This window comes from Anabrus simplex, chromosome 1 (assembly GCF_040414725.1).
Source record: "Anabrus simplex isolate iqAnaSimp1 chromosome 1, ASM4041472v1, whole genome shotgun sequence".
NCBI classification, from domain to species: Eukaryota; Metazoa; Arthropoda; class Insecta; order Orthoptera; family Tettigoniidae; genus Anabrus; species Anabrus simplex.
This window is the reverse complement of record NC_090265.1, coordinates 262,736,778-263,025,135: the sequence shown is the minus strand read 5'-3', so window position 1 is coordinate 263,025,135 and position 288,358 is coordinate 262,736,778. Positions and strand designations below refer to the sequence as shown.

Below are 288,358 nucleotides of genomic sequence, written 5' to 3'. Positions count from 1 at the left end.
CACCATGGCTAAAGCCATCTATCGATCTCGATAATAATTTAAGAACAAATGCAGTTAACGAGTTTGAGAAAGATTTCTACAAGCTCATGAATAACAGTGTGTTTGGTAAGACTATGGAAAATGTTGACAAACGCGTTGATGTAAAATTGATTACAAACTGGGAAAATATTAAGAAAAGGTATAGTGCTAACTATTTCGTTAAACCAAATTTTCACAGCTGTACTATCATACATCAAAATTTAGTTATTAACAGATGAATCGTGTTAAGGTTAAATACGACAAACCTACCTACGTCGGCTTTGTAGTACTTGAATTAGCTAAAACACTCCTGTATGAATTCCATTACGATTACCGTATATGATGAAGAAGTACGCTCATAATGCGCAATTGCTCTACACAGATACCGATTCGTTTATTTATCAAATCAAACCTGATGACTATTACAATGATATAAAGCCAGACTTGGGTAGGTTTGATACTAGTAACTATCCTGCAAATAATCAATATTATCTACCGCTAGTAAACAAAAAGGTTCTAGGTAAAATGAAAGATGAATGTGCTGGAAATATTATCGATTCATTTGTAGGTACTAAATCCAAGTCATATTGCATAAAACTCTTAAATGAACTACAAATAAAGAGATTGAAGGGGATTAAAAGAATGTAGTTCAGAATCAGCTGTTTTGAAAACTATAACAATTGTATTAAAAGTAATCCACCTATTTTACATAAGCAAATGTCTGTCATTAGAAGCAAGAAGCACCAGTTGCACACTCATTTAATTAGTAAGGTAGCCCTTAATAATAATGATTGCGAACGGTTTGTCATTCCAAATTCTACCAACACTCTAGCCTGGGGGCATAGTAGTATTGATAGGTACTACTTTACATAAGGCAGGTGTGTGTGTGTGTGTGTGTGTGTGTGTGTGTGAAACATTATGCTAGAGTTGTGTACTTTGTAATATATACGTTAAGCTGCCTTACATCACAATTCACTGTACATATTGTATAAAGATAGGGAGAGGTACGCTGAGAGCGAAGTACAGCAAATGATTCAAGTTTAAACTTGTACATACAAGAATTGCGTTGAGAATAGGAGAAGTACGTAAACATCACTACGGTAAAATGATTCGAGATAAAAACTTGTACATACAAGATGTAAATAAATAATGTAGATTTGGCATATTCTTTTAATTTAGATTAGATATTACCTTCCTCCCGCTCCTTATTTGTAAGATAGAGTTTTGTTCAATACTGTATCACTCAAGGAAGAAGAGTAAGTATGTCAAGAAAGAAGATGTTGAGCAGATTCGTAAGTATGTTATCGTCTAGCTTAGTAAGTATGTTGAGAAGAGTATTTTACTTTTTATGAACAGCGTTTGATTCTAGTCTTGCAATGCAATGTTCATCAACATCGAACTCTAGTATGTATATATGTTTTTGAACGGTAGTATGTGTTCAAGTCTAAACTTGCACACTCTTGCTTTTGTAATTCATGTTCGATAGAGATGTACCTTGACAGAGGAGGAAGAGCAGCTTAGTAAGTATGTTGAGAAGAGAATTTTTTCTTTCTAAACAGTGTTTGATTCTAGTCATGCAATGCAGTGTTTAACAACATCGAACTATAGGTTTTCTAACAGCAGTATGTGTGTTCAAGTCTAAACATGCATCACTGCAGGTACGCGATATATGTGCTGTCTTATGCATAAGATCGCGTTGTGTGTTCGATAAAGCTATGCCTTGACAGAGCAGGGGAAAAAGGTTCTTTTAGAACAATGGTATTCCTTGACATGTTCTTTTAAATTGTCCGCCACTACAAAGAGTGCGTTACGGTGCTCTGTAGATTAAAGATGGCGGATGCAGAATTTGCCACCACCACATTTCAACTAAAGAGTGCGTCACGGTTCTCTCTCGATTAAAGATGGCGGGTGTGGAATTTACCACCACTACAAAGAGTGCAGCACGGTACTTTTTAGATTAAAGATGGCGGATGTGGAATTTGCCGCCACCACATTTCAACTAAAGAGTGCGGGACTGCGCTCTCTTGATTAAAGATAGCGGATGACAGCTGACGAAATTGCTCGCAAGAGTGCGGCACGGTGCTCTGTAGACTAAAGATGGCGGATGACAGGTGACGAAATTACCCGCATGATAGCAGCACGGTGCTCTGTTGATTAAAGATGGAGGATGACAGCCAACGAAATTGTCCGCATGAGGGCAGCACGGTGTTCTCTAGTTTAAAGATGGCGGATGACAGCTGACGAAATTGCCCGCATGATAGCAGCACGGCGTTCTGTTGATTAAAGATGGCGGATGACAGCTAACGAAATTGCCTGCATGAGGGCAGTACGGTGTTCTGTAGTTTAGAGATGGCGGATGACAGGTGACGAAATTGCTCGCATGATAGCAGCACGGTGCTCTGTTGATTAAAGATGGCGGATGACAGCTGTCAAAAAGCATGTCGGTTTATTTCCAAACAAGAGCACGTGGAATTTGCCGCCACCACATTTCAAAGGTAAGTAGCTGTAGAGTGCAGCACGGTGCTCTCTTGATTAAAGATGGCGGATGACAGCTGTCAAAAAGCATGTGGGTTTGTTTCCAAACAAGAGCATGTGGAATTTGCCGCCACCACATTTCAAAGGTAAGTAGTTGAAGAGTGCAGCACTGTGCTCTTTTGATTAAAGATGGTTGATGACAGCTGATGGAACTTTTCAAATTGCCCGCTACTACGTGCTTAAGGTAGTAGTCATAAAGAGAGCGGCACGGTGCTCTGTAGATAAAAGATGGCGGATGACAGCTGCACGTAGCTTTGTTTACCGATTGAAATCTAGCACTAGTAAGGTTAAGTTGGCAGCACTAAGGTTTAGGCCCGTCAAGATGGCAGCACTGAGGTTTGCGATACGTTGTTGTATGTCAAAAAGCACGTGGCTGTCAAAACGCACGTGGGTTTGTTTACCGATTCAAATTTCCCGCGGGAGGTGGAGCGGGTCCCTGGGGAGGCCTCCCGGGAGGAGGAGGTGGAGGTGCCCCCTGGGAAGGCCCCTCAGGAGGAGGAGGTGGAGGGGGCCCCTGGGAGCCGGAGGTGGAGGTGGCCGCCGCGCTCTCCAATTATACTACTCCTGTTCCGGTATTACTGCCAACTGAATGGAAATGAAATCTGAATTGAATCGAAAATATGATCGATCGATATGAATTTTCTAAACCTTTGTTATCTTACGCCAACAATTGTGTCACACACACAATATATAATACTATATTACATTTCTCGATGCAAAACGTGTTCCTAGCATGAATTCTATACTTTGGCTTTGCTGTGTAAACAAAAACAGTTTGAGTATGTAAAGTGTACGCCAAATGTCGCACAGCGATCATAAGCGATTCTTAGTTTTTGTTTCAAAGGTTGCCAATACGAATCTCAAAGATAACCGAAGTCGACCGATTCAGCACTAGGGTGTCCATCTATCACTAAAAAGTGCGCGTACAATATATTGTGCCATTTCACTGTTATAAGAAGTTCCGTCCGTAAGATGGACAAAGATGGAGACCAGGTCTCCGAGAATAATTAACGTAAATATGTCTGACGATACCGCAAGTGAATGCAAAAGTATTCACCTCAGGCGCTAGAGAAAAGAATTTAGATCCAGAAGGCAGTGAAAAAGAAAGAATGTGAAGATTGTTACTAACAATTATTGAAAAAAATGAGAAAACGAGATTGAATTGCTACTTCTAAATCAGAGTCGAAGACGGAAAGCAACTACGTCAGAATTAAAGAAGGTATCGACAAGAGATAATTTCAACGGAAACAAGGAGCAGATTTATTGGAAGCTGCGTCGCAGATCAAGCAGAAGATTTTTAATTTCGTTCCGCGAACTTTAAAATACGTGGAAATTCAAGCATAAACTACGACAAGCTTACGTCACGGCAGTCTCTGCTGACGTATTACTCGATATCACCCAAGTTAAAGAACTACAGAAGTGGGAATCCTATAATAACTCCTGGAAAGATAAAGGAGAAAAATCTGTTCATTTCAAGTCATAGAATTATACTACCCCAAGATTATTATTTGTCAAGTAGATCAACTCTTTCGAAAGAAACAACCTTTCGCGTTAAACAGATTATCACAGCTGTTCATGATGGCAATGCTAATTGATTCTGTTTGCTATTCTATTCCAACTAGTCCAGAGATGAGCAAGATGTTCTAAGAAGATGATAGGCCAGACTGCCCAAATGGGTGCCGTCGGATGACGTTGCCTGCCGAGAGATGACTAAGCCCAGAGGAGAATTATGCCAGTATTTCCCATTCACCTAGGGAAGTAAAAAGAGGCGTGTCCCTATGTCCTGTCAGCTGGACATATGCCGACGACTGGAGCTGCTGAATTCAGATAAGTCTTGTTTTTAAATTAATGTAGTGATGTTTTATATTCATATGTAGGTATAATACAATTTGTTAAGTTATTCCGTGCGAAATAATGAAGCGACGAAAGTAGTGTATTGAACTAGATCAAAGGTGGTTAGGTAATCTTCGTATATGAATGACAAATCCATAGATAGGTAGTCAATCAGTGATGAAAGCCTACGTTCGAGATGTGATCCATGTAGTGTGAAATACTGAGTTCGTTAAGGTGACAGTGAATTGTATAGTATGTCAAAGAAAGACTTAGGTACGTGTGTACGTTGGTTATGAGCAAAGAATGTCAAGTTAGGAACCAGCAGTAGGATATGCTTGCTAAATAGACAGATGTGTTTACAATAAGTTAAGGTTATGACGGAATTAAGGTCATAAGGTTGTGAAATATGTCAATGAACCGTGATTAAAATAAGAACTCCCACAATTAAATGGAGTGGATACGTATTTAGTAAAGGAGACGGGATGTTTGGAAGTATAATAATGATTATTTTAAGAGAAGTTGATATGAGATTGATAATTTAAAATGGTGGTAGTTATTGATTCTTCGCGAATATGAGCACGGTGATGTAGTAGTGGACTTAATGGTTTCAAGTTGAGTTTGTACTAAGTGGAAATGAATATGTAGCAGTTATATGTACTATTTCTATTACGAGCAAGCACGAGAAAGTTCAAGTATGATCGAAGTGACACCTGTTGGTTAGCGTGTATACTTGGTGGTACCAATGAAGTCTCAGTTAGGAGGATGAACCAAACACATGCACTATGTCACAGATGTTTTCTAATTATAATCTATTCTCAAGCGAAAGGACGTGTAGTAATTTCTGAGGCAACACCCTATCACTGATGACTGATTGTAGGTGTATAAATTGTATCTTATGGTCGAGTCTTCGCACAATACAGACCACATTAGCTAGTATACTTCAGATGAAACTAGTAGAGTAGTCGTTAGAATATATAATGTCGCACGTATATTCATTTTAAAATGATGAGAAGATTCAGATTTTAGAATAGTATATGGAACCTACTGGTACTTGTTGAACCATTTATTAAAAAATACATTAATTTAGAAGAAGACTTATCAATATTCACGCAGAAGAGGAAAAAGCATGAATATTCAGAATTGTAAATCAGTTGTTTATAGAAATGTTAGGGAACCCTCCCAGGTTGATATTTATAGGTATCTATTGGTTTGTTGTGAGAGATAGGAATAACTATAGGTCAGCGGATTAATATGAGCTCCAAGTGAGAGCCAGTAATTTATTCAAAGACTTCATAGACAACAGAGGAGAATTCCAATTCATGAGATATAGTTTTAGGCCTAAAATGCGTCCTGAATATCTTGAAACCGCCCTCAATCTACACTTTAGCTTGTAAGGTATCATATTGTAAATATTTTTCTTTGCTAGGGTGCACCCAAATATGTTCAAATCAAATCAAATCAAATCAAAATCTCTTTATTTGCAAATGAGGTGTCTACCTCGGTGGCAAATGGTACACTAAAATACATTATTGTCAAGCACTAAATATTAAATTAACAAGAGAAGAAAATTTTTCCTATAATACAATATTATACAATTTACGCTAACAATGTTTTCTTTTAAACACACAGCTCATCCTTAATAAATTTATATTGTTTACAAAATTCTAATTATAATATCTCCTGTACTACTTACAAATATAGTCAACTGATATACAGTATGTGGAATTGCTTCAAATGATACTATAAAACTGGTATAACATTAATATTTACATTGCATTTATTTATTTACTCTTTTTTTACCCGTTCTGGATCCTAAGTAGCATAACGACCTGCTGCGTCTTAACCAGAGCCCCTTTTGCCACCAATTTTCAGAGTTCCTGAAGGGCCTTCACAGCTACCGTAGCGGTCCCAGGGCCCTCGAAGTCCCCACTGTACTTCACCCCTACAGGCAGTCCCCTACTTTGGCTGTCCAAACTCCTTAGACCAGGGGATGGAATTAATTTATTCACACACATTTTTTTTATTTACAATAACCTGCACCGGTCGAATGCCCTCTAACACTTCATTTATATTCTCTGTTGCTGTTTATTCTCTTCTTGAATATCTGTACAGATTTTGGAAAAGGATCAAACACTACCCCTGGTAAACTGTTCCACTCCTTCACACCCTTCCCAATGAATGAAAATTTACCCCAATCGCTTCTGCTAAAATTCCTTCTAATTTTATATTTGTGGTCAGTCCTGCCGATATAATTATTTTCCAACTGAAGCCTCTCACGGATATCTCCCCATGCTTCTTCTCCTGTATAGGCTCTATATAATCCTGTGCGCGTAGAGGCGCGCGGCTGTGAGCTTGCATCCGGGAGATAGTAGGTTCGAATCCCACTATCGGCAGCCCTGAAAATGGTTTTCCGTGGTTTCCCATTTTCACACCAGGCAAATGCTGGGGCTGTACCTTAATTAAGGCCACGGCCGCTTCCTTCCAACTCCTAAGCCTTTCCTATCCCATCGTCGCCATAAGACCTATCTGTGTCGGCGCGACGTAAAGCCCCTATCAAAAAAAATTAATCCTGTAAGTCTAGTTTTCTCCCTTCTCTTACTTAAAGTTTCCCACCCAAGTTCCTTTAACATTTCTGATACACTACTCTTTCTCCTGAAATCCCCTGTTACAAATCTTGCTGCTTTCCTCTGCACACTATCTATTTCTTTTATTAGGTATTCTTGGTGAGGAGCATATTCCAATAATGGACAAACCAAACTCAAGTAACTTTTTCTTTTAATTCTTTGTTACATCCTTTAAGTAGCCTCATTATGACATGTAATGATCTGTGTGCTTTCCCAACAATGTCATCAATATGACCCTTCCAGTGCAAATTACTTTCAAATCTCACACCTAAGTATTTGCACTTGCCATCTTTTGGGATAACTATCTCATCCAAAGTATATTCAAATTCAGTTTTAAAGCTCCTGTTTGTAAAAGTTGTAACAGTTGATTTGCCTCCATTAACCTTCATATTATTTTCTCCAACCCATTGTTAACCACAAGTTTTAATTTTCCAAACATGTTTTAATTACCCAAACATATTTTAATTTAGTTGCTTCAGTCTATTAATCTTTTAACTTTATTTCGATTTAATCATTTCTTTACAAACCTAAGATGGTGAGTTTGACATCTTTGAACTTATAATTTTTAATTTGTTAATTACGAGCTGAATTATAGTAATGTTCAGTTAAATAATTGGTTATACGGACTTCAATAATTTGCCGTATAATTGGGAACATGAATCATTTTCAAAAATATATATTTTTAAAAGTACACCAATGAAATAGTACGTAAACGTATTACATTGTGGTATGTTGCCTTGTTTTCTACCATTAAAAAATATTTAATAGTGCCTTTCCGCAAGGCGAGTGAAACGGCCTCTGACGTAAGCGGCGCGCTGTGACGTCACGATCCAGTACCGCTGGAGCTCTACCAGCCGTTGTGCATCAGCCGTTGCTAAAAGCCGATTGTTTATTATTCATGATCGCGAATAACTTCAAAATGACAGAAGAAAGGTTCAAAACAGCACAATCAGACAATCTATCATGTGTAAATATCATCATTCTTGAAAAATAGTGACTTTTGTGGCCACAGAAATTCGCGGATAACAAGCAAGTTTGTAAGTGGCGTCTTTTATATACGTGCAATGTATTAGGATAACAACGAACCTGGATAGATATCACATCACTTTCAACATTTCCTTCTAGACTGATTCCCCTATTAAAGAATAACATTACATTTTCGGGCTTTCAGCATTAGTAAAGTAAGAAATCGGATTTCAGCACTAACATAAACATATAGGTAGCATTATAGTACTAGTCCGCTTCTGTGGTGTAGTGGTTAATGTGTGCCACTTCCGGAGGCCCGGTTTCGATTCCCGGCTCTGCCATGAAAGTTGAAAACAAACTCCTGCAGGACTAAATTCCTGCACATCGGCGTCTCCGAAAATCGTAGAAGTAGTTAGCGGGGCGTGAAGCCAGTAACATTAATTACATTTGGCTTTTAACAAGCTGAGCATATCAGGAAAGAAAAGTGTCCTGGTGACATTTTAGTCGCTCAATAAGGAATGTCTTTGGGTGCTGTGACTTTTTTCTTTTTTTTTTTGCTGTTTGCTTTACGTCACACCGTCACATATAGGTCTTATGGCGACGATAGGACAGGAAAGGCCTAGGAATGGGTACAAAGCGGCCGTGGCCTTAGGTACAGCCTCAGCATTTGCCTGGTGTGAAAATGGGAAACCACGGAAAACCATCTTCAGGGCTGCCGGCAGTGGGGTTCAAAACCCACTATCTCCCGGATGCGAGCTCACAGCTGCGCGCTCCTAACCGCACGGCCAACTCGCGCGGTATTTTTACCCTTCGGTTTAATGACTTGGCTTGTATAACCTAAAACTAAGCTAAGTTGGATAATATTTTTAACACCTACTATTTTCACCTGTGTGCAATTATGTTATTTATTTCATTAATATTATGATAATTATTATAATTGAGCATTGTTAACTTATAAGACCCCAACAGACAAGCATTGGTTTTGTGTAGAGTTATACATTTGTTAAATTCACGTTGTTTCCTTTCATGATGTACACGCCTATTCTGTGTTACGTTATAGAGTATTTAGATATAGCCTAAATTTCTTTACCAATTAAGCTCTTCAATAAAGACATACATAACTGTCCCATGCCAAGATATATTGGTAGAATTAGGGCTGTCAAAATGGTTCATAACCCCTTTGATTTATTAGCTTGACATGGATCACCCAAAACATAGGTTAGGTTTGGAGAATACTTTAATAATCAGTATTATTTAGTGCACTGTTTATTACTTTCATATTCTAAGATGTAATTGAAGCATTTAAATAAAGCATCATACATTAAAATTTAAAGTTTTACCACTAGAACAGCTGACATGGAAAAGTGATTTGAAAATTCAAACAAATTCATCTTACGTTAAAATCTAAAAAAAAATAAATAAATAAATAAACTGTAGACTTTTCCGATATATCACCAGAGTAGTATAATTGGACAGTTCGGCGGCCACCTCCACCTCAGGCTCCCAGTGGCCACCTCCACCTCCACCTCAGCCAGAGGCCTCCCAGATGCCACCTCCACCTCCACCTCAGCCAGAGGCCTCCCAGATGCCTCCTCCACCTCCCGCGGGAAATTTGAATTTGTAAACAAAGCCACGTGCTTTTTGACAGCTGTCATCGACAACAACGCATCGCAAACCTCAGTACTGCCATCTTGACGGGCCTAAACCTCAGTAGTGCCAACTTAACCTCACTAGCGCGAGGTAAACAAAGCCACGTGTTTTTGACAGCCACGTGCTTTTTGACAGATTTGTAAACAAAGCCACGTGCTTTTTGACAGACAACAACGCATCGCTAACCTCAGTACTGCCATCTTGACGGGCCTAAACCTCACTAGTGCCAAATTAACCTAACTAGCATGAGGTAAACAAAGCCACGTGTTTTTTGACAGCCACGTGCTTTTTGACAGACAACAACGCATCGCTAACCTCAGTACTGCCATCTTGACGGGCCTAAACCTCAGTAGTGCCAACTTAACCTCACTAGCATGAGGTAAACAAATCCACGTGTTTTTTGACAGCAACGTGCTTTTTGACAGATTTGTAAACAAAGCCACGTGCTTTTTGACAGACAACAACGGATCGCTAACCTCAGTACTGCCATCTTGACGGGCCTAAACCTTAGTGGTACCAACTTAACCTCACTAGCATGAGGTAAACAAAGCCACGTGCTTTTCGACAGATTTGTAAACAAAGCCACGTGCATTTTGACAGACAACAACGCATCGCTAACCTCAGTACTGCCATCTTGACGGACCTAAACCTTAGTGGTACCAACTTAACCTAACTAGCGCGAGGTAAACAAAGCCACGTGCTTTTTGACAGCCACGTGCTTTTTTGACAGCTGTCATCCGCCATCTTTAAACTACAGAGCACCGTGCTGCCCTCTTTCGTCACCTGTCATCGGCAGTGCTGCCATCTTGACGGTCCTAAACCTTAGTGCTACCAACTTAACCTCACTAGCTCGAGATAAACAAATCCACGTGCTTTTTGACAGCCACGTGCTTTTTTGATAGCTGTCATCCGCCATCTTTAATCTATAGAGCACAGTGCTGCCCTCTTTAGCTGAAATGTGGTGGCGGATAATTTGAAAAATGCTTTTCGACAAGCAGCCATCTTTAATCCAGAGAGAACAGTGCTGCCCTCTATGTGGTGGCGACAAATTGAAAAATTCCACGTGCTCTTGTTTGAAAACAAACTCACGTGCTTTTTTGACAGCCGTCATCCGCCATCTTTAATCTATAGAGCACAGTGCTGCCCTCTTTAGTTTGAAATGTGGTGGTGGTAAATTCCACGTGCTCTTGTTTGGAAACAAAGCCATGTGCAGCTGTCATCCGCCATCTTTAATCAACAGAGCACCGTGCTGCTATCATGCGGACAATTTCATCACCTGTCATCCGCCATCTTTAATCCACAGAACACCATGCTGCCCTCTTTGTGGCTACTACCTTAAGCACGTAGTAGCGGGCAATTTGAAAAGTTCTGTTAGCTATCATCCGCCATCTTTAATCAAGAGAGCACCGTGCTGCCATCTTTAGCTAGATACCTTTGAAATGTGGTGGCGGCAAATTGAAAAATTCCACGTGCTCTTGTTTGGAAACAAACTCACGTGCTTTTTCGACAGCTACCATCCGCCATCTTTAATCAACACAGCATAGTGCTGCCCTCTTTAGTTTGAAATGTGATGGCGGCAAATTCCACGTGCTCTTGTTTGGTAAACATAGCCATGTGCTTTTTTGACAGCTGTCATCCGCCATCTTTAATACAGAGAGCACCGTGCTGCCCTCTTTATCGTAGTAGATGTAAATTCGTCACCTGTCATCCGCGGTGCTGCCATCTTTAGCTAGATACCTTTGAAAAGTGGTGGCGGATAATTTAAAAAGAAAAATTCTACAGCAGCCCTCTCTCGACGCTAATTGCATAAGATGGTGGCTATACATGACTCCTTAAGGGTGCTTACGCAAGATGGCTGCTATACACAGGTTCTTATGAGACGCCCTTGGGATGCTTGCGCAAGATGACAGTTATACATGGCTCCTTATGAGATACCCTAGGGATGCTTGCGCAAGATAGCGGCTGATCTTATGGGACGGCTTAAGGGTCCTTGGACAAGATGGCTTGAGACGCCCTAAGGATGCTTGCGCAAGATGGCGGACACAAGATGGCAGCTATACATAACTCCTTATGAGACGCTTTAAGGGTGCTTGCGCAAGATAGTTGCTACTCTTAGCTTAGAGGCTAACGTGTCATGCTAGTTCGATTCATTAAATTTGGGGCTTAAATGCAAAATGTTAAATATATCGAAAACGGTGCACCGTAGAGCAAAACGGACAAAATTTTTCTGCCTAATACCTCGGTTCGCAGTATGAGGAACAAGAAAAACATAGTCTAATGATGAGATCAACGGTTCGGTTCCTACTTAGGCCCTTTGGCATTCACTCTGTTTTAGCTTGTATTGAAGCGAGTCTTCGTAACATGATCAGGTTTAGCTATGGTAGAGAGTATAACGTGCCGTGCAGGTTCGATTCATTAAATTTGGGGCTTAAATGCAAAATGTTAAATATCTCGAAAACGATGCATCGTAGAGCAAAACGGACAAAATTTTTCCGCCTAATACGTAGGTTCGTAGTATCAGGAACAAGAAAAAACATAGTCTAATGATGAGATCAACGGTTCGATTCCTACTTAAGCCCTTTGGCATTCGCAGCTATCTATTTCCACAAGATGGTGGCTGCTCTTATGAGAAACAAGATGCCATGAGACGTCCTAGGGATGCTTACGCAAGATGGCAGACACAAAATGGTGACTATACATAGCTCCTTATGAGACGGCCTAGGGGTGCTCGCACAAGATGGCGGCTACTCTTATGAAGAAAGCTAGCTTAGAGGCTACTGCGCAAGATAACAGCTGCTGTTATGCATGTGGTGGAGGGCAATTTGAAATTCTATGTGCTTAATCAACAGAGCACCCTGCTGCCCTCTTTAGCTGAAATGTGGTGGTGGATAATTTGAAAAATTCTTTTGACAGCTATCATCTTTAAAAACAATGGCGACTATACATAGGCTGTTAAGGCCTTATCATTCTCCTCCTCCTCCTCCTCCTCCTCCTCCTCCTCCTCCCCCTTCTCTACCTCCTCCTCCGCCTCTTATGTCAAGGCATAGCTTTATATCGAACAAGTTTAAACCTGCATCGCGAAGGCAAGCGTGTGCAGCGATAACATTATTGTGCATGTTTAGACTTTCGAAACATAAGAAGAGTAGAATGAAACGCTGTACTCGATACGACATGTGATCAGAACATTGATGCGTTCAGAAAAACAAAATAAGTGATCAAGACTAGAATCGAACGATGTACTCAATACATCATGTGTTTAGAATATGTCAGGGGATACGCTTGTTCTAAGAAGATCAGATTGAAACATAACAAGACTAGAATAGAACACTGTAATCGATGTTGTTAACTTCAACATGTGATCAGAACATTGATTGATGTGTTCAGAACACAAAATAAGTGATCATGACTAGAATCGAACACTGTACTCGATACAACATGTGATCAGAACATTGATCGACGTGTTCAGAACACGAAATAAGTGATCAAGACTAGAATCGAACACTGTACTCAATACAACATGTGTTTAGAACATGTTAGGGGGTACCCTTGTTCTAAGAAGATCAGAATGAAACATAACAAGACTAGAATCGAACACTGTAATCGATGTTGTTAACCTCAACATATGATCAGAACATTGTTTGATGTGTTCAGAGCAAAAGTACAATTTTGATGATTTGCTTAGTGTAAAATCAAAAACTATGGAAACACACTGTGCACATATCGCGTAGCTAACTCGCTCAGTAAGCAATATTGCAAAACTACAACTTCAATGATTTGCATAGTGTAAAAATCAAAAACACACTGTACCCATACTGCGCAGCTAACTCGCTCGGTAAACGATATAGCCAAAGTATAACTTCAAATTATTTACCTTCCATCATTCGTCTTGTGTGTAAAAATCAGTCGAACAAGTTATCGCATAAACATGGCTGAAAAAAATCGTGATAGGGTATGGAACCCAGGGGTTACATCTTATCAGAAGGGCAAAAAGGATGAAAGGACTCTTCCTCCTCCTTACCGCACATTCCTTGAAGGGCTAATTGGCTGAAGGGCTAATGGGCTAAAGGGCTAAAGGGCTAATGGGCTAAAGGGCTAAAGGAGCAACAACCTCGTCGATCGCTATCAGCAAGAACGCTTGCACTTTGTTAAGTGTAGAAAATTAATCTTTATTTGTAAATGGTTTCATGTTCAGAACAAGGAATGGAAAATCCCCGAGGTGCGATGAGTTACGTTTTTCGAACTAGTGTTTGGAACACTGAACTTTTCAAGATGATAGCAGAGAGTTTAGCAATGTTCTGTTGTTGGATTTTAAATTCCGCGCTACAACATGCATAAGGTGGTAGCCTTGAGGTTTACCGCCGTAAAGATGGCAAGAGTGAGGTTAACAATGTTCTGTTGTTGGATTTTAAATTCCGCGCTACAACATGCATAAGGTGGCAGCCTTGAGGTTTACCGCCGTAAAGATGGCAGCAGTGAGGTTAGCGACGCTCTATTGTCCTTCAAAGTGAGGTTAGGGTTCGTCAAGAAGACAGCTGTCAAAAAAGCACGTGGCTATGTTTACCAAACAAGAGCACGTGGCTGTGACGTCACGGTCACGTAATCAATCCTTAGCTCGACTTCGTTAAGAGCAGTATTAGGGTTAGCTATGCTTAAACGTCTTGGGAACAGAGCAGCAGTATGAATTGCTATGTTTCAAAGCGTGTACACATGACCTATCGATTTTACATGCATCGACCATCGAACTAAACTTCATCTGCTAGATCGTGCTGCTATCTTAGCATAACCTAAAAGTACAATGCATAGCCATGTTTCAAAGCGTGTACACATCACCTATCGATTTTGCACACATCGACTCTCGTACTAAACTTATTCCGCTAGATTGTGCTGCTATCTTAGCATAACCTATACGCGTGAACTTAAGGTACAAAGAATAGCCATGTTTCAAAGCGTGTACACATTACCTATCGACTTTGCATGCAACAAATATCGTACTAAACTTCTTCCGCTAGGTTGTGCTGCTATCTTAGCATAACTTATACACATGAACTTAAAGTACAAAGAATAGCCATGTTTCAATGCGTGTACACATTACCTATCGACTTTGCATGCAACAAATATCGTACTAAACTTCTTCCGCTAGGTTGTGCTGCTATCTTAGCATAACTTATACACATGAACTTAAAGTACAAAGAATAGTCATGTTTCAAAGCGTGTACACATTACTTATTGATTTTGCATGCATCAAATCTCGTACTAAATTTCTTCCGCTAGATTGTGCTGCTATCTTAGCATAACCTATACCCATGAACTTAAAGTACAATGAATAGTCATGTTTCAAAGCGTGTACACATCAACTATCGAATTTGCATGTATCGACTCTCATACTAAACTTCTGCAGGTAGATTGTGCTGCTATCTCAGCATAACTAAGACGCATGAACTTAAAGAACAAAGAATAGCTATATCTCAAAACGTGTACTCATTACCTATCGATTTTGCAAGCATCGACTCTCGTACTAAACTTCTTCCGCTAGATTGTGCTGCTATCTTAGCGTAACCTATCCGCATGACCTCAAGGTATAAAGAATAGCCATGTTTCAAAGCGTGTACACATTACCTATCGACTTTGCATGCAACAAATATCGTACTAAACTTCTTCCGCTAGGTTGTGCTGCTATCTTAGCATAACTTATACACATGAACTTAAAGTACGAAGAATAGCCATGTTTCAAAGCGTGTACACATTACTTATTGATTTTGCATTCATCGAATCTCGTACTAAATTTCTTCCACTAGATTGTGCTGCTATCTTAGCATAACCTATACCCATGAACTTAAAGTACAATGAATAGTCATGTTTCAAAGCGTGTACGCATCAACTATCGATTTTGCATGTATCGACTCTCGTGCAAAACTTCTTCAGGTAGATTGTGCTGCTATCTTAGCATAACTAAGACGCATGAACTTAAAGTACAAAGAATAGCTTTGTTTCAAAGCGTGTACACATTACCTAATGATTTTGCAAGCATCGACTCTCGTACTAAACTTCTTCCACTAGATTGTGCTAAAATCGTGTAAGCGTGCTGCTATCTTAGCATAACCTATCGATTTTACATGCATCGACTATCGCAAGCATAACTAAGACGCATGAACTTAAAGTACAAAGAATAGCCTTATTTCAAACCGTGTACACATTACCTATCGATAATGTATGTATCGAATATCGTACTAAATTTCTTCCGCTAGATTGTGCTGCTATCTTAGCATAACCTATACGCATGACTTTAAGGTACAAAGAATAGCTATGTTTCAAAGCGTGTACACATTACCTATCGACTTTGCATGTATCGACTCTCGTACAAAACTTCTTCCGCTAGGTTGTGCTGCTATCTTAGCATAACTCATACACATGAACTTAAAGTACAAAGAATAGCTATGTTTCAAAGCGTTTACACATTACCTAATGATTTTGCACGAAACGACTATCATACTAAACTTTTTCTACTAGATTGTGCTAAAATCATGTAAGTGTGCTGCTATCTTAGCATAACCTATCGATTTTACATGCATCGACTATCGTACTAGACTTCTTCCGCTAGAGCATGTAGCTATCGCTTTTGTGTATCCCAAATCCCTGTGCACGAACTTAAAGCATAAAGATGAGCTATGTTCTAAAGCGTGTACACATCACCTATCGATAATGTATGTATCGAATATCGTACTAAACTTCTCCTGCTAGAGCGTACGAGTATCGCTTGTGCGTGCACGAACTTAAAGCATAAAGAATAGCAATGTATAAAAATCTTGTAAACAAAGCAGCAGCATTACGTATAGTCAAGATTAAATGCGTGCACACATCATGTATCCATGATGCACACAGTACTAAACTTATTCCATTAGAATGTACAAAGTTCGCATGTGTTTGTACTGCTATCTTAGCATAGCCTATGTGCATGAACTTAAAGCATAAAGAATAGTTATGTGTAAAAAATCTTGTGAACATAGCAGAGTGTTAACTACGTAGGTGTAGACATTGAACTTTACATGCTGAGGCAACATACTACGTGACCGTGACGTCACGACCACGTGCTCTTGTTTGGTAAACATAGCCACGTGCTTTTTTGACAGCTGTCTTCTTGACGAACCCTAACCTCACTTTGAAGGACAATAGAGCGTCGCTAACCTCACTGCTGCCATCTTTACGGCGGTAAACCTCAAGGCTGCCACCTTATGCATGTTGTAGCGCGGAATTTAAAATCCAACAACAGAACATTGTTAACCTCACTCTTGCCATCTTTACGGCGGTAAACATCAAGGCTACCACCTTATGCATGTTGTAGCGCGGAATTTAAAATCCAACAACAGAACATTGCTAAACTCTCTGCTATCATCTTGAAAAGTTCAGTGTTCCAAACACTAGTTCGAAAAACGTAACTCATCGCACCTCGGGGATTTTCCATTCCTTGTTCTGAACATGAAACCATTTACAAATAAAGATTAATTTTCTACACTTAACAAAGTACAAGCGTTCTTGCTGATAGCGATCGACGAGGTTGTTGCTCCTTTAGCCCTTTAGCCCATTAGCCCTTTAGCCCATTAGCCCTTTAGCCCTTTAGCCCATTAGCCCTTCAGCCAATTAGCCCTTCAAGGAATGTGCGGTAAGGAGGAGGAAGAGTCCTTTCATCCTTTTTGCCCTTCTGATAAGATGTAACCCCTGGGTTCCATACCCTATCACGATTTTTTTTCAGCCATGTTTATGCGATAACTTGTTCGACTGATTTTTACACACAAGACGAATGATGGAAGGTAAATAATTTGAAGTTATACTTTGGCTATATCGTTTACCGAGCGAGTTAGCTGCGCAGTATGGGTACAGTGTGTTTTTGATTTTTACACTATGCAAATCATTGAAGTTGTAGTTTTGCAATATTGCTTACTGAGCGAGTTAGCTACGCGATATGTGCACAGTGTGTTTCCATAGTTTTTGATTTTACACTAAGCAAATCATCAAAATTGTACTTTTGCTCTGAACACATCAAACAATGTTCTGATCATATGTTGAGGTTAACAACATCGATTACAGTGTTCGATTCTAGTCTTGTTATGTTTCATTCTGATCTTCTTAGAACAAGGGTACCCCCTAACATGTTCTAAACACATGTTGTATTGAGTACAGTGTTCGATTCTAGTCTTGATCACTTATTTCGTGTTCTGAACACGTCGATCAATGTTCTGATCACATGTTGTATCGAGTACAGTGTTCGATTCTAGTCATGATCACTTATTTTGTGTTCTGAACACATCAATCAATGTTCTGATCACATGTTGAAGTTAACAACATCGATTACAGTGTTCTATTCTAGTCTTGTTATGTTTCAATCTGATCTTCTTAGAACAAGCGTATCCCCTGACATATTCTAAACACATGATGTATTGAGTACATCGTTCGATTCTAGTCTTGATCACTTATTTTGTTTTTCTGAACGCATCAATGTTCTGATCACATGTCGTATCGAGTACAGCGTTTCATTCTACTCTTCTTATGTTTCGAAAGTCTAAACATGCACAATAATGTTATCGCTGCACACGCTTGCCTTCGCGATGCAGGTTTAAACTTGTTCGATATAAAGCTATGCCTTGACATAAGAGGCGGAGGAGGAGGTAGAGAAGGGGGAGGAGGAGGAGGAGGAGGAGGAGGAGGAGGAGGAGAATGATAAGGCCTTAACAGCCTATGTATAGTCGCCATTGTTTTTAAAGATGATAGCTGTCAAAAGAATTTTTCAAATTATCCACCACCACATTTCAGCTAAAGAGGGCAGCAGGGTGCTCTGTTGATTAAGCACATAGAATTTCAAATTGCCCTCCACCACATGCATAACAGCAGCTGTTATCTTGCGCAGTAGCCTCTAAGCTAGCTTTCTTCATAAGAGTAGCCGCCATCTTGTGCGAGCACCCCTAGGCCGTCTCATAAGGAGCTATGTATAGTCACCATTTTGTGTCTGCCATCTTGCGTAAGCATCCCTAGGACGTCTCATGGCATCTTGTTTCTCATAAGAGCAGCCACCATCTTGTGGAAATAGATAGCTGCGAATGCCAAAGGGCTTAAGTAGGAATCGAACCGTTGATCTCATCATTAGACTATGTTTTTTCTTGTTCCTGATACTACGAACCTACGTATTAGGCGGAAAAATTTTGTCCGTTTTGCTCTACGATGCATCGTTTTCGAGATATTTAACATTTTGCATTTAAGCCCCAAATTTAATGAATCGAACCTGCACGGCACGTTATACTCTCTACCATAGCTAAACCTGATCATGTTACGAAGACTCGCTTCAATACAAGCTAAAACAGAGTGAATGCCAAAGGGCCTAAGTAGGAACCGAACCGTTGATCTCATCATTAGACTATGTTTTTCTTGTTCCTCATACTGCGAACCGAGGTATTAGGCAGAAAAATTTTGTCCGTTTTGCTCTACGGTGCACCGTTTTCGATATATTTAACATTTTGCATTTAAGCCCCAAATTTAATGAATCGAACTAGCATGACACGTTAGCCTCTAAGCTAAGAGTAGCAACTATCTTGCGCAAGCACCCTTAAAGCGTCTCATAAGGAGTTATGTATAGCTGCCATCTTGTGTCCGCCATCTTGCGCAAGCATCCTTAGGGCGTCTCAAGCCATCTTGTCCAAGGACCCTTAAGCCGTCCCATAAGATCAGCCGCTATCTTGCGCAAGCATCCCTAGGGTATCTCATAAGGAGCCATGTATAACTGTCATCTTGCGCAAGCATCCCAAGGGCGTCTCATAAGAACCTGTGTATAGCAGCCATCTTGCGTAAGCACCCTTAAGGAGTCATGTATAGCCACCATCTTATGCAATTAGCGTCGAGAGAGGGCTGCTGTAGAATTTTTCTTTTTAAATTATCCGCCACCACTTTTCAAAGGTATCTAGCTAAAGATGGCAGCACCGCGGATGACAGGTGACGAATTTACATCTACTACGATAAAGAGGGCAGCACGGTGCTCTCTGTATTAAAGATGGCGGATGACAGCTGTCAAAAAAGCACATGGCTATGTTTACCAAACAAGAGCACGTGGAATTTGCCGCCATCACATTTCAAACTAAAGAGGGCAGCACTATGCTGTGTTGATTAAAGATGGCGGATGGTAGCTGTCGAAAAAGCACGTGAGTTTGTTTCCAAACAAGAGCACGTGGAATTTTTCAATTTGCCGCCACCACATTTCAAAGGTATCTAGCTAAAGATGGCAGCACGGTGCTCTCTTGATTAAAGATGGCGGATGATAGCTAACAGAACTTTTCAAATTGCCCGCTACTACGTGCTTAAGGTAGTAGCCACAAAGAGGGCAGCATGGTGTTCTGTGGATTAAAGATGGCGGATGACAGGTGATGAAATTGTCCGCATGATAGCAGCACGGTGCTCTGTTGATTAAAGATGGCGGATGACAGCTGCACATGGCTTTGTTTCCAAACAAGAGCACGTGGAATTTACCACCACCACATTTCAAACTAAAGAGGGCAGCACTGTGCTCTATAGATTAAAGATGGCGGATGACGGCTGTCAAAAAAGCACGTGAGTTTGTTTTCAAACAAGAGCACGTGGAATTTTTCAATTTGTCGCCACCACATAGAGGGCAGCACTGTTCTCTCTGGATTAAAGATGGCTGCTTGTCGAAAAGCATTTTTCAAATTATCCGCCACCACATTTCAGCTAAAGAGGGCAGCACTGTGCTCTATAGATTAAAGATGGCGGATGACAGCTATCAAAAAAGCACGTGGCTGTCAAAAAGCACGTGGATTTGTTTATCTCGAGCTAGTGAGGTTAAGTTGGTAGCACTAAGGTTTAGGACCGTCAAGATGGCAGCACTGCCGATGACAGGTGACGAAAGAGGGCAGCACGGTGCTCTGTAGTTTAAAGATGGCGGATGACAGCTGTCAAAAAAGCACGTGGCTGTCAAAAAGCACGTGGCTTTGTTTACCTCGCGCTAGTTAGGTTAAGTTGGTACCACTAAGGTTTAGGTCCGTCAAGATGGCAGTACTGAGGTTAGCGATGCGTTGTTGTCTGTCAAAATGCACGTGGCTTTGTTTACAAATCTGTCGAAAAGCACGTGGCTGTCAAAAAAGCACGTGGCTTTGTTTACCTCATGCTAATGAGGATAAGTTGGTACCACTAAGGTTTAGGCCCGTCAAGATGGCAGTACTGAGGTTAGCGATGCGTTGTTGTCTGTCAAAAAGCACGTGGCTTTGTTTACAAATCTGTCAAAAAGCACGTGGCTGTCAAAAAACACGTGGATTTGTTTACCTCATGCTAGTGAGGTTAAGTTGGCACTACTGAGGTTTAGGCCCGTCAAGATGGCAGTACTGAGGTTAGCGATGCGTTGTTGTCTGTCAAAAAGCACGTGGCTGTCAAAAAACACGTGGCTTTGTTTACCTCATGCTAGTTAGGTTAATTTGGCACTAGTGAGGTTTAGGCCCGTCAAGATGGCAGTACTGAGGTTAGCGATGCGTTGTTGTCTGTCAAAAAGCACGTGGCTTTGTTTACAAATCTGTCAAAAAGCACGTGGCTGTCAAAAACACGTGGCTTTGTTTACCTCGCGCTAGTGAGGTTAAGTTGGCACTACTGAGGTTTAGGCCCGTCAAGATGGCAATACTGAGGTTTGCGATGCGTTGTTGTCGATGACAGCTGTCAAAAAGCACGTGGCTTTGTTTACAAATTCAAATTTCCCGCGGGAGGTGGAGGAGGCATCTGGGAGGCCTCTGGCTGAGGTGGAGGTGGAGGTGGCCACTGGGAGCCTGAGGTGGAGGTGGCCGCCGAACTGTCCAATTGTACTACTCACCAGCATTTCTCCAGCTCGCCAAAATCCATTTCTCCCTAGTTTTAGCGTCTTTGGAACGTTTATAAACAATTTGTTTGGTATGGTATGCGATGTGCTATTGCACATCGGAACTCTACACCATTTATAAGTTTTCTGCCTCACTGTCTGCGCAGGATTCATTTTAAGTCTAAAATATACCACTCAGATTATTATCCAATGTATAGACCTCGAATTGAACCATACTAGACACTAACGTAAAGTAGAAATACGCGAAGTGTATCCAGCTTCTCACAGCACACTATGTGTTATTTCGTCTGCTAATTCAGTCAACCTGTACGATGACGTCAGGCCAATGAGATCGCGTACTTGCGTGACGTGACATTTTCGTAGATTTTTATCATGTTTGGAGTTATTATTTGTACATTCTGATCACATTTTTGAATTCTGCATCCAATTTTGAATCAGATTAGCATATTTATAATTAAAACCCCGGATCATGCATATTCCCTAATCCATTCTGTCCTTGATTTTGAGGTCAGTCGACACTCAAGCACCTAGTGCAATAGATTTCAATAGATTCATTTTTAAAAATTGACTAACTCAGATAGCATTTCTTATATAATGCGTAGTGGGTGCCGGACGTGTCAACTACCGGCAGATTGAAGATGAACGTCGCTTGCATGTATTTTTACCCGATACTGACATTTCTTCGATTTCTCCCTACGCCAGAACTGTGGATGTGTTAATTGAAATATTGATATGGAGAGAGGCTAAGAGAGGAAGTAAAATGATTGATTATGCATTCGGGTAGGAGAAGTAGACAAATTTAACAAATTAAGGCCATGTTCGCTAGAGATGGATGGAATAATCAGATGATCATGCAGTTTCCTCTATTAGAAATTCTTTAGGGAGGATAGCATAATGTTCGACCATTGGATTGAAACAAGTATGTAATAAATAAGATATGTAAAACTGAAACCATTCTTTCAATGTGTATCGTAGCGTAGAGACTTAGATTTAAGTGGATGAATGCTGCAACATCTTGGCAGCGTAGGAAATTCAATAAGTAACGTATGAGAGTGGTATTTATGTGTAATTTAAGATTTCTTTGGCTCCGTATGGTATGTCTTTCTCATATTCGGAGCTCATAGCCTAAATGATAGATTATGTTAGTCAAAAGGATCGTAATTAAGCTAGCCTGGATCTTATGCGTCCTCTCAGGGAGCTGGAACGGCGCAATATGTAACAGTGAAATGGCACACAGAGTTGAATGGGCGAGTTGGCCGTGCGCGTAGAGGCGTGCGGCTGTGAGCTTGCATCCGGGAGATAGTAGGTTCGAATCCCACTATCGGCAGCCCTGAAGATGGTTTTCCGTCGTTTCCCATTTTCACGCCAGGCAAATGCTGGGGCTGTACCTTAATTAAGGGCACGGCCGATTCCTTTCAACTCCTAGGCCTTTCCTATCCCATCGTCGCCATAAGACCTATCTGTGTCGGTGCGACGTAAAGCCCCTAGCAAAAAGTTGAATGGGAGGTAGTAAAGGACACTTATTCGAGTGATCATTTCCCCATCCTTATTGTCCTTGCTGACTGTCATCAAGCAGACATGCACCCGGTGAAAATTGGTAGAAGAATGCTACACTTTAATACAACGAATTTCAACGGATTTTTGTGGACAAGTTATCCGGTATTGACTGTCAACCTATTCCCTATTCACTAATTACTCATAATTTAGATCTCTACCATCCTAAACGGCCAATTATTAGACCCAAAACTATCCAATATGCATGCTGGTCGGACAATGAGTGTGTCACTTTAATTTCACAAAGGAAAGCAGTACCGGTACTTCGCTCTTTTCGACCTTTAGAACTTTCCAAGCATATTTACAGTATAAAGTACCTGTCTCCCAAATTAAAAAGAAATTTAACGACAAGCGCCGTCTGGCTTGGAAAACCTTTATTTCCTCCCTTAATAGACAATCGCTGCCAAAACACATATGGAGAGCGATTGCACAACTATCAAACAATTTTCTTTGCACACAATCTACTGTACACTATAATATGAAGGCTATAATGCTTTTCTTTCATCAGCTAACCCTGGATTTCGTCTCCCCTCATGATAGTTTTCATATCCCTCCTATATCAAATAAATTTTCTTCTCTCCTTAGGTCCGTTGACATCCACGAATTAAGTCTGGCCATCCAGACGTCACGCACCTCGGTCCCCGGCTGGGATGATATATCGTATTCGGTATTAAAACAATTTCCTATATTGGGGAGACCTTCAGATCTTCATTCGTTGCCTCGTGTCTGCTCAGATTCCTACCACATGGAACTAATTTTATTTGGTACCCATCTTAAAACCAGGTAAAAACCCTCTACTTCCAGATAGTTACAGGGGTATTTACCTTGAACAATGCCTACGGAAAATTTTTCAAAACATTCTTCTTGATCGCTTAAATGGTCCTTAGAACATTATAATTTACTTCCCAAATACAAATTCGCATTCCTCCCGGGTCGTTATGCCACCGACGCTAATAACTTGTTATTAACTGATATTACTCTGGCACGCTGTCGGAAGCAACCCTTGATGGCTATATTTTTTACCTCCGTGGGGCTTATGACAACGATGACCTCCACTTTAAAGAGTGCTCCTTTATAACTTCCCGCCCCTATTTGTTAATCTTCTCTTGAAAGAACATTTCAATTTAAACACTTTCTGCATGTCAAGGCACGAATGATGTCTCAGGTTCTGCCTCAAGGTGATATTCTCAGTCCTATTTAATTTATCCTATATTCGATGTCCCTAGAGAATATTATATCACACAGGGACCGTATGTTGCAATTTGCCGATGACCTGGTTATATACCTTAGTCTCCCGTCTCTCGAAGCAATTTACACTTCCTTACACACGACTTTCCTGGATTTGGCTACTTGGCTTTAAGATCATAGACTAGAAGTGGCCTACGAAAAATGTAAAGCGGTAATTTTTTCTTGGTCACATCGTGCAGATCACCCGCCTATCCTCTTTCAAGGTTTTTCGATCCCGATTATCCCGTCGACTAAATACTTAGGTTTTTACCTCGACAGGAATTTATTATGGCACTCTCACATTCAATACCTTGCAGGCACAATTTATAAAACTCTGCATCTGGGTTCTGCAATCTTCCCCCAATAACGTGAGATTGGTTGGGGCTGCGGAATTACCATTATATTTGAGGAGAAAATTGTTTGCTTCTAAATTTATTCTCAGGATTCTCTCGATTACTACCCTCCCTCTCCTTCCAAAATTATCCTTACTAGTACCAAGGCCAACTAGATAGACAGGCCATAAGGCTCCCCCTCCACTTCGGGCGCTACGTCGCCCAAGTCGCCGGCTGCTTCACTTCTCGCCAGTGACTTGTAGGCTGATCTGAACCTCGCAGCAGTGAGACTATCGATGGTGTTGAATGATTTAAACGTGTGTGAACATTGTGAATTATGACCACTTCGTGTTGTATACCTGGTTGTAGAATCAACTATAGTTCAAAACACTGTTCAAATTTCCCACTGACTTGTTTGGAAACAAAAGTGGATAATATACATCCATCGAACCGAATTTGTCCCTTCAGCAAGCTCAGTTGTGCGCATAAAACACTTCGACGAACGTTTCGTAATTAGGGAGGAATCTGTTAAAAGACCTGCTGAGTCTATTTTAACTGTAAAACCTATCCGTTTAAAACTCTCAAACGACACTATTCCTAAGTTTGGAAATGTGCCTGCCTATGTGTCTGAAAATCTCCAACACCGAGCAAAACTGCTATTCAAAGACAAGAAGAAATTGAAAAACGGGAAGAAGAAGGAAAGAAAGAAAGCTGAGGAAAAAGATGACAGGATCAAGGACTTCGATGACGTTAAGGGTAATTTCAGTATTAAACGGAAATTAGATTTTGACAAAGTTTTTGTCAATTTTAACAGCCAAAGTCTCTGTATCTTCACAATTTATATGACTGAGGAAAATATTCCGAAAATTGGTCCTTCTTTAACATTAAACGAGGCTCTTAATTTTAACGCCATTCTTTTGCTATTTGCTTTACGTCGCACCGACACAGATATGTCTTACGGCGACGATGGGATAGGAAAGGCCTAGGAATTGGAAGGAAGCGGCCGTTGCCTTAATTAAGGTACAGCCCCGGCATTTGCCTTGTGTGAAAATGGGAAACCACGGAAAACCATCTTCAGGGCTGTTGATAGTGGGGCTGAAACCCACGATCTCCCGATTACTGGATACTGGCCGCACTTAAGCGACTGCAGCTATCAAGCTCGGTTTAACGCCATTAAACATGATATTTTCATGAAGGTTAATCCCGATATACGTGCATTAAGTGACGGGGGCAAGATATTAAAACGGTCAAATTTGAAAAGTATTTGTAACTTCCTGTTTAGTCCTGCTTGTAACTCAAAAGTAACTGTCCATGACAAAATAGAAACTGTGCACAAAATAATCGATGAAATTGAAAGTGAAGTTGATGAGTGTATCATTACTGATAAATTAGAATTTTGTAAGGAATAGTTCAATTTAGCCTTTGCAAAGAAAGTATCTTACTCCTATATACTAATAACATGATTCGCTTCAATATTTTTCGCATTTCCTGGGGCGTAAAGATTATAAGACAGTCAACGTTTCTTACAATGCCTCACCCGGTGCATTTACAGTATTTTACTGCAAAACTAGGCAGGGGAAATTCGGATATTGATGATTCACATTGGAATTACTTGAAAAAGAAACTAAAATTGTTAAATGACCATGAAAGATTTCGTAACTTGTTGGATGGAGTCTACGTAAAGCCTGAGTTGAACTACAAAGGAGGAAAGGTTTTTCTTTTTTTTGCTAGTGGCTTTACGTCGCACCGACACATATACGTCTTATGGCGACGATGGCATAGGAAAGGGCTAAGAGCTGGAAGGAAGCGGCCGTGGCCTTAATTAAGGTACAGCCCAGCATTTGCCTGGTGTGAAAATGGGAAAATAGGGAAAACCACCTTCAGGGCTGCCGACAGTTGGATTCGAAACCACTATCTTCCGAAACAAATTTTAGAGCCGCCCCTAATCGCACGGCCAACTCGCCCGGCAGGAGGAAAGGTAGAGGGAGTTGCTGTTAGTAGTAAAAGTGAAGAAAATAACACTACATTAGCTACAATTGCACAAACTTTTATGTTGTCATCCAGTTTAAAAAAAAATGAAAGACGTTGTTGATTTGTTTCCATGTATGAACCTAACATTTCTTAGAAGAACTAACTTTGCAAGTCTTTAAAGTATTAACAGATAGGCCTATAGGTTATAAGGTAGCATGCATAATTTTTGATAATAACAATGTTAGTAGGAAAAAAACAATTTACAAACAACTTTTCAAAACCCATTTGACGAAACACAAAAAAATAAATGTTTGATACTGTTCATTTATTTAAAAACTTAAAAAATAACTGGCTTAATCAAGCTGACAACTTACCCTGACTGACAACCCTGAGTCAGACAAAAAAAATGTCTATCTGAGTCTACCTAGTGCGGCCGTGGCTTGCTCCTGCCCTGAGCCAAAAAGTGTTGTACCCAACTGCTTTAAAGCTACAAAATGCAAACCTGTATACTAATGTTTTTACATGAGGATTCTCAGAAAAACATTCTGATTTCGCTTGTCAACAATGTTCTGGAAAACGAAAACGTTATGTTTAAGACATGCAGTGATTTTAGCAGTAGTTTTAAACATTTCGTTGACAAACGTATATACATATTTTGTAATATATTATTGAATAACAATAGAAAAGTTATCGTAGACAAACTCATGGCTAAGAAGAAGAAATCCTCAAGAAAAAATGTATAAACTGAATCCTTAGGAATTGTTAGGTAAGTTTTAAGTTGAAGCTTAATTTCTAAGAAAGGTTTCAGACTATTGTTGTGAATTAACATCATGTATTTGCCTAGTAACATTAAAACTATTTTATACGTATTATGCGTTGTAATCTTTTACATGAAACCGTATTCGGTTACAAACGGTTGATGTCAGCTTAATTTTACGTAAAGAAATGTACATAAACTGCCCCGCCTATTTTCTCTCCGCATAAAACTCGTGTAGTATACAAGCCTAAACAAAGCCACAATTGAAGGAGTGTTCAATTATATCGTTAAGGTTGAATAAATGAACAATATCATGGTGAAAGTGAGAGCGGGCCGTACACTGCCATGCTGAATGCCAGCCACTCTCGTGACGTCACGGTCCGAGCCTTGTGGCCTGTCTATCTAGTGCGACCTTGCTAGTACGCTACTATCAGGAACGAGGAACTCCCCTACGCCACTACCCAGCTCCTTCCTGGGCATATAATTCCCTTTTTCCCCTTCGAAATTCTATCATACTGTACCATTACGTTACATTTTGACGTCAGTTGGCATGAAAATAAATCGGAAGAAAAATGGCGCAGATCAGCTTCAAGCGTTAAGAATGCACGGAATAACTTTTTGTGACAAGTTGACCGCAATTAGGAGGCAGTGCCTGGCGAGATGGAAAGGAAACTCTATGAGAAATGAACCATTATACGTAAAACAAAATAACTGAAAAACGGTCTATTATTATCTACTTTGGCAAGAAGATTTTCGTCGTAAACGGACTGTGAATTGCAATTACCTGACCAGAAGATTAGCTGACATAATCAATATAACCATAATAGGAGCCATACGAAGGAAGAATCCAGAAACAAACTACTGGAAAATACGTAAAAACGGCAGGGAAACACGCATAATAGATTTCAAATACTGTACGGAAGAAGAGGTGTTGGAATACGGCATTCGTAAATAAGGCCTACACTGACTTAATAAACGGCCAAATTTTCATCAAATTATACGTATAGCCCATTTATAAGATTTAAAGAACATTATTCAGACAACATAAAAAACCAAGGAAGAGCCAGTTTATGAAAATAAAATTGAATCTGAGCAGTATCTTTATAGGAAAAGAAATATAAATACAGTTAGACAACGTCTTTGGAAGAGCTCTATATACTGAAAATTAAGATGTATTCTGTCAATTTAATAATATCTTTTCGTTGCATGGAAATTGGACACGAAATGGAGCTAGCCTAAAGCGATGGAGGGAGGCTGACCAGATCATCGTAAGCTCAAGCCTGAAGACCTAGAGATCCAGCATGACGTGATCCAGTGCAAGGCTAGACGTTCCGAGATGCCGTGAGCAGGGAGAAGAAAGCAGCGTCAGACCTAGGATGGCATGAGATAAGTGACATTTTGAGAAATTTAACTATGAAGTATTTCATTTAGTGTAGTATAATTGTAGGAATGCTGTAGTGCCAAATATATGACCTGTTTGTGCCATTGTGTGAATTCTAAGGCACATGCCGGAGAAAATAACCACAGATACGTATTATTTATGTGTAGTAATATACTGCCGTGCTCATAAGTTTGATATGAGGTTAATGTGAGCAGTATCGGGAAGAGAATTACGATGTTTTTGAACCTATATGCTTACGAGAACGTCGTATTCAAGCTAGACGAGGCTGAGATATGAAAGTGAAGTGCAGTATAATAATAATAAACCTAGGCTACCCAATGACCAGATTGAATAACGAGGCCGATATCGTCCACATTTACGATGAGTTGAAATAAACAGTAGCAGCTTGCGGTGTTTTGAGTAGATATTAAGGTAAAAGAAATGTTTTACTGCGACGTGGTAGACATTATGTAAAAGCTGAATAGAGATATTGATTGTATGCGGAGGAATCGCCGTAATTTAAAGCATAAATGTAATATGTTGTTGGAGATTTGAGATGTTGAATAGGTATTGTGTAAGTAAATGATTGAAGGAAATAGGTGCGAATTTATGCTTAGCTACAGTTATGTTGCGATTGAAAATGAGGCAAGCAGTGGAATTAAGGCCTAGATACGTGAATATATTAAGTATAGCAGTGAGATTAAATGGTCTATAGGTCGAACTTATATGGAATATGGAGATAGATTGATCGTAATTTACATGTATTTGAAGTGCATATAGAAAAGAGATATAGTCGCCTAGTAATATATTTGTCTCACATAGTGAATATACAGCACTGGAGCACGCGTTAACCTGAAAATGGTAAAATTAGTAGGCAGTAGAAGGAGTAATTTTAATTGAAAATACACATAATAATTAATTGATCGGTACGATTCTGACAGGTCATGACGGTTGAAGAACATGGCGATGGCACTCGTAAATGAAGATATTTAATTTTATTTTGGCACACATTTTATAATATATAAGGATGTTGGAATTACTATTTATGGTTAGGATTAATTTTTTTAGATACTTAAAATGGCATTTTGAAGCCATAATTGGAAAGAGTTACTCATCTCATGCCATAAACAAGTCAATACGCAATTCCCAAACCAATCCCAAAGAATATTGCAAAAAAGACCTAAAGGAAAGAAGGACCACTCCTTCCTTTAATAAAGAGTAAATCCCAATTGTCCCCATGATGAAATAAAATGATGAAATGTGGTCACGCAGCAAAATAATAATTGCCCAGATGAATTAAAGATACCTGCCCAATTTTAATTATGTTAATTCGTCAATGTTAGTTATAAAGGAAAATAATATGTGATTTTCGAGTTTACTTTCCTCTATTACCAAAGATTATCATTATTTTTGTTAATTATAATATTGGCATGCTAATAAATTAGTTTTAAGATTATTTTAGCGTTTTTCAAACGTAGAGATAGGAAGAGTAGTTATAGGATATATTTAGACTGGTATTTCGAAATCATGATATTCAGAGGCTCATATTGATTCTACGGTAGGATTTTGGTGAAAATGAGTAACATATTGAAGTATACAACCTTTTCAACGGAACTTACGAAGGTAAATAGTATTTTTGAATATACCTAGATGTTTTTACCCTGAGATATTGACGTAATATGGACATGGAACCACCGCACTTGATTGGTATATCCATCCCCGATTTCGGATAGTTAATTAGCAACATTTAAGTGGAAATATTGCACGGGCAACATCATATTAAATTAGTACGACAACTTGAGGTGAAGTATGAGGAAGTACAGCGCGATGGTGATACCTATATTTTTGTCAGTCCAACCTGGAACTTGGTAAGAATTAGGACTACGAGGCCACCAATAGCTAGCATTAAATTTGTTGCCCATACATGGGGCAAAGTGAAGAGAGAAATACTGTTGTCGCAGGTTGCAATACGTACCCCGTCTATATCTATTACCTTTGTAACTTTCAAGCAAATTACTACGTCTCCCAAATTATTCTTCCCTCATTCGGTGGTTCTCAACAATTCGGTCAATTATTTGGAACCGGTTCTAATAAATACGTACTAGTCGCACTGTCACAGTATGTTCATTACCTTTCCATAATTTTATCACATTTCAAAACAATGTACACTCCCGTCGGAGACATCTGTTTTTACGGCGGAGGCTTTTGCGATCCGTCAAGCCTTACTATGCGTATGATTCCCTGAGTGTCCTCCAAGATTTAAGCAATCCAAGTTTCCGGAAATATTGGTACATTCAAAATCTTCGAAAAATTTGTTTTGATATACATCAATTACGAATAATGCTTACATTCATTTGGATTCCTGGTCATTCCAATATTAAGGGGAATGAACAGACTGACGGCTTGGCTAATGTGGTGGCTAAAGGACAGGGCGTAGCTTACCATTTGGCATTACCCTTTACTGCTTTTTGGAGCAGTTGTAAAGGTACCATCAGGCAATTATGGCAAGATGATTGGAGTCACCCCTCGAGTGGAACGGATCGAAGTTTGTTTACTCTCCTTCCAATTATACCTAAATCCCCGTGGTTTAAACAACATTATTATTCTAGTCGTCATATCACTTATATTATTCGTTTGCGTCTCAATCATATGTGCACTCCTGATCAGTTATATAGTATGAAATTGGTCGAGTCTGACCTATGTAAATGTGATACTTCGGTCGGTACAATTAACCATATTTTGTTTCAATGTCCGCTGCTCAAAGTTAGCAGAATAAAATGGTTTCAGCCGCTCCTTAGGCAAAAATTCGCCCTACCCACTCACCTATAATGTTGGATAATAAATCCTATGCTCTGTACGGTGTTGGCTTTATCTAACTTCCTTTCCGAAACCAACACTTTCATTTAATTATTTCCCCTTTTATTTCTCTTGTATGTTGATCCGGTCATGTTTGTGTGGTAGAAAGTCTCCGAGAAGGATCGCTCTGGCATGAAGCTTTGTACCTTGTGTCCTTATGCAATTCCTGTATGTTATATATTCGTATTAGATTTATTATCCTATATTCCTAACTTTATCCCTTGCGTTTTCGTCTTCTCCATCATTTAAACGGCCAGTGACTGGGTAAACCGCTATTAAGTGAAGCCCATTCATTTCTGAAGAAGTATCAGAAGGAAACTCGTAACATGCAACGATTTTAGAACAACTAAGGTAATTCCTGTCCAGGACCAAGATAAATTACATATGTCTGCTGTACATGTATGCGAATGACATGATGTTAACCTCAAACTTCTTCAGGTAATCTTGGTGTGATAAGGGTGACTGAAGGAAATCTCGGCACAGGGTAAAATCTAGAAACCATCAACAAAGTGACTGTATTGTCAAACGGAAACGACCTGCATTGGAAGGAAATATAGACCGGCTTCTTTTCCACGGACGCGATGTTCTCGCGTGAATTGATACAGGGGTGTTGGCTTCACCTATATTAAAACAACTCTAAAGACTTAGTGACCAATCTCCATTTTCTCTGTTTTCTTAAGATTGTGTACTCTGCTTGTGGAACTTAATGTTATCTAGGGTTATTCATATCTGGTTGCGAATTGAATGTGTTGTGCTAATAATAAATCATTGCTTTTTACCTCAGATTTAATTCCTAAGTAGTAACTTAAGTGCACGAATCAACAAACAGCAGTGACCCCGCCGTGAAAAATAAAAATGTGTGCATCCAAGTGTTGTACGGTGTAACCGTAGACTATTGTGTTTCTGCAAATATGCCAACACCGGAAATACGGAACGAACACCATTAGCAAACATGACCGAGAACGATGATGCACATATCGAACGCACATCTGTAAAAATAACAATTTGGCGAGAAAAAAGTAAAAATATGGTTGATGAAAATAGAAGCAAAATTTGCTACAGTCGTCATTACGACAGAATTGACAATGTTTAATTACATAATAGGATCACTCGACCCTGATATCACGGAACTTGTGACTTTTTGAACCTTCCATTATCCAACACACCTTGTACAGACCTCAAATCTCGACTTATAAGTGAATTCTAGAAAGGGCGAGAGGTAACCAAAGTTTTAACCAAAATCAAACTTGATATAGATGTTGATTCCCAAAAGGAATCTGAAATTTTTTGTTCCGAATGAGTAAATTTATAATACCAATATATATGGTCCGTTATTGGACATTATAAATTTTCCAGCTAACTCATTCCTGGTTGCCAGCGTTTCGCCCCCGTGTGCCAGGCTGGGCTCATCAGTTGGTACTTAGCACACCTACCAATACGCTGGCCAGTGCATACCGTGGAGACTACTGCGTAGGCTAATTATAGCCACCGGCAGTGCCAATGCACTATGAGAGACTTTGTCTCATTACCAAAATTAATGCCTGCTTGGCCATCAGATGATATAGATGTTGATTCCCAAAAGGAATCTGAAATTTTTTGTTCCGAATGAGTAAATTTATAATACCAATATATATGATCCGTTATTGGACATTATAAATTTCCAGCTAACTGATTCCTGGTTGCCAGCGATTCGCCCCCGTGTGCCAGGCTGGGCTCATCAGTTGGTACCTAGCACACCTACCAATACGCTGGCCAGTGCATACCGTGGAGACTACTGCGTAGGCTAATTATAGCCACCGGCAGTGCCAATGCACTATGAGAGACTTTGTCTCATTACCAAAATTAATGCCTGCTTGGCCATCAGATGATATAGATGTTGATTCCCAAAAGGAATCTGAAATTTTTTGTTCCGAATGAGTAAATTTATAATACCAATATATATGGTCCGTTATTGGACATTATAAACGCTGGCAACCAGGAATGAGTTAGCTGGAAAATTTATAATGTCCAATAACGGACCATATATATTGGTATTATAAATTTACTCATTCGGAACAAAAAATTTCAGATTCCTTTTGGGAATAACATCTATATCATCTGAAGGCCAAGCAGGCATTAATTTTGGTAATGAGACAAAGTCTCTCATAGTGCATTGGCACTGCCGGTGGCTATAATTAGCCTACGCAGTAGTCTCCACGGTATGCACTGGCCAGCGTATTGGTAGGTGTGCTAGGTACCAACTGATGAGCCCAGCCTGGCACACGGGGGCGAAACGCTGGCAACCAGGAATCAGTTAGCTGGAAAATTTATAATGTCCAATAACGGACCATATATATTGGTATTATAAATTTACTCATTCGGAACAAAAAATTTCAGATTCCTTTTGAGAGTCAACATCTATATCATCTGATGGCCAAGCAGGCATTAATTTTGGTAATGAGACAAAGTCTCTCATAGTGCATTGGCACTGCCGGTGAGTATAATTAGCCTACGCAGTAGTCTCCACGGTATGCACTGGCCAGCGTGTTGGTAGGTGTGCTAGGTACCAACTGATGAGCCCAGCCTGGCGCACGGGGGCGAAACGCTGGCAACCAGGAATCAGTTAGCTGAAAAATTTATAATGTCCAATAACGGACCATATATATTGGTATTATAAATTTACTCATTCGGAACAAAAAATTTCAGATTCCTTTTGGGAATCAACATCTATATAATCTGATGGCCAAGCAGGCATTAATTTTGGTAATGAGACAAAGTCTCTCATAGTGCATTGGCACTGCCGGTGGCTATAATTAGCCTACGCAGTAGTCTCCACGGTATGCACTGGCCAGCGTATTGGTAGGTGTGCTAAGTACCAACTGATGAGCCCAGCCTGGCACACGGGGGCGAAACGCTGGCAACCAGGAATGAGTTAGCTGGAAAATTTATAATGTCGAATAGTAGTATAATGCAGGGATTCTGCGGCCTCCTCCGCCGCCCGCGGCGCGGGAAATTTGAATTCTGGCGGGAAATTTGAATTTTGGCGGGAGATTTGAATTTTGGCGCGAGATTTGAATTTGTAAACAAAGCCACGTGCTTTTTGACAGCTGTTATCGACAACAACGCATCGCTAACCTCACTGCTGCCATCTTGACGGCCTAAACCTCACTAGTGCCAACTTAACCTAAGTAGCATGAGGTAAACAAAGCCACGTGTTTTTTGACAGCCACGTGCTTTTTGACAGACAACAACGCATCGCTAACCTCAGTACTGCCATCTTGACGGGTCTAAACCTCAGTAGTGCCAACTTAACCTAACTAGCATGAGGTAAACAAAGCCACGTGTTTTTGACAGCCACGTGCTTTTTGACAGGTTTAAAAACAAAGCCACGTGCGTTTTGACAGACAACAACACATCGCTAACCTCAGTACTGCCATCTTGACGGGTCTAAACCTTAGTGGTACCAACTTAACCTAACTAGCGCGTGGTAAACAAAGCCACGTGCTTTTTGACAGCTACGTGCAGCTGTCATCCGCCATCTTTAATCCAGAGAGAACAGTGCTACCCTCTTTAGCTACTTACCTTTGACAACTCTCATCCGCCATCTTTAATCTAGAGAGAACAATACTGCCCTCTATGTAGTGGCGGCAAATTCCACGTGCTCTTGTTTGGAAACAAAGCCACGTGCAGCTGTCATCCGCCATCTTTGAGCACCGTGCTGCTCTCTTTAGCTACTTACCTTTGAAATGTGGTACGTCATCCGCCATCTTGCATCGCAAACCTCAGTGCTGCACTCTATGTAGTGACGACAAATTCCACGTGCTCTTGTTTGGAAACAAACCTATGCGCTTTATTGTCAGCTATCATCCGCCATCTTTAATCTAGAGAGCACCGTGCTGCCCTCTATGTGGTGGTGGTAAATTCTACATGCTTTACAAACCCATGTGCTTTTCTGACAGCTGTCATCCGCCATCTTTAATCCAGAGAGAACAGTGCTACCCGGTGGCGGCAAATTCCACGTGCTCTTGTTTGGAAACAAAGCCATGTGCTATTTTGACAGCAGCCATCTTTAATCACCGTGCTGCCCTCTTTGTGGTGGCGTAAATTCCACGTGCTTTACAAACCCATGTGATTTTCTGACAGCTGTCATCCGCCATCTTTAATCCAGAGAGAACAGTGCTGCCCTCTTTATGGCTACTACCTTAAGCACGTAGTAGCGGGCAATTTGAAAAGTTCTGTTAGCTATCATCCGCCATCTTTGAGCACCGTGCTGCCATCTTTAGTTGAAATGTGGTGGCGGATAATTTGAAAAATGCTTTTTGACAGCAGCTATCTTTGAGCACCGTGCTACCCTCTTTGTAGTGGCGGTAAATTCCACGTGCTTTACAAACCCATGTGATTTTCTGACAGCTGTCATCCGCCATCTTTAATCCAGAGAGAACAGTGCTGCCCTCTTTATGGCTACTACCTTAAGCACGTAGTAGCGGGCAATTTGAAAAGTTCTGTTAGCTATCATCCGTCATCTTTGAGCGCCGTGCTGCCATCTTTAGTTGAAATGTGGTGGCGGATAATTTGAAAAATGCTTTTTGACAGCAGCTATCTTTGAGCACCGTGCTACCCTCTATGTGGTGGCAACAAATTCTACATGCTTTACAAACCCACGCGCTTTTTTGACAGCCATCTTTAAGCAACAGATACAGTGCTGCCCTCTTTGTTGTGGCGGCAAATTCCACGTGCTCTACAAAGCCACATGCTCTTTTGACAGCTGTCACCCGCCATCTTTAACCAACAGAGCACTATGCTGCGGGCAATTTCGTTAGCTGTCATCCGACATCTTTAATGAACAGAGCACCGTGCTGCCCTCATGCGGGGCAATTTCGTTAGCTGTCATCCACCATCTTTAATGAACAGAGCACCGTGCTGCCCTCATGCGGGGCAATTTCATTAGCTGTCATCCGCCATCTTTTAATGAACAGAGCACCGTGCTGCTCTCTGTAGTAGCGGGTAATTTGAAAAGTTCTGTTAGCTGTCATCCGCCATCTTTGAGCACCGTGCTGCCCGGTGGCGGAAAATTCCACGTGCTACGCGCAGCTGTCATCCGCCATGTCACATCGCAAACCTCAGTGCTACACTCTTTAGATAATTTTAAAAAGAAAAATTCTACAGCAGCCATCTCTCGACGCTAATTGCACAAGATGGTGGCTATACATGACTCCTTAAAGGTGCTTATGCAAGATGATCGCTATACATAGACGCGCTTGGGATGCTTGCGCAAGATGGCGGTTATACAAGGCTCCTTATGAGGGATGCTTGCGCGAGATGGTGGTTGCTCTTATGAGGCGGCTTAAGGATCCTTGGCTAGAGACTCCCTAAGGATGCTTGCGCAAGATGGCGGATGCAATATGGCGGTTATACATAGCTCCTTATGAGACAGCCAGTACTCGATACAACATGTGATCAGAACATTGATTGATGTGTTCAGAACACAAAATAAGTAGAATCGAACACTGTACTCGATACAACATGTGATTAAAACATTGTGTGGTGTGTTCAGAACACTACATAAGTAGAATCGAACGCTGTATTAGGGGATACCTTTGTTTAGATTGAAACATAACAAGACTAGAATTGAACACTGCACATTGATTGATGTGTTCAGAACACAAAATAAGTAGAATCGAACACTGTACTCGATGTCATTAACTTCAACATGTGATTAAAACATTGGCTGGTGTGTTCAGAACACTACATAAGTAGAATCGAACGCTGTACAACATGTTAGGGGATACCTTTGTTCTAAGAAGATCAGATTGAAACATAACAAGACTAGAATTGAACACTGCACTCGATGTCGGAAGATCAGATTGAAACATAACAAGACTAGAATTGAACACTGCACATTGATTGATGTGTTCAGAACACAAAATAAGTAGAATCGAACACTGTACTCGATGTCGTTAACTTCAACATGTGATTAAAACATTGGCTGGTGTGTTCAGAACACTACATAAGTAGAATCGAACGCTGTACAACATGTTAGGGGATACCTTTGTTCTAAGAAGATCAGATTGAAACATAACAAGACTAGAATTGAACACTGCACTCGATGTCGTTACATGCGATCAGAACAATGATTGATGTGTTCAGATCACTAAACAAGTAGAACCGAACACTGTACAACATGTTAGGGGAAACCTTTGTTCTAAGAAGATCAGATTGAAACATAACAAGACTAGAATTGAACACAGCACTCGATACACGATGTAATCAGAACATTGATTGATGTGTTCAGATCACTAAACAAGTAGAACCGAACACTGTACAACATGTTAGGGGATACCTTTGTTCTAAGAAGATCAGCTTGAAACATAACAAGACTAGAATTGAACACTGCACTCGATACAACATGTAATCAGAACATTGATTGATGTGTTCAGATCACGAAACAAGTAGAACCGAACACTGTACAACATGTTAGGGGATACCTTTGTTTAGATTGAAACTAACAAGACTAGAATCGAACACTGCACTCGATGTCGTTACATGTGATCCGATACAACATGTTAGGGGATACCTTTATCCTAAGAACCGAACACTGTACAACATGTTAGGGGATACCTTTGTTTAGATTGAGACTAACAAGTCTAGAATCGAACACTGCACTCGATGTCGTTACATGTGATCCGATACAACATGTTAGGGGATACCTTTGTTTAGATTGAAACATAGCAAGCCTAGAATCGAACATTGTTTGATGTGTTCAGTACAACTTCAATGATTAACACACACTGTGCACATATCGCATAGCTAAAAACACACTGTGCACATATCGCATACCTAACACTTCAAATGATTTGCTTAGTACGAAAATAAAAAAAATCTATACCGCGTAGCTAACTCGTTCATCACACTGCTAAGACGCTTAGTAATTGTGAATACACTCATACGAAAATCAAGAAAGCACACTGCGTAGCCAACTCGCTCGGCTCACTCGCTTAGTAATTGCAACACTGATACACACACGGATAAGAATGTTCCGAGATACTTACATGTTTTTAGGGGGGGGGGGTGAAAGATCATAAATTATATGTACACATGTTGTCTCCTCCAAGTTGTAAGATGAAATAGACGCAGTACTGCGAGTTTCCGCTCTAGCTGGCGAACGGAAGTAGCATGATATCTCAGCAAAAAAAATACGCGTGAGCTTGCAAGTCAGACACAATGATGGATACCGCGATTCAAATCCTGGCAACTTATGCCGTCGGGAAGGGTATCCGGCTAGATCATGTAATGACGATCGCGCAGGTCCCTCGCCTAGCATTTACGGCTTCCAGTTCGAACCCGCTATCTTCCGAAGTAGTGAGAATGATTGAAGCGTGTTGAGTGTGATTCATTTGTTGGATGGAGGCGTTAAGCTGTGTGCAGGCTTCTTCGGTAGGAGTAGGCTATGTCGGGATATCTATTTATCGATTTAAAATCCTAGTCAGGAAGGGCAACCGGTCGTATAAAACTACTAAGAGGCGGGGTGTGCAAAAAATCCAGCAATAAGTAAGGGCTGTTGATAGGGGTGTTAAACCTTGTGCAGACTCCTTCGAAAGTGATTTTTGAGTACAAGAGTGTTGATGGTGATTCATCTCTCGGATGGAGACAATAAGCCTTGTGCAGGCTTCTTCAGTAGGAGTAGGCTATGTCGGGACATCTAGTTATCGATTTAAAATCCTAGTCAGGAAGGGTAACCGGTCGTATAAAACTACTAAGAGGCGGGGTGTGCAAAAAAGCCAGCAATAAGTAAGGGCTGTTGATAGGGGTGTTAAACCTTGTGCAGACTCATTCGAAAATGATTTTTGAGTACAAGAGTGTTGATAGTGATTCATCTGTCGGATGGAGGCGTTAAGCTATGTGCAGGCTTCTTCGGTAGGAGTAGGCTATGTCGGGATATCTAGTTATCGATTTAAAATCCTAGTCAGGAAGGGCAACCGGTCGTGTAAAACTACTAAGAGGCGGGGTGTGCAAAAAAGCCTGCATTAAGTAAAGGCTGTTGATGGGGACGTTAAACTTTGTGCAGACTCCTTCGAAAATGAGTTTTGAGTACAAGACGTTGATGGTGATTCATCTGTCGGATGGAAGTAATAAGCCTTGTGCAGGCTTCTTCGGTAGGAGTAGGCTAGAATCGAACTCGGACCTCCGGGGGTAGCAGCTAATCATACTAACTACTACACCACAGAGGAGGACTATTTCAGAATATTTTACAACCTTAATTGGTACTGTGTTTTAAGAGCTTACATGGGCTGAATGCTACTCAGCTAAGAAGACGTTCGTGAGTTACAAGTCGCTTATCAGCACACCGTGTTTTCGTCCAAGGTTACTACTACAGCCGGAAGATACGTGGACAATTTCAGCCAACACATGCATTCCGCTGCTCGCTCTGCGCTGATACGACTTCAAGGACTGTAGAACAAACCCATAGCCTACAGTATGCATGCCTCTCACCCGGTAGTCTCGGGTTCGATTCTCCTGGGAATAAAAATGTGATTAAATCGCAAGAATTTGTTGAGTTGTCCTTCCTGACACAAAACTAGCAGTATCTAACCTCTTACACTATAGTTTTCAACCGGTTGCCCTTCCTGACGCCAAAGAACTCGGATTAAGAATCTGTTTTGTTTTAAGACTAGTTGTCCTTCCTGACGCAAAACTGGTAGTATCTAAGCTCTTACATCATACACTATTGTTTTCAACCGGTTGCCCTTCCTGACGTCAAAGAACTCGGATTAAGAATCTGTCGAGAATCGGGGGTTTTACAGCTAGATTTTAAATCGCTGTATCACTACTGCCGGATGCCCTTCCTGACTAAGATTTTAAATCGCAAGAATTTGTTTTAAGACTCAAGTCTTGTTATGTTTCTTTCGTAATCTGCAAGTCTAAACATGCATATCGCTGCACACTCTTGCCTTCGCGATGCGTGTTCGATAATTGTTTTCAACCGGTTGCCCTTCCTGACGTCAAAGAACTCGGATTAAGAATCTGTCGAGAATCGGGGGTTTTACAGCTAGATTTTAAATCGCAGTATCACGAACTATTGTTTTACTACCGGATGCCCCTCCTGACTAAGATTTTAAATCGCAAGAATTTGTTTTAAGACTCAAGTCTTGTTATGTTTCTTTCGTAATCTGCAAGTCTAAACAAGCATATCGCTGCACACTCTTGCCTTCACGATGCGTGTTCGATAATTGTTTTCAACCAGTTGCCCTTCCTGACGTCAAAGAACTCGGATTAAGAATCTGTCGAGAATCGGGGGTTTTACAGCTAGATTTTAAATCGCACTATCACGAACTATTGTTTTACTGCCGGATGCCCTTCCTGACTAAGATTTTAAATCGCAAGAATTTGTTGAGTTGCTCTTCCTGACGCAAAACTGGCAGTATCTAGACTCTTACATCATACACTATTGTTTTCATCCGGTTGCCCTTCCTGACGTCAAAGAACTCTGATTAAGAATCTGTCTAGAATCGGGGGTTTTACAGCTAGATGCTCTTCTTCGATTGTAAATCGCTGTATTACTACAGCCGGATGCCCTTCCTGACTAAGATTTTAAATCGCAAGAATTTTTTGAGTTGCCCTTCCTGACGCAAAACTAGCAGTATCTAGCCTCTTACATCATACACTATTGTTTTCGACCGGTTGCCCTTCCTGACGTCAAAGAACTCGGATTAAGAATCAGTTTTGTTTTAAGACTAGTTGTCCTTCCTGACACAAAACTGGTAGTATCTAACCTCTTACATCATACACTATTGTTTTCAACCGGTTGCCCTTCCTGACGTCAAAGAACTCGGATTAAGAATCTGTCGAGAATCGGGGTTTTACAGCTAGATTTTAAATCGCTGTATCACGAACTATTGTTTTACAGCCGGATGCCCTTCCTGACTAAGATTTTAAATCGCAAGAATTTGTTGAGTTGCTCTTCCTGACGCAAAACTAGCAGTATCTAGCCTCTTACATCATACACTATTGTTTTCGACCGGTTGCCCTTCCTGACGTCAAAGAACTGGGATTAAGAATCTGTTTTGTTTTAAGACTAGTTGTCCTTCCTGACACAAAACTAGTAGTATCTAACCTCTTACATCATACACTATTGTTTTCAACCGGTTGCCCTTCCTGACGTCAAAGAACTCGGATTAAGAATCTGTCGAGAATCGAGGGTTTTACAGCTAGATGCTCTTCTTAGATTGTAAATCGCTGTATCACTACAGCCGGATGCCTTTCCTGACTAAGATTTTAAATCGCAAGAATTTGTTGAGTTGCCCTTCCTGACGCAAAACTGGCAGTATCTAGCCTCTTACATCATACACTATTGTTTTCATCCGGTTGCCCTTCCTGACGTCAAAGAACTCGGATTAAGAATCTGTCGAGAATCGGGGGTTTTACAGCTAGATGCTCTTCTTAGATTTTAAATCGCTGTATCGTGAACTATTGTTTTACAGCCGTATGCCCTTCCTGACTAAGATTTTAAATCGCAAGAATTTGTTGAGTTGCCCTTCCTGACGCAAAACTAGCAGTATCTAGCCTCTTACATCATACACTATTGTTTTCGACCGGTTGCCCTTCCTGACGTCAAAGAACTGGGATTAAGAATCTGTCGAGAATCGGGGATTTACAGCTAGATGCTCGCCGGATACCCTTCCCGACGGCATAAGTTGCCAGGATTTGAATCGCGGTATCCATCATTGTGTCTGACTTGCAAGCTCACGCGTATTTTTTTTGCTGAGATATCATGCTACTTCCGTTCGCCAGCTAGCGCGGAAACTCGCAGTACTGCGTCTATTTCATCTTACAACTTGGAGGAGACAACATGTGTACATATAATTTATGATCTTTCACCCCCCCCCCTTAAAAACATGTAAGTATCTCGGAACATTCTTATCCGTGTGTGTATCAGTGTTGCAATTACTAAGCGAGTGAGCCGAGCGAGTTGGCTACGCAGTGTGCTTTCTTGATTTTCGTATGAGTGTATTCACAATTACTAAGCGTCTTAGCAGTGTGATGAACGAGTTAGCTACGCGGTATAGATTTTTTATTTTCGTACTAAGCAAATCATTTGAAGTGTTAGGTATGCGATATGTGCGCAGTGTGTTTTTAGCTATGCGATATGTGCACAGTGTGTGTTAATCATTGAAGTTGTACTGAACACATCAAACAATGTTCGATTCTAGGCTTGCTATGTTTCAATCTAAACAAAGGTATCCCCTAACATGTTGTATCGGATCACATGTAACGACATCGAGTGCAGTGTTCGATTCTAGACTTGTTAGTTTCAATCTAAACAAAGGTATCCCCTAACATGTTGTACAGTGTTCGGTTCTACTTGTTTCGTGATCTGAACACATCAATCAATGTTCTGATTACATGTTGTATCGAGTGCAGTGTTCAATTCTAGTCTTGTTATGTTTCAAGCTGATCTTCTTAGAACAAAGGTATCCCCTAACATGTTGTACAGTGTTCGGTTCTACTTGTTTAGTGATCTGAACACATCAATCAATGTTCTGATTACATCTTGTATCGAGTGCTGTGTTCAATTCTAGTCTTGTTATGTTTCAATCTGATCTTCTTAGAACAAAGGTATCCCCTAACATGTTGTACAGTGTTCGGTTCTACTTGTTTAGTGATCTGAACACATCAATCATTGTTCTGATCGCATGTAACGACATCGAGTGCAGTGTTCAATTCTAGTCTTGTTATGTTTCAATCTGATCTTCTTAGAACAAAGGTATCCCCTAACATGTTGTACAGCGTTCGATTCTACTTATGTAGTGTTCTGAACACACCAGACAATGTTTTAATCACATGTTGAAGTTAACGACATCGAGTACAGTGTTCGATTCTACTTATTTTGTGTTCTGAACACATCAATCAATGTGCAGTGTTCAATTCTAGTCTTGTTATGTTTCAATCTGATCTTCCGACATCGAGTGCAGTGTTCAATTCTAGTCTTGTTATGTTTCAATCTGATCTTCTTAGAACAAAGGTATCCCCTAACATGTTGTACAGCGTTCGATTCTACTTATGTAGTGTTCTGAACACACCAGCCAATGTTTTAATCACATGTTGAAGTTAATGACATCGAGTACAGTGTTCGATTCTACTTATTTTGTGTTCTGAACACATCAATCAATGTGCAGTGTTCAATTCTAGTCTTGTTATGTTTCAATCTAAACAAAGGTATCCCCTAATACAGCGTTCGATTCTACTTATGTAGTGTTCTGAACACACCACACAATGTTTTAATCACATGTTGTATCGAGTACAGTGTTCGATTCTACTTATTTTGTGTTCTGAACACATCAATCAATGTTCTGATCACATGTTGTATCGAGTACTGGCTGTCTCATAAGGAGCTATGTATAACCGCCATATTGCATCCGCCATCTTGCGCAAGCATCCTTAGGGCGTCTCTAGCCAAGGATTCTTAAGCCGCCTCATAAGAGCAACCACCATCTCGCGCAAGCATCCCTCATAAGGAGCCTTGTATAACCGCCATCTTGCGCAAGCATCCCAAGCGCGTCTATGTATAGCGATCATCTTGCATAAGCACCTTTAAGGAGTCATGTATAGCCACCATCTTGGGCAATTAGCGTCGAGAGATGGCTGCTGTAGAATTTTTCTTTTTAAAATTATCTAAAGAGTGTAGCACTGAGGTTTGCGATGTAACATGGCGGATGACAGCTGCGCGTAGCACGTGGAATTTTCCGCCACCGGGCAGCACGGTGCTCAAAGATGGCGGATGACAGCTAACAGAACTTTTCAAATTACCCGCTACTACAGAGAGCAGCACGGTGCTCTGTTCATTAAAAGATGGCGGATGACAGCTAACGAAATTGCCCCGCATGAGGGCAGCACGGTGCTCTGTTCATTAAAGATGGTGGATGACAGCTAACGAAATTGCCCCGCATGAGGGCAGCACGGTGCTCTGTTCATTAAAGATGTCGGATGACAGCTAACGAAATTGCCCGCAGCATAGTGCTCTGTTGGTTAAAGATGGCGGGTGACAGCTGTCAAAAGAGCATGTGGCTTTGTAGAGCACGTGGAATTTGCCGCCACAACAAAGAGGGCAGCACTGTACTCTGTTGCTTAAAGATGGCTGTCAAAAAAGCGCGTGGGTTTGTAAAGCATGTAGAATTTGCCGCCACCACATAGAGGGTAGCACGGTGCTCAAAGATAGCTGCTGTCAAAAAGCATTTTTCAAATTATCCGCCACCACATTTCAACTAAAGATGGCAGCACGGCGCTCAAAGATGACGGATGATAGCTAACAGAACTTTTCAAATTGCCCGCTACTACGTGCTTAAGGTAGTAGCCATAAAGAGGGCAGCACTGTTCTCTCTGGATTAAAGATGGCGGATGACAGCTGTCAGAAAATCACATGGGTTTGTAAAGCATGTGGAATTTACCGCCACTACAAAGAGGGTAGCACGGTGCTCAAAGATAGCTGCTGTCAAAAAGCATTTTTCAAATTATCCGCCACCACATTTCAACTAAAGATGGCAGCACGGTGCTCAAAGATGGCGGATGATAGCTAACAGAACTTTTCAAATTGCCCGCTACTACGTGCTTAAGGTAGTAGCCATAAAGAGGGCAGCACTGTTCTCTCTGGATTAAAGATGGCGGATGACAGCTGTCAGAAAATCACATGGGTTTGTAAAGCACGTGGAATTTACCGCCACCACAAAGAGGGCAGCACGGTGATTAAAGATGGCTGCTGTCAAAAAAGCACATAGCTTTGTTTCCAAACAAGAGCACGTGGAATTTGCCGCCACCGGGTAGCACTGTTCTCTCTGGATTAAAGATGGCGGATGACAGCTGTCAGAAAAGCACATGGGTTTGTAAAGCGTGTAGAATTTACCACCACCACATAGAGGGCAGCACGGTGCTCTCTAGATTAAAGATGGCGGATGATAGCTGACAATAAAGCGCATAGGTTTGTTTCCAAACAAGAGCACGTGGAATTTGTCGTCACTACATAGAGTGCAGCACTGAGGTTTGCGATGCAAGATGGCGGATGACGTACCACATTTCAAAGGTAAGTAGCTAAAGAGAGCAGCACGGTGCTCAAAGATGGCGGATGACAGCTGCACGTGGCTTTGTTTCCAAACAAGAGCACGTGGAATTTGCCGCCACTACATAGAGGGCAGTATTGTTCTCTCTAGATTAAAGATGGCGGATGAGAGTTGTCAAAGGTAAGTAGCTAAAGAGGGTAGCACTGTTCTCTCTGGATTAAAGATGGCGGATGACAGCTGCACGTAGCTGTCAAAAAGCACGTGGCTTTGTTTACCACGCGCTAGTTAGGTTAAGTTGGTACCACTAAGGTTTAGACCCGTCAAGATGGCAGTACTGAGGTTAGCGATGCGTTGTTGTCTGTCAAAACGCACGTGGCTTTGTTTTCAAATCTGTCAAAAGCACGTGGCTGTCAAAAAACACGTGGCTTTGTTTACCTCATGCTACTTAGGTTAAGTTGGCACTAGTGGGGTTTAGGCCCGTCAAGATGGCAGCAGTGAGGTTAGCAATGCGTTGTTGTCGATGACAGCTGTCAAAAAGCACGTGGCTTTTATTTACAAATTCAAATCTCGCGCCAAAATTCAAATCTCCCGCCAAAATTCAAATTTCCCGCCAGAATTCAAATTTCCCGCGCCGCGGGCGGCGGAGGAGGCCGCAGAATCCCTGCATTATACTACTTCCAATAAGGGACCATATATATTGGTATTAAAATCAAACTTGGTGATAAAGAAGTCTAATCAGTTATTCACAAGTTCAGGACGATTTTGTAAGCTATTTTCATGCGAAAGCTGCCAGTAAATTTAAGATATATATTACCATCTTCCAGTGATACATTGGACAACCTAGCAACAATGACAGACCGGATATTGGATTTCTCAAGCCGTAGAATGTCCGTTATTCAGTCGCAACCGTCAGCATCCCCCACTGATAGGATTTCTAGCCTTGATGGAATAAATAGCAAATTCCGCTCTTCTGGCACATCCGTGAGGTGAATTAACGTCGGCATTGTTGCTTGACGCATCTGACTTCGCAATGGGAGCTTCATTACATCAAGTCCATTACATAAAGATGGAACCACTAGGACTCTTCTCAAAGTCCTTCTCCGATACCCAGAAGAATTATAGCACGTTTGAGCGTGAATTACTTGCAGGTTATTTAGGAGTAAAGTACTTTCGTCATGACTATCAGCAAATACACTATAGACAATACTGGACACTTCCTCATTCTCTCATACTAAACTGCGAGACATGTTGATAGTGGCGCACCTGGCGGCCCGTCCTTAAACGGCAGATGGTAAGATTGAAACTCCACAAGTTACATGTAAAATTTGATAGAAACTATGAAAATAAATAATTATCTTTGCGTTGTTCTACTATGAAAGTTGAATGTTAATACTGATAGAAATAATGAAACTCAATAAAGATTTCGTTTTTCCGACTTCTTGGCTGAATGGTCAGCGTGGAGGGCTTCTCTTCAGAATGTCATGGATTCTATTATCGGCGGATTGGAGATTTTAATCGTATCTAATTAATTCTTCTATTTCGGGGACTGGGTGTTTGTGTTTGTTCCAATATTTTTCTCTTCAAATTCAGGCAACACACTACACTTCCAACCACCACAGAAACATGCAATGGTGATTACTAGACCTCGGATTTTAGGGTAAAGCCTATTTTGTTCTTGAAGACAGAACTTAAAATGAAGTTGTACTTACACATTCTAACGTCAATTCAGGCACTTTTAGGCACTATATAACCACTCTTTATAACATTATAAATACATGAAACCCTCCATATAGGGTTGGCGTGCGGAAGGGCATCCGGCCGTAAAATAGGACCAAGTCCACGTGTTCGACACAGCTTGCACACGCGACCGCACACATATGGGAAAAGTGGTAGAAAAAGAAGTATGTTTTACGTATGTTTTTATTTTCTTCATGCAATTAATCTAAACTGATCAAGTTCGAAGTTATTGCAGCCAAAAACAGCACAAACCTTACCAAACATGGTTCAGTGCTTGTATGATTGTAATTCCAAAAGCTTTTGTCACCGGATAAATTACATTTTCACGGAAATCTTCTTCGTAATGCAAATCCAAGACCACACTCCATAAGCTGATTGGTATTACTACTACACTCAGTTTTAAGGTCGTCCCGCTAGGTGCGCTGGGAATCAATATCTTGCGATATCTCGGAAAGAGTCACGTACTATCTATAGTGTATTTGCTATCAGTTCAGTCCAAAGAGGATAGGTTAAGTCTTGGTTCCATGCTGCTAATCGTTTACACTGGGGGCACTTATCATGTAGTACCGTTATATGTTGAAAAGCCCGGCTTGGGTCGTATGGTTTCAGTTGTGGAGTAATATTCCTTGCCGGTCGTTAAACTGCTAGAGGTGATTTTTTTCTCTCTTAACCTATGTGTGAACAAACGCAAGCTTATATACTTGTTCAATGGTGCGATGTTTATAATCTATAACCAGTGGCGTATACTGAGGGCTACCAAGGCTATCAGTGAAGCCCAAACCTCAATTGAGAATGATGGAAGTCTAAAACACATTATAATGTAAGCATCTGACACATTGTTCCTTTTACAAAACTTGAAAGCAGTCGCACATATTTCTGAGAGCAAGGCATCGGAGAATGATATTGCAGCCCAGGCTCTCGCCCCTCTCCCCTCGACTCGTCACACGCGGCTTGCTGCTGTATATCGGGTAGGAGCAGGGACCGGCGGAGGATAGGTGTGCTAGTCTTCGGTCCGTCAGATCGCCACTGCTAACTATATCAGCCATGCGTTACTCATCGTATATAATTCCTCACCTCATATTTCTGACTTAATGATACAGTTAAGAGAGTGCGGGTATTTCACTCCCGTTTACTTCTATATTCTTGTAGGAAGAGACTGCAGGGCTGCTGTTATAGGAACAATATAGTTTTATTTTTATTGGTAGATCTGCTAAAATGAAATGCCATCTTTCAAGTCTAGTGTTTTCTTTTGTTGGTTGGAATCGACACCACCACTGATCTCCCGAGGAAGCTAATTAACCAGTGAACGATGGGTACGACTGCTGTAAAATTCAACATTTTTATTGATGAATAATAATAATAATAATAATAATAATAATAATAATAATAATAATAATAATAATAATAATAATAATAATAATAATAATAATAATAATGGGCATGACATTTGTATAGGCTTGGTGTTGACCTAATCGGGATAAAATGAATGGCGAATACGTCATAAACACCCAGTCACCAAGCCAGGGGAGTTAACAGTATGAGGGGGTTGATTCTGAAAACTGAACCGGGGCTATTGGAGCAAAGGCAAGCATTCTGTCCATTTAGCCACAAAGCCGGACTTTCATTTGCTAAAACTTAGGCTACCATCTCCACTGATCAGGGGTTGAGCTTTGGCAGTAACAGAGGCCAGCTTGTGAAGCAGCTTAGCAACCTTGACAACACAGCAGGCTTCTCCGTTGGCTACTGGCTGCAGCTCAAACCGCTGAAAGCTTCACGTTCACTAAACCAACCATCGAAAAGAAGTAACCTAAGTCTAGTGGTAGCCCATGCCATAATCTGAGCATACGCCACTGCTATTAACCCATTAATGGAACACATTTTATGAATAACAGCTAAGCATGAAGACTGAACTACTAGTCATGATTTTTTTCTTTTAACCTGTGTGTCTGCAAACGTAAGATTCTTTTATACTTGAACAAGGATGAGATATATTCAAATGGATTTCACGTCAGCATTTTGTTGTCAAATGGCACACTAAGACCATGTAAATTTTATTTGCTACTAGCTGATGTACCCGTGCTTCGCTACGGGATTCTCAGAAAGACTGACTTTGTGGTTTTCCTAACCTGAAATCAACGTAGGTCATTACAAAAACGTAAGTATGAATGTAACGATTAAAAGCAATGCTATCATATAAAATACTCGATCAAATGGAAAGCCGCACGTTTTATCACTTTTAACGAACAGTGCTGCGGTTAGATTGCGGTGCCAATCTAATAGTCCAAAGTTCCAGAGCTGGGATGACCAGGCCGCAGATTGCCATGAACACTCATCTGCCATTATTCTGCTAAATATGCACACTGTTCATTCCAATCAGTACCTCAGAGTAGGGATTGAATAGCCGGAATGCTATGATGATCCAGTGTGTTACGTACCAGTAGTATCAGAAAATTTATAAACCAGGGGAATGGCATGCTAAAGAAGAAAGTTATCTAACTCCCCAGCTACTTCCCATTAATATTCAGACAGGCTGTTACACTCTGTACGACTGGGCGAGTTGACCGTGTGGTTAGCGATGCGGAGCTGTGAGCTTGCATCCGAGAGATAGTGGATTCGAACCCCATTGTCGGCAGCGCTGAAGATGGTATTCCGTGATTTCCCACTTTCACACCAGTCAAATGCGGGGCCTGTACCTTAATTAAGGCCTAAGGCACTCCTAGTCCTTTCCTACCCCATCGTCGCCATAAAACCTATCTATGTCGGTGCAACGTAAATCAAATAAAAAATACTCTGTACGCAGCAGTAATCCTATCTACCGGAGATCAGAGGCAACAGAAGACACAAAGCACATCACGACAAACAATGGTCAATGTAATGTTATTGTTGATCAATGTTATGAGCTTTCTATATTGTAGGCCTTCACATTTAATTTTCTTTCGATTCTGTGATTTGTAAAATATTTTATACCATAAACTGTAGTTTCTTATTCTCCGACTTTAAATACCGATTTTTATTAAATACTGTCTACCCATTTTCTCGTTTCTCGGCGCTGATATGGACTTAGTAACAAAAATCCAAATTCATGAATATCTTTGTGATCATAGCCAGTACGGTAACAATGTATATGACATGAATAATAGGAAATTTAATACTATATAACCTTAGTTATGTAGCATTCATCGATTACACTTCTAATAAGAAATATTTGAGAATTACATTTTAGGCCTTCCCCTAAACTACCATTTCATTCAGCGTGAATAAAATAATTTACAGCCTAGAGTATAGTGACTTATTTCCTGACTTTGTATACCGATTTTCATCAAGATAGGACTACTAATAACAACAATATTTGAGAATTAAATTTTAGGCCTTCTCCTAAATTACCATTTTTCTTAGCGTAAATACAATTATTGATAGCTTAGATTGTAGCAACTTATTCCCCAACTTTGCATACCCATTTTCTTTAAAATACGACCACTAATAATATAAATAGTTGAGAATTCAATTTTAGGCCTTCCCCTAAACTACCATTTCACTCAGCGTGAGTAAAATGATTTATAGCCTAGATTGTAGAGGTTCATCCCCCGGCTTTACATACCGATTTTCATTAGACCACTAATAACATAAATAGTTGAGAATTCAATTTTAGACCTTCCCCTAAACTACCATTTCACTCAGCGTGAGTAAAATGATTTATAGCCTAGATTGTAGAGGCTCATCCCCCGGCTTTACATACCGATTTTCATTAGACCACTAATAACATAAATAGTTGAGAATTCAATTTTAGGCCTTCCCCTAAACTACCATTTCACTCAGCGTGAGTAAAATGATTTACAGCCTAGATTGTAGAGGCTCATCCCCCGACTTCACATACCGATTTTCATTAAATTCTCTTCAACCGTTTTCTCGTGATGCGTGTACAGACAGACAGAAATTACGGAAGAGTTAAAAGTGCATTTTCTTGTTACTATGGACATGACCGATACAGAAATACCATTATTTTCAAATTCTGAGCAATATACAGACAAAACTCTTATTATATATATATATATATAGATAGATAGATAGATAGATAGATAGATTTGTATATAACCGGGCGAGTTGGCCGTGCGATTAGAGTCGCGCAGCTATGAGCTTGCATCCTGGAGATAGTGGGTTCGAATCCTACTGTCGGCAGCCCTGAAGATGGTTTATCCGTGGTTTCCCATTTTCACACCAGGCAAATGCTGGGGCTGTACCTTATTTAATGCCTCGGTCGCTTCTTTCCCACTGCTATGCCTTCCCTACGCATCGTCACCATAAGACCTATCTCTGTCGGTGCGACGTAAAGCAAATATCAAAAAGAAAAAAAAAAAGACTTGTATATAACACCTATTCTGTTATGCTAATTTTACTATTTAACTTTCGTTCTTCGCCAGGCTGAGTACGTCTCGCAGAGGGACGAAACATGTACCTATAACTTTGCTTTAATAATAAAAATCTTTGTAAGTATTGTAAAGGTGGAACTTTTAATGTTAATGTCTTTAAACTGTTCAAAATATACTATGCACATTTGTGCCCTTTCCCTATTAAATTTAAGATCGAAGTTCCCCAATGATCATTTTATGAATCGATTATTGCACAGTCGATGATATACCAGTCGTGCCAATTATAGAGCCTTTCGATTGCAATTCTTCGATAATGCGCAACTGCGCAGCGTTGCTCAGCGCTCCGGTCAACGGTTTGTCAGTGCGAGTGGAGTTCGGCGCCGTTTTGTTGGGGCGCTGTGCGTCTGTGCGTAGGAGGTTGTATGTTGTATGTGAAGCTGTTGTGCTGTATTACGAATAGGGTGTATGTTGGTTGTTGTGAGGCTACTGGTGTAGCTTGAAATATGCCTTCGTGCGCAGCTTACAAGTGTTCGAATAATGGCAATAGTGGATTTAAATTCTTCCGGTTCCCAGCAGATCCTGTACGACGTCGGCAGTGGGCGATCAATTCTGGAAGAGTTTTTAATCCCACTGTGCAGATGCGACTCTGTGAGGTTTGTATTTGGAATCATTTTCGCGTTATAGTTTTCTTCATGAACCTGATAGCCGTGTCTTGAAAGTTCAGTTGTTACCCATTTATAGCGGTGTTTATTTCGGAATGTGTGGGAATATGTACGAGTTATTTATCACCATACAGTCAGTCATGTCAAAGCAAACGTGAGCCTGTCAAGTAATTGCTGCTCTACTTTAGAAGCTTTAGTTTTGGAGTTTCTTCTGTAGAAAGGTCTTGGTATATCCAACGGAAGGGACGGGAACCGCGCTAACTGACGATTTGTGTGCCTGAAAATGCCTACTCATGTTAACTTTGTTCCCAGGTTATAGACGGTTATGTTTATATAGTTGTTGGTTGAGTTGGTATTTTCTTTCTTTCCCTTTTTAAGCTTAACTAAAATGAGGGCTACAGTTTATTCCTATTAGATGTTTGAAGTTGAAAGCTTTTTTGTTTTTTTGTTTTTGCTATTATTGTGTTCTATAATCTTTCATGGATCCTTCCTTCGGTTCAGGCTTGTCGGAAGGCTTCTGCTTCAAGTATACAATAATCGAGCACTGATATATTATCTTCTAGGAAGAAAAATTTGAGCAAGATTTCATTGGGTGAAAATCCGGCCCTTCATTGGGTTCAGAGTTTAGTCTTGTCGGAATGTTTCTGCTTTAAGTAAACATTCAATTACTGATTTAGGAAGAAGAAAAAAATCAGCATTTTTTTTTTTAATTGGGAGAAAATCGTCCGTTGGGATTGTGACACTTCCAGGTCCCGTTTTCATATTATCTGGACTGATAGCTTGTATCGATTTCTTCAGGTAATCTCAGTGTGATAAAGGGCAATGTCCTCCTTAGGCCCATCTTTAATGGGCGCACCTCCCTGCCGTTTTTACAGTCAGTTCATACAGTAGTACGTACTGTACACTCAAACCAGTGACAATTATAGCTTTTGTTATGCTCCTTTGAAGTCAAAGTAATTATTTTATTCCTTTTAAAAACACCAACCCTCCCTGACCTGTCATGAGTTCGCCAGCTATACGCACTTTGCAAACCCATCACATGTGTACGATATGCTTACATGCCTGTGGCTGGAATCACACCCAGGAAACTGCTTGCGCATCAATATGTCCTTGCCCGACTGCATGCTGTCTGATGCGGCACGCACAAGTCCAAATGTGGTTTTTATTGATATCTCAAGAAGTAACCGTCCGATTTTGAAAATACTTACATATTTGAACTTGTACACAGTTGAACTTTTAGGCCAACTGTATGAATTTGAGCCGTTCCATTTAAAAATAGGAGTTAGTATCAATATCTCGGTTATTAATCACCCCATGAGAATATGTAGCACATTATTTTACAAGTCCCTGGGTATCATTTAACCCGCGAATGGTCGCTATATGAGATTTTCTCTCACATTATTTTTTATTGCGATATTACTTCACAGTGATGAAGGGGAGGTGATTGTTCCCTCTTCTAGCTGAGTTTATAACTGTCGTGATTAGAGCGATTCACATTTGAAGGGTAAGCACCCCCTCCCCTAGTCAGAACAAAGGTTCCTATGTGTCCGTGCACGCTGCGTGAGAGTTTCTCTCATCGCGCGACCAATGATGTTGGTGTAATGTTGAAGTGGAGCGGGAAACTTACTCCTGTTGTACGCGTTAGTATTTGAATTATGAGCACTTCTTGTTTATGAAAATATTATTCTGTTCAGAAACCTTGCTTTGTACGCAAATATAACTAGATATAATACATGTGTGAGATTTTATTTTTTACAACTTCAGGACGGAAGTTATTTTTATGTACATTGCATATGTTACTTTAAGTAGTAATTTGTGTCTTTAAGAAACAGCTAATCATTTCATTTTTATCTAAAATATGTCCGGCTCCATGGCTAAATGGTTAGTGTGCTGGCGTTTGGTCACAGGGGTCCTGGGTTCGATTCCTGGCAGGGTCAGGAAATTTAACCTTAGTTGGTTAATTTCGCTGACGCGGGGCTGGGTGTATGTGTCGGTTTTATAATCATTTCATCCTCATCACGACGCACAGGTCGCCTACGGACGTCAAATCGAAAGACCTGCATCTGGCGAGCCGAACTTATCCTCGGACACTCCCGGCACTAAGATATACGCCATTTCATTTCATTTATCTAAAATATATACGGTAGAACTTGCGTTGCATTTCAGTAGCAAATTTTAGCCTTACGCCCCCACATAACTGTGAAAAATGTCATTTATTTTAATGTGAGAGAAAGTCTCATGCGCGACCACTCGCGTTACATTTCGGCTAGCGACCACTCGCTGGTTAAGAATAGAAAAACAGAATACAGATATCTTTAATGGTTTAGACGTTATTTCCGTGTAACATCTTAGGTGAATAATCCTGTATATGTGCATATTATATAATATTAATACATATTCGAGTCATTGCATGCTCAAAATTAAAACGTAAATACTGTAAAGCTGTTTATTTCAATGATAAATCTTCATTATTGTCAGCATAATGCGAGCATTATATTCCGCATGACGTTGCAAACCCGTATGGCACTGCACAGCGACCGAATGGTAAGTAGAACACGAGAAGTTCAAACTAATCTGTTATGTCTTGCTCATGATAGTAACACTAAAATAGTTCAATTTTGCAGTTAATATTTACCTGTCTGATATTGTTAATGTCCTGAGGGGAATAAATTGAAATTTATCATATTCATTTTTTACATAGTATTCATCGCCTGGCTACTCATTCCTGCCACCTGGCTGACGAAATTTTCTGGGGAGAACACCGAAGGGTGGCTGAAAGAAAGCTTGATATAGGATACCATCCAGAAGACTAACGGATAGATGTATTTGTCTCCTTAGTATTTACCCTGTTTCATTGCGAGGTCTGCTGCTCTGCATTTTGCTCTGCATATTGCCTAATCCTTGGCACGTGATAGACAGCACTTGGGGTTGAATTCCAGTGCAGTGTTTACTGCTGAAGTGCCATTGCTGTGCAGTACATAGCCATATCACCTCAGAGAAGTCTCTTACAGTTTCTCAGGTACTGGAGCCACACCAGATGCCGTCCTCACAACCTGATTACTGACTTGGCCCACTTTAGCGAGTTCCACTGGCCATTGAAGCAACTTCTTTTCCATAACATGTAGTCACATTTCTTCGTGATAGGTCAGTGCTTCCCGTACAATGCCACGGGACAAACAATTGTTCTGTAAATCGTTGATTTTATGTACAGTGACATCTTCTGGTTAAAAAGATCTTCCATAATCTGGCACCACTTCATCCAGGCAGCATTGACTCTGTTCTGTGCATCTGAGTGTGTGCTGCATTTCGAACAGATGACTGATCCCAAATAGGCTTACCTAAAATCACTGGCTTGAGGGAGATCAATGCCATCAGTGTTAATTAACCCATCATTGTGTTCTCTTATTCTCTAGTACATTGTCTTCTTCAGATTTAACTCTCTGACAGTTTTCATTGAGGCAAATTTTTCAGCATTGGATTAACTGTTGTAACACTTGCCAGTTTTTGCTGGCAACTATGATATTGGCATAAGCCAGTATCCAAGGGTGTGGAGTCTGTAGTTCTGCAGCTATAGTGTCCAGGCACAGGATAAACAGAAGCAGAGACAAAGCTGATCCCTGATGAAAGGGACGTAGGTTCCTGCGGCGCATTATACGGCTGGTAGCATTACAGTAATGGTTATGGATCCATTAAACATAAACGTCTGGTAGGCCTACTCCATGAATCCCAAATGCACGCCAGATAAAGCTGTGTGGCATTCATTTGAATGCCTTTTCAAGATTCAAGAACCCCAAGTGCATTGTTCTGTTTTTCATTGTTTTGTTTCATTAGAAGGCTTAGGGCATGTATTGTATCGATAGTCCCTTTGCGTTTTACGAATGCCTAGATGTAATAATCTGAAAATGAAAGTTTTACGAAGTTGTTTGTAAGGGGTGAGATGTCCTTCAGGTTAGTGTATATTTAAATTTTCTCCTTTGGTTGAGATGAATAGTTTCTGGCAAGTTGCAGATAAGAACTAGGCCTACATGTTGCCTCATCAGCGTCCACTCCCCATTTACCAGTGGGCCAACGACCTAGATGTCAGGCCCCTTTAAACAACAAGCAACAAACAAGCTGTTTTGCCACTGATCTGCATATAAGGCTGTCACCCTAGTAGCAGAATCATTATCAGTTATTTGCCTATTCTTTCCTTAAATAATATCAAAGAAGTTAACTTCTCTTTGGTAAATTATTTCAATCACTAATTCCTCTTCCTATGAACAAATTTTTGCCCTCATTAGTCCTCTTGAATTCCAACTTTATCTTCATATTATGGCTGTTCCTATTTTAAAAAACTGTTCAAGCTTATATCTCTTGCCAGTTTTTGCTGGCAACTATGATATTGGCATAAGCCAGAATCCAAGGGTGTGGAACAGTTTCATTGGAATTATGAATTTACTCATTCAGGACAAATATGTTAAGTTCCCTATGGGAATCGAAATATACATCGCGTACCACTTAGTTGAGCAGCTAGTCTCTTTATTCCCAGATCCTCCCAGTCCAAGGGCTGTAACATTTTAACAACACTACTTATTTGTCTGAAATTGCCCAGAACAAATTGTGCTGCTTTCCTTTGGATCTTCTCCAGTTCTGAAATCAAGCAAGTTAATCCTGGTGAGGATCTCTTATACTGGAACCATACCTTAATTGGGATCTTACCAGTCACTGATATATCCTCTCCTTTACATTCTTACTTCTTCTTGTGTGTGCTATGCCCAGTCTCCTGGACATTGGCAATTATCACGTCTAGTGCTTTTAGGTCTTCTGCAACACGGTACAGTTGTTCACTGCTCTTTATACCGGCCCAGTCTTTAATGTTGCTAAGGCAAGATCTAAAACTTTTTTGTTGCTTATATGTTGAACCTAGGAGACTTATAACATTCTTTTTAATAGCCAAATTTCAGAGGCTTCCAAATTCTTAACTACACTGCTGTCTGAAGAAAGTGAAACACTGAGAAGTAATGATCTGAAACACGCCAAAATCAGAAGACATGCAGAACAGCGGAACCATAATAAGTGATTTAAACTGTAAAGAGATAGCATTCACGTATGCCCAACAGTGCCCTCTTGTATGTGACCGGCCAGATAAATGTTACGCGAAGCTCTGTGGAGTCGACGTGCGAAGCGGAAACGTACCCAATTGCCACTATGCCTCACCGACATCACAGGGTGAAATATTAGCATGTGAGTGCATTCGAACGGGGCAGAATGGCTGGGCTCCAGGAAGTGGGTTTGTCGTTCCGTGATAATTGCAGCTCGTACAGGGCACGCTGCTTCAACAGTGAGGCGTATGTGGAATCAATGGAGAGCAGAGGGCCGTACACAGCGCCGGCAGGGTACTGGATAACACAATGTGACCACAGCGCGAGATGTCCACTATCTTGTCCGCTTGGCCATAACGGAGAGAACACTTTCGTCCACAGTGTTGGTTCAACGTTAGAGCAATGCAACGGGTGTGGACATGTCTGCATCGACGGTTCAACGCCGTGTTCTGAAGGCTGGACTGGTGGCACGCATGCCATTGTGTCATCTTCCATTGACCAGCAACCACCAAACCCGCAGACTGCAATGGGCACGTTAATGCCGACACTGGCGTGCTGAGTGGCAAAATATAGTGTTTTTGGACGAGGCCCGTTTCAACTTATCCTACAGTGATGGCCTCATACGCATTAGACGCCACCGTGGTGAACACAATCTGGCAGACTGTATTTTTGAGCGGCATAGCAGACAAACGCCAGGTATGATGGTTTAGGGCGCCATTGCCTGTAACATGTGATCACGCCTCCTATGTCTTGGGGGCAATCTGAACAGCTGCTGCTACATCAGGGAGGTTTTACAGCCCGAGGCACTGTCCTTACTGCAGGCCATTCCACACGCCATATTCTAGCAGGTCAGTGTCCTGCCGCATGTGACAAGGAATATGCAACGGCGGGTACCACTGCTTCCTTGGCCTGCCCATTCGCCTGACATGTTGCCCATCGAATATGTCTGGGATGTGGTCGGTCGGCAACTTGTTCGTTCAGGTCCTTCTGCAGCCGCTCTTCATCATTTGTGGATGCACCTACAAACTGCGTGGCAGAGTATTACCCAACAGCATATTCAGGCACTGTTTAATTTCATGCCACAACGTCTAGCAGCTCTGATTGCAGCGTGTGGTGACGTTGCGCTGTACTGAAGTTCCACAGTCATCGTGCATGTACAGGTCTGTAATTGTAATCATTTGTGTGTCATGTCCCTAATCTGTGGAATAAATTGCATTATGATCACAACTCTCGGTGTTGGTGTTTCACTTTCCCCAAACAGCAGTGTATGCGCTTTTTTTTCAGGGTTCATGTCTTGACACCATAGAACAGGGTGGATTACACAAAGCATTTTTCCATGTGCTGTTGGAGTTGTAAATTAAGAGCATCATTACATTCTGTTAAATGTGGTTTGAGCTATTTCTATAAACTTATAGGTCTTCATTTCCAAATTGGGACCTTGGGCATCAGTAATCCAGCAACCGAGGTACTTATACTTGCTTACTTGTTGGATTGAGCGCTGTTTAAGGTTTAAAGTAGTAGTCTTTTTCTTTATCTTGCTGAAAATCGTTAGTTTTGTTTTGTCAGCTTATAGCCTATTTCTTCACCAGTGTCTTTCAGCTTGTCTAGAAATAGCTGTAAGTTCTCAATACTCTCACTAAGGATCACTATATAATCTGCATATCGTAGTATGCTTATTATTTCTCTAGTGTTCTTGGCATTATTGTAGGACTGTTAACCTGAAAAAAGCTTTGGGAGTTCCAAAATCACTTCAGAATCCAGACCGTGTTTCTTCAATATTTTCTTTGCATTTCTTTCTTATTCTACTATGAACTACTCTCAGAAAAGTTTTTATCAGATGATAAGTTTATAGTCATTGCATCTTTCGGAATGTAACCTCTTAGGCAGGGATATGAAAGTTGGTGTCAGCCAATCTTCAGCAATTTCTCCAGTATCCTCACTACAACCCCAAAATACCCCAAAATATGAAGAGACATGTAACCCTTATTTATGACATTGTCAATGTGATAACCCCAATGATCTTTCCTTAGGTACTTACAGCAGACCCATGAGGTACTGTATATTCACTTCATCAACACAATAATTAAAAGAGAGGGAACTTTTCCTCGTGGTGAAATCATTGTCTGCCGTCCATCTCACAATTTTGACAAGGTCGTTTTGGAGTTGCACACAATGAAAATGAAAATCCCCAGCCTGTTTCAAGTTTCAACTGGGTTAGGAATGAAATTAATGAAGCCCCCATCTAGCGGCGAGGATAGGAATTGGGCCAGCTCCTGATGAAGCCTGTCGTACTTCTCTGGAGCAATGATTAATGACTGACAGATGAGATAAAATGATACGGTATTGGAGAGAATTGCTGGAATTAAAGATGACGGGGTAACCAGAGTAGGCCTACTCAGAGAAAAACCTGTTCGACCTCCACTTTGTCCAGCACAAATCTCAGAGTGATCGGGATTTGAACTACAGAACCCAGCAGTGAGAGGCTGGTGCACTGCCGCTTGAGCCCCAGAGGTATTTCACTTGCTCACAATCCTTTAACTTGTTTATTACTCTATACAGTATACCATCATCTTCAAAAAGCCTAATCTGTGATTCCAGTTCTTTACTCGTGTAATTTTTATGTATAAGAAAACATAATGGTCCAGCAAAACTGCCTTGAGGGACCTCCCTTAGTTCTGTCGTCTAGGAATGTAGCCACTCATTTAGTTACTCTTGTGTGTAGTCCAATAGCCCTCACCTTCATCAGTAATATTCCAGGATCCACCCTATCAAAAACCTTGAATAAGCTTAGTAAGCATAGCAACACAGTCAGTTTGATCTGCTGAATATAAAACATCTGCTATGTCTTGCTGGAATTCGCAAGTTGAGCATCACTGGTATAACTTTCCCTAAACTCGAACTGCCTTCTTTCAAAACAGTTAGATTTCTCAAACGTGTATAATATATTTTTTTAGAACAAAAATGTCTCTAAGGAATTTTTGATTAAATAACCAGGGTGTCCACCCATATGGAAAAGTGGGAAATGTCAGGAAATTCGATAAATGACGGGAAAACAGGAAAATGTCAGGGAATTCAGAAAAAATCTGGAAATTCGTTCTTCTGCCAGATAAAATGGACATACTGTATTTATCCGTTAATAGCACATTTTTCAGTTTTTATAACATTAATCTAGGGCATGTCTGTTATGCCAGGAATAAATTTTAAAGAAAACTGAATAAACATAGCTATATGGATAGCCTATAGCAAGCAGAAGATCAAGTGATCGATCAAATTTTCAATGTTTTGATCTGCTTACCATTGAATATTCTGTGTTATTGGGGAATTCCGAGGCCTATAATGCGTTCTCAGTTTTCTAATCGCTTAAATACATGGCTTCCACAGCGAAATATGCATATGGACAAAATTCCACAACCCAACGGATGACTGTGTTTGTTTACTATGTAATGATGTGTTCGATAGTCACTACCTCGTAAAATGTAAAAACAGACAAAAAACACTGAATGCAGAAAAGTGTGAAATTCGCTTAAACTTAATACTCATTCGAGTGCTCATTATTATTATTACTATCATTACAATTGTTAAATGTGCTGATGTAGGTAAACCTTATGTAAATGTGTAATGCATCGTGACACCGTTCAGGTCGCGCCATGTTGAGTTTCTAACCTATCTTTCATGTAGGTGTTCGGAAGTTTGAGGCACAACTAGTAGCTTGTAATATTACGTGTAATTTTGTGAATACAAATCAAGATTTAAAATAAAGTGACATCACATTGTAAGATGAAAGTTGTTTGTTGGTTTGGAGTTTTTGAGTTTGTGAAGCATGATTGTATGTATTCGGTCCTGATCCAGCCAATCCCAATCTACCATTCATATAGATTTATGTAGATTGAGTGCAGTCTCGAAACCTGGCTGCCAACTGTATTGTCTACAGTACATCACCACGTGGTTAAGCTACCTGGCACCGGGCGAGTTGGCCATGCGGTTAAAGGCGTGCGGCTGTGAGCTTGCATCCGGGAGACAGTAGGTTCGAATCCCACTGTCGGCAGCCCTGAAGATGGTTTTCTGTGGTTTCCCATTTTCATACCAGGCAAATGCTGGGGCTGTACCTTAATTAAGGCCATGGCCGCTTCCTTCCAACTCGTAGGCCTTTCCTATCCCATCGTCGCCATAAGACCTATCTTTGTCAGTGCGATGTAAAGCCACTAGCAAAAACAAAGCTACCTGGCTCAGCGTGTGCGGTATAGGTTTAATAGTCTTCACTGTAGATGTAATTTTATTTACATTCGTGTGTTGGTTAGTATATAGTTGGTCGTGTACCATACCTCAGTATAGTTCGTGAAAGTCAAGCTGCAAGAATGTGACTTGGCAAAAATTGGCACCGTGCTCTTGATCTGTTTTTTCCTTCCACATATTTGTCAACATTAAGTAGGATATCTATAGCACATTCAATGACTCAAATTTTCAAGTCATCTTATAGCACAATATTTCAATACGTTTGAATCTGAATAATGTGTATAATCAGCACGTCTTGCAGGAACATAGCAAAACAAGAAATAATAATAATAATGCGAGACTTTTTCTAGCATGGTACAACCCTTGTAAGGCAGACCCTCCGATGAAGGTGGGCGGCATATCCCATGCGTAGGTAACTGCATGTTATTGTGGTGGAGGATAGTGTCATGGGTGGTGTGTGAGTTGCAGGGATGTTGGGGACAGCACAAACACCCAGCCCCCCCGCCACTGGAATTAACCAATTAAGGTTAAAATCCCCGACCCGGACAGGAATCGAACCCAGGACCCTCTGAACCGAAGGCCGGTACTCTGACCATTCATCCAACGAGTCGGACAAAACAAGAAGTGAAGAGCACGAAGAAACTGCAATATTCCACTGGGTTTCTTTTACTGGCATTTTATATGAATTGTGCACAGTATGCAAGCCACAAGGTCCAATGTTCACCAAAGTAGGAGTATCTGGTTCATCATTAATTAAATTACTGATATCCTGAAGGAACTTTTTATTAACATTTGGACCATCCATTGAAATTCGTAAGAGTTTTTTTAGATTGAGTTCTTGCAGTGCTTGCAAAAAACCATTTAACAAATCCTAGAAGGTAGAGTGACCAAGAAACACTGAATCAAAATAAGAAGTGCGTACCTTATTAGTATGAGTATTGAAACAACAAACTACAAAATCCATTTGGTTCATCTGAGGAACTTATTCAGTGACTCATCAGAACCAACGGCGAAATGTGTGCACTTACTGCACATCTCAAGAACTTATTTGTGAAAATAGGGAGCCAAACCGTGAGTGATTGTATATGCAACTTTCGTTCTGTGCAGTTGAACTTTCGAAGCAATTTCAGAGTCTGGAAACATTACTGTGAACAAACGTACACTAGCTTCACTGGCACGTAAAGAATGGTGTTGCATGACAGTACGCATGCAGCACCATATAATCTCAGCTTTAGTTACTTGCTCTCTTGAAAGATAATTCTGTGGACATCTCGCCTCTGGTGAACCTTTTTTTAATGGTAGAAGAAGAAGCAGAACCAGTGGAGTCATATGTGATAGTTTGTTTTGGTAGCTGTGGTAGGCAGAGGACAATTTGTGTTTGCGGCCAGGGTATTAAGGCCACTTTGTTGCTGAAAGAATTAGAAGAAAAGAAGTGGAGGGTGATGGCAAAGCTCGACAGTCGTTGGTGGCTATAGATGAAGAAATTTCTTCGCTGAAGCAATAGTGGTAATATTTTTTTTTTTTAAATCTTAAAGTGAATTTAATTAGACTAAAGTCAACTTCCAAGTTTTGAAATTTAACATGCACATTAATTGCCATTTATTTTTTGGATGTTAAGCTTTCAAAATGTGTTCTAATATTACTGTCATAGCTGGAAACTTCCTTTATAATTTTATTTTTTTGTCATTGTGTGTCAGGGAAAAAAACTGGTTATGTCTGGAAAGCAGGGGAATTTCAAAATTTGGATTTGGTGGACGCGTTCATAAACTTTTTAGTACGGTACTATACATGCCATTACAAGATATGTTTCGGTTCGTATAGCAGAGAGTCTCATTTCTTTCCTAAGGAAATTTATACAAGGAGATTGTTTCTATGGATGAAAATGAGTAAGAGGCACCTTTAAACATGTCATGCCATCTGTTAGCAGGACAGTGCTCTAAATGAAGAAGGAAAAATATGAAAAAATGGGTAAATCGCCATTTCATCGATGCTTGCCAGTTCCAGGGTATCCGTATCAGATATGTATTTACCAGACATTATAACAAGGGTGATGGAATTATGGCTAAGAAGTGATATGGAAATATTCTCCAGGAACTGGAGTATTTATCGTAGGGATAGGATAGATTTGATGGGGGAGGTAGTAAGTTAATTCATTTTAGTGAAAGAATTCATATCCTATGGAAAAGTTAAGAACTTAAAACATGAAATTCTCGGCGTAATGCTCATCCTTTTCTTTGTGCAATTGGTTTTATGCCAGACCGACACGGATTGGTCTGATGACGATGGGGCTAGGTGTTGGAAGGAAGCGGCCGTGGCCTTAATTAAGGTACAGCCCCAACATTTGCCTGGTGTGAAAATGAAAAACCATGGAAAACCATCTTCAGGGCTGCCGACAGTGGTAAGGCTCGTTTCTGAATATATTCGACAACTTGACGTTTTTGGCATGTACATATTTGGAAGGAATGATGCAGACACTGATGAAGAATTATTTGAAAAGATAATGAGCTATGTTGGGATCTACACAGAAAGGAATGTGGTTATAACGGACAAGCTCAATTTACCAAATGTTAACTGGGAAGGATAATCAGCCATGTGCGGAACAACATAGAAAGGAGCGTGATTGTAGCAGATTATCTCAATTTACCAAATGTTGATTGGGATGACCAACAAATGGTATGTGTTAATCTGGAAGTCAGCTGAATCAGAAAGTGATGTAACCAACTAGAGTGAAGAATATAATCTATGTTATGCTGAAAAAAGCAGATGAACTGTACAGAAAAACTGAAGTGATAGATGGCATAAGTGATTACGAAGCAGTTTTAATCAACAGGGACACTGGCTATCAATTAATGGTTGCCAGCCATTAAGGATTTAAATAGGTAGTTCCCTTCCCTGTCCCTTTACTATTGTTATTTCGTCTCAGTGTTTTCCAAATTCGTACATTCCTCATCACCAGATGTTTCATTCCAGGCTTGTGTCAATGCCATACACCTGTCAGTGTCATCACGTACACGTCTGACCCTCTTAGACTGATTTCTGATGGTTCGGTCAGCTTCCGCTTTGAACGCTAGCGCTGTGTCACGTCCGGGGAGCCATCTGGTGACGAATGAACGTACCATTTCCACTTCTGTGCTAACGTCTAAATTTCAAGTCATTATGTAAGAAGCCTTTCTCATGGACATTCGAGATTTTCTTTTGATGACGCAGACGTATTTCTACAGCTTTCCATATAATCCTGGACCTGTAATGTCTAGTGTGGGTAAGAGCTCGAGCATCTTGGAACATGACATCATGACCTGATGATAGAGCGTGCTCAGCTATTGCCAATTTGTCTGGCTGGTTGAGAAAAATATTACTGTCATTTGGGGTAATTTCGGACACTTTTAGCGATTTTTTTGGTTATGGTCCTTATTAACGAATTTAATTTATATTATTTTAATTTCTACGTCTAGGTACATATCTAAGAGATAAAATGAACACCGGAAGAAACACGAGAACGCACATCGTCGTGTTTTAAAAAATATTAAAATGTGTCCGAAGTTACACCATATGTTGGGGTAAATTCGGACAGGCAGTGTTTTTAAGTTACCGTCCGCGATTACCTCATGTATGGGGTTATTTCGGACAGTTATTTGCGAAAAAATATATGTGCATGATATAGCAGAATTATTCCTTATTTACATAACAAAACAAGCAAAACTTTGCCGCAAAATACAGTATAGTTTACTTTCTATTCAATTTAGTCATTCGTGTGGATTATTTACACGTCTGTATCAAAGGTGAATATTCCCCTTTTCTCTTTTGGTGCCGGTAGAATTTTGGCAATCTGGTCCTTCAGAACTGTGTCCTTATCCTCGACACTCGAAAACACAAATATTTTCTTGCTTCCCCTGTGTGACCGTAGGAATTTTACGACGACGTCCTGAGCTCCTATGTTGACCGTCACACCAACATATTGCCTAGTTTGTTTCTTGCTCCCAGACACGTAATCGTAGTTCACTACGACGAAACTTTCTAGTCCAAGTGTGGAACTGCATGGTTGGTCATCTGATAACTGTGGAACTTCTTCCTGATTTTTTACAGCAGTTTCACTGTCACGTAAGTGACCACCCACGATAGATTTTCCCGGAGGAACATTCAGTTTACGACGGCGAGATGATGCGGTAGAACCAGAGCCGTAACGAGCTTGCGATAGTACTGTCTCGAAAGTGGATAACCAAGACGATTCCTTTGCATTTGAATCTGATGTTTCTGGAAACCTTTTAAGGACTCTCTGGGGGTCAAGAGGAATTAATCCAGTGCTGCGGAAGCCACTTCTGATATTATCTGCTTTTCGCGCCTCTATCTTATCTAGCGTCTCCTTCAGAAGAGATGGGAAAGCATCTCTAGATATAGGCCCACGTGTACACTTCTTCCAGTTCGTCAGCACATCCCTCCAGGCTTTCTTAAGTGGCCCAAATAAACACGTCTAAAGGTTGTAAAATATGTGTGCTATTTGGTGGGAGAAGGATAAAAGAAATGTTGTGCTTTTCACATTCTTGAACAACTGAGAGAGACACATGGCTCGATAAATTGTCCCCGATCATGACTTTTGGTCCATCCAGCTGTTTCAAATACGGCAGTGCCACCGTTAAGAACCAGCCTTCAAAAATCGGTAGATCGAACCATCCACTTTTGTTCCTGTTGTATCGGGTGCCAGGAGGGCCACCTTCTTGCCAGGTATCCCACAGATGCTCAGACTTGTACAAAACGTACGGGGGCAGTAGTTTTCCATCCCCACTTGCACACATCATGATAGAAATACTTGTCTTGGAGAAGTCCATTACTCTCTCCGCATGCTTAATCCCTCTCCTAACAATCACGTGTTTCTTCCCAGGGTCGTCACTTAAGTTGGTTTCATAATAGTTTGACATTTTCCGGTGGAATGTTTTCCAGAGTGGGTTGCACGTTAACGAAAAATTCGTGCACGCACTCCGAGCTAACCTCCGCACGAGCTCTCTTAATGTTCTCTGAGAGACGAACGGAGAGAATGCTGGAGTGCTTCTTTAAGAAAGACCTTGCCCATTCGACGCCTGGAAGATTCTGGGTAAATCTCCTCTCCTTTCTTCCAATCCTGTCAAGGTACCCCTTTACAATATATCGAATATCACTTGAAGTGAGAGGATATCCCCAGTGTGCTGCTCGGACGATCCCGTGTACAAGCATTTCCTCCTCTTCAGTGTCCAGGACAGGTGGTGCTCTGATTGCTTTGGGGTTGGTGCGGTTCACCTTATTTTCCAGGGTCGATCGCGGTACCTGAAAATACTCCGCGGCTTTGCGGTAGGACATTTTTCCAGCCTTAATGGCATTTACTGCCGCATCAAGTTTACTTTTCTCGTAGTTGCAATACAACTGTCCTCCTAATCTTCTCTTGTACACACGCGGCATAGTCCGAAATTACCCCAGCCTTGCACAGATTCACAGAAAAATGTGTGTAGAACGAAGTGTTTAAAGATAAACTTCGTAGAAGCCTCATGGATACTTTCAAACACAACAGAACAAATGGTAGACAATAGTGAACAGCAGCTGGACTCTTTTAATACCTGTGTACACTAAGAAGTTCCTGTACCAATTGTCAAGGCTATAATGAAACCGACAACAACGACCATTATTAACGTGATAATTTCGTAAGCAACGCAGGATATACGTGCTAAAATTGGCGCGGGAATTCGTCTTGAATTCAAAAAATTCGAGCGCGGGAATTCTATCTTGGAAAATTCAGGGTGACCAACCGTGAAACGAAAAAGTACCGTTTTGTCCGAAATTACCTCCTGCGTCTGAAATAACCCCAAATGACGGTACGTTCATGTTCCTTGATAGGGTACCAATGGACCGGCATGTTTGGCCAATGTATACCTTACTGCATGTACAGGGCATTTTGTATACCCCAGGATGTAAAAGTTGGGACAGTTCGTCCTTGGATTTACTCAGACTGTGAGCAATTTTAGTGGCGGTACCAAACACGGTTTTTATGTTGTGTTTGCGGAGGACCTTGGCAATTCAATCTGTGCTGTTGTGAATGTAAGGCAAGTAAGCACTTCTTCCTTCTGTGAGCTTTGCTTGGTCGTTTCTCTGGGGTGTAGGGCTCTATGAATCTGCAGATCACTGTAACCATTACCCTTGAACGTGTCTTTGAACGTGCCCATTTCCATTTCCACCTGGATATTTGATGGCTCACAAATTCGTCTCGTCCTCTTGGCGTGTGTCGTGAGAATGCCTTGTTTTTGTGCTGGATGGTGGTGAAAATCTGCATGAAGATAGCAATTTGTGTGGGTAGGCTTATGATAGACAGTATGTCCTAAGGAGACGTCCGCTTTATTTCTTACTAGAACATCCAAGAAAGGAAGGCATCTGTAGACGTGCCAACTCCCCCGATTTAAGCGGGAGACTCCCTATTTTTGGTCCTTTCTCCCTCTCCCCTGTTCGCAGAGATTTATCTCCCGACTTTGAGAACAGATTTAGTATTCGTGTATTTTTTGAAAATCCTAGGTTTTCCCTCGTTCTTTGAGTAGCTGCAGAGAATTTATGTTCAGTGGTCACTGGAAAGACAGATGCAATCAGCTGGTGGTGTTCGTAAAGAAGACAGAATCTCTAACGTAATGCTTTTTATTTTATCGTTTTCAATTAGCAATGCTGATTGTGAGACAACTTTTTAGAATATTTACAAAGGCAAAAACACAGTTCAGATCAGAGGTTCCCGAAAACTAATTCTGGAAAAAAATTAACCGCAAGACCCGTTCAACAAGGCCAATTGCTTTGAGTATAAATTTACTTCAGAAATTTATGAAGAGCTCTAAGGCAGTTACAATGAAGAGTCGTTTGTTCTAAAGCCCAGGTACATGCAGTATTTCAGCATTAAGAAAAATTACATAATATGTTAAATATTCTTCAAAGTTACGTAATCAATGACGTCATAACATGTTGGAATATGCTGCAAAGAAATCTCCTGATTTTTTACGTCTGAAAGTTGGCACGTCTGCATCCGTCTGACTCCATCTCCTTAGTGAATTTAATTGAAGGATGTTGCTGATTTAGGTGGTTTAGAAATAGGTGAAGTTTCTCAGGACCTTCTGTCCAGACCACAAATGCATCATCAACTTACCTCCACCATATCATAGGTTTGACGAGTGCCAAAGCAATAGTCTCCTCCTCAAAATGCTCCATAAAGAAATTAGCCACTACAGTTGAAAGTGGATTTCCCATAGCCACTCTGTCCGTCAGTTCGTAAAAATTCCCACCCCACAAAAAATAGCTGGAAGTCATGCAGTGGTAAAATAGCTTTTTAATGTCCTCAGGGAACAGGTGTTCAATGAGATACATGGCTGAGTCAGTCGGCACTTTAGTGAACAAGGACTCCACATCGAAACTCACCTAAAGTGCATTAGTTGAAGGGTTATGGTTGACAGTTTGTTGACAAAATACAGAGAGTCCCTGACATATGATTCAGTACGTCCTATGTGTGGCTGAAGCAATTTTGCTTAGGTAGTTAGCCAACTAACAATAGGTCTGAGGGAAACATCTTTTTTATGGATCTTAGGCAGTCCATATAATCTAGGTGGCACTGCATCCCCTAGGGACAGATGTTTAGCCTCCTCTTTTGGAATTGAAGATTGCCTTAAGAGCTTCACGGTGGCGTTGGACACATGAGTGGTGGGGTTACATGAGCTCAGTCTGTAAACAGGCTCTGACAATATAGCCAAGATCTTATTCTTATACTCATCAGTGTCCATAACTACTGTCACATTACCCTTATCAGCTGAGAAAATGGTCAGTTCAGAATCATCTCTAAGTTCCTTCAGAGTTCTCCTTTCACCTCTTGTTAAATTGGGCGTGTGTACAACAGCAGACCTATGAGTCTCGCACATTTCTGTCTTAACTCCTCAGCCTCATCCGTAGGTAGTTTGTGGATGGCTGCCTCAACAGAAGTAATTAACTCCTCAGTGGGTATTTTAGAGGGAGTGACAGTGAAATTAAGACCCCTAGCTAGAACTGCCGTTTGGTTCTCGTCCCAGGATTTCTTGGAAAGATTGACAACAGTTTTACTAGCATCCAGATTTGTGCGAGAGATCGCATGTTTCTGAGTTAGTCGGAGGAACTTTGATTCCTGTCTGAATGACACCTGGTTGAATTTTCATTCAGCCTGTATAGCAGTAATGTTTTTGAAAGTCAACCACAATTCCTGCGAGAGAGTGTTGCTTAACAGCAGGTGTAAACGAGACAACTCTCGGGACACTGAATCCAGTTCCCTACAAATGTAATGCACTCTCGCGATCACAAGAGCCATGCTAGCGCGTTGATATATTCTCCTGGCCTTCAGTGTATTTAATGTGTGCTTCAGCTTCACACAGTTGGGAATGATGTTATGGTCCCTGCATCTCAGTAGAAAGCATAAAGAAAGAAGAGACTTCTTTCTCCTTGATTTGCTGAATTTTTAAGCCTTCTTAAAAGTATCCTCCCCATAGAGGTTTTTAATGTTGCCATTGATGCTTTCACGGCCCGTACTTACAGACATGATACTGTATAGGCGTTTGGGCTTATGCTGTGTCAAAAAAAATAGGGTGAAATACTTTACATTTCGCAAAGAACTTTGCTCTGCGTCGTCAGAAGAAAATCTCGACTGTCCACGAGAAAGGCTTCTTAAACAATGACTTTTTGAAATTTAGACGCTGGAATAGAAGTGGAAATGGTACGTTCATTCGTCATCAGGTGGTTCCCCGACGTGGCACAGCGCTAGCGTTCAAAGCGGAATCTGACCGAACCATCAGAAATCAGTCTAAGAGGGTCACATAACGTGTACATAACATATGACATTGACACAAGCCTAGAATGAAACATCTGGCGATGAGGAACGTACGAATTTGGAAAACACCGAGACGAAATAACAATAGTGAAGGGACAGGGAAGGGAACTACCTACATAAATCCCTAGTGACTGGCAACCAGGTATTACTTACTTGATAGCCAGTGTCCCTGTTGTAATTGTTAGGATTTCTACGTATTTCTACAGCTTCCCATATAATCCTGGACCTTTAGAGCTCGAACATCTTGGAACATGATGACATGATCCGACGAAAGAGCGTGCTCAGCTATTGCCGATTTGTCTGGCTGGTTGAGACGAATATTACGTTCATGTTCCTTGATACGGGTACCAATGGACCAGCATGTTTGGCCAATGTATATCTTACTGCAAGTACAGGGAATTTTGTACACCTCAGGATGTAAAAGTGGGGGAAATTTGTCCTTGGTTTTACTCAGACTGTGAGCCATTTTAGTGGTGGTGCCAAACACGGTTTTTGTATTGTGTTTGCGGAGGACCTTGGGAATTCAATCTGTGGTGTTGTGAATGTCAGACAAGTAGGCTGTTCCCTTCACTTCTTCCTTCTGTGAGCTTTGCTTGGTCATTTCTCTGGGATGCATGGCTCTATGAATCTGGAAGTTGCTGTAACCATTACCATGAAGCTGATTTTATGTAACTCTTTAACGAGTGTCGTGAGAATGCCCTGTTTTTGTGCTGGATGGTGGTGAGAATCTGCATGAAGATAGCGATTTGTGTGGTATTCTTATGATAGATGGTATGTCCTAAGGAGCCGTCGGTTTCTTTCTTACTAGAACATCCAAGAAAGGAAGGCATCTGTCCAACTTCATCTCCATAGTGAATTTAATTAAGGGATGTTGCTGATTTAATTAGGAATGTTGTGGAAGTAAGTAAAAGATTGAAAGAATTTACTAGGAAATTTAATTTAGCAAAAAAAGTCAGCCAAGGATAAACATGATGGCAAGCATAAATTTTAGTTAAAAATGCAACGGTATTTGAAAGCAGAAACAAGTTCTAGAAATGACGTTTCAGGGGTATTATTAATGGACAAGGGAAGTGTATATGTGAGGATTTCCAGAAGGCAGAAGCATTTAGTCAGCAGTATGTAAAGATAGTTGGACAAATGGATAATGTCCAGGTAGAGGAGGTGACTAATACTACTGACATGAAATAAATTTCATTTTGGATACGTATTGGCAATTATGTTATATAAATTGAAAAATCAGTATATTGGATCCACCTAGTCAATACTTATATATTTATTTACAATTCAAAGTTGTAAAAGCATCTTTTATCGTATTAAAATCTTCTTCCCTTGTTTTAATATCATCTTAGTAATTTTTCGTTTTCCTTCTAGATTTAATATCGCACAACATGACCGGACGGCAGTTTATTCCTCCTCAATAGTCTGGCTGGCAATGAATCATTTTGATCTACATTTGTGAATTTGTAATATTTTAAAAGTTTTTATATTAAGTTTTGCTGAATCAACTGACATTATTTTTGCATGAGAATAATTTTAAGGACAGACGAAACTTTTAATTACATCGCCATTTTACATAGAACTGTTAACTTCATCACATTACATCTGGTGAGTTCTTCATCTGATGATGATTCAACATGTACTTTTTCATTTATAAATACCATAGGCTATATCATATGAGTGTGAATTTTATCCATGTTTTGTTACTTTTAATATATTAATTTTAAGTTAATTCTAGACAGCTGAAGATGGCCTAATGCAGCCAGAATATGTCCTGTAATTTTAATAAGATGCTTTCACAACTTTGAATTATATATAAAATAAGAGTTTTGTCTGTACCTTGCTCAGAATTTTAAAAAAAAATGGTATTTCTGTATCGGTCGTGTCCACAGTAACAAGGAAATGCAATTTTTTTATTTTTCTGTAATGTCTGTCTGTCTATATATGTACGTGCATCATGAGAAAACGGCTGAAGAGAATTTAATGAAAATCGGTATGTAAAGTCGGGGAATGAACCACTACGATCTAGCCTATAAATCATTTTATTCTCGCTGAGTGGAATGGTAGTTTAGAGAAAGGCTTAAAATGTAATGTAATCTGGCCGGGCTGAGTGGCTCAGACGGTTAAGGCGCTGGCCTTCTAACCCCAACTTGGCAGGTTCGATCCTGGCTCAGTCCGGTGGTATTTGAAGGTGCTCAAATACGACAGCCTCGTGTCGGTAGATTTACTGGCACGTAAAAGAACTCCTGTGGGACTAAATTCCGGCACCTCGGCGTCTCCGAAGACCTTAAAAAGTAGTTAGTGGGACGTAAAACAAATAACATTATTATTATTATTAAAATGTAATCTATATAAATGAAATCGTAACGACCGTGTGTCTGTACATTTACTGTTTTCTCAAAATTTTCATTCAGTTATCCGTTTCAGCTGTAATAATGACCATCTGCATATTTTTTAGCTTTGGTGTCTGTTTGTCGAGTTCTTATAACTTGAAAACTACTGGATGTATTTCTACCAAACTTCATATTTAGAAATCCACCTGTCCTTGGGTAGGTTTTAGGGCCAATATTGTTTCTGAATGCCTGAATTGCCTGGGGATTTATATGAAAGAGTGATTTTGCACTCCCACAAAATATACACTACTAAACTTAACGAAAATCTACCTACCTTAATGGAAATCAATTTCTAAACTTTTTTTCTCATGTGCATCATTTCTATAGAGGATTAATAAGGGAGATATCATTAATGGATGGTTTTTCAGTTCAAGTCCTACCGGACTTAAAAATGGGTACGTGTAAAGCGTATCTCTTATAACTTGAACACTACTGAAGATATATCAACCAAACTTTATATTTAGCATCCACCTGTCCAAAGGTAGGTTTTAAGGTCCATACCATTTCAAATTCCCAGAATGGTCTGGGGGTTTAATAGGGAACCAAAACAGGGATTTCACTCTCCCACAATATATACAAGACCAATCTGATTGGAAATCAATCAGCCTTGATGGAAGTCCATTTCTAAAACTTTTTTCTCATGTGCATTTTTTCCATAGGAGGATTAATAAGGGAGATATCATGAACGGTCGGTTTTGCAGGCTAAGTCCAGCGGATCTAGCCCAAAAGGTGTTGTATGTGGAGCGGATCCCTTATCTATATAAATAAAATCGTAATGACCGTGTGTCTGTACATAGACTATTTTAGTGAAATTTTCGTATAGTTATCCGTTTCAGGTGTAATAATTACCATCTGCATATTTGTTATCTTTATAGTTTCCTGAAAGTCCTCATTTTTACCCCCTCCCCCAAAGCAAGATTGTGGTACAATATGCCAGACGAGCTAGAATATTGAAATTTGGCAAAATTATATGTCTTATTATGTAATAGATGGAAAGCTTCCAAGACATTTAAATATTTCACTTTTTACCCCTGAAAAATATCAGAATATTGAGGCAATTTTAATGTTGGTGCATACCATCGTTTCGCGGTATTTCGTGACTAAATGATAAGTCGTATCACAAACGTATGGCACAATCTCTCTTCAAATTGGAGTGATCTACAACTTTGGTCCTATGACTTTTTGTCGTATCTCTATCCCTTATATGTTAAATTTGTCTCTATTTCTCAATTGTAAGTAAATTTTGCACTTTTTACATGCATAATTAATACTTTGTATCACTTATAGGAAAGATAGGATCATCAAATTCTACATGATCATTGGCCCACACAGTAGCCATATGTGAGCCAAATGCTACGTTTGTAGTTGTCGCATAATTATCCGAAAAATAATGCTTTATGAGACAATCTTATCCAAATTTCACCCTATTCACTGTTTCTAACTCAATCTGACCCATGAATAGACGAGATATGAGAAAATATCATAGGACCAGCCATTTAGACCCCTAAATACGGTGTCTTATCGTACAATTCGTCTGTCGATATGACGTACCGTTTAGCAGCAGTTAATGAAGGTTTGCAATATTGTAAACATGCAGATACTTCGTAAGTCGATCTATATATATATATATATATATATTCATTGAAGTCGATTTGTAGCAATGTAGAAAGGGTGTGCCTGCCATTATCTATATATATAAAATAACTTGTACTGACTGACTGATTCATCATCGCCGAGCCAAAACTACTGGACGTAAAGAAATGAAATTTTGGGGATACATTCATATTAACATGTAGGTGCTCGATAAGAGAGGATTTTTTAATATTGCATCGCTAAGGGGGTAAAAAGAGGGGTGAATTTTTAAAATGAGGATATCTATATCTCAAAAACTTAAAAGTTTACAGATGTAAAAATTGGTATTTGGAATCTCCTTTAAAAATAAAGTAACGCGTATTTTTTTTTGTTTTCAGAAAGTCTCATTAAGGGGAGTGAAAAAAGGGGGAAAAGTGCTTGAACACCTTTTATGAAGAGACTTATACCTCAAAAACTGAAGATGTTACAGACATGAAATTTGGAATCTCCTTTGAAAATAAAGAAACACGTATTTTTGCGTTTTTGGATAATCCGATGAATAGTGGGTGAACAGGAGTGACAAACAGGGTCAATTTTAAAAATACTATATCTGCAAATTATCTCAGACATGTAACATATTACAGATTTAAAAACTGGTATTTGCAATTTCCTGTAAAAGTAAAGAAACATTAATATTTTTACGGAAAATCCAGTTAAAGGGAAATGAAAAAGGGGGGTGAATTTTTAAAATTAGAGTATCTGCAGTATATCTCAAAAACATAACATGTTGCAGACGTGAACATTGGTATTTGGAATCTACTTTAAAAATGAACTGAAATGTTAGTTGAATTCTTTGTATAAGGATACATATATCTCAAACACTAAAGATGTTACCGACATGAAAATTAGTATTTGGAATCTCTTTTAAAAATAAAGGAACATGTATTTTTTTTCGTTTTCCAAAAATCCCATTAAGGGGAGTGAAGAAGGGAGAAAAATGGTTGAACACTTTTTATGAGGTGACATATATCTCAAAAACCTGTTGTAATTAGAATACATCTGAACGTAGTTTAAAATTATTGTAGTGTATTGTAGTATCTGTACTTAGTCTGAACGTAGTTTAAAATTATTGTAGTGTATTATAGCATCTTATTAGAAAGTAGTGTGTTGATTCTATTACTGTGAAATATTTGTATAGTATAGTACCGTTTCTGTGGTATCTGTAGTAACTCTCTTACTAAAATTCTGTTGTTGTAATTAGGGTAGACTTAACTGCAGTTAAGAATTGTGTAATTCTTGTGTATTATTCTGTTTCCAGTAATTAACAGCAATTTTCATTGTGTTAGCGTGTTGTAGGAATAAAAATAGTACAATTAAGTAGTATTGTAGTGTAGTAGTAGCCTATATTAAATACCTTACTGTCGTATGTTCTTTGTGAACTAACCTAGACAATATTTCTCTCCTTTCATTTTTATTTTGCACAGAATAAGTTATCTTATTTTTCCTTTTCTTTTCATTATTTAGTAAAAAATGTCTAAGTAGTGCGAGTGTAGGAACTGTGGGTGTGGCCAGGCATTAAGGAGTATGAGGGAGGAGTTGGAGAGCTTGAGGGAGATAATTGGGATACTCTCAGAGGACAGGAAGGAAAGTAGGCCTCCAAACAATGTACAGGATACAGTAGGTGAAATAGAGGGATTGGAAGGAAAAGGGGGAATTGTGGTCTAATGTTATAAGGGGAAGGAGATTGCAGGCTAAGGGCTCCATTCAAGATCAAAATTCAGGACAGGTGTCAGTGAGAAATCGGTATGAGTCACTGCAGGTAGAACAACCGAGGGAAGATGAGGAACAGGGAACTGTTGCCGAGAAGTTTGGAAGTAGGAGAAAGGGAAGAGGTAGGAAAGGGAAATGTGGAGTAGTGGATAGGAAAAGACAGGTGGAACAGGGTCATGGGATGGAGAAAAGGGAGGAGGAAGTAGCTTCTGCAGCTGTCAGGAGAGATAGGACTGACCGTAGGGGAGGGGATCAAATGAGGTGGGTAGGGTTGAGGCTCTGGTCATGGGGGATTCTATCGTTAGACATGTCGGGGAAGTGTGTGGAGGAAAGGGTACCAGGGTAGAGTGTTATCCAGGAATTGGGTTAAGCAGATGTTGAAGAAAGTAGAAGAGAAGGAGGAGGGAAAGGAGAAGGTAGTAGTGTTTCACGTTGGTACTAACAACGTAAGACAAGCAGCTATAAGTACCAACATAGTTGGCGATGTGTGGGATCTGGTAAATGCAGCACGGATAAAGTTGAAGGAAGCGGAGATTGTTATCAGTGGAGTACTGTGTAGGAAGGATACTGACTAGAATGTGATTGGGGATTTAAATGAGACTGTGAAGTGGGTATGTGGGAAACTGGGAGTGAAATTTCTAGATCCTAATGGGTGGGTAGGAGATAGGGATCTGCGCTCAGATGGCCTTTCACTTGAACCGCAGTGGTACATATAAGTTAGGAAATTTGTTTAGAAGGGTTATAGAGATGTACATTCAGGGAAACAGGGTGCGCTAGGCAGCGGTGTTAAGGGAACAGGGAACTGGAAATCAAGTAGGGATGACATAAAACTGTTAGTGCTCAACTGTAGAAGTATTGTAAAGAAAGGAATAGAATTAAGTAATTTAAAAGATATATACTTACCAGATATTGTAATAGGAGTTGAATCATGGCTGAGAAATGATATAATGGATGCAAAAATTTTCTCACGGAACTGGAGGGTGTTTCGTAGAGATAGGATAGGAAAGGTAGGAGGGGGAGTATTCATTCTGGTGAAAGAAGAATTTGTAAGCTACGAAAAAGTTAAAGATGACAAGCACGAAATTCTAGGGGTAAGGCTCATTTCTAAAGATAATAGGCAACTAGATGTCTTTGGAGTGTACAGACCAGGAAAGGGTAGCGCAGATGCTGATTCAGAATTATTTGATAAGATAATCAGCTATGTGGAAAACGATAAGGAAAGGAACGTGATCGTAGCGGGTGATCTCAATTTACCAAATGTCAATTGGGAAGGTAATGTGAACGACAGGAAGCATGACCAACAAATGGCAAATAATTTAATATGGGAAGGGCACCTGATTCAGAAAGTGATGGAACCAACTAGAGGGAACAATATTCTGGATGTGGTGCTGGTAAAACCAGATGAGCTCTATAGAGAAACCAAAGTAATAGATGGTATTAGTGATCACGAAGCTGTTTTTGTGGTAATTAAAAATAAATGTGAAAGAAAGGAAGATATTAAAATTAGGGCTGTTAGGCAGTACCATATGGCTGATAAAACAGGCATGAGGGAGTTTTTAATAAGCAACTCTGATCAGTGGAAAACGGTAAATAAAAATGTAGACTCTGGGATGGGTTTAAAGCAATTGTTGAGAAATGTGAAAATAGGTTTGTACCTTTAAAGGTAGTAAGGAATGGTAAAGATCCACTATTATAACAGGGGAGTAAAGAGACTAAGAAGGAGGTGCAGGTTGGAAAGAAATAGTTAAAAATGGCCGTAGAAGTAAGGAGAAATTGAAGGAACTTACTAGGAAATTGAATCTAGCAAAGAAGTCAGCTAAGGATAACATGATGGCAAGCATAATTGGTGGCCACACTAATTTTAGTGATAAATGGAAGAGTATGTATAGGTACTTTAAGGCAGAAACAGGTTCCAAGAAGGACATTCCAGGAATAATTAATGAACAAGGGGAGTGTGTATGCGAGGATCTTCAAAAGGCAGAAGTATTCAGTCAGCAGTATGTAAAGATTGTTGGTTACAAGGATAATGTCCAGATAGAGGAGGTGACTAATACTAAAAAAGTACTAAAATTTACCTATGACAGCAATGACATTTACAGTAAGATACAGAAGTTGAAAACTAGAAAAGCAGATGGAATTGATAAGGTTTCGGGGGATATACTAAAGACAATGGGTTGGGATATAGTACCATATCTGAAGTACTTGTTTGATTTTTGTTTGCACGAAGGAAGTTTACCAAATGAATGGAGAGTTGCTGTAGTAGCCCCTGTATATAAAGGCAAGGGTGATAGGCATAAAGCTGAAAATTACAGGCCATTCAGTTTGACATGCATTGTATGTAAGCTTTGGGAAAGCATTCTTTCTGATTATATAAGACATGTTTGCAAAATTAATAAATGGTTTGACAGAAGGCAGTTTAGGTTTAGGAAAGGTTATTCCACTGAAGCCCAACTTGTAGGATTCCAGTAAGATATAGCAGATATCCTGGATTCAGGAGGTCAATTGGGCTGTATTGCGATTGACTTATCTAAGGCATTTGATAGGGTAGATCATGGGAGACTACTGGCAAAAATGAGTGCAATTGGACTTGACAAAAGAGTGACTGAATGGGTGGCTCTGTTTCTAGAAAATATAACTCAGACAATTAGAGTAGGTGAAGCTTTATCTGTCCCTGTAAAAATGAAGAGGGGAATTCCTCAAGGCAGTATTATTGGACCTTTTATGTTTTCTTATATATATCAATGATATGTGCAAAGAAGTGGATCAGAGATAAGGCTTTTCGCAGATGATATTATTCTGTACAGAGTAATAAATGAGTTACAAGATTATGTGCAACTGCAAAATGACCTCGATAAGGTTGTGAGATGGACAGTAGGCAATGGTATGATGATAAATGGGGATAAAAGTCAGGTTGTGAGTTTCACAAATAGGAAAAGTCCTCTCAGTTTTAATTACTGCATTGATGGGGTGAAAGTTCCCTTTGGGGATCATTGTAAATACCTAGGTATAAATATAAGATCTTCATTGGGGAAATCACATAAATATGATTGTAAATAAAGGGTATAGATCTCTGCACATGGTTATGAGAGTATTTAGGGGTTGTAGTAAGGATGTAAAGGAGAGAGCATATTTGTCTCTGGTGAGACCTCAACTTGAGTATGGTTCCAGTGTACGGGACCCTTACCAGGATTACTTGATTCAGGAACTGGAAAAAATCCAAAGAAAAGCAGCTCGATTTGATCTGGGCGATTTCCGACAAAAGAGTAGCGGTAAAAAAATGTTGCAAAGTTTGGGCTGGGAAGACTTGGGAGAAAGGAGACGAGCTGCTCGACTAAGTGGTATGTTCGGAGCTGTCAGTGGAGGGATGGCGTGGGAGGACATCAGTAGACGAATAAGTTTGGATGGTGTCTTTAAAAGTAGGAAAGATCACAATATGAAGATAAAGTTGGAATTCAAGAGGACAAATTGGGGCAAATATTCTTTTATAGGAAGGGGAGTTAGGGATTGGAATAACTTACCAAGGGAGATGTTCAATAAATTTCCTATTTCTTTGCAATCATTTAAGAAAAGGCTAGGAAAACAACAGATAGGGAATCTGCCACCTGGGCGACTGCCCTAAAAGCAGATCAGTAGTGGTTGAATTGATTTCGAAGGGTGGTGGAAACACCTGTTATACTTAAATTCAAATGTTAGCTTTTCAAGGTAATTTTGTTGACTTAATGCTAAAACTGGAAAAATTGCATTACCAATTTTTGAGAAAAATCTAGAATTACATTTTATGAATATTATACTAATTACTGGTTGCTCTGGTTTAAAATGGACCCTGGAGAAGTTCATCACTCACCTTCACGGTGTTAGTGAAGCCACTCCCAGGGAGGAATTGCTTTCTTCACCTGCAGAGCTGGAACTGGAACCAAAGGAGATAATCATTTCTTCCACACAGTCTTCCAAAACTTTTTTCTTTTTCGCACTGCTTCTACATCAATTCCCTAGTGTGGCTCACCACAGATACCCAGTTTTCTGCAGTGGCATTCTCTATACCCTCTGGTCAGTCTGTCTATTTCAGTGATGGTGAACCTCTAGTTTTCAGCTACATAACACTTCACTTGTGCCCAAATATTTTCAATGGGGTTAAAATGGGCATTGTAAGGAGGCAGCCTGATCACCTAATAGCCATTCCTTTCTGCTATCTCATCGATGATACAAACTGGCTTTGGTTTGTAAATTGTTACAAGTTCCATTGGCGCCGACTTTGTAATACCAGGTTCAGTGGTAATGTCTCTGTTCTGAGAAAAGACATTTCTTTCTATCCAAGCAAGCATGTCAGCTTTTCTTGTGTGGATTGTTGGGCTTCTCTCCACTATTACAGAATGGTATGGAGCATTATCCATAACAATGGTGGATTTGGGGAGGGGAATGTTCTTAAGGAGGGAACTTTCAAACCATGCCGTGAAGGAAGCAGCATTCATTTTCTCGTGGTAATCCAGAACATGAGGAAACAATTTGGAACAAAGCCTCGGGCAGTGCCAGTACCTCTCTTTCCTAACGGTAAGTTGCGTTGTACCTTGCAGAGTTCTGTCTGCCATCCCTTGGTTAAGATGTGGCCAGCGTTTACAAATGTTTCTTCAAGCGACACAATACTTTCATGACAGCCCTCAAGTAGCGACACCACCAAGCCATGATATCGTGTCTCTCCATTAGCACAGTTTGGTTGGATGAGTATTTTTCAAAGTGTAATCCTATCTCGTGAAGGGTTCAGAGGGATCATGCACTACCATAAAACACTTTACCTTTTCTAAGATTCCTATGTAGTTTTTGTAGTGTTGTGTGTTCTTTTGTCTTGAAATAGGCATATACATGCCATCGAATTGCTCCTTCCTGGAAACCATCCATACTGGTTACTCGTTTGGCATTGTGCCGATTTTTGCCCGGTGTTGATAACCTGTCGTGTGATGGTCCAGATACATTCACTCCTCTCTTTCCCGTTCACCTTGTTCCCAAGGCTCCTTTTCTTTCTTTCTTTTTTCTTTTTCTTTTCCTGTTCTAATTTTTCTAATTTTGGTAGCTTGAGATATCTTTAACACTGCTGCTGTTCTTTCTGCAACTTTGTTAATATCTGTCAGTGGGCCTCCATTGTCTCTTTCACCCTCAAAGTATTCCCTTAAGGCAGACACCATATTGCGAGCTTGACCAGGAGTAACTAAGACATGCATCCCCATTATGCTTGGCTTTTTTTTTTTCTCCTCCAAGGTGAATGAATTCTTGGTCGCCCTCGTAGTCTAGCGGCGCTCTGAACGGGTTGCAACATTTTGTAGTTCCATAAATGACAAGGTGTTAAAAAAAATGCTATACTACACAATACTGAAATGTACACTACACTAAAATGCCAGCTTTGATAATGATACACTTATTAGCATGAACACAATAGCACCATAATTATTCAGCTGATTTAAAAAAAACACACTATATAGGCAATGATATCACTCAAAGCAGACACTGTTATATAGCCCAGCCACATGTGCTATGATATACTAATTGGCAACGTGGAACTAGAACCGACTGCCTCTCAGAGCTTTAAGGCAGACGAGATAGGAAAAGGGAGAGCGCGTGTTTAGCTGGGATTGGCTTAAACAGAAGGCATGTATTGGTTGCCATAGTAACTGTCACATCTTACTACCACGCTGTGAGCTGTCGGAACACGCACGTTGTTTTAATAGCACTATAAAAAAATTATGTCAGTAGAAAGTGCAGGGCAGATAAGGAAAAATGGCTAAAAGAGAAGTGCAAGGATGTTCAAAGGTTGTATGGTTGTAGGAAAGGTAGATGATGCATATAGGAAAATCAAGGTCTGGGAAACTGAAAACTAGGTGTATGAATATTAAGAGCTCAGATGGAAAACCACATTTAGAGAAAGAAGGCAAGACAGAAAAATGGCAGGAAAATATTCAACATTTGTGTCAAAAGAAAGAAGTAGATGATACAATGCTGGAATAAGAAGAGGCTGATGAAATGGGAGACCCAATTTTGAGAACTGAATTCAACACAGCTTTGAGTGACCTAAAGAGGAAGAAGGCACCTGGTGTTGATAACATACCCTCGGAATTACAGACTGCCTTAGGAAAAACTGGCATGTTGAGGTTATTCCACTTAACTTGGTATGGAAATTTTAAAAAGAATGTTGTTAATTAATACTTAATTTCCATGATTGCATTGTATTTAAAATTAACTTTATATTAGACATTAACAATGGTAGAACACAGGACATTAATAAAACATATAAGATCATACTAATTTATTTATTTATTTATTTATTTATTGTGGCTGCTTTCATGTGGTGAAGTTAGGGCACCTGTCCCTCTCTTACACTCAACCACAATACAACAAATAACATTGAGGCTGCCTATTACTAATTATAATTATACTATTTCCTAATTAAGCTTAAGTTACACACTCATGCAACATGCAGCTTATTAGCACATTAATTCAGTCATCTTTTCTCTCACACACACTTGCGCACACACACTTACAATTTACACACTTATCAACTACCCTTATGTTCCATTATATAAAATTAACAGAGCCATTTTTAATTTTTCAATTACCAATCACACGCACATATACACACTTCAATCGGTAACTTTCAACAGGAAGTCTCGTCAAGTTATTTTAAATTTGAGGAAATAGTCAATGCCCCTGACACTTACTGGCAGGGAATTCTAAAGCCTCAAACCAGTTACAATAAAAGAATTATTATACACAGAAGAGTGGTGAAGAGGAATAGCTAGAGTGGAGCCCGAGCGTGTGTTACGGTTATGGAAGGAAGAGAGGAAGTGAACTTTAGATGAAATATACTGGCGGGAGTTACTATGCAGAAATATACTGGCGGGAGTTACTATGCAGAAGTTTGTGTATTAAGACAAGTATATGATATTCACGTCTCTTATCAGGTTTTAACCAGTTCAGTGCTTGATAGTAAGGATTAATATGCACATCATACCTTAGGTTAAAAATGAATGTAAGGTAACAATTCATACTACGCTGCAGTTTCCTAGTTTGTTCTTTAGTAGCATCTACCAAGATTACATCACAGTAGTCAAGGATAGGAAGAATTAGGGTCTGTGTTTGTCTTTGCTGCATATTTAGTTGTATAATGTCTTTATTTAATTTCGGTGGTTGTAGAGTAGCAAACACCTTCTGACCTACATTTTTAATATGTTCTGTCCAATTTAGAGTTTGTCATAGTCGCCCCCAAGATTTCTCACCGTTTTACTGAACGGGATTGTGCTATTATTTATTTGTAGAGGAGGAGTGATCGAATCGTTGATCTTGTTTTAATTTAAATCTAAGAATTTCATTTTTGTCCATATTGAACTGAGAATGGAAGATAGGAAACTTAAAAGGGTCCATCTTTTCAATACAAATAAATGTTATAGTTTATTTACAACATATATTTACACTTGGAACTAGTTTCGACGCTGTTTGGCGTCATCTTCAGCCAAAATGTGGGAAATAGGCTAGCATGTAGACATTTATATTACACAAGGTGTTACATCAGTATGATTAAATGAGAGAACATGAAGACGCAAAGTACAATGTCAGTTTCAAAGTGGTCATGAAGGGTGAATCAAAATTGTATAAACATGAGATAACATAATCACTTAAACAATAAACATATAAACATATAACTGTAACAAAACCATGCGGAAGTACGAGATGATTGGCATTGGAGATTCAAATTATTTCAGACACTCTTCCATTGAATGTTGCCTGCCGCGAGTGTAGTACAAAACATAGGTTATATTTCAGTAAACACAATCTTCTCAAAAATGCACATAACATTATAAAATATTTGGGTTGAGATGAAATTTGGCAGTTAGGGATTGAAATCACTTATTCAATAAGCGTCAATTCAAAAAACAGCTGTGAAGGGTTAGACAAGAACTGCACAAGCGTGAGTTTGGACTCGATAAATGCAAACCCTTCACAGCTGTTTTTTGAATTGACGCTTATTGAATAAGTGATTTCAATCCCTAACTGCCAAATTTCATCTCAACCCAAATATTTTATAATGTTATGTGCATTTTTGAGAAGATTGTGTTTACTGAAATATAACCTATGTTTTGTACTACACTCGCGGCAGGCAACATTCAATGGAAGAGTGTCTGAAATAATTTGAATCTCCAATGCCAATCATCTCGTACCTCCGCATGGTTTTGTTACAGTTATATGTTTATATGTTTATTGTTTAAGTGATTATGTTATCTCATGTTTATACAATTTTGATTCACCCTTCATGACCACTTTGAAACTGACATTGTACTTTGCGTCTTCATGTTCTCTCATTTAATCATACTGATGTAACACCTTGTGTAATATAAATGTCTACATGCTAGCCTATTTCCCACATTTTGGCTGAAGATGACGCCAAACAGCGTCGAAACTAGTTCCAAGTGTAAATATATGTTGTAAATAAACTATAACATTTATTTGTATTGAAAAGGTGGACCCTTTTAAGTTTCCTGTCTTCCATTTGTTGATCTTGTGTAGGAGCTTCTGGTAACCAACAATGATAGCTTGTGATTTTGATGGATTTATGAGAAGTATGTTTTGCGAGAGCCTATTCACTGAGTTGTTTCATGTCATCATTTATGCATTTTACTGCGTTTGGTAATTCGCTTAAACTGCAATGGTAATATATCTGGAGATCATCGGTGTATAGGTGATAATTATACGTTTTTAGAGAAGATCAAATGTCATTGATATACAATGTAAAAAGCAACGGTCCTAAAATACTACCTTGTGGCGTGTCCACTTTCCTTGTACGCCATTCTGAATTTCTTTTGCGAGTTATCACCTGCTGCCTTCGATCTTTCAAATATGACGTAAAAAACTTCAGTACTAAAGACTCAAACAAGTAGGATTCAGTTTTCTTAATTAGTAGCTGTAAGTCTATTGTAGCAAATGCACCACTCAAATCCAGTAGCATTAGTACTGTAACTTGTCGTTGTTCCATAGCTAGTCTGATGTCTTGTCACTTTAAGGAGAGCCGTGGCAGTGCTGTACCCTTTCTTAAAGCCCGATTGTAATGGGTCAAGGAGATAATAGTTATTTAAATATTTCAGTACTTGATCCTACACCAGTCTTTCCAAAGCCTTAGAAAGTGCTGGAAGAATATAAAATGGGCGATAATCAGAGGTCAGTAGATAATTTAGGTGATGGTAGGGCCTATACCTTTTAACTGAAAGGTGAAGGTAGAAGACTTCTTGCAGATATTATTAGAATACCAACAAAACTCAAGTCAAAAGAAGTAATTTATATGTCATTGTGTAAAGACAATTTTGTATGACATATTCTGAAAGTAAATTGTGCATAAACTGAAACATGAAATTTTATTTGATTAAAATCAGGTGATTTGAGTCATAATCACATTGATTGGAAGGTTGTGACAAAGTTACAATGCTATTCCAAGAGTAAAAACAGTTATGTAATTTTTGTAGCATGTATTGGATTCTCAGTTTTTGATCATTATATTTACTAATTAAATTTGGGTTAAGATATTTGCTGTACTTTCAAGTGGGACATGCAGTGTTTATTGATGTAAAAAAATATATACCTTTTTGTGCATGATGTGTCCTTAAGAAGAAACCTTAAAAATCAGCTGTTGAGAAAATTAGATCTCGTTAGACTCATATATGATATAGATGTTGATTCCAATAGGGAATCTGAAATATTTGTTCCGAATGAGTAAATTTATAATACCAATATTAATGGTCCATTATTGGACATTATAAATTTTCTAGCTAACTCATTCCTGGAATGGTATTATAGATTCATATATACCGGGGATGTTGTGAATTTTTAGGAAAATATTGTTCAATCTATAATGTGTGTGCTATGGTATTAAAATGTTTCAATTACGCATTCATTTCTGTATGGGCTGATGACGTTGTAGTTAAGCCCCTTAAACAACAGTTGCCATCATCATCACCACTTCTATGTACTGTATGATATATATTTTTATTTGTCTTGTCTTAATTGAAATAGGCAAGAAGGATTTCATTATTGAAATTTATTGTAGGCACACTTTGAGGAATCACAGTTTGAAACCCATCGAGCAGATGGAAAGAGGAAATTAAAGCCAAATGCTGTGCCAACACTTTTTGACCTTCCTGCAGAAAAATCTTCAAATCGCCAGTTACTGCAGTCCATTCCTGCCAATATTCCTAACGCAACAGCGCTTACCAGCTCACAGTTAAATACCGTAGTTGATGCTGAGACTGTTCAGGGTATGTAGAAGAAAAATATTTTATCTTTGTGATAACTAGATTGAGCAAAGAAAGGGATAATTTTGGAGAGACATGTATTCATTTTTCTTTAATAGGTACCCTATGTCTTACTTATAAAGTTTTGAGTCTAGTTTCTGTTGCTCATTATATATATGTTTAGTGCAGAAAGATTTTTCAGCTCCAGTGCAAAACGACGACTTTCTTTTCTACAGAGCCTTAAAAATTTATTAGAACTTGACAAGTTGTGAAGTTGTTTTAAAGCTTACCTGAGGGGTATTGTATACAATATTGAATCCATTTGAGTCGTGGAAATATTTGTGCGATGATCATAATTTACTTCTGGAACTTCTGTTGTAGTCACCATTATTGCTGTTTATTTTGTAAACTTGGGTTGTGGTTGGTTTGTAGATTCCTATTTCTGTTCTGATATTTAGGGTTGAAAATTTTATTGAGATTCCTAGTAGTGTTTCAGGTATAATGGCTTCATAAGATCAGGCTGTACAATGTGAAAACTCAAATTATGTATAGAAAGAAAGGAACACATAGTAGGATACACATCAGATTAATATGGGACGAGGGAGCGAAAGAAAGAGGAGACAAGACAATCTTTGCATCGTCATCGTACACTGCTGTCATCAATCCCAGTTCTTCTCAGCCCCCGGTGAACTTCTTGTTTATGCTTCCCAGCTTCATCAGGTGGGTGGGCTTCAGTGCTCTTTTTGGAGTCATTTTGACAGGTCCTCGGTCTTCATAGTCTAAGTGTACGTTAAGGAGAAATACAGGGAAAGAAAAGAGTCAAAGATGAAGATAAATACAGTTAGTAAACGACGAGAAAAATAGGAGAAACACGGAAGGAGAAAATGGCCCATTGGGTCAGTTTTCTTTTAAATGTCTTTTAGTGCCAGGAGTGTCTGCATCCTATGTTCGGCTCTCCACAGTTCTGTCACTGCTTATCTTTGTACATCCCTTGGAGTTGAGCTACGTGATACATGTCGGTATAGGTGTAATTGTATGGGTTTGGAATGGGAAGAAAGCAGTTGTGGCCTTGAGAAATGGCATTTATGTCGAGTTGAAATGGGAAGGCACGGACGGGCTAGAACCATAACTGACCATTCCACAACCCACTGAGCTAACTTGTTTTGTAGTGGGTCAATTGTAGTAATGGAAAGTAATAAAGAAGAGACAGTTCAAATCATGTATACAGGGTGGTGCAAAAGTCACTACACACTTCACTTAAGTTCAACATGATGCATAATGCATGCCTACCAACAAATTGCAGTACACATCACTTCCTTTTATATTCAAACTGTCTCCCTTCTTCATCAATACACCATTGAAGTCTATCTGGATCACTCTGACACACATGCATACACAGCAAAATATTGTTGTCCAGATTGTGGAAGGCTTCCTCAATGTAACCAGTCAGTTCAAGAGTTCGTGGTTTCTTTCCATAGACTTTCTTACCCCAAAAGAAGAAATCCATTCAGGTAATATCGGGGGAATGTGGAGGGAATTCAATTGCAACACGACGTCCAGTCGTCCTTCCTTTGTAAACTTTATCAAGGTACACCCTACAAGCTAATGCACAATGTGCAGGAGCTCTGACATGTTGGAAATAGTTTGTCCATATGCATGTTTTCCTGGTGTCAACTCTTGAAGTAGAGTGAAGTACTTGTCTCCAGTGAGAGTTTGCTCAATAAACTATGGCGCGATTACACCATTTACACTGGTTGATTTAGCGGTTGCTACAAAACAACGTGCTGGTTTTCCATATACCAATACGTACAGTTATGTCAATTTACATGTCCCGGCAACTTTAATGTGTCCTTATAAGACCACAAAATTGTAGTATCCTTTAGATTGACCGATGTGATATGTCTGGGAACTCTGTTGCTAATCATCCTGTGGACTTCTGTGGACTAATCGTAACAGCCAAATGGATAATTGTCATTTCCTGCTATCCTGGGTCACCCACTTCAAGTTGCATCAAAAACAGAACCTTCAGTTTCAAATTTATGAATAACGTTGTAAACAGCCTTACGTGTTGGTGGATTTGACTGAAAATGTTTTGTCCATTCCCTCACTGCAGCACTTCACTGCTTTGGTAAGCAGTCTTCAAATCAAAAATCCTTTCTCTTTAGTTAACATAGTCTTGACAACACAAATAACAGCTAACATCATTGTTACAATGGTTACGATTCATTTGTTAATACTGTGTCATTTCCTGTTTCTTATCAGCCATTCCGTATGTAGTACCAACCTAGATAATATTCCCCGAGTGTGTAGTGACTTTTGCACATGTATTATGTATCATGTTGAGCCTAAGTAAAGTGTGTAGTGATTTTTGTGCCACCCTGTATGAATATGTAATATGACTATGACTAGCCAGTGTGGGAGGAAGGAACAACAGGAAGATTTGAAAACTAGATTTAGGTGCATTGTAGTATCCTAGTTCGTAAACATGGGTGGCAGTATGGAATGGAAGTAGGTATCTTGGATATTCTGTGTTGTGACAGTCCTTGCTTAGGCATTAGGACTACTCAATCCCTAGAGGGTCCTTAAAGCAATGGGCCAGTTACCTGTTTCACAGACATTTACCACATACACTCACACTTATATTTTGTCAATCGTTGGCCGTCTGAGAGTGGCAGATTGTACTACCATTAGGCTGATTTCTTGGAAACATGGCAGATAAAATGAAATTTTAATGTTGCTTTGTTATGTCAGTTGTGTCAGTGCCAGGAAGAAAAAGTAAAATAGGTTGAGTCAATAAACTGAATATGTTAGGAGATAAGGAAGAAGAGGTGTACTGAACAGATATGAAAAGGAAAGGGACATACTGCAGAGGAAGATTGTTCATGAGGACTGAAGTTAGAAAACGTTTCATGTGTTCTTTAGTGATTTTTCCACTTTTGCTTGCCTCCACATGAATGTTTCGTGCACAGGTTGTTGCAAGTTTTTTAAAAAAATATTTGGACCGAAAGTGCCTTGTGTCTCTTGAAAACAGATGTACAACTTGTTTCCTAGTCTGCCTGCCATTGATAAAACCACATCAATTGTGTAGCTGTGGGTAGAGTTATGTACAGACTGCAACACACTACCTGTAGTTTTTTCTCCTCTGTAGGACAGTGTTGATGCTGAAGACTGGAATTGACTCTGGTCACTGTTTCAAACATTACCTTTCTCCACACCCTCCTGTGTTATAAACATGTTCACTTCTTCCACAAACTGTTGTGCCTTCTGACATATAATATTATTGTCTTCTATGTCCTTACGTGTGACAAATGTAGTAATATGCCTGGATGAAATGCCATATTCAGCCTTGAGATGGTCGATAAAGGAAATGGAAGCTTTAAATTGACCAAGCCAACCATTTTTAGCCCCTTCTAGTGCCTACATCTGCAGATGCCAATAGTGAACTGTAGATCCCTACCTCCTTGCAACATCAAATTTCGATATTACATACCCTTTTATAGCTTGTAATTGTGACAGTCTGTTTCCTTTGAAACGAGCACCTGCTGCCCGTTTCCTAGACATGTAATTTAGAATTAATGTGCAATTTGATTTACTTTGATGCACTTATAGCGCTTCATTAGTTTGCTATAGGAATTGAATTAAAAGAAATAAATTTCATTATAATAGATCCGTATTGAACTGTGATTACAATAGAGTTAAAATAATGTATTATTTAGGTCCACATTTTCAATACAAATTGTTCAGAGTTTAAATTACATATATGTTTAGGGACTAGTTTTGACCTAACAGTAGGTCATCATCATCCTGAAGCAAATTAAATACATGAGTATCGAAGAAATTAAACAATGTAAAGACACACAAGGTCTCAAAATTGTACATACCATGTGAGAAACTGAGATAAGATTTGAGAGACGTGCTGCACTATGTTAAAAAATAGTTCTTCTTCTTCTTCTTCTTTTATGACCACATAGGATCACTTTAGTCAGTCCGTCGTTCAGGTCTCTTTGAAGGGATTGTTCGGGCTTTGCGGTCCTCCCAGTACTTCTTCAGACGCTCCGATCTTCGTGCCCTTTCCTCAGTTGAAAATGTGCGTGTTGTTGGTTTGTTTTGTGTAAGGGTAAAGCGGAGGTTTGTATTCTTGAGTTTTGTATTCAATTTTATCTTATTTTTGGTGTCTTCTGTTGTAAGGCCTATTTCCTTCAGATCCTCTCTTACTTCTCTGATCCATTTACATCCTGTTGTGGTATTTTTTGAGACGAGATTGTGTTGTACTAGTTGTTTCAGAAGTCTCAAGTCCTGCATCCTCATGATATGTCCAAAGAATCCCAGTCTCCTCTTACGCATAGTATCTGTGATGGGTTCTAGCTCTTTGTACACGACTTTGTTAGGTATTAACCGCCACTGTCCATCTTTCTGATATTTTTTGTTGATACAGGTTCTTCCAATCCTCCTTTCAATTTTCTGAAGTCTGTCAGTCTTTGATTGTTTATTCAGGTAAAAGAGTGTTTCTGCTGCATATGTAGCTTCCGGTTTTATAACTGTGTTGTAGTGTTTTATTTTTGTATTTATTGATAGACATTTCTTTTTGTAGATATCCCATGTTAATTTTTGTGCTTTAGCTAATCTATTTGTTCTTACTTGGATTGAGATTTTTTCATTTAAGTTATGTGTTATTACTTCTCCAAGATATTTAAACTGAGTTACTATTTTGATTTTATTACCATTTATGGTGACTTCTTTTAGCTGTGTTGGTTTTTGGGGCATAATTTCTGTTTTTTCAAATGATATTTTGAGGCCAATTTTATTTGCAATGTTTTGAAGTTCTGATATCTGGGTTTTTGCTTCTTTTATGTCCACTGCTAGTAATGCTAAATCGTCAGCAAAACCCAGGCAATTTGTTTTGATTTTTCGGCCAATCTTTATTTTGGGGGGACATTTTCTAAACCATTCCCTCATTACCATTTCTAGAGCACAGTTAAATAATAGTGGTGAGAGCCCATCTCCCTGCCGTAGTCCAGTTTTAATTTCAAATGTCTCTGATGTTTCACCCCTAAACTTCACTTTTGACTTGGTATTGGTGAGAGTCAATTTTATCATGTTTATTAATTTGGGGTGTAGTCCAAGGTGTCTTAAAATTTTAAACAGAGATTCTCTATGGATGCAATCATAAGCTTTCTTGAAATCTACAAATGTTATCACCATATCTCTGTTTCTTCTCCTGTTAAAGTCCATTATCAACTTAAGACTCATGATTTGATCAGGACAGCTCCTCCAGGGTCTGAAACCTCCTTGATATTCTCCTAGTTCTTTCTCAAGTTGTAAACTTATCCTATTAAGGATGATTATTGAAAATATTTTGTATTTTATGTCTAGGAGAGAGATTCCCCTGTAGTTATTAGGGTCGGTTTTGTCCCCTTTTTTGTGCAGAGGATGAATGAGGGCTGTTGTCCAGTGTTCTGGTAGTTCTTCTTTAATCCAGATAGAGACAAGTTGTTGATGGAGGGCAACTTTTGCTGAGGTTCCTGCATATTTCCAGATTTCCGCAAAGGTCTGATCTTCTCCTGGCGCTTTGTAGTTTTTTAATTTATTCAGAGCTTGGTAGACTTCCTTTATTGTGGGGGGATTTATGTTTTCTGGTGATGTTTTTATCGGGGTGTTGGTGTCCAAATGAAGGAGTTCTGTAGGTTCCTCACAATTTAAAAGCTTGTTGAAATGTTTAGCCAAAATTTCTGCATTGTCTTTATTGTTATGGGCCAACTTACCATCTTCATCCTTCATCAGTAGGGTCGGGGGTTCATATTTTTGGAGCTGCTTTCTGAAGGTTTTGTAGTAGTCCCTTGATTTAGTTTTACTGAACTGTTCTTCAATTAACTGCAGGGTGTCCTTATGATGTTGTCTTTTTATTCTTCTTAAGACTTGGGTAGTTTCTTTTCTCTGTTTTACTAGCTTTTGATAGGATATTTCTGTCTTTTGGGACTGATGTAATAGCCATGCCTGATGTCTTTTCTCCACTGTTTCATCACATTCACTGTTCCACCATTGGTGTTTTTTACGTGGTTTAATTGGAGCTAGGTCTTCTGCAATTTGTTTAAGGTTGTGTACTAAGTCTTCAAGTTTGTCTGTGATTTTTATTTTTTCAGTTGCTTTCTGGTAATTTTTGTTGTTGATTAGCTGGGTAGGATCTATTTTTCTTTTAGTTTTAAGGGCTTGCTTTTGTTGTCTCCTCTGGGGAGTGAGTTTAATTTTCATTTTAACTACGTAGTGATCTGAACCTGTGTCTATTCCTCGGAGGACTTTGACGTTATAGATCTCTTTGTGGTGGTATTTGTCCATGCAGACGTGGTCCAGTTGCCATTCTCCTTTAGTGTAGTCAGGGTGTTTCCATGTTTTGAGTTTTTGAGGTTTCCTCTTAAAACATGTAGATTTTGAGATTAAATTATGGTTTCTACACAGGTCAACTAGTCTCTCTCCATTTTTATTTGTTTTCTTGTGTGCTGGCCATTTTCCGATGATGTCACGGTATTTTCTTTCTCTGCCTAGTTGAGCGTTGAAGTCGCCTATTAATAATTTTATATGGTGTTTTGGGATGTTATCTATGGTCTGCTCCAATAGGTCCCAAAATTCTCCTGTTTCCTCCTGGTCTTTTGAGGAGTTGTTTTTATCATTAGTGGGAGCATGGGCATTTATTATAGTATAGATTTTATTAGATGCCTTTAAGGTGAGCGTTGAGAGTCGTGGAGACTGTGATCTGAATTCTTGAACTTAGTTTATTATTTTAAGGCTGACCAAAAATCCTGTTCCAAATTGTGGGACATTCTTCATCACTCTCTTCCCGGGTATACCTTTATAAAGTCTGTACCCTTGAGATTCCAAGGCATCCTGGTCAGTGTTTCTAATTTCCTGTAATCCCATGATAAGAATTTTGTGTTGGTCCATTATGTCGGTGATCACTTTTAGTTTACCGGTTTGCATGAGTGAGTTTATGTTGTGTGTAGAGAAGTATGTTATCTGCTTTGGTTTGATTCTTGATTTTGTCTCATTCGTGTAAGTAGTACTGGGATATTTCCGTGCCTCCGACTTCACGGTATCTTTCAGGTGGCAGCCCACCGTATCCGAATGCTGCCTTCTCTGAACTCTTGGTTCAGCCGGTGGAGTATTCCTTAAAAGACCTTCCATGGTTGACTGTCAAGGTGTCACCTGTGTGGGACTAGGTCCCGAATTACAACTCTGGATGTGATCCAGTGAGGTGATAATGAGGCCGCTCCTCTGGAGTACAGACGCCTTGTGCAGCCGCCCCTAACCTGGAGAACAGACGCTGCGTAATGGATTCCAGTGGCATTTCCTCCACTGTGGGGACCATCACCCCACCCAAAGGGGCTCATTCGCCCGAAGCCATTGGCCCCCTTAGGGAGTCAGGTTATTTCCCGCCGCCCAACACTCGGCGTTGGCAATTTTACAGCTGGGTGCCAGACCAGCAAACCCTCCTCCTTTCTCATTCCGGACTTGGGACCGGACAATTCTATTATAGAGATTTGTAAAAAATCCAGTGCGCCGTACAACATTAAAAAAGTTGCTGGTCAAGGAATTCAATATATGCTGGCTCTTTAAAGATGCTGTTATCCATTTGAAGAACAGTTGAGCCGAAGTCACGTAGTTTTCCTAATAATAATAATAATAATAATAATAATGTTATTTGCTTTACATCCCACTAACTACTTTAACTGTCTTCGGAGACGCCGAGGTGCCGGAATTTAGTCCCGCAGGAGTTCTTTTACGTGCCAGTAAATCTACAGACACGAGGCTGTCGTATTTGAGCACCTTCAAATACCACCGGACTGAGCCAGGATCGAACCTGCCAAGTTGGGGTTAGAAGGCCAGCGCCTTAACCGTCTGAGCCACTCAGCCCGGCTGTAGTTTTCCTAAGATATTCGCAAATGTAATAACACATGGAGTATATGAGTAGCCTAGTTATATATTGAATAGGTAGAAAAATAAATGTACTCCTTTTGTAAAAATAAAATAAAATGTGAGATCGCTGTTTTCAATACGGATCAAAAATGAGAGTGATGGTTTGTAATAATGACGTCATGATGTTCTTGCCATGGAGTAAGTGCAGTTCATTTCATCCACCTTATCAACGCCCGACTTCGTGCCATTATAGAAGGTAAACATTGAGGGTTCTGATCCATCTGAATCGTCATCAACAGAATGGTCTTCATGGAAAGTAGATAGAACCAATACAACTTTGTTTTTTCTTGACTTTTATGACACAAGGGTATATATAGTGATTTGTGCATGTTACGATTTCTTGTAGCATTTCGTCGGTAAAGAACAATTGCAGAGCTTCACCTGGCGTCTCAATATTCACGGCAACTCCTACTACTCCAGGCAAGACAGTGTTTTATAATATTATGTTCAGCTTTCCTGACCTTTCTATTGCAGGCCGATGATTCCACTCGGACCCATCCTTTCCAACATACATTTCAATGCTGCTCACTTTCAGCCACGTCCTCTCCACACGTGGACTGTTTGCTCTCAGAATTATGATCACTATCGTTTACCACGTCCCGATCACTATCATCACTTGCACCAACTTCATCGTCGTCCAACCACTGCTCGATCTGATCCATAACTCTTGAAATAAATCGCACCAACTCCTTGGAAAGAGGACACAAAATAATTATTCATAGCTCATTTTGTAATATCGTGTTTTTTCCCACTGTAAATAATCACAAGTAGAAAATATATCAAAATGAGCCCACTACTACACTTGTAGGTAATAAAAGTATATAATTTTATAATAAATAGTAACGGAAGAACGGATAACTTACTAAAAGAGTAAGTAAGATTAACAACTCACCAATACATGCCTGCGGACTCAGACTCCGCAAGTCTGCAGTTGCCAATATCAACGTCTGTAATCAACAGCTCGGCGATTACTCAGACATTCTCACGCCGTCACGGCCTTTGTATTGTTGCAGAAGGAAGCTACAAGAAGGCAGCCCGTTCTGCGTTGCATTTTCGGCCTATGATACCAAAGAATAATAAAGTGCGGACTCTCACTCCGCAGCACGTGTAACGGAGGGTTAAAATTAACATAGATTGACAGTTGTTAATTTTAAGGACACTTCCTCTAAAACATTAATTCTTTGTCAATATATGAATGTTTCATCTAAATAGTGTTATGTGGCTGAAGATGTTGATAATATACGAAACATGTACCACTTTTAACCAATAAGTTGCTTTGAGCAATTTAGTGTATCGACAAGGTGGAAAATAAAAAATACCTTAGTTGTGAATCTGTTCAGGTGCGATAGTGACCATGAAGCTGATTTTATGTAATACAGTAGGTTTGTGATTAGTAGCGACAGTGTGTGAATCAGGGTGAGTTTTACAGTACCTGTGATTAGTACTGCTCTATGAGTGACACCCCAGGAGCACCCCAGGTTAGTATGAGTCCCTGTGATTAGTACACCTATGTGGGGAACACCATAGGTTTGTGTTGCCTATAAATGGTGCTGCAATGTGAGAAATGTCATAGGTCTGTGTTTACTTTACAATGGCGAAAAATGAAAGTATCCTCCTATTCAATACATCATATATTCCGTCATTAGACGGAGTAAACAAGTTCAGACATGTTTCGGCTCGTTTGAGCCATCTTCAGTGAAAAAATTAGGGGGGTTGGAATAATTTACATAATATGAGTTGAAAAAATGCTAAAAAACATAATGAAAGCGCAAATGAAAAAACAAACAAAAGAGAGCCTAGACGGAAACAAAATAGCACAAATATACAATATTTACATCAAAATGCAGAGCAAAAAACAACTTATTGCAACAAAATTCAGTGAAACTGGAGTTAATTTGAAATAATAATTGATACTAAAAAACTGCGTTAACCTAAGAAACAAGGGAATGAGAAAACAAATGATGCAGATGGAAATGAATAATGCTACCATTTCCATCTGCATCATTTGTTTTCTCATTCCCTTGTTTCTTAGGTTAACGCAGTTTTTTAGTATCAATTATTATTTCAAATTAACTCCAGTTTCACTGAATTTTGTTGCAATAAGTTGTTTTTTGCTCTGCATTTTGATGTAAATATTGTATATTTGTGCTATTTTGTTTCCGTCTAGGCTCTCTGTTGTTTGTTTTTTCATTTGCGCTTTCATTATGTTTTTTAGCATTTTTTCAACTCATATTATGTAAATTATTCCAACCCCCCTAATTTTTTCACTGAAGATGGCTCAAACGAGCCGAAACATGTCTGAACTTGTTTACTCCGTCTAATGACGGAATATATGATGTATTGAATAGGAGGATACTTTCATTTTTCGCCATTGTAAAGTGAAAACCGTCAATACGGAATGATTCTAATATCTTGTAATAGGTCTGTGTTACATGTGTGCATTACATTACGTGTGAGTAGTACCATAATATGTGGAATACCGCGAGTACACTACTTTTGATTAGTGCCACAACATGACAAATACCATGGTTCTACTTTCCTAGCAATAAGTACCATTATGAGGGGCTGGTGACTGGGATTTTGGACCCCTTTGACTATTGGTTTATTGAACGTTACAGGCGATTAGCCCCGATACATGTTCACACTGTAGTAATGCTAAAAATAATAATATTAATTATAATAAATAAAATGATAATAAAATACAGTAATTATATTAATAATAATAATACTGTTACAATAAAATAAAGCTAATAATAATAATCGAATGCTCTACAATTCCAGTAAACAAATAAATAAAACTAATCTAGCCTTTCTCTATCATCTCTCATCTAATTCTACCGAAATGTTCTCATATAAATCTTCCTTAAATTGTACACACAATAATTACAACAGTTCCTTGCTGCGAGATCCACTGACTTCACATTTCATCATTCTCAGCACATGCTTGCCTGCTCAACAACTGCGTTAGCATTTCTTATCCACTGACCAACTACTAGATGTATTCCAGTGCGCTATTAGTCAACAGTACATAATATCCTGCCCTATCACAATCGATAAGGCCTCCTACAACTACAAAATCTAATCAGATCCCGAACGTAATTACGTTACACTCTCCTTCAATTTCTCTTACACACTCCTCTCCCTTTGCAAACTCTTTCACATATTCATCCTATGCATCTCCTTCTCTCAACTTTCTTTCACAAATTTTCTTAATCGCACATAAATACCTGTTAAACTCTCCTCCATCTTCCCATTGCCTAATAATCCACCTTACAATTTTCTGCTCATCCCCTTTTTCTATTAATTCACGATGTTTGGCACTCAATAAAATGTTTATCTTACTCGTTTCTTTACACTTACCAATTAAGTGAAAATTGTCGCTTACTATCCCACATAATACACATACTGTCTACCCTTTAACCAACCCTTATTCTTGTATAGTCCCATCAACCACCATAGTACCTCACCCCTATTTAACCTATCCACATATCTAATATTTATCTGTCACTTCCATTACTTTATTCAAAACACTAAGCAAACTTCTTTGCCTGCTTTCTTCTAATAATTTCTGCCTTTGTATTATATCTAATCCTCCTCAAAAGCACCCTCAGTCCTCTGGCAACATTCTTCGTCCAAACATCTGCCCACATGTACCCCAAGCCCATTTTCTCCAAGTATTCCTTAATTTTTTCTAGCCAGCATCCCTTATACATGCTCTTCAATCATTGCTTGTACGCGGCTTGCAACACTCCCCTGCCTTCTTCCCTTTTCAAGATCATCCAGTATTTAACTACTCTTTTCACACACTCTACTTCTGTATCTTCCCCACACATTAATTCCACCCCTGCATTCGCTGTGCACTGAGGGAGCCACATCACAGACCAAATTTACTAATAATTTGTCTTATCCTCCAACTGCCATACTTCCACCCCATACATTACCCTACCGAATACAACCGTTCTTAAAACAAACCTCAAGGTTTTATAGCTAATACCTGGAAATTTATCCAACAAGTTTTTGACTGAGGCTAGAGCGGCCATCCCCTTACTTCTCGCTCTTCTACTTTGATCTTCCCAAGTCCCTTTTCTGTTAAAAATCACTCCTAGATATTCCAACTTGCTTACTTGTTCCAACCTATCTCCTTGCACCATCCAAATCTAATTTTTCTTTCTTTCTTTATGTGCCTGCGCAAAAAACACTTTAGATTTGTTCCCGTTAATTTTCAAGGCCCACTTCTTTGTGAAATTCGACACTGCATTCAAGCTTTTCTGCATCCCACCTGCGGTTAGTCATCAAAATCACATCGTCTGCAAAAATCAATCCCGGTATCTCCAACCCATTAATCACCGGTACCGCCCAGTTGTTCCCCCCCCCCCCCCCCCCCCCCCTTGTCCATCAAAAATATCATTAATAAATAAAATAAACAATAACAGAGATTATTTGCACCCTTGTTTTAATCCCACCTTAGACTCTGTGGGTCTATTCAACATGTCTTCTCCCAATTTTACACAATACCTGACCACATTATATATCGCCTCCACTGCACATGTTATCTCTTCCAAAACCCGCACCCTACCCAATTTTTCTAATAAAGCCCCTCTATTTACCTTATCAAAAGCATTTTCAAAGTCAATTGCTGCTAAATACACCTTACATCTTGTCAAGCTCATATATTTCTCTAGAACCGTCTTCACTATCATTATATTGTCTAACTGTTCTTTTCTTTTTTCTAAATCCCCCTTGGTAATCTGACAAAACTTTGTTTCTTTTGGCCCACTCACTTAATCTATTCACTAACATCCCTGTATAAATTTTACTTAAGGAATCTAACAGAGATATACCCCTATAATTATTCATACTGTCTTTGCTACCTTTCTTCTTGTATATTGGACATACAGTTCCTGTTTCCCACTCCTTAGGGTATTCCCCCTGTCAAAAATCTTATTAAATAATTTCACTATGCTCTCTCTCATTGTCTCATTTTTGCTAATTTCTTTCCAAAACTTATGATTGATACCAGTGCATCCCCCTGCCGACCTACCCCTGATTCCTATCACTCCATGTTTCTTCTATTATGATTTCTTTGTCCAGTTTGTATATTGCAACTCCCCTGTCTCTCCAAATTACTTCTTCCCCCATCTCACTCAACCATTCCTCCCCCTTCCCCCTGAGTAATTCACTAAAGTAGTTCACCCACTGTTTATCCTTCTACCCTTATTTATTCTGTTTATCCTTTCCCAAACATTTTCCATACTATTCATCCTACATTATTTATTGCTTCAGTTTGTTCTTTCATCCGTGACTCTTTTATCTCACAAATTTTCTTTTTGTAGTCTTTCCATTAATTACAGAAAGCCTCTCTTTCTGCACTCCCACCTTTTTTCCTATACTCTCCTGACGCTCCCAAAACCCTCTTTCGCATTCCCTCACACTTACTAAACCATTCTCCCCCCCACCTCTCTTTTTTCTCCTTCTACCTTTTTCAATCTGAGCTATCCTCTTGATTGGATGTAGAACCAATTCCAAGGCTTTATCAGCATTATTTTCCTCTAATGCAACCTCCCATCCATACTTTCGTAAATGTAACTCTTCTTTTACTACCATATCCCATTCCCGTTCCACTTTCTCTATCCATTTATATTTAATATACCCTCTCCCTAGTTCATCCTTCTTCTTAACCTCTTTCTTTATATGCTTCTCCTCCCCTCTTTTTAGAAACACAAAAATGGTGTGATTCAATCCAATCTCCTGCTTCCATCCTTACAATTTCCTCTAACACTCCTTCCAAGCTTAATACCATGTCGATCACGCTACCTCCCTGCTCTGAAACATACGTCAATTTCCCAGTGCTGTCGCCCTCCTTCCATCCATTATGAATATATAATTTCCCCTCTGCGCACATCTCGAAGAGCTTCTCACCATAGCTCTTTATGGTTTTATCTTCACTTCTTTTACTTTTCACCATAAGCCTCCCTTCTTTTCTACTATAAACTGGACTCTGTTCCCCTATTCTCGCGTTCCAATCTCCAAATAATGTCTTCTTCTTCTTCTTCTTCTGCAAACTTCTCTCTTATACCAATATCCACCAATAGCTCTTCAAAAGAATGCTTATTTGTATATAAAGAACTCCTAGGATAACAATATGCGAAAGCTAAACTTATTTTCTTCATCCTTCCCTCTACCTACCCCATATTAAATCTCATCCAGATAGCTTCTTGCATGTCTGTCTCAATATCCTCTACTAGTCCACTCATTTCTTTCTTGATTAGTACTACTATTCCTCGTGGGGTGCATCCCTTTTTGTATTTATATTTAACCACAAACCCGTTCCATGATATCTCTTTCCCTGCTTCAAGCCACGTCTGCAAAAGTGCCACGATATCAAAACTTTCTACTACTTCCTTAACATTTTTATTTCCAAATTTGCTTGTTCTCTATGACCTCTACCACCTTATAGATTATGTCAGCCTTGCCTTCCTTCTCACCTTCTTCCACAATATATAAATATATATTTCTTCATTCTCTTCTGTCTGCACACTTCTGCTTCGTTCTTCATCTTCACCATCTCCTCTTCTAGATATTTTACTTTCCCTCTTAACAGCTCTATTTCTTTCTCATTGTTATGCATTGTGTTAGTTGATACTTCTGTCTTTGTTTCTATCTATTTCTTCATATTCCCTATCTCCTTTATCTGCTCTTTCATCATGTCCTTTATTTCTTGCACCTGCTCCCAATGGCAATTTTCCTGTATAACTTCCCTCACTAACACCTTAAGTGCTGCCAAATCTTCCAAGCTGAAGTTGCCCCTGTTATTTGGGCCAGGGTTTAATTCCCCCCCCACAGTGACCAGAAGCAGAGCTAACACTACTGCTACCAGCACTGCTCTGCCCATTTTTACCACCTCTTCATTTTTTTACCAGCCCATTCTTGAACTCCTTCCTCTGTTTTCACTGCCACCTCCCAATCGCGGCCCGGTACTGTTCAATTCCAACCATGTTCACGGCACGCACTGCACAACACGACCTCACTCTCCGCTTGCTAAAGCTAGACTGTGTACCTTTAGACTACAAGCATCATCAATTCAGGATTGTGTTTTAGAAGCAGTCCCTTGGTCAGTAATACTATTGTTTAATGCTAGTTTCTGGAAATGTGGGGTATTACAGGTCTGATTCACTGATTGTTTTAAATTCATATCCATCCATTCGTTCTTAGTCGTCATGTTTTGAATTCTGGTCACTGGATGACATGTTTTGAATTCGGGTCACTGGATGATTTTGGACTTTTAAATTGTTATTTCATTTTGTGTCATTTCGTACCATTAGGGGCCAATGACCTAGATGTTAGACCCCTTTAAACAACAAGCATCATCATCATTAAATGATGGTGAAAGAATATATGAAGAGATTGAAGATTTAATACGTTTAAATATTCAGTCTCTGAAAGGAGTTAGAAATCTAATGGTGATAGAAGACAGGAACTCACTTGGACTAAATGAAAATGGTAAACTGTCAGGGAAGACACTGTAATGTAGAAGGATAATATAGAGTGGGACAAAGGAATGAAAGAGGGCACTAGCTGGTAGAATTCTACACTGATCATAATTTAGTCCTTGCTAACGTTTGATTAAAAACCACAAGACAGTGTGGAACAAGATGTGAAGACAGTGGAGGATGCCAGATGTACTTCATTTTGGTTTGGCAGAGATTTAGAAACCAGTTGTTAGATTACAAGACCTTACCAGAAGCTGATTTAGACTCCAACCACAACTTGTGGTCATGAAATGCCATCTGAAGTTGAAAAATGGAAGGAAAGCAAACTGAAGGGTTGTAGGCAAGTTGAAGGAAATGGAAGTGAAGGAACACAATAGATGAAGAGTATGTAGAGGGCCTTAGGAATAACGTCAGTAGTGCTGTTGCATGAACAGGTTGAACAGAGGCAGGAACAAATATGGATCACTGGAAAACTCGTAAGATATTAGACTTGATCAAGAAATAACAGAACTAAGGCAATGGTGACTTTCTTCCTTTTCCTATTCTATCCTTTTCAGCCTGCCGGAAATAATTTTGAGTAATAAATCTATAAACTGCCTGGAAAAGAAAATATAGGGGAACAGTATTATACGGTGTCTTTCATTTAACCTAAGACCGAACGCATGGTGCTGGTTCTCTCCGCTACGGTAGCTGCCTCAGCCGAACTTAAGTCACGCGCGACCGTCCTGATTTAAGCGTGTATACAATCTAAAAGGTGCTTGAAGTGTTGTCCTTCCTGGGTTATACGGGGATAGTTTCTGGTAACCACATTCTGGCTGACACGAGTGAGTTCTGCCACTGTATTGTTTCTGATTCCATTCGTAATGTTTTCTTTCAGTTCTTCCAATGTGTGAGGATTTGTTCGATACACTTTTTTTTTTTTTTACAAGTAAAATTCACACATTGCTAGATCTGGAGAACGAGAGTGAAATAGATCAGCACTGATCACTGTCTGCAAACACTTCTGAGATTGTAAGAAAGAAATCTTCTGCTTTATGAACAGAGCCTGAATCTTGTTGAAACCACCCATGTAATTTTTTTTCTTCCTTTGACTGATGGAAGAACAGCGTCAAAATGTCATCTTGGTACCTCCCTGCATTTACTGCCATCTTGAGAAAAAGAGGCCCAATTATTCGTCTTGCACTAACAGCACACCAAACACCAATCTTCCTGTCATAATGAGGAACTTCATAAAGACCATTAGGATTTTCTGCACACCCATACCGAGAAAGGCCTACTATGCCTACTTTGGCTTGAAACTTGCAGACCAAGACAAGCCGTGGGTACCACATGAGGCTTGTAGAACCGATATAGAGCAGTTACGGCAATGGGTGAGTGACTATTTTTGGATTGAAATGGATTATTATTATTATTATTATTATTATTATTATTAGATGCGTAAAAGACCAGAAAACTGATCACGCAAAGCTCACTTAGACGTTGTGCATTTCCTTCTTTGCCAGGCAACCTTCAATTTTTCTCTCATCGTGGTTCTTCGTTCTTCTGTCCACTTGGCTCTTTTTGTGGTTTCTCTCTGACTACTTCCCACTTGCTGATTTTTGTTCTGTAGTAGGTTCGGTCTGCGATGCCTGCCTCTTTGATTCCTGATTTTTCCAGGTCTTGGCAGATTTCTGATGTCCACCTATTTGTTTTGATGTTTTCTGTTGCCTCTAGTAAGATTCTTGTCAGTCTATTTTCTGGAAGGCGTTTGATGTGTCCATGAAATTTCAGGAGTCTTTTTTTTTTTATGTCGGCCGCAAGGTTTGAGAACTCGTTGGTTCTTGTGCGAGATTGCAGTCGGTATCCTTCGTCAGTCACTTTTGGGCCGAGGGTTTTTCTGATGATTTTAAGTTCCTCTTTCAGGATATTTTCGAGTACTGTTTTTCTGTGGAAATCCAATGTTACACTCGTGTATAGTATTTCAGGTGTTTGATCACAGTGTTGTAATGTTGAATTTTGAGAGGCATTTTTTCTTGTAAATGTTTTGCATTCGGACGAGGGCTCTCTTCATTTTCTTGATGCGGACCTCAAGGGCCTTCTGTTCTTTTTCTGTTGGTACTACAATTTCTCTGAGATGTTGGAACTCAGTTACTTTTTTGATTGTGCCGAATTTTGTGTTCAGATTCCGGAGGCTGCATTGGTTGTATATGACCTTGGTTTTTGAGAAGGAGATATGTAGGTCGAATTTTTCTGAGCATTTGTTGAGGGTTTTGATTTAGCTGATTGCCTGTTGTTCGTTTGTCGAGAGGATCGCAAGATCATCTGCGAAAGCGAGACAGGAGATTTTTTCATGTTTTCTTGTCATACTTCAATGGTTGCCAATTCCCTTTAGCTTTTAGAGCTTGTTCCCATTCTCTCATGATTTTGTCAGGGCTATGTTGAAGAATAGTGCGGAAAGTCCATCTCCTTGTCTGACTGGTTTTTATCTGAAATTTTTCATTTCCCATGAATTTTACTTGGGAGGTTGTGTTGGCGAGAGTCTGATGATTTTTTGAGTCTTGTTGTCCAGTCCGTATTCACTCAGTGTTTGGAAGAGGGATTGCCGGTCAATGGAGTCATATGCTTTCTGGAAGTCCACGAAGGAGCAGATTGTGAGTTATTTTCTGGTGTGTCTTAATTTCAAGATGGTTTTCAGATTGAGTATCTGTTCTGCACAGGATCTGAGGGGCCTGAAACCCGCTTGGTATTCGCCTATGAGGGGTTCTAGTTGTTCCTGTGTTCTTTGGAGGAGGGCTGCGGAGAGGATTTTGTATGCGACTTGCACCAGGGAAATTCCCCTGTAATTGCTCACATCTGTTCAGTCACCTTTTTTTTTTTGTGAAGTGGAACGAGGAGGGCGTTTGTCCAATTTTCTGGTAGTTTTTTCAGTTGTCCAAATATCTTGTATGATTTGTGTGAGTTCTTGGAGTGAATTCTTTCCTAGATGTTTAAGAAGCTCTGCTACTAAGCTGTCGTCTCTGGATGCCTTGTTGTTTTTCAGTCGTTGTATGTGTCTTTGTATTTCCTCTTGTGTAGGAGGGGATGAGTCTGGGTTTGGGTTCGGGTGGGGTTCATGTGGAAACCTTTCTGTTGGTTCTGGGCAGTTGAGTAGTGACTCAAAGTATCTCACGAGTTCCCTGGTGTTTTCGTCATCTGTGAGAGCCAATTTTCAGTTGTGTTTTATGAAACAGGTTCTTGGGCATGTACCCATTTCATCTGTTGTGGAAGATGCTGTAAAAATCTCTGGTGTCATCGTTGCGGAAGTCCTTTTCGGCCGACATCAGTTGGTCTTCTTGGTATTTACTCTTTGTTTGTTGAATTTAGAGGTCTGTCTACGGATTTCGCGGTATTTTTCCTCGTTTTCAGGTGTATGGTTGCTGATCGAACATCTGGTATGCGTTTTTGCTATTCAATATGGCTTGGTCACATTCGGTGTTCCAAAAAGGCTGTCTGCTCTTTTTCTGTGGTGGGGTTTTCTCTGATGCACTCTTCATGATTTTGTCGTGGAATTCGTTCCAAGTTTCGGCTAGAATTTTTTCCCACGTTTCCCTGAGATTTGATGATTTTATTTGTGTTATGTCCAGTTTTTTGTTGGCCTTGGATTTCTGGTAGAAGCATTTTGGGGTGAATTTCACTTTGATTCTCGTTAGATGATGGTCCGAGTCAATATTGGCTCCTCTGCGGACTTGAACGTTGTGTACTCCTTTTTGTGCTGGGAAGGAGATGGTGATATGATCAATCTGGTGTTTGCCGCAGCAGGTGTTGGGTGATTCCCATGTGAAGAGCTTGAGGTTTTTCCCGTAGGGATGTTGACATGATTTTCAGGTCGTGTTGTTGACAGAACTCAATGAGCCGTTTGCCGTTTTTGTTCATCTTTTCGTGTGCTGAGAATCTTCCTGTAGTTTTTCTGTAGCACTTATCTTTACCAATTTTACCGTCGAAATCACTGAGGAGAATGATTGTGTCTTTTTCAGGGAATTTGATGAGTGTGGTTTCAAGTTTGTTCCAGAAGTGTTCTGTTTGTTTCTGATCTTTGCAGTCGTTGGTGGGTCCATGGGCATTTACGAAGGTGTAGTGGCGATTTGCACAGTAAGGTCGCAAGGTCATTAGTCTGCTGTTTATGGTTGTGGTCTCTTCTATGGAGTTCACGATTGTTTTGTGTACGAAAAAGGCCATGTCTAACATTGGTGTGGCTTTTCCTACTGTTCGTGTAGTTTTGCTCTTGAAAATGCAGTAGTTACCATATTCTGATGTCTCCGACTCAGTGAGTCTGGTCTCTTGCACGGCGAGTAGCTGGATTTTTTGCTGATCTAATTCTGATGTTAATCTGAGAAGTTTGCCTACTTGCAGGAGTGTGTTCATGTTTAGCGTTCCGATCTAGAAGGGTGTTTTGGTGGGAAGTTTGCCAGAGAGCTCAGACTCTCTTTCGTGTAAACCCGGCTCCTCCAGAATCCGAGTGGCCGGTTGCCGCCTTCGTTTTCAGTTGGCAGGTGGGTTGGTTACCACCTGGAGTAATGTTGTTCTTACTTGCACGATTCATGGTGTGCTTGTTCTCAAGCGACTGGGTTGATCCCGAGGGATCGGAGTACAATCAGGTGGGTGAGTTCCTGAAAGTTTTCTGTGGCAGCTGCTCCAACTCGGAGTACAGACTCTGACAAGTTGCTGCCATAAATAGAACAGACACTACTGGATTTATTATTATCCTATGCCGTTGGCCATCTAGTGGCTCTTCCGCCTTTAGGGGCAGTTTCCCACCACAAAGGCAAGGGAGTGCCCTGAACCTCTACTCATTCATCTGCCCTCCGAAGAGGTCGTTGGCACTTGGTAGAGGAGGACCACTTGTACCAGTGGTCACTTGGTTTGTTGGCGCAGTATAACATTATGCCCGAGACAGTATTATTATTATTATTATTATTATTATTATTAACAAATACATCGCAGTTGTGAAATATCCCAGTGGCATTGGTCACTTAGAGTAGTGTATTAAGTAAAGTTAAGACGTAATTACCAAACAACAAGAGTACAACAAGTAACTCCATGGAAAGAAAATATTACAAGAAATACTACTAGTGTAACATTCTAAATCCAGCATTATCATATACAAATTCACACACAACTTAAGTATTATTTCCAGTGCTTATTCCTTATGGAAATATAACAGTTTGAGTTCCACCTATTCAATTCTCTGTCACTATTCGTGAATAGGTGGAACTCTGTGGCATATTTCCATAGGAAATAAAATCATTTTATGTCAAAGTCAATATGGAGCAGAGAATGAAGTTTATAAGTTGTACTAGCTACAGTACCATTCGTTGACGGTTCAATTATATAGAATATGCAAAGTTATCTCACTGCCTAGCTCCTTTTTGCCAGTATTCAGGCATATGTCTAACTGTTTTACTTGGGATGCAGTGGTAATCCCATCGATAAGAGATGAGTGGCAACAGAAGAGACAACTCACATAACAACAATGGTCAATATAATGTTATTAATATTAATATAATGTTATTGTTGATCGATATTGTAGGCCTTCACATTAATTTTCTTCTGGCTCTGGGATATTAGAGCATCTAATATAAAGGCAGTCTTTCCTTCTTTCATGACACCTTTCGTCTTATTCTTAAAGCGATTGTTCCTTTATGATTTTTTCTCAGTTTTTATTACCGTCTTCACATTTTTCCTTGTTGATACGGGCCGATGACCACGTGATTTATACTCCTTAAAACAGTCCTGACAAAAACAGTCGCCAGTTAACACGATTAAACAACATTTCCATGTTAACAGTGCTTGGGGTTGATATGGACTAAGCAACAAAATTCTAAATTCATTAATCTGTTATCATAGTTGATACGGTAAAACTGTATTAGACATAAATGATTGGAACTTGTATACTCTATAACTTTTGTTACGGTATGTAATACTTTTCGATAAGACCAATAACATAGGTACTTTTTTGAAATAGGCACCTTCCCCTAAGCTACCATTTCATCCAGTGTGAATAAAAATTATTTATAACCTATACTGTATCATCTTATTCCCAGACTTTACATACCGATTTTCATTAAATTCTGTTCACCCATTTTCTCGTGGTTCGTTGTCGATATGGACTTGCCAACAAAAATCGAAATTCATGAATAACTCTTGTTATCATAGCTGGTATGCTAAAAATGTATAAAACATAAATGATTGGAAAATTATTTTTTATAACATATATTATTTATCGCAGGACCATTTCACTCTGCGTGAATAAAATTATTTATAGCCTAGATTGTAATGTATCATTCCCCGACTTTACATCCCAGTTTTCATTAAATTCTCTTCAGCCATTTTCTCGTGATGCCCGTAGATACATACAGACAGACAGACAGAATGAAAATGAATGACTGAAAACCTACAACCTATTTTCTAGTCATTGAACGGGTCAGGGATGTAATGAATGAAACATACATACATACATACATATGCTGTTATTACAGTGGGGTTGCCACTCCCAAGGTGATTTATTAATGAGTGATAAATGCTATGAAATGATAATGGAGAATGTTGCTGGAATGAAAGATGATAGGGAAAACCATAGTACCCGAAGAAAAACCTGCCCCGCCTCCACTTTGTCCAGCATAAATCTCACATGGAGTCACTGGGATTTGAACCACGGTATCCAGCGGTGAGAGGCCGATGCTCTGCCTTCTGAGCCACAGAGGCTCAGACAGAAATAACGGAAAATTAAAGAGTGAATTTGCTTGTTTACTGTGGACACGACCAATATAGAAATACCATTCCTTTTAAATTCTGAGCAATGTGTACAGACAAAACTCTTATATTAATAGATTTTTTTTATTTCCTGCAAGAGCGTGGCAGACATGGGTGTCCGCTGGCTCAAAATTTCTGGTCCCTTAGTTGGTCCGTATTGACTAGGTTCATATAATATACTACGGATGATGGTTTGGTCCACCCTGTCAATATATAATCAGTGTCTAATTTTGTACAATATTTCAATTACACATTTAGATCTTAAGGAGTCAAATAATTCAATGGTAAACCAGTTCATTCTAGAAAGGGTTCTAACGATAACAAGGCAAAGATTTTAACTCTGGTAGTAAATAGTTGATTTTTTAATAGGCCTACGCTTAAGTGGGCTACAACAGAACAAACAGTAGCAAGAAACATTTTATCTTTGGCAGATTTTGCTAAAGAAACCATCTGCTGTTTTATTACGTGATTTAAAGTGTTTCATCACAACAAACATCATCAAGAAAAATGGTTATTATGTGTGTATGTGTTAAAAATAATGTTATATATTGACAATTTCTTATGTAAAGCTGAATAATGTTAGATCTTAAGATATGTGGAATATTGATTTATGATGTAGAAATCGCTGATGAAGGGAGTTGGGACTCCTGAAACGTACGAGTGAAATATTGTACAAAATTAGAAACTGATAATATATTGACAGGGTGGACCAAACCATCACCTGTAGTATATTATATGGTTTCTTCTAGCAATCCCGTTATGATCGCTTCCCTCATTTTATTGATAGAAATTTCTTTGCCTGTCGCCATTCGAAAAATGAAATGTGCGTTTACAACTGTTGTTCCCAGCAAAAATTCTATGGCATTTTTTCTATACCAATTTCACGGTTTGCCTGAAGGCTGTGCTGTAGCTGGGCATTTGGTCGGATATATCAGTGGAACCTTTTCCTGCATTGTAATCAACAATTCCTGTTGGTTTGTTTACAGGTGCAGTGTGTCTCTGCACTTCAACAGTCTGGCCTGTGGGCATTGTTGATAGACGCAGTACATCTCTTTAGTCGTGCCACTTGATGGCACATGTCCCTTTCTCATTCTCAAGAGTGTAGGTATCACTTTCCTTTAGTTTCTTGCGTGTTACGTCTTGAGAGTTGCCCTGAGTGTTCCCTCAAGATCTCTTTTTCTCTTAGTAGGATACTGGCCAACTCAAGACTGGTGTAGAAGTTATGTGTCACTACTGTACAGTCCATGTGGAGTAAATTTTCGGACAATTCGAGAACAACTGATGTGGGACCTGACTGACGTGAATCTTTTTCCTTACCAGCATGTATCTTTAGGTTCCAAGTATTTTAATGATCATAACACAATTTGAAAATTTTCACACTATATTTGTGTGCCTTTCAAAGTATGTACTGATTAGGAGCCTTTCCCGGTATGGGACCAATGTCTGATCAACACGAAATATTTCTCGTGAAATTTATCAATCCTGGAAACAATAGGTAATATTTTATGCAGTCTACCTCCTTCCATACAGTCAGTATTTGAAAATGCCACATTTTTAGTAACATTTCAGAATGATTTCTACTCTTAGTATTTGGAGCTTTTTTTTTTTTTTTTTTTAAATTATTTTATGTATATAAGGTATTCTTGCTGCAATATTCTTGTAATGAATTCATCCGCCAATGTAACCTGTGAGGCCTAGAAATTGCTTCATTTCCAATCTGTCTCTCGGTGTCTACGCGTGAAGCCTGTATTTACTTGAAACATCTGTTCCATTTATCGATTTCTGTGTAGTATATAGATTACTTTGCTGCACGATCTCATCAAGTTTATTATTGCCACAAAAGCTGAAAAACATTCAAATGTAGTGCAATCACTCATTGCAGCATCATCTGCGTCACTCACGCCACATGTATTCATGAAATAAAATTGCGTGTGTTTAACCGTAGAAATATCAAACGTCGTGCTTGCTACACAATGCAACATCACTAAACTGCCAATGTCGCAAGCGCTATGCATATTGCAGGCATTCGCTTAATCAGTTATAACATCATTCATCTCTCGCTGAGGCATTCGTATCAGGTATGAAATTGAAAGCAGAAGTTCAAATCTTGCATGACTCATTCCTCACTAACTAGAAATGACTCATTCAAGCGCAGGGCAGACAGAAAGTCAGCTGTTCTTCCAGATTACCCCATTAGTCTCAGTTGCTGTGAAATATTTCAAAAACACGTACGGATGGCAGAGTTAAAAACTTAATGTTCCTGTTGGAGCCATAATTTTATTTCCCCAAGAACTGCATCATTCGAATAAATTGAGGGTAATATTTTAGAACGTACGCTGCCAACAGAAACTAAACATCTCGCTGTATTATCATGACCAGCAGCAGGCATTTCGAATTCGGGTATGTGACTTTCCCAAATTTGACACTGCAGGTTCAAATCCTGAGTTTTGATTTTTTGCTACCATAAATTGCAGCAGTTATGAAACATACAAACCAAACACCATGGTACTACAGCCCTTGAAGGGCCTTGGCCTACCAAGCGACCGCTGCTCAGCCCAAAGGCCTGCAGATTACGAGGTGTCGTACGGTCAGCACGACGAATCCTCTTGGCCGTTATTCTTGGCTTTTTAGACCGGGGCCGCCATCTCACTGTCAGATAGCTCCTCAATTTTAATCACGTAGGCTGAGTGGACCTCGAACCAGCCCTCAGGTCCAGGTAAAAATCCCTGACCTGGCCGGGAATCGAACCCGGGGCCTCCGGGTAAGAGGCAGGCACGTTACCCCTACACTGCGGGGCCAGCAGTTATGAAACATATAATTCATAAAAGTATGTACGTGAAAATGAAACAGTACACTTAAAAACAGAATGGAAAACATTAAAACTTATTTTGTATTAATTAATTAATTAATCATGTTAAAATTTTGACATTGTCTGTATATTTAATTCCTAATTCTTGTCTTAGCTTGAAGTCTGTTGCAACTGATGACAGTTAATCCGATGTAAACTTTTGAGTACACTTATACATCGGACGCTGAGCATTAGGGAACATCAGCTTTACACTGATCCGTTGACAAAAAGATCCTTTCATCGGACTAAAAGGTCCACTGATTCAAGCTGCCAATGTCCCCCTCAGCCTTGTAACAACTCAAATTCACATCATCTGTCACCAAGAATTAACTTGCTCCAATTTAATCATCTCCCACAAATACATCTTTCAATTCACTTCAAGCTAAGGCTTGTGGACAATGTCACAATTTTAATATCATTAAGTTTTAATGTGTTTTCCATCTTGTTTTTAAGTGTATTGTTTCATAATAATGTACCTACTTTTATGAACTGATATTCTATTTATCCCAATATAGGGACCGAATTGTTGTACAAGTCCTAATTTCATGTTTGTAATTATCAGTTGATAATTATCAATTGATCAACACCAACTTTGTGCAAGACTCAGTGTGCTTATTGACATGTTTCATTGCTTTCAATTTCTATGATTACAAATATTAAGACATACCAAGTATTTGCAATTTTATATTTTGTGATTGCTTTTGGTATATTTGATGTTATTCGTATTATGGCATCAATGGCTAAGGATGACCTCATATGTTAAAAAGAGTTTGAAACTAGTCCCACAATGAATAAAGTATGGATACAACAAATAAAATTTATTGGATAGGTGGACCTTTCTTACTTTTGGTTGTGATCAATTGTCAGTACGGGTCCAGAATTAAATTAGTTACTTATGTCTTTTTAGGTTGTCATGCAGCTATTTTGTTTTGCTGACCATGTGGTCACATTCAAGTGATTATTGAATTTATTTACTAATTCATTCAATGCTTTTCTTTCTTTTTTTTTTTTTTTTCTTTAGGGATGTACCATCAGTGTTTTTACATTCTAAATGCTCCCACATATTTTCTAAAGTAAATTGATCATTTTTTCCTCCAGTGAAGTACAATTACTACACTGAAGATTTTTCCAGTCACCTTCTTCTTCTTCCTTTATGCATGGGGTTTCTCAAAGATCTTTTACTATCATGTGTTTTCCTTCATCCCCATCTAGTTATACTTGCTCCCTTCACAAAGTTGCAGGTCCTCCTTATTGGGTCTTTTCGGATGTTCTTTCTCTTCACCAGATAGTCCCATTGTGGAGATTCTGATTCTTCCCAGCGCCTCACATTCAAAGATTGTGTGTTCAGCTGATTCTTCCACATCTTTACATTTCCTACATACATTGTCTCTTATTACTCCAATTTATGTAGGTGCTTTTTAAGATGGCAGTGTCCAGTCAACAGTCCTACTACCCATCTTATATTCTCTCTGCTGACTTCCTTCTTTAGTATGCTTCTTGTTTGAGCTCTCTATTAGTTCTTTCACAAGCCTCTATCCTGGAGCATTTTACCAGTTTTCCATTTGTTTCTTTTGTACCCATTTACCTATGTAAAGTCGGGCCTGTCTATAAGATCCCACATACTGGTTTTGGGCCCACAAAAGGTGTTTTTGACTCTTTTCTTGCCAGTTTATCTGCTTTTTCATTACCTTCTATGCCTGCATGTCCAAGTACCGATATTATTTTAACAACATTGTACTCTTGAGAGCTTCAGGAGAAGTGTATGACAATACCAAACAATTTTGGATGTAACCGGACATCTTCAAATGCCTTAATGGCTGCTTGGCTATCTGTAAATATGACAATGTTCTTATCCCTGTAGTTCATTTTCAGGTTTTCCTCAAGGCATGTAATGGTGGCTATCACTTCAGCTTGGAAAACTGTAGTGTGTCTGCCTAGACTCATATGGATTGATCTCTGTTGATTCCTCCTCCTGTTCCCTTCTCAATCCTTGAGCCATCAGTCCACCACACAATATCTTCCCTACCAGTACTTCTTTTTTTGTTATCTGGGTCTCAAATGGCTTCTCAAAGATATACTGTACTTTGGAATCATATGATCAGCTGGCATGTGTAAAACTTCTGCTGTTATTACTCTGTTAATTTTACATTGCCCATGATTGGGCCTTTGAGCCTTCCAGCTTCTATTTTGCTCCAGTCGATAGGAGCTCATTCTAGCCTGTCCCTCTATAATGGAGGAAGGTCTAGTAGGGTATTCAAGGCTTCTGTCGACGTAGTTTTCATTGCCCCAGTTACGGCTATACATGCCATTCTCTGAAGGCTATTTGGTTTGCTACTGACTTTTCCTTGACTTACTTTCACCAAATGATTGCTGCATAGGTCATCAGTGGTCTAATGATCATTGTGTATATACACATTACCATTGCCAGCTTTAGACCCCATGTTGTCCCGACTGCCCTCTTGCATGGATACAATAGGTTCTTAGCTCGGGTTAGGTTTCTTTCTATGTGTGGATTCCAGATTAACATTTTGTCTAATATTACACCTAAGTGTAATACTTGTTCTTCCATATAGATTTCTTGCCTAAAGAGCTTCAGTGTTCTCGTCCCCTCTGAATTTCTTCCTTCTTTTGAAAGGGACCAGTTCTATCTTGCTTGGGTTGACTGTGAGTTGTTCTTCCCAACACCAGTTCTCCACAAGGTTAAATGATCTTTGCATGAGGTCCTGGATGACGCTCATCACCTTACGTCTTACCACAATAACTAAATCATCTGTATATCCTTGTATGTAAAATCCCTGTTCATTGAGCATGGCTATGATTTTGTTCACCACAGGGTTCCATATAAGAGGAGAAAGGACTCCTTCCTGCGCACAACCTCGGGTGGCTCTAACCATTAGAGTCTCTTCAGAGTTGTCTTTTATTTTCCTCCCGTCTAACATGGATCTAATCCATTTTATAACAGTCTTGCTCACCTTACTCTCTTCAACAACTTTAATCATTGAGTTGTAGGTTATATTGCTGAAGGCCCCTTGTATGTCAAGAAATGCTGCCAGAGCAATTTCTTTGTACTCTAGGCTTTCCACTAGTTTGCAAACCAAATGATGGGGTGCTGTCTCATTGGATCTGCCAGGTCTGTATGCAAACTGATTTTCATGTAAAGTTGAGTCCAGTTGCACCGTATTTATCCAGTATGTTCTCCATTGTTTTAGCGTGAAGGAGTTCAAGCATAATGGTCTATAGGCTTTGGCTAGGTCATAGTTTGCCCTTCCAGGCTTCGGTATAAATACCGCTTTATCCTTAGACCACTATTTCAACACGTACCCCAGAGCTAGGCTTGCTCTAAAAAGGTCTGTCAGAGCCTTGATGATTATCTCCCGTCCTTCATGCAGGAGTATCGGGAGTATCTCATCTGGCCCCGGAGCCTTTATGGGCTGAAACGTGTTGATTGCCCACCTCACATGGTTAGGCTTAATTAATTGATTGGCACAGTTCCAGTCTGCTCTTTGTGATCTGGCCTCTGTTTCAAACATTTCTTCCCCTTCTACTTCCTCAGCCTCAGTAAAATGACAAGCTAGCAATACATCCAGCGTCTCTTTTCCAGTCTGAATGTATGTTTCATCGGGTTTATCCATCCCGTCACCTTATATTATGATTTTCTGCTGTGTGTGTGATCTAATTTACTATCACCCATCACCAAGAAAGTGCCCGGCTCCGTGGCTAAATGGTTAGCTAAATGGAATGATACGATTCCCGGCAGGGTCGGGAATTTTAACCATCATTGGTTAATTTTGCTGGCACGGGGGCTGGGTGTACGTGTCATCTTCATCATTTCGTCATCACGACGCGCAGGTCGCCTACGGCTGTCAAATCAAAAGAATTGCGCCTGGCAAGCCGAACATCTCCTCGGACATTCCTGGCACTAAAAGCCATACGCAGTTTCATTTTACCAAGAAAGTTCCATTTCAAATGGAACCTCTTATTCCGTGCAAAAAGAGTACAGGAGAAAAGTAAAAAATTAATATTACGCCCAGCATTGTTATGTTAATGCTACACACTGCTGACTTGATCGTTAACGTTAACACCATGTTAGTTAACGGGCTTGTTATAGTGTTGGTGTGAAACACAATATCCATAACGCCACATTAAAATCCTAACAAGGTGTTAAATAACCATCCATTAGCGGATTTTTAACAGTTGTTGATGTAATTGGCCCTAAGCCATAAAACTTTTGAGATTAGAAACATTTCACCTGTAGTAGATTTCTTGCAATTTGTGAAAGGAGATCCAGATTTTTTTAGTTAAAGATATGAAATTTTAAAAATTGCTACATTGCTTTTCATGGACTCTTAACAGCTTTTTTAACTGGTGTGTTGTGATGAACTGAGCCGAATCACCTGGTACAGCAATCTCTACATTGGTGAGTTCCGACCTTTTCCTTTCGATGGTTGAATGAAAGCTGTCCACTTCGCGCACGTGTCCTTTCAGAATAAATTTATGGTAAATCTGTTAAAGTTGTACATGAGAGAAATGTACATGTTTCTTTTCTGATCAACACAATTGTTGGACCACATTGTTAACACCTGAGTTTGATCTGACATAACACTGAATCCACCTCAGTAAATAAGAAGACTCTATTTAATTATCTCCTCTCCCTGCAATTGTTTCATCCCACAGTATACAGTAACCATAATTTGAAGCGGTATCATGGATTGCCATATTCAGTGTCCAGAGCTTGCACAAATAAAATATATGACAGCTTTCTAGGTAGAGTGTAGGGAGACATTTCTGAAGGCCCATTGTGATTGTTCACTTCCTTGCACCTGCTTTAGATTCCTCTTAATCTTTCTTTTAGCTGAACCTGCCATCTCCCTGTGGTGATTTTCCAATTCTTTTACAATTTTCTGCTTTTCCTCCTCATTCCCAGCATCTTTCAATTGGTTTTAGAACTGATCACAGTTGTCACAAGTGTCTTTAATTGGGAGCTAGAAAGAGAGATTGAAATCTTTGTTGAATCTGTATAACCATTCTTTAGCTAAATTTTCTTAAGGGATGTTATTTTCTTTGCATTCTGACATGTTTTGTACATAATTGAAACATTAAGATGAGGATTAATATACTTCCTGTCTGTCCTTCGTCTGGAATGATGTCCCTCATATTGTGGGTATTTCATAATATGAAATTTTGTCCTTTGTATCACTGGCTCTGGTATTATATTGTTCGGCATAAATTTCTTCTTTGATCACATGTAACTATCCCATTCATATTTTTGTACATAGAAACCCTGCAAAACTTGTCAGTGACACACAGTGTATTCAAAAACATAATATTACACGCAGTAATGATTTATTGTTTATCTTTCATTGTGTAAAGTTTTGTCATCTTTCTTCTCTTTGTAGAACTACCCATTTCTTTGAGTTCTTTGTCTATTTTATGAAACTTCACCAGGGTTCTTGTTATGTGGTGTTTCTGGTCCCAATAACTAGGCTCCTTGCAAAAGGCGTCAAATATACTTTTCCATTCTTCTTCAATTAATATCTCGGCAGATTTAATTCTACACTTACACGGAGGTTTAGATGTACGTGTTGTGACTTCTCTCCCACTCTTCACTGATTTACAATGTGCCCCATCAGCCTGCTTATTTTAGCATTAGCCTATTTCTTTTCCAGCTTGAGGCATCGGATCCTTTTTGTATTATGATGTGCTTCTTCTTTTAGATTTCTGTTAATTGCAGATAACTCACATACTGTGGACTACCACCTTCATATCACACTAAATCTGCAGGGAATGGCAACAGGACAAGTGTCTTTATTCCTTAGATGCATTTTATTATACTGAACACAAAACTGGCCGTAACTTAGAATCAAAATACACCCTTTTGCCTCTTAGGTATGGAATTATTGAGAACTGTTTATTTCTCTTCTGATTTCAGTAGGTAACTCAGTAAGATCTGAAAATTGACTGCTAGGTTCTCAAATATACGATTAGGATCAAACTTCATCCCCTCAGAAAAATTACCCCCCAAAATTAATTGGCTTGCTCTCTGCAAATACTTTTAATATTCATTTCATGCATTACTTTATCAAGATGTTCCACTAGATCAAACATTCTGGAAGTTCATAAAGTATGTGATCTATTGACAGGTTGAAAAGAGAAGGGCCGGGTGAGTTGGCCGTGCAGTTAGGGGCGTGCAGCTGTGAGCTTGCATCCAGGTGATAGCGGGTTCGAACCTCACTGTCAGCAGCCCCGAAGATGGTTTTCTGTGGTTTCCCATTTTCACACCAGGCGAATACTGCGGCTATACCTTAATTAAGGCCAAGGCCGCTTCCCACTCCTAGGCTTTTCCCATCCCATCGTAGACCTGTCTGTGTTGGTGTGACATAAAGCCAAATGTAAAAGAGGAGGTGATAGGGGAGCACTTTGCATTGCTCTTCATTTGAATTTCTTTTTATTGTAATTTTTTTTCGGGACCGTTGTCAGTTTGTGTGGGGTATCAGTAAGTTTATGATTAAGTTCTTCAGTTTTCAAGGAAGAGCAGTTGCCTAACTTGTTGATATATGATGATCACAGCCAGCAGTGTCAATTGCCTTATTAATATCTAAGGATGTCACTGTACATGCCCTTTTAACATTTTGCCTTCAATAATATCTTGTTTAATAATGGCACATTTGTACGGTTATTATAAATCCCCTCTGACTGGATAAAAATCTAGAGACTGTCTTAGCATTTGGTCCAAATACCTTTCAATAATCCTCAATTGGAGAATTGATAAGCAGAGTGTCAAAACAAAAATTGTAATGGAAACCCTGGAGGACGTAGAAGTATAATTCTCTTAAATAAGCCATAACTTCACATATACATCGCTCTAAATGGAACCAATGCGGTTGATCTTGTGTTTGTCAGAGATCATACATACTCGGTTCAAAAAGTTTCCGGAATTTGATGACACACAACAATATACAAACAAACACTATTGCACAGCATCCCCTTCAAAATGGTTTCCCTTCTGCAACAACACACTTTTGGCAACGTATGTAAAGTTCCTGGACGCAGCCCTGGAAGCCATTTCATGAAACCAGTTTTAGTGCTCTTGTCACGTTGACAGTAACCTCGTCAGCATCCATGAGTCTCCGTCCCTTGAAATGCTTTTCGGAAACGGAAAGTAATCAGGTGGTAAGAGATCAGGGCAGTATGGTGGGTGCTCTAAAGGAGTTATCCTGTGTCTGGCAAGGAAATCTTTGCAAGTTATATCATTTTATAATAACTCATTAATATAATAACTTCTTAAGGAAATCTTTTTCGATAACTGCTCGATGTGCAGGTGCATTGTCATGCAAAAGAAACCCGTTGTTTTGCTCCCATTTTTCAGGACGTTTCCTTCTCACTGTGTCTCTGAGGTAATGGACGATACTTGCGTGCAAGTTTTCTTTACAGTAACACCGTTTGGAATAAACTCATAATGGACAATACCCTGAGAGTCAAACAAAACTTCCTACATAACTTTGTCTTTGCAAGTATCCATAGGAAAGCTTTGTTTTCGAGGAGATGATTTGGATTTCCACTCACGTGACTGTCATTTAGGCACTGGGTCGTACAAATAACACCAAGTTTCATCACCAGCAATAATTTTGTTCAAGAAGTCATCAACTTCATCAGGTATAGTGCCCCAGTAATTTATTCTTATTTCTTTGTGTTCAGGCAACAGCATTTTTGAATCCAACTTCCAAGAAACGTGATGCATGTTTAGATGTATATAAAGAATTTTGTGGACACTTCCTGCTGAAATTCCAACCTCTGCTGCTATCTGTCCTACATTTTTCCATCCATTGTTACACAGCATTATGCACAAACTGAACATTTTCTTCATTTGTTGCATATGACAGAGGGCCACTGCGTGGGTCATCTCTGATGCTAGCACGCCCATCAGAAAAATGTTTGTGCCACAAGTAAACCTGAGTCTTTTTCATGGCTTTTTCTCCATAGGCTTCTTCAAGCAATCTTAATGTCTATAGAGGACATTTGTGTAACAAACAAAAGTTGATGTTTAAGCGTTGTTCTACTGCCATTGCTATTAACACGTTCCCTGCGGCAGTGAATTTTGATGACTTAATTTAACTTAACCCTCAATCGGGCGCGCTCTTCCGACGAACACTCTCGGGTGCGCGCGGTCTTTTAGACTGCAGCGATTATTTTCATAATTTATTGTACGGCCTTGGAATCTAATAGAAATGTTGAAGTTTAATACTGTTGTAAGTAAGTTTACTTTTATTTAGATAATATTTAAAACATTTTTACGTACTCAATGACCGCATTAGAAAAATAAAAACTTGTTGAAAATTGAGTTGATTTACAAATACATTTTGAAAGCTTTGAAAAATAACTTTCCGTTCTATTTATTTTTTCTGGTTTGTAAAATGGAAGCTGTTTGAACTAGATATATATTTATCCTCCCCTTCATCCATTGTCACTGTAATATTTCTGGCATAAGTAATCATAAATTAAAACACAGTTTTCTCAGAAAAATTTGTATTTCGAATGATAAAAACTTCCAATTTTACAGCATAACAGCCACCTTTGTGAAAAACATGTATATGAGAGAATTATACAATATTTTACGTATATTTGAGTTCATATTCAAGTTCAATTTTGTACTATTTTCTTTATGTGAACACTGAAGAATTATTGTCATTGTTTTAACCAAATATTGGTATAGTCGACAATCTTTTGTACAATATCGTCTGGAAAAAATAGCTCCCAGGTTTCAATTGGAGTTTTAACATTCCTGGCTAAACCATTAGGCCCGTAAGGCGTGTTACAATATTATGACCTCGTCCACGACCAGTCGTTGCGAATGTTGGGTGCGCATGCCATTCTGTCTTACCGTCCTTGCCTGTCAAATTCACTTCAGAAACACCAGCACCGCATCCGTCATCACCAGATAGCTCGCTATTTGTATCATGGTCAGTAACCTGAAGATTGTCAGTTTCACTTTCATCATCACTTTGTGGCTGCTGTCTGGAAGTATCTTCTGCTGCCTCATCAACTTCTTCCAATAGGCATCCTACTACTTTGTCTCTGTCTTTCACAAATGCAGTTATTCTTTCACTTTCTTCCTTTTCAACATTCTCTATCAATAATCGGATACTTTCCTCTTCAGCAGGATCCATATTGAGATGTATATGCACACGAAACTAAACTAATCTAGTAAAACACAGCCGGGCGCGTACTGGTCACAATGACCGAGACACAAGTTACACTAGCGGGCGCAATGGTGTCTGAGGAGGGGCCACCCTATCAGGTGGCTAAATGATCCCTTGGGGGAGATAGTCTGGAGGAGGGGGGGCATAACTGACCTTGAGACGGATTCCCTGACCAAAACTTTTAGAGGTCGGTCATTTAGACCGCTATGCGCCTGATTAAGGGTTAATTTAACTTTGTCATCTGCACTCCGGCATCCTATACTCCCATCACCGCTCCCTAGACTAGCCCATTTCTGTACCATTGCGTGTCTGAGCATCCTCAAATACCACTAGACTGCTCAAATACGTCAGCCTCGTGTCTATAGATTTATTGGCACGTAAAAACTCCTGCGGGACAAAATTCTGGTACCTCAACGTCTCTGAGAACCATCAAAAAGTAGTTAGTAGGATTTAAAAACATTAACATTATTTAATAAAGAGTATGTCAGACAGAACATTCGGTAGGCGACGGTACGTTTTTCCGCAGCATTTATTTACATACCAAATGTCTTTTTAACTTGTTTGCCAGTTGTGAGGGAAACGTAACCTTTGCTTCCGTTTCAGTCGTGTTGCAATATTTCTCTTCCTTTTTTGTCCCTCTATACCCTGGTGTAAAACTTGCATCCTTGTTCATCATTAGACACATCTGAATCATTTCAATGTGGCAAACTCTATTCGTTGTCGATCTTGGCTCAGTCCGGTGGTATTTGAAGGTATTCAGATATGTCAGCCTTGTGTCGGTAGATTTACTGGCACATAAAAGAACTCCTTGATGAGGGACAACATTCTTGCACCTTGTTGTCTCCGAAAACTGTCATAGTTAGTGGGACGTAAAAGCAATATTATTATTATTATTATTATTATTATTATTAGATACGTTGTGTCCTATTTCCTCATGCATCATCTCACTAGTATGTGCCATTTTCTCTTACACTGTTGATGCAGTATCGCTTTCATTCCTTGCTAAATCAGCATAGCGCAGTCTGTTCATTTCTGTCATATCCTGACCTCTGGGAGCTGCGTATGGTACAAGACATAGCATGTTTAGCAGAGGGTTCAAGGATTTTGAGTACGATGTATCCAGATCCTCAGTTGTTATATAATCAGTAACATTATTCTGGTTACCATTCTTGTGAAATAAGACTATATCGCCTCCACTATGGCAAACTAGCGAAAGTAATGAATAAGGGAGCCTGTAGTTCTAAAGTTTTGGTCTAGATTGTATTGCTTATATAATGTCTACCCTCTAACAAAGTCTCACATCTGTAGCTCATTGTGTATGGCTAACACATAAAACCAATCATTAAATATAAAAATTGATTTGACACGAGTAATCGCAACTTCTTTCAGCTCTCCTATTTTTTGACAGTTTGCAGATTCGTTAGTTTGCCAGAGGAGGGACGATATGTGCCAGACAGAAACTGGGGTACACAACTGTTTGCTAACATTTTGCTTGCTCCCTTCTTGTATTTCATGACTTGCATCAAAATCTCATCGAGGCCTGGTGATGTATCTACGACTTTCCTACTATATAACTTTGGTTATACAAGGTATTAAGAAAGTCGAAACTGAAAAGAAAATGGCTCCCACTATAACAAACTGTGTCTTGTCACATATCTAATACAGGAGTATGTCTTGTTTTGTAACTGTAGGATTAAAAGCAGAGTTATTGAATTGCGCTTCATCACCAGAATACCTCATGGGATAATTTTCAAGCCTAGAGTTGTTTATACAAGTATTTTTTTGAAAAGTTCAACATTCAGAGGTTTTTGTTTTATTTATAGTGTGATATTACATGTTGCACGGCCTTTCTTCTCTTATTGTAAAATAAATACTGGGTTTTCTGGTGATTGTACCTTTCTTTCCACCTATCTCGATTATGCTTTGCCGACTTTTATGGATCGGCCAACTCCGAATAACTATGGTGATTGATTAATTTAGAATTGCCCCACTGTCGTCTTCATTCTGATATCCCCATACATGACTATGGCTGTTGAAATCACCGACGTACATTACCAACATAGACCAGTCATTATTTATTATGGTACAGAAATTCCACTAGTCACCTCCATCCCAGAAACCCAAAACCCATGGCACTACAGCCCTTGAAGGGCCTTGGCCTACCAAGCGACTACTGCTCAGCCCGAAGGCCTGCAGATTGCGAAGTGTCGTGTGGTGAGCACGACGAATCCTCTCATCCGTTAATCTTGGCTTACTAGACCGGGTCCATCCCACAACCTTGATGGAATTTTCAACTTGCGAACTGGGAACTGTTTCAGAAAGGTCTTGATAACACCGTTCAGTGGATTCCCCCAATTCCATCCAATTATGAACGATTTGTGCGTGCTGTTAAAGTTAATGCCAAAAACTATATTCCACGTGGGTTTCGGAAGGAATACATCCCCGGATGGTCTCAAGAATGCAATGATTTGTGTGTTAAATATCAAGAATCTCATGATGATACAACAGCTGATGACCTTTTGAGAGCTCTCAATAAGAACAGAAGAGAAAAATGGCATAAAACAGTGGCAGAACGTAACTTTCCACATTCTAGTCGCAAAGCCTGGAACCTTATAAGAAAACTTGGTACAGATCCAAGGCTGTCAAGCACAGTCCCACGTGTGAATGCCAATGCTGTTGCATCCAGACTAATGAAGAATTCGAAAGCTAAAATTGACAAGGCACATATACGATTCGTGAGAAATGAATTGTACATAAAGAGATCCAATCTAACACCACATCCTGACTACTCAGGTGACTTCATCAATGAGGAACTTGATATAGCCTTGAATATGCTAAAGGTAAATAAAGCTGTTGGCTTTGATGGCGTATATCCAGAGTTTCTTAAAGCCATAGGACCTAAAACAAAATTGTGGCTCATTGAATTCTTCAGTGAAATTCTACGAACTGGAAGATTACCAAAGCTTTTCAAGCAGGCTGAGATAATTGCCATCTTGAAACCAGGCAAAGACGGAACCGATGCTTCTCACTACCAGCCAGTATCACTACTCAGCATGACCTATAAGCTACTAGAAAGGCTTATTCTAAATCGCATTCAAGAGGCCAATGATCAAACCATCCCTCTTGAACAAGGTGGCTTTAGGAAACATCGGAGCTGCTGCGACCAGGTTTTAACATTGACAACTCTAGTTGAAGCTGGATTTCAACGAGGTCTCCTATCAGCTGCAGTTTTTGTGGTCCTTACAGCAGCTTATGACACTGTGTGGAGTAATGGCTTGATGTCGAATTTTATTGAAATCATCCCATGTCAAAAGCTGGCGTTTCTAGTGAACAACATGCTCTCTGACAGACGCTTTAAGGTGTTTCTGAACGGACAATCTAGCAGATGGAGGACTCTAAACAATGGCCTACCTCAGGGATCAGTTCTGGCCCCCATTCTGTTTAACTTGTATATTCATGATATGCTAGACACTGACTCATTGAAAATCCAGTATGCAGATGACCTGGCGTTAGTCTTCCAGAGTAAAGGTCTTATGCACTGTGAGAATGTACTGACAAGTGATTTGACGAAATTGAATGACTACTTCCATAAATGGAGACTTCAACCTAACCCAAATAAAACTGAGGTTATTGCATTCCATCTAAATAACAAAGAAGCCCATAGGAAGCTACATGCGACTTTCGACGGAACCGAAGTACCGCATAACTACAATCCCAAATATCTAGGAATCACTCTGGATCGGTCCTTGACGTTCAAACAACAGTGCATCACGTTATCTAAGAAACTAGGCTCCAGAGTGAATCTACTCCGCAAGATTGCCGGAAGTAGCTGGGGTTCGGACGCAAACACCCTACGCACTGCTGCACTCGCTCTTGTATATTCTGCTGGTGAATACTGTGCTCCTGTATGGCAAAACAGCATTCGCACAACAAAGATTGATGTCCAGCTTAATGAAGCCATGAGAGTTATCACTGGTACTGTCATATCTACTCCCATTCAGTGGTTACCTGTCTTAGCTAATATTGCCCCACCAGATCTAAGGAGGAAAGCAGCTAGGGTAAACTTGCTCAAGAAGATCTCTTCTCATAAGAACTCTCCCTTGTACGATTCCCTACAACACCCACCAACAACTTGTCTGAAATCACGCAAACCACCCTGGACTGATTTTAAAAGTATCAGTTCTTTTGACATGACCTCTGAGTGGCGACAGTGTTGGCATTAACATCCACCCAACAACGTTCACTTGGTTCAAGATCCAACAAAGAAGGTTGAAGGATTCCAACACCCGCGTCAAACCTGGTCGAAGCTGAACCGAATTAGGATGGGTCAAGGGAGGTGTGGCTACATGTTGAAGAAATGGGGTTTCCGTTCATCTGCTGACTGCGACTGTGGAGTGGAGGAGCAGAAAATGGAACACATTGTTAAGGAGTGCCCACTTAGAGCATTTAACGGTAATCTGAGGCTTCTACACCAAGTAACTCCGAGTGCTCTGGACTGGTTGTCAGATTTGGACATTTCCATTTGATATTAGATTTTTTTGTGTACTTGTAAAATCATAGGATATATATATATATTGATTAATTTTCCCTTTTCCTTTGTCTTATAGTGCAGATGTTTTGGTCCGGATTGTGAGTCAATTACATCTGCTAGAAAGTGCATTAACTGTTCTACTTCTTGCTGGAATCTGTCCTCTTGCATTTCCTCTTCAAAAACTTAAATCAACTGGGAGAGTTGGCCGTGCGGTTAAGGGCGCGCGGCAGTGAGCTTGCATTCGGCAGATAGTGGGTTCGAATCCCACTGTCGGCAGCCCTGAAGATGGTTTTCCATGGTTTCCCATTTTTGCACCAGACAAATGCTGGGGCTGTCACTTAATTAAGGCCATGGCCGTTTCCTTCCAACTCCTAGGCCTTTCCTATCCTATTGTCGCCATAAGACCTATCTGTGTCGGAGTGACGTAAAGCCATTAGCAAAAAAAAAAACTTTAGTCCATTCTCCTAATTGTTGAAACGTACTTTCACCTGAAATATAATTCAAAGATATGTTAGTATCTGGAATCTTCATTTGATTGCTTGATTAATTTGGTATTTTGAACTACTGTAAGCTACTAGTCATTCTGTACTTGGCAGGATGTGCTTTGACTATATGCTGATTCAGTCCTTTGTGTTTTTTCCTACAGTACTGGCACAAAATCAAGAAATCAAAATCTTTAACTGAATGAACCAACTGCATGTGTGTCTGGTCTCGATTCTTAAACATTTTACTATACAACGCATTGGGGACTAAATCTTTATGAATATATTTTTCAATTAGTGTTGTTAGATTCAAGTCATTAAATGCCATTACTTCCAAGAGAAGGTCGCGTATTGAGGAATCGTAGATTTTACGTAAATTTTGCACACAGTAAATGAGCCAAGAATAACACAACGAGCAAAACATTTATTTTGGAAATTAATGTATGCGACCTACAGAAAGCGTTAAAGTTCATATATTTCAATTGGTGTGCTTGGCTACGCAGGACTGCGGCACATGCTGGGCTTACTCGTCGAGGGACTGCGCCACTTACTTCTTTCTTATTCCGTTAGTAATTACGTAGCATGTCGCAAAGATGACTTAGCGGCATTAAGAGAAATACTTCAATTCTTGAATTGATTGTGGGTCAATAAAGGCATTAGAATAAGATTGTTTTGATGAAAAGAAAGGTTAATCAGTATAACATGGGACACTATACATGAAAGCAAGTTATTCCTTATAGTTTCAGCAACATGGATGCTCATAGTGGAAATGTTGAAAGCGCAAACTGGTTCTACACCAACCACACCTAACGAAGAGAGGATAAGGGCAAGTGGAACATTTTAAGTCACCACTGTCAAAACAATACAGGATGCTCTAAGGCTGCCTGGTTTTGGGGCTAGTACTGACTCGGTACTAAGCATATTGCCACATGGGACGAAAACGAGGAGATGGTGGAGGTATGTCGGAGATTAAATTTTCAAGACGGTGTTGCCCTGCATCAAAATGATATCCAAATTCATTAATCGAACAGTGTCAGATAATCTACATCCAAAGCCTTTCCGTACTCTAAACCCGTATATATATAGTGGTTGACAGTAAGCTGTGGCATCAGAAGGGATCATCATTAGCTATACGGTATCTTCATTTGTGTAGATTTATGTCTAGAAAAGGAATCCAGAATGAGCACAGCTCTACCGGACTGTGTATTTTGCTTGAATATGCCATTAAACCATTCATTCACTTGTATAGATTCCATTTTTCTGGATTTAGTGCAACCAACAAGAATATTATCATGTAAAAACATGTCCTGTGTCACCATCTTACAGAGCACACCTTTTGACTCTCTTAAAATGATGCATGGGCCCCCATAAGTTCACCACTTGCGATAACTCTCGGCATTATGGTGTAACACCATAGAGTGCACTGCGGTGGTAACTGATTTTCCCCCCCTTTTAACGCCACTGTCTTTCCTGTATACATCTCCAGGCCCCATACACATCTCAAAGCTGAACCCACTGTGATCACTGTTACACACATTTTCAGGGCCATAAAACTCTATGACAGATTTAACTTCTACAAATATTTCTGCTACTGTCATGGTTTTACTTCTTTTTGGTCTGCTTTATTGCCATAACAGATGTTGTTTCCCGCAACACAGTACCATTTGGGTTCTTAAAGTTATGTACCCACGTGTGGCATGCTTCATGACAGATTTAACTTCTACAAATATTTCTGCTACTGTCATGGTTTTACTTCTTTTTGGTCTGCTTTATTGCCATAACAGATGTTGTTTTCCGCAACACAGTACCATTTGGGTTCTTAAAGTTATGTACCCACGTGTGGCATGCTTCAAACTCTGTGCATTGTTCTCCATGAACAAGTTGCGTAGCCGACTGCTGGATGGTCACATCGTGAATTATTTCTCTATTTTGATGGGCAAAATTTTTTCCCCCCTCCTTTCTGAAAGTACGTGCTCTTGCCCTCAGTTTGTCACAGCGTATCCCACTATTCTTTACATGCTTTTCCCACAAATATAAATCTCTTTTGCTTTTGACATGATGGAACATTTGTTTCACCAACGAAAACGAAACACTGGCCCCGCTTACCACTTCTCCAGTATTGAACACCCTTCGTTTTTAAGCATATATCAGCGTGGCCTCATCAGCTGTTGGACAGTGCGAGTTGCAGGTGACAAGTGAACCCAGCATACAGTGCAGTACTGCATAGCCGAGCACGCCAATTTAAACATAACCGTAATGCTTTCTGTAGGTCATACAAATTAATTTCCGAAAGAAATATTTTGGCCATTGTGGTATTCTTGGCTTATTTCATGTGTGTGCAAAATTTACGTAAGATTGGTGATTTCCCGGTAGGTGCCCTTGAAATTCACCACTTCTCCTCTACCAAGTAACAAAATCATTTTAAATATATAATTTGCTGGTCTTATAGAATCATCACTGAGGAGACGAACCCATTTCCTTCATTTTCGGAGCTGAACTCATTGCTCTTCAAACAGAAATGTTGAGGTTAAATGTCTACATTAGTTTCCAATAATAATGGCTGAGCATCTACATTAGTTTCCAATAATAATGGCTGAGCATTAAAGAGACTGCATATGAGAAAATTACAAAACAAAGAAGAAGAAAAAAAAAAAAAAGAAAAACCTAGGTCTGTATCAGCAACTCTGATTCTTAAACCAATGTTTTATGGTCTCAGTACATCAGTTAGATTAGAATAGTCCTGTAACATGACATTAGAATGGAGTACTTTGGATGAGACCTTCGAACAAAGCCCGACGTTGAAGTCTCGTCTCCCCTACTGGAATAATACGCTAGCTGCATCAGTAGAGCATACAAGTCAAATGGATTGTCCTAAAGGGCAGTGAATTATCTATACAGTTTGCCCACAATTTTAATACCTGAGAAAGCACATGGATATTATGTGCACGATATACCACCATATGAAATGCATAAACACTGCAATTTTCGTCAGGATGTCATGTCCTTTCTAGTATATCACTCAGAAAATATGAGACTCGAGTTTGAGGTGCGAACTCCGATCTGAAAATCCCTAGATGGTCTAATTAACATAAAGAAATGGAGGGAGTTCTCTCATCTATTAGAACTGTGGGTCTACCCAACGGTGTTATTTTCTGACTGGTTGTGTGTAATATCGATACCGGATAATGGAAATGAGCCTCTAGCAATATGTTCCTTTCAATGCGGTGACAGTGTTCTGTCTCTCGCCTTGCCTGGCTCGGCCAAAAATTCCACAGGCCAGCTGTTTACATTGTCCTCGCGTTCACTTTCACTCCCAACACAAGGGAACCAAGTTGGTCCAGTTAGCGAGACATCTCGTCGTTTTACCTTCAATCTAATTACCTTCCTCGGATGCCATTCTCATCAATAAAACACATCGGCTTTCACCTAGCCTAATTTATATCATCGGCACTGAATTAACGCTTCGCGCATATTATTCACTCATTTGGGGAGAGATTCATATTTCATCAACACTGCATTTAATTATCCATTATCCGCTTGAAAAGCTCGGCCCCACCTTTCAGCATACACAATCCATACGTATTATAGAAGAAAACGTCCTATCACTCGGGACAAAATATGTTAAAACTCGCGATCTTGTTAAAATATAAACATTGTCACACCTCACTTGTCATTTTGTGGTTTCTGCTTCACCATTCTTAATTCCTATAGGGGGATTACCTAACATTTACGTGAAGTGTCAAATACAAAGAGCTTTAGAATTTCTGGATGACTCATATTGGTTATAACTGATGATACATGGAGTGATTTTACGTGAATATTAAAAATCCCTTTAATTCCATAATGCTCCACAATTAATCAAATCTAGGCCCATAAATGTATCACGCACTAGTTCCCATATTAAAATAAGTAAAATACGGTTATCCAACCGTGAAGAAAAATCAATACAAACCCTATCAAGTAATTATTACCCTCCTTTTGAGAACAACAAAATCCTACTCTACATTTCTAAAAAATATTTACATTTTTACAGGAAATTGGACTTTCAAATATTTTGAGTGGTACTCATCTGTCTGGATCACACCCTCAGCTCACCTAGGAAGGCACATACAGTAGTTCAGCCGCACAATGCGACTACATCAGCAACATGAAGTCCCATGTTCGGCTGCAGTTGGATCGATGGTATGACGACTTGATTTCCCGAACAATGAGGGAAGCTCTCGACGTTCCACGGCGTGTTGAATAGGTACAGGCCTCCTGTACGTCGGTCCTCTTCTTCCTTGGGGAATGATGTCACTGGCACACAACACAATGAGAGGATCTGACTTGATTATGATTGTGATAAATGGCAACACATTATAACTACTACAATCAGAGAAACTCATTGACTTGAGCCCTCCAATAAGCAGCAATATTGTCTTGTAGCCTGCTGCTTCTCCTCGTTGCGTGTCTAATCCACTATTGGCAGTTAGGCCCCTAATTACACATGGTCGTAATTTCACTGTCATTAGATGTCTGAGACTATCATTACAAACGTAGTTTAACTCTGCCTAATTCAGCACTAGTTTTTCTGGGAACACAGATCAACTACTGCACTTGGTGTTGTTTAGCCGATACTTCCCTGGTCAGGTACATCGTCACTAAGCCACACTTTCTTCTAACAACTGACTATCCATTACTACACAGTTATTCGAGCTCCCGTGCTATTCCTTCCGCATTAATAGGTTCGTGAATTTATTTACACGATCGCACAGCGTACTATCTTTCCATTCACATTCTCTTTCACTCACGTATGATTTACTCGAGCATTTCACGTATTACATAATCGTCATAATTAGGATCAAATGCTGTACTCTGTTAATATCGACAAACTTTCACATCCATGAACCTTTAGTCATGGAAATCTGTCTTGTATTATGCGAATTACGTTATTTCTGTTCCTGAAACAGTTGAAGACAGTGTATTGGTAGTGGTGTTTTGCGGGGAAAAGAGCAAAGAAATAATATTTTCCAGGGTTGAATGCAATGTTAAATAATTATATCACTGACAGCATTTCAATTTCGTAGACACTATTTAAATAATTACTGACTGGTCACACTTTGTAGCACTGTAACAAAGAATACTATTACTGAAGAGTCAATCACAGCACGTACCACCTCACAATGCAACTGGTAGAATCGAAGTAAGATACTTGCTTTGGTTCACATCCCTATTTATAATGAAAGCGTGTCAGACTCGAGGGAGAGGGTAAGGCTCCTCCTTGCGAAAATTGCTTCGTTAATCCGAAGCTCCCAGGATCAGTTAAGATAGCAAATTAAAGCTTGATTACCCAAGTTTCCACTGATTGATTCACATCTTAATCGCTTCACGCATTTTCCTACAATCTTGAAAGCGTTCTTTGGTAGCCCAGTGAGGGAGGGGCTTGTGGCTTGGGGATCCTTTAGCTTCGTTCTCGTGAACAGCTTTCTCAAAATGGTCTGCACCTGTTAGGGTGTTTGTTTGCTGCGTATATGATGTCATTATAATCATGTAAAGCACTTCTTGGTGTCAAAAATTACCATAAAATTTGCTGCTTCTAATGAACCTTTAGTCATGGAAATCTGTCTTGTATTATGCGAATTACGTTATTTCTGTTCCTGAAACAGTTAAAGACAGTGTATTGGTAGTGGTGTTTCGCGGGAAAAAGAGCAAAGAAATATTTTCCAGGGTTGAATGCAATGTTTGTGACCTACTTAGCCCTCTCATCTTAACGTGGGTATTCTCTTCTCTGTTCCGCCAGAGTGAGAACGTTTTCACTTGCAGGAGAAAGTATGACTTGTTTATCGTGAGTATGCGTAACTAGAGTCTAGCCCATGGAACTGGCAGCGCGCGACTCGTATCCCGGGAAGAGTAACTTGGGTGCTAATTAACTTAGAAGAGTGCGTAAAACGGCATATTTTTTCGACAAGATACCATAGTATACCCTTTGTGATGTGATGAACGGTCACAGTACTATATAATACCCCTTGCTAATCTGGTAATCGTGATGTCATGAGAGAGACAGTTGACAAAAGAAGTTCAAATCATACCTTCATCTTTCCTTGATAATTTCAATTATTCACTGAATATTGAAATGCTTGTTTTTCAAAGAGTTTACAAATATTGTATACAGTACTAAAATCTTCTACACATCTGAAATAAGTTTATTTTCTGCAATTTTTTGATAAGTTAATGCAAAACTTATTGTAATATTTTTGAGATGTTTAATATATTTTTAAACATGTTACAGTTATAATTCTAGTAAGCATGTTAAGGTATCAAAATTACATACCAAATTTCATTGAGATACCTTAAAATGCTCTTTAGTTATGGGAGAAAATAAATGTAAAAATTTATAAGTTTAGAAAATGAGCACGAAACTTACTAACTCTCCTAATACATACTCTACTCCTTCCTACTGATATTTTCCCACCTCTTTCTCCATCCAGAACCTTTTGTTACATTTTGTGGCTTTTTGGGGGGAGTATAGAGTTTATAGTATGTACAGTTTTTTTTTATGTACTTGTGGTGATGAATTTCTCTTTCTCTTTGCAGATGTTGTACGGGATTATTACCACTGTTGTATTGTCCCATACTGCAATAATACTAGAGAATCCGTTCCTGGTAAACTGTTTGTAGATGTTCCAAAAAATTACAAGAGAAGAAAATTATGGTTTGAATCTATGGGAAGAAATATCTCAGAAGTTCCCCTCAACTTTGATGTATTTTGTTGTGAGGACCATTTTAATGTAAGTGTTAATATTGATTATTAGTTCATTCATTTTATTTTATTTTATTTTCCTAGGAACAGGTGTAGTCCAAGTATATACCATGTCAGTCCATCATTCCTGGTGTACAAACCCCCTAGTAAAAGGCGATATCCTAACCACTACAAAGTGTTCTCTACTTTTCAGTGAATTTCTTGTGAGATATGCACCATGCATTTGTAATTTATGCTATCTTTTCAGTTGGCAGAAGATGTAGAAAACTGGGATAGATTTCGGTTGATGGGAGAACCATTGAAACTGAAGAATAGTGCAGTTCCCAGAGTTTTCACTTCTCAGAATAGTCGGACATCGTATCCACCCACTCTGGAACTAAATGACCTGCAGTTCATTGAAAATATTCCAATGCCTTTTAGTGCTCTTCTACCATTCGATAATGATATAGATGATCTGGAATTTGCTGGGAATTCTAAATTTTTGGTGAGTTACACTTTCATAATCAATGTTCTTACCTGTGGAATAGTGCTTCTTATCAAAGTTTATTTTCATTATGTGGCTGTTTTATCTATCACTTCTTAAATGCCTACAGGATAATACTTATTCAGGACATCTCAGTGGTATATCATATATTTCCACCATAATAATGAAACAAATTTTCCACCACTGAAATTTCTGTTGCCTATATTGGTTACTTGCCAAGGCATTTATGGATGATCTTAAGCTGAATATAACAAAATAATTAGGTTTATATATTCAACACGATATCTATGCATACCTCAATTTCATACAAGAAATTCATCCTCCCAGCATTCTGTTGGCATCACGATTTCAGCAAGTGATTGTACGCCATTTCAAAATTATTACCCTGTGTAGGTAACAGGGATTATGCATCACCCGACCTAAGAATATTTTGTTTTTGTAATTACCTATACTGCAAGCTACGTGGACAAATAAAAAGTAAGTTACACTTCCAAGTTATGGCCATTTATGAAATCGCCTACACATTTGCAACATGGCTATGACAACATACAATGTAAGTTCACTTTTCTACATTGTCCCCAAGAGGCTGTAAACATTTCTCGGAAAAGTCAACTAACTTTTTGATTCCGGATGCATAGAAATCGCCTCCAGCACTGTGTAAACACCTGGAGAAGCTGCTTTCACCTCCTCATCGTTTCGGAATAGTCGTCCACTGAGATCCTTTTTCCTGGACTGTATAGAGGATGTTGCTATACCTCCCACTTGAATCGCTGCAGCAGCTCGGACGTTTGGTGAGCCATGTGAGGTGTTGCGTGTTGAGGTGTCCAGACTTAGTGCCATGCTATTATCATGTGTTCTGCAAGAATTTCACCTTGTTTTCTTGACATAGCAAAGCCCAAAAGCTATAATATTTTCATGTCTATTATAATTAAGGGCCGTTGAAGCAACAGTTTAAAATTTTTCTGTATTTTCATCCCACAAGAGCAGTAGTCTGCAGCATAAGACTCTGTGCCACCGGCTCGACTGATTATAGTGTATCCATTCTGTGCGCGGCTTCCTCACTGGAATGTCCAGGAGCACTACATTGCTTCTGTGGCGACATTCAATTTTGGAATGTTGCAGTAGAAAAGATCAGCTCATTTTTTGTATGTGGTTTCTTAACACCATGCGAAATGGAATATCAAAATGAGAGGCTGGTTTAGATATGGTAATTGTCTATACTTACCGTGTTAGTCTGGTTGTCCCTTGAGACTATCAACGAATACCGTAATCTTGTTTTTACCGGGTGAGTTGGCCGTGAGCTTGCATCCGGGAGACAGTGGGTTTGGACCCCACTGTCGGCAGCCCTGAAGATGGCTTTCTGTGGTTTCCCATTTTCACACCTTAGTTAATGCCACGGCTGCTTCCTTCCCATTCCTAGGCCTTTCCTCTACTATAGTCGCCATAAGACCTATCTGCGTCGGTGCCACGTAAAGCAAAATAGCAACAAAAAAATCTTGTTTTTGCTTTCAAATTTGAGCAAAATATGGTTATTTGTACAGTTAAGATAATAGGCTCTACTGGTCCATACAGTATATTTTACTCTAAATATCTTTTATTTTTCAGGTTTATTTTTAAGCTAGCTCTCTTACTCGGGACTGCTCATTTGATGTGAAGAAAGAGAAATACAGTACTATCATCTACTGTATACTTGGATTTACTTGGGTGTGTTCATACATGGTAGACAGTCATCGAACCACCTTGAAATACAATGTATAAATTTGGTGCTATATTTGGACAAACAAATTCAGAAAATGAGGTACGCCGATAAAACATCCTTTTCATTATCGTACCGTATAGAACAGAGTTGCTCAGCTGGACGCTTGTTGAGGCTAGCCCAGTGTGGCTGGGCAGCTTGACGGGCAGCTTACGTGTCAAGCATATGTCACAGTCAAGTGAGCGAGTGAACACATTCACACCGACAGAGGACTGCCATTCGATTGTGACTACAGAACTTGCCTCATTAGCATTTTCAACGAACTCTTGGAGTACAGCATAAGGAAAGACATGTAATTGCAAGAAAAACTGTTTTTTAAATATTCGTGTGTGATTTATACTGCGCTCAATATTGATAAACATAATCACTACAGTTACATAAGCTTCCAGTTTTTATTCATATTTCAAGATTCCCATGTTATTTTAAGGATTGAAATGGCTTTTTTTTATGACAACCTTGCTTACTGGAGTGTGTTATTTTGTAGTATTTGTTTTTCTTACAGTCGTGGAGAGGTGTTTAAAATTGGGAATACACATAACCTCTGTTGCTATCTTCGTAGTTATGGCCAAAAGAACTTCCGTAACCTCTTGTTCAGAACTTTTCTTACCTGACCAACAACTAGAAAATTTTTATAAGAATTGACATGTACTGCTCTAGCTGATAAAACATTAAACACCAAAAAAGTGGGCATTCCAGTTTCATTAATATTCAAATGAATGCATAACCTCTGTCCCACTGTGTTAAAATATGTCCAGTAAATCCAATACTCCATGCCGTGGATGCCATTCTTGGTCTGTTAACACACAAATTTCATTTGCTACAGTTTTATAAATATTTAGTTGTGTTAAGTAATCTGCATCTGAATGTGTGTGACCGTATTATGCATTTAGTAGATAAGGATTCCTTTTATTGCCAAGTAGAGACGCAGTTAAACCCATCTATCAAGGAACACCTTTGGTAGTTATTCGGCATAATCTGTGGTGTTAAACCACATCCTCAGACTGAATGTTCGCCGGTATAAGTGGTCCCCCCTCTACCAAATGTCAGTGGCCTTCTTGGAGGGCAGATGAGCGGGTAGAGGTCCAGGGCACCCTTTTGTTCTTGCGGTGGTAAACTACCCCTAAAGGTGGAAGAGCCTCTATATGGCCAATTGTATAGGATGCACAAGGCAAGGGGAAACAACTGCATTAAAGATCCATAGGATATCCCAAGAATAAGCATGCATGATGATATCTTCCCGAGTTAAATTAGTATCCAGAGGCCGGGCTGATTGGCTCAGACAGTTAAGGCGTTGGCCTTCTGACCCCAACTTGGCAGGTTCGATCCTGAATCAGTCTGTGCGGGACTAAATTCCGGCATCTCGAGGAAAACTGTAAAAGTAGTTAGTGGGATGTAAGGCCAGTAACGTTGTTATTAGTATCCAGAGGTTAAATAGTCCCCAACTTGGATCTCCAGAGGGGACAACGTAAGAGGATGCTAAGAAATAAAGCTTTTAGAATATGAACATAAAATGTACGATCACTGAAAAGGACTGGAAAATGTGAAGAAGGAAATGGATAGATTTGAGATTAATGTACTAGGACTAAATGAAATGAGATGGGCCAATGACTGGAGATTTCAGGAGTGGTGACCTCAGAATTATTTATTCAGGGGATGTAAAGGTAAGGGGAGGTGTTGCTTTTTGTATTAAAACAAAAACTAGCATATGAAGTTCAAAACTTATGGGAATTAGGTGAAAGAATTATCATGATCACACTAAAGACAGAGCGTAAGGATACAGTATTAATCCAGATTTACATGCCCACATCTGGACACTCTGATGATGAAGTTGAAAATGTATATGAACAGCTGAAGGAAGTATTAACCTGGATCCACCCAGCGTGCCGTCTACGGTGCTACAGGTACACTTACAGAAAATCGCATTCCTAAGGATTGTAATCTGAAATCTTCCACTACCAATGCAGAAAGAAAAACGGGGTACATATGATTACCTAAGGAGCTTGGAGGAAGGTGTTTCAGGTTTGCTGTTGGGTGGATAATTCAGTAGTAACCGTGGCATCTACGTATTATGGATTGCACCCTGAAGAACAGGTATCTCGTTATATGAAAGAAAAAGGACAGGCTGGAGGTGCAAAAGTCTGAGTGTCTCAGCCATACAGGATTTCTCAGTACAGAATGAGTATGGAGAGGTACTGATCGTATGGGTCGTAACTCGACATATTTGAGAGTCGGAATACAAGGAAAAAAGTGGTGGTGGGCAATATTTGCCTGGCTCATCGATGTAGGAATGCTTGCTTGATGATTATGATGATGATGATGATGATGATGATGCTTGTTGTTTAAAGGGGCCTAACTTTGAAGGTCATCGGCCCATGTAGGAATGCATAATGCATGAGGCCCATGTAGGAATGCATAATGCATGACAGCTGAAACACATGTCTGGAAAAGGCATTTCTCACCTTGATTTTTGATGAGCAATTGTCCAGACTTGTCTCACACTCTGCAAAGCTGCTTCCTTGTTCAGCAGATCTCGTTGTTTTGGACATAATGCAGTGCAGGAACTTCGGTACGATAGAATGCATCACTGGCCTTCTACAATTCCAGGAACGAAGAGAAGATGATGCGCATCAGAAAATTGCCTTGCTAGGCCTAGAACGCAGTGTACCAAGTGCAATGTAGGTTTATGTGTAGACTATTTTACTGATTATCATACGTGCAAAGGTAATAAATAGTGTGTACTTGCCCTTCAGAACATCACCATTAGCGCAGTACTCGTATGAACAGGTGACTTATCTTTGTACATATTGCTGCTGTAATTCTTCATACAGTCTGATTGCCTCATAATAAGTGATTTGAGGAGCTTGTGAGATTTTAGCATTATTAGTGCACTATGTCTTCTGGTATGGGCTAGAGCAATTTTGTTCCTTTCATTGATCCGTCTCAGCTTTATCTTTGGCTTTGACAAAATGAAAGTGACTTGAGGTATGAGTGATGCTAGTAATGCCAATCCTTATGCAGCCAGTCCCTGCAATGAATGGTGTGAAAATGTTGCTCATAAGATCGGTTGGTGCATGCATTTCAGTGGGCTTGGCAGACTGATATGTAATAGCAACTTCTGGCTCGGTGAGGAAAGCAACGGGAAACTACCTCACTCCTCATTTTCCTAGTACGCCTCTTCAGTGATGCCTATGCCATCTATGACAGCTGATGGAGCTGTTGAGGATCCAACCAGCCGTCGGGTTGAAGACTAAACATACATACACTATTTAAAATATAAATTCATTTCCTCATACAATTAACAACTCAGGACATTTACAACCCCTATAAAATCATCCCTAGCACCAAAAATCAAACATCTAGGTATTTTTAATAGTTGTGTGGAACAACATTATTTTTGTAATACAGTATATGCAAATATTGAAGGAAAACTTGTATACTGATGATTTACAAAAGAAAGTGTTGGATGAAAGCATATCAATAAGCCAAATGTGGATAACATCCAAATTCCCATATATGAAACAAAAGACAGCACTACCGCCCAGCATGCCATATATGGCATGGGCCTTTTCTCGGAAGTTACATGTCGAATAAATAAAATTAAAGCTTTTCTGGGATCTTCATATGCACATTATCCAACGCTAAAAGTTACAAGTACCGAGCTCGATGGCTGCAGTTGCTTAAGTGCGGCCAGTATCCAGTATTCGGGAGATAGTAGGTTCGAACCCCACTGTCGGCAGCCCTGAAAATGGTTTTCCGTGGTTTCCCTTAATTACCTTAATTAAGGCCACGGCCGCTTCCTTCCCACTTCTAGCCCTTTGCTGTCCCATCGTCGCCGTAAGACCTATCTGTGTCGGTGCGACATAAAACAACTAGCAAAAAAAAAGTTACTAGTTGATTCTCAAAAAATATCTTGGGCAGATCCAGGTTAATGAAATTTAAAGGTGATGATAAGCTAATCATCATAGGGGACTGGAATGCTGTAGTAGGTGAGGGTAGAGTTGGCAACTGTGTGAGGAAAGGATTGCCTTGCAAACAGGAATGAAAGAGGTGATTGGCTACAGTGAAACTCTGTTAAGAAGTTTTTCAGGGGACCACAAAAAAACTTCTTAAGCAGGAAACTTCTTAAAAGGGGTAATGCCTGTAAACTTGTTCTGTACTTTGAAATACATGTGAAACACACAGCCAACAGATTTCCTTGTTTGTGAACAATACTGAAATAGGCTGATAAGAGCTGCTAAAAGAATGCCAGAGTATAAATATTAGATTATCATGGCATGTATTTTTAGGGATAAAGTAAAATAATTGAACATACTGTATTATAAAAATACTTGATCAGAGGAGGGAAAATATTATATAAAACCTTGCACAAGAGATAAGAAATGCTAAAGAACACTCAAAGGGTAGATGGTAACCATACATTATGTAAATTCCATACTGCATTAGACATTAAATACATTTCCAAACACAAAAGTCTAGGCTCCTACTTGGAAAAGAAATTGTCCAGGGTTGACTTTTTCAGGTTTTTATTGCTTTCTTGAAGTACAGACCTCTCCATTTTCCACATTGCCTTCCATGTGTTCTGAGACACACTGACTGAACCTTCCATAAACTGCCTCAGTTTTTCAAGGCAGATGCTTGCCTCACTGCAAGATGGTCTTGGGGGATTCTCTTCCTCAACCTCCTCCTCCTCTTCTTCTTCAATATCCTCATCACCTGCCTGAATTTCCTTGCAGATCTCATCGATGGTCTGCTCCTCACATATCATCATTGGCAGTGAAGTCGTCGAAACTACTGGTAATCTCCATCTTCTGTATAGTTTTCCAGCACCCTGGCTCTTCATCACCAACTTCCATAACAGTGCTGTTGGTACCACCACTGAAGCCTGCTTTCTTGAAGCAATTTGCTATTATTACAGGCTGCACTGAATCCCATGATGAGGCAATGAAATGCATTGTGTCCAAAAGAGAGGGTTTGTAGGTGGGTTTTCCTGCTTCCATGCGTAGCAGCATACGGTGCACAACTGATTTTCGGTGCTTATGCTTCAATACCTTGGTCCATGGCAGTAGTACTGATGTAGTATTCGGTGGGAAAAATTCTACCTTCATGTTCCTTAAATGGGGCCACTCCTTGGGATGAGCAGGGCAGTGGTCCATAAACACCACAATCTTCCTGTTCTGGCTCCCCATTTTGGCATTTAATGCTTGTGTATACTGTACTGTTAAAATAAGGAATTTTTCATCCAAACTGACTTGTTGCTGGTGTACTTGCATGGTAAAGTCCTGACATTTTTGAAACACCATGGCTTCCTAGACTTCCCTATCATCAATAGAGGTAGTTTTTCAGTTCCTTCCATATTAGCACCAACCAATACCGTAACTCACAATTTACTTAATTTTCCCCCGTGGCAAGATTCTCCCTTCAAAACTAGAGATTTATCTGGGATAAGCTGGTAAAAAAGTGCTAATTCATCGAGATTAAAAACTTTGCAAGGTTTGCAACTGCTTATTTTAGCAGGCAGAACTGTTTCCTTCCACACTCCCCTTTCTTCCGCACTTACACTCTCTGCTTCACCACAAATTGTTTTGTAAACGATACTGGCTAGGTTTTTAAAGCAGTCCAGCCACCCGTTTGACGCGGTAAAAGGTACCCTTAATTTGCACGCAATTTCTTCGGCTTTCTCCTTCACAATAGTCCCGCTGAAAGGTATGTTTAAGCTTTGCTGCTGTTCAAACCATATTAGCAGAGCTTGTGCTACTTCATCATACTTTCCAGATTTAACATTCTTTCATTTTGTTGAAGTACTCCCTGCAGAAGCCAAGATTTCTTCTTTCTTCGCTATAATGCCATTCAAAGTAGACGGCGTCATCCCCAGCTCCTTTGCCAAAGCAGCATGGGAAAGTGTAGATGACTCAACTTTCCTTATAATCTCCACTTTGTCTTTAATTGTTAGTGCCTTTCGCTTGATCACTTTCCTCCCAAGTTCCGCTCATTTTCACTTAAAACGTTTGTACGTTGATATTACAAATACAACTAACTTCATTCACACTAATTACGACGCTACACTACGTTTGGCAATCCGTAGCTTAGGCTTACAAGACGAAAAGACAAGACATGTACTACAGTTTGTTATCATGTGCTTTCTATCTTCCTCACACACCCCCGACACCTGCTTCAAATTAATGGCAGCAAATGGGAAATCCGGCAAATTATTCTTATTCTTAGAGATTCTTAGAATCTATTCATAGGCCTATATTGCCCCTTCATTCCTACTGGTTGTCACGGCAATGGGTGCAGTTTCACACGTACCGCATGGACAAGCCGATATTAAGTTTGTTTTTCCTGTTTTAATCCTCTTCATGCTATAGGTCATGAAGAAAAGAAATGCAGGTTCAAAGTTGCAGAAATGAGTGCACGGGAAAGTAATGGGGTATTACGTGCGAGTGATAAAGGCGCAGTAGCAACACTAGCACATCTGAACGTAAAGGGCCGATTGCAGAAACGGTATTTAGGTGATGTCTACGGTTAAACAATGCCTAAGTATGGCTGCTACATTGCAGACACGTTAATTTTCACTTAGACACTATGTAAAATCGATGTTCAACCGGTCATGTTTAAACCCTGCCGAGAGCACTGTTTAACCTCAAATGAGAGGAGTAAATCACAATCAGAGGTTATGTACCATGAAATATGTAATTTGTATTATCATCTTGAGATGATTCCGAGAAGGAAGGTTAGTCCGACGGCCTCTTTGTGGATTGCCTGCTGCTAAATCGCAGCAATTCGTTTGACTTGCACGGGGAGATAGATCTTAAAATAAGGTTTTGCTTTTGCGAGAGACTTGTTTCTTGAGACTGACAAAATGAGATTACAGAATACCTGTAGAAATTTGTCTCTAGAGAACACATCTTTGTAGAACACCTGCTTACCCAATTGGTCTTCACTAAAATAACCCTGCATTTCTGCCTTACTGTTCATCCCCATGTTGATAATTACACCAGTAAATGCCTTCAGCTCTTCTAAAGTCACAGCTTTCCAAGAAATCATCTTGAGATGATTCCGAGAAGGAAGGTTAGTCCGACGGCCTCTTTGTGGACTGCCTGCTGCTAAATCGCAGCAATTCGTTTGACTTGCACGGGGAGATAGATCTTAAAATAAGGTTTTGCTTTTGCGAGAGACTTGTTTCTTGAGACTGCCAAAATGAGATTACAGAATACCTGTAGAAATTTGTCTCTAGAGAACACATCTTTGTAGAACACCTGCTTACCCAATTGGTCTTCACTAAAATAACCCTGCATTTCTGCCTTACTGTTCATCCCCATGTTGATAATTACACCAGTAAATGCCTTCAGCTCTTCTAAAGTCACAGCTTTCCAAGAAAACCAGATTGATCTCTTCTGAAGTGGAGTATTTTGCTGTATTTTCATTTCTGCAAATTTGTTTGTTTCATGGACAGTAGAGGTTAGCAACTGTTCAGTAAAAAATAGCTGCCAGTACTCTAATTTTATTTTAGGTCTATTGCCACAACTTATTAATCCATTGACTAACTTGTAAGGAAATTTGGATATCCTGCACCACCCGTTCTCCACGATCTCCAAGGTACGTTTGAAGTCAGCACTGTGTGACTGGGACCAGGACGAGTCATGATATCGCCTCCTCCATGATTTATTGCGACACTGATATCGTCACTTTAATCACGGATATATCACTTTCATCGCCAGATTCAAAATTTTCATCACTTTCATGGTCACTGTCGTCAAATTCAGCCAAAATAGATGCAAGAATCTCGGCTTCGCTCAGACTGTGCGCCGCAATGTTGCTTCACCGCGACTCCTTTCCATTGTCATGGAAACAAAGCGATTTTGTCGAGCAAAGAGAAACTAAAACCCTCCTATTTGGTTTCTTTTGGTTTCCGGAAGGGACCAGCACTTGCCAAATGAAGTACAAAAGCCCTGGCGTGCCAGGTAACCTAGCAACGAGCGGCAAAACTTTATGTCGACTGGGGGTCGACACATGAGCTACAACACTAAGTGATGGCTGTCGACCTCAGGTCAACGCATGAGTGAAAAGGGTTAAGTGTGTATTGAAAATAGTGCCCTTGAGCATGATGTGAAATGAGGATTGGAACAGCCCCCTAATTTCTATTTTTCACCTTCCTTTAAGGGTTTTGAAAGTGATACGGTAACAAAATAATTCCCTTTGTAGCTCCATTTGACAATGGGAGATGAAAATTGTTAGAATGCAGGTTCCTATCCTAATTTCACATAATTATCTTAAATTCTGTTTTATCATGCCCAATCATTATTAAGCTGATGCTTCTAATTAGAAATGGGCTGGAAATAATAGCTGCCCTCAGGACATTAATTCAAGCTCCACACAGTGTGTAGACTGACTTCAAAGAATCACCTAAAATTACATTCATCAGCAATAGCTCCTCCAATGTAAACCAGCTGAGGACAAGATTGTGAACTGCTTTGGTAAAGAGGCTTATCATGCCTGTTTTGGGTTGAGAGAATTGGCCTAAGTCCCAAGGGCATCTGCAATTTTCAGCTTAGTATTATTTAGTGCTATTAAAGTTCATCATTGCTTCTTGCTCAACAGTACAGATCATTAGACATTATCCCTAATTTTAGTTGGCATATGTGAATAGAACATAGTGTTATTACATGTTCCAGGGTTCGTCAGTGAAGGATGAAATCACCACAGAGGAACAAGACATTTTCTCTTCGTTGAATGAAGATGATGAGCAATGGTATGGAGCTTTATTTTGTGAATGTCCCTCTTGAGAATATTTGTTGTCTAGCCCTGACCAACATTGAGACTGTTAATGGTGAGCTACAAAGGTGGTGAACAATATAATAAATATAATAAGTTCACTCTAGTTAATACAATTCAAAGCTCTTATGTTGGAATATATTGCAAATTTACCACCATAATGTTCAAATTCCAATAAATCCTAATGTATGGTATTGTTAATTGTAAACCAAATAAATTGAATTTCAATAAAAGAAAAAAAAGAAAAGGAAGACAGATTTTTATGAAGCATCTAGGAGTTTTGTTTGAGACTTTTTAAAATTTTCAATGTAAGTATATTTACCATGTTTTGAATTTGTGGTGCAGGTTAAATCCATTCTTGTTACATTCAGTTATCCTTTTTGATACTATTAGTGTTGATTCATATTTGGTGCTTGGGACATCATTGACCATCTCCATAATGTGCAGAAACTGTCTGACCTGTATAATTTTGAAATATGTTGTAGTGGGTGTAATTGTATTTACTTCGGTCTAGGACTGTGATAGATGGCTCAAGTCTTGAAGTGAAGTTCTCTAACATTATCTTGAAGTGAATGGTAGGAAAACTCTGGGGAAAACGTACACTCAAGATAGCAGCTGCCATTGCTAGGATTCAAGCCTCAGGTCTGTAAACTGTATAACTCTGCTGTCCTTTTGTGGAATGGACTTCAACTGCTTTGCAACAAAAGTGGGTTTTGCTATGAGGCCCCTCCAGGAAGTAAGTTATGATGGACTATGAAAGGAAACAGGAACATTAGAAGATAACGACATGTATTTCTGTGGATTAAATGATATCATCACCTACTTCTGAACATATGCACCGCCCTTGCTTAAGCACTTTTAACCTGGCACCAACTTTTGGATGCCTGTGTCATAGAAGTCTGCTGCTTAAGACCTTAACCATGATGTAACCACCATCTGAAGCACAACGTAGTTGTCAAAACATTATCCTGACAGAATTCTCTTCAGTTGGAGGAAGAGATGGAAATTGCTGGGCATGAGGTCAGAGCTGTATGGGAGATTGTCAGAGATATCCCACCTGAATTGCTGCAGGAGAAGGTGTGTGTTCCTTGTTGTATGGGGCTATGCATTGTCATGCAAAAACATTATGCCTGCACTCATATTTCCACGTCTCGCTGTTCTGTATTGCACTCGGCACCTTCTGTAATGTGTCACAATAACCATGCGTACGTTTTAGAGGGAGACCATATGAGAGCGATCATGTTTACCTTCGCATAGATTCAACACAACTGCACCCACAGTTGGAATGAATCAGTGCATGGAGTCACAAGTGGGCATTGAGTGCAGTAGCAGTTGCTGATTTTTAGATAAATAGTTATTACAATTGAAAAGCCAACAGGAGAAATTATGGATGTCAATTGGAAGCAGTTTTTCAGGAGAAGCAATTGAAAGTTTGGAACGCTTTGTGATCTAAGCTTGGCTATGTATTGTGAAACTAATTGTACTACTAGTTGGGGTATAATATTGTCTCATAATATATAATACATTTAGGCATTTTTGTTGCATATTATGGTCGTAGTTTACATTTTGCAATTCCAAGTATACACTATTATTGGAAACAACAATGAGTGTCAAATATCAAGTACAATGAAATGATACACTGTATTGGCATGCCTTTAGTTCTCACTGCTGGACTGAATACTTGGTTTCTTCCTGTCACTATCATTTTGCTTTTTTGTCTTAGAAAATGGCAGTTTCATGTAGAAATTCTTTGCTGTTGGCCCACAAAAGTGCATCAAGTGTTGAAGGTCCCTGAATTTTTCAAGTGAGAGTGGGATGAAATCTGCAACACAGTGTAAACGATATTGCTTGCTTTATAACTGTGCAAATTTATTTCCTTTCATGAAAAATCTGTACTGAAATGGACAATGTCAGAGCGTGAAATAAATCTTACCTTTGTACAAATAATAAGGAAGAGAGGATTCTCCAGCATTCAGCTCAGCAGCTCTATGACCTTCAGGGGGACACGGGCGATGGAGATGAACTCTCTCAAACACCGTTGTAAGTTAGCAATTGATAAGAGGTCCCATCTTGCATTGAAACAAAAGTTCTTTCACTGGCTGAATAGCAAAAGGACACTTATTTTTGTACAAAGGTGATAAAAACCTGGTCCAAGATCTGAGAAGTGCTTGTTCTACTCTAATGACATCAAAAGGTGAAGGTTTCACTCTTGCTGCAGAAAAGTGATCCAGCCAATGTTTAGGAATTTCAGCAGGTGTCTTATTGTTAATGAAGGCCATGTTGCGGTTACATTCCAAATAAGAGTGACCTCTGATGGGGAATGTTACTTTAACTGAGTTCAATCTTCTTGTATTATTGATGATATAGTGTAAGAATCTGCAAACAGTATAATTTTTATTCTGCCCACCACATGCATCGCAGAATATTTCTAGATGCTTAACATCTGGTGCCAACTTTCTGAATATAAAGTGGTGTAAGATAGATACAACTTTGTCAGATCCTTTCCCACCAATGGTCTCGTCGGAACAGTAGAACGCAGAGTCGCTAGTAGACAGAATAGGAATGTTAAAGGAATACAGAGATAACTAGCTCCTATAATACACATCATTGGTAGAAACGTTTCGCATGTAGAGATTTTTCTGAAAAGCCATTACAATACCTTCATAATTGTTTTTGCAGCTTTCTTTCTACTGTAGAATGTTTCGGCTTTCACTTTGTGTACATCACTCTCTGTCCTCAGCTTAATTGCTTCTTTTTGAAGGTTCAGTTTTCTTCATTTGTAGTGTTCTTTAATCTCTCAGTAATGACTCATTTCTGCTTGAAATTTGTCGCACATGCTGCAGGTATCGCATGTAGGATAACCAAATTGTATATTGAATTCTGGATTGAACATGTTTCTGTAATATTGATATGAAACATTAGGGTAACCTTTGTCTTTGTACATCTTATGCATTTTTTGTACATTCAACCCTGCAGGGAGGTACAGTTTCTTACTTACACTGTTCCTGTAATGACTTGGCCTACTTCTGTAAGATGCAGTGTGCTCTTCAAACTCCTTGGGATCTCTCTTATTATGTAAATGGGGATACCTCCATGCATATCTTTCGGTGCTGCACCTCGAGTCTTTCCTGATGTTTGCAATGTCTGAACTCCTTGCAGCTAATCATCTTATGACCATCTGAGACACTCACTTTATAAGAATAAGCATTATTTATTTAGTTCTTTTCCTGAGTTGAATCATGGTGATGTTTTCTGTACGTTCCGTACAGTTTGCCGACGTTTTGAATACCTTGCAGTATACCTTGTCAAGACGACTGAAATACCCCTACTTGATTCAAGGTAATCAGTCTCCCAGGCAGCAATCACACTACGAGAATGGTTCCTGACCTTGGCCTTGTTGCTGCCTGGACTGATTACTTCAGATCGAGTGGGGGTATTTCAGTCGCCTTGACAAAGAATACTGCTATGTATTTGAAATGTCGGCTAACTGTATGGAATGTACAGAAAACAACACAGTTCAACCCGGAAAAAAGATCTAAATAATTCTACACACCATAGAAGTTTACTTCTAATATAAGAATAAGCATTGTCATGGAACCTTGCCTGGTCCAAATCTTGTCTAGACCTATGCTGTTTTATTGTTTATAGACATCAATCCGAATAAGTAGGCATTCTGCTCATCATAACTTCTCATCTCATTAAATGCTTTAAAAATTTCTGATCTCTGTGCAGCACACACATTTTCAAAACATTGTAATCTCTTACACTTACAGTCTGGGCCAGCCTCATGAGATAATAAATGCATTTTCATCACCACCTCAGACATCCTTCCACAGCTTTTTCTCTTCTTAAATGACTTCTCTGCTGTATAAACCTTTCGAGTGTCATCGACTTCCTCCCACACTTTCCATATTATGTCCTGCAAATAACACAGACACCACTGCAATTGCACTCTATAACTTACAAACCACACAACAATAATTATGCAAGCAAAGGACTGAGAACAGTGAAAGCAGGGTTGCCTACAGAGTTTGGAACACAATCAACGGTTGCTACAGAACACGGAGCAGTATAGGCTAAAATAAACATGCGCGAATGACATTGATCATTCTGTCGTACTTTACAACTGACTATCAACGTTCTTGCTGTGAAACACCCCGTATGTGCATTCTGAATGTCTTAAGCTATGCAATGCCACTCTTAGTTTAGTTTCAAGAAGAAAAAAAGAAGTGACATCCATATTTTTTCCCTTTGGCTCTTCAGTTTATATTTTAGTGGGTTATCGCGAACCTGAAAACTAAAATTATTACACAGAGAGTTGACATGTTTTACTATCCGCTAAATTTTTGGAACTACTGTTAACAATTAATCACAAGTTCACTTGCATTTGAGTTTTCCACTCCACACTGTTTTTCTCTACTCACATGCATGCACTCACTCGGGTAATCACACTGCACACCAGTGCATTAAATCATAGTTTCCTGACACGGGCTTCTCACAGTGCAGTGTCGTTCCAGAGCAGTTCACAATAGCAAGCCTTATTGAACTCCGTTCCAATGAATGACTTACTGCTTGCCTTCACCTGCATTTGACGCACTCAAGACTGATTCAATTGAGACTGACAGATGTATGCCAGTTAAGCTACTGTATATAGTAGGTGAGCAGGAGATTCAAGTAGTTGCTAACTCCATCCATTGATAATCAGCTTCCAGCTTCTTCTAGGAGCTTTTTTTTATTGTGGTCCTCAACAGTTCATCAATACTGTTGTTTTGCTTGTTGTTGGCCCCATCTGCATGAATGGCTTGTCATGGACTAGAGGCTGATTTACTTGAGACTGGCTTAAGTGCACGAGTTGAGCTCTTTTGTATAGCAAGCGGGAGATTCTCGTAGCTTCTAGCTCCACTTTCTTTATTGCAAGGCTCAACAATTCGCTGGTGCTATTGCTTTGCTTAATCATTAAAACTTCATTGTGATCCATTATTGTCAGTTTTCAGTTACAAAAAACTTTGTTATTTAAGGTCAACCTAATCAATACTTGTTTTACTTGTGATGAGTTACAGTTTGTCAGTACATGTTTTGCCTTGTTTCAAGCCATCATTACCTGACAATTAACGGTAAACAATAATCATTCACTTAGAAACTAAAAGATATACATTAAAACATTTGACCATTCATGGTAATCTTTAAAAGTAAAGCCTCTTGAAAAAAATGGGATTGTCTTCTCAAAAACAATAAACATAAAAATAGTAGACCGTTCTTAAGAATTCTTAAATCGTTTCTTAATTGTCACAAAGGAAGGTGTGCATTCTCGTGTGGTGTGATGTTAAGAATGTGTGTTGTTCAATTAAATGGCCCCAAAATGTATTAAAACCACTGCACATCATAGGAAATCCATTAAAATTAGTGCCTCTTGATAAAGAGAATGTCTTGTTTGAAAACCGTGTGCTTCATTGAATGTGAAGGGCATGTTAGCTTTTAACCCTATAATGCCCAGCGTGACAAATTAGTCACATGACTTTCAGATGCTATCAGAAGCTATAATACATCTCTTTTATTCTTAATGCCCAGTGTAGCACATTTGTCACACAGTCGTGAACACACTCTGGTGGATATTTTCTTCAACTGTGGTCCGGGAAGAATAAAAGAGATGTATTATAGCTTCTGATAGCATCTGAAAGTCGTGTGACAAATTTGTCACGCCGGGCATTATAGGGCTAAAATAATGTAGGTCTTAACTTGTTTAAATCCTTCAACTAGAAGTGAAAATCTCAAAGTTGAGACGCTGATAAATGTAATTATATTAACCTTTTTGTTCCCAGCCTTGCGCTAAGAATGCCAAGACAATTTTCTTGAAAATGTACAGACTAAAATATTCTCCTACTTACATGTTTGCAGGTAAATCCCTGGTATTTTTCTGTAGCACACAGGTGAATAGAGAACATGTGAGTGTGACTATAATTGCATTAGAGTTTCATTTTCTTCATTTATTATTCATTTATATTTTAATTTTTTGAAAAACTCAAATTTCAAAATTTTACCCAATTTTTACATTTATTGTGTATTTTTATCATGGGTATGATACCTTTGTGAGAATATTCAGCTAATTTTGAATTTAAAAAACCTTATGCTTTACACAATTCTTGATGGTACTTTTTGAGAATTATGAATTTTTACAAAATTATGCACACACAGGTTAAATACTCAATAACCTCTTTATTCGATCACTTGTCAATTGATAAACTATTCTCCAATGAATCACTTAATGTTAAAACATTGCATATTTTAATCATCTTTCATATACTTATCCATCCTTACACTATTGGAATTAAATAAACAAACAAGATAACAAACAAGTGACACAAAGCGGCAGACTGCAGGTCTACCACGCGCGAAACATACAACGCGTCGAAAGAAAGCTTTTATAAAACTTCACTGATATCAGTATCGCATATTATCAATATATTCATAGAGTAAATGCTTCAATCTTTCCAGCAGTATTACTTATGCTGCCATTGTTCAGCAGGAATTGAAGATACAGACGAAAGAACAACTTGGTTGACAGATCGACCCCCGGCATTTTTAGCAGCAGCTCGCATGGCCGATAGATCAGCCGCCTGCCACTATAACACTGAAGTATGATTTGGTCAACATGTTATTGACTTGACAAAATAAATTCTTGACTGGAATGATAGATGTTCTTGGAAAATGAACTGTATACTTTCCTGTCTTCTGGAGTATTCTTGGCTGAAGAGATTTCGGGATAAAAACCCAGCTTCTCATCATGTATATTTTAAATCACAGAGTTCACCATTCATTCATTTTGTTTTAAGAATGGAAAGTTCTGATGCATTTTCTTAGTTCTATTGTAACTGGTGTTGAGGCACATTTATGTTTAATAATAAGATATATTCCCAAAAAGGAGGATTAGCCATGGGTCCACTATTATTAGTGTCAAAATATTAAGACCTCGCCCTGAGTTTGAATTCCTGCTTCATCGACTGTCAGCAGAATAATCTAATGAAGACTGCTTGAAGTTAACCATATCAACTAAGTTTTATGTATCTTCACAAGATGTCACCACTATTGATTCTAGTACCATGTAGTGAATTAAACTGTGATTAGCTTGGTCAGGAATTGCTTCTGTTTTGGGCTTGGTTAATCTGAATTATCTTCAACTGTTTCTTAGTTACCATTACTGCCTAATATGTAATTATCTATCAATCAGCTCTCTGCGTTATGATCTCATATTCCACCTGTCAGAAGTCTAATTAGTTATTTTCTATATTCACATCCAGCCTGCCCCTTTATATAGAGTTGTGATCTTGATCCTTAAGTGTCAATTTTTATTGGGACTTTGAGAATGCAACATTTAATGAGGTCTCCCTCTGGGGGAGCGGATGATGAGGCTGGGGCTAGCTTCGGTATGGCAGAACTATCACCTAACAGTGTGAACTTTATCTACGTTTGACAGAGGGAAGATTTCAACGTTCCCCTTAGCATGCAACTGTTAGGTCACGCTGCATTTTCCTTCAGTTTTAATGTAGGGTTTTACTTCTTTCTGTTAGGACTTAGAATTTAGATTTTCTAGGCAATCTACGGACATACATAAAATCCCTATGGAGATTATGGAATGTAAGGACTCATGAGGACATCTTCCCTCATTCACTGTGTTTTCTGGTGACTTGAGTTTTTTAACAAAATTTTTCTGTCTTGTGTTTAGGACTTTAACTTATTCCTATCTTAGTCACCAAGTAGCATGGCATATCCTCTGTGTCACCGGGCCTTCTACCCCATTAGGTTCTATTAACAAGTCATTTCTTTCGAGTGCTTGAGTTGGTTCAGCCTCCCTTTCATTTTACTCTTGGCCTTTCCATTAATTGTTTATTTTTACTTTTCTGAGCCATGTAGTATGAGCTAAGGCTCCTGTAATTTTCTAGATCTTTCAATCTGCTTTTTTGTGTGGCTTCCCTGTTTGATGAATAAGGCTAGCGAGTGTAAAAGCCTGATGAGCTTTTAAGAATGGTTATAGATGTTCTAATGAACTCCCAAGTAAGGCACCTGAAGTGTGAAATTGTAGTCCGGGGTTCGATACCTTTCGGTAATGTGTGAACTTAAAACTGAGGGTTTGTACTCCCTCTAGAAGTGCAACTGTTCTCAAAGTGACTTTGATTCCACTCTTGTGAAATCTCAGCTTCTTGGTAATATGGCCCATGGATCGATTTTCTTTCAAAATTGTAATTTCATTCTTAAAAACTTCTCTCCCTGGTGAAAAACTTAAGCTTGTGAGCTTGTCTTCTGTTGTTCCTAAAGTTTAAGTCTTGTTAAGATATCGTTAAATTTATTGTCTTTGTTGTTGTTATAGGTTGAAAAGATTGTCATTCAGGAAGGAAAAGAAAAGAAAAAAGATTTATTTGGTCCACTAAATCTCCGTATCAGTTAGGAATAGTAGTAAACATATTCTTAAACAGCATTGAGAACAAACTCTTAACTGACCAAAACTCCAAAGGAATATTGCAGTGAAGCAGATGCATTGATGATGTAATATACATTTATGATAATGTTGTCACAAATGCACAACACTTACTTGACACACTTTACTCTTTATACAATTCAATCAAGTTCACAATGGAACCGGAAACAAATGGGAAGATAACATTTTTGGACATCACAATCAGTAGAAATAAATGATCATACAAGATAAAAATTGTGCAGGAAACCCACTCAAACATCACACTCAATAGACGATTCCAATCACTTGACCACAGACAAATTAGCAGGACTGAATGCAGCGATACACAGAGCTATAAACATAACAATGAGCAAAACAGATTTTAACAACAAATTACAAATAAAAAAAATTAATTTTGATAGAAAACAACTGTCATCCCAACACAGTAGACCGGCTATTAATAAAACAGCTAAAATACCTATACAAACCCTCACCGGAAAATGATAAACATGTAGTTCTTAATTTTGTGTATAGAACCATGTACAAAATTGCTGACGTATTCAAAAAGCAAGAATTTAAATAGTATTCAGCACAAACACCACATTCAAATACAAATTGGTAAATGTAATCTAAGTAGAAAAGACCATTTCTCCAAATCAGGGATCATCCTCCTTGGCACTTCTCTTCCTTCCTTTCTCCTTCCACCATTCCTCTTCCATCATTTTGTCCCAGTCTAGTTTTCTTCTTGCACTACTCTTTATTGAATAGATCCACCTTGTTCTAGGTCTCTTTCTCACTCCTGTAAGTGCGTATACAGCTGATCTCAGTGATTTTTTTTAATACCAAGCCAGAGGCAATAGACTTTATAAAAAATATGAATGTACTATTGTAAAGTATTTGTATTGTATATTACTGTAACTTAGATTTTAAGTTATGTAATGCCAAACGCTTAATAATAATCTCACTCTCTTTCCCTAGAACTTCATCTCCATCATCTATTTTGGTATTGTTCCCTCTTCCATCCTCTTTACATGTCCGAACCATCTTAGTATACTCCCATCAATTCTCTCATTCAAGGATATATGAACTGAAATGCCAGAAATCAAATTGTAATGCTACATACGTCAGCCAGACAAAATGTAAACTTTCACACCAGGTACAAAGAAACAAAAAAATGCATTTAGACACAACAGGCAGTCAGCCTTTTGCAGACACATACTGTATATGACATCTCCCACTTCAGACATCAGAACTGATCCTAAAATATTACACACAAATTACACAAAAATAATAAAAAATCTTACTATGTAAAGGAGTCGGTATAGATTCACACCACAAAAAAAGCCAACCAGAATAACCTCAACGATCACACACACCTAAAAGATTCATCACTCTCTACTCTGCTTAACTAAATCAATGTGCATTTTGTAAAGCATAACATTTCAAAACTGCATTAGAATTACCGTATTTACGCGAATAATCCCCGCATATGTTTTTAAAAAATTTGAGGCCCGAAATTGGGGTGCGGGTTTTATTTGCGTCAAGGTTGGCAACACACCCAGTTTGCAGTGTTGGGTGTACAGTTACGCTTTGTGTAACCGCAGATGGAAGAAAACTGCCCCCATTTGTCATATTTAAATGGAAAACAATTCATACTTTTAATTTAAAACTGCCTTTACATTTTAAATATAGCATTTTACAGAGTAATTTAAATTCAGAATTTCTCTTTGTCATGGTAGAATGCGTCTTCCGGAATGTGCAGGAGTAGCTTTCTACGCTTTCACTTCGGTGTGTCAAGAGTGTGTTTTATAGTTGCTTAGTTCGAGTGAAATCATAATTCTTTGGTATTCAACGTTTTAAGGAATGCTACAATATCACGTAACAGGCAGTGTGCGGAGAAGTAGAATTCATGAACACTCGCGATGCCGACAGTTGGCAAAAAAGCGTAGGTTATAAATATAAACAATTCATACACACGGAACAATATTGTCAATGCCAATGTAACTGCATTGTTTTTTATGCCTAGCCTTAACGGGCAATTTTTTAAAGGAGATGGGGTCACTGTACTGTGTTGCAATGCAGACGGAAGCGAAAGACTTCCTCCCCTAGTCATAGGAAAGTTCGACAAACCACGAAGTTTTAAGGGCATTGAGTTCTTTCCGTGCAAGTACAAGACATATAAAAATGCATACAGTAATCCAAAAATAAGGCACTTGCACAGGGGAGCCAGCATAATTTGTCCTCATCTTTGAATCGCATTTTTTTTCTTTCGTCGTGCGTGGTTTTGTTTGTCAGTGATTTATCCAAGTGCATTATTTGAATAATATAAATGCACATTGTTAGATACATTTCGGAAATAGTTCTTTCCATGATATTTGAAAGGTTTAAACTGTGTAACAATGTTAATTGAATACAGTAACGGGTCTTAGAATATTTTTATTCACCATCGGTCGTGTTAATATCCAAGTAAAAAAGAGACCGCGTGTGAAAAGTGTTTTAGATGTGCAGTGTGACAAATTTGTAAGTAATTCAAGAGAGGATTCTAGTGATGCAAAAGACAACAAATCTTCCAATCTACAGGGAATCGAGCCTATTGCAAGTTCAGATTAATGAAATACCTAGGCCTACTTGCTAATTTTCATGGCAAATATATTTTACAGCAGTGATAATGTATTTATATCATCTCAAATTTGTTCAAGCAAAGCAGCCATATCAGTAAAGTTACATGTTCATATTTGCGCAAAGACCGCGTGGACCTCGCGGAGTGATATGAACTATTTGTTTATGCATACTTTACTCTTTCGATGGAAGGAATTTTACTTAATTTCATTTTTTCCAAAATGAGCCTTCCTAAAATTAGGGTGCGGGGTTAATTTGAGTAAATACGGTATATCATTTATTAATTTGCTGTTGCTCATTAAATAGCCTCTAAAATATTTCCACACCAGTCTAAAATATGACGACGATGATGGTGGTGGCGATAATAATGAACTACAATTTACGGTTGCATGTGGGCCAGTGACATCACCAGAGTACGACGTAACAAAAACCTCAGCAAACACATGCACCTAAAAGACTTCCTAAACTTCACTATATAAATTAAATTCATGTATCAAGAAAACACAGCAATTCAAATTCCATTAAAATTACATAATTCTTTAATTCACTAGATCATTAAACATCCCTTAAATCATTCAAAACAGTTTAAAGTACGATGATAATAAATAATAATAGGCTATAATTACAACCCCGGGAAGACTCATGATGGCACCAGGACGTGACGTACTGGAAAGTTACAGCTGGTGCAGTGCCAATGCCGGTGTATTGCAAAGTCACACTTATAGACAGACCAGTGAGAAGAGAAGAACTACATGAGGAGTAGTTCATTAATATAAGTTATAACATTTCAACAATTATTGGAAGAGTGGACACAGGTTTAAACATAAATTGTTTTACGCTTCTCAATAATATTAATCAGAAGACATTAGGAACAAACTGAGGTTAAATTGTACGTCTTTTGCATTTTCACCACAATACAGCTTTTATAAGCTTGACAAATTCAAAATCAGGATTTGAATGGATCACTTTGTTCAACTTACCTCTAGCTGATGCAGCTACTTCTCTGTGCAATGATTGCAGGCACATTGGAATATCTTCAATAACTGGTAATGATTGCCTGCTTCGATAACGGAAGACGTGTGGCTGGTGAGAGTTCCTGATAGGAAATTCCAGGATAGCAACGGAAGAAGGTTCAGTGCAAAACCAAGCTTTGTAAGCTGCTACCTCAGTAACACAGCGTCACAGAAGTGTGATGCAAGTTTTGTTTTGTTCGTCTAACATAACAAGAAATAAGGTCTTAATGATTGAGTGACTCCGCCCTTACAATACAGTACAATTTTTTTTTTTAACTTTATTTTAAGAAAAGGGACATGTGTCGTCTCTTCTATTGTGATACATCTTCAGCCTAAGCCATTATGGTAAAACACATGATAATCTTAATACTAATAAACAATGACATATATTAAAATGTTGAAGAGTCGAAGTGACTCAATCGGTCACATGTAAACACAGATTTTTTTTAAAACAGTCTTAAGACCAATTATTGAATGATTAAAGCCCCATTGAGTTTTTAATGTACACAATGAAATTAAAAAGATTATCATAACGTTCTAAAATCGTAGTTCAAACTGGAAATACGTTGATGTGATCTCATGTTGGAAGCCTTGAGTAAGTGAAATATCTGATCAAACGGGGCTTGTTTTTAGGTGGAATAACTCAATGTTGAATTATGTGGCCGGACAAATTCGTGCAATCCATATATTATTTGGAAGATCTAGGAAGAAAAAACAAAAGGAAGAAAAAAAGGTAAGCGACTTATATGAAATACTGAAATAAAGTGTTTTACGGCGTCTGAGCATTTACTTCTCCGCCTTGTTTGTCTCTCTCTGTCTTGTCCGGCCGGCTCATGTGTTGCTGTTAGTTGTAAGCTAGGAGCAGCGTGTTCGAGAGCAGGGTTGAGGGGAGTGGTAGTAGGGAAAGCTGAGTGGAGGGGAACAGATGAATTAAAAGCGTTAGAATTGTTCATATTCTGAAAAAAGTTTTTATTTTAATATTTTATAATGCCGGGCTGAGTGGCTCAGACGGTTAAGGCGCTGGCCTTCTAACCCCAACTTGGCAGGTTCGATCCTGGCTCAGTCCTGTGGTATTTGAAGGTGTTCAAATACGACAGCCCCGTGTCTGTAGATTTACTGGCACGTTAAAGAACTCCTGCGGGACTAAATTCCGGCACCTCGGCGTCTCCGAAGACCTTAAAAAGTAGTTAGTGGGACGTAAAGCAAATAACATTATTATTATTATTAGTTTTTATAATTTCTTCAAAGAGGATGTAAGTTTCGGAGATTTCATTTTGGTTACTTTTGGGGTTAATTCTTTGATCAGTATTAATAAAAATATTTTCATATAGGCCCTATGTTGAGAAGAGCGCCTTTATTAATTATTTTTAGGACGGAAAGATCTTGTTCAATGTCTGAAAATGAATGGTTATAGTCAAACATGTGACTACTCATGGCTTAGAATTTACCATATTTTTTGGCAGGAACGTGTTCTAAATAACGAATAGAAAAGCTGTGTCCTGTTTGATATAGCTGGCGGGACAGTGGATACAATTTCAATTTATAGACTCCTGAATTAGGGAATTTAGATCTGCTATTAATTTTATGATGATTAAAAAGCAAAGTTAATTATTATTGACAGTCTTAAAGCTATATTAAAATTCTGTCTTTCAAAAAGATTTGGATTTGATTTATCTTATCATTATTGTAAGTAAATGTGATGTAAATGTATCTTTTTTTCGTGTTTGATTCTCTCGTAAGTGATCACAGGCTTATTTTCTGATTTTATTGACGATTTTGTCAATAAATGATTTATTGAAACCATTCTTAAACACATACTTTTCGAATGTTTGGCGCCGGGCAGAATCAGACTCTCCACTCTAGGACTACCAGGTGAAAAGAGAGAAAATATCCAAGAAGACCCAAATCTGCAACTTTGTGAAGGGAGCAGCTATATCTAGGCTGGAATAAAGGAAAAACAGAGTAGCAAAAGATCTTGGAGGTTGACGCTAATTAGGAACTAATATTTAGAGGCCCCATGAAGAAAGGAAGAAGTTTCTCGTTCTAGTGACAGTTAATTTAAATCTAGGAAATTCAGTGATTTGTCAACTTCTGATTCTAATGTAAATTTTATAGAAGGATCTATTCGGTTCAAATGATTAAGAATTGTTTCGCCATTAGAGGCTTTCTGGACAATTATAGTAAAAACATTGTCTGCATAGCGCGTCCAAAAGGCAATTCCCTCTATTTTGTTCAAGATCTTATCTTCAAGATGGTCAACATAAATCTCTGCAAGTATGCCCGAAGAGGGTGCTCCCATAGGGAGGCCTTCCTGTCGATAAATTATGAAATGAGAAATAATTATTGGAAAGGACAATTTTCAAGATATAAATAAATTTATCTTAGAGGTGAAGTTTCCATGGTGTGAAGAATTATTTAGTTTATTTTCCGGGTTGAACCGTGTTGTTGTCTGTACATCACGTACAGTTTGCCGACGTTTCAAATACATTACAGTATTCTTTGTCAAGGCGATTGAAATACCCCTACTTGATCCGAGGTAGTCAGTCTCCTTGGGATCGAGTATAGATATTTCAGTCGCCTTGACAAAGAATACTGCAATGTATTCGAAACATCGGCTAACTGTACATGATGTACAGACGACGACAACAACAACACGGTTCAACCCGGAAAATAAACTAAATAAATATATAAATAAATTTGTCAGTTTCATATCTGCTTAAAGAGCTGTGTTTGTATAGGTTGTTGTTATGTTAATAGTTTTGTTGACAGGTATATCAGAATACATATTGGTTATGTCATAGGAATGTATTGTATAATGGGGTTGTAGTATGATTTGAGGAAATTTGACAAAAATCAACTGAATTTTTGTTGAGATACTTATTAAAATATCTGTAGTGTTTCTTTAAAAAATTGTGTATAAATTTGGATGTTTTGTAGACAGGACTATTTCTGTAATTAATAATTTGTCTTATAGGAATACCATTTTTATGGATTTTGGGAAAGGTTCTCGTTAATGGGATACTTGGATTCATGCTAATTAGCTTCTGAGCTTCATGTTCACTCAGGATGAACGAGGTACTTTTTAGGATTTGTTTTAAGTCTCTTTGGGCTTTATTAGTAGGGTCTTTTTGATCTTAAAGAACGAGGTGTCTGAGATTTTTTTTTTTTTTCAGTATAGTCTTGTTTTTGCATAATGACCGTGGTATTCCCTTTGTCGGCTGTAATAACTATTAGACTATTTTCCTTAACTTCTAGTTTTGAGATTCCGTATAGCTTTTTTTAGGAATTTGGGGAGTGTTTGTGTTATATGAATTATGTGAAGTGGTTAGGTTTGGTAATTTTTTATGTGCTTACAATAAAGTAACTATTTCAATCCACCTATTCAATACAAATTGGTTTTATGTTGCTAGTTCATAATATTACAACATGAATTTGCAGGGACATGTTTCGCTTTACGTACAAGCATCTTCAGCCTACACAATTGTCTCAAGGTTAAGACCTGTCGTATTTGGATTGTTTTTACAAAATATTTTGCTTGAGTATGTGTCCATGTTTGGTAATAATATAGGAAATATGTAAACATTATAAGTATAACAATATGAATTACAATGTTGGATAGAAGTAACCCTTAAATTCTAAAATACATTGACGTCCAAAACATAGTAACTACAACTTAAAATTTCTTTTTTTGTTGAAAATTGTTTTCACATTTACACGTCAATGTATTTTAGAATTTAAGGGTTACTTCTATCCAACATTGTAATTCATATTGTTATACTTTTAATGTTTACATATTTCCTATATTATTACCAAACATGGACATATACTCAAGCAAAATATTTTATGAAAACAATCCAAATATGACAGGTCTTAACCTTGAGACAATTGTGTAGACTGAAGATGCTTGTAAATAAATCGAAACATGTCCCTGCAAATTCATGTTGTAATATTATGAACTAGCAACATAAAACCAATTTGTATTGAATAGGTGGATTGAAATAGTTACTATATTGTAAGCATTTATAGCAAATTTCAATACGGGCCTAATCATGAGATTAGTTACGTATATTTTTTTACGTACTGTATAATCTCGAATACCACCCGAACTGTTTTTTCGAAAATATCGCTTCCAAAATTAGGTGCGGGTCTTATTTAAAATGTTGGAAAATTTATCTTTCCAAATGCGCGTAAATCGGCATCACCACCGGCGCGGCTTGGCAACAATGCTCTCTCCGCTCTCAGTATACACTAGTTCTGCGCTTTGTGTCAGTCTTACGCACATTCTCGGAGTATCAACATGAATTCCACAAAGCGTTTGCAATCTTTTACCGTGAGTGAGAAACTGAAAGTAGTTCAGAAATCCGAAATTATTGGAAATCGTGCCGCTGGTAGAAAATACGATTTTGACAAGTCATGTATTCCTGATTGGAGAAAGAAGAAAAATCTGCTATTAACATGTAGTGGTGATCATAGAGCTTTTCGTGGACTAAGTGTACAGTTTCCAGAAATTGAAAAGAAACTATAAATATGTGACAGAAAGACAAGAATTGGGAAATGGTGTGTCAACCGAAATGTGTCAGCTAAAGGCATTAGAGATTGCAAAGGAACTTTCATCGGAAGGGTTTAAGGCAAGCCGAGGATGGGTTTGTAATTTTTATAAAAGAAATGGGTTGAGCATACGAAGGCATACCTCAATTTCACAGTCTTCCTGGTACCTACGATGAGAAGTTAGTCATTTCAGCGTCACATAATTCGGTTGCGGAGGGAAAATGCATATTTGCTTTCCCAAATTGGCAATGCAGATCAGACGCCAGTCTACTTTGAAATGCCAGTGAACAGGACTGTGAATGTTTAGGGTACGAAAAGTGTTACCATTAGAACAGGTAGTAATGAAAAGCAATGGTGTAGGTAATGTTGTGTATTCTCACCGTCAGAACCAAATTGCCGCCGTACATTGTTCTCAAGCAAAAGACGCTTCCTAAAAATCTACCCGCTGCTGTTATCGTCAGATCTCAGAACTCCGGCTGGATGGACAGTTCACTTGTGGAAGACTGGGTAAAGTGTGACTGGCAACGTCGCCCTAGTACATTATTGGGACAAAAGAGCTTGCATGTTCTCGACGGTTACCGCGGCCACACAACAGACACTGTGAAGAAACATATCGAGGATGGGAAAACCGACCTGGCAGTCATTCCGGGCGGGATTACGTCTATGCTACAGCCGCTGGATGGCAGCTGATAATCACACATCGACACCAACTGGTCGCATTCAGCGCCCGGTACTTCAGCTGCTGTGTTTGTCGATTTTGATGGCATGCAATAGTATTCCTGAGGACCTCATACGGAAGGACTTCAGGAAATGTAGCATTTCTAATGCTATGGATGGCAGCGATGACATTTTGTGGGAAGGTGATGGTGATGAAATTTCTGAAGTTTGTACTGATGATGATGAATGAACTCGTTGGATATCGTTCTGGAAATTTTTGTTTACTTTTATTTGTATTTTCTAATCATTTCATGTGTGTTAGTAAAGATTGTAAATAATTTTGACTTCGCTTTTTTTATATATTTTGTTCTTTCAAAATAAGGGTGCGGGTCTTATTCGGTGGCAGGTAGTATTCGAGATTGTATGGTATTTCATATCTAGTCTCTTCTATTTTTCCAGAGGTAGTTTAGATATAGCCCGCTCAATTTCTGCTACTGTAGTTATTAAATTCTCTGGTTAATATTAGAATACATATTAGTTTTGTCGTGGGAATGTATTGTACAGTGGGGTTGTAGTATGAAATTTGACAAAAATCAACTGAATTTTTGATTCTCTAGTTACTAAAGCCGACAAAGGGAATAACCATATTTACATCTATAACTCTGACTTGAGGCTAATAAGTTGAACCTGACTTATACGTATATCAAAGGGAAGAGAAAAAACTATTTTGTAACTCAGAATTACTTAGAAATCAGACTTACATAATACATCACATATTTACTGAAAAAACAATGGAATAGAAAATCCTTGCAAATTATACATACATTGAGACAGAAAATATTATTTTGAACTTGATCCAGCCTTAAAGAAATCATGTAGTTTGGCTTGTTTCACTTTTCTTGCATTAAGAGTATAAACCTCCTTTTGCAAACTTAATAATGAATTCAAAGCATTTCCAATACAACTTTTAACACATGTAACGCCTACACACATCGATTGCACTTAACACTTCACTCATTCCAGGTGTTTCAAGATTCAAGTCGTTATCTTCATCACTGTCACTATCGCTTGTAGCTGGTCCATCACCACCGCGTTGTTGTCATACATTAGCAATAATCTCTTCATCCGGTAATTCTCAACATACAGCCAGATTATCATTGAAATGCACAAAAGTATCGAATTCTACACCCTCCGGTAGTTAGTTCTCAACATACAGCCAGATTATCATCAAAATGCACAAAAGTATCGAATTCTACACCCTCCAGTAGTTAGTTCTCAACATACAGCCAGATTATCATCGAAATGCACAAAAGTATCGAATTCTACATCCTCCGGTAGCATTAGCTCATTGCCAGACAAAACTTCATCCTCATTATCATCATTAGAGGCAGCCTCTTCTAGTAAGACACCAGCTTTGCGGAAACAGTTGCCGATTGTGGAGGATGACACCTGCTTCCAGGCAGCCGAAGTAAAGTCCATAAATGAAGTCTTTTGTTTCTGCACCGAAACCACCCACTTTGCTTGTCATGTATCTTAATCTTTGGCAGCATTGTGAAGGTAAAAAACGACGAAGGTAGAGGAGCGAGATAGAGAGCGAAGGGGACTCACTGAGTTGGCCTTTGTTAAGCTACCAGCAAGGGTCAACAGTGTCACTCGGCGAAACTCTTTGTGCTCTGTTTCAGCACCGAAACCCGACCGCTCTACTTCCGCCTATGCCATCAAAGAGGAAACTTCGTAAATACAGTAGTTTATTTTAAAAAAGCACGTGCTCATTACAATTACGCAAAACTCAGTTATATTTTACTGACACTTATTACGTATAACAGCGAATTACATATAAACGGATTACGTATAAATGAGGTTTAATTAACACGCTCTTTAATTACATTTTGCCAGGACCTAAAGGAAATTACGAACAAATACGAATTACGCAGAACAGAGTTACATATAAAACAGGTTCAGCTGTCCATTCAAAACAGTCGTTAATACGCCCCTAATCTTCGATATCGATGCAACTGTCGTTAAACAATTTCACTTGAGACTGAGATGATCTTGTGTACCTAATTTACTGTAAACAATCGATAATCTAACTGGCCGTGCAGATTTGTCGTACAAAACAAATCCTAGGCTGTATCCATGTCGATTTATATCTGATGGATATTATGTTGTCCACTTTTACCTCATATGTGAGAAATCAATTTCTTGTTCTCAAACTCAGAATTGAGTTCATTTTAATTTGACACACCTAACTAATCGGCATAATTTTATTTAGCATACCATATAGTCGTGGGGAGTGAAGGAAGGAACCCTGGTAGGCTGTGAGAATCCCGTATTGCTCTGGAAGGAACGAATTCCTATAGTTCAAACTATGAAGCATCAATTACATGTTTGTCAAACTGATCAACTTCTGATCAAATCTGGAATCTGTTGCAGAATTAACCAGATTAGCTTTGCAGTGATTTCAGGAGATAGGCCTTGCTGTTAATACTTAGTCTATTTGCTTATTTGTCAAAGATGGAAAAAATTTCCCTGTGGATTTACTTATCTATGAAAAAAACATCATCCAGTCATTATTTCCTGGTGGAAACATACACTACCTGGGAATTAACATTCAAAATGAAATTGTCCTTGATAATCCTGAAATATTGGTCAATTTAAGTGATAAGATTGACATCCTAATTAATTCTCCTCTTTTGAAGTCTGATCAGAAATTTGTTGTTCTCAACTCTGTTTCCCCAACACTGATTTATCCTTCCCAAGTTTTCCCCCTTAAGATTCCAGAACATTTTTTAACTGATGCTGACAAACTTTTGAGATGTGCCATCAACGAAAAGTTCAGAGACTGTAACACACTTTTACCAGATATCAGGAAGCTGCGGCATCATTTAACCCGATGAGTGCTACGCCTGCCTATAGACGGGCTGACACGGCTGGTCCAGCACTGCTACGCCCGTCTATCGACGGTGCGCGAGAACTTAAATTTTTTGAGTTTCCCAGTTCACTCTCGAATGCCAGTTTGATCTCTGACGTGTTCTGCCATCTGTTGAGCATTATGTAGAACTAATTGATCACAGATTATAGCTTCAGGAAGTAACTTACAGAGCTTTTTGTAGATGTCTGTAGAGTTCATCTGTGATGTAAACAAACATGGCGGAACAACAACCTAGTTGCTCCTCCAGCGATGTTATTTTGAATCAAAGAATCTTTCAGTTATTAACCACAGCGGAAAGTGATGATGGAGATGATGATTTTAATGAATTGTTAAGCAATTTTGAAAGTGAAAGTGATACAGAGAGTGCAGAAAATATTGTATGAGAGAGAAACAGAGCCTCTTCTAAACAAAAGAAGAAAAACACGGTGAGTTCAAAAGCTATTTTTTCACTATTTTCGTGGCGGACAGATTACTTTACACCACCAGACTTTCAAGTAACTGTGACAGACTCTGAGGGCCAAGTAGTGTTTGATGACAACCATAAAATCATTGATTTCTTAAAAACATTTTTGCCAGTGGAGTTGGTGCAGATAGTTGAACAAATCGGCATCACAGACAACCAGTAGAAAACCTTTAACTATTACTGCATTCCACATTTTAAAATAACAACTTATGTACTTCTAAGAAGTTACATGTATTAGCTGCCTACAGATTTTAGGAAGTAATATTATGGGCACTTTACTTTGTACAAAAATGATGTATGCATGGGCACAAAAGTGTAGGTTTTTTTTCATCTCAAAATAATACTGAATGCAAGTGTAGGATTTTCCATTTGCATTTAGATTTATAAAGAACCAACATTTATAAACAATTTAAGCTAATCACCCGAATGATAAGTTAAAAATCGAGGCTTCTACAATTTTTTTTTTTACATACGAATGAAAAAACTCAGCTCTGAGGTACCAAACAGTCAACTGGAAACTCAGCACTTAAAAGGTTAAGAGGAGGTGTTCAGTGACTATATGCCTGCAAATAAATGGCTACAAGATCATCGTAGACTTACCTTCTCCAAATGGAGTAATGCCATCAAGATGACTGGTGCTGTTTCCACTGTGCACTCTCTGCTGTGGAGGTCTCAGGACAATGCCCTATGCTGCCGCTGTGGAAGAGAGCACAAAACCCTTGCACATGTTCTGGGTGCCTGTCTGTATGGAAAAATTCTGCATAACAGTTGACACCATCAAGTTCACAGTATGAGAGCAATAGGTTTCCTAGTTTATGAAGAGGTACATGGACTGGCCACTGATGGAAGTAATAGGCACATTGACATGATTGCTTTCAAACCAGCATGCAAGAGCGGAGTGATCGCTGGTCCTACCATTCATTTTGAGACACACATTGGTCAGCCTGAGGAAGTAGATACTGAAAAGATTGCTATTTATGAGCCAATCATCAAATATTATGAGGAGAAGAATAATTCTCAAGATATGACTGTTAAAGGACTCATTACTGGTGTGCAGGGAACAGTTCTGAAACTATTACACCAGTTTTGGATGAGCGAAGGTTTGGACAAGGAACTGCTAAATTCATTTGCTATCACTACCTTAAGAGGATCTATTTTTATTCTGAGGAACCATCTTCATAGCTTGTAATAAATATGGTTAATATTACAATGTATTAATTTTTTTAAATAGATAATTGTTTATATATTATACTTTGCTGTACGGCAGGCCTCAAATAACGAATTTTTAACTAAATATTTGTTTACATTACCTTGTGTATAAAATCACACCATTCCACGAGCTAGATACCATCAGGTATAAGCCAATTCAGTATGTGTATACCAGTACCATTTTTTAAATTTAAAACATTTCCAGAAAGAAATACACAAAACATTCCATACTTATCTTCTAGTTAGACGGTATAAACTTCAAAATAGGATTTTAAATGGTATGTACCAGGAAAGTTGCAAAATGCAAGGTTATATTAAAATTCTGTTTTAATAACAAGATTTCCTTCATGTCTGGCTTACCACAAAAATAAAATCACCATGTTAATGTGAACATCTTCTATTTAAATTTGGCTTTATTTTCTGTATCTTTCTGCTGTGGCTATGGGCCAAATTTTCTTTTAAAATTACAATATTACCATATTGGTCTCCTTTCAGATTGTCTGTATGGTAACGCTGTAAACAACTTTATTCAAGTAATTATACAGTCTGAAAGGTATAGAAATTGCAATATTGTTCAAAACATTCTTTGATTTTTAAGAAACCAAATGCCAAAAGGAACTTAGATTGAGACAGGTTACGGCATTTATTATCGTGAAATGTGGAAGGCTTGAGATTTTCTCTCTTCCGGTTTCATTTTCGGTTTCTTCAAAATCATTGTTCAGTCACTTCAGATAAAACTAAAACAGTAATGCCTAGAAATTATATGTAATTTTTGCAGGAATTGCTGGTGAAGATGATTCTGGGAACATAGTGCCTTGCACTCTGCAAACTTCTGTGATAAGATGAAGCCATTCTGCAGTATGCAGTGCATGTTTTCTTCTGTTTTATCTACACCTTTGTCATTAAAATTGAAATTACCTTTATATCAAATATATTGTCTGAATAAAGTTATTCATGGACTAATCAAATTTTATTTTCATGTAAATCTTGTCTTCCTTTCTGATATGAAATCCTTGATTGTAATTGATTTTCATGTTATTATCAACTGAAACCTGGCTTGCTGGAGCGAAGAGTTGATGATGATAATGATGATGATTATATCACTGATTGATTCCAAGTTAAACTGTGTATCAGCGCTAATGAATCTGTAATTTGGAACAGAAAGAGTTATTTGATTGAGGCAAGAATAAATATCCTTGTGTTGCTGATAAATGTGAAGCCTAGTCAATGGCATCATGATATACCTGCAGTAAATTATTTAACCAACAAAGGTAGATATTACATGTGCATGAAATAATATGGAATTTTTGACATATTTCTAACAGTGCTATGGCTGGAAATTTCTCAAAGCCATGGTGCAGATTCCCAAAAAGTAGGCCTACTTATTGCAAGTCTATACTATATTAAAAAGAGGAAAAATTTGTATATTTGTTTGTAACGGATAGACTCAAAAACTACTGAACCAATTTTAAAAATTACTTCACCAGTAATTGCCAGTGAGTAACATGAGCTGTATTTTATTTTCAAAACAATTCGAGGTGGGGGGGGGGGGGAATATAAAAATAATAGGCTAATATAGGCAAAATATCGAATTTGTCGTACATGGACGAGACAAAGCTCAATTTAATCCCCTTGACACAAAGAACAAAACTCGATAACCATGTTTTAAGGCCCTAAAACCAACCGTTGCGGAGATATTGGCACCACACTACCCCTGCTCTAGGAATCGGATTAAATAATGAACTGGCGTAACCATGGCAATGTCAGCTCCAGGATTCTATAGCAGCAAAATTTTCTACAATATATCACAAAAACCTAACATGTTACAGACATGAAAATTGGTATTTGGAATCCCCTTTAAAAATTAAAGAACAGAAATGTTCGTTTTCAGAAAATCCTTTGGGGTGGGGGGGGGGGTTAAGGAAGTAAGGAAAGAGTTGAATTATTTATATGAGGATACACTTATCTCAAAAAATGAAGATGTTACAGACGTTAAAATTTGTACTTGGAATCACCTTTAAAAATGAACATGTTCTTTTTTAAGAAAATCCACTTGAGGGGGTGAAAAGAATAAAATAGCGGGTGAATTTTTAAAATGAGTATCTTCTTCTACCGCTTTACCCACACCTGTGGTGTTGCGGGTGCAAACTATGTAGCACATGTGGATTTTACACTGTTTTACGGCTGGATGCCCTTCCTGACGGCAACCGTATGTGTAGGGATGTAATAACTATTGCGTGTTCCTGTTGTGGTTGGTAATGTGGTGTGTTGAGTGAATATGAAGAGCGTAATGTTGGGACAAACACAAACAACCTGTCCCCTAGCACGGGATCGAAACCGGAACCCTGTGAATCTAAGACCTCGGCGCTCATCACTCAGCCAAGGAGTGGGGAAGTTTTTATAATGAGTATGTCTACAGTATATCTCATAAACGTAACATGTTACAGACGTGAAAATTGGTATTTGTAGTCTCCTTTAAAAGTACACACGTACTTTTGTTTTCAGAAAATCAACTTAAGCTGGAGATCGAAAATAAGTGAAGGAGGAGTTGAATTCTCTTTATGAGGATACTTATTACTCAAAAATTAAGATGTTACAGACGTGAAATTTGCTATTTGGTATCTCCTTTGGAAATAAAGAAAACTTTTTTTCTTGGACATAAAAGAGGACTGTTTCTCACACATAGAGTTCCATGTCCCATGTTCCAGATTTAGGTCTGCCAGTAGCTTGGTCATCTTAGCCTCAAAAGGCAATACCACAAACGTGGTTTACAAAGAGATTCTGGGGTAAATGAAATGCAATTTTTCAGTGAATTTTTATGCTTTAGGAATTTACAGATAATGTCTTAGTGCAGTACCGAGGAACAAGTAATTTTTATCAAATTACGAAATCCTCACAAGCAAAGCCGTGGGTAATAGCTAGTTTTCAATAAAGACATGAAGTGACAATGTGCACATGTTACCATGAGATGACAACTTTAGGCAACATTAACATTTCATTATCAGAAACATGGCAGATGAATTTGCAATTATAACTTCAGCCCAAGAAGGTACGGCGGCTATACCGAAAGTTTTTAGCAGCCCGTAAACCGTAATTCTGAGGACAATGGAATTCTTTTCATTTGAAAGAGCAATGTTTCTCGACCTTGGGACAAGCGCGCGCAACATCTCCCAGCAGTGGTTCCTCTACAGTGCAGGAAGAAAGCACAGGCAGTGCTAAGTCAGACACAGTAAAAGATGGATCTGTCGCGCCTCAGTTTTCGCGCAATTATTTTTTATGATTATAAAAAGAATTTTAAGTGCCGAAGAATGCCATTCTTCTTTGCTGCGTGTGTTTGGTGAGGCTTCCCCGTCTGGGGCCACAGTTGGAAATTGGTTCGCGAGTTTTCAAGGGGTCGGCAGTCAATTGAAGACGAACCTCGTCCCAGTTGCCCAGCAACACCTGTGACTCAAGAAAACATTGATGCTGTGAGGAAAGAAGATCCACATCTTACATTTTGTGACATTGAAGGGACCCTAAATATTGGGTCAACAGCAGTGCAGACCGTCGTTCACAATTATTTAGGCCTTGCCAAGAGATGTGCCCGTTTGATGGCAAAAGGAAGCAACAGTGGATTGGTGTTGTTTCATGCTAGGAAAATTAATGGAAGGCAGTCCCAAGACACCTACAATATTGTCACAGGTGATGAAACATGGGTCTACCATTACGACCCTGAAACTAAGAGACAATCTTCTGTGTGGTGCTTTCCAGGGGAGGAACCACCCACAAAATTTCGACAAAGTCGGGAGTTCTGGAAAGAGGATGGTAGCGCCTATTTCTTATTTTATTTTTTTTACGAAAATGGGGCATCTCATTCTGTCACCTTGGACACACGTCGTACAGTCAGTGCTGAATGGTACGTGAATGATTGTCTGCCCAAAGTCCTCACCACATGGAGGTCACAGCACCCAAAGTCCAAGAGTGGGCACCTTTTGTTGCATCATGACAATGCATCTGCACACAGGGCTGCCAGAACCCTGGACTTTTGGAAAAGGAAAAAGTGCAAGTGTTACCTCATCTCCACTATTCACCTAACCTGGCCCCATGTAACTTCTTTCTGTTCCTTAAGACCAAGGAAAAAATTCACGGGCAGCAGTTTTCGTCAGATAAAGAGGCCATTGCAGCATACAAGAGTGCACTAAGTGACATCCCGAAAGAAGCTTGGAATGAGACGTTTTCTAAGTGGTTTCAGAGAATGGAAAAATGTATACGTGATATTGAGAATATTTTGAAAAGTTGTAATTGTTGTTTTGCAATTTTTTTTCTGTCTCACACTGCTAAAAACTTTCGGTACAGCCTTCGTAAAAAGCTTCTGCTGGAAGGTTACGTGTATTTAAAGAGAGAGATTGTGGCTGGGGGTAAAATATACTGAGATTGCTCAAAAGTGTATTCCAAAGAATATTCTGCATGGGTGATTACTTCTGGGCTGCCTAATATCCTGCAAGTTTTAAAAGGGCCAGCCAGCTTCATCTAATCATACACGCACTCCTTATCAAGAAATAACCAAGGCAGAGCATTTGGTTCACAATCTGTTGGAAGAAGCAAGAGCTCACCTAGAGTTGCAGTCGGCACAGATAATAAATGAGCTGTCAAGAGTATCTTCAGGGATAATTGCCTGCCTTTGGGAAAGGGATAACCTTGCAAAACGATGAGAACAGAGAGGACACACGACCAGCCAACAAATCCTAGTAACCTCAGAGCTGCAAAACATTCCAGACAAATATTTTTAAAAAAACACTAACTGACAAATGATTAATGATATACAAAATGGGAATCAAATCCTCATTTTCTGTATTAGACAAAATTTAGAATTACTTATAAGTAGTGAAATCTGGTTCGTGGATGGAACTTTTAAGGTGAGTCTGTCAGTATTCATTGAGCTCTTCTGTATTCTAGGTTTGATAAGACCCGGAGATACGTATGAGGATCCCGATGTACAACTGACTGCTCCTTTAGTATTTGCATTCATGTCAGGTAAACAAAAAGAAGCATGTGAGACTCTTTTATAAGATGATAGCAAAAGTTGGCACTCTTCTCACACACTTCACACCACTACATCATATTATGTGTGACTTTGAATTAGCCATAATCAATAGTATGAGAGAAGCCGTACCCACTGCAGATATTTTGTGTTGTTTCTTCCATCTGGGACAATCAGTATATAGGGATGTACAGACTGAAGGTCTTCAAGCTCAATGCAACGATCCCAGTGACTGTAGTATTAAAAGAGAAATTCACATGTCGTTAGCACTAGCATTTGTGCCAGTTGGAGATGTCCTGTGATGTTTTGAAGAACTCTGCGATAACGTTTGTACCCCCACAATGCAAACCTGTAGATTCCTACGACGAATATGATGCGTTAGACCAGCCCCATGTTATTCTTCTCGCATGCACACAGCAGGTCTGGGCACGATGAGCACTGAGGAATAAATAGCCGGAAAACACAACACATACACAGGCGGAAAGAAAACGAAAAATGAAAGGAAAAAAGGTCGGAACAACTGTAAAACTTCCATTTGACAGGATTACCTTTAAATAGTTTCCTTTCATGTACCATGTGTGTACATTCCAGGAATATTTAAATAGAGGAAGCAGGTTAAAACACTAATTTAGTGACTTAATATTATCTTCTAAAAAGATTTGAACATCTGTAATTCCGAAATGACTTGCAAAGTATTAAGATATAGTAGAAATTATTACTCATTTCATTTTTTTCCTAAGATATACAGGGTTAGTCACCTAAGATGTTACACGGAAATAACTTCTAAACCATTAAAGATATCGGTATTCTGTTTTCATATTTGTAGATGGTACATAGCTTGTAAAATGATGTGCTACGTATTCTCATGGGGCGATTAATAACCGAGATATTGATACTAACTCCATATTTTTAAATAGAAGGACACAAATTCATACAGCTGGTCTAAAAGTTCAACTGTGTACAAGTTCAAATATGTAAGTATTTTCAAAATAGGACAGTTAGTTTTTGAGATATCAATAAGAACAGAATGCGCTGTTTTGTATGCCGCATCAGACAGCGTGAAGTCGGGCAAGAACATATTGACGCGCAAACAGGTTCTTGGGCGTGAATCCAGCCACAGAATGGGTACCAGGAATGTAAACATTTCGTACACATGGGATGGGTTTGCGAAGTGTGCATGGCAGGACAGGGAGGTGTGAGGTTATTAAAAGGAATCAAATAATTACTTTGACTACAAAGGAACATTACGAAAGCTATAATTGTCACCGATTTGAGTGTACAGTACATACTACTGTATGAATTGAGAAATAAATACAATACAGGACACTGGAAGAGCTCCTTCTAGAAAAGAAAATGAATAATATCCAAATAATCTCCCTTCGCTGTTGTGTGTTCGCCAGTCATATAATACTGTTACACATCCAGGGTATGTTACGATACATCACATTATGTGTACGATAGTGTACAGTACATGCCTGGTATATGTTCTGTGGCTGGAATCAATGCCAGGAAACAGCTTGCGTGCCAATATGTTCTTGGCTGACCATAGGCTGTCTGATGTGGTACGCAAAAGCCCAAATGCGTTCTTATTGATATCTCAAAAAGTAACTGTCCAATTTTGAAAATACTTAAATATTTGAACTTTTAGGCCAACTATATGCATTCCTGCCATTCCATTTAAGAATATGGAGTTAGTATATATCTCAGTTATTATTCACCCCATGAGAATAAGTAGCACGTTATTTTACAAAACCCTGGGTACCATTCACGAATATGAAAACAGAATGCCGATATCTTTAATGGTTTAGAAATTATTTCCATATAACATCTTAGGTGAATAACTCTGTATACAAAAAGTTTTAACTTGCCCATGAAGGTGTTAGTTGTCGAAAACTTTGGAGAACTTCTGGGATGATATTGCTGATTTGGAAGATAGCAACTGTTGCATCATTTCCTTCATAACAGAAGAAGTGGCACATAATGTAATGAAACACTAATTTTCCTATGCGGTCCTATCTGTGATCACTACTGCATCCAAAGTCTGGGGATTCGATAACAATATAGTCTATGCTGCCCAAACATGCAACAAATATATTCCCCCATAAATTTTGTTCTGATCACAATTTGTTTGAGATGACCTCTTCTACATGCAATAGCTACCTAAACACACATGTTGAAAGGATATGATGCCTTTAATGCAGGTAGATGTTGCCAGTGGAGGCTCAGGTAGCTGTTCACTATGAAGGATGCAAGCACAATCTAAGCAGTCGACATATTTGTCACTTTTCCTACTATATTGCCTGCTAAGTGAAACACTACCCAAATTCTTTTTTGTGAGGTTATTTCAATTTTGCAGCTTGTGAGTACTATTTTTTTCTGTAATTCTGGCCTGTGCAGAATCTTTATACAATAGCACATACCTTTGGGGCTGGCGTTTCATTTCCTGAGCATTGTGCCCATAATTATTTTTTTATTTCTTGCTGAGAACTTAGGAATATCTTCAGCTTCACTTGAAACATTGTTCTTATTTGCAATCTGCTTTATTTTAGCTCTGCTTGTAGCTAATTTCTTTTTGGTTTTAATTAAATTCCTACTAAGGATTTTAACTTGTCTTCTCAAATTTAGAATAATTCTAGAAACATAAATATCACTATCAGCTACTTTAGATTTACACAGCAAACTGAGATCAGGTTCTTTTATTTTTACATTATTTTCAGTAATAAATCTTAAATGTAGAGGGCAAATTGAGTTCATTACATTCTAAGCTATTGTTGTTAATATTTTCATTGCCAGTAAGTTCTTTGAATAACTCATTCCAGTGGGGCTTTTCAAATTTTCAGAGACATGCTTAAATAGGACAGCAAGTTTGGAAAAGTGCGTGGAACAGCTCCTGGCTCTAAGCTCTATCGTATTCTTGGAATTTCAGCTTTACCTTATTAACAATAAACAAGTACTTTTATAATGACATCTTCCAAAAAAGTGACACTTGCAAATCCTAGACACGCATATTTTATTTTCTTGGGAATGGTTCAGTATTAACACCCAGATACTTACAATGATCCCCAAAAGGAACTTTCACCCCATCAACGCAGTAATTAAAACTCAGAGGACTTTTCCTATTTGTGAAACTCACAACCTGACTTTTAACCCCGTTTATCATCATACCATTGCCTACTGTCCACCTCACAACGTTATCGGTCTGTTATTACATTTCCACTTTCTCCCTTCACTTGTTTTTTGTAGATTTTTCTTTTCTCTTATTTTTTATCAATCCACACAACATCCTTTTTCTACCATTTACATCCTTTTCCAACTCTTGTGTGAAACTCTCTCAAAATTTTTTTCTTTTCCTCATTTACCACTTTTTTACACTTACTTTTAATCTTGTGATATGTAATCTTTCTTCCATCTTTCCTATCTCTATTCCATTCTTGCCATACTTTCTTTTATTTAACAAACTCCTTCACGTTTTCATTTCCACCAAGGTGTCTCCTTTTCCTTCACTCTCACCAAAATTCTGCCACAAATCTTCTCTGTACAGCTTACAAAATAATGTGTTTTTAAATTTAATTTCCATACTTTTATTTTCTTCTGTTTTATTTCATTTACTCTGACAGTTTTACTTATTTTCAATTTTGCTACCACTACTCTGTGGTCTCCATCAAATACCTCTCCTGATAGTGCTGTTACATCCATCAACAGCCTACAATTTGTTTTCTCAAATAAAAAATTATCAATACATAACTGTTTTTGTCCTTTCACCCCAGCCATATTTAGTGATCTTTCTACCATTCTTCTTTCCACCATATCTGCAGTAAGAAACACATGCCTACTCTATAGATAGCTTTTTATTCATTGTCTCACAAACAACACGAACAGCAAACAAGAGCTAACAACAGGATACACATCTACAGTACATAACCTCAAATCTCTACTGAAGGATGAGATCTACTGCTCTAGTCAAGTCTAGTCAAGAAACTATTATGCTAGTCAATCGAGCATCTACATACTGCTAATGCCAACTGGGATAGGCCACCCTGTGTACTGAAATATTGAAACTTATCAAAAATTTAACTTTTATGGAAGGAAACCATAATTTAATTTCATTGATTGCAAATGTTGAAAACATTCAAGCTCTTTAGGCTTTTTCAACTGAGATATCACCAGCATTTCATAACAGTGGGCTCGTCGGTTGGATTGCCACACCTTTCCGATACTGGTAGCTAGTGCGCCATTGAGACGCCACTGCAAGCCTCCTAAGGAGGACAGTACTCGGATAGTGAACTAGGGGAAGTATATACCTGCACTTGTATAAATACTTGTCTTGGCTTTAAGTTCCCAGAAGGAAACCAAAATTTAATTCAATCAATTGCAAATGTTAAAAACATTCAAGTTCGTTAGGCCTTTTCAACTTATGAAATTACCAGCATTTTGCCCCAGTGTAGCAGCTCATCAGGATTGGCACAGCTTTCTAAGATACTGGCAGCTAGTGCTCCATTGAGATGTCATTGCAAGCCTCCTATGTTTAATACGTCAAGATTATAAATCCCAAATATTATAATTCTATTATGGTGGAACCTCTATTTCTGTTCATGGAAACTATGTTTACCTGGATTTTTTGTTCAAATTACATGGTCCTGCAAGCATCCTAATAAAATCATGTTTTAAAAAACCTGCATTATCCGTTCCTCGAAGAAACGATTTCTCGTGAAAAAGTAGGTATCTAACTAAAGGATGGGTACGACAGCCTACTTATGGATCTTGGGGTTAAAATCATCATTGCAATAATTACAGCAAGTACTTCACCGGTACTGGGAAAGAAACTGGTGGTGAACATGCATAAGGAAGTATCTGAGCATCACATTTTTGGGTGGTGGTATTTAGGGAAACCTTAGAAATTATAAAACAGAGTGGCTGCAACAATTGCAACAATTTCATCAAATGTTCATACTTGTAAATCATCTACATTATTGCCAGGGTTAAATGTTTATTCAAAACTTTATTTATTGTATCGCTGAACAGGTTTTTGGCACTTCTCTCAGGGCACTTAGGTCACTGGGCATGCAGACAGGAATCAAAATTGCTCCTTCCTAACAAGAATCTAGTATTTTAATATGATCAGATGCGATTATGTTCTCAAGACCAGAACTTAATATAAACCCGTGAGACATCTTGGGACTTCCTACTACTGTTTTGGTCCTAATATAAGACGGAATTTTACGTTTTCATTTTTTGTTAAAATATCTTTACAAAAACCACAGTTGTTTTACATGCGCAGCGTAACATTTGAACTTGTACCGACTTGTGCAGCAAATGTCTCAACGCGCTTCAAATAGCTGAGCTCATGGTTACCAATAAACAGAAATTTCTCTTTCCAATTTGCTTATGATAAGTGACAGGCAGAATTGAATACAATGCATTTCAGAACTTTTGAGAATGAATACATTTGAAACCATATTCTTGAGTTCAACATAACCTTTAAAAGTTGATGTAGGCCTAATTTAGGTAGTATAAGACTTCCAGAAACTTACTACAAACAGTATACCAGTTACCAAATTACAATGGAAGAATAAAAAAAAAAAAAAAAAAGAAGGAATTTTGCCATCATGTTGGGCACTTTTGTATCAGATGTGCTTTATTTTATTAGATTATGGCCTACAGAATTAAAAAACTACTTGTTATTTGACTTCTTGTTATTTATGAGGTATTTTTTATGATTTTGAATGATCAAAGTTGCTGACCTGAAAGGAGATTTTGCGGGGAAACTTCAAGTTTCCCCGGTAAAACTCATTGTAAAGTATTGACATGTTTAACTCGTGTAATTAATGTTTGAAGCCAGCCCCACATTCTAGTTTGCCTGCCTCTCACCCAGAGGCCCCAGTCTTTGATTCCCAGACAGGTCAGGCATTTTTACCTGGATATGAGGACTGGTTCTAGGTCCTCTCAGCCTGAATTAATTGAGGCGCAATCCAACAGTGAGATGACAACCCCAGTCTAGAGAGCCAGAAATAACGGCTGAGAGGATTCGTCACCTTATAATCTACAGACGTTCGGGCTGAGCAGTGGTTGCTTCAAGGGCTGTAGTTTTGTTTAGGAGTGCTTGTAAGGTTATAATTATACATATTTAATTATTATGATGTTTAACCAAGTTGTTTATGGTCTGAATTCGTTCCCAGATTTTCCATTTTCTTGTATTGTATGTTTTTTCCCCCTCAGCCCCTCCAAAAATGGAGAATCAAGGTTCCATTGTACGTCTATGTAATATTGGCATATGATTGTTTCAAGCCATTTAGACAATTGACATACAAACTTAAAATTTGAAAAAAAAAAAAAAAAAAAATCAGTCTTATTTACAAAATGTGCACTTCCTTACTGTGGCATGTTGCAGGTGGCAGAGAACGTTCACTGCATGTTAACAGGAAGTAAAGTTATAAAGAAATTTAGGAACAAGACATTTGCTTCTTGAGAGATACAAGGCCCTATGGTTCACTAAGGCTACAAACAAAAATTAGTACCCTGTTAATTCTAAGGCTACCGAGCTCAATAGCTGCAGTCGCTTAAGTGCAGCCAGTATCCAGTATTCGGGAGATAGTAGGTTCGAACCCCACTATCGGCAGCCCTGAAAATGGTTTTCCGTGGTTTCCCATTTTCACACCAGGCAAATGCTGGGGCTGTACCTTAATTAAGGCCACGGCCGCTTCCTTCCCACTCCTAGCCCTTCCCTGTCCCATCGTCGCCATAAGACCTATCTGTGTCGGTGCGACGTAAAGCAACTAACAAAAAAAAAAATCCAAGGCTATAAATGATCACAATCAAATGCAGAAGGGATATTCCTTATTTAATGGAGACAACAATCCAGTCTCAGTAACTTGATTGTAGTAATAAATCTGACATATTTCCAAGTATGGTTTCTGCATAAAAGATGACTGAATGGCTGTCCTCTGCTCCTTGTAGATAGTAAAAGATAAGAAATGTACTCCACATATTCCCTGACAGCACAATAGGGAACATACTGGCTGGCAAGGCCTGTTATGTTCATCTGAGCCATCTATGAAGGATTCTGGAATCTTAATGAAATCGTGGAAGAAAATGTGTCCCACTTCTATATTTTCATATATAAATTTGACCTGCTGTTACTGTAGTTAAGAAGGTATACCCCTAGGTGCTCACTGCTGCTACACTGGTTTGAATGCAAGGAGAGTGTATAGGAGTTGTGAGTAGCCTACCTACAGTGCTTGACATGGAATTTGTCATGCTAATTATTTTATGTTTAGTAAGCATGCAACTTAAAAGATTTTCAGTCTGTCAAACACAAGTTCAGTATACTAGATAACACTATAACATACCTGTAAAAAAATCACAGTATTAAACCAAGGCCCCACACCGCTGGCTGCGTCCATGCGTTTACAACCATGTTGAGGACACTCCTGAGCTCGCCGAGGAGATTGTAGTACGGAATACATGCATTAACTTACATTAACAGACGAATTAGTACACCTGTCGATGTTATTGTTATTTCTATGATACGAGATAACACGGTAAGAAACATTTTTAATTAGGTTCATAGAAAATATTTTTAAAAGGGGCCGCAGTAGGAAACAGAAGACCTCAGTTCGCAAAATGAAACCACTGTATTGCTACATTTAAATCAAATGCTAGGCAGAAGTTTTAAACAGGGATGTAATCCGAGGTCTGTAGTTATAAAAATGGACCATGAAGTGTGAAAAATCTGTATGTGTTCTTTCACACTAATTCTCGGTAAATATCCGACAATGTCTCATTAAGGCCTCAGGGAAACTTAGCCATTCCAAAGTAATTGATAATGAAAGACAGCCTACACCAATTACTGTGCACACATAACAACTGAGCACATTTTGCATTGTTTTTGAACAATCTTCACTAACATGTTTTAAATTAAAAGAACAGTCCGTGAAAACAGAAAATCATCTTATACCGGTACATGAAATTGATAACCTTAAAAAGACCACGTAGCTCACAGGCTTGTAATGAGCATTTTATAGACCTGGGCCTAGTAAAAAAATCTGAATAACATGTTTAACCATTCTTTTACTACAAAACAGGTGTGAAAAATGAGAAATTAAGACTTACAGTGGGTTACCTATAACGAATTGTTCAGATAATGCTTAATAATTTGAAGCTATACATTGCCCTAAAACTAGAAAGGTTTTATCAAGCTTTGTCAACCATATTTTCAGGATTCTAGGCTCATGCTTTTTCCAATTATTAGTACTGGTACACAGTCTGTAAGAAAAATATGCACTTTTTTTTTTCGGAATAGTTGTTTATTTCTTAAGAATTATCCCTCAATAATGGGGAAAAGGTCAATAATAAGAAGCCTACACATACAAAAGTTCCATGTCCATACGTTCTCTGAATCTACCGTCCTATTATGGTAATTGAAGATAATTTCTTAACAGTTCAATTTCCACTCAAAATAAGACATACCAGATCCCTTCTGATAGCAATCTGTACAATTATAAGCTGCACAGGGGTTCCCCATCCTTGAATAATTTTCCACTCCACAAGTAAGGCCTAACTTAACTCTCCTTTAATATTGCCCATCAATTTAACTACCGGTAGGCCTACTGTAAAAGCTCTCACTTATTCACCAAAAACATTTGCCAATATATATTACTCCATCACATATAATATTAAAACAGACTTACTAACCGACACAATTCAGTATGAAAGTAATCAAGGAACTGTAAACATTATCAAGTACTAACCATGCATTCAAAGCTGAAGTGCCCACAATATGGTGATGCGCGAATGTGTTCAATATTCCTCATAGCATCAGCACGCTCTGTGAGTCTAGATAAGTATTATTAAAGTTTTTGTATTAAACAAAGAATGAGATGTTTCATTCTACGAACATCCTCAGATTCTATCAAATCACTTTAAATCATGCGTACATATGTACAATATTGTTTACGTTGTGTAAACTTGTCAATGATTGAGAGTTTGGTGATAATGTGTACAAGTATTAACAAATACTGATTGTATTAGTATTCAACCATCACCGTATTAACCTGTTGAAATGTTTCTGCACTTATCTAAGCTTGTAAATGTAGTCCGTTGCCTTCAAACACTGTTTCCGGACTGTGGTCATGGAGGGGCTGAGTGGAGAGTTTTCGCGAGTATTGCATCCTGTTCCGTGAAGAAGGGAGGGGAAGTAGGTCAGTGAAGGGAGTGTTCTGAAACCTGCCTTCTGTCCATTGGAGATGGTGGGAGGGTTATTTTTTTTCTTCATGTTATAATGTATTTTATGTATTTGGGAGTAAATGTAAAGTTAATGAGTTTGGTTAAATAAAGTATGGAAATGAATTAGATTATCTTGTAAGATGTTATTTTTAGTGATAAATGATCATCTAAAAGATCGTATCGATCGGTGAAAGACGGAGTGTAAATTCAGAGAATTTACTACAGATAAGAATTTCCTAACCCACATTCCAGACATTGAAGTGAAAGGTTGTCAGTGAATGAGAGTATGATGAGTTTCATAAGCTGGAAAAATATTGTCAAAGATTTTATAATATTGTTATCCTCAAACTCTGATGAAAGTGATGAAAACATAAGCCTAAATGATCCATCTTGCTCTACATCAGAAGTAGATGAAATAGATGTAATTAGGATACTAGAATAAGAAGGTACATTCAATGTTTTGCCTTTAACCTTTTATTGACCCGTGATATAAGTTCCCGCATCTTTCATTGTTGAAATAGTAGTTCACTGAAATATTGTTTTATAATTTTTATAGGCTATATTATACTGATTATAATGATGTTATTCCTTTATTGTTGTATTTTGTCCTGGAGGGTTCTTTAATGTGTTGGTAATCATGCTTTCTCTCCTTTTGCCAGGCTCGTTCGTTCTCTCTCTTACTTTCAACCAAGCTGGCCGTTTAAACCCAATTGTGGGGAGCACACTAAGTTATACCTTCTGAGCTATGCTATCTGAATTAGGAAACACTAAGCTCTTGTGTAACCACCGAGGATATATGGTAATTAACATAGGAAAAATAATACACTGTATCTCATGGTTTGGCTCCTTGGCTGAATGGTCAGCATACTGACCTTTGGTTCAGAGGAAGGATTGTTTCATCGTCCAACAGGCTGTAAACACTCCAGAGACATGTCATGGCAGCTGGACATATACCCTGGGTTTGATTCCTTGCTCGGCAGAGGACTTTAACTGTGTATAGTTCATTTCTCTACCTTGGGAATTGGGTGTTTGTGCTCATCTTAATACATATCTCTTTATCTACAAACACATCACACTACCAACCACCACAGAAACACGCAATGGAAGATAAATCCTTCTACATAGGGTTGGAGTCAGAAAGGGCATCTGGCTGTAAAACTGGGCTAAAAGCAAAAAAAAAAAAAAAAAAAACATATATATATTGAGAAAAAGGCCACGGAAAAGAAATACATTTTCATAATTATAAAAACATTTATGCACTATTTTAAAAACAATACACAACTACATTTTTTAGGTAAATTTATAACACTGTCAGTCTTGAAACTACTACCAGTTTTAAGATTCTATATTTTTAAGGATCCAGTTTATGTATTCAGATACTCTTGTATAAACACTGGGTGCATCTCTTCCTCCACATGGATAGGATCCAAAAGACACAATCCCTATTTGGTACAACTTTCCTGTAGAATTCTGGATGTGCATAAGAGGCCCACCACTGTCTCCTTTGCAAGCATCTTTACCCTGAGTATTTCCGGCACATAGCTGAGTTTCATCAAGTGGCCACACTTCCGGTGCCTGGAGAGCATTGCAGTCATCACGTGGAACTCCTTGAATCATTGCATGTTGGAGAACAGGGCTTCCAGTTTTTACATCTGCCAAGGAAAGATACTTGTTTCAGATATATTAAATCTTACAATTTATCTGGTTGGAAATATATGAATAGAAAAAATGTTCAGGAAAACTGAATATTAGACAAAACATCACAGCTAGTCAACACAAGAACAACCAACTAGAGGGAAGAATATTCTAGACATGGTGCTGATTAAACCAGATGAGTTCTGTAGAGAAACTGAAGTTATGGTAAAAGTGACCATAAATATGATTTACTCATATTTAAAAATAAATGCAGTACCAAGGAAGGTTATAAAAATAGGACTATTGAGCAATACCATATAGGCCTAGTTGATAAGAGAGGCATAAGGGAGTTTGAAAAAATTAATTATTATCTGTGGAAAATAGTAATGTAAACAGTGGATGGGTTTAAAGCAGTTTCATTGAGGAGTATGGAAACAGGTATGTACCTTTAAAGGTGGTAAGGAATGGTCAAGACTCACTTCATTATAACATACTGTAAATAAATAAATTAAGAACGAGGTGCAGTTTAGAAAGAAATAGAGTTAGGAATGATTGTGGAAGTAAGGAAAGAATGAAGAAACTTACTAGAAAATTTAATTTACCAGACCAGTCAGCTAAGGATAACATGATGGCAATCATATGAGTTTAAGTGAAAAATGGAGGGTATGTATAGGTACTTTAAGGACATTCCAGGAACCATTATGAACAAGGGGAGTGTATAGGTATGTGAGGATTTCCAGAAGTGTTCAATTCTTTAAAAACACTGACATTTATTTTAAATTTTGTTGTTTTCTATTCATTTTTACAATATAATACTAGTTCTAGGCTAAAAAATTACAATAACACAATAGCTTCTTCACATACATTTTATTGTTAAGATTGTCACTCAAGATCTACAGTCCACAAAGTTACCAGTACAATAAAAAAAAGACAAGGAAATTTTTTTGATTATTCCAAAGAATAATACACATGAATACTAGTTACCAACATGTAAACTTGAAATAGATTTCTTACAATTATAATACACAAGATGAATATTTTTTTTTTAATGAGAAACTAAACACATTCCAACAAATTCCAGTCACTTTTATGACACTAATCTACTGTTTTATGATAAAATATTGTGGTACGGACTCTTTAGGTGTCTGAAAATGATAAAGAACAATTTCTTAATAATCTGATCGAATTAAGCCAGAGATGTGGAAATAACACTAATGGATTTACATTTCATGGACTTCTTTTGTCATCCTCAAATGTGTGTTACCTTCTCTTGCACCAATCACAGCATCCAACCTTTCAGGCATGCTCCTGATTAATGCTGCTGAGTCCTCTTAAGGTAATCGCCCACTACACCGCGCAGCGCAGCCGAGAAGATATTTCCATGGTCTGCTTCTTGTGAAATGAAATGGCTTAACGCCCACTGCAGGGAGCCGCGCCGCGCGGAACAAGCTTGTGGAATTTCCGCCAGGTTTCTGGCACGGAACTTTTTCCTTTCGGCGCGCTTGTGTGGGTGAGGGTAGAAGGAAGGAATAACGGAAAGAATGTGGTTTCATGTCGTTTCGGCAGTCCTCGTGAGTCCTCGACTAGTGCCAGCACGCTCGTACCTTCACGCGGTTAGTGGTATTGTGCACTGTACACCTTTCTCGGCGAAAGGTAGTATTTTCTCGCTCTACACACGGCTTCTTTATTTGGTAGTTGCTTAACGTCGCACCGACACAGATAGGTCTTATGGCGACGATGGGACAGGAAAGGGCTAGGAGTGGGAAGGAAGCGGCCGTGGCCTTAATTAAGGTACAGCCCCAGCATTTGACTGGTGTGAAAATGGGAAACCACGGAAAACCATTTTCAGAGTTGCCGACAGTGGGGTTCGAACCTACTATCTCCCGAACACTGGATACTGGCCGCACTTAAGCGACTGCAGCTATCGAGCTCGGTACACACGGCCTAACTAGGTTCAATAGTTCATATAATTTTTCTTGGGACATATGAAAGTAGTGGGAAAATTTACTTCGGTCCTTTAGTAGATCAGGAAATAAATGGTGAAACTATCCGTACGTTTCCCTTTTCTCATAAATGTTGTGGACCCAAACTTTCCTTTCGCGTTTTTCTTCTTCCTCATTTGCAAGTAACGCAACCGCAAATAATAAGTCCTCCTCGGAACTGGAACTCATATTTCTGTGTGAGCTGCACTTCCCCAACTGGAGAGACGCGGCGCAGTGAGGTGTGCTGTATGGGTGAAGTCTCGGAAAATGTCCCGTGGAATGTTCCACAAGCTTGTTCCGCGCGGCGCAGTTCCCTGCAGAAATCGTCTCCCATTCTTCCAAGAGGGCGTCCTGTACGGTGTCTGGATAGTGTTGACAGACCCTTCTCTCCAGCTGGTCTCATAGATGCTCAATAGGATTCAGATTGGGGCTTCAAGCAGGCCAAACCATAACATGAATCTCTGCTTCATCCAAGAACTGTTGCATACATCTCGCAACATGTGGGAATGCACTGTCTTACATTCATGTGAAACCATCACCAATAAATGAAATGAAAGGAACAGCTTGCTCTAGAAATTTTACACACAACCATGCAACTTGTTGCTTAATCATCAGCCACTCTATATGTATGTTTTAATTTTTTCATGTCCTAAGATAACTGAAGTAATAACCTTCTTGGTTTATGCCACACGAAAGGAATTATACAACTGGAAAACTTAATTTCTCAAAAGTAAACCCAACTTTCCTAATAATCCCTAAAGGTTTGAATTAAACTGAACTGCTGTAAGGAAGAAAAGTCCTCTCCTTTGTCACCAGAAGGCTCACTAAGCTCCATTCTATGTGAAAAATTGTTTGTATTGCTGTATTTGCATATTTGATGTCTCCACAGCAGTCAGTCCGGCATATAGATTGCATTAAATACTAACAGAAAATAACAAGGTCCTAATTTCAAGGGCATCCCCCACTGCCAGCTCAATTTTATTGAAAATCATCTACTTATGAAAGAGAATCCTCAAAATTATCTAATATTCATTAGACAGATTGTACTTTTAATTCTAGACAAAGATAATACTGTTGGTCATTTGTATTTTTTTAAATCGGCAAATAGGTGATGGGCATTTCTGGTTTTTGTTGCAAAATCTTCTGCTATTTCAGGTTTTTTTTTTTAAAAAGTTGCTTTATGCTGCACCGACACAGATAGGTCTTATGGGGACGATGGGACAGGAAACGGGCAGCTAGGAGTGGGAAGGGAGCGGCCATGGCCTTACTCAAGGTACAGCCCCAGCATTTGCCTGGTGTGAAAAAGGAAAACCATGGAAAACCATCTTCAGGGCCGCCGATAGTGGGGTTCGAACCCACTATCTCCCGAATAGTGGATGCTGGCCGCACTTACAGCGACTTCAGTTATTGAGTTTTAGGGGTCGATTGATCAGGTGCGTGATAAAGGATATGGGATTGACTTTCTACAATTGCTTGGTATTTAATATAATTTTCTTCTTTTAATATGTCTAGCATTCTGGATAGGTTTAATGGGACTTTAAGGAACTTATTTTCAGCATAAACTTAAACCATTTTGCCACCATCAATATGCAGCTGAAGGAACTTTGAACACCTGTTAGGTATTATTGATATAATTATTATCTTAATAGTGCCACCTTCCCATGTTTATACAGGGTAGCAGAGCACCTAGGCTCAGTTTAGGACTTCGCAGAGTTTAAGGCCAGATGCACTTGCTGTTACCTCATGCTGACCCCACTGAATATCTCACCCAACATAATCAGAATTCAAACCCTGGGTACTGATTGAGAGCTGAATGACTAGACCACTATGACACAAGTTTCAAAAGCCTTGTATATTTGGTGCCCTAACATTTTTCTGATTATATGATGTTTGTTGCATTTGGTGTTTTTATTAGATATTAACTGGGACTAGAATTGAGAACCCAGTCTAGAAAGCAAAGAATAACTGCCGAGAGGATTTGTCACCTTGTAATTGCAGATCTTCAGGCACCATAGGGTTTGTTATGTTTTTAGAATGGAAAAAAACAGTCATAATCTGCACATCAGATATCATTCTGTGTTTTGAATACCATTACTGCAACCTAGAATAAGAATAATGTTTTTCATGTCAGTTGCAGTGTTCTGCAACCTTTTTCTATTCATGGCACTCCAAAACGTTAATCACTTCAAAAACGCCCGGTATGACACTATTAATACAAATATGTAATGTCACCAACTTATTATTATTATCATTATTAAACAGAAATTGTCTCAAGAATTTATAACATTTATGAACTTCATTTATGAACTTCACTGTACAGTGTAGAAAATACAAGAAAATACTAACATTATTTGCTGATGTCCCTAACCTGTTTTATGCAAGAGAAATAGTGAGAGATTTACAGTATGATATCATGTATTATCTTGGGATTCTCTAACTAGTTCAATGACAATAAGTGATATTCAGTAGTTTAAAGAACAAATATGACTTTTCATGAGCAGTCTGTTCGCATTGATAGGTGTGAAGTAACACAGTATAAAAATATACAATTTACCAAGGTGAATTTAAATATTTGGAAGTGATAACTGACTCTTAGTTAACATGGGATGCTCACATTAATTATATCATAAAGAAAATCTCTTCACTCATTGGTGTCATGCACAGATTACACTATTCTGCTTCCACTGCTCCAAAAAAAAGTATATCATTCATAATACATTGTCATTTTCAAAACACGTGTGTCATTTGGGGTTGGTGGCAATAAAATGATCTCTTACAACTTCAGGTCTTAAAAAATATAGCAGTCAGAAAACTTTATGGCATTGACTATTCCATTAGAACTAATATTATTTTAAAAGATACTAAAATGCTCAAAACTGATCATACCATACAATATAATGCTATACTCTTCGGGAAGTGGTACACAGGAAGAACTTGCACTGACTGGCGAAAAGTCATGGGAAGGGGTGTCCCATTAGAAAATGTGCCATGTATTACCCCTGAGCGTTGCAGCTAACTGTGGTATAGATGAGTAGTTGTCACAGACACCAGTGCCATGAAGATGGCAACACGAGTTAACCAATTTTGAATGTGGGATGATCATCGCTGCATGGCGCAATTGCGGAGATTACACGCAAATTCGGCTTTCCGAGGTCAACAGTGTCAAGGGTGGATCTTCAATATCACAGAGAGAATGTTACTACCCACTTAAACTGCCACATGTGAAGACCACAGGTGTTTAACCAACGGACATCACGTCGCCTCCACTGAACCATACTGGGCTACTGTGAGTCAGATCACTGCTCAGTTGAAGGTTGAAAGTCAGGAACCCATTTCTACCAGTACTGTAAGGAGGCAACTGCACCGCATAGGCTTCACCAGCCGATGACCAACTTGTGCCCCTTTGGTGACACCTGAACACAGAGCTCAATGACGTGCATGGGCCCGCGAACATCGGCAATGGACTATGGAACAGTGGTGGCGTGCGGTATGGTCTGATGAATCCCTGTTAGTTGTATTGAGCTGACGGGCACGTGAAAGTGTGGCGTATGCCCTGTGAAACTATGGATCCTGAGCGTCAACAAAGTTGTATCCAGGCGGGAGGTGGCTCAGTTCTGGTATGGGCAGCGTTTTCATGGTCGCAATTAGGCCCCATTGTCCGGCTGCAGGGAGCGCTGACAGGAGCACGTTATGTGGATATTCTTTCAGACCATCTGCATCCCTTTCTGGCCCTAGAGTACCCTAATGGAGATGCCAGGACAATGCACCATATCACCACTCTGTGGTGGCACGCAGGTGGTTGGAGGAGCACTCCAATGAAGTTACGTCCATGGATTGGCCCTCTAGATCCCCTGATCTTAATCCAATCAAGCTTTTATGGGATGCTGTCAATGCTGATGTACACTCCAAGATCCCCGCACCCATTACACAAGACCAATTGTGGGTAGCAGTGCAAGATGCGTGGGTCCAGATCCCTCCAGAACGATTCCAACACCTTGTACTGTCGATGCCTTGACGTTTTGAGGTCTCACGGAGGTGCAACTCGTCATTAACATCACATTCAGTGTCTTCCCATGATGACGTTTGGCCATTCAGTGTATATAAACTTTAAATTAACCAGTAATGCTGATGTTCATAATTACAATGCAAGGAACAATAGAATACACCTTCATCCCAGAAAATCTACCAAATATGCATTAAATAGTATAATTCACAACTTGTTAAAACTATACAATGGATTACCAAAACATGTACTTGAAATTTCAAAAAAAGAAAGTTGAGGTAAAAAGGTATTTGTTAAATAAGGAATTAAGTTATATTAAAATTTAATGCAGGTCTGTCCATGAATTCATCTTGTTATAATATTGTTACCACTGTATTTATATTGTAATTAAATAATCTGATGTTGCTTTGTATCTCATGTATATTGCTCCCTTCAATGAGCACTTGCCCATGGGAGTCCATCTTTCAAAAGAATAATTTACAAAAATCTTTTCAATGTGATACTTGTGCCTGTTTAGCTTTACACAGATGGCTGATTCATCATGTAATTGATAATGCAAGTCTCATTTCTTCATCAACGGCCAAGTCAATGTCGAGAAGCCCAGTTCACACAAATACATGGTTGAAAATGGTAATAACAAAAACCATCTCACAAGGAAAGATCGGCAATGGTTAAGTCGCCGATCGCGATGAAACTTGGAAAACACATTGAGATACACGTGAAAAAGATGTCAGCATCAATTTTGGATGCCAACATTCCTTAGGGCATTAACTAAGGGGTTTAAAAGTTGCGACATTTCAAGTTCCATTTAAAGATAAAAATTTCATTGTTCCATATTGAAAAGTATCACAGTTAAAATTGAAATAATAAATAAAGAGGTTCAACTTAAAATGAATACAAGATTTATTGCTCCACCTTCTCAATACTTAAAATCATACAACGTTTAACAAAACATCACAATATGATAGTGTCAGGTACTAGTTTCGGTCCATATCCCGGACCATCATCAGCCAAGCCAAAATTGCAGGTAAAAGACATAAATAAAATTAATATGGATGAACATGAAGATGGATGGTAGTGGAATGACATACAAGTAAAAACCTTACACATAAGTTATAAAAGATATGATCAGAGTGTCAAAATTTAACAAATGAATAAAATAATTGTGATGTTGTTTAAAATTTCTTGATGCCAAAGTCTAGGTTGACGGTTGGACTCATGTTGCACATTTGAATTCAAGTGAAGTCTTAGTTTTCTGGAAAGTTCTAAGGGCAAGTTCCACGATGGCGCAGAGGGAATTGTCCAATATGACCAATATATACTTGACGAATTGAGAAAGCTGGACTTGTTCTATGTAGCTTAAGCAAATGCTGTGTTTAAAGGAAGTCTCAATTCAGTCGGAACCCAAAGAACCTGAAGAACAAAATTAGAATTAACTCGGAAAATCTGATAGAGAAATTACTAAGGGAGGGAGTGTGTGCGTGAAATAACGAGTACTTACCTTGCACTTGTTTTGAACGAGCTATTGGAAGGAATGCAACAGACAGAGTGAGCGTCACGCAGCATAGATCAGCAAGAGAGGAGAAGGGATGCAGAGGGGAAGGATAACGTAAGTGTGGAAGGAGACAGGGAGGGAAGGAAGGGGGAAATGGTTCAGGGCGGGTTAGAAGAGAGGGAAGTTATTGGAATTTGAGATGGAAGGGGATCCTTAATTGATTTAAAGAAAGGTTTATTAGCAGTTGATTTGTTTTTCCTATAATAGGAAATGAAAAGATCGAATAAAACGTTAGGTTTCTCGGTAATTTTGTTAAGATTGTAGTTGGCATTGAAATATTGATCTAAATGTATGTAAAAGCTCTCAATTATGTTGAGTAGAGGTCCCTTTTTAGCTATTTCGACTATGTCCATGTCTGTTTCAATGTTCGTGAAACTATGGTTATAATCGACCATATGTTGGCCGATGGCTGAAAATGTGTTATATTTAGCAGCGTTAAAATGCTCAGAGTATCTGATATTGAAACTCCTACTGGTCTGCCCTATGTAAGAAATATTTGAACATGTGCTACATCTGATTCTGTAGACCCCTGATTTTGAGTATCTATTTATTTTATTAATATGTGAAGTGTTATGTAATATTTGAATATTGTTGTTGCTGGTTTTGAAGGCTATTTTCATGCCTTTTTTTTTTTTTTTTTAAACATTAGTAATTATGTGAATTCCATGGACATAGGTAAAAGTGGAGATAGAGTCATGTTTAGAAGGTTCTTTTTTAAGCGTGGTCTTAGGTCGGAATTTGTGTTTACTAATGATATTTTCTATGAACTGATTATTGTAGTTGTTGAATTTAGCGATGTGACGGATAGTATTCAGTTCCGTGTGAAGATCTTTTTTGTTCATAGGTACGTTAAATGCTCTATGTATGAGACTGTTATAAGTTGCTTTTTTGTGGGGGAAGGGATGAAATGAATCTTGTCGAATTGTGATGGCCGATTGAGTGGGTTTTCTAAATATCTTGTAGGTTAGGGATTGTTGTTGTCTAGTATTGGTGAGATCCAAAAAATTGATTTTTTGATCTATTTCTGACTCCACAAAGTGAACTTAATGTAAGGATCAATGTTATTTAATATTTGAAGTGTAGTATTAGCGTCTTGTAGATTCTCATTAATAACTACAAGGACATCGTCGACGTATCTAGCCCAAAAGAGGATGTTATTAAATTTATTGTTGATTTTTGTATTCTCGAGAAAATCTAGATAGATTTCCGCGAGAATCCCAGAAGCCGGTGAACCCATTGCTAGACCGTTTTGTTGGTAAATAGTACCATTAAACGTAAAAAAGTTGTTGTTAACTACCAATTTAAGCAGTGTGATAAAGTCTTGGATTTCCAGTTTACTTAGGAGACTGTTTTTTTGTAGATTATTTTTGATGTATATGTATGTTGGGTAATCAGCCCGAAGGCTGGTTTGATCCTCTGCAGCTTCGCCAACAGCTGTCATAAATAGCCTAGGCGTCACTGAAGAGGCGTACTAGGGAAACGAGGAGTGAGGTAGTTTCCTGTTGCTTTCCTCACCGAGCCAGCAGTTGCTCTTACATATCAGTCTGCCAAGCCCACTGAAATGTATGCACCAACTGACCCTATGAGCGATATTTTCACACCATTCATAACAGGGACTGGCTGCATAAGGAATGGTATTACTAGCATCACTCATACCTCAGTCACTTTCATATTGTCAAAGCCAAGGATGAGACTGTGACAGGTCAATGAAAGTAACAAATTTGATATAGCCCATACCAGAAGACATAGTGCACTGTAAACACTACATCTCGCCAGCAAATTTGATAATGGGAATTAATTTAGAAATTGGTATACTGGGGTACATATTAATAATATTGAAAGAATGGAGTGAATAGTCAGGTCGCATATAGAAGTTATTGAGTTTGTCTATTTATTCAAAGGAATTTCTAACAGACTTCGTAGATGAAAAAAGGTAATTTTTACTTAGAAACTTTTGGATAAATTGCGTAGTTTTATAAAGGGGACTCGGTCTGAAATTGATAATTGGGCGAATGGGTATACCGGCTTTATGAATTTTAGGGAGGGCTCTAGCCGTGGGAAGTCCGGGGTTCATATTAATGAGCTGGCTTTTTTTATGTTCAGTGAACAGAAAGGAAGAATTTTTTAAGGTTTGTTTTAGGAGTCTCTGGATTTTTGTGTGGGATCTTTTTTAACTATAGAGAAGGAACTATCTTTAAAGAAATCGGATGTTTTGCTGATATATTCGTTCTTATCTAAGATGACCGTCGTGTTACCTTTGTCAGCCTTGGTTACGATTAAGTCGTTATCTTTGATTTTCTTTTTCAGGGCATGTAGGAGTTTTAGGTCAGTTTGTATGTTCTTGTTGTTAGAATTGGAAAAATGAGGTGAGTTCTTATTCTTCCTCAACACCATTTAACTTCAATTTCTTTCATTCTTCTCTTATTCCACTATTCCTCTTCCTCTATTAATTTATTTTATTCTATCTTTTCTTTAAAAAAAATTCCACCTTCATTTCGGTTCTTCTCATTCATACTCAACTCCTGCCTTGCGCTGATTTTGACTACTTCAATCAAGACCTAAATTTTTTACATTTTAAAAAATTTTGCACTGTGCATATACGTTTTCATTTGTTTCCGGTATTGCATTTTTACTATATTTTTTTCTCTTCACAATTGTTTTTTCATGTCAACTGTTCTAAGAATTCTATAGGAGCATAATTACTTATTCAATTATATTGAATTGTATTATATTTATCTATATACTTACTTTCCCGCAACCAAGGAAAATTACTGGATCATCAAGCTATTCTCCATTTTACTTTGCGCATTTGAAACCACAGTGCCTGATGTTGAATGCGTCGCGCTGATCACCGGGAGCTGGCAAGTTGCTTCAATGGATCTTCGTACGTGTTCGATTGTGATGTGACTTTATGCCTGACAGTATTTTAAAACTGGCTCATTTATCCATTCTCCGCTATTCGTAAACATTGTGGGACTTTGCCTAGTGCTGCGTGTGCTATGCTACCGCTCAGAGAATTGCGCACCGTTTTCTTTTGAGTGATTTGCATTTTACTTCTTCTAAGTTTTACCGTGTCTACCCCCATTTGATTTTTATATCACCTCTTCTACTGATCCTATGCATTGTTTTTCGTCTTAATCGGCTGATGATGACCTGGACTAGGGTTGAAACCGGTACCATTTCTACCAATTATTAAATGGGAATGTAATTCACTACATTTCTTATTCTTTTGTATTGAATAGGTTGAATCTCTTTATCAATTATTTCAATTTTAACTGTAACACTGCGTGTGCCTTACTGCTGTTCAGAAAATTATGCACTGTTTCTTTTAAGCGACTTGCATTTTACTTCTTCTGAATTTTACAGTGTCTACCCCCGTCATTTTTATATCACCTCTTCTACTGATCCGGAGTGAACTTGATATTTTATTTTCTTTTTCCTATGCATTGTTTTTCATGTTTTAATCGGCTGATGATGAACTGGACTAGGGTCGAAACCGGTACCACTTCTACTTATTATTAAATAAGAATGTAATCACTGCATTTCTTATTCTTTTTGTATTGAATAGGTTGAACCTCTTTATTTATTATTTCAATTTTAACTATTTCAAGTTCCACGCGAATAGCGAAAATACCTGCTGGCCAATGCTTAGCCGGCACATTGTCTGCCTTGTGCCACACCTCTGCAGCTCCTCCCCTCCACCCCTCCTTCTGGTTTGCCACTGTATGTTTCCCTTCTCCTCGTGCCTGCCCGCCTGCTTAGCTGTCGAAGAGAACCGGTGGTACACTTTGCGTACTCTATCAGCTTTCCTCATAGCTCTCCTTTATAATTTCCACATTGTATTCATCAGTTTACATCTTCTGAAATGTTTTTGAAAACGTTTGCAACGATTCCTTAAGCGCAATGTCGTTGAGGATGTTGAAAATTATTTTTCATCTTCAAGCAAATCACGGAGGTTACGGTGAAGAAGGTCCACTGAACTTTCGGGAGCTGCAGCTTTATGACACGATTGAGGGTGAGTGTTAAGCAGTCATCTGTTTTCAAATAGGTTTTGACGCTCATGCGGTGATGTCACACTGCGTGACATAGGCCATAATAACATGGATTGAAGTGTGGTCTTTTGAGCTGCATGTGAAATTTTAGGTTTTAGTTTTCAGCACTGGACCGCCTGATATGTTGATACCGATAACTCTCTCGTTTGTTTTTTTAAACAAACATTTGTGTTCTCGTTTCTGTCAATAAATATACATACTGTATAACAACATGTATTTTAATTATTTTTATTTTGTTTTTCAGAGCTTATAAGTTATTGTCTTGAAGGTGGCAGACTCTATTTGGAGGACGTTACAAGTTTGACGTACAGGTCTGATCAGTCGGAGGAACACGAAAAGGATATTGAATATAGCAAGCCAGAATCGGGACAAAGTGAAGACAGTGCCAATTCGACAGACACTGCTGACTTACAGTATCAGACAAGAGCAGTCAACTACTGGAAGAGTGGAAAACGGAAAATCTGAAATTTGCAACTGTGCAAAAGAAATTCCGTCGTTTGCATAGTGAGGCACAGCTCTCCACCTGGAAAAAAGTAGTGGACGACGGAGGCCCTCTCGAGACAAATTTGAACTTATTGCGACGGATTGCAAGGAAAAATTTGACGCGGAGTACCGTACGTCCACCATCTATGACGTCACAATCAAACAGTAGGCAATGCAAAGGCCCGCTCTCAAAGAATCCATGGCTTTAAAGTGTCCTCAGGCTGGTTGTAGGACTTCAAAAACAAATTTGGAATCACATCCCAAAAAATTACTGTCATGACAACAACGAAAAAACTTGATAGGGTAACTGATGTTATGGTGGAAGCTGAAATGTTTGTGGAAAACATAAGAGGAAAAATACAGATACACAGCCCATCACATGTATTTAACAGGGACCAAAGTGGATTTAATTTGGAAATGTAGACCGGCAGAATGTTAGCGCACGAAGGAGGAAAGTCGATAAGCATGGTGGTCCAATTAATTCCCTCCACAAAGCACAGCTAATCGATTATGCCTATCATGTTAGCAGAAGGTGAGCTACTCTCCCCGTTGCTATAGTTTTAAAGGATAAAAATTGCGTTTTTGGTTCCCTTATTAAGAGAAGAATATTTTCACACAAAAATATTAATGTCGTATGCACCATGTCTGGTAAGATGGGCAAAGCAGAAGTTCAGAGCTGGTATAATGTCATCTTGAAACCAAGTTTACCCGATGGACAAAACATTTTATTGTTAGATTCTTCCTCTTGCCACAATGCGCTTGTTCATGGCACGGAAGTAGAAGTTATGACCATTCCAGCCGGGGCAACAGCAGTTTGTCAGCCATTTGATGTGTATGGGTTTCAGATTTGGAAAATGTATACAAGATGAATGTATTCCAGGCTGCGATTTATGAATACCGGTATCGTGCTGCACCACAGTAACACCATCTTAAAGTTGCAATCAAACCAAACTCCATGGAACTACAGCCCTTGAAGGGCCTTTGCCTACCAAGCGACCGCTGCTCAGCCCGAAGGCCTGCAGATTACGAGGTGTTGTGTGGTCAGCATGACAAATACTCTTGGACGTTTTTCTTGGCTTTCTAGACCAAAGTTGCAATCACTGTTACATTTCCAGCTGACCCCCCCCAGTGGCGGCCGGTCAATACGTGCTACCGGGCTCCAGCACGTAGCTTGGAACTGTACGGAATTATTTATGTACAGTACAATTATCCTTGTGCCTTTTCTTTGTTTTGAGTATGGTATGAATTTGTGTTTGGTGAAAATCAGGACAAGATCTGTTGAACACCTAGCTCTCTTCTCCCGAGAAACTTAGTCCGTGCTCATCTGAAATGAGCTCTGGCCTGTAGCCTGAAGGAAGCAATACGCAGGCGCAGCCAAGCTTGCAACACACCCCGTAGCCGGTGGACTATACCATAAACCGGGCTCAACTTTCACTGATCCCGTCAATAGTTACTTTTTCTCCCGCAAGGGGGGTAGAACTGCACGATGTTTCCTGCTACCCTGATGTTGAACGTGGTAAGTGGTTAGCGATTCTGCCACTAGAGATTAGTATCGCCTGGGATTGAAAGCAACGTCAGTCTCGAAAGTAAAGCGTAAGTGGAGGCAATCTATCGCAATGATAATGTTGTTATTAAGGAAACCAACCAATGCTTATTATTAAGATTCCTTTTGGAATCAAAAATAAGGAATTCGTTGGTGAGTCAAAGAATATTTGACTGGCCCTAAATGTTTTCCTGCATTACAATGTAATTTTGTTCTTGTTTGTTTTGAGTTATAAATTGTGAGAAAAGCTTTATTATTATTATTATTATTATTATTATTATTATTATTATTATTATTATTATTATTATTAACAGGTTTGAAGTATGTTGGTCATCATGGCAATATGCAGACTTAAAGAAAGCTTATTCAGTCGTTTTCTTGTAGCACGTAGGCTGATTTTTTCACGAGCCGCCACTGACCCCCCCCCCATGGCACTACAGCCCTTGAATGGCCTTGGCCTACCAAGAGACCGATGCTCAGCCCGAAGGCCTGCAGATTACGAGGTGTCATTTGGTCAGCACGACGAATTATCTAGGCCATTTTTCTTGGCTTTCTAGACCGGGGCCGCTATCTCACCATCAGATAGCTCCTCAATTGTAATCATGTAGGCTCAGTGGACCTAGAGCCAGCTCCCAGGTCCAGGTAAAAATCCCTGACCTGGCTAGGAATCGATCCCGGGGCCTCTGGGTAAGAGGCAGGCACGCTACCCCTACATCATGGCGCCAGCTGACATCTCGATTCAAAAATATATGGAAGTACTTGTGGTACCACTCTAAAGGACACTACCGACAGTTTTAAGGCATTTTAGAAGTAAATAATAATTTAAGCGTAGGTTGGACGCGGTACCCCTTCCCACGTTCGACCACGCCCAATAATGCTTAATTCGGGGTTGTACCCACGAATGTGACAACTCATCGGAATTAGCAGGAATGAATATATAAAATTTGAATAAAATATGGGTATATTAGTTTAGGTTATTTATTATCATTATGTGTGAAATGGAACGTTATTTAAAGGATTTCAATAATTATAGTATAAAAAGAAGCAAAGTATAGCGCCGGTCCCGTTTAACAGCTAAGCAGCTGGCAAGCTTGGGGAGAAGGGAAACATGCGGCGGAGAGCCAGTTGGAGTGGGTAGGGAAAAATGTGCAGAGGTGTGTCTCTAGGCAGGCAGTGTGCCGGCTTAGCATTGGCCAGCAGGTATTCATCACTAATCGCGCGGAACTTGAAATGTCGCAAGTTTTAGACCCCTTATTTAATGCCCTAATGAATGTCGGCACCCAAAATTCATGCCGACATCTTTTTTTACATGTACCTCAATGTGTTTTCCAAGTTTCATCGTGATCCGCCACTTAACCATTGCCGATGTTCCCTTAATACCAAAATAAATGGTCCGTTATTGGACACTATAAATTTTCCAGCTAACTCATTCCTGGTTGCCAGAGATAGCCAGGTATTCACTCTTTAATGCCAACCAAAATGAATACAGAGGCACTTCAAGGAGTTTTAATTTCAATGTTGTATCAAATTTCAATTCTGCAAGTTTCTTTTGCATATTAATTGGAAGAGATTCTGAATTTGCAGTGGATGGATCACGAACCCAGTCGAAATCTTCAACACCGTCTCCAAAATACTTCAAGAACCACTGCTATAGGATTTCTAAATGTCCTTTAATTAGCTCCATCATCACTCTATTACCACAAGCAAGTGGTCATACATTCAATAATATCTCAAACTAACCATTTTCAGTTATCTGTATCCACTAATTCAGCTTGTTCAAAAATCCTTGATTATTATCCATACTAATAAGAATATTTTTGTTCCTGCCTTGCATTTTTCTATTCAGCTCATTCAATTGTATGAAAATATCAGAAAAACATGCCAACTTCCATACTCATTCATCACCTGTAAATAAATCCACGTCCTCATGCTCCTCAAGAGTAAAAAATCCACGTACCTTGTCTTTAAGTACCAATGTTCATGTTAACTTTTCCTCGTGATAACCACTGTACTTCTGTATGTAGCAGAAGTGTGGTGTGCTCTGATCCCACTATCTGACACAAAATGTAAAGTAGCCACGAATTTAGGGCTCAGAATTTGACTAGGTTTACAACGTTTACTACTTTGTCCAACACAACTTCCAGAGAAGGTGACAAAGATTTAACTATGATGGCTTTATGGTGAATAAGACAATGTTTGCATCATACGTTAGGATTAATTTTGTGTATTTGAGCTATAAAGCCTTTCACTGGCCTGCCACAGAAGTGGCTCCGTCTTTGCAAACACTGACACAATCCTTCCATTTTAATTCATTTTGGTGCACATATACATTAATCACACAAAATATTTCTTCACCGGTGACTCCTTCGGAAAGTTCTTTGTAAACAGCAAAATTAGTGTCAATTATTACTCCACTGATGTACCAAATATAAGCAGAAGTTGTGTGTGGCCATTGATATCGGTTTACTCATCGATCTGAAGTGAGAACTTCTGATGGCTGTTATTTTCTCCTTCATAATATCTTCAATATCACTGGACATGTCAATAACTCGGTGACTGTTTGTGTCAGGAGAGAGGGGAATTTTTGAAATTTCACTAGCAACTTCTGAATCTAGGACTATTTTCACCAACTCTTTACAAGCAGAAATTAATAACGTTTAAGATATTATATGTGGGTGGGTTTTTTTTTTTTACCTTTGCGATAAGTTTGGCCATCTTCCTGTACTTTTTCCAAAACGTGCACTGTTGCAGACATGAATGTTTTGTTCCAACAACTGACAAAATAAGTGGCATCTTTATCTCTGCTTGACAGAGGAGAATATTTTTGTTACCAAATGTTGTTTCAGTTTACTGGGAACCATAGCAACATTACAGAGCTTTTCACAACAAGCGATACACGTTTTACAGGTTTTATCATCACATAAAAAAAGCATAAGATAAATAATTGTCACAATGCTTTCATTACTTGTACTCATTGATGGAACACTCCATACAAAAAAATTTGTCATCGAGCGAGTTGGCCATTGTGGTTTCGGTTTGGGTTGCATAGCTATGAGCCTGCATTCGGGAAGTGGTGGGTTCAAACCCAATGTCAGCAGCTCTGAAGAGGGTTTTCGCAAAATTTCCATTTTCACACCAGGCAAATGCTGGGGCTGTACCTTAATTAAGGCCACGGCCATCCCAATCCTATCACTTTCCTATCTTTGCATCACCAGAAACCTTTGATGTGTTAGTAGGATGTTCAATCACTTTCAAAAAAATGTAGTTTAATAATAATAGAAAATAATAAGGTTGACCAGCAATCACGATTTTCAGAATATTGGGTCAGTGAATCCTGGAAGAAAGTAATGAATTTAAGAAGTACTAACAAACAGGGGCATGTACCAAAAAAGAATGTACTGAAGTAATAAGCGACAGATCAAGTTTTGCTTATCCCAGCAGTTTTGGGAAAAGCACGTATCCGGAATAAGTGACAAGGATAACAAAGGAGAAGCATAATGCAGAGGTAGAGGCAAGAAATAAAATTATGCTGATATGCAAAACTACAATATAACAACTGTGAGCAAATAATTTACATTCACTTTCTTAGAACACAAAAATCTGCAGCATATAATAAAGAGTAAACAAACATCATATTATTTCCTCAGTGCTGCAGCAGAGAATGAAATAAAAGCATATAAAATACAGCACCTGTGATAAAATGAAAAAAAGCTGGACAGTTAATACAAATGTAAAAGTGAGTTTATTTTAAGCCTTTGTTTTTCCCCATTCCAGATTCAAAATAATAAGCATAGAAAACACAAGAAGGGAGAAATGTTTTTAGAAATACTTACAATTATCAGTTGTCCCCCATCCAGCAATTTGATATTTGATTTCCTCATTTCCAGTGAGGTTCAACCCAATTGGAAGACACAAAGGACGAATGAACTCTGTGAAAATCCGTTTTAAATACCATAGTTACATAATTATCATACAGTAACGCATGTTAGAAATTAGTAATAAATTTTAAGCATAATAATTTAGAGTAACAAGTAAAGGAATATGTGAATTTTTATAAGCAAGGGTTTTATAGTCCCTGGTGTGAGGTTTCTAAAAACAGTGGTGTACCAGTAAAATTCTTCAATCAGTTCAACTCTCTTCCAATTTTGGGAGTGATGGATAAGTATGTGGGTCATACAGTGATAATTCACAACATTTATTTCTCCATAACTTGATTATAGGAAAATCTATGGGAGTCTGGTAAAAATTCTCATGAAGATTACAGTTTTCCCAATGTACTCTAGAATATTCAGAACAAGAATTTCTAGGTGACATTCTGACAATGTCATTGTTATATATACTGGAAATCTCAATCATATCTGTAAGGGAACTTCATTACAGTATTATTTCAAGTCTTGGTTTCTTATCATGGTGCAAAGTATACAGTAGATCTTTGAAGCATCAAGAATTTTTTGGCATTTGTAGTACTGGATAGAATTTCGAGTGTTGCATCTCTTCTGCACTTAAGAAAATTATGTCCATTAATAGAAATTGGCTCCCTAATGGCATACCTTTATAGCTTAATTGTCTTTTATTACTGTAAACGCTTAAGCATTTACAGTGTGCTCAGCCAAAAATGTTGAGTGGGATACTGTTATATCTGACTAAGAACATCGGACTGAGAAACTGCTATCTACAGCGATAATGGTTTAAATCCCAAGGCAAAAATTTAGAATAAGGTTAATATTTTTGATAGTGGCTACAGGCAACCTATTTCAATCCATGGGCTTATCCTAATTCCAAAATAATAAATACAGAAAACTCAGGAAGTTAGACAGTATTCAAAAATTATTTGGGACATTTCTCCCCTAACTAGCAACATTATAATTCTAAACAATAGCAAAGCACTAGGGAACAGAGGGTGGTTAGTGTCTATTCAGAAATTCATGATTTTTTCTAAAAATGAACCTACTTTAAGATAGAAGTTTAGTGCCCACTGCCTTATATGCACTCAATACGACCTGTGCACTTCACATTATTACTGGAGACTGGTCACTTCAAAGCATACATAACCAGACAGAAATTGAGAAATTTTTAAAGACTTGTCATAAAGTATCAAAAAAAAGCCTATGAAATCTACCCTCATATCTTGTCAGTTTTTAATCATTGACAAAAATGAGATAAGGATCTTATGGTTAGAACTCGTACTACAGTCTTACATTATGTCATCCTTCAAAATCTGTGCATGTAAGAAGTTCTTAAAAGAATTGCATTTTTTACAAAAATAACCCCTGTTAATGTACCTTTACGCTAAAGAGTGATTTTGTTGTTGTTGTTGTTGTTGTTGTTGTTGTTGTGCCAGTCGGCACACAATTTAGCCTTTCCCTTTAACATTTTTGGCCTGGGCAAAACGCCGTTGAAAAGTATATCACTTGGGAATCTTAATCCTACTCTGTTTTCATTTTTTTTTTCGGTGCGACTTTGGCCGCTAATTGTAACCGCCATCGTTTACATATGATGTGTCCTATTATTTATTTTCTGGTCCCATGACCTTGGAGTAATAGTCTAATGACGCGCCACCTGGAGAGCGAGTCCCTATGGTGCGCTGACTATTCTATTCTTTGTTGTGCTACATCGCCTTACTGGCGTGAGATTGATTCTATTGTTGAGCTTCAAGATGGCTAGAAGGTTGAGGCGTGGGTTCTCCAAAAAGGCCTCTTTTCATCGGGACAAACCTGGGTAAAATGTGAAGAATGTGGGGCTAAGGCCCAGAAGAGTTTTGTCTTTTTTTTAAATTAAATTCTACTACCTCGGGTGGACGCCTGTTTTTCTCTTTTACTTAATTCAAACTCTCCAAGTCTGTAAGTTATGATCAGCTCAACCTGACGCCATGGGTTAGATTTCTACTGATGCTGAAAGAGTAAGTCTATTTACAAGCTATTTATATTTGACTTTTCTACGGGAGTTGGATTTCATCGTCTCAAATTTGGGTAAACTAGTGGATCTGTTCTACGATTTGCATTTCTGGTTGACCTTCATCTGAAATGAACTTAAAAAAATTTAATCAACATGGAAGAACTTACAGCCTATTGACTGTACCACTTAAATCAACAATGTGTACAAGTATTTTTTTTTTTCTTTCAGCGAAATGTTAAAGGTTAAAGGGAATTGTGGATTAATTTGTTTCGGGTTAAGTTGAAGTTAAAAATAAAAGAAAAAGAAATGGTATTTAATATGTAAGGGCTTTCTTATATGGTTGAGATCGCGAGATAATCTCTGTGAATCGGAGTCTAGTTGGTTTTAATTTTGGTATTTATTAATTATTTTTCCGGTCTTTCTTTCGTGGGATTTTCTTCATTTCTCTTCGGCATAGTTGTTTTGTTTTAACTATTGCTCGTCGCTCCGATTATTTTTTATTGGAATTTAATTATATGTGGGCGGGTTACTTATTTTGTACTATCTTGTTCTTCCACTCCGTAGGCCTGTGTTTTCCTGGTGTTTTTTTTGTTTTTGTTTTTTGTTTTTTTTTTTTTGTTTTTGGTTGTTTAATTCGTGTCTCCTCCTTGGAAAGTGATCATAGACTCCTCATTGGATACTTAAAGTTTAACAAGTTAAAAGAAGTAAGAACCACACAGGTAGACAATGATAGAATAATAGAGTTCCAAGAAAACATCAAATCAGTGATACCAAAGACAGATGAAAGAACAGTTGAGGAGGAATGCAAGGATCTTAAAGAAAATCTAGTAATGATAACTGAGAAGGTTTGTGGATGAACCAGTGGCACAAGAAGATGGAAGGAAACTCCATGGTGGAATGACAGAACAAGAACTGCTGTCCTGAACAAGAACAACATGTTCACAAAATATTTCAAGAACCGAACTGATCATAATAAGGAACTATACAGGGTTGCTAAAAAGCAAGCAAACAAAGTTGTTACAGAAGAACGAGAGAAGTGGTTGAACAAGTGGAGTGATGAATTGAAAGAGGATGTTAATGGTAATAAGAAAATGTTATATGGGATGATGAAAAATAGAAAAAGAGATAAAGAACACTCCAAATACCTAAGAGATGATAATGAAAATCTGATCACTGAAAATGAGAAGATCAAAGAGACTTGGAGGACTTACTTTGATGAATTACTAAATGTGAATTGCATGCAGCCTACACAAAAAGACAGTACCGGTACTACCTCCTGCAAGTCTGCCTCTGACAACAGGTTAGAATTAACATGGAATGATGTAGAATATGCCTGGAAATACATCAAAACTGGAAAATCAGCAGGGGCTGATGAAATTAATGGAGAAATGATCAAGGCAATGGGCATTTCTGGAAAACATTGGATCTACAGACTCTTTCATAAGATCTGGAAAGAAGGGGACATACTAGTCGATTGGAAAACAGGCATCATAATTCCAATCTTCAAGAAAGGAGACAGAAAGAAATGTTCCAACTATAGAGGCATCACTTTAACATCTCAAGTTGGTAAACTTTATGAAAGAATTATAGAGCGTAAAATCAGACCCCTTATTGAAGAGAACCTCTTCGAAGAACAGTATGAATTCAGGAAGGGCAGATCAACAACTGATTTAATCTTTACAGTCCGTCAGTTAATGGAAAAATACTATGAACACAACCGAGATTTGTGGTTAGCCTTTCTGGATATCAAGAAAGCATTTGATGCAGTGAATAGAGAAAAGGTGGGGGAAACACTGAAGAAAACTGGAATACAGGATGACATGATACACAGGATCAAGAATTTGTATGAAGATACCCGAAGTAAAGTAAACACCTGTAGGAATGACTGAAACCTTTGATATAAAATCTGGGTTAAGACAGGGTGGTGTTTTGTCTCCTCTTCTTTTCATCACTGTGATGAATGAGATCCAGAGAAAAGTTCACCAAACCATTGGAGGTAAGAAAATGAAAGTTATATTGTTCGCGGATGATATATGCTTGTGGGGAGACTCTAAAGAAGATCTTCAAGGACAAATAAACTCCTGGGCAGAATCTGCTAAAGAATATGGACTCATCTTCAGCAAAGAGAAAAGTGAGGTTATGATCATGAAGAGATATGGGCAACCAATGGGACACATTGAAATGGAGGGGAAACAGCTACAGATGAACCATCAATTCAAATATCTTGGATACTGGTTCTATAGATAAGGAAATTTCCCACAGAATTCAGGCAGGTAGCAACTTTTACAAAATAGTTAAAGACAATATGGAACAAGAAAATACCAACAAAATGTAAGAGTCATATATGAAACTTATTACGTACCAGTCCTGACCTATGGTTGCAAAACATGGACCATGAGAAACAAAGATGTTAGTAGAATCCAGGCAGCAGAAATGAAATTTGTCCGTAGCATGATTGGTAAAACACGGAGGGACAGAGTCCCTAATGAGGAAATCCGCAAGCAGGCTCAAGTTGTAAGACTGCAGGACAAAATAACAGTGCAGCGACTGAGATGGTATGGACATATGCAACGCATGGGTGATAACAGATTACCAAAAAAAATGTACGATCTAAAACTTGAAGACAAAAGACCAAGAGGGCGACCAAGACTCAGGTACAAGGACATGGTGAAGATTGACATTCAACAGAGAGGACATACTTTGGAAAGCATTGAAGAAGGAGAGAAGTTCAGGGACCGCAACTGGTGGAGAAGCCTCGTTTGCCGACCCATCGCTTAAGATGGAACGACGTGGGATATGTATGTATGCATTTCCGAAGAGAACATTTTGTTTAAATTATTAATAACCAAGCAAATCTTTGTAAGTTTGTCTACTCGAACTCATCTGGGGAGCAGTAATATTTAATCCATGGACTTTAAACCAAATAAGTTGTTGTAAGTGATCTGTTTCAAATTTATCTTAAATTTTTCTGTTTAAGGTATCTTGTTATCACTCAAATTTATTTTAATTGTGTTATTAGTTTGTATTAATTCAAAGTTTATTTTCTTAATCAATTTAATCTTATGGGTTTCGTGTGGGTGCACCTACCAATTTTTAATCGTTCATTTTTCACTGTTATATGTAAAATCCCCTTTATTATGGTAATTAAATGATTTAGTTGTTTTTAAAAAGAAATTAAGCTGTGTCTTTCTTTCATACTTCAAAACTTTTACCACCACAAAAACTGCTAGGTTTCGGTCTGAATTGCCTCTGTTTATGGGTCCATTTCCTGCTTTGGGTGAGTATCTACGTTTCCTGTTAAATGTTTTTCTTGTTCGTGTTATTTTGTCTATAGTAACTATTACAGATAACAATTTAGTAGTCTGTTGTGATTGATCATAGAAAGGAAGCTTTGTAAAGAAAGGTAAGGCAAGGAACACACAAATCAGATGGAGAAGGGTTGTGACTGATAAAGAGAGTGGTGATGATTGCAAGTACCAACTATCTGCTAAATTAAACATGTTTTAAGAGCTGCAGTACTTTATTACAAAAATTTTATTGTTAATGTTGGAATGTGCTTATAGCTCTAATTTATAGAACTTGGGATGTTGACATATCAGATAATAGTAGTGGAAATTAAATGATTTAACTGAATGTCCTGACTAGTTTAAATGAATAATTTACTACTGTAGTAATGAATAGTTTAAATTTGTACACCATAATTTTATTAAAGTATCAGAATTTATATAATTCCACATACAAAAAAGGAAACACAAAATAAAAGGACTTACTTTGATGAATTGCATGCAGCCTACACACACAAAAAAAAGTACCGGTACTATCTCATGTAATTCTGCCTCTGACAACAGGTTAGACTTAACATGGAGTGATGTAGAATGTATCTGGAAATACATCAAAACTGGGACATCAGCTGGTGCTGATGAAATTAATGGAGAAATGATCAAGGCTATGGGCATTTCTGGAAAACATTGGATCCACAGACTCTTTTGTAAGATCTGGAAGGAAGGGGACATACCAGTCGATTGGAAAACAGGCATCATAATTCCAATTTTCAAGAAAGGAGGTAGAAAGAAATGTTTCAACTATAGAGGTATCACTTTAACATCTCAAGTTGGTAAACTTTATGAAAGAATTATAGAGCATAAAATCAGACCCCTTATTGAAGAGAACCTCTTCGAAGAACAGTATGGATTCAGGAAGGGGAGATCAACAACTGATCAACTGATTTAATCTTTACAGTCCATCAGTTAATGGAAAAATACTACAAATACAACCGAGATTTGTGGTCAGCCTTTCTGGATATCAAGAAAGCATTTGATGCTGTGAACAGAGAGAAGGTGTGTGAAACACTGAAGAAAATTGGAATACAGGATGACATGATACACAGGATCAAGAATTTGTATGAAGATACCCGAAGTAAAGTAAACACCTGTAGGAATGACTGAAACCTTTGATATAAACTCTGGGTTAAGACAGGGTGGTGTTTTGTCTCCTCCTCTTTTCATCACTGTAATGAACGAGATTCAGAGAAAAGTTCACCAAACCACTCGAGGTAAAAAAATGAAAGTTATCTTGTTTGCGGACGATACATGCTTGTGGGGAGACTCTAAAGAAGACCTTCAAGAACAAATAAACTCCTGGACAGGAGCTGCTAAAGAATATGGACTCACCTTCAGCCAAGAGAAAAGTGAGGTTATGGTCATGAAGAGATACAAACAACCAATGCGACACACTGAAATGGAGGGGAAACAGCTACTGATGAACCATCAATTCAAATATCTTGGAAATATTATCTCTCATACTGGTTCTATATACAAGGAAATTCCCCATGGAATTCAAGCAGGTAGCAACTTTTACAAAATAGTTAAAGACATACTATGGAACAAGAAAATACTAACAAAATGTAAGAGAGTCATATGTGAAACCTATTACGTACCAATCCTGACCTATGGTTGCGGAACATTGGACCATGAGAAATAAAGATGTTAGTAGAATCCAGGCGGCAGAAATGAGATTTGTTCGTAGCATGATTGGTAAAACATGGAGGGACAGTCCGTAATGAGGAAATCCTCAAACAGGCTTAAGTTGTAAGGCTGCAGGACAGAATAACAGCGCAGCGACTGAGATGGTATGGACATATGTGACACATGGGAGATAACACATTACAAAAACAAATGTATGATCTAAAACTTGAAGACAAAAGACCAAGACTCAGGTACAAGGACATGGTGAAGATTGACATTCAACAGCGAAGACATATTTTGGAAAGTATCAAAGAAGGAGAGAAGTTCAGAGACCGCAGGTGGTGGAGAAGCCTTGTTCGCCGACCCATCGCTTAAGATGGAGCGACGTGGGATATGTATGTATGTATGTATGTATGTATGTATGTATGTATGTATGTATGTATGTATGTATGTACACAAAAATTCTCTTAAGACAAATGCACTAAATTTCCTTTGCTATTTTTCTCAAACTATTTGAACCTAAAACAATGAAATACTAATGCTGGTATGTGCCACATATCTGACAGAAACAGCATGGAAAATATTACTGTAGCTTGACAAGCTTATTATTGTAGACCATAAAATGTTAGTTTTCATCCTCCTGAAAAATTGGAAATTTTGTCAGGGTCTGTTTCTTTGTGATACATTTTAACAGTTTAATTCCACAATTAAGTGTCTTAAAGTGCAGAAGCCTGGAAATATAGAATGCAAATTACAGAATAGGGTAATATGACATACAGTAGCTATAAATATATCTGCAATATCATCAAATTAAGGAATAACAACAACTGTAATACTATAAACTAGTGCAACAGAACCTAAAACAAATTAGAAGGAATGCAGCAAACTCATTAGCAATAATAATAATAATAATAATAATAATAATAATAATAATAATAATAATAATAATAATAATTTTAATAATAATAATAATAATTTTAATAATAATAATAATAATTCATTCATCAAAACACTTCTCAAAACTGGAAAATTAAATCAATTAATGGACATGTTGGACAGACTAAATATCCAAATTTTAGCTCTTCAAGAAAGCAGATAAATGGATGAAAATAACTTTGAGTCAGGAAACTACAGAATATACAAAGGTAAACCAGCAATTCCAGTCCATACACCACTGCAGTTTGGCACTGGTTTTGCAGTAAGGAAGAGTATTGTAAATTCAGTTCAAAGTTTCACATCTCCTCCTGAAAAAAATGTCAGTGCCAGCAATCAAATCAGGAAACAGCCTATTCACTAATCAATGCTCATGCACTTACAAATAATTACAACCAAAAAGGATGGAAGAATTCTGGGACCTACTAGAAGATATAGCAGCCCAAATTCCCAAACATCATGTCAAACTTTTAGTGGGAGATTTCAATGCATAAATAGGCAAAGAAAAGAAGTACAAAGCCACTGTAGGACTCTACACTGCCCATAAAAGAACCAATAAAAATAGAGAAAAACTAATCAACTTCTGTGGAACCTTTGATCTGAAACTAATGTCAATTCCATTTTCTAGCACGCCCCCAGAAGAAAACAACCTGGAGGTCTCCAACCATTCATTTAGGAGAATTTCAGATAGACCATGTGGCTGTTACAAAGAGAAACCAAAAAGAGATCATGAATGTAAAAGTCAAGAAGGGTATCATCAACTCTGATCACCACCTATCTCTAATCAAAGTGAAGTTTCAACCTAACAGACCCAAATGTAGATCACAGCAAAAGCCACGAATTGACCCAGAGATTCTGAAGCAATACTCAAGTACTCTCTTGGCCAATATCTGCAAGCAAAATGCTGCTAGTTGGTCAGAACTTAAAGACGAACGTGTAAAAGCAGCCAAGTGCACTAACATGCCACTGAGGAAACGTATGCATAATTGGTGGAACAATACCTATGATAAGGCGTTAGAATTTTGCATGAAAGCATGGCAAGCCTATATTTGTGGAAAACCACAGAAAAGTGGCATGCCTTCATTAAAATCCACAAGGAGATATAAAATATTTCCAAAAACATCACTATGAGCAGATCAGTTTGGCACAAATCAAGGAGGAATTCAAGAAAAACAAGAACGTTTAAAGAACTGACGAGTTATAAGGCACCCACTCTCTGTTTTAAACAACAGGATGGGACTTAAGAAACAAATACTGTAATGAAGAAAACTGTAAACTTTTGGCAGATCATTTCCAAGACCTAAGTTGTGAACCCCCTACTGATCAATTCACTTTTGAAACATCAACCAAATCAAGATTCAGAACCTCCAACAACAGAAGAAGGTGAAAAAATAACAAAGGTCTAGGGTAAGATAGTATAATTGCTGAAATGTGGAAACTAGGTGGCAGAAATCTTACAGATATCTGGACCAGTGAAACATTTCCTGAAGATTGGAAGTGTGCAATAATTCACCCATAACGAAAGAAAGGGAATAAAACTGACATAAATAACTACAGAGGTATTGCCCTACTAGCAGTCTCTTACAACATTCTTTCTAAACTCCTGTTCAAGAGACTTGAAGTGCAAACAGATCATCTGATTGAAGAATATCAGGCAGGGTTCAGGAAAGGCCTCATGCACAGAACAGCTTCTTAACCTCAAGAACATTCAATTCATAAAAGCAGGCAAACAATGATTACTTTTGTGGACTTCAGAAAGGCATATGACTCGATAGAAAGACCAACACTTTTACGCAAACTGGAAGAATTCAAAGTAGACAGGAAAACAAGAGAATTAATCATGCAAACATTAACAGGCACCACTTCAACGGTTAAATTCTCAGGGGAATTATCTGAGCTATTTGATGTTAAAATAAGAGTTCAACAAGGAGATGGGTTGTCCCCTCTATTGTTTAATCTTGTTTTGGAAAAAGTGATTAGTTTTGGGGAAAAAGATGTTAAAGAAATAACCCTTGGCTGACTACGTGAAACAACTTTCATTTATGGTGTTTGGCCTTTGCTGATGACATAGCAGCCTTTACAATAACAGGGAGAAAATTAATTCATCCATTGAAAGACTTCATGAAATGACATCCAGAACAAGGCTTAACATCTCATACCAGAAAACCCACTACCTGGTAGAATCTTTTTCAGTACCTATATGGACAACCAATGAAAACTCAACTTGGCAAAATATCTAAGTGTCTAAATTCAAATAGCTGGGAGATGTCATCCAATTTTCAGGAGTGAATCATGAAGCAAACAAAGAGAGGATCTCTATAAACTACAAAGAGCATACAGGCTCACTTGGAACAGATATCATCATAATTGCACAGTTCCAGTTTCCCGGGTACTGTTAATGAGCCTCTTCCACTTCTTCCTGTCCACATACAACTTGTCATGGAGAACATCATCCACTGTCCATCCTCTGGTAACTAGATCAACCTTGATCATGTCCATCCATCAGGTTTTAGGTCTTCCTGGAGGTCTTTTCCCCTCCACCTGTCTTTCCAAATTTATTCTGGCTGTTCTTGTAGGCTCCATCCTCATCACATGCACCGTAGTCTGGATGAAACGATTCAGTCTAATAGGGATGTCTTTATTCTGGCGTCTTTCCTAACCTCCTCATTTCTTAACTTGTCTATCTTGGTGAATCTAAGAAATTTCATCTCCAATGCTTGCCGTCTTGATTTTTTTTTGAGAGTGCACACTTCAATACCATAGGTCAATATTGGTATGAAATAGCTGTTTAACATGATCAGTTTGGCCGGTTTTGGAATCATGTCATCCCATAAAAGTGTTCTTACTTGTTGGTAAAATTCTGATCCATTTTGCACTCTGTTTGTAATTTCCTTTCTGACAAATTATCACTGGAGGTTACACTTCCAAGGTAAGGAAAACTATCCACACACACTAGCTGGTGGTCCCCTCGTTTTACACTTGCTGCACGCCCTTCTCTGTTGACTGCCATCACCACTGTCTTGGTCTTGCTGATGTTGGGGTTATATTCCTGGAACTCGGATTTCCGTACGGTGAGTCTGGTCTGTACTTCCTCTTCTGTTTCACCCCAGATCATGATATCATCAGCAAAGGCCACTGCATTCAGTTCACCTAGCTTTTCCTTGATATTCTTCATAATATTGTCCATAACAGTGATGAACAGTAGTGGGGACAGTGAACTTCCTCGCTGAACTCCACTCTTTGTCTCAAACCATGATGATCGACCTTCCCCAATTTGTGCACAGTCTTTGTACAACATCTGAATTTTCCTTACCAGTCCTTCAGGCAGAATTTCTTTTGCTCAGGCACTCGCAGATCTTATCTCTTATAACACTATCATAGGCCTTTTCTATATCCAGGAATACAATGACCAGGTTCTTGCCCCTCTCCCAATACTTTTCCATCAGCATGCAGATGCTAAAAATTAGATCTATTGTTGATCTATTACTTCTGAATCCAATTGCTACTTCTCTAACTGTGGTTTAATGATGGTTCTCAATCTCCCTTCTATGATCCCTAGAATTTTTAGTCCATGAGACAGCAGTGTTATTCCTCTGTAGTTGGTGGGTTTCCATTGCTGCCTGTCTTAAACAGGGGAATTATAACACCATTGCTCCAATCTGGAGGTATTTTTTGTCTGTCCATACAGCATTTAGTACTCTGTGCAGCCATTGTATACCCTGGATGCCTGCTGCCTGTATCATGTCCACATTCACTTCATCTACACCTGAAGATTTTCCTTTAGGCATAGATTTTAAGGCTGCCTCAGTTTCTGTTCAGATGATGGGAGGTTCCTCATTGTAGGCTTGGATTTATGGTTCTGTATTTCGTTCTTGAACTGGTTTATTCAGTAGGTGGTCGAAATGATTCTTCAGGACTTCTCTCATGTCACTTTCTGTCCTAACCAAATTTCCATCTTCATTTTCCTAATCAAATTTCCATCTTCATTTTCAAGTGCCTTTATGGTATTCTTTGGCTTCCTTTTACCTCTGATAACACCATACAGTAGTTTCTTATTGCCTCTGCTGTCTTTCTCCAGTTTCTAAGTGAATATATTCCATGCCTTGGTTTTTTCTTCTGTAACTATTCTTTTAACTTCCAGTTGCTTGTTTCGGTATAATTGTTTGAGGTTTCTGATCTTTGCCTCGTCTGTAGTAAGATCTCCTGATCCCTTTCTTTCCGCAAGAGATTTCTTTCCCTGATTGCTGCCCTCACTCTTTCATTCCATCAAGGTGTTTCCTTCTCCTTTGTTTTCATACTTGTCTTTCCACAAACTTCAGTTGCTTCCTTAACCAATGTGTCCCTTAGTCTGGTCCATTCTGCCTCTCCATTTTTCCTTTCATCTCGTGGTAACAGGGTTTTTATCTGGTTCTGATACTCAGTTCTCTTATCTGTTTTCTGGAGTACCCATACTTTGATTTTTGGCATTTTCTTATTCTGTAGTTTCTCAGGTCGGCTTCGAATAGACAGTGGTCACTGTCAAGACTCACGCTGGGTATTACTCTGACATCTGTTACCATTCTGTTTGGAACAGATATAATAAAAAATCCATATACCAAAATGCAAAATTAAGGCATTACAAACACTGTAATCAAGCTTGAAGCACTATATGCATCTGAAACATTGATCATTACGGGAAGATCATTGATTAAAGATGTAGAAAAGAAAGAAAGAAAAGTCTTTAGGGAAATTTTTGAAACATTCTGCACAGGAAGAATCTAGATGATAAGGAAATCTCATGACTTATACCAACAATCAGAGAAAATCTCGTACACATTTAGGAAAAGACATTTGAATTTTTATGGAGATATTCTCAGAATGAGTAATGAGAGATTGACCAAAAGAATTCTGAACCTTGCCCTATCAATGAAAGTTAAAAAAACAATTGGCTGCTCAAAGTTGGAAAAGATCTTCAGGAAATAGGCATCGCAGATGACATTGCATTAGATAGATCTAAGTTCAGAAAATTTGTCAACAACCACCGCTTTGCAGATCATCCAAGCACTACCACTAACAAATCTGGTCACGGAATCACAAGAAAAGTCATAGCGAGAAGGTGAAGAGACTTTGGGAGGTGAAAAACGCAATGACATCATCTAAATAAGTTCAATCACGCTCCTTAGTCGGGCATAATGAATAATAATAATATAATTAATTTGGAACAATTCAGGATTCCATTCCATTACTGGGGTTGGGGGAGCCTGCTAACCCCTAGAGGGCGCGTCCCCGGGTGGCAGATAGGAGGACCCTACAATTCAGTAGGGCTGGTTGAAATACCCAATACAACCCACGAACCAACAGGCAGTCCAGTTCCTGGGGGCTTTAAAATACTGGAATACCTTCTCTCCAGGGGTCACAAATATGGAGGGCCCAAGCCTATGGTATGGGTGAAGACTCCAATGGCATCATTGGCAGAGAAAGTGGACTTCAGTACAGCATCGGTGGCGGAAAAGGGAAACTTGTAGCGTTTGTACTCCAGAGGAACAGCTACAGAAGGCGTCTGTACTCCAATGGAGCAGCCTAAAATAACACCTGGCAGTAGGTATAAAATGCCTTTGGGAGTGGTGACTCCATCGTAATAATAGCCTATATATGGTTTGGTACTAGGAAATCAAACTCACAAAAGGCTAGGGTGCCCCCTGCTTAAAGCACCGTACAGTTATCAGGGTACTAGGGGAACTGTGAGAAATGGGTGACCAGTAACCAACATTAAGATCGCAATAGTAAATCTTATGACCCTGACAGGAAAGGCCGGGGAAGTAGTAGATTTCATGGAGAAGGAGAAAATGATGGGATAGAGTGAAGTGAGATGGAAAGGTAACGGAAGGAAGAAATTGAAGAACGGATACACATTATACTGGAGTGGTGGCCACGAGGCAATAAACGGAGTGGGACTAATCATTTCAAAGCAATTGGAGGAGTATGTTGAAGTGGTAAAATGTGTGTGACAGAATAATGAAGATTAGATCAAAGATGTAGAATGAAGTGATGAACTTCATACTAAGTGTATGCACCACAGACAGGAAACAGGGAAGAAGATATTGAAGGATTCTTGGAGAAATTAGAAAGAAATTTCAGGTGTGAAAGTGGTTATTATGGGAGATCTGAATGCACAGGTCGGAAACGAGAGACAAGGAAAGTCATTGGACCATATGGATATGGGAAAAAAGAATCGTGGAGAGGAACTAGTGGACTTCTGTGAAAGGAATGGACTTATAGTGGGGAATTATGAGTAGGAAAATTATGAGATATGGATGGGGGTGACAGAAGAACAAAATTAGTAATCGACTACTTTTTGGTGGAAAGGACAAATCGCAGGAAGTTGATGGATGTGACAGCTTTACCAGGAGAAAGATTTGATGGGGACCATAGAGTTGTGGTAGCAAAATTACAATTGGGAAACATGGAAAAACTAAAGACATAAAAGAAAGCAAAATAAAAGTATGGAAATTGAAAGACAAAAATGTACAGGAAGATTTTCAGGAGAGATTGAAGCAACAAATCCCAGTTACTGAAGTGGAAAATTTCAAAGCAATTGGAGGAATATGTTGAAGTGGTAGAATATGTGAGTGACAGAATAATGAAGATTAGACCAAAGATTAAGAATGAAATGATGGACTTCATACCAAGTGTATGCATCACAGACAGGAAACAGGGAAGAAGATATTGAAGGATTCTTGTTACAAAAGGAACAATACGGCTTCAGGAGTGGAAGACCTACGGTGCTGGACCCAATCTTTAGCATGAGACAGCTGATGGAAAAGAACTGGGAATATGGAAAGACGAGTGGGCCAATTTTAAAAAGGCATTTCTTAGTGCAGCAGAGAGTGCTTGTGGCAGGACATCTACAAGAGTGAAAAAAAAAAGGAGACACTGTGGTGGAATGAGGAAGTGAGGAAAGTGGTGAAAGAAAAGAAGAGAGCCTGGCGAGAATGGAACCGAGATCAAACATAAGAAAGCAAAAGGAAGTATCTCAACAGTAAACGGAGATGTAAAAAGGTGGTAGGAGAAGAAAAGAAGAAGAGTTTGGAAAAATTTACATAAAAAAATGGAAGCAGATGTAAGTGGCAGTAAAAGGATGCTCTATCGACTTATAAGAAGTAAGAGGACAGAAAGAGTTACCACAAAGCTAGTGAAAAAGGAATATATGGAACTGTTAACACCCCCAGAAGAGATAAAGAGAAGATGGAAGGAGTATTTTGATAAGCTATTGAATGTGAACAACTGTACACGGGAGATAGAAGCAATGCAGTGCGAGGACTCAATAACAGAGGATGATATAACAATGTGGGAGGTGGAGTTAGCAGTACAAAAGATGAAGATGGGAAAAGCAAGAGAGATGGATGAAATCTGTGTGGAAATAATAAAGGCTACTGGACCTGTTGGTATGCAATGGTTGTATCGACTAGTAAAGTGTATGTGGAAACACAAATGTGCACCAGAAGACTGGAAAAAAAAAAAGGATAGTAATACCAGTGTTTAAGAAAGGGGACAAGAAAGTTTGTGGTAACTATAGAAGAATCACAAATCACAGGTAGTTAAAATACTGGAAAGGATATTAGAAAGAAGAATGAGAAGAAAGATTGGAGAGTTACAAGAGGAACAATATGGCTTCAGGAGTGGAAGACCTACAGTGGACTCAATCTTTAGCATGAGACAGCTGATGGAAAAGAACTGGGAATATGGAAAGAATCTGGTCATGACTTTCATAGATATAGAAAAAGCATGTGATAGTGTACCCAGAGAGAAGGTTTGGGGAACCATGGCTAAACACTCGCTGCTAGCAGGCCATGACATACAGTACAGCAACACCAAAGTACTGTCAACCACAGTATCTTACCACGCCCGACTACAAAGGGAAGCCACTGAAATCCTTAAGCACACCAACAGCTTCAACCATAAGGAGGAATCTGAACAGGTAAACAAAGCCTGGTTTCCAGTCCTGAAAGCCTTAAATCCTGGAGGACACGATGGCTGCGACAGACCAGAAAAAGAAAAGGGTGATCAGTTGCCTGTCTCCGCCAAGGCAGGTCCTTAATGCTTCAATCATTGGCCAAAGAAGAGCCCATCAGCGACCGCCCCTCAACATGGGAGAACAATGGGCAAGCAGCGCATCAAAACCTGCACTATATTATGAGGTGGAATTGCAACACCACTCCATTCGACTGTGAGCTTCACTGCAGTCGAAGTCAGTCATAACCCTCGATAATGCCGAGCGCAGTCTTCGGTGAAACGTTGGGACCATCACGTGCTCCTGGACCATGGCCTACAAGCCTGGAAAACACTGACATGTTTCACAATTCATTGTTAATTCTGCAATCACTCTGCAGACAAGATCCTAAGTATCTGAAACTATCTGTTTTAGCTAAGCTCTCACCTCTGACTTGGGTGGTGCCATCCACCTTCCTGATGTTTGGGCAGGAGACCATATAAGGAGAGGAAATGAGGTGGTGTGAGTATGATATGAAAATTAGCATTTCCAACACTCTTATGTCAATAGGGAAAAAACCTAAGGGAATTGAATGTCAGGTCATGAATACAAAACTGGACCAGGTAGATCGTTCGAAGTGTTTAAGATATATTCTTCTAGGATGTTAGCATAGTAAGAAAAACTAAATCAGGCGCAGCAGAGCTAACTCAGTGAACTTATAGCTGAGATCGACAGTATTCTGTAAGAAAGAAGTTAGCCAGGCTGAGTGGCTCAGATGTTTGAAGCGCAGGTCTTCTGACCCCAACTTGGCAGGTTCGAACCTGGCACAGTCCGGTGGTATTTGAAGGTGCTCAAATACGTTAGCCTCATGTTGGTAGCTTTACTGGCACGTAAAAGAACTCCTGCAGGACAAAATCTCGGCACTTTGGCTTCTTGGAAAACCATAAAAATAGATAGTGGGATGTAAAAACAAATAACATTGTTAGAAGCAAGTTACTGAATGAAACTCTTTACATCGGACAGACTTTCTCTGTGGGGGTGAAAGCTGAGCAGACTAAGGTTATCTTCTTCATAAGTTGGAAGTAATGGACCTGAAAGTAGTTGGTGCAAACAAAGTGGAAACAATGGTAGGAGGGTGTTCAGAATGAGGAATGACTTTATGAATAAACCTGCTTCAATGGTGGGCTTAATGTGAGGCAAATGGAGGAGGATAAGTTACCAAGGAGAATAACAGACTCTGTGATGGAGGGTAAGAGAAGTGAAGGGAGACAAAGGTGACAATGGTTAGCTTAAGTTTTTAATGATTTAAAGGTAAGCCATGTAGAACTAAATGAGGCCACAGTAGTAGTTACAATTAAAGGATGTAGACGTGTTTGGTTAGTTCAGAAAGGCTTGCAGACTGAATGCTGAAAGGCATAACAATGTATAATGAAGATGTATGTATGTATTGTACCCGACAGGGACATGAACCAAGGACTCATGATCAAGTGGACATGCATTTCTTTGTCTGGGAACGAGTTCGCGGGAACTTAAAGCTTGGAATCCCATGGGTGTGGCTAGAATGTATTTCCCCCAAGCTAAGCTAGGGAATCCCTGGATGGAAAGGAGGGAAAAGTTATCACCACCACAAGTCATTGGTGAGTGGGAGAGGTACCGGTACCCCTTTTAGCATCGTAACCTTGGGACCATTTTAAAAACAGCACGACCAACTTTGTTTTCTATATTAAAGGAATGAACAATGTTAATAACACTGCACTGTACAATGATTCAAAAGAGCTGTTCGTGATTGGTGAATTTATTTAGATTGTGTAACGTCGTTTATTGTGATAATCTTCCATTAAAAGAAGGAATATGTGATTACATAACAGTGGAAAGTTACCGAGCCCATGTGTTAAATGTCTTGACGCCCACTTGACAAGGGTAACACCGTGAGCGAGCCGAAAGTTGAAGACATTTATTCATTACAGGGGATTTTGTGATCAGATTTCGTCCGAGTGAGTCTTAACCATATAATAAGATCACTGGTAACTTGATTATCACACTATTGTGCCTCAAATACACCGAGAATAAGGTGTATAGGAAATTTAAGAGGGGGAAACTTCTCAGCTAATATTAAGTTTGGGAAGCGTCACTCCGGGGCAAGCCGAGTTTTTATCTCGCAAGGGACAGGTGTGTATTGGTATTGGGCTAAAGTTCCCTTTATGTGCAAACTTTTAATGCAGAAAATAGTCTAAATGACTTAACTCAAGTGGTATATGAGTAGAACTACAAAAGGGTTATAATTAAGTGCACGGTGGAATTATTTTGACGATTTTTGAACAATAAGTTGAACTCATAGAATTATTATTAATATTATTATTACCTCCGTCGCCCAAGTGAAGAAGGGAGATGGGTAATAGTATAAGCATCACTATAATGAGCAGTGATACAGGGGTTCATTCGGAGTCGTGCTACGAATAAGCTGTATGATATGATTCACACTATGCACCCGCCGTAGTAATATTACTACCACGTGGCGTGCGCCTGAGTGCCACTGTTAGTAATACTACTACCACGATCTTTGAAATTCAGCCACTCGAAAGCTATTCACGTTATCGAATTAGTTTTTGCTTTGACGTGTTGTCAATTTTTTTTACTATCGTTAGGTGGTGTTGTTGATCGATAGTGATTGGTGGTGCAACTTAGGGACGATGTTTCGTAGCCACATGTGCTCAGTTAGATCTTACGTAATTGCTGACATACGTACTCACGCGCTCCGGTTATATAAGCTCAAATTTATGTGCGTGTGTTCTAATGATAGATTATATGACTTCAGAGATTTAGAATGAAAGTGTAGTGAGGCAACAGTCTGCAATCATCTCTCAAGTAGTCGATTTATACTGTATAATTATTGAGATATGGATCCCGGACCTTGTACAAGTAAAAGAAATCCTACGCACGCATACATCCCACGGATAAGTGAACAGATTATTACAGAACTTGTGAACGATTCAGATTCTGATCTGTATGAAAGTGATCGTGAAGAAGAAAATGAAAATATACAAGTCCCTCAGGATGCTGAATCATCAGATTCATCACCAGAAGAACCAGTCGCAAAAAGACGAAAGGATGTGAGAAGCACGGGAACACAATGGAAACAAGGTATAACTCCTGTGATCAGGCCTGCAGGAAGGCTAGTAGGTAGAGATCATTTTCCACACAGAATACCTGCAGTAGGCGTGAAGGAGGAAGGACACGTGCAGCGTACATGCAAGGTTTGCTACGACAAGTCCAAACATAACGCCGGTCGTGCTGTGAAGAAAATGACAACCATATATTGTCGTAAATGTGACGTAGGTCTTTGCATAGAAGAATGTTTTGAGTGTTACCATACCAAAGCTAAGTATTGGGAATAACAATGTGTAATTCTGTTATTCAGTGACTAAAAACTATCAAACTTTTCTAGTGAATTAGAAATTCAAGTGCGTGAACAAGGATATCAGAATGGACCAATTTTGTAGCCTAAATTTCTTTCCAATGCTGAAGGTAAGCATTTTTATTTAATTTTGTGGGATAGCCCACTCTTTGTACAATATGTATATAAATTTGTTAATTTATAATCCAAAAACTGACAGAACTGTGATTTTTTTTTCTGAGAGTCTAAATTACGCCGGCACAGGGTACGGACACCATCTTGAAATGTCCGGGCTCATAGTGTTAAAAATACCCTGTATTAATATATTTTATTCCGGGACATTGAATCAAAGATCGGGTCAATTAGTGTGTGGTGACACAGACGAATGGAACAAGTATTAACTGTGTGTGTATCTGTGCCATAGATACTGAAGATTTCCAGTGCCTAACACTATGGAGTTTTTCAGTAGCAGTCACAGCCAGCAGATGGAATATACAGCTATCAACATGGACATGAGTCAACACTAAAACCAGGATGGACACTCCATGGCTGACAGAGGTGTCATCGAGGGACAATAAGGCTAATTAATACCATTCTATTATGCATGGCATGAGGGGTACAGAGAATTCATTTTATAATGCTGTAGCTAGTAATTGATAGGGATTTTTTTTTTTTTTTTGCTAGTTGCTTTACGTCGCACCGACACAGATAGGTCTCATGGCGACGATGGGACAAGGAAGGGCTAGGAGTGGGAAGGAAGCGGCCGTGGCCTTGATTAAGGTACAGCCCCAGCATTTGCCTGATGTGAAAATGGGAAACCATGGAAAACCATTTTCAGGGCTGCCGACAGTGGGGTTCGAACCTACTATCTCCCGAATACTGGATACTGGCCGCACTTAAGCGACTGCAACTATCGAGCTCGGTATATATAGGGATTCTTAGTTTGTTAAATTGTAAATGTGCAAAGACATGGCACAGAGTTTATTTAGTAACAAGTCTGAGTGACTTAATTTGTAGATATTGGAAAATTCGTTTGTGGGAAGGTTTTCCTTTTTCATTTGATTTGGGAAATACTGCCAGTATCCCTTGGGCTTACTTTTCTGTGTAGTTTATTTGAATATAATGGTGAGTATCATTAGTTCTTGGGATTGGTTGTGTAAGGGGGCTGGTACTCAACAGGATGACCTATCATGAATGCCATGTAATATTAGTGTAGATTATCCTGTGTGAAAGAAGAAATGTTGCAGTGAGTCACCCAGAGAGCCAAAGCACCGACCTCCAATTAAATATATAGCTAGGTCCCATTTTTTAAAATTGTGAATGATATAACGTGTGTTTTTTATAACAGTAGGACCCTAATTACTCTTTAAGTTGTGCGGAGTTACAATTGTGCTTGTTTGTAATTAACGTGTGAGTTTCAATTGTCATGAAGCAAGTGTAAAGTAAGGAATTAGTGACCATGTAAGTCAAGTAGGACCACCAGGTAGAGATTAGACCCATTTTTAAAGATTAATACTAATAATAAAAAGAAGAATCAAAGCCAGTGTTTTGCTATTTAGATTACTGGGTTACTATCGGTCCAGCTGTGTGAAAGATTGTGTGGAGGAAAGGAAATAATCTACTGATAAATATGTCAGGTGACGATGCTAGAATAGAATTGAAATCAGGACTCACAGTGCAAATTTTCGAAGTCAGATTGTGGGTGGACACATGTGAAGGCTTTTGGAATTGAGAAATAAGAAGTGAATTATGAATCACCTCGGTGAAATGAGTGTGTTAGTATGTGAAGTGAATTGATGGTTGAAAGTGATATTTAAAGGGACAAATTGGTCTTCCCTTGACAGCATAAAGTTATGTCCCGTTCGCCACAGCTACGGCCGAGACGGTGTGTGAACGGAGGCTTGCCTGTAAGAATGTGCTTTGTGTATTTCTTTTTGTGTGTGTTTGCAACCCCACATAGTGAATTTGTGGTCCTATTGTGACATGTAAAAGGTTTCTAGTATTGTTCCTGTGTGGAGCGCTAATTGATTCATTTCCTCTGCCAACTTAAATAAATGTCAGAAATCAATAAACTGGTTCCTTTTCTGAATTGTTTTCATGCATCTAAAAATTAGTAGTAGGGATTTCAGGCCCCCTGCAGATGTCGAAGATCCTGGGCTTGGCTCTGGGTGTGCAACTGGCAGACCCAAAAATGTTAGGACTGGTGGTTAGTATTCATCTGTGTTATGTATATCATTTCTTTTTTTACCTTGAGTTTTGTATGTTTCTTGTATTGTGATGTCATTCAGGGTCAGCATTGGTGTCAACCACTGGTGCAACAGGTTCGTGTATATATGGGTGGGGGTTGATTTGGACTCAAGGCATCTGAAGTTTGTGTTTGTTTATGTTATATTACTTAAGGTTATTCCAGTGGGAAATTTATTAATGTTAGATCAGATGTCACTCAGATTTATTTATATTTGAGCATCATGGTTTTGTTTGCCCAGTAAAATTGAGAGTAGCTTCAGTGATTAATATTTAATATTCCGTACATGTGATGTCATGAAATAGATTCTTCTTGAATGGTTATACTCAATCTTATTCCCAAAGCTTGAACAATGCTCAACGTATCAAAAGTTTAATTTTGTGAAATGAGAAGTATAATAAACCCCTTTGATTTTAATATTTTAAAATATTCTTCTCATTCGATTTTAGTTATATGACATATTATATGACACCCGTATTCTCCTTCTCTTTATGCTGCTAAGTTATTTATATATTTTAATGCCCATTTGATTTATACCCAATTAACGACCCTGTAGATTCATTGCCGGAGACCCAATGGGTAGGGGAGAGGGTGCAGTATGTATGTATGTACTGTACGCGCACTTTTTAGTGATAGATTTTTGTATTCGGTGAGGAGTAAGAAGGGAGCACTGCCGGTTCCGGTAAATACTGCCAACTGAATGGAAATGAAACCTGAATTGAATCGATAATATGATCGATCGATATGAATTTTCTAAACCTTTATTATCTTTGCAAGTGATAAAAATCATTGTTATCCGTATTGAAGATACTGAATGTAGGATGCTAAAAGGTTTGTTTTTTTCCACCTATTCAATACATATAAATTTTATAAATTAGGAATTTATTATTGATTCCACTTGAGACATGTTTCGCCCTTCATTGAGGGCATCATCAGTCAAAATATCACCTCAAGGTAAAAAATCAGGTAACTGGTTAGTAGTTGACATGTACAAATTAATACATATTATTAATACACATACAAAAATTAAGTATGGGAAATAGTTGTACAAAAGTGATGGTTGAACATATAGGTTTATAGATGAAAAGTCAGCACCAATGCCTAAAATTAACATAGTAGAGTTCGGCAGTGGTGCTCTGGAGAAACAGTTGATGCAATCATAGGAAAATAAAAAGTTTAAAAATATTTACATTATAACAATTAAGGGAGAAAAGGTGTAGTGTTCGGCGTCAATGTTTGTAACCAAAAATTAATGTCAAAGGTTGGTAACTATACAGTATTTACATTGTTCAATTGAACAGTTGAGATAAAGTTTTAAAAATATTTACATTATAACATTCAGCATAAATGTTTGTAATAAAAACTAATGTCAATGGTTGGTAACTATATAGTAATTACATTATCTAATTGAATAGTTGAGAATTTACAATTATATACATAATTACACAAAAGCAGCTGGTGCGCAAGGATAAAAAATTTCAGTACCAAGTGCGTCCTGATGTTTTAGAGGTTGGAAGAAGGAATTAGCATTGACATTTCAGAAATATGTAGAGCAGTTTATTTTAATTAAAATCACCGGGGGTAGGGAAATATTTCATAGCCAAATGAGGTTTTATAGGCATCAAGCTGAAAGTTTTCCACTTGCAGCGCCGAGATCGAGTTTTCCAGTTGCAGAGATCGGTCGATCTCGGCGCTGCAAGTGGAAAACTTTCAGCTTGATGCCTATAAAACCTCATTTGGCTATGAAATATTTCCCTACCCCCGGTGATTTTAACTAAAATAAACTGCTCTACATATTTCTGAAATGTCAATGCTAATTCCTTCTTCCAACCTCTAAAACATCAGGACGCACTTGGTACTGAAATTTTTTATCCTTGCGCACCAGCTGCTCTTGTGTAATTATGTATATAATTGTAAATTCTCAACTATTCAATTAGATAATGTAATTTACTATATAGTTACCAACCATTGACATTAGTTTTTATTACAAACATTTACGCTGAATGTTATAATGTAAATATTTTTAAAACTTTATCCCAACTGTTCAATTGAACAATGTAAATACTGTATAGTTACCAACCTTTGACATTAATTTTTGGTTACAAACATTGACGCCGAACACTACACCTTTTCTCCCTTAATTGTTATAATGTAAATATTTTTAAACTTTTTATTTTCCTATGATTGCGCCAACTGTTTCTCCAGAGCACCACTGCCGAACTCTACTATGTTAATTTTAGGCATTGGTGCTGACTATTCATCTATAAACCTATATGTTCAACTATCACTTTTGTACAACTATTTCCCATACTTAATTTTTGTATGTGTATTAATAATATGTATTAATTTGTACATGTCAACTACTAACCAGTTACCTGATTTTTTACCTTGAGGTGATATTTTGACTGATGATGCCCTCAATGAAGGGCGAAACATGTCTCAAGTGGAATCAATAATAAATTCCTAATTTATAAAATTTATATGTATTGAATAGGTGGAAAAAACAAAACTTTTAGCATCCTTTATTATCTTAACGCCAACAACTGTGTCACACACACACAATATGTAATACTATATAATATTTCCCGATGCGAAACGTGTTCCTAGCATGAATTGTACAGTTTGGCTTTGCTGTGTAAACAACAACAGTACGAGTACGTAAAGTGTACGCCAGATGTCGCACAGCGATGGCAAGCAATTCTTAGTTTGTGTTTTATAGGTTGCCAATACGAATCTTGAAGATAACCGAAGTCGACCGATTCAGCACTAGAGTGTAAATATGAGAGAGAGAGAGAGAGAGAGAGAGAGAGAGAGAGTGTGTGTGTGTGTTTTTTTTTGTCGTCGGGCTGTCACTCATAAACTGATATGATGGTCTTATGCAATATATTTCTAAGGGTGTCTTTTCAGATGGCTGAAAAGACCAGTGCTTGAACAGCATATTCTCCCACAGTGTGAGCAGGTTTTCCTGGCTTGAAAGGGTTTGCTTTGTTTGGATGCTTTGTTAGTGTTTCCTTTTAGCTTGTCTTCCTCCTGACTGTGAAAGTTCTTGGATTGTTCAGCTCCACTATAGATGGTTTTACTCGAATAATGCAACTGTGAGCAAGATATTTCCTGTTGCTCAAGGGATGTTTTGATGTTTTCTTTAATTACATCTTTTAAAAAATTTTTGGGCCCACCAATGTTTCTTTTGATCACTTAATTTTGAATACAGCACATTTGTTTCAGAAGACATTGGGTTGACATTTGAATCACATGCCCAGTTCACCACATCAGATGCCGAATGATCACATATGAGAATGGTCTTGGAGCATCAACTAGTAGAGTTAGCTTCTTCTAGAATTCTGACATATGTTCATTTATCATGCCAGGTGATTTTGAGAATCCTCCGTAGACATCTCTGGTGGTATTTTTCGAGGTATTTGATGTATTCATTTGCCCTGCTCTCATTACATATCCCCAATTGCTGGAGGGTTTAAAGAAGTTTGATGTTAGGAAGCCACCTGTGTGTAACATCTTTTAGTCTAAATAATCTTGTGCACAACAGTAAACATATTTTACATGACAGAATATAAACTTTGCAAAAAGGCATGCTGGAGCACAATGAGTGCAAACTTCTACCTTCCCAGCCACTGATCGGAGCTCACTGCTCCAGCACCTGGTCAATCATTGAGCTTGCTCCAGGGTTCTGGCTGCTTCACTGAAGAACAGACACTGCTAACTGAGGACAGTTCTTCTGCCTTATCAGCTGTTGAGACAAAGGGTCTTCTGTCTTCCAAACTGTTGACTATTCTTCAATTGTGCAGTGAATTAATGTGCAATTTCCTACACAAAGGCTCCATCACACCTCCTAAGGGAGAACTCCGCCTACCCTTAGTTTGCCAGGTTTGGTACTGGCCACCTGACCCTCAGCCAGATAGTATTATCTACTCTCTCTCTCTCTCTCTGTGTGTGTGTGTGTGTGCGTGCGTGCGTGTGTGTGTGTGTGTGTGTGCAGAGAGAGAGGGAGAGAGACATGATATAGGCTTTTTTGTGCTTATGTTCTCTGCAAAACATAAAGAATTTCATCTAAATTTCTTGACATGGCATAAGGCCAAAAGCCTATATCATGTCTGTAAGTACAGGCCGTGAAAGCATCAATGGCAATATGTATGTATGTGTTAGTGATTTTCACATTTACATAAGTACTCATATTTTGTGAGAATGGTCTTTGGAGCATCAATATGACTTTCCTCACCTTCTTAAAGCTCTGTGTGCCATTCAAATGCACAATTTTCTATAAGGCTTATTTCTTGTAAGCTGTCAAGATTTTCTAGGGCTTCAATTTTAGATTGTTCAAAATGTAAAACATGATTGTCATGTGCTACTGTAGCTTGAAATCCGTGCTGGGTCATGTGTTAGGAGAATGGAAATCTGTTCCAGTTGGCTTAGTTCCAGTGGTGCTCATCTCACAGTGTCTCAACTGACAGACATCAGCTGTGCTTATTTAACCACTATAAGATAAGTCCCATTATTTTTTGATAAGGCAGCATAAAAAGCACAAGCCAAAATTAAAGACCTCTTTTAAATGTAGTAATATTCCTCTTCAGCCTAATAAGGGCAATGTCATTCTTCAGATGGGCACTACTAAATTTTTCATGTATCTTATAGCTCTCCACTGGATAGTCTTGAACATAATCTGCACACACTTGTTGACCAGCACCAGCAAAATCCTCACAATCAGGATCAGATGTAAGGTTTAGCTCCCCAAGTCGAACTGTTACACTGCAACACGAAATAATATTTGAGATTAACACATGTTTTAAGAGTAACTGGAAGTTTCTGCAAGATTATCTCATCAATTAAGCAAGCTTGTAATTTAACATGACTGTTAATATCATGATCACAGCCATGGGATCTCCAGTTTTATGTGTAATCCTAATCATGTCACTGTGGTTCCTTGGCTATGATCACAGTATCAACAGTTGTGTAAAACATCAAACTTGCTTCTTTTCTCCTCAACTTCTATCAGTCTTAAGAGATACTAAAGTACTGGGATTGTACCTTGAAAAGAAGTTCTTGAACAAGCCAGTATATCTTCTGACACATGGTACCGTAGGTCTTTCAATGTAAACTCTATACCATAATATCTATAATAATCCATGGAACACTAAACTGGGTTTCAATCTTACAACTTATGAACAAGAGGCTAATAACCAACCAGCTGAGATATGCAGCTTGCAAACTTTATGTTGATAAGATTATTTAACGTTAGTTCTACAGCAAAATGTCCTATTAAAGCATTATTAATAATAGTCAATTTTCTTTTAGATTTACCGGTACACAAGCTTCTTTTATACAATATTGTAAACAGCTCTAAATTTTGGAGGATTGTAAAGGTAAGTCTTCCTTTGAAATATAACAGAAGAAGAACATTGATTACACCTAGAAAACTAACACAGATTTAATATTTAAAGTGATTATAAAATGTTAAAACTTCTTACCAAGAAAATGTTACTCTTGAACTCAAAGGGCTTTAGGAAGCTACACAGACAGATCAGGAATGAATTAGAATAAATCGATAAGCTAAAAAAGATAATAAATATCTGAAAGAGGATCTCGTAACATTCTGCAGGATGTAAGAAGAAATAATATCCATAGATGACAAACAACTGAATCAAGGATGACATAGTAAATTGATGAAATATATTGTGCAAAATTCAGAATTCTACAGTAACAGTGCTGCACTGTATTAATGAAAACTTAATTAAAGATGCATAGGTAAAGTCTACGTCCAATTGGTTATATAAAGAAAGATTTTTTCCTAACATTTGTGTTGTAGTAACACATTTACGTTTTCAGTGATGGTGGAAAGTAGTACTGGAAAAGTAGTGACAGAGCCCTTAAGTAAGGCACATTCCTGGTATTTGCCTGAGGTGAAAATAGGAATCCAAAGAAAACCATCTTCAGGGCTGCCAACAATGGGACTGAAATGCACCATCTCCTAATTGAAAGCTTACAATTATATGACCTATACAATGTAGTGAACTGGCTTGGTGTGTAAAGAAAGACTCCTGTTATATATACAAGGGCCACTTTTTAATTAAGGACTGTTTGACAATAAAATAAGAACCACTGCATATTACTGCTTAATTCCTTCTTTATTACATTCTCGATACTTTCAGTTACTTTTCCACATAAATCCATGCTTATTGAAACATTTGTTGTATCCTCCTAATTCAATACAAAATATTTGTTGTAGCGTGGGACAAGTTTTTGTATACCCTCATCATAGAAGTCTGCTGCTTGCAAGAATTGGCAGTGTGAAAACACTTGTCACAGAGGAATTTCTTCAGATGCAGAAAGAGATGGTAGTCAATAGGCACAAGGTCAGGGCTGTAGGAACGATGATCAAACTGCTGCCAGCCAAAATACCTTGACGAGTGTTTGTGTTTGAACAGCATGTCTTTCTGTGTCCAACAAAGGTCTTTGGTGGCAAAACATTTTCAGACCAACAAAGTGAAACAGCAATTCAGAAATGGTTTCCCTTGCAGGTGAGAAACTTCTACAATGAGGGTCTATGTAAACTTCTCCCATGTTATGATAAATGTTTCAATAAGCATGAATGTGAAAAAGGCATAAATAAGGAATTAACCAATAATATATAATGGTTCTTATTTTATTCACAAACACTCCATAATTAAAAACTACCCCTTGTGTGTGTACCTATGAGCCATATAGTTTCAAACATGGCCAAGTCCGTTGTGCTGTTTTTTTGAGGAGAAGCAAAAAACTCGTTTAGGATATTAATTCATATATATTCCGACACCTTATTCTTTATGTTGCTTAACAGAGGTTTCTAATTCATTACCATACAATTTTTACAGTCTAAATATATTACATGAATCGAAAAATATATTTAAAATTTGGACTTGACCATGTTTGAAACTAACTATGGGACTTGGCCAATTTTAAAACTTACCTAAGAGGACTTGGACATCTTTGAAACTTAGATTAGAAAATTTGGCCTAATATGCATTATTTCTGCTTCACTGTCTTTTGGGTATGCTTATGCAACAGAACCTTAGAATAAAAGCATCTTGTTTAGCTTTAACGGGGTGTGCGTAGCATGCACTATGCAAGTCTTTTATATCTTTCATTTTCAGTAGCCTACACTTTTTTGTTCCTCTGTGATTACATGTTGGGTACTGTGGTAAAGACGTCGCGGAATATGTAAGGAAAAAAGAAATCTAGATTAGGCCTATTTTCCAACTGTGTTCATCTTGACTTTATTTGGAGCAAATATGATTTAAAATGATATAAGATTTAGTGAAAAATCTTCAAATATTATTATTTTAAACATTATGTTCGTATAAAATTACCCAACATTGTAACCAATGTAGAGGCTAATTAACATTTAAATAGTGTATATTTTGCAAATATGTGGATTCATATAGTTACTTCAATGTATATTCTTCATATTATACCTATTCAATACCATCGTGCCTTCGAAACACACCACCGAGCCTTGATTGAATCACCACTAACAACACGTTGATTGTACTCATCTCAGCTGTTTTTCCCTCATGCGCTTCCAGGTGGAAGGATCATGTTGCCGCTTTCTGGAATGGCGTTTATTTATTTCCTCCATTTTATTGCACAGCAAATATGAATACTGTTAAAAACGACCAATTAATTATATATATTTATTATTTATAAAATGTTTATAAAAATACATGCAAACAAAACCACCACATGTGACTCGAACAAACTTCAGTCAACCATTTTACCGGAAGATACCACGTGACTGGATAGCGCAGGGTTATTGGCTCGTGCGGGTTAACAGGGACTTGGCCGACTTTGACATGAAACGTCATTCTTTGCTGTAATTTTAAATGTGATCTGGCTGGATTTGAAACCCACTTTAGTTCTCGTTATATTCATCTTGTAAAGATGAATCCATGGAAGCCAAAACATCAGAACATGCAAAAGATGGACTTGGTCGTGTTTGAAACTATACGCCTCATATGTAAACCCGTGCATAAATAGGTAGCACTACAGATTGAACTATGTGGGATCAGGCATAGATGCCCAAGCCCTTCTGGGTGTTGGTGACAACTGAACACTGATTTATTGTTATGTTGAGAGGACCATCAGTATAGTGTTGGCTACTGAATGTATGATTCGAAGCAGTGTATCGATTCATTCAAGTGTCCGAGTGAATCGATTCACAGGAACGGTGAGCTCACGGCACATGATTCAGCTTACTCCCAGCGGACAGTGCTGAGTGGCGCACTCACTGGACGTTGACAGGGAGCCGAGCTTCCGCTGCAGCGAGACAGTGAATCAGTGAATCATGGCACATCGAAAGAATCGCGAACGAGCGCGGCTCAGTGAGACACATGATACACACGGCTCCTTATCGGCTCACTGGACACGCGGAGAGCCGAGCTTCCGCTGCAGCGACACATACAGTGAGCCATGGCACATCGAAAGAATCGTGAACGAGCGCGGCTCAGTGAGACACAAGATACACACGGCTCCTTATCGGCTCACTGCAGCGAGACATACAGTGAGCCATGCTACACTGAAAGAATCGTATGCTATAATGGACTCTCGAGCTCAGCTCATTTGAAAATAATACCCATTTTCATTCACTGTCCTCTTCTTACAGGGAGGTTTAAATAATAGATGGATTTATTTGCAGTGTTAGAAAGGTAGTCACAACATAATTCTGAAGTAGCTAGTAAGTAGGTAGGCTATTAGGTTATACTATTTATTAGTTTAATGAATCTTAGTATTATAACTTAGTTGACATTTGACAATTAAACTCGACTCTAGCCTGCCCTATGACTATGAGTCATGCTCATGACCACTCAAAAGTACCTGTTTTATATTTCATATGTCACATCGTTGCACAAGACTTCAATCATATGTGGACAGACGCAATAACAGTATGTTGAATCAGAAAACCAGCGGGCTACTATACATCTCGGGTAGCCTATACAAAATATGACTATTAAAAACATCCTCAGCTGATAGAAAAATATTTTTTTTAAATGACTGAGCGAGTTGTCGTGCGGTTAATATCGCGTGGCTATGTGCTTGCATTCGGGGTATGGTGGGTTCGAATCCCACCGTCGGCAGCCGTTAAGATGGTTTTTCCGTAGTTTCCCCATTTTCACACCAGGAAATGCTGGGACTGTACCTTAATTCAGGTCATGGCTGCTACCTTCCTAATCCTAACCTTTCCCACCCTGCGTCACCGGAAACCTTCGATGTATTAGAGTAACTAGCATTTTTTCTAAGAAAGGAGTTCATAGTATGAAGACCAGATGGCAGCTGCGAGCACTGAATGCTGTTGCTGCTGTCTTACCAGCACATACTACACAGATGCAGTAGGAGCGGTGACCAATGAGCCGTGAATCGGATCACTGTATCGATTCAGTAACGTGAACGGAATCAAATGAATCGATTCAGTAAAATGAATCGAATGTCCCATCACTACATCAGTAACTCATGCTGTGTCCACAAGTCCACAGAATATTATTTCTGTGTTTGGAAGAAGTATATAAACGTTCCTCATTCTTATTCAGCTACCTTCATTAATCACAGATAGAGTGACAGACTTGGGATACCGAGTTTGCAGGTTTGATTCTAATTGTTGGAGGAGAGGTGAAAATCTTGGTATGAAGTGAATTCTGTCTACAACACAAAATTAAATCATTCTTAGAGTTCAGAATAGTAGTGCTTTGCTATTAGACAGCAGTACAACTGGAATGTCAAAAATGGTAGGTAGAATGTCCTTTTAGAAGGACTGCACTCATAACTGAGCCCTTTCTATTACTTTTATTACTGACAACCTTTCAATTTTTTTCTATTTGGTTTACGTTGCACCGACACAGATAGGTCTTACGGCGATGATGGGAACAGGAATGGTCTAGGAATGGGAAGGAGCGGCCGTGGCCTTAATTAAGGTACAGCCCCAGCATTTGCCTGGTGTGAGGCAACCTTTCAAAACTCCGGCTCCTTGGCTGGATGATCAATGTTGAAGCCTTTGGTTCAGAGGATTCTGGACTTGATTCCTGGCTGGGGCGGGGATATTAATTCCATCTGGTTAATTCCTTTGACTCAGGGACTGGGTGTTTGTATTTGTACCAATATACTACTCTTCATATACACACAACATACTACATTACCAACCACCACAGAAGCGTGCAATACTGAATACATCCCTCTACATAGGGTTGGCATCAGGAAGGGCAACCAGCTGTAAAACAGTTCTAAATCCACGTGTGCAGCACAGTTCACACTCGCAACTCCACCAAAGTGTGGGAAAGGCGGTGGAAGTAGAAGAAGATTGGCAGTCTTTCAATGATCTTACAAAGGGGGGTGGTTTTTTGACCTGTTACTCCACCAGGGCTTGTTTATTTGTATTTTTGTAATGCTATATTTTTAATAAAAAGCATATTTTTAAAAGAACATTTGATAGTTACAGTTAATGAGTAAAAAGCTGATAACGTTAATGAAAGTTTGGAGGAGTTTAATTCAATATGAATTGTCTGTAAAACAACTCTGTTCTTCATACATAAGTATTTTCAGAACCAAAGTTTATATAGAGGATACATACAACCCATTCCAATACAAAATAACAGAATGGAAAAGAAGTATGAGTGAGAACAGAACCTAATCAACTTAAAGAACTTTTCCTATGATGTACCCAATAAAACAGGACTTTATTATTGCAGAGTTATACTAAAATTAATGACTCACTCATTCTTTTTTAGTCTTCAGTAAAAAGATAATAATACAAATTCTTACAGATCAGCCAATTCCAGTCCGAGACAGTGTGCAGCTGTGAGGATGTAACGGTCCGTTATGATGGAACCCCCACAAAGAAACTGTACTGGATCGGAATTGTTTACTGAAATCAACAAAAATTGTAGATGGATGAGCTATAGAGAATGATTAAATTTATAGTTTTTCAACATACAATTATAACATTAGGGAGGAGAAAATAAACAAGGGGCATGATAGCCAAGTGCCATTTCACCAGCTTCTTAACAAAGCGGCTGCAATTCGAATCCAGCCCAGTAATGAAGGATTTTTAAAATGTTAAAGTCATATACCACAATTTGGATTTCAAATAAAACTGGACATCCCATGGCAATGATCGCAAAATCACCAGTCACGTAAAACTACTAGCTAACTTAGGATGAATTAGTGATGAAGTTCCTTAGGTCCACAATTCAAAAAACCAAATTGGACAAGTTAAGAAATGATGTGGTTAAGAAGGGAGCTGGGATTGGTACATCATTGTTAGATCGGGTCAGCATGTCCAGACGGAGGTGGTTTGGGCATGTAATGAGGATGGAGCCAACAAGGACAACATGTTAACTTGGAGAGACATGTGGCAGGGAAACGGAAGATGGACATTGCAGATTGGGGAAGGACAATGGAGGACGTCATTAACAGCAGCATGTATCTAAATAAGACAGAATGGACGAGGCTCGCCAACAGTACCCGGGAAACTGGAACTGTAAATTGATGATGATAATTTTTTCATAAATTTGATAAGTTTATTTATCTGTAACTATTTATTGTAGAGAGGGGCTGCCTGGCCGAGGCGGTAAAGGCGTGCTCAGTTCGCCCAGAAAGACGTGAGCTCGAATCCCCGCCAGGAAGTCATAAAATTTAAGAAACAAGGTTTCCACTTCCGGAGGTACATATGGCCCTGAGGTTCACTCAGCCTACACCAAAAATGAGTACCAGGTTAATTCCTGGGGGCAAAGGCGGCCGGGCATAGAGCTAACCACTCTTCCCATCACGTGCCGAGGTTAACAATGGTGGAAGCCTTTACCTTCCACTCCTCCAAGGGCCTTCATGGCCTGTACAGAGGTGACTTTGCTTTACTTTTTCTTTATTGTAGATGGTCTGCATTATATTGATGATGCTTGTTGTTTAAAGGGACCTAACATCTAAAGTCATTAATTTTTGGTAATGAGACAAAGTCTCTCATAGGGCATTGGCACTGCCCGTGGCTCCAAGTAGCTTACGCAGTGGCCTCCACGATATACACTAGCCAAGCATCTTGGTAGGTGTACTATTTACCAACTGATGAGCCCAACTTAGCACAATGGAGTGAAAAAGAGCTAACAGGCTCTCAGTTTCTTACGGCCCACTCAATGCAATCTTACATCAAAAATGTTACACTCTCTGGCCTCACAAGGCATGAATTACAAATGGAAATTGCTTAATACAGGGGTATCTAGTACCCAACCTACAGGGCCTTTGTGAAAAAAAGAACAGGTTAAATAAAACGGCTTGAACACAAACTGAATGAAGGCGAACACTGCGCTCCAGATAATGAAATATAAAATCCTACAGGGCTCTTGGCCGATGAAACTGGGGCTAGTCCCACACTACTGAACTGGCTCGGATGGAAATAACTTTAACATATTACAGAAAGGCCGCAAAATGTAGTCACCTCAAACCAAGATGAAGGGGAGCTCGAGAGGGTAACTCACTCTCTATCCCCGATTTACAGTTAGAACTTTATGAAATTTTTATGTTAGCCGAAAGAAGATTTACATTTTAGAAAAGAATTGTTACATAATTAAAGATTCGGACCTTCCCCTCGGATTATTTAGCGGATACAGCAAGAAAGAATGAATTTATGTGGCCATTACCTTGTAGACGTTATACAGACGTCAATCAATTGACAAGGAAACGTGAAAAGCCGCAGTTTATATACCCTCAGGGAAGGTTCAAGATCATTCAAGACTAATCAGGACACACCCTCTTAATTTTTATTGGCAGATTCAAAGTGAACAAGAAATGCGGGATTGGTTGAAAATTAATTACAAAAATTTGTGATTGGCTAGATTCAAAACTGGCGGGAGAAAAAGGAAGTATTGCCAACGCAAAATAAATGAACATAGATTCAGGTATGGAAAACCTAGGAATACAAAACTTCTTTAAGTTATAAGTTCTTCCACCTTGTACCAGAGGGCATGATCATAGTTTTTGGTAGTGTCATCTGTAGAAAAATGTCCAAACATCTTGATGTATAGCAAAACAAAACAAGGAAAAATTCAATTGGTTTAGGAAACTTCACAATAACAAAATTACTTAATATTTCAGTGGTGACATCTTCCGATTAAAGTTCCAAGTTCAGGTATTATCAGTTTCACCTTTTGATCAATAGGCGAGTTTATAAAGGCGCTTAATTTGAATGAGCGGAGTCGAGGTGTACCTCCCGGTACACATAGTAAAGCCATCAATACTATACCCCGTGTCACGGAACATTAGAACCACCAGTGACCACTTGTATCGCAAACACCGACGCGCAGAATGACTGTCCTTTGTTTCCTTCCTGTGAATAACATGATAGGGCAGTGCACAAGGCTATCAACCTGTCTACTTAGGAACTAAGATAGGTTTGCCGACAGAGACTGGCATGGATATTCAAAGATGGGTTTCATGTACTAACTTTTTTTTCTTGCCGTGCGGACAGTATATGCTAATGCCATAGGAAAAAGCCTGTCGAAGGGAGTGTGGTCCCAAAGGAGCCACTGTTCTCATGACGGAGATTGGTCTAGATATGCAAAGATAGTCTTCCTGGCTGGTGCCAAGGGCAATAGCAGCACATTCTATGTGGGCTAGTGGTGAAAAGCTGAACTTATTTACCACTCACTGGTTTCATGACAGACATTGGCATAGGGTAATACCAACACACTGTATGTGACCTAGTAGTGAAAAGCTGAATTAATTTACCACAAGCTGCCAGAGTGCTATATCTTCCACTATACGAGGACGGTTTGAAAAGTTCTTGGAATCACCGCTAGATGTCAGTGCTAGAGCAACGAGGTTCCCGCGCAATAATCACACATCCTTTGTGAGTGAACACATGGCGCGTCAGTGCTCTAGCTGCAGGAGTGTGGTAGTGATGACTCTTTGTTGTTGTTCCCGCGTAGTAATTTGTGACAATGGAAAAAACTGAGTTGCAAGTAGTGAAAAGAAAGTGTAAAGAAAGGTATGAAAGCAAAGAAAATTCATGCCGACTTTCAGAACACACTGGGGGACTCTGCTCCTTCATTTTCAACTGTTGCCAAGTGGACCAGCGAGTTTAAATTTGGTCGGGAGAGCTTGGATGATGATCTGCGTAGTGGACGGCCAAAAAGTGTTACGACCCCAGCATTTATCGCAAAAGTGCATAAAATGGTCATGGAGGATCGTCGATTGAAAGTGCGGTAGATTGCTGAAGCTGTAGGGGTGTCTTCTGAACGGGTATATTATATTTTAACCGAAGAATTGGGTATGAAAAAATTATCCACAAGATGGGTGCCGCGGCTCTTGACATGGGACAATAAATGCACCAGATTGGAAATGTCCAAACAAAGTCTGGCCCGTTTTCAGTGCAACCAACAAGATTTTTTGCACCGGTTTGTGACTACAGGTGAAACTTGGGTCCACTACTATACCCCAGAGACAAAACAGCAGTCAAAGCAGTGAAACATGCTGATTCACCACCACCAAAGAAAGCAAAGGCAGTGCGTTCGGCCGGAAAGGTCATGGCCTCAGTTTTCTGGGATGCGAAAGGCATTCTGCGGATAGATTATCTTCCTACTGGCCAAACAATTACGAGGCAATACTATGCAAACCTCCTAGACCAACTACAGGAAAAGATACGTGAAACAAGGCCTGGTTTGGCAAGGAAAAAGGTCATCTTTCATCAGGACTATGCTCCGCCGCTCACAAGTGTTATTGCCATGGCAAAACTTCATGAACTGGGGTACGAATTGTTGCCACATCCACCTTATTCACCTGATTTGGCACCATCAGACTTTCATCTATTCCCCAAGCTGAAAATTTTCCTCGGTGGACAGAGATTTTCTACAAGGAAAGAACTCACAGCCGAATTGGAGAGGTATTTTGCAGGCCTGGAGGAATCTCATTTTCGAGATGGGATCAAGGCATTGGAACATCGCTGGACCAAATGCATTAGTCTACAGGGAGATTATATTGAAAAATAAAAGCAGTTCCACCGAGGTAAGATACTTAATTCTAGTACATTCCGAGAACTTTTCAAACCACGTATGTTTTAAGGTAAGTTTCATATAAAAATATTCCTGTTCTGTATTATATATTGTTTCCGTCACACATTCCATATACTTGTGCTTTTCTTCTCCAGGGGTTGGTAACAGAATTTAATTCTCACTATTCCTGGGAATCACATCACAACGCAGTTTATGTTAGCCAATAGCAATGCTAGTATCGACTTCAGTAATGGAGAATGCCTTGTGCTACTTTTAATTAGGTTATAAAAGTAAATGTATTTCTTGGAACAGGATGGTTGGTTCCTGGACATCATAATGAACCACATCTCTCCTCTGAAATGACTTACACATAAGATTTGCATCATTTCCACTTTCTTACAATGGTATAAAGGTAACGTGACATGGCATCAATTTTTACCGTAAAGCCTGTTCAGAGGTCATGATTAAACACAACACACTCCACTTAGACATATTAATAGATGTACCAATTCATTCCAAACTAACATTTACTGTAAAACAGATGATGTATCGTACCCATTGTAGTACTGGGTTCTTTAGGTATTGGACGATGTTGTTCAGTAACGTTTCTAAACATAAACAGCATCATTAGCTAAGTCATTCTGTTTGATTTTTAAATAATTTGACATAAAACGGATTCCTGTTAAGGATCTAAAACGAGCATGGGAAAATCAGCCAGCGAAAACATGGGAAGAATTCCACACCAAAATCAAACAGAAGGCACGAGAAATGGTATCCTTAAAAAGGAATACAAAACACCCCTGATGGAACTCAACATGCAACCCTACAGATAAGAAAATCTGCGTTTCAGAAATACAACAGTAGAAAATCCCAGAAAACTCAACGAGAATTTTATGAGACCAGAAAACAAGTACCCAAAACCATCAGGCAAGAGAAAAGAAAGCACCTGAAAGAACAACTGGAGTCAATTGAAGAAAACTTTAGAAACCACAACACAAGGGATTTCTACAGAACATTCACAGAAAAAATCCGAGGATACATTCCACAGAACTTACGTTTCAGGAAACAAGACGGAAAATTGGTGCTTACTAATAAAGAAAACTGCCAAGAACTTGCACGGTACTTCTCAGAACTTCTTAACTGCCCCGAACCCACCAAAAGATTTCTTGAAGAAGCATCCAGTTTCATCACCCAGAATCACCTCCACCAAACCAGGAAGAAATTCAGAGCCACATTAAACGACTAAAGAACAACAGAACCTCAGGAAGAGACGGGATTGTTGCAGAATTCCTTAAGAATCTTGGTCCAAATCCACTCAAAGAACTTACAGAAATCAGACAGAAAATCTGGAAAAACGAAACACTCCCAGAAGATTGGAAATGTGCCTTAATTCACCCACTTCACAAAAAAGGAGACAAAACTGATGTGAACAACTATAGGAGAATCTCCCTCCTTGAAGTTGGCTACAAAATTTTCTCTGCATGCCTGTTGAAAAGAATACAAGAACAACTAGAGCATAAGATTGGTGAATATCAAGCTGGGTTCCGCCCTCACAGATCATGCACTGAACAGATCTTCAACCTCAAAACCGCTCTAAAATTCAGGCCCCTCAGAAACCTTCCAATCATCTGTACCTTCGTAGATTTTAAGAAGGCTTATGATTCAATTGATTGTCAATCTCTGTTCAACATCCTGAAAGAACAGGGACTAGACTCCAAAACGCTAAACTTGACCAAACAGACCCTCACTGATACGAAGTCAAGAGTGAAATTCATGGGAGAAATCTCAGACGAATTCCTGATAAAAACTGGTGTCCGGCAAGGAGATGGACTGTCACCCCTCCTCTTCAACCTCGTCCTAGATAAGGTGATGAGGGAATGGGAAAAAGAACTGAAAGCACAAAATAGCTGGAACCCAGTAAACATCAGGACATGAAGAAACAAGCTTGAAATTCCATGCTTAGCCTTCGCGGATGACTTGGCCCTTTTGTCCAGCGATGAAGTCACAGCAATAAAGCAAGTTGAAATTCTCCAAGAATGTGCCAGAAAGGTCGGACTTCATATCTCCTTCCAGAAAACTGAATTTTTCTGTGAAAAACTAGACGTCCATAGTCTCAATACAAAATACAGAAAAATCAACAGAGTCCCTCACTTCAAATACCTGGGTGAAATTCTCAAACCAACCGGACAAGAGAAAATAGCTCAAAACAACCGTGTCCAAAAACTCAGGACAGCTTACGGGAGAACAAGAGAAATCTACAACAAAAAATGTATGTCTCTCCACGTTAAGATTAAACATTACAATACTGTAATCAAACCTGAGGCTTTATATGCAGGGGAAACTCTAATGCTTCATAGAAAGGGCAAGCTGGAAAATATCCTAAAAGAAGAGCGAAAAATCATGAGGAAAATTTTAGGACCAAGACACACGGGAGAAGAGTACCGCCTCCAAACCTGGAAATTCACAGAAAAATTATCTAATATTGCGGCAGACCTCAGGAAAAGAAGGCTGAAATTTTATGGGACATGTTAAGAGGCTTCCAGAAAATAGACTAACCCATGAAGTTCTTGAAAGAGTTGATAAACTGAAGAATTTCCCTTGGAGACAACAAACAAAAGTGGACATGAAGAACGCACAAATTCAACCTGAAGACATTTTGAATCGAACTATATATAGAAAGAAAATTGACAAGTGGGAAGTTACTCCAGAGAATGAAGTACCAAAAAGAGCAGGTACCAAGTGGACGGAAGAACGGAAAAGAATCTTTAGTCAACAGATGAAAGCATCCTGGATCCTCCGCAAATGAAATCGTAAATAAAGCTTCATGTGTTCCAAAAGGGACCATTCACGTATTATAATATCATCAACTATGGCCTCAGCTACCATCATCATCTATGGCCTCAGCTACCTGGTGCAGACCTTTCGACTTGGTACCATTTACGCAATCATTCTTGATAACTGCCCTTTAAATGAAAACATCGACCTAGCTCCAGTTCTCGAATTAGTGTTGGTTTTAGGAAGACAAATATCACTACTTTTCATGCGAGACTGACAGATGCTGTGTTTCTGGTGGTCTTATCCTAGCAATTAAGTGAGCAGTGTACAGACACTAAAAAACAAAGAGATGAGGAAAGTGATTGTACATTTAAAGCAAGTTGTTCATCAGAATGCCACTTGTTAACTCAGGATAATCTTAATGATATTCAGGAATTAAAGTTGTCTAAAAAACTGACAGAAGTTTTAAAAGTTCCAGGCTCAAACATTGGAATTGTAGTGAAGTACACAACACACTGAATCAGCTTTAACTACACTTTTATTTTACACCACAATTATCGTTACACAAATATACAAAAACAGCTCACTCCAGCTTTACTTTTTTCTGCGGCTTTTCTCTTTCGGTAAAGAAAATTTATCTACGGTTTTTTAGTTCAGTCAAAGTCCACTAGGGGCAGCCTACAGAATCTACTCAACAAAGATATACATTTATCGTAGTCATGATAGTGATTTCAAAAAACACTTCTCTGAAGAGAAAGGTGTAGTTTATGGTAATAATATTTGTTCAGTAATGGAGGCTCTTGGACATCAACAAAACCGAAATGAGTGGCGATTGTTCACAGACTCATAAAACATTTGAAGGCTGTACTTTTGCATAATGGCAATGAATTTCCATCAATACCTCTGGGTCATGCCAGTGGCACAAGAAAAGAATTATACAAAATATAACTGGAATATCTGTGGAGATTTCAAAATCTCATTTTTATTACTGGGTTTTCATCTTGGATACACTGAGTTCTGCTGCTCTTTATGTGAATGGGCCAGCAGCGATAGGAAGTCACACTACATGAAGAAACAATGGTCTAAATGTGAATCTCTTATTCCAAGCCATATTGGCCAATCCTGAAAATGTGTGTTTACCTCACCTGCATATGAAAACGGGACATGAAAATTTTGTAAAAGGAGTTGATAAAGATTCTGATGCATTAATATATTTTAAATCTACATTTTTCAAAATGAACGATGCAAAACTGAAGGAAGGCATTTTTACAAGGCCACAAATAAAATTGGTAACCAATGGTGAAAAGTTTGAAAACTGTTAAATCGACTGGAAAAAGCAGCTTGGGGATCATTGAAAAATATTTGTTCACGTTTTCTTGGAAATAATAAACCAGAAAAGTATCTTCTGATAGTCATTGATCTTCTGAAATCATAGCTATGGGATGCAACATGTCTTTAAATCTTCACTTCTTGGACTCCCACCTAGACTTCTTCCCAGAAAATTTTGTGGCTGTCAGTGATGACTATGGTGATCATTTTGATGATGATGATGATGATGATGCTTATTGTTTAAAGCAGCCTAACATCTAGGTCATCAGTCCCTAGTGAGTAACCGGGTGAGTTGTCTGTTCGGGGTGGAGGCGCGCGGTTGTGACCTTGCATCCGGGAGATAGTGGGCTCGAATCCCACTGTTGGCAGCCCTGAAGATGGTTTTTCCGTGGTTTCCCGTTTTCAACCAGGCAAATGCTGGGGCTGTACCTTAATTAAGGCCATGGCTGCTTCCCTCCAACTCCTAGGCCTTTCCTATCCCATCGTCGCCATAAGACCTATCTGTGTCGGTGCGACGTAAAACAACTAGCAAAAAAAAAAAAAAAACATCTGACTATATTAGATTTTTTCCTTTCCTTGAGAGCTGGGGGGGAGGGGGCGTCGCCACCTTGCCCCTAGGCATGGGCGCCTATGGTCACTTGGTAGGTCATGGTCAGATTAGACTTGCAGACAAGTCCCTGGAAGTAGTGGAAACGTTTAAATACCTGGGGAGTGAATTAATGGAGAATGCTCGACTGAATGCTGAGATCAGTAAAAGGATTCAAGCTGGAAGTTGTTTCTATCATAGTGTAAGAAATATGTTATGGGACAAAGATGTGTCAATGGAAGCAAAGGATACTATGTACAAGATGTATTACATACCCATAACAATTTACGGAGCAGAAACTTGGACAATGACAAAGAAGGATGAGAGTCGAATACAGGCAGCCAAAATGAAATTCTTGAGAAATATGATACAGAAGAGTAGAAGAGACAAAATAAGGAATGAGAAAATCCGGGAAGAAATTGGAATGAGCGACGAAAGAATGCCAAAAAAGGTGATGGAAATGCAAATCCAAGGAAGGAGAGGCCGTGGACGACCACGATTGAGATGGAAGAATACCATCCAACGCAGCATTATAGAAAGAAACCTAGACTGGGACACAGTGTTGGAGGAGGAGTGGTGGAAAGACCGAAGAAAGTGGAGAGGAACCATATTTGCCCCTACCCGGCTACAGCTGGATAAAGGGAAATGATGATGATGAACAAGGAAATGCAAAAGATGAAAGCTTAAAAAAGCTTTATATAATTATAATTATAAAATTTCTGAGGTTATTTAAAGGCAATGGGTTAGGATGTTACACCATATCTGAGGTACTTATTTGATTATTGTTTGCATGAAGGAGCTACACCCCATGAATGAAGAGTTTCTGTAGTAGTCCCAGTGTACAAAGGAAAGGTGATAAACATAAAACAGATAATCACAAGCTAGTCAGGTTAACATATGTTGCATGTAAGCTGTGAGAAACCATTCTTTCTGTTTGTATTCGACACACTTGCCAAAATTAGCTACTGGTTTGATAGAAGGTTATTCCAGTGAGATTCAACTTCCAGGATTCCAGCGAGTCGTAACAAATATTTGAGTTTCAGGAGGTCAAGTAGACCATATTTTTATGGACCTATCCAAGGCTTCTGATAGGATGCATCATGGGAAACTACTTACAATAATGTTATTGACTTTTATGTCCCACTAACTACTTTTCACAGTTTTTTGAGATGCCGATGTGCTGATATTTTGTCCTGCGGTAAATCTACCGGCACGTATTTGAACACCTTCAAATACCACCGGATTGAGCCAGCATCGAACCTGCCATGTTGGGGTCAGAAGGCCAGCGCTTCAATCGTTTGAGCCACTCAGCCTGGCAGACTACTTACAAAATGAGGGCTATTGGACTAGACAAAAGACTGATTGAAGCATTATCTGACCCTGTAATGATCAAAAGGGGTTTCTGCATGCAGTATTATTGGACCTTTACGTGTTTGTATACATATAAATTAGCTGTTGTACTCATCATTGACGGGATAGCCACTTTGCATATGCATGATTGCATTTTTATTGACTATTTACTGCTTATACCGGCCTTGTGGTGTAGGGGTAGCATGCCTGTCTCTTACCTGGAGGCCCTGGGTTTGATTCCCGGCCAGGTCAGGGTTTTTATGTAGATCTGAGGGTTGGTTTGAGGTCCACTCAGCCTATGTGATTACAGTTGAAGACCCATCTCATGGTGAGATGGCAGCCCCCCATCTACGAGGGCCATCCGGAAAGTAGTACCAGTTAGCGCCGCATGAAGCGCTGACGACTCGGGTAGCCGCTGGCTTGTTTGCCTGCTCTGTGCGAGGTTGCGTGACGCTAGCATTGCCTGTGTTGTGTCTGTGATCATTTAAAATGTTTAAACAAATTGAGAACCCCGCCAGTTGTGAAGTGAGGGCCGTGATTAAATTTCTTAATGCACGAAACGTTCGACCTTGTGATATTCATCGCCAATTAACGGAGGTGTATGGAGACAATGTGATGGACGAGTCATCTGGTTCGGCGCTGGTGTCGCAACTTCAACCTGGGGAGGGGGAATACACATGACGAGGAGCGTTCAGGGAGACCATCTGCCATTACAGACCAACTGCTGAGCGCAGTAGACGAATGCGTGAGGAACGATCGGCGCGTCACAATTGATGAACTCTGTGAACATTTTCCTAATTTTTCTCGAACAATTGTTCATGAAATTGTCAAAGACCATCTGCATTATTAAAAAATCTGTGCATGGTGGGTCCCTCGCATGCTTACAGAGGAGCACAAAACCAAGCGTATGGCTGCAGCACTGACGTTTCTGGGATGTTATTCCGATGAAGGAGACTCTTTCCTGACTCGCATCATTACTGGGGATGAAACATGGGTTTGTTATGCATTACCTGAGAGTAAACGACAGTCAATGGAGTGGCATCATGCTCAATCACCAACCAAACCAAAAAAATTCAAGACAGTTCTGTCCACCAGGAAACTCACGCCAACTTTTTTTCTGGGATCGCCGGGGTGTACTGCTCATTGATTTTATGGCCCGTGGAGACACAATTAATGGTAATGCGTATTGTGAAACATTAAAGAAATTACGGCAGGCAATACAAAATCGACGGCGAGGTCTATTGTCTACAGGCGTCATTCTCCTTTGTGACTACGTATCTCAATACGCTGGCGGCGGAGGACTATGGCGCTGGAATACAAAAACTCGTCCCACGTTATGACACCTAAATTTGCTTGGAGATTATGTGGAGAAGTAGTGTAAAGTATGCTCTTTCCAATAAAAATGTATATATTTGGTAATATTTACTCCTGTGTCTTTATTGCACAAATGGATACCACTTTCCGGATGGCCTTCATAGAAAGCCAAGAATAATGGATGAGAGGATTCATTGTGCCAACCACATGACACCTCATAATCTGCAGACCTTCAGTCTAAGCAGTGATTACTTGCATGGGCACCCATAGGATAGTTTGTGGGGGGGGGGGTTGGGGATGGGGCCTAGACCTGGGGGTATGTAGTATTTTTAATATTTTGTAAGATGAATGGCGACTTGTATTCCACGTTAGAGTACCAACAACAGTATCCCCTACCACTTCTATGTAATACCGATTTTTAAATCATTTTCTTCAAAGAAAAACATCACCGAGCTTGACAGCTGCAGTCGCTTAAGTGCGGCCAGTATCCAGTATTCGGGAGATAGTAGGTTCGAAAGGGCCATGGCCCTTTCGGGCCTCAACAAGCTCAACAATAAAAGCTACACCTATCACAAACTCTTCCCACAAATATTACTTCAAAGAAGATGGCCTAATGACGTCTACACAAACTTCAATATAGCCTACGGCACCAGCATTTCAACTAATATTAAAAAAAAAAAACCAGGCCATTTGTAAATTCTTCAAAATTTATAAGCATATAAATAGAAACTTCAAGAACCAATGACCACAACCGATGCTCAACTTTCTTCAAGTTTTTAACAACATGCCCTTTGACAATAAATGGAATGTGCTTTCTGATTTTTATCTTATCTTTTATTTTTGATAAGGACAAAGTCCTAACTTTTAAGACTGTATTGTATTGAATAGGTGGAAGAACAATATAAACATTCTAGTGTTATTGAATATAAGTAATATGTTCCGAGCTGTCAGTGAAGAGATGACGTGGAATGACATTAGTAGACGAATAAGTTTGAGTGGTGTCTTTAAAAGTAGGAAAGATCACAATATGAAGATAAAGTTGGAATTCAAGAGGACAAATTTGGGAAAATATTCATTTATAGGAAGGGGAGTTAGGGATTGGAGTAACTTACAAAGGGAGATGTTCAATAAATTTCCAATTTCTTTGAAATCATTTATGAAAAGGCTAGGAAAACAACTGATAGAGAATCTACCAACTAGGCGACTGCCCTAAATGCAGACCAGTAGTGACTGATTGACTGAAAAGCTGGTAAACTAAATATGTGCATTTTTAATGCTGTAGGAAATGTTATTTCCCTCATTTATCTCTTGCACATTGTGACATGCTGGTGATGTAGATGTAGATTCCCATAGGGAATCTGAAATATTTGTCCCGAATGAGTAAATTTATAATACCAATACAAATGGTCCATTATTGGGCAGAGGTTCCAAGTAACCTATGTAGTGGCCTCTTGGTATGCATCTTGGTAGGTGTGCTATTTACGAACTGATGAGCCCGACCTAGCACACTGGGGCAAAATGCTGGCAGCCAGGAATGAGTTAGCTGGAAAATTTATAATGTCCAATAATGGATCATTTATATTGGTATTACATGCTGGTGAGCCGAAAAGGTACGGAGGAGTAGCAGTTTATGAATGCACCTTCCTGATGAGTTGATCCAACTTCCACATCGAGACACTTTGATCCAGGTGCTCATGGAGTACAATTGTATCGATTGTTCAATCATCACAATTTTTACATGTTTGCGTTAACAGATTACTGTATTCACCTGGAGTCTTACTGGACCTACCAATAGAAGTGAAACCTCAAAGCATGAAAACATCAAACCATTATTCAAAGTCACAGTTCTGTGCACAATACTGTATACAGTAAATAAAAAACCCATCATGCAACAGCCCGAAAGGGCCATGGCCTACCAAGTGACCATAGGCGCCCATGCCTAGGGGCAAGGTGGCGACGCCCCCTCCCCCCCCCCCCCCAGCTCTCAAGGAAAGGAAAAAATCTAATATAGTCAGATGTTTTTTTTTTTGCTAGTTGTTTTACGTCGCACCGACACAGATAGGTCTTATGGCGACGATGGGATAGGAAAGGCCTAGGAGTGGGAAGGAAGCGGCCGTGGCCTTAATTAAGGTACAGCCCCAGCATTTGCCTGGTGTGAAAATGGGAAACCACGGAAAACCATTTTCAGGGTTGCCGACAGTGGGGTTCGAACCTACTATCTCCTGAATACTGGATACTGGCCGCACTTAAGCGACTGCAGCTATCGAGCTCGGTGATGTTTTTCTTTGAAGAAAATGATTTAAAAATCGGTATTAGAAGTGGTAGGGGATACTGTTGTTGGTACTCTAACGTGGAATACAAGTCGCCATTCATCTTACAAAATATTAAAAATACTACATACCCCCAAGTCTAGGCCCCATTCCCGCCCCCCCCCCCCCCTCCCCACCACAAACTATCCTATGGGTGCCCATGCAAGTAATCACTGCTTAGACTGAAGGTCTGCAGATTATGAGGTGTCATGTGGTTGGCACAATGAATCCTCTCATCCATTATTCTTGGCTTTCTATGAAGGCCATCCGGAAAGTGGTATCCACTTGTGCAATAAAGACACAGGAGTAAATATTAACAAATATATACATTTTTATTGGAAAGAGCATACTTTACACTACTTCTCCACATAATCTCCAAGCAAATTTAGGTATTTGTCATAACGTGGGATGAGTTTTTGTATTCCAGCGCCATAGTCCTCCGCCGCCAGCGTATTGAGATACGTAGTCACAAAGGAGAATGACGCCTGTAGACAATAGACCTCGCCGTCGATTTTGTATTGCCTGCCGTAATTTCTTTAATGTTTCACAATACGCATTACCATTAATTGTGTCTCCACGGGCCATAAAATCAATGAGCAGTACACCCCGGCGATCCCAGAAAAAAAGTTGGCGTGAGTTTCCTGGTGGACAGAACTGTCTTGAATTTTTTTGGTTTGGTTGGTGATTGAGCATGATGCCACTCCATTGACTGTCGTTTACTCTCAGGTAATGCATAACAAACCCATGTTTCATCCCCAGTAATGATGCGAGTCAGGAAAGAGTCTCCTTCATCGGAATAACATCCCAGAAACGTCAGTGCTGCAGCCATACGCTTGGTTTTGTGCTCCTCTGTAAGCATGCGAGGGACCCACCATGCACAGATTTTTTAATAATGCAGATGGTCTTTGACAATTTCATGAACAATTGTTCGAGAAAAATTAGGAAAATGTTCACAGAGTTCATCAATTGTGACGCGCCGATCGTTCCTCACGCATTCGTCTACTGCGCTCAGCAGTTGGTCTGTAATGGCAGATGGTCTCCCTGAACGCTCCTCGTCATGTGTATTCCCCCTCCCCAGGTTGAAGTTGCGACACCAGCGCCGAACCAGATGACTCGTCCATCACATTGTCTCCATACACCTCCGTTAATTGGCGATGAATATCACAAGGTCGAACGTTTCGTGCATTAAGAAATTTAATCACGGCCCTCACTTCACAACTGGCGGGGTTCTCAATTTGTTTAAACATTTTAAATGATCACAGACACAACACAGGCAATGCTAGCGTCACGCAACCTCGCACAGAGCAGGCAAACAAGCCAGCGGCTACCCGAGTCGTCAGCGCTTCATGCGGCGCTAACTGGTACTACTTTCCGGATGGCCCTCGTAGATGGGGGGCTGCCATCTCACCATGAGATGGGTCTTCAACTGTAATCACATAGGCTGAGTGGACTTCAAACCAACCCTCAGATCTACATAAAAACCCTGACCTGGCCGGGAATCAAACCCAGGGCCTCCAGGTAAGAGACAGGCATGCTACCCCTACACCACAAGGCCGGTATAAGCAGTAAATAGTCAATAAAAATGCAATCATGCATATGCAAAGTGGCTATCCCGTCAATGATGAGTACAACAGCTAATTTATATGTATACAAACACGTAAAGGTCCAATAATACTGCATGCAGAAACCCCTTTTGATCATTACAGGGTCAGATAATGCTTCAATCAGTCTTTTGTCTAGACCAATAGCCCTCATTTTGTAAGTAGTCTGCCAGGCTGAGTGGCTCAAACGATTGAAGCGCTGGCCTTCTGACCCCAACATGGCAGGTTCGATGCTGGCTCAATCCGGTGGTATTTGAAGGTGTTCAAATACGTGCCGGTAGATTTACCGCAGGACAAAATATCAGCACATCGGCATCTCAAAAAACTGTGAAAAGTAGTTAGTGGGACATAAAAGTCAATAACATTATTGTAAGTAGTTTCCCATGATGCATCCTATCAGAAGCCTTGGATAGGTCCATAAAAATATGGTCTACTTGACCTCCTGAAACTCAAATATTTGCTACGACTCGCTGGAATCCTGGAAGTTGAATCTCACTGGAATAACCTTCTATCAAACCAGTAGCTAATTTTGGCAAGTGTGTCGAATACAAACAGAAAGAATGGTTTCTCACAGCTTACATGCAACATATGTTAACCTGACTAGCTTGTGATTATCTGTTTTATGTTTATCACCTTTCCTTTGTACACTGGGACTACTACAGAAACTCTTCATTCATGGGGTGTAGCTCCTTCATGCAAACAATAATCAAATAAGTACCTCAGATATGGTGTAACATCCTAACCCATTGCCTTTAAATAACCTCAGAAATTTTATAATTATAATTATATAAAGCTTTTTTAAGCTTTCAACTTTTGCATTTCCTTGTTCATCATCATCATTTCCCTTTATCCAGCTGTAGCCGGGTAGGGGCAAATATGGTTCCTCTCCACTTTCTTCGGTCTTTCCACCACTCCTCCTCCAACACTGTGTCCCAGTCCAGGTTTCTTTCTATAATGCTGCGTTGGATGGTATTCTTCCATCTCAATCGTGGTCGTCCACGGCCTCTCCTTCCTTGGATTTGCATTTCCATCACCTTTTTTGGCATTCTTTCGTCGCTCATTCGCTTTATGTGCCCAAACCATCTTAGTCGGCTCTTCTCTATTCTATCATTCATTTTTTCCACTCCAATTTCTTCCCGGATTTTCTCATTCCTTATTTTGTCTCTTCTACTCTTCTGTATCATACTCCTCAAGAATTTCATTTCGGCTGCCTGTATTCAACTCTCATCCTTCTTTGTCATTGTCCAAGTTTCTGCTCCGTAAATTGTTATGGGTACGTAATACATCTTGTACATAGTATTCTTTTCTTCCATTGACACATCTTTGTCCCATAACATATTTCTTACACTATGATAGAAACAACTTCCAGCTTGAATCCTTTTACTAATCTCAGCATCCAGTCGAGCATTCTCCATTAATTCACTCCCCAGGTATTTAAACGTTTCCACTACTTCCAGGGGCTTGTCTGCAAGTCTAATCTGACCTTTCCCTTCTTTCTCCCCTCTAGTCATAACCAGAGTTTTACTCTTTTCTACACTTATTTTCAATCCACATTCTTCAATCTTCCCATTCACCACATTTAACTGTTCTTCCTTGTTATTTTATGTAAATTTCCATATTTTGCTAGTAACAGTCACCTACTCTAACGGCTAACTGAACAGAATCCTTATGTCCATCTGTCTTTACATATCAGTGGCTAAATACTTCTGCCTTTTATAAATCCTGAAATACACACTCCCCTTGTTTGCTAATGATTCCTGGAAATGTCCTTCACCGGGCGAGTTGGCCGTGCGGTTAGGGGCACGCAGCTTTGAGCTCGCATCCGGGAGATAGCAGGTTCAAATCCCACTGTCGGCAGCCCTGAAAATGGTTTTCTGTGGTTTCCCATTTTCACACCAGGCAAATGCTGGGGCTGTACCTTAATTAAGGCCACGGCCGCTTCCTTCCCATTCCGAGGCTTTTCCTGTCCCATTGTCGCCATAAGACCTATCTGTGTCAGTGCGACGTAAAGCAAAACAGCTTGTGAAATGAACCTCTTTCTGCCTTAGAGTACTCTTCCATATTTTGCTAAAACATTTTTATTATTATTGTGAGAGAGTGAATCATATGGGCAGTGTCAAAAAGGACGGTTGGTGTGCTCGCAGTTCAGCTAAGACTTGCGTGTTGTATTCATCTACTGCTTGTTTGTAATTCATTCCGTGTTTTTATGTTCAAGTAATACAGTATTAGTTGTGTAATAAATCTCTCTCAAATTGTACATTATTATTATTTATGTTTACAAACTGCTTTTCGTCGCACCAACACACCGTCTTATGGCAACGATGGGATAGGATAGCGCTAGGAGTTGGAAGGAAGTGGCTGTGGCCTTAATTAAGCTACAGCCCCAGCATTTGCTTGGTATGAAAATGGAAAACCACAGAAAACCACTTTCAGGGCTGCCAACAGTGGGGTTTGAACCCACTATCTCCTGAATGCAAGCTGTTGCATGGCCAACTCACTTGGTTTTCACTGAATCTCATATGGCTGCCAATTATGTTTGCCATCCTTTGCTGACTTTCTTCTAAATTCACTTTCTTAGTAAATTCCTTCAATCTCTCCTTACTTCCACAACCATTCCCAACTTTGTTTCTTTCTAAGCTGCACATCCTTTTTACTTTATTTCTCTGTTATAATATAGTGGGTCTTTCCCATTCCGTACCGCCCTTTAGAGGTAAATACCTTTTCCCACACTCCTCAAAAATTGCTTTAAACCCAACCCATAGGTCGTTTTTATCATCATAAATTTTTAACTCTCATGCCTCTCTTATCAACCATATGGTACTGCTTAATAGTTCTACTTTTATAACCTTCCTTTATATCACATTTATTTTTAACTACAACTAAAACAGCTAGTGATCATTTATATCATTTTCACTTCACTTTCTTTATACAGCTCATCTGGTTTTATCAGCACCACATCTAGAATATTCTAGTTGGTTCAGTCACTTTCTGATTCAGCTGTCCTTCCCAGATTAACTCACTTACTCTGCTTTCTGGTCTTGATCAACTCATTTGTTACAGCACTACAGATCTCTGTCCATTTCTACACAGGATTCTCCACGTCTAATACCTCAAGTACACCAAAGCGGTTACTGAGTTGCACTTGGAATTCAACAGTCTTGTCTTTCTCAACATAGTTACGTATTCGTTTATTGAGGTGGTTTCGTAGCCGGTTGTTTACAAGGAAAAGATCACTTCCACACTCTGCCCCTCGTGCTGTGTTTGCATCCGTTACCCAGCTCTTCACTCTTGTATCAGTGGAGATATGGTCAGTCTGGTTAATTGAACTTCCATATGGAGTCACCCATGCCATCTTGTGAATGTGTTTATACTCGAAGTTGGTATAACAGATGACATAACCTTTTACATAGCAAAACTGACGAATCACATGCTGCTGTTTTTACTCAACTCGTGTAAACTGTGTCTTCCTACTATTGAATGGAACAGTTGCTCACTCCTTACTTTAGCTTTCATGTTACAAACAAGGACCTAGCAATGACCATCACAGCCTCTAGCAGTGCAAGTAAATCAAGTCTATAGTTTTCTTTAACAAGACTAATTACAGCACCTGTTTTTCAGACATTCCATCTCTAAATCATAATCCAAATTGTAAACTGTTTCCTAGCAGTGGTCATCAACTATTTTGACAATTTAGTTTTTGAGGCTTCTGTAATGTGTCTGGGTTGAATAAACAATCAAACATTAATAAACGTGTACTTATCTAAACATTATCATCTTAACATCATTGAGTACTAGCAATTATTTTCATTCCAAAAGATATCATAGCAATAGCTTGGCAAACTGATATGTTGCATCACAACACATCTCCCCTCTTTTAAAGATGAAGGCGCTGGACGGGTCTCCGATCCAGAGTTCTTTTGGTGCTAGGGTTAATGAAGCTGCGGGGTTGTAGTGATGCCACAGTCACAGGTCTGGAATCATCACTGGTCTGTGTGCTCTCCATTTGCTCTTCATATGGCGGTTGAGTTGTTTCCTCTGGTAGATCCCAAGTATTATCTGCAGTAGGATTAGAGTACGACTTCTGTACGGGATGAAGGAAGGATCTGTTATGTCTGTGTTCACCTCCTGTATCTGTCCTTACGATGTATGATCTTGCAGGTTAATGCTGTTAGACAATTTGACCCTCTTCTTTCCTATTGGAGATAAAAACATTATTTCCCATTGGGAACTGGCCCAACGGTAGCACTCCACATCAATGATTAAAGTTTTTATTCTGTCTCTTGATACGATGTTCCTCTCTTCACCTAATATAGCTTTGATCAGTCAGTGCGGGTTCCAAGTCCTGAGGTGCTGTGGGTAAATTAGTATGCAGCTTATGTCCTGTTAACAGCTCAGCTGGACTGAGTCCATTTTGCGAGTGGTAGAAGTAGAAGTAGAAGTAGAAGCATTTTGTAAGGATCTTTGCTCTTCTTTTTGTGGTATTTAACGTTTTTCACTTCAGCCTCAATAAACCCATTACTTTGTGGGAAGTGAAAGCTAGACATGACGAGTCTAAAGTTATAATCCACAGAAAAGTTGCAGTAATCAGAACATTCAAACTACAATCCGCAGTCGGCTCGAACAATTTCAGGAACACAATGTCCCACGAATATTGACTTGGTATGCATGACGATAATGGACATTCTTCAATCTGGCAACTTATCCATCTCGAAGTACCATGGATAGTAATCAGCCACTACCAGAAACCAATGAACATTACACTGGAATATGTCTGTTCCAACCTTCTGCCACAGCCTTTCCGGAAATTCCAAGGGTATCAGAGGTTTTACTTTCTTCTCTCTAAATTTTGCACAGGCTCGCAATTTTCTTTAAGGTCCTCCAATTGAGTTTATATACACGGCCACCACAAGTATGCAAATACTCTGCATTTCGTTATACTCTGATGTCCCACATGTACGTCGTTAATAGCGCTGTTAACGGAGGGGTTGTTTACGGAGCAGAGGCTCTGGGCGCTTTCAATCGGTGCCTCCGGAGAACCTCCAATTGAATGACAAGTGCGTAGTTTGAACTTGGTATGGGAAAGCTGCGTAACCCAAACTGCACGGCCTGTTGCTCGGTGAGCGTACGTCTGATGGAACTGATTTCATAAACTGTTTGACTCCTGTCCTCATCGCTAATGGACAGATTTATATTCTTCTGTGCTGGTCCCTACCGTCAGCTGTCCTGAGAATGGTTTTCCATTCTCCTGCACTAAGACGAATGCTGCAACAGTTCCTAGTACAAGCAACGGCCGCCAACCCCCTAACCTTCACTGAACATCTCCTTCACCGGATAAAAGCTCCCTGTCCTAAGAGACGGTGTTAACGTCCAGGAGGCCAGCTGTCCCCACCAGGGACGGAATGAAAACTTGGGTGGTGGCGGTGGTGGTAGTAGCAGTAGGTAGTTATATCCTCTTTCATTGAATCTTATGTTCAACCCATTCTCTTGTGAACAGCTTAAAGTTTCTAGTGCTCTTAACGAAGCGGAGGTGCACTTTCACTCAGAGCTTCTGATTCAATTGTGCCATATTTTAACAGCGCAGCACTTAAAGACTTGAACTCTTCTGTCAGCTCATAACTAATCATCCTATATTTCTGGTCACATATACCCAGAAATTAAAAGTGAATTCAAATGTAAATTGAACTCAGTGGCATAGCCACGGGGGTTACTGGGGGAATATTTACAAAAGAAAATAAACAGAAATTGACAATAAACAGTAAAGTAAACATTCAGAGACATAATTGTAGAACCAAAAGATCTGTAATTCACTTATATCTGTGTCATTGAAATGACAAGTCATGCATGCAACTTCATTGTGTGCTATCATCATGTTGTAACTACGTATAAACCCCCCCTCCCAATCGGCCGATCGTGGCTACTGATTGAACCTACTCTATTCTGGCACCAATGTAATGGGGAGGATTATGATGATGATAATAATAATAATAATAATAATAATAATAATAATAATAATAATAATAATAATAATAATAATAATAATAATAATAATAATAATAATAATAATAATAATAATAATACCCATGTGGGGATTTACCAGTTACCTCCATCGGGCGCGTCCCATTGGAATTGGGGAAGCTCGCTGGCTCTGCCGCCAGCAGACTCAGAGGGCAGTAGGGAAATAAAATACCACCGTGAAAAAAAAAAAAAAGGTCCCTTGCCAGGGTTATGGCGAAGACTGGTAAATGACCAGAAGCCAGAAAACATCTTGAGGCAACCTCTAGGGCTAACAACCCTAGTTGTAAAAGGATGGGTACCCGTCCAAAGCAAAGTCAAGTCAAAAAGCATGATGGCACAACATTTCAAGAAACATACCCCAGGGGGTAAATCTTCGGATAAATCCCTCGTCGTGAACGCCACGGCGCACGAGTCTCGTTCGGATTCTGGGGGAGACTAGACATCATGCAAGAGACGAGTCGGAGCATCTCGGTGTACCCCGAAGAGTCAAAAACTCAGGCCAAAATCTAAAACCTCTCTAGCAACTTTCAACATAAATTCACTTACACAAACTGGCAAGCTGAAAACCCTCACCAAAGCTCTTCACGAAAATCAGATATCCATAATAGCCCTACAGGAAACAAGGTACCCAGATGAAGAGATTTTTGAATCCGAAGGCTACTGATTTTTCAAGAGCAAAGCGTAAAGAGGAATCCTCAATGGAGATGTGATGCTTGGAACCGTGTTTGCTGTTAGAACCAAGATCCTTAAATCGGTTGCAAATTTCGAACCTGTGAATGACAGACTGTCTATACTCACAATTAAATGCGTGAACAAAACCTACGCCCTAGTTAACGCACATGCTCCTACAAACGATAAGAACAAGTCTGATCCAGACAAAGTTGATAATTTCTGGGACCTAATGGATGAAAAATTAAACAAAATCCCCAAACACCATGTCAAGCTTCTTTTGGGTGACTTCAATGCCCAACTACTGTAGGTTGTGAACAGAAGTACAAGAAAGTTATAGGAAATTACTCTGCTCACAAAAGAACCAATCCCAACGGCAAAAGACTGGTGTCCATTTGCGAAAATCACAACCTGCAGGTCATGTCGACCCACCTTCGCCATCTACCCAGAAAGCAAATGACTTGGCGTTCTCCCGTCCAAGCTCTCGGAGAGTTCCAAATTGATCATGTTGCAATCTTCAGGAGAAACAGCCCTGAGATTATGAATGTCAAGGTAAAGAAAGGCATCAATGTGGCCTCAGATCATTATATGTCTCTTATCAAATTCAAACCAATTCCCGCAAACACAAGTGTACCGTACCCAGGGGTAAATACCCTCTAGGACGATGCCTCCATTCCTGTATGAACATCCGACTAACTCAGGGTTGGGCAGAGTGTGGGTTGGTTGTCGGATGGGTCAGGATAAAAAGTCGAAGTTCATACTCTAAAATATCAATCAATGACAGGACATGGAGGTATAACACGAATGAGAAACAATCATAGGGGGTAAGATGGATTTATTGATAAATAACCCCCATCATATCCCAAAAAACAATTAAATCAAGAAAAATAATTTGTAAAAAATGAACTCAAAATATTAAAAATAAGTCGAAATTAGAACGTTACTTGAATGATAATACCAAATTTGACATCAAAATCAAGTTCAATAAAGAACACTAATATACATAAAGACTGAGCTTCTTCTAATAGTCCAATGTTTATAATTTATGGCAACAAGTGTACGCAAACACTGACATGTGGTATTTCCGTATGGAGTTTCACACTATCGCATCTCAACGATACGGTTTCAAAGTTAAGTTAATTCCGAGAATCGCCGAAATTACAATTAAATAAAAGTTACATTATAAAGAAAAGTTACAACAAAAAGAAAAATAATTAAAACGCAATGGACGCTATGTAAGTTATGCAAAATACTAGGGGCATATCCTATACTGTATTTACAACAATTCAAATAATCAAACTAAACACATCTATATACATCGGATATCGAGTAAAGTCATAAATGCTACACAGATTCTAATGTGAAACCCGATTCACTGCAAAAGATCTAGATAGAACTAGATAAACCAACAATATTTCAGCACTCGGGCTGTTCCCTTTTAAAACAATGAGACAAGGTATACAGTCACAAATAACAATGTAAAACATCATCCTGTAAGGGAAAAACATATAAATAACCCTTGATATCATGAAGAAAGCAATGGGCAACATTGCCTCCTTCTGCTGCGTTTGAGCGCTCAACAGCGCGGTCATCCGTCATGTACTTCCGGATAGATTACGAGCTGAAAAGAAATGTTGAACTCCACTATGCTAAAGATTGGATTTTGTCTCCCGAGGCTGCCACAAGGAAATACTGTCTCCTTCACACCTACAGATAAACACAGGCCAGAAATCAGCTTGCCATGAGATAATGCCTTTCATCGGCTACATGGAAACTCATGTACATTCATTCCTTCTTAGCATGCTTGGGCCATTTAACAACATCAGACTCAATAGTCTGGAATTAACACTGTCCATTCTGATCACAATATACACTCAGAAGACACTAGGCAGGCACACACATCTGCACAATACTTTTTATCTTGTCAGGCATACAATCAGCCTGCACCAATACATTATAATTCAGCATGCAATCTTTATCTCATTATTTCTCATGAATCCCATTGGCCTTCCACATTATGAGACGCAGTTCGTGTCCTTTGCAGACCATCAGGCAAACAGAATCCAACTTAACTTCAAAGATCTTATTTTAACAACGGCGTTCTGCAGCTCCTTCTGTCAGCTTCTGTAAAACCATGCATCATGCAGAATAGCTATACCTGTCTCTCTGAATAACCGAAATAAAATGAACTAATACGTGTTTAACGTTGTATAAAGATGAACCTGTCAATCTAGCCCTTCTAGCATATATTTAAGGAAAACTCGGAATATCCTACGCTAAGTAACATATGTAAATAAACAACAACTAATCCTATCAATCCCTCATTTTCCCAAACATCTAATCATAAAGCAAAATGAAAATAAAATAAACATGCATTATTCTCGTATCCGAAACTATCATAATAACAAAATTTAACAAACTTTACATGAAGTTATAAATCCTATCTACACTGCCCTAGTACCTTAACATAATTTACATATCATGCCATAAATAGCACATGCGCCTCGAGATACCAGGATAACAGCTTACATCCCCGCTAATTGAGGGATTTATTCCATGTTAATCACAGCATTAACATGTGGGAATGCACTTCCTTCTTCTACGGTTGTGGCCATCATCTTGCTGGAAAATAATTCACTGGAAACACAGAGGACTTTAGTTGACAATATCTTCACTGCTTAATGCTACGAGCCGAAATACCCTTTCTCTTTAAAAGATCAGCTAAACACACTGATTCACATATATTTACACACTTCACTTAAAGGGTAAAATACAGTTTGAAAAGCAGCACACGGTTCGTTACGGAAGTTCCACGCGAAAACGCGCCCGTCACGAAGTAGTGAAACAATAGCACGTTTCCACTACACTTGTTACACAGCGGTCACTAAACACCGTCTTTATCGATTGAAAGTAAACTTTGCTAAAATTATACTATTCCATTTATTCAAGTACATTAAAATTTTCCAACTGCACAATTTAAAGTATCATTGAGAACCAGTTACTGTTACTGGAATAACACCACGTTAACCACGATCACCAATCAGAGTTTGTGCTTCCGCACTATCCAAGCATTTAACACAGAGTTACAGAGTTGGTGCTTCCACACTATCCAAGCCTTTAACACAGAGTGACGCTTTCCAGAGCTTGGGTTACTGAGGAGGCTTCGGTGACGCCATTAATACTGGGGTTCCCGGGTGTCTGAACCAACCACCAATCAGAGAATTCGTTGTATATGATGACACACTACTTATTGTGATATATTTACAAAATACAGCTCAAACACTAGCAAATCTCTTCCACCAATTTTTATATTACATTTCCAAATACATCTGACTTATGAAACTGTGGAAAACCGATTACCTACAGAAACTGACTTTAGCAGCTGAGCACGTTGGTCATTCTGGAATTAAGATTTGGCGCGGTGTAGCCTCCATGTTTCCCAAGTCCTTAATTTCCATTGGCTGAAATATATTGCTTGGTCAGCATCTAATACACGTGTCGATCCAGGCCCGCGCTTGGTTACACCATCCTTTCTCACGGTCATACGGAAATATGAAACAATGTCCAGCGACTCACTGTCTTGCTCAACATCCGGTATCAACTATCTTGGGATACGATGCTTTAACATATTAGACTGTAACTTTTATGAATAAATTTTACATATTGGGTCAAATAATACTCTAATTATTATTATGGGCCGTCAGGATACGGCTCACAAGGAAGACAACCAAACAGATCACACGCTTCGACAATGATAAACTTCGGCAAAGGGTCGAGGAGTTCCAGGAGAAGGCTAGACCAAATGACCGTGACTTTAACAACGCCAAAAGTCTCCTTGTTGAGGCCGCCAAAGACGTTGCAGAAATCAAGAGAAGCAAAAAGCATGCCTGGTGGAATGGTACCTGCGAATCAGTCCTCCAAGAAAGACTCAATGCGTGGAAACAGTACTACTCTACGAAATCAGAAAATGATTGGGAAACCTACAAAACCCAACGTGCCCAAGCAGCTAGGGTATTCAGAACTGAGAAACGTAAATACGAAAAATCTCTCATTGAAAAGATAGAACAAAACTTTAGGAAGAATGAAAGCAGAGAGTACTACAGAACCTTCAAACGCAAACTCACTGGCTATAAACCACCATCTCTATGCTTTGAGCGAAAGGACGGCACACTGGCGACGTCAAATGAAGAAAATTGCAGCATTCTGGCAGATTACTTCAAGAATTTACTTAATTGCTCTAAACCGCAAAGTGCCATTGAGACCAAGGAACCCTTACTCAGGTACCCAGATTCCAGACCACCCGACAGAGATGAAATCAAGCACCACATTGCCCATCTCAAAAATAACAAAGCGCCGGGGGAAGACTCAGTAGTAGCAGAACTATGGAAATATGTCCCAGAGGAACAGAGGAATCACTTGATATCTTGCAAAAGCAAATAGAAGAAATGTGGAACAAGGAGACCCTACCCGAAGATTGGAAAAAAAAGGCAGCATGAAGAACATCAACAACTACAGAGGAATATCTTTGCTACCCGTGACTTACAAAATTCTATCACTTGCCATCCTGGAGCGTTTGGAAGCACAAGTCGAACATCAAATAGGTGAATACCAAGGAGGGTTCAGAAAAGGTCGCTCAACAGCTGAACAGATCCAAAATCTCAAAACGATCATCAGATATTGTACACTAAGGTCCAAGCAGTATGTGTCTGTCTTTGTGGACTTTAAGAAAGCGTATGACTCCATTGACCGGGAAGTCCTGCTAAACATCTTAAATGAATTTGGAGTTGATTTGAAACTGCCTGCATTAATTAGAGCCACCCTGACCGATACAAAATCCAAGGTGAATTTTCACGGATGTCTCTCACATCCCTTTGACATCAAAACAGGAGTCCGACAAGGTGATGGGCTATCCCCGATACTCTTCAACTGTGTTATTGAAAAGATCATCAGAACCTGGCGGGTGAGATTACAGGAAACCAACTACAGTCCATTGAGAATAGGAACCAAATCCAAGGGGATTGCAACAGACTGCTTGGCATTTGCCGATGATATTGCTGTTCTCTCAAACGACATAGAAACTGCTAGAGCTCAAGTTGAAATTTTAAAGGAAATTGCTGAACAAACTGGTTTGCAGATATCGTTTGAGAAAACAGAAGTAATGACTAACATCAAAGAGGCTCCACCAACACTCCATACAAAATACGGGGACATCACCTGAGTAGATAAATTCAAATACCTGGGTGAGATCATCATGAAAAATGAACTGGACAAAGAAGCACTTCAGGAGCGAGTATGCAAACTGGAAATAGCCTACCAAACATCCCACACAATCTACAACAAAAAATGCCTTTCCCAAAACACCAAGATACGTCACTATGAAACAGTTCTGAAGCCAGTAGTTCTATATGCAGCCGAAACCCTGTCTCTAAATGCCAACAAAGGACTCCTTGAAGAACTGGAGAAAAGAGAATGCAAAATTATGAGAGGGGATCAAAGTACAGAAATGGAATCCATCAAAAGAGATCCAACAAGGAAGTCTACAGCAAAATAGAGAAAATTACCGACACAATCAGAAAAAAGACGGGCACGATTTTACGGTCATTTGAAAAGAATGGACGGAAGAAAGTTAACTAAAGAAATCTTTCAATTTTTTGATTCAAACCCCAAAACCACAATTCCCTGGTTTAGAAATACCAAAGAAGACCTGCAAATGCTACATATCTCAGCTGAAGACGCCCTTAACAGAGATCTCTTCCGCAAGAAAATATTGACGAACGGGCTAAACCGAGATGAGCAACCGAAGAGAAGACACGGTGCCCCTTGGACAGAGGAGCGTAAGCAGGCCCACTCACAAAGAATGAGGGAAATTTGGGCTCTAAAGAAGGCCAAGTCCAGTGTCAAATGCAACAAGACTTAACGTGGTCCTTGATGGCCCCAGCGAATAATAATAATAATAATAATAATAATAATAATAATAATAATAATAATAATAATAATAATAATAATAATACACACAGGGTAGTATCATTAACTGACGTTGCCATCATGTTAGTAAGTTGAAGATAATGGGGAGACTGATCTTTGTCTAGGTGAAATTATTCAGCCAGCAGGGTTAAATCAGGAAGCTAACAAAGAAAGAACTTCTAAACTGCAAAGGGCTTACAAAATCACATGGAACAGATACAATAAAAGATGTATATAAAAAAATGCAAAATTACGACACTACAATACAGTCATCAAACCAGAGGCACTTTATGCATCTGAAACACTGATCACTGGCGGCAGGTCATAAATGAAAAGCATTGAGAAACAAGAGAGGAAAATTCTCAGAAAAATCCTAGGACCAAAGTTCGAAAATGGAATTTGGATGAAAAAGAAACCACACAAAATTTTTCAATTCACAGAAAAAATCACAGATACCATCAGAAAGAGACGACTAAAATTCTACGGACACCTATACAGAATGAATAACAACAGGCTGACAAAGAAAATTCTAAATCTAGCTCTAACCCTGAAAATCTGCAACAATTGGTTAGCAGAAATTCATGAAGATCTACAAGAAAAGGGTATTGAAGACAAAACCATTCAAGATAGAATGAAATTTAGAAGCTTAGTAAACAAACATAGTAGCCTCCGTGGATCAGACGGCAGCGCGTTGGCCTCTCACCGCTGGATACCGTGGTTCAAATCCCGGTGACTCCATGTGAGATTTGTGCTGGACAAAGCGGAGTCGGGACAGGTTTTTCTCCGGTTACTCCAGTTTTCCCTGTCATCTTTCGTTCCAGCAACACTCTCCATTATCATTTCATAGCATTTATCACTCATTAATAAATCACCTTGGGAGTGGCGACCCCATTGTAATAACAGCCTATATATGTTTCATTCATTACACCCCTGACCCGGTCAATGACTGGAAAGCAGGTTGTAGGTTTTAATTTTTCAGTAAACAAACATAAATTTGCAGAGAAACCAACAAGAAAAAATACAGGCTGGACAGAAACATGCAGAAAGGAACACAGTGAAAAAATGAAGAGATATTGGGAAGAAAAGAAGAAGAAACATTGTGCAAAATAAGTTCAAACGCGCTCCACAGTTGGGCACAACGAATCAAAAAAAATACGCACAGGGTATTGTATAAATTCTTCACAGGCAGGGCCTAGACTTTTCTGAGAAACAATTGAACCAATGTAGATATAATGCTTGTTGTGGGTATCCATAGGGTTTGTATCTAAATGAGATATGAATTATATATCGATGATAATTATTTTGGTTTGATAAAAGATATTAAATGCAAGGATGCATTCATTCTTCTTAACAACTATACGTTCTTTATAAAGGAGTATTGTATGGAATAATAGTGATATAGATCAATTTCTGTATATGTAGGCAATGTTTTTTATAGGGTGCCTACATTCATGGGTGTAAGTTTGAAATTACAGCCCAATATATCTGTACAATCCAATCTAGCGCTTCAAACAGGAGGTAGCCCTGCGGTTAACCTCCGAAGCTCTGTAACTGCTTTGCCTCCATTGGTAGTACTGGAGATCACCGGGGAAGCACTGTAATCGTATTATCCGATTCAATCAGCAGGAGGGCCACCTCCTCTTCACAGCACTAGTCGTTAAGGATTTGGTCACGCATCAGCATGGGAACAACGATGCGGGATTCACACATCAGGATACCACTATTCAGAGAGATCTCTGCCAGTTATTGCCAATATGAGATGTGTTCTTCTTGGAATTGAGATTTCTCTGGTCATCCCTTTAAATATCACAAGATGAAGAACAAAGATCCTTACAAAATGCTTCTACTTCTAAGGGCTATACCACTATACCACTCGAAAATGGACTCAGTCCAGCTAAACTGAACTGGGATGTAAGCTGCAGACTTATTTACCCACAGTACCTTGGAAGCTGGAGCCCATGTTGACTGATCGAAACTACATTAGGTAAAGAGATGCGCATCGTATCAAAAGACAGAAAGAATACTTTAATCGTCAACGTGGAGCGTGACCTCTGCGCCAACTCCCAAATGGAACTAAGGATTTTATCTTGAATAGGAAAGAAGAGGGTCAAATCATCATTCTGCATGAAGCTCCAAGATCATACATCGTAAGGACAGATATAGGAGGTGAATACAGATGTAACAGATCCTTCCTTCAGCCCTTACAGAAGTAGTACTCCAATCCTACTTTAGATAATACTTAGGATCTACCAAAGGAAATAACCACCAAATGAAGAGCACACAGACTAGTGACAACTCCAGAAAGTCCAAAATGAGGGAAGTTTTTCACAGAGTTTATCCAGTATAATGCATACATCAGTTCCTGTGTTCATTTTTGCATTTAAGTTCACATTATGAAATGTAACTGTTGTTGTCCATTTGTTAGAATCATATGTCCATCATGACGCGTAAATCCTTCGGAGTTGCTATCAATATGGCTTACAATTTCCTCAAAGTTATCATCATATTCCACAGACCTGACTGTCCTGCAATGAGCCTAATGTCCCTTGATTTTAAAATTTCGGCAAAACAAGTTTTGTGCAGGACACGATGACCGTGGATGTGAATCAAATCCGCAATATAGGCAATGCACAGATTTACTAATGTTGGATGACTTATTATTGTTAGCTGAGCTTATACCAGTCTGCTGTCGAGGATAAGATGGAGTGTAAGTTTTTTCATAGAAACTTTACCAGTAGCTACCGGTACTACTTTTGATGAGGTAGCACCACGCATACTGTCTTCTTGTCTTTATAGTTTCTGACTGTTTGGCCGATTGAGCGGTGATATTTAGAGTTAAATCGTTATTTAACTATAGTTTCCAGAAAGAGTTTTATCGAGTATCCCTATGATGATCTGATCTCTGATAGCATCCTTATAGTTTGCAAAAAAGAAGCAAATTTTGGAAATGGCGTGCAAGTCACTAATAAATTTTTCAACCAACTCACCCTCATGTTGCTTCCTTGTATGAAAAGTGTACCTGTCATAAATGACATATTTTGACAGGATAAAATAAGAGTGAAACTTTTCAATCACAGTATGATATTTTAAGTCACTTTTCTTCTCTAGTAAACCAAAAGAGAGTTAAAAATTGTCTTGGTTTGATCTCCCATTAAATAAATTAGGGAGTTTACCTGCTGTTTTTCTGATTCCTTTATTAAACCTGAATCTTGTCTGAATCTGGTAAACTGTGCTTTCCAAGAGTCCCATTCCTTAAAGGTTCTGGAGCTGGTACTGATAAACTGGAGTGATAGAGTTTGTTTCTCGAGTTGTAGGATTCTTTTTGCTGCCATCATGTAATGTGTCTGGGTTGAATAACCAATCAGATATTAATAAACAACCTGCATTTTTCTAAACACCATCATCTTAACATTTAGAGTACTAGCAATTATTTCCATTCCAAAGAGATCATAGCAATAGCTCAGCAAACTGATATGTGATGTCACAACACAGTTTCCTTGTTGCATTTTTAGCACATGGTGTTTTATTTTGAGAAGGTGCTGACCTATTGACAAATGTGTGCAGTTATCCTCACAGCTCTAAGGACTTTTCTGTTAGGGTTGGCTCCCTTAGCCTTCAAAGATCCCTTTTCTTCCCTCTTCCCCCAATGCAATGGCTAAAACTGATAAATTTCCTTAACTTCTACTCAAATTAACCTGTGCACTTGGGTATCCAATTCTGCTATCCTTCACCATACCGAAGTCCACCTTCTCTGCTAGAGATACTGTTGAGGCCTTCATCTATAATTCTGGGCTAGGGCTCTCCTTATTTATAACCTGGAGAGGGTGTCCCAGTTTTATAAATCCCTTAGGAATAGGATTATCTGTTGGTCAGCAGGTCCCACTGGAAAGTAGTCAAGGCAGCCCTGCACACAAGCGCAAGTCACTAATAAATTTTTCAACCAGCTCACCCTCCTACTGCATCCTTGTATGAAAAGTGTACTTGACGTAAATGGCATTTTTCGACAGGATAAAATAAGAGTCGAACTCTATCTGCTACTTGGGGATGTGCCCTGTAGGAGACAAAGACATCCGAGCAAAACTGAAAGATGTTGTTGACACTGAATGGACATTTGAAATTTTACTCCTCTATGAGAACAAGCTACAAAGTTGTAGAACAATCATAACACTGAAGGCCTGTGAATGAGAGGATAAATAATTCAAGCAATTATTTAAGATCAGTACTTACCTTTGTATCCTAACAGTGCCATCCAAGGAAACTGACCAGCAATAGCATCCTCTCCATCAATTATTTTGTTCTCTACAGACACACCACAGGTATCCATAGGCAGGAGACTTATCTTGTTTGCCAATGCTAGTGGCTGCTGTTTGGGAGGACAGCATACTTGACGGTCTCGATAGCCACAAGGAAATAGAGTATAGGCATTTGCTGTATTGCCCAGGGTGAGACTACAGTTTTCAATCGTAATACACTGTTGAGGGTGCATACAGCTAGCATAACCATGACCTAAAAATAAAACGGTGACTTATCAGTAAGCTGATGAAAGTTGGAATGACTATACGCAAAATGGTTAGAGATGAATTATTGGTTAATACTGAACATTCAAAACTTACAAGGGAACTGTCCATACTGTCATATCGAAATCAACAATGAAATTTGGTAGAGAGGATGAGGGGTCCATAAGAAAGCAATGTACAAAAATTCAGCTGCCATTTCGATCTGTAAGGTCCTGAAACTGATATGGAAATGTCTAATAGAATGGCACACGTTAGCGTATAGCTTCGTGTGGACAGCTCTAGTGACCAGCTGAAGTGAGCAGGTTACCTTGAGCTTTCTGCGCTAGCCAGTTGATACATGTTCCTTTGAAAGAGCCATCATGAATCTGGCTAATGTTCTAGATTATGCCTTACTTTATTTCCATGAAAAAGGTTTCTCCTCTTCTGGTGACATAACTTTGGAAGGAAGGGAGATGGGTCGACATGTGATTGAACTAACCAAAAATCATCCCATGGGTGCCAGCATCGTTTTGGAGTCGTGTCTGGAGAGAAATAGTGACAGTGAGAGTGATAGTGGAAGCAGCAACACCTCATCTGCATTATCTGAAAGAGAAGGCAGCACACCATTGCCAGGAACAAGATATGTTACGGAGCCGATTTTGAGCCCCGAGTCTGATTCCCATCAATCCAGTGAAGAGACACCACAGTCACCTAGCAAATCTACTAGTACAAGCTATGCTTTCGGACCACAGAGGAAAGTGAAACAAACTGTAGATCTTGTGTACAAGAAGAAAGCTCTAAATTTATGTGTGGGAGTTTGAAACTGATCCATTTTTGCATTCTCTCTGACTGTGACTTTTGCTCTCTGAACGTCTAGGAGCATTGTTAGGATATGTTGTTGTATCATCCAGGATATAGATTCTTTGACATGCTCTGTTGGTGAAAAATATCTAATTCCCTCCATGGGAATTTAGAATTTTCCATTAAATGGTAGCACATAGTTGACTGGAAGTGATAACCCTTTTCATTTTAATGTATTTACTACATTTATTGGTGTCGAAATACTTGACTGAATGAACCGACGTAATTTGAATCTTTGACTCTAAATAAAGAAACATTAAGGATATATTGTACTTCGACATCTTTGTAAACATACAGCTGCAGACTACGGCCACGGAAAGGGAAGTATCTTGCTCGTTTTAGCATTGCTACTTACTCCACTTAGAATTTCCACTTTATTTTGGTCCATTTTTAGGAAGAGTACTCTATTTCGTATATTACATTCTTTAGTCAAACACCTATCGTTCATGAGATATTTATTACCACAAGAAATGATAACCTGTTCATTGTTTCGCTTTCATTCACTAACAAAATGACAGAAGCTTCATTAGATAGACTACATAACATGAAACGGAAACGCACTAGGGAAAAGGCAAATGCTACACGATTTATTAATGCTATTAACAGCTTCAGTGACATTACACCGTTGAATGAATATCAATATTACTGAGAGAGATTACAAGAGACACTAAACAAACTTATTAGCATAGATGACGTAATCCACAACCTTCTTTCGGATCAAGAGTTTGAATCTGATATCGAAAAATGTGAGGAGTATACTGACACTGCCAAATGAGCCATACAGCGTGCTACACACAGCATTAATGAAAGTAAAGCCATTTCAACATCTTCTCTCAGTATTAATGCCCCCAACACAGTAACCTCTGCAATACAATATTCAATAAAACTGCCCACTATCAAACTTGAGCCTTTTAACAGTAACATCTAAACATGGTCTCGCTTTTGAGAATAGTTTCAATCATCTGTAGACAAGAATCAGACAGTATCTACAATTGATAAACATGTTTTCTTGAGAGGTTATCTGGAGGGAGAAGCTAAACGTCTCGCTGATGGTATCGCCGTCACTGCAGAAAATTATGAAGAAACCAAAGGAATTTTGCAATATAAATATGGTGATAAAAATAGAATTATACAGACACACTTAGATTTCCTAGATAATCTCAAACCCATTTGATCTATCACTCCTGGTTCCTTAAATTACATGTACATGGAATGCAATCATCGCATACAAGCTCTGAGGGCTCTGGGAGGGAATGCAGAAAACTATGGACGAATTCCTCCACCCAAAATTCTCTGGGTGTTCTCGGAAGACATTTCCCGCCGTTGGATAATTTTCACTAAGAAAGAGAAACTCTCCGAAGGCAATATGTCCAAGTTGATGGAATTTTCGAATGACAAGGTTGAAGGCGATCTCATAGCGAAGAAAATTTGAGGTGATTCACCCACTGAAGAAACATTTTTTCCTACTGCTGCGTTCCATGTCAACACAAAATCAACAAAAAATGTATCAGGTAACAAAAAGATTCTGTGTATTCTGTGTATTCTGTGTATTCTGCGAAAAACGAGGTCACTGGGCCCAAGACTGTAAGCAAATAACAAACATCAAGGACCATACTGAGAACTTAAAACTACATCATGATGCTTTCTGTGCCTTAATCGTGGTCACTCAGTTAAGAGCTGCAGCAAACGTGGAAAAGCTCTCTGCTCTAAATGCAAGCAATCACATAATTATTCAATTTGCCCTATTGAAGATTCACAAACAACCACAGTTAATCAAACTGCCACCCACTTACCTGACTACACGCACTTATAGACGGCACATGTTCAGTTAATTGGACCAACAGGATTGAGTAAAGTAATATGTTGCGTTTTGGACTCTGGCAGTCAATCTAGCTTCATTTGTACATCACTTATCAACTCACTCAAACTTGAAATTGTCACTGAACGAGCTGTCACTATCACTGGATTTGAAATGGCTCAATCAACTTCAGAGAAACGTTGTCAAGTACATCTTCACATTCAAGGACTTATGACAAAAACACAAACATTTATCACTCCTCTCGAAAGTAACAATGTATATTCTGCTCATCTGACTACTCCACATCACTTCACTTGCACACAGTCATATACTATTGTTGGCAAACCCCAGAGATAATTAATCAGATTTGCCCATTGAGAAACTAATCAGAGCCTACCACTATTGGAAACTAATAAAAGACACTCCTCCGATCAGAATCTCTTTGTCATTTATCTTACTTCCATCAATTTTTGGATGGATACTTAGTGGCAACCGATCAGTAATCGTCATTAACAAAGTCAGCGTAAATAAGGTAGAGCTACTCGAAGATTTTACAACACTTGATAACCAAATACATCAGTTTTGGAATCTTGAAAGCATGGGAGTCAAAGATACTGAATTAAGATCAAAATCTTTAAGTACTAGAAACACAGAGATACTCAACGAATTCCATGATTCTTTCTGTGTAGATGACAGTAGACGAGTAGTTGCACTTCCCAAGAAACACAATTCACTTCTTAACGACAATTGGACAAATGTAGAAAACCGCTTCCAAGCACTGACAAGAAAATTCAAGAACATCAGCTACAAAAATATGTACTGCAATGAAATGCTTACTTACATTCTACAGGGCCAAGTTGAGGTGGTTGACACAGATATCATACCAGACTTATCCTACTATCTACCTCACCATGCTGTCAAGAAGAAGAATGGAGATTACACAAACTGGAGAGTTGTGTTTGATGCATCTTCTCATACAAATATGTGCCTATCTTTAAACGATATATTGAAAATAGGACCGAACCTCCTTCCTGAAACACTACCTATATTACTCAGGTTCAGATTGTTCCCATATGCCTTAATAGAGGATGTAAAGCAAGCATTTCTAAAACTATCTTTACACCCCACCGATAGAGATTTGACCAGATTCTTTTGGTATTGCGTGATATCAGACGTTAATGGCCAACCTCAGACTACAAATGATGTTATCACTTATCGTTTCACCAGACTACCTCTTGGACTTTGTTGTAGCCCCTTTCTTCTGTCTGCCACACTCAGAGAATTAGCAAAGTTACATGTTGATTTATGGGTTAGTAACTCAATCTCTACAAGAGTCATGGAAGGCTGTGAATATAGCGCCACATATAAGAACAAAAGTTCTTGGCATTGATTGGAATACCGAGCCTGATGCCTTCTCTCCCATCGCTGGTGATATCTTGATTGGCTATTTAGAAAAACCTAGTACCAAACGTCTAGTGCTTTAGGTTATTTCAAAATTCTATGACCCACTTGGATTGTTCTCACCAGTCTTAATAATTGGCCAATTACTATTCCAAGATACTTGGTACGGAGGTATTAGATGGCTAGAAACACTTTCTTTCGACATTGGTGCAAAATCACAGAGATGAGTTATTTATAAGGTTCAACCTATTCAATACTAATTACGTGTTGTATAGATGTTATTCATAACATTTAACATGGGACCAGTTTCGACATTTAAATGTCATCATCAACCATAAAACAAATCACACACGAATGAGCAAGGACATATTAATTAAAACTGGTATAGTTACACATTAAAATATGTACTTTAAAAGTCTTTATACGTCCATTCACACCATATCTCAAACAAATCATCAAAACTAAAGAGCAACGGCATAATAAAGCTGGCGCAGTGACACACTGAAGTATGTACATAGTCTCTCACTATTCCAAGATTAAAAGAAGGTTCCTTGATATGTATTATTATTTATAAATTTCATTTTCCGTATTGACAGACTCAAAGTATAGATAAGAAATGTGTTTTTCCACCATTCAATACACAATTTATTTTAATATATTAAATATTAATATATATATATATTTATATTTATATAATATAATATATAATATATAATATATATATATATATATATATATAATATATATTTATTTTAATATATTAAAATAAATTGTGTATTGAATGGTGGAAAAACACATTTCTTATCTATACCTTGATATGTAGCCAAAGCATAAAAGTTTTTGTACGCCCATTCACATCCCGTGTTAATTAAACAGCAAAAATCAGAACTGGCGTAGTGACACACTGAGACATTTACATGGTCCTCTCACCAATCCAAGTCAATAGAAGAAATTTTTCTCAGTTCAATTGGAAGGATTTTATAAGCTTAGGAACAGCCATGTTGAGATGTTAACCTTGTGAGAAGGAGGTACAGACTGTTATGTGCGGTAGGTCAGGAGGGGAGAAGGTGGAGGGGGGGGGAGGGGGAGGGGGAGGGGGGGGTCTTGTGAACTGTGTGGTGGGGGTCTGTAATGTGATAGGGTATTGTGTATTGCGCTAAATATTGACCACCTACTCATATCTTTGAATGAATTGGTGCAAAATGGTCATTATGGTGCTCCAATCGCCACCATATTTCAGATATTTCTCTTCCAAGATGGATAGAAGATGTAAATACATGATTTGAGACCTCTACATTACATGTTTTCTGTGATGCATCGGAACGAGCATATGGAGCTGTTATATACCTGCATACGGAATTTAACAATGATACGACAGTGCGACTAGTATGCAGCAAAGCTAGATTAGCACCGGTAAAGAAGATCACTTTACCTCATCTAGAACTGCTTGCAGCATTGGTGGGAGTGAGAATTTTACAATATTTCCATAATGCCAAAAATTATGATATTACAAAGACAACAATGTGGACTGACTCCACTGTTACACTTGGGTAGATTCGCAGCAAACCTCATTGTTGGAAAACATTCGTCTGCAATCACGTTACCGAGATCATCTCATACACTTCACCATCACAGTGGATGCACTGCCCAAGACTTAATAATCTGGCAGATCATTTATCAAGAGGAATTCAAGCCCAAGACATACGTTCGACTGAAACATGGTGGTATGGTCCTACCTGGCTTCGACCTTCACCACAGCACTGGCCTCAAGATTCCACATCTGAGTATAACACACTTCCAGAATTTAGGACAACTACTCATCAAACACTTGCCATTACCATTCAAAATCCCCTTCTTGATATTTCCAAGTACAGTTCCTACTTCAAACTACTCCGAATAATAGGATGGATTTTTCGTTTTGTGAATAACATATGTAACAGAGAAATATATTACGGTGAACTGACAGGTTCTGAAATGGAAACCAGTCGACATTATGTAATTCTTATGGCCCAACAAGAAAGCTTTCTTGAGGAGTATAAAGCTTTACGGGAGCATTTACCACTGCTGAAGACCTCCGCCTAGGAGGTCGACTTCAGTTCACTGAAACATCATTTAATGAGAGACACCCACTCCTTCTTGACGGCAATCACTACGACAACTGTACAAGTGGAAGAACCAATTGGAATCTACATCAAGTAAGCCCCACTGAACACAGGAAATTTATGCATACAAAAAAAAAAAAATCTTGCTTTACAGAAGAAAGAAAACTGAAGCAGAATGTATGCGGTGAAGACCTGCAACTGCGGCTCTTTGAAATTTCAAGAGAGATTTCAAGGGGGCGAACTATTTTAATGCATGTGCTAGTTGGTTGAGTCATTTTAAAAGAAAAAGTACAGAATAAAAAGGAGAAAAATTTGTATCCCGTACGTATCTGCAAGAACAGGACGAAAAAGATAAAGTCGCAAAGAAATTTGTGGAAGCAGTTACAGAGCGATTTTTAGACTACACCCCTTCTTCATTATACAATACTGATCAGAGTGGTTTCTTGTGCGAAATGAAAGCAAACAGGACTCTATCGTTTGTTGGTGAGAACCATACAGAAACAGTTGCACAATCAGTTAGTGCACTTACCCATTTATACAGAATAATGCGTACAATTAGTATGGCCGGTACTCTTTTCCTGAAATTATTCATTGTACTACAGGAGGCAACTGGAACTTTCGGTCCGAGAGTTTCCAAAGAAATGTTTCATACCAGAAATATAATTGTAACAGCCACAAAGTCAGGAAAAATGGGGGAAAGAAAGTATTGGTTTAAAGAATCTTTCTTCCCATATGGGGAAGAGAAGTGTTTGCTACTGCTAGATTCCTGGACTAAAAAATATCGGAATGTCATCCTCTTATCAATGATGCATGATTCTTATGAGATTGATGATGCTTCCGGAGACCTAAAGAAAATCTTACCAAAGGCAGAGTGGATGTTGTTGATAGCATGAAGCCTCAGTACTCAGTTGCAAGAATCTCATTTTGTAGGCCTCTTAGAATATTTTTTCTCTTCTTGGCATTGGTGGGATAAATTCAAAATCATTCTGAATTGCAATACTGGAGAAAAGCTCTCAGGAAGAAAATTCCTAAAAACCTTGGGTCTAGATCTCATAAAGACACACATGACCTTAAGAGCCCGATACAACAGCCTGAAAAACTATCTGTAGCTTAAAATTAGGAAGTATCTTGGAATTGAAAATGGGGCGTCAGCACCATCGTAGCATGTGAGAAAGAAATAAAATAGATTCTTGACTGTCAGATATGTAAAATGATCACCCATTTGTGGAGAGCACATGTCATCTGTCATATGTACAATGGCAACAATGGGGCAGCCATAGAAAATAGCAAATCTGAATGAGACAGCTGATCTTACAGAAATGGGACTTTGAGAAACTACTGATGTGTTTGAACTGTCAGTTTTTAGAAGTATGAAATGTTTGTTTGTAGTTCAGTACTATTGTTTATATTAATAAATTGGTAGTTTTCCTTCTTTTTCCTTGTATGTTATAAGCTCAATATAATATGAAATTGGTAAGAAATTAATATTTACATACTTTCTTGAAAAGGAAAGGTGTGTTGTATTAAACACTTAATAAAAATAAATGAAAAAATAAAATTAACACAGTAAAAATACCTGCCCCCCCCAAAAAAAAACACTGGTAACAAAGTAAAAATAGTTTATAAAAGTTAAGAAAACCACACCATATACGACAGGTGAGCACCGTGCTCATACTCGACCATCCACGTCTATCTGGGACGCTCGACCAACAATGGGTTAATGTGCTGTTGTACGAGGGGTATCAAATATAAATGGGACTTTATTTTTTATTTAAATTCATTTATTGAAAAACACAAGGCAAGTACAATTTATTTTTCCACATAAGTCCTGCTTTGGAAATGCATTTGTCCCAGCGTATGGACAGCTTTTTGATGCCCTCATCATAAAAAGAACAGGGTCGTGTCACCAGCCAGTTGCGCACAAAGTCTTCCACACTCTCGTCATCTTCAAATTGTTGCCCTCCTAGAGCTAGTTTAAGCGGTCTGAACAAATGGAAATTGCAGGGCGATAAGTCCTAGCTGTAAGGAGGATGATCAAGTGTAGTCCAGTACATTTCCTGTAGCTTGGAGACAGTTAGAGCTTCAGTATGGGGCCGTGTATTGTCGTGGAGGAGGAGGATCTGTCGAATCGGTTGGTCTTATCTTTTGCAGTGATATGCAACCCTCACCTTGTTCAACTGCTTGCAGTAGTAAGCAGCATTGGTTTTACGTCACTCATGCAAAAAAATCAATCAGCAAAATGCTTCACCGATTGAAAAAAATGGTTGCAAGAACCTTGCCAGCTGACAGTCGAGTGTTGGCTTTCAATGGTGCTACCTCCCCCTTCCTCCGCCACTCCTTACTGGCTTGTTTGGGAGTGTAGTGGTGGACCCATGTTTCGTCGCAGGTGATGATCCAACTCAAACCTTTTTGTAAGCCTCTGACAGACCTCCAAACGTCTCAACTTCATATTTTCAGTCAAAAGCCGAGGGACCCATCTGGAACACACTTTACGGAACTGTAGATCATTTGTGATGATTGCCTGACAGCTCCCATAACTGATTCCGACTTGTTCTGCAATTTCTGATACTGTCGCCCATCGATCATCATCAATAACGTCTTTAACCGCACAATGCTGGTCCGAGGATGGCAATTGTGTTACTGATTTTTCACAAGTTCTCGTCCTTCCTTGAACTTTTTATGCCAGGCAAACACACGCGTCCTTGACAATGTTTGATCACCGATCTGTGCAGTCAATCTCTGGCAAATTTCCGCTGCTGTAACTCCTTCACGAGCAAGAAATTAATTATGAGTTGCGCAGTGGAGGGGTGCATCTGTTGCTCCGACATCATGAGCGTTACTGATGAAACGGCAGGAAAATGTCTAACAGCACGCTCTTTCCACTCCTAACGGTCCCACCTAAGCATAGCAGAAGCACGGGGCCAGTCCTACCAACTGTTAATGTTCAGGAACAAAAATCCCGTTTATATTTGACCGACCTTCGTATAACAAACCTCCTATCCGCACTCGATGCACAATTTACAAAATAAAACGCCCAACTGTTGTAAACACATCTTTTCCAAATTCATTCGGAAGCTGAATTAAAAATCCAATTTGTGATGGTTTCTCTTTTGGTATTTTTCTTGCACAGAACTACTTGGTTGCTTTACGTCGCACCGACATAGATAGGTCTTATGGTGACGGTGGGATAGGCAAGGCCTAGGAATTGGAAGGAAGCAGCCGTGGCATTAAATAAGGTACAGCCCCGGCATTTGCCTGGTGTGAAAATGGGAAACCACGGAAAACCATCTTCAGGGCTGCCGACACTGGGGCTCGAACCTCCTATCTCCTGATTACTGGATACTGGCCCCACTTAAGCAACTGCAGCTATCGACTGGCTGTAGGGTGGGGACGAAGGCTGGTGCATTCCTTGAGCTATAGAAACATGTTAGGAAATACTCTCCTAATTATCAGAGTTCTGTAATGTGTTCCTGCACGTATCTTGGAAGCATGACTCACAGGTATAAATCCTTTCCTTACCCTTTCTTAGTCACCAGCAACTGCTGGTCTGTTTGCTTAGTCATGAAAGACATTTAGCCAATTTTACCATATGTAAGAAAAATTGATATTTGTTAATGCTCTCACTTGTGGACTTGTGTCAGTCTGGTAATCAGGAATACATACATAAATTCAAAAATATATTTTAAATTATCTAAAAATTCTTTAAAATGCTATATATTGACTAATTCCATAATTTTTGTCTGTCTGTCTGTCTGTCTGTCTGTCTGTCTGTCTGTCTGTCTGTCTGTCTGTCTGTCTGTCTGTCTGTATGTATGTATGTACACGCATCACGAGAAAACAGCTGAAGAGAATTTAATGAAAGTCGGTATGTGAAGTCGGGAGATGAGCCACTACAATCTAGGCTATAAATCATTTTACTCATGCTGAGATATTCATAAATTTGTATTTTTGTTGCCAAGACCATATCAACAGCGAGCCACGAGAAAATGGGTTAGCAGAATTTAATGAAAGTCGGTATATAGAGTCGAGGAATGAGAAACTACAATCTAAGTTACAAACAATTTTATTCACCCTGGATGAAATTATAGTTTAGGGGAAGGTGCCTAAAATTTAATATTTAAGTACCTATGTTATTGGTCCTATCAAAGAGTTCTACGTAACAAAAGTTCTAGAGAATACAATTTCCGACCATTTATGTTTTATTCAGCTTTACCGTACCGACTATGATAAGAGTGGTATTTCAGAGTCGGAAGAAAACTAAATGTGAAGGCCTTTTTTTTTCTTTTTTTTTTCTATTGGCTTTACGTCGCAAGGCCATGGCCTTAATTAAGGTACAGCCCCACCATTTGCTTGGTGTGAAAATGGGAAACCACAGAAAACCATCTTCAGGGCTGCCGACAGTGGGGTTCGAACCAACTATCTCCCAAATACTGAAATGTGAAGGCCTACAATATTGAAAGCACATAACATTGATCAACAATAACATTGGAGCAAGAATTGCTCTTTGACACTGGCATACATGATCGGTGAAATGCTGTGCCGACATATGTTAGAAATTTCAGATCTCTGCGTGCCATAGATTTGGCTGGGCATCACACACATACACAACAGACAAACACTTCCGGATATCACAGAATGAACGAAAATTGTTTCCTCTGCCATACACACAAATACTTCCGGGTATTATGGTCTGAATATGGCACCCCCTGTTGGGAACTGAGAATGGCTTCCTATGCCATGGATTTAAACAGGCTCCTTGACTTGTATACCTATCTTATGTATGTTGCCTAGCAATAATGAACCTATTGCATTTAATCCTGGTGACAGCACATTGGATTGTCATATCCCAATGTAGGACCACTCATTTTAAGTCTCTAACAGATAGGTAAGATGCACTCAATAAAGTCAACAGTTATTATGTTGTGCATTGTGAGGGATGAGAGAAATGCACATTGCTGCCAATGGTTTCTTAAAATTATGCTACATACCGATCGATACATTAGTGCCACCCTGCAACAGAATTAGCTTACAGTACATAACAGCAATGTTTATATGAAAGACAAGAACATGTTTTCTAAGACATGTTACAAGTGAACCATGTAGTGCGAGTGGAATGTATTTTTTTTTAAGACTTTATTTGTAGAATATGGTATGATGTTTTATTTTTAGTGACCTAACCTGTACTGTATAATATTATAACATAGGCATTTGTAAATAGTAGAATTCTGTTCTATATTTCCTGGAAGGATCCAGAAAGTTATATGAATTATGGAACAGGGTGTGTTGTTTTGTGGGTAATGTATTCTAGAAAATATTTCTGACTGTTCTGAAAATATTTCTGACTGTTCTGGAAATACGACATTCGCGATCAGGCGTATTCTAGAATGTTAGTCAAAGTTCGCGATCGAAAGTAAGGGTGTGATTGGTGAGTCTAGGTGGCGATAGGGAACTCGTGCACGCTGATTGGCTGCCTCCAAGGCCGGAATTTCCTATATATAGTGAGCGAGGTAGTGTTCGAATTAATTCGGTATCCTGAATTCTGTCGGTCTTGGTCTATCTGTCTGCGAGCAGCCTATCTGGTTGACGTCTCCCAGTTTCCGGGATGGCACTCTCCTCGGGTAAGCACTCTTGAATTGCATTCCTGCTAAAATTTCCGTAATGTTACGATTTGCTTTTCATACAGGAGTGTGCCCTAACCTCGCCTAGATTCACCAAATTAGTTACTTATGACGCCTTAGTTTTTCGGCTGGGCTTACCTGTTCGTTTCAGAGGCATTCCTATTTCTTGTTTCACTAAAATATGTAGATTGTAGTTCTGTATCACTTGAGGTACGCTAGATTTTGGATAACCTGTTTCACATCACTGTAAATTTGCATTGTACAACTGCATTGGTAACTAGATGTATAGTTGATTTGAAATTTGAATTTATACCACTACGAAATAAGCTATGTATATCACTGAACTTATAGCTCGTAACTTGGAATTGTGTTGGAATGTATTTGTAAAATTATTTTGTAAATAATATTTTTCAAATCTAAGGATCACGCCATTTATTTCGGAATCCGCTATCTAAGCCATTTCCATGCCTTTGGTAGGTTCCCAGCCCTTTTCACCTTCCCGGTTCGTTGTTCACTAGTTGGTCCCACTGATATTTACGTACATGTTTTGGTTGGAGATCCGCGTAATGCCAGCTAATGTTTTTCCGAGTGTGTAGTGATTTCTTATATGGTGTAGTTTACTCTTACCTTCCCTTTTAACTCTGTTTGTGCCTTATTTGGTGTTACCACTGTAATAGAGGTAACACACATATTAATGCACTGTGGCTATGGAGTCAAGCTTTGTATTTAGGAGAATAGTGGGTATGAACCCCACCGTCAGCTGTCCTATGGTTTTTCATTTTTGCATCCGGACAAATGCTGGGACAATTCCTATTCATAGGTCACAGCTGATTCCTTCCACCTCCTTACCCAATTTCATTCACCCTCATTCATTTCATCTTCATTAGGTTGGCATCAGAAACAGCATCTGGCCATAAAAACATGCCATAAATTTCATCTCACCCGATGATTTAGGGCAGTCGCCCAGGTGGCAGATTCCCTATCTGATGTTTTACTAGCCTTAAATGATTGCAAAGAAATTGGAAATTTATTGAATATCTCCCATGGTAAGTTATTCCAGTCCCTAACTCCCCTTCCTATAAATGAATATTTGCCCCAATTTGTCCTCTTGAATTCCAACTTTATCTTCATATTGTAATCTTTCCTACTTTTAAAGATACCACTCAAGGTTATTTGTCTACTAATGTCATTCCATGCAGTCTCTCCACTGACAGCTTGGAATATACCACTTATGATGTAGATGTTGATTCCCATAGGGAACCTAAAATATTTGTCCTGAATGAGTAAATTCATAATACCAATATAATGGTCCGTTATTGGACATTATAAATTTTCCAGCTAACTCATTCTTGGTTGCCTGCGTTTCGCCCTCGTGTGCTAAGTTAGGCTCGTCAGTTGGGACTTAGCACACCATCCAAGACGCAAGGCTAGTGCATACCGTGGAGGCCACTGCATAGGCTATTTGAAGCCACCAGCAGTGCCAATGCACTATGAGAGCTAAGTCTCACTTCCAAAAATAGATGCCTGCCTGGCCATCAAATGATGTAGATGTTGATTCCCATAGGGAACCTAAAATATTTGTCCTGAATGAGTAAATTTATAATACCAATATAATGGTCCGTTATTGGACATTATAAATTTTCCAGCTAACTCATTCTTGGTTGCCTGCGTTTCGCCCTCGTGTGCTAAGTTAGGCTCGTCAGTTGGGACTTAGCACACCACCCAAGACGCAAGGCTAGTGCATACCGTGGAGGTTGCTGCTGCTGAGGTTATTTCATTCCTGTCCTTTGACAGCTAAACTAGTAGCTCTTTGGCCTTTGATTTTTGATTTATTGATACTTTGGCTTTAAACGTGATTGTATGTGTTGTACATACGTCATTATTTATTGTTGATTTGGCGCAGAGATCGCCGGACCACCAAGGGGAACCAACCCACGGAGAGGACCCGCACCACACCCCCCCATAGTCTTCCCCCGCTAGACCCCGTTTATTGAATTCTTTCTTTGTACATTTATGTTTACATATATTTACATTTGGTAATTGTTTCCTTGAGCTTCTTCTTTGGTTAGAGTCTTTAAGTCCTTCTTGCTGATCGTATTCACTACATATGTATCAATTTACAATAATTACATATCAAGCACAAGTTATATATTTTACACATTTTTAAAGGTAAATTTGTTGTTTCGTGGAGCCTTTTGCTTGGCTGTTGTTTTTAGGTCCATTTTGTTTTGTATTGTAACATATGTGTTAGGTAATACGATCCATTTTGTATTTCACAGGTTACATTATTTAATATTTATTTATACAGTGGTTTATACTACTTAGTACGTCTCTTGCGGGGTATGGTCTGTCTTGTCTTGGTGTTATTTGTTTGTTTATAAACATCTGTGGTAGTACTACTAGTCACATGTTTGTTTGGAATGTCATTCATAGTCGTGGTGGTCACTGTGTTAATGGGTCAGTCAGTGTTGTCAACAATGCGGTAGTAGTAACTGTGTGTCCATTGATGGTTTGGTCTCGTCTTGTGGCGGTTTATATTTTGAATTCTTATCTTTGCATAGGATGGAAATAGAATATTTTAGTAAATTAATAGTAATAATAATAATAACAGTAATTTAATAATGATAATGATAATTATGTTAACTAAATGTTTATGTTGTCCGTTTGGATATTATTATTGCTATCCAGGGAAGTAGTGATAATTTTGATTAATAGCCATAGTATGATAATAATAATAATATTTTGAAAAACGATAATAGTAATAAACTTTTAGTAATGATAGTGGTGATTGTGATATTATTCATTTTCACGTATATAATTTGAAACTCTCATATGGTAAATTCACTGAAATTTTTCACTATCGTTGAGAATTACTAGAGATTTCACTTCACTTCACCTTCACTTGTTATCTGTGACAGCACTTGTGGTGCCTAAGTCGGCCGGTACACTATTCTGGTGATGTGCCACCGTGGTCAGGAGCATCCTTTCAATTATGATATGCGATTGTTGAGACTTTGTGGCGGTGATGTATGCACTAGCCTTGCATCTTGGGTGGTGTGCTAAGTCCCAACTGATGAGCCTAACTTAGCACATGAGGGCGAAACGCAGGCAACCAAGAATGAGTTAGCTGGAAAATTTATAATGTCCAATAACAGACCATTATATTGGTATTATAAATTTACTCATTCAGGACAAATATTTTAGGTTCCCTATGGGAATCAACATCTACATCATTTGATGGCCAGGCAGGTATCTATTTTTGGAAGTGAGACATAGCTCTCATAGTGCATTGGCACTGCTGGTGGCTTCAAATAGCCTATGCAGTGGCCTCCACGGTATGCACTAGCCTTGCGTCTTGGGTGGTGTGCTAAGTCCCAACTGACGAGCCTAACTTAGCACACGAGGGCGAAACGCAGGCAACCAAGAATGAGTTAGCTGGAAAATTTATAATGTCCAATAACAGACCATTATATTGGTATTATATACCACTTAGTCGAGCAGCTCATCTCCCTTCTCCCAAGTCTTCCCAGCCCAAACTTTACAACATTTTTGTAATGCTAGTCTTTTGTCAGAAACACCCATAACAAATCAAGCTGCTTTTCTTTGGATTATTTCCATTTCTTGAACCAAGTAATACTGGTGAGGGTCCCATATACTGGAACCATACTCTAGTTGGGGTCTTACCATAGACCTATATTCCCTCTCCTTTATTATTATTAATTTTGTTTTACAAGTTGCTTGGATAGAGTACACACAACAGAAACACATAGGGCCAAAAGTTTTGGCTGTGGTCTTTGTCAATACAGGATGGACTAAGAATGGTGGCAAGTCTAGGGTTATCAGATGGAATTCCCAGGACCGAGGACATCTCAGAATTGAAACTAGGACACCAAATTAAATAATAAAAGTGTGTCGTATGGTATAAAAATATTTGACTTGACTTATTTCCTTTTACTCTTTTGCAGAGCATAGGGCTTTGACAAAGCAGCGCCAGCGTATCCTATTTTGAGCCAGGGTCTTGAGTTCTCCAAAGGTCTTCCCTTCTTGTTTTGCCTCCTCCATCACACTGCTTCTCCATGACTTCCTGGGTCCACCTCTCTTCCGTTGTCCTTGGGGGTTCCAAAACAGAGCCTTTCTCTCCACTGCATCCTGCTGCTTCCGCAGTGTGTGGCCGATCCAGTTCAACTTTCTCCGCTTTATTTGTATGCCAATGGGCTTTTCTTCTGTTTGTTTCCAACGATCTTAGTTTGAAATTACTTTTGGCCAGAAAGTACGTTTAATTCTCCTTAAGCATCTGTTTATGAATACCTGTAGTTTATGAGTAATCTCTGAGGTAACTGTCCAGGTTTCACAACCATATAACAGTACTGTTTTTACATTTGTTCGGAAAATGCAAAGTTTGGTTTTCATTGATATTTCTCTGGCCTTCCATATCGGATAGAGTTGTATGAATGCCACATTTGCTTTGTGGATTCTCATTTTGACATCAGCAGCTGCTCCTCCATCCTGCGTAACCACACTGCCAAGATATGTTAACTCTTCAACTTCTTTAATGTCTTCATCACTGACTCTAAATTTCTGTTTGCTCTCCACGTTGATATTCATTGCTTTTGTTTTCTGGCATTTATCCTGAGGCCCACTGCTCCCGCCTCTCTCTCCAGATCCTGTATCTTTCCCTCCATATCAATATGTTTTTGAGTCAATAGGCATAAGTCATTGGCATACTCCAAAGCCTCCAATCGGTCACCCAATCCCCATTGGATGCCTCTTTGCCTTCCCTCCGTAACTTTCCCCATGACGTCATCCAGAACAAGGAGAAAGATAGTTGGAGATAGGACACACCCCTGCCGCACACCAGAATTTATGGAGAAAGGCTCCGAAAGCTTCCCTTCATGGATTACTTTACACGTGAAGTCGTCATAACTCTCTTTGATGATTTTGTTAATTTTAGTTGGTACACCATACCTCTGTAGCGCTCTCCACATGGTGTTCCTTTTCAATGAATCGAAAGCCTTCTCAAAGTCCACAACAGGAGATATAGGCCAGAATTGTATTAATTGAACTGTTCAATAATAATTCGTAGAGTGTTTATTTGGTCTATGCATGAGCGGTTATTCCTGAAACCTGCCTGTTCATTGCGCAGTTGGTTTTCTATCCTTGCTTTTATCCTGTTCAGGATCACCCATCGCATCACTTTACTGGGAATCGAGAGCAAGGTGATACCTCTCCAGTTGTGACAGTTGGTCATGTCACCTTTCTTTAGTAATTTCACAAGGAGTCCTCCTCTCCATTCCTTTGGCATTCTTTCCTTATTCCAAATTTTTGTAAACAGTGGATGCAACAAATCGGCTGTCATATCAGGGTACACAGTTAGAAGCTCAGGTGCTACATTTTCTCCTCCTGGGGCCTTCCCATTCTTTATATGGCTGATCTCTTCTTTTATCTCATTTCTTGAGGGTGGTTCAGTGTTGATACCATCAGTTTCACAATCTTCATTCAGCTCTAAACCAAACCAAACCAAACCAAACCAAACCAAACCCCATGGCACTACAGCCCTTGAAGGGCCTTGGCCTACCAAGCGACCGCTGCTCAGCCTGAAGGCCTGCAGATTACGAGGTGTTGTATGGTCAGCACGACGAATCCTCTCGGCTGTTATTCTTGGCTTTCTAAACTGGGGCCGCTATCTCACTGTCAGATAACTCCTCAATTCTAATCACGTAGGCTGAGTGGACCTCGAACCAGCTCTCAGGTCCAGGTAAAAATCCCTGACCTGGCCGGGAATCGAATCCGGGGCCTCCGGGTGAGAGGCAGGCACGCTACCCCTACACCACGGGGCCGGCTTTCGTTCACCTCTACCACTTGTCTATCTTCCTCTATATTTTCTATGTTCAACACCTCCATGAAGTGTTCTCGCCATCTATTCAACTTACCTTCATCACTAGTGAGCATATCTCCTTGTTTGTTCTTGATGGGTCTGCTTTGTTTAAATTTCTTCTTGGCAAGTTTCCTTGTGATGTCATACAAGCCTTTCATATTTCTATCTCTTGCTGCAGTCTTCGCTAATTCAGCAAGGTCTGACACCCATTTTTTCCGGTCTGCTTTTGCACTCTTCTTAACTTCCCGATCTTTAGCATGGTATGCCGGTTGGTGTTCAACCTTCTGGGTTCGTGTCCTGCAATTATTCAACTTTAGTTTCAGCTCCCTACGTTGTTCAATACATTCCCAAGTATTTAATGTCATTCAATCTTTCCTCCTGATGTTCTTGAAGCCAAGTGCCTCCTCTGCTGTGTTCTTCAACATCATCTTCATCTAACTGTAGTGCTGTAAACCTGTTACTGAGGACAAGCTTGAACTGTTCCTTACTTCTATCATCCTCTAGCTTTCCAACATCAAACCTTTTCATTTGTTGCTCAAATCGCCTCTTTGCAGTTGCAATTGTAATTCGGATGTTGGCAGTCACTAGATGGTGATCGCTGCCTATATCTGCACCTCTTCGATTTCTGACATCCAAAAGAGACCTTCTCCAGCTTCTGCTAATTGCCCGGTGATCAATCTGGTTTTGAGATCACTGGTCTGGTGAGATCCACATTACTTTATGGCATTCTTTATGAGGGAATAGGGTTCCACTGATGACAAATTCATTGCTCGCGCAGAAGTCTACCAAAAGTTCTCCATTCTCATTCCTAGTACCAAGTCCATGTCGCCCCATTAGTTGTTCAAGACCCAGATTTTCAGAACCCACTTTGGCATTGAAGTCTCATATAACAATCACAATGTCCCTTTTGTTTATTGACTGAATGGTACTCTGTAGTTCTGAATAAAACTTAGCCTTATCATCTGCTTCCGCTTCTTCTGTAGATGCGTAGCATTGGACAATCAAAACATTCCTGATCTTGCCCTTGAATCTTGCAGTGATAATCCTTGATGAGATGGGATTCCAATCTATCAGACTGTTCTTTGATCTCTTGTTTATGAGAAATCCCACTCCTTCCTGATGTGGGTCGTCTTCATTTGGCTTACCAGAGTAGAGGAATGTTTGTCCGCTCAAAGTTCTTAACTCTCCAAATGTATTCTACCTTACTTCACTAACTCCTAAGATATCCAGTCTGTATCTCTCTGTCTCGGTAGCAAGTTGTGTTAGTTTCCCAGTCTGATACAGTGTTCTGACGTTCCAAAATCCAATTTTCATGTCCTGTTTCAAGTCAAAGGTCATCGTCTTAGGATCCGTCAGGCTGCTTTTCTTACTTTCTTTAATAAGTTAGTTTTAAGCGACTGCGAGTTATTAGCCCACATTCACCGAGTGTCATGGTGGGGCTGCCACCTTTAAGCCTTGACACTTGCTCTGACCTCAGATGTTACGGGTGGAAAGGATGCCATTTACTGCATCCTTAATTGTGATATGGTTATTCCGCCATATATTCGGTTGCCAGAGCCTCGTCTGTCATAACAGGGAGCACCACGGGAAGGTGAGGTTGACTTTTGCAATTGGAGAGGCTATTAGTTGCGCATCCAACTGCCTTGCACCCCATAAAAATATTTAATTATTGAAATATTGTCCACAAGTTATAATATAAAAATTTGACATTTTTAGCCCATATACCGTATTACTTGCGTATTAGACTCCTTTTTTTTCTCCACATTTACAGCCAAGAAAAGTAAGGGGGGTCCAATGTGCAATAATCTCAAATTCTGTGCAGTGAACAAATGACTTCTAGGCTATAACGAGCCATAAATTGTACATGTTGACATTCGACACTATTCTTTAACAAATATATGAATGACCGGGCGAGTTGGCCGTACGCGTAGAGGCGCACGGCTGTGAGCTTGCATCCGGGAGATAGTAGGTTCGAATCCCACTATCGGCAGCCTTGAAAATGGTTTTCCGTGGTTTCCCATTTTCACACCAGGCAAATGCTGGGGCTGTACCTTAATTAAGGCCACGGCCGCTTCCTTCCAACTCCTAGGCCTTTCCTATCCCATCGTCGCCATAAGACCTATCTGCGTCGGCGCGACGTAAAGCCCCTAGCAAAAAAAAACTTATGAATGTATTCTGATTTTTACTGACTACTTTTGTTGGAAGGCAGTATTTCTAAATTTAAAAAGAATAAATGGTGAACACATGACTTTTAGGCCTACATATAAAGTAAATACAGTCAGTTTTAGTTACTCTTATATCACATTATATCTCTTATATCTCATTAACTCCTCTGATGAGGTTGACATCAGGAAGAGCATGCGGTCATAAAAGCTTGCTACAAAGATTTGTCTCACTTCATACTAACCCCACAGAGAAATGGGAACCAGGCGAGTTGGCCATGTGGTTAGGAGTGCACAGCTGTGAGCTTGCATCCGGGAAATAGTGGGTTCGAATCCCACTGTCAGCAGCCCTGAAGATGGTTTTCTGTGGTTTCCCATTTTCATGCCAGGCAAATGCTGGGGCTGTACCTTAATTAAGGCCACGGTCGCTTCCTTCCCACTCCTAGCCCTTTCCTATCCCATCGTCGCCATAAGACCTGTCTGTGTCGGTGCGACGTAAAAGCCACTAGCAAAAAAAGAGAAATTGGATAAGGGTATTGTATTATTATGCAATATTAATACAAAAGAACTGTAATGGCAGTCATTTGTGTCTGTCAGTTAAGCAGTAGGTCTACTACACAGTAAACCTGATCTTTGCTTTTATTTGAATTATCGTCGTCTTGGGTTTCCAACTTCCCTGCTACCGGCATGTCGTCATTCCAAATGACGTCATTTCCACGGCAATCGAGAGTACTCAAGATCCCGTCTTTTTGCAACTTAAAAAGTAGTTTCATTCCCAACTATAGGGTCCAAACGGTGAGAATCTATTCACAAATGGTTTCTGGAGATGGTCTCTATTATTCCCAGTTGGTGTATGTGTAGCAGAAGCCATCCCTTCTGAATAGAGCCGTGCTGTAAAAAGCGTGCCAACCCACCAGCTGATAACTAGCGTATGTTACGAGTTGTACTTCCGAATGTAATACATAGTGACTGGAAGCATTCTTTGAATAACTGCAGCTAAGTATTGTTCTCTACATTTATCACATCAGGGTTTACCTAAACAGCTGTAAGTGAGATGCGAGACTGCACTGTTTAAGTTAGGTATGCTAAAGTGCCTGGCTAGTGTTGAAGTTTCATGACAGAAAGAATAAAAATAAATAACAAGAAAGCTTGTCCCATTTATGAATATCTACAGGTGTGACTGTAATGCGTTTTATTATCGTAACGTTTAATTTCGCACATTCGTTGCCTCCATATTTTTTTTATAAACGCAAAGTATGTTCTGTTTGGAGTCTCCGAAAATTGTAAAAGTAGTTAGTGGGAACATAAAATCAATATTATTATTATTATTATTATTATTATTATTATTATTATTATTATTATTTAGGTATGCTTGCGAGTAAAACAATCATTATGATTGGATTGTTTTTATCACGTTTTAAACCTAGTTCTCTCCACAGATTACGTAGGCTATATTGGCCTGAGTTACAAGATATTAAACGATCATTTTGTTAATGATCTTGCCTGCTATATTAATAGCAACAACCGTGAATATTTCTTAACTAAAGTAAACTCGTTTCCTCATCCAGAGGTGGTGCAGCCCCCAATGGAGGGAAGCTGCATGTACCATTTTTACTGAATATCAACTTTCCTGCCATTCTTAAATCATTGGCAATACGTACCGGGAATCGAACTCAGGCCTCCGAGAACGACAGCTAACTGTGCTAACCATTACGCTGGCGGACATTCTTAACTACAAAAGCAGACATATAGCATGACTGATGCATGCTTTACTTGCGTAGGTCGAACACAAAAATATTCACCTACTTGTACAACATCATCAGAGCTGCAGTAGGCCTATGCTACGGAGGTGACATTTCTTAACTATGAAACATAGATTTACCGCATGACTTGACGTGTGTTTTCATTGTGCGGGTCATACGGATGAAACTATTCACAAATTTGTGTGATGTCATTGGAGCTGCAGTAAGGCTTATACCCGCTTCGAAGCGGAATTGTTGTTCTTCTCTGATGAATGGGGGGGGGGGGGGTCTTGTATGCGAGATTGATTTTTTTCATTTTCTTTGTCCCAAAAAGCCAAGGGGGGTCTAATATGCGACGGGGTCTAATACATGAGTAAATATGGTATATGTACTTTATTACATATAGGTAAATATAAATCTGGTAATAACAATGATGTATACCATGGGTTCCTTTCACACTAATTTCACTAAATACATCACTGAGCATGCGTGCACACACACACACACACACACACATAGATATATATACAGTACCTGAGAATAGTAGCAACAGCACCATAACCCCCAACAGTCTCATCTGTACTAAGTTCCAGGGGAAAATGCATGTACCTGTGGAGCAGAAAATCATAATAATAATCATCATCATCATCATCATTATGGCCTCAGCAACTCTACTGCAGATATTTTGATTTGATACCTACTCTACCAGATGGCAGAGAAACCAGAAATCCGTTGGGTGAAATATATCTGTTTTAATTAATTTTATTGGGTAAACAATCAAATGTATCACCAAGAGATATTTTACATGCTGATATTATATGACATGAAGTGCTCAACAGACTTTCATCTGCCCTTAAAAAATCTGACTAATTCTGCTTGGAACCGACAAATTTTACCTATTTTTCCCCCTTATCTTTGATGATCTGTATTAACTACAACAATTATAATTTTCAAAGGGTCTTTATTGGGTCCACCCTGTCAATAATACGTACAATGACAAATAATAGTGAGACCAATGATCCTAACACTTTTGATTTTAGCAATAGAATAAAAGATATTAAACTAACCAACGACAATGCCATCCACAGCTCTGACATTAAAGACTTGTATTTAAATATACCAGTTACAGAAACGATTATCATCATTAGAAGTAATTTATCACAGTATAGTGGTTTAAATAAAATTGAAAGAGGAGTTTTTAACAATCCTAACCTTTACTTTAGAAAACAACTATTTTTCTTTCAATAACAATATTTACAAACAGGATAAACGGATAGCAATGGGTTCACCAGCTTCCGGAATACTGGCATGTATTTATATGGACCACTTGGAATTTAGAAAGATAATCATTAGAATATAAGGGCTCGAATTGTGGCTTAGATATGGCGACAATGTTTTCGTTGTTATTAATGAACAAAAAATGAAACCAAAAGTTTTAGATTATTTCAGTTGTATAGACAAATACATCAAGTTTATTACTGAATCTGAAGAAAATAAATATCTTAATTACCTCGACATGACAATATCTAGAATTGATAACCATTGTCAATATCAGATTTACAGAAAACCAACCCAAGCTAACATACTAATTTTAAAAATAATCCAATCACTCTGAACAACATAAGACAGTCACTTTTTAAAGTCTGATTAGTAGGGTGATTGACACTCCATTAACTAAAGAAAATTTCAACAAAGAAATTAAAATAATTCATGAAACTCATGTCAGCATTTTCCAGGCTTGTAGGCCACAATCCAGGAGCATGAGATGGTCCCGACGTTTCACCGAAGATTGCGTTTGGCATTGTCAAGGATACTTGTAGGAAGCTAATTAATTTATTATTTAACCACCTATTCAATACATTATATATATATATTTATATACATATCTATAATAATTATATATTTATATACATATCTATAATATATTGAATAGGTGGTTAAATAATAAATTAATTAGCATCCTACAAGTATAGTAATCTTCAATACGGAACCATAATGATATTTATCACTTGCATTGTCAAGGATTCCGACTGACTTTGATAGCAGCGAAGCTCTCAGTGGAATGAAGTGGCGTTGTAATTCCAACTCATTACATAGTACAGGCCACGGTACGCTGCTTGCCTATTGGTCCGCCACGCTGGGAGGGCGGTCACTGATTGGCTGTTCTTCTGCCAATGGTTGAAGCATTAAGTAGCCCAATGTACATCGATCTGCCTTGGCCGAGACAGGCAACTGATCACCCGTTGCTTTTTCTGTTCTGCTTCGGCTATCGTGTCCTTCAGGATTTAAGGCTTTCAAGACTGGAAATCAGACTTTGTTTGCCCAATCAGATTTCTCCTTACGGTTGAAGCTGTTGGTGTGCTTCAGGATTTCAACGGCTTCCCTCTGCAGCCGGGCGTAATAAGACACAGTACTGACAGTACTTCGGTGTCACTGTGCTGTATGTCATGGCCTGCTAGCAGCGAGTGTTCAGTGACTGATGATCTATTGGTTTGTACCAGCCAGCTATGTCTGTTGTGCTCCTTCAGTCGTGTGGCAATGCTGTGTTTTGTAGTGCCTATGTACATCTGGCCACAGCTGCACGGGATCTTATAGACACCTGCTGTGCAGAGAGGATGGCGCTTGTCTTTGGCAGACCTAAGTAGTTCCTGGATTTTCTTTGTTGGCCTATATATGGTTTCTACCCCATTGGACTCCAGTAGCCTCCCTATTCTGTCAGGTTTTTTTTTCCAATATACAGCTGAAAGGCTTTAGCTGCTGGCTGCTCCTCTTCTTTCTCCCTGGTTGTTGGACATCTGGGATGGAGTACTTACTGGATATCTTTATGGCTGTTCCTGTTAGCGAGTAGGGACATACTGAGGTGGCTGAGCTTCTTGTTCAAGTGCTGAGGTTGACAAATTTTCCTAGCATAGTCGGCTAGCATCTTAATCACTCCGTATTTTTGTCGTGAGTGGTGGTTGGATGTCTTCTGAAGATGGTGGTCTATGTGGGTCTGTGTATCTCAAGTTTAAATCGGCAGTCTTCATTACCAGAACACCGAGGAAAGGGAGTTTTCC

The 288,358-nt window shown here is 39.1% G+C and overlaps 2 protein-coding genes across 5 annotated transcripts in view; one reads left to right on the top strand and one right to left on the bottom strand.

The window, feature by feature from the left end:
* The first annotated feature begins 52,020 nt into the window (after positions 1-52,020).
* Positions 52,021-166,388, top strand: LOC136864748 (uncharacterized). 2 transcript variants are annotated; one of them, XM_068226113.1, is made up of 7 exons: positions 52,021-52,345; positions 86,318-86,525; positions 132,359-132,552; positions 132,772-133,008; positions 143,437-143,513; positions 156,251-156,350; positions 166,205-166,388. In XM_068226113.1, the coding sequence occupies exons 1-7, from the start codon at positions 52,196-52,198 to the stop codon at positions 166,235-166,237; spliced, it is 999 nt and encodes a 332-aa protein (XP_068082214.1). In that variant the 5' UTR covers positions 52,021-52,195; the 3' UTR covers positions 166,238-166,388. The 2 variants fall into 2 exon arrangements, with proteins under 2 accessions (XP_068082214.1, XP_066998216.2); XM_067142115.2 differs by lacking the exon at positions 156,251-156,350.
* Positions 166,389-180,899: 14,511 nt separating this feature from the next.
* Positions 180,900-288,358, bottom strand: part of LOC136886599 (serine protease easter) — a 132,918-nt gene continuing 25,459 nt past the window's right edge. For all 3 annotated transcript variants that reach the window (XM_067159415.2, XM_067159422.2, XM_067159407.2), the window contains 6 exons: positions 285,837-285,911; positions 263,475-263,753; positions 231,119-231,221; positions 224,877-225,082; positions 198,755-198,850; positions 180,900-181,320 (listed from right to left, as the gene is read on the bottom strand). In XM_067159415.2, the coding sequence (XP_067015516.1) occupies positions 181,004-181,320; positions 198,755-198,850; positions 224,877-225,082; positions 231,119-231,221; positions 263,475-263,753; positions 285,837-285,911 (1,076 nt within the window). In that variant the 3' untranslated portion in view covers positions 180,900-181,003. The remainder of the gene's footprint in view (positions 181,321-198,754; positions 198,851-224,876; positions 225,083-231,118; positions 231,222-263,474; positions 263,754-285,836; positions 285,912-288,358) is intronic.

What these genes read in the sequence shown, in the direction of transcription:
- LOC136864748 (XM_068226113.1), top strand. Translation starts at nt 52,196, where the DNA reads ATGCCTTCGTGCGCAGCTTACAAGTGTTCGAATAATGGCAATAGTGGA. An exon ending in TGCAGATGCGACTCTGTGAG is followed by an intron (nt 52,346 to 86,317) that starts GTTTGTATTTGG and finishes AATTTATTGTAG; the next exon opens with GCACACTTTGAGGAATCACA. An exon ending in AACAAAAGGAAGAAAAAAAG is followed by an intron (nt 156,351 to 166,204) that starts GTAAGCGACTTA and finishes TAATTTTTGCAG; the next exon opens with GAATTGCTGGTGAAGATGAT.